We start from the raw sequence: 288,358 nt of genomic DNA, 5'->3' as shown, positions 1-288,358 counted from the left end.
GGGCAAAACAAGAGACAGCACTTTGGAGCCAATTCATCTCCTTGGTAGAGCTATACTGAAAGTTCTGAAATGTTTTCATTGAAAACAAAGTAAAAACCACCCTTCTACTGGAATTCAAAGTATGAACTATTCAGAGTGTGGACAAACACCTCTGCATAACTTACAACTGCATTGTCCCAAAAAGTGTTACTGCACGAGTGTAATGTTTAATAAAAGCATTAGAAGAAACAGATTTCTCAATAAATTCATTTAAAATTCTCAAAAAAATTATGGCATATCTCTGTCCTAATGCTGCCATAGTGTGCAGCTTAGGGACTCTGATCAGACTCTCTGTTTTTCCAAATGCAGCAGATACACATGAATCAATCATGTCCACTCCAAAACAGGAGCATTCTTCCTTATGTCCCCTACTAAAATTAGTGCTGTACTACTAATGGTTATGAACAATGCTGACAAGAACCTGCAGCAGGGTGTAAAGTTAGTTTTAAATGTCTGTCTCTGGTCCCTTATCAGTAAGCTGCAGAGGGCAAATGGTGCTTCATGTTCATCTCCCAATAACAGCTCAGCCTGAGCAGTACTGAGCCTCTGCTACACTGTTTCCCATTAAACTATCGTGCTCCAGTCTCAGCTTACAAAATAGAAATGTTCTTCCACAGAGGGAGGAGGAAAACATAAAAATATTGACAACACTGGCAGGTCCTTCAACACTTATCAATGAGAGAAAACACTTATTTAAAATAAATTCTAAAGAATTAATCCACTTGGCTGAAGATATAACACCAAAGAAGAAAGAGTTGTAGGGAGTAGAGGGACTGCCACTAGAGAAATCTCTGGAAAACCTTGCTTTAAAGTTGATTTGTCCAAATAATCTTAAACTAAGCTTTCCCTTGCTGGTTAGTGTAAATGTCTAAAGCACTGGGAAGTAGCATAAAGCCATAAATAAGTAAGTGATATTTAACCAATAAGACTTGTCACACAAATAATTTCTGGACCATTAATGAATGTCTCAGGTGTATTGTAAAGCATGGGGCCAAAGGTCTGGATTGTCTTATCTTTCTCATAAAACAGGAATCATGAAAAATGTGGGAGGAGGACATCAGGGAAGAGTCAGACTCCTGTGTTTCCAGATGGATGCCATAGTTAAAATACGTCTCACAGCCAAGATGAGAGCTGTATTTTTGGTCAAAGACTAATTAATTTCTACTATAGCAAAAGTGACTGTATTTTGGTTTAAATATAAATAAATATAAAGATTTACCTCTCACCAATCACTAAATTAACTTATACACTCTGGCACAGGAATTTGAAAGCTTTGCACTCTCAAATTTACCAACAAATCAGGGAGCAACCTAAACTATTTGGAGAGACATCTATGGGAATTAGGAGTTGACAATCTTTTAAAAGCTGTGCCGAGTTTCTTGGGATAACAAGGAGCAGGAAGATGCTCCTTGTTATCCCAAGATAGTTCCCCAGTAGCAGAACTTTCTGAAGCTCCATGAAGCATTTTGAATAACTATATAGTCACTACCTGCATCTTTTTCTCAATAGTCATCTGTCACCGTATTTTGTGAGCTGCTCTTTTTTGTTCTTGTATTTCCCAAGAAATGTGTCCCCTCTGCATGCTCACTACCTGCAGGGACAACTTTCACATCTCCCCCTTGGAGTTGAAGCACAAAGGCAGGGTGTTTGCATCACATCATTACAGCAGTTTGCAGCTTCAACATTACAATCAAAATCTAAAAGAGACCTTAAAACTCTCCTCCAGGTTCCAAAACCTCAGTCAGATTGACTCTTATTTCAGTGGTGCAAATTAACAGTAAGTGTAGGGAGAAAAAAAAAACTGTCCTTTCATTCGAGCAACACAATAGTTTTCCCACTTCAATGTTCATATTACAAAGTAACTATTTACCATTCTACTATGGATAATGATTAGATATAGCACACAATCAGAATTATCAATTTGCCTCAAAAAAAAAAGAATTACAGCTTGTTTTTTCACTAAAAATGTAGAAACATTTTACATGCTTGTCCTCAGAGCATTCAAATTCCTGAGATGCTCTGTAAGTCAAAGCACTACCATGTACAGTTTATATAGAAGGTAATTTAGTTTGCCAGTAATGATGTTTAATTTCTGGTAAGTGACTTGTTTCTCCTAACTGTGTAGCAGTAAAAAGCTGTGAGAAAACCCTTAAAGTAAAAAATATTCTTATGTGTTTTTCTTTTTCAGGCACAACAAACTACCCAAAGGATTTTATCAGACACTTTAATCTCAATATTGATTAGGGGATAAAGGAATTTGTTGAACTTGTTGGTTTTTAATTGATTTTCTACAACATAGACACTATGGCTTCCTATTTGTTGGTTGTCACAGATACTGATCAACAAAGGAATACTTAGATATAATGAACCAAGCAACCTCCACAGGCACAGGGAAAAAGCCACAAAGTTAGCCTCAGTCCTCAGACAATTACAGGGTAACCTGTAAGCATATTAAATAGCTGACTGAAAGAAGAGGTGAACAATCCTTATGCTGATCTCTTTGTAGGTAGCAAGCCTTGTATTATCAAACATACACGTTCCAGAATAGCAGAAAACAAAAAAAGCCACATCTAGTAAGAACTGTGTCCTTGCAGTTCCACGTTTCCTTCAACTTCCCATTGAAGCAGTGGTTTGCTACTAACCAGTAACTCAGGTTGACATAAAATACGGCCTGGAGTATCTTGGGGAGTATCACACTGGTAAAGCAGCTTGGAAAAATGTTACATTCATCAGAGGTTTCTTCCTCATCACAGAAATATGAAATCAATATTTCATATTTCTAAAAATTTGCTGGTCTTTAAAGCTACAAAATAGTTAAAAGTGCAGTGCTGAAACGAGGCTGGACTGAAAACTTTCCCAGCAAATGACCCAGCAGTGGCGTGCAGGGATTTGTAGCACACCATGATGTCACACCCAGCAGCTGTACAGAAGGGAGCTCTGCTGAAAGGCCACTGACAACACACGAGATACACTGGGGAGAAGGTTTTTTCTGACTTGCTTGCTAATCCTCCTCTTCACAGCTGACAGCCCTGACACCTCAGACAAGGCTGAAAATTAACTGTCCTTATAAAATGAATGAACAAGAGTCTCGTAAAGTTGAATAGGCTTTGAGCTTATGAGTTTCTGCTGGCTGGCAACTCATCTTCAAGTAAAGGTCTCAAGAACATTTGTAAAACAGCTTTTCTAACAGTTTGTGTCCTTTTTCTGAATTTTTCAGCAGAGGTTACAGGTCTTTTGTTTCCCATTCTCATGAAATAAGTCATCTGCTAAACAGCTTAGCACTTAAAATGCCTGAAAGCAGAATGAACGCACATATTTTTCTTCAAAAAGCTCCAACTCATTTTAGGATTATTTTAATTAGGGTTGAATTTTCCTGTTTTGATAAATAAAAAAATATTTCCAAACAGTGTTCACAGACTGAAAGTAACTGCATCATTGCCAGAGCCTTTTAAAATAAAAAAAGCAGAAACAGCAGAAGCCTGCGTAGACAAGTGACCTCATAGGAAGGGTTGCTGGTGAGTATTCTGCCACAGAACAAAAGCTATACATGTTTTTTAAGAAATGTGGTTTTTTAATAAGTGTGTTTTTACAAATTGCCTGGAAGTTGTCCTGGATGTACCAGAGGGCAGAAGAGGTTGCTGGCTAATGAACCGTGGAATTACGAAAGGTGAAAATGAAAGAGGCATATCAGGTTAATAATGAACTGTGCAATACCTGCATAGACTTACCATTTTTCTGACATTTCTCTCACTGTTTTAAATGTCTGAACCTAGTGGGTTCCTATGTTTTCCCTTGAGATTCAGTTCCACTGTCTAATAAAACTTCCTGTCAGGAAATTTTTCATGATGTTCAGCCTAAATTCCTCTTTTCTCAACAGCAATACACTATTCCATGTTATAAGCCCTTCTTCTGCAAGAAGATAAATTATTCTTCATTTTTTATGTTTATCCTTCACAAAAAGTTATTAGCCATTTTCTTAACTCTCTGTCAGTCAGCCAAGCTTTAAACATACAGATCCCATAAATCTGATATAATGCTAGATTTTTTTCTCTGCTGTCCCTGAAATTACATTACATTATTTAATGCTGAGATTCCCATACAAGGGGGAAGGTAAGCAGGTGGCTTGTAGACTGTTTTTACCCCAAATAATATTATTTGTTCCTCAAGCAAAAATTGATGTTTGGCAAGAAAAAAAGGAAAAAAATCCACAGCTGCTCTATCAGAATTCTGGTTTCTCAATTCTGCTTTAAATCTAACAAATACTCAACTTCCTCCCATTTTATAGCAATAATTAAATTACAATGGCCCTTCCAGTGGATGACATAAATAGCAATTGCCTGCTAGGATTTCAGTCTTTAGTCCTTCTGAGCTTTCCAGGTGTTGCTGACACAACTGGAATACAAATACCTGTAGCATGCTGTATGTGTGTACACTTTATAAGCACTCAAAACAACTATTATCACTGTATTAAGCATATATGCAAGTCTTGGCAGGGGCTAAAAATCCAGCACACAAACACGGGCTTAATGGAAAATCCTTTAGAACTGATCCACCACTGCAAGTCAAGTTCTCATGGGATTAGATTTCTGTATTTTGGTATGTTCTTCCCGAATATTCATTCAAATCACATTCTATCACAATATTTAAGTGCCTAGTTCCTGATATCATTTGGGCCCAGGCTGAGATAGATCATTTTGAAGCAGCAAACAAAAATGTGTTTAATTTGAGGAGCAATTTTTCTTCAGCGGTTTCATTAATATCTTCTAAAGAGAACAATAGATACCTTGCTTTTTTATATTTTTCTCCTCATATATCTGGTGAGAGTCAAGACAAAGTACGAGGGGCGAAAAAACACAGCAAAAACTGAATGCATTTATTGGTCCTCAGTAATAGCCACACAGAAGACCAATAGACAAAAATTTGGAATAAATTTAACCCAGCTGGAAAGGGAGAGGATCTTTGCTTTACAGGCCAGGTCCATTACAGGCTGGCTGTGGGATTTTTTTGTTTGTTTGTTTTAATGCTGCAAACAGGATACTTGACCGTCAGTATTTTCCAGTATGGCTCTTTCTATGGCTGTTTTCCAAATCTTTCCCTTATTTCCCAGTAGACTTCCAGTATTACATAGCAATTTCATATTGTATATAGGACTATGGAAGTAATGAAAGCAAAAGCATCACTGTGATTACCTACAAAAGGGTTATGAATAGGCACAACAATGAGAAACACAATGGTTTCCTTCACCTGCAATGAAAACCAACTTGACTCTACCTAAAACACTTTCAGGGTCAAAAGGCTCTGCAGTTCTCGTCAGTTCTCAAAATGAGAAAGAAAAAAAAAGCACATTGCTTGCATTAAGTCAAAACAAGAAAGAATTTGCATTTGAAATCTGAAACAATGGCAAAAGAAGATGTTATGAAATACGTAGTTTGGTCACCTGTACAAATGAAATACAGACTTAAAATGAGGAGGATTAAATGGAAGATTATTTAAGGTCTCTTTCTGACACCACCATTGCCTCAATATATACTTTCCTTTTTCTTCACTCTTCCATCTCATAGAGATTTCACTACTTTCAGTACTTTAGAATGTGTTTGTGTCCTACTAATTTCCATTTAGCTAACATTAACTTTCTTGCTAGTGAGAAGCATTTATGCTTCTAGAGAGGATACAGTAAGCATATGCAAGCATCTGATCAGTTTCCAGTTCTTTTACCTTCTGTACTTCATGAACACACATTTAAATATCAACTTACCTTCTGCACTTCCTGCACTCTCTCACACACATATATCAACTTTTTACAATTAATAAGCTCTGGTTTAAAGCCATGATGTCAATTCAAAGGACAAATTATTACAGCAGTAGCTAGAGCCAATTTGGATCAGGCTTAGGCAAATTTAGAATAGACCAGTATTAATGATAGGTGAAAATGCCTCAGAATCTGATCACATATTACCTAGCGATGTCCACATATGTGGTGGCAAAATTCATACAGTAATATAATATATTTAAAGTTTTCAGTTCAATCTTTAACTGAATGTGGGAGAAAATGTGCCATTATTGTTACATTTAATGGACAGGATTGTTTGCTTACCAAATTACATGTGCATGATGAAATAGTGAAAATCAGCACTGGAACACCAAGGCCATGTTTACCATATTTGTTCAACAGATCTGTAGAGCCCCATTTCTTGCCCTGTCTCTGGGAGAGCTCAGCCCAAGGCTGAATGCTGGCCATCCTATAGCTGCACCCTCAGAAGCAAGGCAAGCTGGCAGTCAGCAAGAGCTCACAAACTTGTAGGACAGACACAGGCCAAATTTCTCCCTCTTAGGATAAGTAAGCTCATTGCTTGTTGGTTATTAATGTACCAGTGACTACCACCCCCCATTTTAAACAGGAACATACTCACAAGAATTATCTCAGACAAATATCTGAAGAGCAAAGCTGGGGCCAGAAAAATAATTCTAACACTTAACCCTAAATCCAATAGTAATTAAGACCTAACTCTGGGTTTCTTCCTTCTTTTGACACAGTCTATTGACCAATAGTCATCTTCATGGCTCACTGAAAGAAGTCAGTAGGCTGGTGAGTAAAGCTGGAAGACCATTCTTTGCTTCCAGTCTTGCAGCACTGAAAGTATCATTGTACACAGTTGAAAGTTACACACTGTTATTTTTGCTTTGGAGAGCACAATACAAAGGCCTGCTCCAAGCACCATTGTACTTTCTGGATTTGTATTCCTTGGACATTATGCTACTTTGGAATCAGGCTTTACCTCTGTAAATATCAGAAAGCACTGCTGAAGAAGTAATGCATGTCAAGTGGCCTGCAATCCTCGAACAAAGCAGACCTTGCTCTCCCCATCATCATTATTCACCAGACATGGCAGAATGAAAGGCTGAAAGGATCAAAGAGCAGAGCACCAGCAGTATCTACTAATAATTGACAGCATAAGCAACACCACTAATCAAGGCCAAAATACAGGACATCATAAAGGACAGACATTCAGGTTCTCTGGCTTAGCTGACATCATTTAAACTGGGACCGGTTGAGTAAAATGAAAGAAGGTACTTTAAATATAAGGAATGTTTTAAGGAAAATAAGCAAAAGCAAAATTGCACCTGATAAAATTAAAAATAAAAAACTAAACATGAATTGATTACAGCTAACATCAGTCTCTACTGAATTCTTCTGATCCTTCTTCCATAGCAGATAACTGTTACATATACATAGAAATATATACTTTGAGCAAATTAATATTGCCTTTTGAATCTTACATTTTAGATTTTTGTATTCCTTTATGTTTCCTTTACATACAACATGAAAAAGTACCAGCTTTCATCTGCCAAAAAAAAGCTAGAAAGAAAATGAAAGAAATCTACTGATACTGTCCTAAATTTTCAAAAGAAAATAGTTGAGAGAAAAAGCTCTGACTCCTGTCTTTACCAGTACTGACTTTCATAACCTCTTTCTCTAGAACTTGTGTGTTTGTCAATACAACCATTTCTATGAAAGAAAAATTTCACTACATTTTACCTTCTAATTACTTTGTACCCTGAGATGAAAATTTATTTACTTTCATTGTAGTCAGCATTCATTACCTGAAATGCCAAACAAAGAAAATAGCTGAGTGACTAGAACTGTCCAATAATAAATAGTAAAATTTAGGCAACTATGACAAACTGTGTTTTCTTTTTCCAAGAAACAAGCAAGTCATTTAGATATACTAACATTCTTTGAACTTGACCTAGAAAGTTTAACTCTAGTGCAGAAGTAATTTAGTTTCACCAGCTCATTCAAGCACTGACTTCTCCACCTGAAGTGCCAAGGTTTCCCAGAAATGAGTGCTAGGCTGGCTGGTTACACAGTTTGAACCTTGTGCTTCTTGCCTACCAGCGAATACATAGAGGTTAGCAAACACCTGCATACTGAGAAAACCATCATCAAAATACCCACATTTTGCAGCAAACCTTCTGAATAATACAGTCCTTTTTCCATAACTACAGCCAGTGTCCCCAAAGTCAGTTCTCACAACTGCAGAGCACATGCAGATACAATTTATTTTTACTAGATCAAGTAGAGTGGGTTAGTTTGCTGTTCTGAAAAGCACCTCAAAGGAGTTTCAGCTGAATGAACTAAAGAAAGATATTGCAACAGTCTCAGTTTCAACAATATTTGAGTATTTAACTATTTTGAACAAATAAAATATAATTAAAGCAGCAAATATGAAGTCTTTAGACTACTATTTTTCACAGCCAGGGACAATGGGCAGAGGATAATCTGTCATTTTCATGGTCGACCTGAAGACTTTGTAGGAAGCCATGTTTACAGTTTCAAACTTAGTTGAGACCAATAATTGTTTACAATTATTCTATGTAAGATAGTGGAAGATACTCTGATACAAAAAAATCCCATGTAAAACAGAAGACAATGAAAAATGTTTAGACAAAAGTCAAACTGCCTGTTTTAAATGAACCTGGCAGAAATGGTTTGACCTGATAGCAACAGGAAGTATAAACCCTCAAGGACTGTCTTACAATTAAATATTTAGAATGATAAATGAATTATCATAATAAACACTTAGCATTCAGGTAGAAAATGACTAAGAAAACCACTTTTGCCCATTTGTGGTTTTTTAAAAGAAGGTCAGCTTCTCTTTCAATGTAAGGCAAAACTCATTCTTTATATAATTCATTATCCATTGACAAAGAGGTTGATTGCATCAGGAATAAATGTGACCCATTTCCTTCAGGATCCCTTCAACTCCTTTGCTTTTTTGTTCAGAATACAACAAAATAGCTTTCCAAACAGAAAAATGGAAGCAGTATTGTTACAAATTTACTAATTAGGGATCTATTTCAAAGGAAAGGATTGTCACAAAAGTACACATTTCTCTGAGTAAACATCACATCATTAATAATACAAATATTCTTGTGTTGCTACTTCTTCAATTGGATCTGTGAAATCAAAGACAATTTAATCCCTTTCCTTATAATTCTAAGGCTATCCAAGTCATTGATGTATAATCAGTGCTAATTGTAGCAGTTAACATTATATCCTCTAATTACTTTCCTGACAGGACTTAGCCAAGTGAATTCCTAGTGTTCTGTTTTCTCTGCCAGGCTGTAGTTTAAATTAAAATACTACTTCACTTCGCATTATTATATCTAAAGTTTTTAATGTAATTTAGGGAAAACTATATTCTACATGACAGCAGCTTTGGATCAAACGAAGCAGAAGGAAATGTACCTCCTCTATGCAGTTTTGTGGTCCTTATACTATTTCTTTTGCAAAATAAGGAAACATGGGAAGTTAATATTTTCATATTTTATTACTGCTCTCTTCATGATAGTGTGCCTGGTACATCTGGTAAATGACCTAAGAAGTTTTATTATAACAACAAGTTCTTTTTTAAAAACTAGAGGCATCCTGCAATGCTCACACTCAGATAATCCATTTTACAACCAGCTGCCCTTCATGCAAGGCAGTGGTTGATACTGTCACCTGCAACCTGCTGCTGCTTCTTCTGCGCAGTTCATGTTCTTTCCATCATCCCTGCACATCCTGGGTAACTTCTGTGCAAATCAAACTGAACTAATTCCACTTGCCAAGTTCCAGTCCTTAACATATTTTGTTACATCATCATATTGATATTTCAGCGGGAAAGAATTAAATAGAATAAGCAGCTTTGTTTGCCATTCATGTTACTGCTTAATAGTAATACATTACTATTTCGTGCAATACCCAGCCTCATGATAAAAGAATCAGAAAAAATCCTTTGTTTTGTTATGTTTGATCTTCCACTCCAACTGAATTTAATTTAAAAGTATAATAAGCCAACAGAAAATATTTTTCCCTAATTGAGATGTACCATCTGCTCCAATAATCAGCAAAACACATCTCAACTCATTTGGATGTTTGATGCACTGCTTTTGTACAACTGACAACAGGAAATATGAACATGATTAGAATACAAAGTAATATTTTGTCCTAGCAATACTTGTTTTATACATGCACTCAGTAGAGCTACTTCTGAGAAAACTAGTTGGTCCTCCTATTCTTCTACCCTAAATAAATTTTGTAAGTATTTAATTCTCACAGAGTCTAAAAGAGTAATTTTATCTGCTAGCCACTGACAAAAAAAATGAATTTAAATGCATTTTTTACTGGGAAACATCTGAAACCAGTTATTTTTTACACATAATTGGCACACAGATTATCTCTGCTGATGACTTACAGAAAATTGCATTCTAAACTACCCCTCTGTAGTTTGAAACTTCTTCCAATTTTTATAAACTCAAATCCTATGATTCAGTAAAGTATTTAAAATTTGGAAGTGAATTTGGTAATTTGAAATGGGATTCACTCCATGCACTAAACCAAATGTGGTTCAAAGGTGTGGGTTTGAGGTCCATACTATTTTAGCATATACTATCCTGTCAATATTGAAAGTATTTTGGTCCATGTAGAGCACTGGACTTGTTCCAGAAAGGTGTCTGCACCCCAGTAAGTATGTTAGTTGTAAGAGGACTAAGTCTACAGAACAACCTGCATTTAAGATAGACAGGGGCTTCCCTACCAGAGAAACATTTTAAAACTTAAGGCAAACCAACTGAAAGAATAACATTAAAGTAACTGTACCCAAATAAATCTTCCTTTGTAGAAGGATTAACCTGCTGTGAATCAATGACATTTTCCTTTGTGTACCTCTTACAATAAAAGGATTCTGTCTTGTAGGAAAAGGATAAGACACAGATACTTAAATGTCATACAAAAGAGTTTTCCCTTTGACGTTGTGTGAGCTACACATGGAACTCCCTCTTAATTCATGACCACCGTCGATCAGGATAATCAATAGGGATTTTCTGCTTTAGAAGACAGCTATAAAGTTTAAGGCTGCTTTCTCTGGGAAATACACATTTTATCTCAATTGAGTCAATTATTTGAACTAGTTTGAGTGTAAAGTTGTCATTTTGAATGTAGCTTCACTTCATGTGAGATTGTTCCATATTTATATTGACAAAGGTTTTGGGTTTGTACAGTTGGTTTTCATGTTCTTGACATGAAAGAGGGACCAACAGCTGATGCCATTTCTAAGGTTGAAAAGTGAATGAAAAATTGTTTTGTAAGCACCACAAAAGCTATATAATGACAAAACTTATATTTTAGTTCTTCTATTAAAAAGATAAGCAAGAGAAAGTTAAAAAGTTATGTACACATTTCCTTTTTCTCATGTCTTGGAATTTGTGGAAAGGAAATATGACTTCAGAGCACTGGTCCTTTAAATTCACTTCTCTGCCAAAACCCAGTGTTCTTTTTAATTTAAATTATCATAATTATAGTAAGTGGGGAGGGGTTATTTTATCTAAGAGATAAATGTAGAAAAAATGAAGAGGTCTTCAAGAGGAAGAAAGATGGTGTGAGGAGGCTTGAAGAAATGCACAAAGGCTCATCTATTCTTGTAATATCTTAGCATCTTTCAGTAATAATAAGTCTCAGTACTGTGCTTTTTAATCTCAGCTCAGATCTGATGGGAAGATTCCATCTATTTTAGATGCAACAAAAGTACTAAAAGTCAAGCAGTTCAGGAACAGGGCTCAAAAGACAGTCAAGTGATTCCATTATCCCACTGAGTAGTCCACCAAATTATTCCAATTAACATTAATCAAATGTTGTTAGTTGCTAAGATAACAACTGGTATCAATCAAACACTTTTCAGCTCAAGTGACAGATTTCAGAGGTTTTGTATATTAACTGGCAACACTACAGTAAAGTTCAACATTCACTAAGACACTTTGTTTCAGTTCCATTTCAGTTTTGTTTGTAATAACGTGTTTCATCTTTTCAATCTTGCAGTGAGGATGTACTAAAATTCCAGATTTCTGTAAATTGTCTCCTTTGCTTGGTATTATTTAGCTCTGAACATTTTTATTGATTTTTGGAGAACAATAACATTTTTTTATTGAACCAAATTCTTAACTTCAGAAATACAATTACTAAAAAAAGCTAATCAAATGAAGTTTGCTACATTTCAGTATTTTTAATCTGTTTGGAAAAAAAATTGATTCCATATTTTGCAAGTTTTTCACAAGCTCCTAATTCCAATGAAAACAAAGGCATACAAATAAACCTGTATCAGAGGGAAATATTTTGTTTCACAATTTTCTCCTTTAATTGAAAGAAAGCAAAGATGCTTCCTATTAACAAAATGTTTATATGGAAATCAACACCAACAAAAATTAATTAGAAAACAAATATCTGATATTTGGCCTTCTTCTGTCCTTCCATCAATAAAACTATTAGTGTGCTGGCTCTGCATGAACAATCGCACATTGTCATCACGTGAAATATTTGATTTTCCTTAAAACAAGGCTATTAATTTTCTCCCACCATTGAGGCAATTCTTTTAGGGAGAATAAGACAGCCTAATCTCCTTCCTAGTTATGCAGTTCAAAATGCCCATAGATTATGAATATATTTACTTCACACTTTTCAATGTGCTGCTCTCGGTCTAGATTTTCAACTTTTATCTATGGGAAGAAAGACTTAAATGAATATTTTGTTTCAGCTTATATGTGGTCTTATGTCATACAAGGCTCTCATATAAAGAAAGCACATTTTCTCAGTCAGTATGGTTTGGCAAAGGAAGAGTCAGAAGAGAAAGAGAGAGGCACAATAAGGATGTCTCATGCATGAGCTCCAGCTTTAAAATTCTCTGTGCAAGCACGGAATCCTCACCATACAGCACACAATAATCCCAGTTCTACACTCATGTGGGTTATATGAGTCTAAATAATGGATGTGAGTTAAACCATGCAAAAACATCACATCTTCCATAATCTTCCTATTAATCTTTACATATAAGTAACTAACGACAGGCTACAAATCTGCTGTACTCGCAGTATGTTGAGTTCTCAGCTGTCTCCCCTGACAATGTGTGAATACAGGCTGTGCAAAAGTCATTGTCACCCACAGGGAGGTGAGCGCTAGCCTTCTTTTCAGCATTTCAGGGCCCTACCTTGGGACCTATTAGCAAGAAGGCAGACTGCTTTATTATTTGAAAAGCTGTTCACTATGATTTATGGCCTTGTATTAGCCTTCTCATCTTGAGATATTAGACAATCATACTTTGTCATGGACAATCTGAGGTGGGGAAAACACAGAGCATTCATCTTCTCTTGCCATCCAGGACACTTCTTTTCATCTATTGTTTTTTCCTCTGGCATATCATTTCCTTGTAATCAATTTAAATTGAAAACTTTAATGACCTTCCCTGAGCATTACACAGTCTTTTAACCTACTCTGAGGGTTTTTCTGCAAAGAAATTAAAACCCCAAAGCCTTTTAAACTTTACAGTATTTTCCCTACCAAAAAAGCAAAAGCATACTAGTCTCATTTGTGATTATTAAAGGATTTTAGAAAATTACCAATTAAGCAGACCCAAAATACCTAGTAAAAATAATTCCACATTTTAAGTTCGTGGTTTAACCCCAGCTGGCACCACATAGCCACTCACTCCCCATTTCTCAGCCAGGGGAATGGGGAGTAGAATTGGAAAAAGGCAAAACCCTTGAGCTAAGAATTGTTGAAAAATTGAAATAAAGTAAAATGCTACAACAATAACAGTAATTAAGAGGAGAGACAGAGAGAAATAAACCCCAGGAAAGACAAGTTATGTACAATACAACTGGCATTGTACATACCAGCTGATTGATGCCCAATCCTTCCCCAAGTACTGACTGGCACTTTCAGGCTAACTCCCCCCGCTTGCATCCTGGGCATGACACTCTGTGATGCGGAATATCCCTTGGAACTGCTCAGGACAGCTGGTCTGGCCTTCCTCCCTCCCACCTTCCTGTGCACCTCCTCACTGGCAGAGCAAGGGAAACAAGTCCCTGACATAAACACTGCTGAGCCACTACTAAAACAATGTATTATCAATATTACTCTCATAGTTAATTCAAAACACAGCACTCTACCAGCTACAAGGAAGAAAATGAATCCTATCCCAGCCAAAACTGAGACTGTATCCACCCTTTGTTCCATACCATTTATGCCATGCCTAGGTCCCACATTTTGCACCACACTCCAGTTAGCCACCATTGTTTTTCTTGGTCTTTTGATATACACACACACATATATACATATAGGAATCATTCCCTGAGACTATGCACTATTCCTGTGGGAGTCCACTGAGTTAATTTATTCCATGACTTTGGGCTCCACCTGTCATAATTGTTGTTCAGGGTATAAAAATTGGTGTGGTTTTGGGTTGCTGCATCATGAAGCCAGTTCTGGTCCCATCACTGCTGGGCTTGTCCCATTCATTTCTCATTAATCTGGGTGATGTTTGCTACAGTATCCTTGACATTGCCTATCATCACCATAGAAGTGATTATATACAGTGTTACATAGCAATTAACACCATACAATTTATTTCATCAGCGAGCCTCACCTAAAATCCAGTCCCCCTGCGGTGCTCATCAGTCTTCCCCATCTTCACCTAAGCTAGCAAACAACTACATGCAAAATAGCTACAGAATAAAAAGAGATACTGACATCTGGAACCACTGCCACAAAGCAACTGCCCGCCTTGGGCAGAGTCTGCTGCAGGTCATTTGAAATGACAAACCAAAAGGTCACAGAGGATATAATAACTGATCTTTGCCACTGCCTTTCTGAAGGATGTATCACCTGAGGACACACACAAAATTGTTCAACAGCATTAGTGGAGTCACAGCAATGCAAACTCAATGAAAAAGTGATGTTGTATAAAGACATTATAGGTGTTTTTATGAAACCTCGGAAACAAAAGAGTTTGGCTTTCCTCTGTGGGGGGTAGATGGAAATGGCCTAATCTTTTGTCTTTTTACCCTTAAAGTAAAGGCCTTCCACTGGGAGCCCCAATGCATTCCTTCATACTAGGAGGAGAATAGGAGGGAAAAAAAATGGTATTTATGGATTAATAAATAAACAGACAAAAAAAACCCCACCCTACCTCACTACCATAAAAGGCCTAGGACTTTTTTTTTTTGTCCTCCCATTCACAAACAAGAAAAACAAAACAGAACAAAAACAATCTGTTAGAGAGACACACCCAATCAAATGTTTTGTGATGAAATCTTCCCCCACAACAGTAGGAAAGTTGTGCTGGTCTGCTTGCCTTGAGCAAGAGCATCTTACTGAACTGAGGATTCCCACTGCCATGTGAGTGTCCTAATACTAGGCCATCAACAATTCCAAAGTGCCCTCATTTCTTTTCATCAATAATTTCTCTGTTGATACCTCAGAAACCTCTCCAACAGTATCTGAAGGAAGGTATCCATTTTTCCAAACAGTTTACATTTCAAGCACTCTGAACCACACTAACTCTGCATGGGATTAGGTCTTTGATTCTTGCATCTAAAATGCCTGAGCTGAATTCAGAGCAGAGGGAAATAATTCTGAGCATTCAAGTGTCCTACAAGTTCAAGTGCCACTGACCCAGACAACCTGGGCATTGAGAACCTAAAGGTTGAGTGAAATATCAGTAGCAGTTCAGTCTCAAAGTACCACTGATACTTTTGAAATTATCCTTCTGGTTTTTTACCCTTACTTTTGCCAGTTATACCAAACAGCATAGAATCATGTAGCACATGTTCAAGCTGTGTTAAGCAGCATCACATGAAGCTGTCAAATTTACTCCCAAGACCAAAAATGCTATGCCAAAAGAGCATGAAAATTTATCTGGCTGATTGACAAGGCTTCTATTTGCATTATTATTTTAGGATCCGACATAAATGTAACAAATGCTTTGGCGAAATAATTACACCAGAAAAAATTGCCAACAATTCCATGAGTACATTACTTTTGGAAACAAGGCTAAAACTCCTAATCTCTGTAGCCATTTTGAGACTGCCATTTCTCATCAGCCAAAAGGTGCCATGTAAATTGTGCCATTATAGATATCCTTGCATCATCATAAATTTTTCTGCAGGCAGAGACAGATAAAAAGATGACTTTTGAGATATGTTCTTCTGCTCACAGTAAATCATGCCCACTGAAGTCTCAGATACAGAAATAGTCTCTCTCTTGTCCTGTCTGTTAACCCTTTGAACTTGTTTAAAATGTCTTTACATCAAAAAGCTTTGAGATGGCTGTCTTGCTGAAATCACATGGTTAGAGCTGGGCAGTTTAGGAGTGTTTACACAAAACAGTCCCAGGCTGACAAACATGGTAGTGAATCCAAGTTAACCAAAAAAAAAAAAAAGAACTTAGAAGTCTGTATTTTCTAGTTGAAAAACCTTTAAAAACCCCAACCTGTAAAGTTTAAATAAACTTCAAACATTTTGATGATTCATTTTGCTTCAGTGAACTTGAAAAACTGAGTTGTGGGGTATCTTTGTAGTTTAAAAATAAAGTACTCAGGTCCTGGCTCAAGTGAAATAGTTCATCAAGCAAAGACTGAACAAAACAAAAATAGGAAAATAAAATCATTTGCTCTTGTTTTATGTTAGTGACATACCTGAACTATTCAGCTGCCAGCTGGAAGAACATCAGGCAGCCACCCTGCCTGGGGAAGAGCAATGGTCAGGAGGACCGATGTGCTGGACTGGAACCCAGTGGCTACTAATTAGAAAAAAACACAACACACATTATCAGAAAAGTACAGCTGAGGAGGTCCATCTGGGCACTTTATAACCCCTTCACATACACATCAATATTTAAAACATGGTCTTCTTTCATGCGAATCAGCAGGAAAATCTGTGTTAGCGAGGCTACAGACAGTCTGAGAAAGCAGCAATTAAAATCTGTTATCCACATCCTATCACTTTCACTTCAGGGATTTCTCTTCCTCCCACTCTCCACAAAACTAACAGCAATGCAAGGTTTTGCTTTTATGATTGAACACTGCAGGGAGCAAAGAGCAGACTGTCAGTTGTCAGTATCATCACAGAATCACAGAATGGTTGGGTTGGGAAAAACCTCTGGAGGTCATCTGGTCCAAGGCCTCTCTAAAGCAGGATCAGCTAGAGCAGGTTGCACAGGATCACCTCCTGGGAGATTTTTAATATCTCCAGAGGAGGACACTTCAGAACCTCTCTGGGCAGCTTGTTCCCAGTCACTCCCAAAGTAAAGGTTTTCCTTACATTCAGATAGAATTTCCTGTGTTTCAGTTTGTGCCCATTGCACTTTGTCAAGTTGCTGGCCTCCACTGCCAAGTGTCTGTCCTCATCCTCCTCCTGATTATCACTCTTAAGAGAGTATGATATAATGGCTGCAGTTAGGTCAGGGTTATAGATATGGATTGAGGGTATAGTTCAACAATCCCATGTTAGGACAGTTTCAAGGTCACATACACACAGGCACACTGCACTCAAAGCTGTGGGGATAAACAGAAGCCTACAGAAGCTCTATCCTCTCTCATTGTCACCTTGGTGCCCGAGGCTGCCAAAGAAATTAAAGGCACATAATATTGACAATTCACTCAGCAATGTGTGCAGACGCTCTAATGACACAACTCAGAGGATGAGCAGCAAGGGGAGGAGCCCAGTGCAGTGAGCCAGTGGCTGTGCAAACCATCACAAAGGCATATGGAGAGACTGCTGATGACCACACAGCTAACCTTGAATTTACAGTTGCAGCCAAAGGACAGCTGGTTTAAATCATGTCTGTATGTGGGTACAGCATCCAGGCTAAGATCCCACTGCCCCAGCCCGGAGAGCTGTTGACACAGTGCTGTACCTGAAGTAATATATAAGTGTGCTCCAGAGAGACCACAGTTACTTTAGCAAAGAGCTGCTCTAGCATAAAGTGGGAACAAGTTTGTGCCTTACCAAGTAGTCAAGAGATGGATACATGCCCATATGAAATACTACCCTGCTTAATGTCCCTGCACTCTGCAGAGCTGGCTGATAACCCCTCAGAAATATTCTGTTAAAAAAAACCCAAACCTCTGCTGAGCTGGTTTAATGTCTCCAATTTGACAAACTTTTAGAAAATCAATAACAAATTTCTGAAGAATTTTAGTTAACATTGGCAGGCTTTTTCATCTGAATACTTTCCTACCAATACAATAAGCACGGGTCTGAAGAAAAAAAATATAGGTTATTGATCCGAGTGCTTTGAGACATAACTGATTATTAACAGGAGGCAGTAAGAAATATTACCCTTTGGTCCAGTGCAGAGTAATTAAGGATATTAATCAAATCCAGGTTGTCTTGTGCAGATTCTTGCCTTTACTATGAATAGTAGCCTGGGATTCAAAAGGGTAATGAATACCATAGCTAGCATAGGAATAACTAGCTAGTATATGTAAAAATACAGCCATCAATTATCAAATACTGGCAGGGTCAGGCATTTCATTTTCCTAAAAAAACCCCTATTTATCTTTTGAAGGTAAATTGTAGGCATTAGAAATGACAATGTTAAAAAGCAAAGGATGTCGGTAGCTAACAGAATGTCTACAGATAAACACAAATGGCTTGAAAGTTTTTGACACATTTCACATCTAAACAGTAAACCAGTGTCACACAGAAATCAGAGACAAAAGGACACCTCCTCTCCCAAAACATTGTCTCCTTCGAAAAAGAAGCAAATGCTGGAAACCAGATGGCACTTCTCAGTGGAAAAGAAAGAAAATAGAAAAAAAAAAATCCCAGGGGGTGGTAGGGAATAAAAGCAGCTCACAGACTCTGGAAGATGATCTCCAGCAAAGTAAAAAGGATAAAGCTACATTTTTTTTTTTCGGCCCAACTTTGTTCCTGTTTTCCCAAAATTTCACAGAAAGTGCATCACGGAGAAAGGCTTTCTTAGCAACTCTCCTCAAATGCCTGGAAATTATTCAAACCTCAATACATCCTGGTGCTTATCACCTCCCTACCTGCAAATACACACCACTTGATAAATCTTTATTGCATAAGAGCTGCCATCATTTTCAAACTAGCTTCCTAGATTTTGGAGTGCATACAGGGTTGCATATGCGAATCTAAGGATTAATCACAGGCTTCATACCCTTAAGTGTTGGGCTTCATCCAGGCTGTGTTGTCCACTTGGAAAGTATTCCCATCAGTGCATTACTGCCATTTATTCCTAACACACTCCTAGACTTTAGTTGTGCAAGCATAAAGGGGACAAAGACAGATGAGGATCATCTTTTAGAGCATTCTGCTTTAGAGTTTTACCCCACACTGAACAATCTGTGTGCATAAAGCAGAGTACTAATGTTAAAGTTATCTGATTAGTCAAGAAATATTACTTATAACAAAGAATCCAGACATCTATTATTTTATTTGCAGCTTTTCCTTCAAGTATTCATGCATATTCTTATGCAAAAGATCCCCTGCAGATTTTACCTGGAACATTAAATGAGGTTTCTTTGTGAAAAAACATACCACAGTTTTGGGACAAAAGAAATTAAAGTGCCATCCTCACTTGCATGTAATTTTGTTGTTCCTGTATAGATACCAGATATTTCAGACACAACTGATAAGCTGAAATAAGTGCAGGCAGCTCCAGTTTGCCTGCATGTGATCTGTGAAAAGCTGACATCTGATCTCCATCATCCATTTTCCAGGACCTCTCAAGCAGTGTCCTGCAGGCCAGGGGAGCAGGTGACCTGCTGGCAGCACCAGTTGGATTCCTCTTGCACATGGCCCTTGTGCAAATCTCTGCAGCACAGCATCCAAGGCAGATGGATGATATGCTGCCAGCTGTAGTCTCAACTATGTGTAGGTTTTATCTTATCTTGCCCAGTCAAAGATAAATGGAGAAATGCTCCTTTAGCCATGTGACCTCAGTATAGTCTAATTTTAAATAGTACAGAACAACAAAAACAGCAAAAAAAAACAGCAGAGGGAAAAACCTGCCTTTTCTAAGGTCTGAACACCTCTGGTGTTATCTTCCCTGCAGATCATTCAGATGACAGCTTAAATTTCCTACTCTTATCCGATAAAGGAGAGGGAAGAAACTTCTTCAGAAAATGCTTCCAGTTCAAAGATCTTTACTCCACACTTTCTCTGTTAATAGCTAACTTCAGAAAAAAAAATCACAATACTATTTCCACTTGGCTAAGTTTTGGACTCCCTGTTAGTCTACTGATAAATAAACATTTAATTTAGTCATGTGCTGATATTCTGTATTATATCAGATCACTTTCTTGTACAAGATGAAGTTGGATTCTTCTGTGGACTTCTTTTGACTGGAACTATGCAGGAACAACAGTTATGGGTACATCAAGAGTATAGAGCTCATACATTACAGATGTATCTGGATTTAACACAGAACATGTTCTGAAAAGCTGTAAAATACCTTCTCGTAGGTCTGTCCTTTACATATATGGTGAAAACAGAATCATTCTACAGATTTGTTTCTTCCCCTAAAGAAGAAAGTGATCTGAGTAGTAACATGAGCACTGAAAACAACACTATCAACAAGCTTGGCTCAAGGCATTGATTCTGTAATATATATATCCTTCAAAATAAGGAAATGAGTAATCCAGATAAATCACAGTGTAAGATGAATAACTCCTATTACATTATGAAATTTCTGTTGCAACGTGTTGGGATGTCATAACTTCAGCATTATTTTGGGAACTTGATAGTCAACAATGTCCCTGTTGGGAAAATGCTCAGGAGCAAAGAAAACTGAAACATGCTTTTTCTGGTTTATCAAGCTTCTTTTTAACCAAATTCAGGAACCTGGGAAGAATATAAGAATATAAATCATGCCATACCAGCACCATAACATTTAATACAATATTTGGCATGCTTACCTCATTTATGTACTTTCTTTTTTTCACTAGCAAAGTTTCACTAGGTCTCCTTAACACAATTTATTTTCAGAGGTCTGACTTTCCTTTAAGCCAATATTTGAACAGTGGCTCTTTGGCACTTAACTGGTAGAATGATGCTTCTCTAGCTAACATAGCACCATTCACTAGGGGTTCAGAATGTCATTGTGCCAAAGTATTCTAAATGACTAATTTCACCCTGATTTTCCCCAGTGGCAGTTAATGCCTGTGTGTGTCAGGTACTGGCCAGCTGGCAGCTTACTTTTCTAGGACATCTAATAGTTCAGATGACCACAGAAACAGAATTAGTGGGAAATGGAGCCCATGTGAACCTGTAGGGCATGAACCTCTTAGGTTATGACACTTAGTATCATATAGAAAACTCTACAAGAGAGGAAATTAGTATTCCAAGTCTACAGAGGCCATACACCCCAACTGGCTATTGCACCAGTGAATTCCACCCATGGAAGTCCTGAATACCAGGGAAAATGTGCAACATCCTTCATTTCCCAAGGCAAGCCTAATTCAGTTGGTGTTCTCAATGACATTAATAGCATGGGAATATTAGGAGCAAGCACTTGAACTGTGCTGGAAATTCGTAATCATGCCAGACAACAAGTTGATTTTCTTTAACAGCATCTAGTTATGCAACTTTCCAAATTGATGTCTGATGACAATCCTGGCCAAAAGTGTGCTCTCAGCTACAACTTGCTACAACCTACTCATTTGTGTATAGCTGCTACGAGGCCATTTGGCTCCTGTTTATGACAGAAGCTCTGTGGTTTACATCTTACCCTAGTTATGTTCTTTCATTTCCTTTTCATAAAAGCTGCTTTGTCTTGTCTGAACTACAGAAACTGAGCAAAACAGCACACAAAAGAAATGATTCAGTAGATAACATGAATCACTAACATTAGCAAGACTATATATATTGGTTTTCCAAAACCATTTCAATGCCTGAAGCCTTTGCCATGGGACAGCAGAAATAATACACCATAACTGTTGTTTTTCAAAGTCTCCAGATCTGATTATTGGCACTAAAATATCACCATATTTTACTAAACTGAATTAGTGAGCTATTCTTGCTGGAAGCAGCAAAGTGCTAATAGTTTGTTTTTACAACATTCACCACACTAAATGCCTGGGCTTTCACAGACCTATAATCTGCTGGTAAATCCTGCCCACTGTCCACTGAAGCATATGGCAATTCACAAAGGAAAAGTGCTGATTATGAATTTGCCTAAAACAATACTTAGCAAAATGCCAGGGTTTTATTAAAATCTATGTGTGTGATTTAACTTTTCCATTCCTTTAAAATATCAGCATTGGAGGCCCTCTAGTAAGTAGCAATATCTCAGCCACAATGTAAAGAAAAACAGTTTTAAGTTACTGCAAAAACAAAAACCAAAGCCACAGTTTACTGCAATGCAAAGGGACACATTCTCTTGGCAAGCCTGGCTCCTAGACCAAAACCCCACATTCTGGACTCTAGAATGGTAAAAATTCCTGTGCCCAAAGAAACCTTCTAGTAAAATTGATTTGATTTAAAGGAATAGATGCAAAATCACTGTCCTGATACACAAGGAAAAATACTGCCTAGACCTACATGTTTCATGTATGTTTTCACTGTACCAGCTGAGTAATCTTGGATTTCGCAGTAAAACTTCCTTTCCTCTCATGGCAGGCCTCACCAAAGCATGAAGAAAAAATGAAATGAATAGCTTAACAAAATACATCATTTTTCCAGGTTCATGAGACACCATCATAAATCTTTCCTAAATCCTTTTGAAAGCAAACCCACATTTTGCTTGGTTTTAGCTTCACAATTATAGATCAATATACAAAGTTAAACTTAATTGTGCTGAGCCATGCCCATGGCATGAAGCAGTCTAAGAACTAACTAGAGATAGAGAGGAAAATACTTTTATACTAACAAATATCTTTGAGATGTTAGTTTTACCTCTTTACATCACATTGAAGCCAAGATAATTTGAATTTTCAGAAAAGAATGTGAGAATGACTCCAGCCCCCCAAGTAAAGGTCAAGGCAATTACAGAAAATGAACTTTACAAAGTCAATACTAATCCAACAAAAATAGTCTCTTAAATACTCCTAGCAAACTTAATTCACATCTTCGAACAGCACAAGATTTAAATAGGACAAGCAGCATAAAAACTTTAATTTATTCCTTCACCAACATTGCTCTTTACTATTTCAGCTCATTTCTACTCTTATTCCCCTTACTGATTAGCAACATCATTTGTAAGACATGATGAAGCAATTCAGTTATATTGAATCCCACTCTCCTTTCCAAAACTTCAAGCTGAGTAAAACGAACATGAACCAAAAATAATTTAAACTACTTAAGATAAAATAAAAATTATTTAAAAATAAAATCCCACATACTGCACTGGGTGCATTACTATTTTCCTTTGTTAAAAGTAGTAGTCAGTAGCTGTCAGTAGTTAGTCACTTGTTCTTATTTGAAATGTTTACAGCAAATAAAACTATAGCTGTTTAATGGCTAACAACTAGTTTTGCTGCTTCTTTGTGTTTACTTTTACTGGTAGCAGTACAGCTTTGCACCATTGTTTTTACCTCAGCTCGTAGTAAAATGTCTCATTTATAGCTCTATATATTGGCATAAATCATTCCATCCCTGGAGAGAGAGAGAGATGAAGGAACATAGAATATGAAAGGGAAACTTACAGGAAGAGAACATGGCATATTATGCAGGGTTTGTGGTTTCATCTGGCACTGCCAGCCAGGCATCCAGACAGAACATGGAGGTGGTGAGGAATATACTGCTTCAGAAGAAGCACTAACAGAAACATGATAAAAGGTTTTCTACCTCCCTCTTATCACCTGAAAAAAAAAAGGAAAGACAAAAGAAAAAAACAGCTTGGAAACCACATCACTGAAGCAGTGAATACACAGTAATGCATTGTGTTTAAAGGACTCATCTGGGGCTTCCTACATGGAATTGACTTCACAATCCTTGCAGATGCACAGAGTGGGTCAGCCTGCCTCCCGTTCTTTTTCTCACAGATGTTGTGATGGATATGGCTGGCAAATATGATCCAGCTCTCAAACCTTGTATGCCACTCTGAAGTCTGGACCTGATGGACATCCAGTTCCTCCTCATTCAGCCAAAAAGCACATTCCCCTGCCATGCCACAGTCACTGAGGAGATAAGTGTTTCCTGGCAAGCAGTCAGGTCACCTGTGAATGCCTTTGAGTCAGAGCAACTCAGGCAGAGAGGAATGTCGGGCAGAAATGATGGCATGGAGCTTCATGGGCTCGGTGCCAAATGTAAATAGGCCTGTAGAATAGCCTTGACCAGGCTGGAAATGTTCAAATCACTGGCAGTTCAAGCCTCCCCAGACCATCCTGCATTAAAGGCAGAGGTACAGCAGCCTGATCTGTGCCCACAAGCAGTACAGCCCAGAAGGAATTGGCCTTGCTAATGAGCTGCCTCCAGCCTGCAGACAGGCAGGGAGCACGATGGTGACACAGCCTCTGTAGTACCAGCCCAGCAAGGGAAGCCTCTGTGCGTGTTGCCCCCATGACCTCATGTCTGTTCAGAGCTCTGATGGAGGGGGCTCCAGGCATTTCTGGGGGGCTCTTCCAACCCCTTTTTCATTATCTGTTTGCCATCCTGAACACAGCACACAGATGCAGCATTCTCACATCTACAGAAAGGCCCAGTGTCACAAGTCACTCTCAAGTTCCAGGACCTCCTACAGAAACTGGGGAGACAACCAAGCAGGTACTAAGGGTGCAACCACGAGCAACATCTGTCAGGCTGGTGCTATGGGCAGCTGCTGGATGAACCCAGTGATGGAGTGCATACTACACAGGAGAATCTCAGCACTTGTACATGAAACATATCTGTCACCAGTGCAATATTAATTGCAGGTGAGGATGCCCAGGACCCATGACCACCCCAGGACAGATGGGGTTTTAGAAACAAACAGGAGCAGACCTGGATCTTCCTTTCTAGCTCACCTTACTCCCCAGGGACTTTGGAGGCAAACGTACCCATAGATTCCCTCAGAAGCTTGCATCTAGCAATTCATATAGAAAATAAGCAGGAAAATAAACCTAAGGCAATCTGAAATATCAGGCAATATACCTTAAAGCTATGTTGGCATCTAGCTAAGCCAGTTGAAAAAAAAAAAGGAGCTGATCACATAACACCTTGCATTGGAGAAAAACTGATCCAGCAGATAATATAGATACATGTAATTTCTGCATAACTGCTGAGGAAACTAGAGCCAGGAGAATGTTAGCACCTTCCTTTGGCATTGCCAGTGAAAGGGCACTACTAAGCCCAAGAGAATGTCCTCCTAACTTTGTGGCATAACATCCTATGGAAATTGCCCTAGAATATACTAGCTAAAATTCAGGCAGTTCAATAAGCACAAGTGGTTTGCCACACAACATGCTTAGCCATCCACCCACATTAACTTATACAATTGCCATAAGCATCTCCAATTTCATCAGCTAGGAGTAAAGACAGAAGCTTTCAATATATATGCTACAGGGCACATGCTGATCATGGGCTGGTGTCAAGAAAGAACATACCCTCCTTGCACACTATTATACAATTACAGGTAAATGTATTATGGGGATTTATATCTTCATTTGAAGCATCTGGTATAAATCAACATTGCAGGCAGGATACAAGATTAGAAGGGTCATTGGGTCTTTCCTGATACAGCAAATAATTTGCTCTGTATCAAGCAAAGCACTTTTTTTTCCTTCCCTAATTCCAGTAACTCCATTCAACAGCTTCAATTTCCCTTGAATTGCTTTCTTGCAGCCTCCTCAGTGTGTCAATCACACAGCACAAGCTAATCATCCAAAAATGTCTTTTCCACTTCCCCAAACGTCTACTAGATAGGATTCAGGCACAGAGATTAAAAAGCTAAACTCAGCAACTTGTTCTGACTCTCTCCATTGCATTCCAGTCACCAAGGGGGCAATTTTTTTGCTTCAAATATAAAAAAACATTCATAATGGAGTTTATTTAGACCTTCTTGCTTTAAGTAAGCAAGTTTTTAATCTATCACATACATTCCTGTAATGTAGGTTTGATGTTAATGGGTTGTAAAGTGGGTAATAATTTTCTAACTGACCTCTTCAATCAGATTAGATCATATTATTGACCATGCTGTTTGTTTTATAACCACAATCATATTGTGGAAGAACATCTCTTGCAAGTAGCACATTTGTAAGTGCCCATTAAGGCAAAAGATGACAGGTCTGCATGTTTGGCACTTTTTAAATATTTCTTTTTACCTTGTTGGCAGTATTCCCATCAGGATCCTAAAGCTATCCATTTGTATGTTTCTGGGTTCCTGCCTGGGGGTTTTGTTTTGTTTTGAAAGATGCTGTAAAAGAGACAAAATCAAGAAATATGTAAACAGTTTAACTTTTAGAAAAGAATATCCAAATCCACCAGGCATTCCTCCTTTTTTTTGAATGGTTATCTTGGTCAATGCAACATTCCTTCTTAAGAGTAAACTCTGGAAGTTTTTTAAGAGTGACCCAACAGGAATTTTTCAAAGATTTGTAAGAAAATTACCATTAATGAGTTCTTTTCAACACCCACTTATGCATTCCATAGATGCATTTAGCAAAGGTTTTTGAGCTCCTTATCCCTCCCCTAAACAGGAATGATAGCTCATGGTCAGGCACTGGACTGGGACTGAGACTGACACAGTAAGTCTCAAGCCCTCAGGGCCAATGTCAGTCCAAAAATGTTTCAAACCAAGTTTCTCAGACAATGGTTTTACTTTCTTTTACCACAGTTCCACACGCCTTCTGAGGGACTACTGCAACTTACTGTCATGACTTGTAGGCAGAAAAGTAGTCTGAGAAAAAGATACAAATCTGAAAAAGAGCAGTGGAGAAAAGCAAGCAAACAAAACACACTGGGAGCTGCCTTTGCAGCTAGAGGAAACAGAACATTAATTTTTTTGTCATCGAGCCCTACAGTGTGGCTTTGGCAAAAACACTTTTCTCCTAATGTGCCAATTGTTCTTCCTTAAAATGAAGATAATATTTTCCCTCATTACACTCACTTGTTAATTTATTCATCCAGTTTTAAGGTTTTCCAAGGCAAGATTTATATTCATATGCTGTTCAACATAATAGGATCCCAATATTAACTTTGGATATTAAAAGTCTTCCCATAAAGATTTCAGTTTCATGATATGAGGATTCCAAGTAAAACAGCTGAAGTATTTATGACAGGCAAGCAAGGGGAAAAAAAATCCTGTCTTCCATTTTCATTTTATTGCACTTGACTGAGTCTCCAAATTGTGTTTCAGAGTTGCAATTGAAATGATAAGCACAGAAAAGTAAAGGCAAACGCCAGAAGGAACATGAGTGCTGTCAGCTACACATTATTCTCTTCTAGTTGTTATTTCTAGTAGTGAACTAAGCTGTTTTCCTCCAGTTCAATGAATATAAATATCCAGATATTTGCTCTCTCCCTAAAATTTAGAGATTTTCAATGTAGGTTCACTATGAAGCAGCACTAACTGATGCTGAGTTGTTAGCTTTTTATTACATTTTCTCTCCATATGATATAAAGATTTCTCCCAGTGCAGTTGAAGTAACTTCTCCAAAATTGCCAACACAAAATGATATCCCAACTGTTGTTAAATCTGCTGCTAAATCCCTACTGAACTTAAATGCAGAGTAATTTGAGTCATCTTTTACCCTGCAGTAACTTGTTCATTAGGCTAAATTTTTATGCACCTAAATTACCCAATAAAATTTGGATTTGTGGAAAGTATTTCTTCACTATGTACACAGAGATTATTCAGTCTTTAGTCAGGAAAACATCAATTAAGTGTTAAACTGAAGAACTGGAATTCAGCCCAACAGCTCATTGTTGTTGGCTTGTTTAAATTACAATGCAACAGTTTCTGGAAACGCAAACATGGTAAAAAAATCCAGATAGAAGTAAGTTCTAAAAATGTGAATTTGTGGCCCATCTCAGCAGGCATGGCAGAGTAAGCTGCCAGTCACATCCACAGAATCATGGAATGATTTAGGCTGGAAAAGACCCTTTTTGCTACAATGAGGGTGTTGAAACACTGGTAGAGGTTGCCCAGAGAGGCAGTAGAGGCCTCATCCTTGGAAGCATTCCAAGTCAGCTTGGGTAGGACACTGAGCAACCTGATCTAGTGGGAGATGTCCCTGCCTACTGCAAGAGGGTTGGGCAAACTATTCTGTGATCACTGAGTCCAAGCACAAACCTAACACTGAAGTCCAAGGCTAAACCATATCCCTAAGCACCTTGCCTACACATCTTTTAAATTTCTCTAGGGATGGTGACTCAACCACTTTCCCGGGGCAGCCTGTTCCAGCGCTTGACAAACCTTTCAGTGAAGAAATTTTGACTACTGGGTAATCTAAACCTCTTATGGAGCAATTTGGGGCCTCTTCTTGTGCTACCACTTACTCCCTAGAAGAAGAAACCAACACACAGCTGCCATCAGCAGACTTTGGAGGAGCAGTACATAGCCCTGTGCTGCTCTCAAGTGACCCATTGCTCTAGGGTGACAAAAGTGCGCTGCTTTATGCAGGGCCTTTGATGGGTTACCCAGAGTCCACATGCCAATGTATCTCCATTCACTCTTCCCCTATATGACCCTCAGGTATTAGCCTAATGCTAGATTAAAAGTAACCAAACCCAAAGAATGCTATCTTTCCCCACCAAAACTTGCTGAAGTTCTCCTTGAGAGCACCTCATGACCACTCAGTGCTAGACTACAGGTGGCTAAAAAATGACTAATGTCTGTACTGCAGAGCTGCTTTAAAAGGCTCTAAAGCTCAGTTAAAAAACAAGCACATATTAACTATAAATGTAGGAAACAGGAAGAAACTTCCACTTGAATTTAACATACAGTGATGGGAAGATAAAGGAACATAAACCTCTACATTCAACTATCACACCAAGGCTGAAACCTTCCTGTGTTATGTTCTGTAAAGCTGCTTCAATTTGTTCAGGCAGAAAAAAAGATTTCTGACAAAATATATCTGACTTTCCAAAGAAATTACTTAAATTAACTTTTGATTTGAATTTTTAATTTAAAAAAATATATTTTCAAATTTTATTTTCAAAACTACTGATTTGAAAAACTTTGTTAAACATTCAGTTTCCCTGTCTTTTCGTTCCTTTCCTTTGCATCTGAATGTAGTAGTTGTGTCACCATTAGAGCCTCTTTGCTCTCTCTCTTCTCCAAAATCTTCTAATGAAAAAATAGCCAGATCAGATACTTCAAAACTTAGTGGCTGAGACTGTTCCCTTTTACCAGTCGAAATCCACTTGTGAAAGCAGCAGGATTAACCTACAGATGTATGTGGTTTTCCAAGATTAAAATATATATGTAATTACACTGTATATGATTAAGATGGTGGTTCATAATCAGAATAAATTGATTTGCGAGTCAGTACAGCAAGAAGCAATTATTGTACTTGGCATCTGACATACTCATTTAACAGACAGCTCTATACCAGGAACCAGACTTATATGTTGCTCAGACTTTTGGTGATGGTAACCTGATCTTAAAAGCCTCTCTTTAGCTCTCACATGTCAATACACTCTTTTGAAAAGATCAGCAAAACTGGGTAGTTACGAGCCTTGCTCAAACATAAAGGCAGTGTTCATAGACAACATACCAAGACTATAAAAGTAAAGAATGAACTCCAGCTAAATAAAGTAATGGTCCTCCAGTGGAAAGACAAAACACAATTAGAATTCACATACTTATTTCAAGATCAATATTCTTCTACTGATTTGCTGAGGAGGCTTTTATGAAATTTAAGCATAGTTCACTTTTAAATACTCTTACTGCCAACGGCTATGGGGGGCTGTATTAATTCCTTTCCTTTTATAAATCAATAATTAGATTGCCAATTTGCTTAAAGTGCTTTTGAAAAAAAGGAAGGAATATGGAAGCTATATTTTACCATTCTATATCACATGTTGAAAGGCTCAGTAACTCATACTATCACACTTAATGAATATTATGACACTCAGAAACAACATGGAATGGAATCAAAACCAAGTATGAAGCTTTTTCTACGCAAGCTTCAAAAAATACCTAAATAAATAAATGTTCACCATGACAGCATGCAGACACAAACACAATTCTTGGTCTAAGTCCATCTTCCCAGTGCAACTTGTGCACTGTAAGGATGGAGATGCAAGCCTAGAGACTGAAGCAAAAAGATATTTGGAATATCTTTTGATGAGGACAGCTGCTTGAGTTTTGAAGTGATCCAAGTACAATTTTGGTTAGCTAGAGGTAAGAAAGGAACCAGGAGAGAAGAAACTACCCAGCCACTACAGAGATTGAAAGTTATGTTTGTACATGAAAGTACTCAGTAATCCGGCCCTATTCACCAGGCAGGACTCCAAAACGAGGTATGCTACAGGATCAGCAGGAGTGAATTTCCTTACAGAGAAGGGTTGGGCCTTGGAGAAAGAAGACAAACAGTGGAAGTTGTCTGTACTTGTGGATGGAAATCAGGACACACTCAGGCTCATATGAATAGATGCAAGATGTGTAGAGAAGACTAAAATCCTCCAGAACACTTGGAGGAGGCCTGCAGAATATTTGCTAGGATTAAGCTTCCTGGAGCAGGCTGAGTCCTTAGGAAGCCCCTAAAGAAAATTAATAGTTTACCTTATAACTATCCTTAAAGACAAAAAATTGTGAATCATCACATCCACTTCTACTTTTGATATGTTGTGATACTTTCATAGTACCTTACTATACAAAATAGCTTAAGAAAAGCTTTTATTTCTACTCTTTTACTGCAACATTACAGACTTTGTCAGAACTTTTTAATCACCTTCCTTCCTAAAAAGGTGTATTCAAGACTTGGCTTGATTATGGCACTCATTCTGACCTACTTGAACTTAAAAGAGACACATCTTTACTTTTTAAAGCATACCAGGTAAAGGCCATTCCTTTAACCTCAGAGAAGATCCTGAGCATTTAAAAAAACTCAAGCAAACTCAAAGCTGTTTCCCTGATCTTCCATTCTACCCAAGATGCGTGCCTTTGTCTTCAATATATACAGGATACTGATAAGATAGCCCTTTGTGTGTGATGGAATAAGACTGAAATAAACACTCATGCAATAATACTGAAAATAAAAATATCAATTTGTATGCAAAAAAAAACTCAACAAAAACCCTCAAAGGGAGACTGCAAGTTAGTGTTTTGTGTCAAAGCTAAGGTTGCCAACTGCTACAAAAGTTCTAAAATAAGGGTATTCTCTTAACAAATACAGTGAAGATGAACATTGAAGCTTTTCTGCGAATTATTAATTTTGCACTCCACATTCATTCTGAAAAAGAACACTGGAATGAATGATAAAGGAGTCATTGGTTGAAGGGTGACAGGAGGAAGGCTGAAAAACCTGTATTTGGTTAATAGTTACATCATTAACACATACAATATCTGAATTCTGTGTGAACTAATACATATTTAATATAAAAAATAATAGTGCTTTAGTAATAATTCAACACAATAATAGCAGAAGGTAATGTCTAGACAGTCAAGCCAATGATATTTTTCACCCTTTCATTAATGACCAAAAAGTTAATTATAATTCAGCATAAACTTCACACTTAATGTGCCTGGTAGGTCCCTATACAATCTACTGCATCCTGCATGGGGAAGCCATCCACTTCTTCTGAAACCTGCTGGCACAGCAGACACTGCCCTGAGGCAGGAGCCTGTTGTCCTGTGTCAGTGGGCCCCATTCCATTCTTATAACTCTGAATTGGCTCAAAGAAGCACAAGTCAATCATAGATGGTCAGGGTCTTTATGATACACCACCGTGTGCTCAGACTCTTGTCCTCCACTCCCCTCTTCCCAAATAAGTTTGAAACCATTAAGAAAATGTTATTACTTTGCTTCAACTTTTGTTCATGGAGATTTAGCCTTCTAGGAGGGTATAAGTGCCCCCAAACCACCTTAATTGTTGGGCTGCAGCAAAGCCTGATACTGCAGTGTCTCTAACACTAGACAAGAATGTATGAATGGCAGGTCCTGGGCTCTGGGTCCCTGCAGCTCCCCTGCATTCTAGCAGCAATATGTCAAACCTTTGCTGTCAGAGAGCGGCAGAAACAAAAACCCAGTTAGTAATAAGCAGCATTCTGAAAGGAGAGATAACAATAATCAGGGAAATTGATAATTTTGCAGGTTTTGTTCAGGAAGGAGGCACCATCCACAGTTTTGTTTTAATCTGCTTTAGAGAAAAAAGTATATTGCTTTTGGCATCAGATAAATACAAAAAGGGAGACTGAGGAGATTAATTAGTCTTAGTTTACTGAGTGCCCTTCACTATTATTGTTGAAAAAATGCACTTAGGCAGCTAATAAGGAAAGTATTTTAACTCTAATGGACATAAACATCGTATTAGGGAAAATGGAAACAGAGTTGTCTTAAGGCTGGCTGACATATTAAATACTATCTTCTTTTCTTTCACATTAGAAATGTTAATTGAACAACAGAAGACATCAATATACCAGTGAAGTTCTCCTCAAGTATTAGCAACTTTCCCTGGTGACCTGACAATACTGGATAGGTGAACAGCTGTTCAGGAGTGCAGCCATTATGAATTCTATTCCATTTAATAGCAGATGCAGGAAATGGAAGGTTATATTACAGATCAATACACAGGCTAAGGGAACCTGACAACCTTTGGTTAGAATCAGAAGAATAAATGGCATTAATTAATTCACAGTGTTGCTGAAAAAAAATACTATTTTTCTGTAACTGAGAAAGAAGAGAAATGGTCTGCTGTGAAATATAGTATTGATTAATGTGAAAAGCAGCCTGTTATAAGTATCCTGCCACTGTAGAACTTGTAAATCCTGTTTAGGTTGGCTCTTGAAGAAATCTTAACTATTTTTTTGATCATCAAATATTTAGGCCAAGTAGTACCTAGCTGTACTAAATATACTTTCCAGTTTAATAATAATGACACTTAACTTTAAAAATGATATTTCATAGATCATTCTCATATATTTATAACCCCCTAACTCTGAAACTCTGATCTTGAATGCCAACAGCATGTGAGAAACTACAGCTACAAACTCCATTTATAACTGGAGGGTTTTTAAGCTTATAGCATAAGAAGAATTGTATAACAGAAGTGTGACATGCAAAAATACCCCTCAGAGAGCTTTAGCCTCTGGATGCATTCAAAGGATATATGTAAAAGGTTATTTCTACTCCAGGGGTTAAGATACATCAACTCCAGGGTGCTGCAGAAAGGATGCTGAAAACAGGCTCACATTCACAGCATTTATTAGAGGGTCCATCACTAATGACATATATTGAGTCTAAAAGTGGAAGTTATCCCCAAGATGCAGTAAAATAATTCTTGTAGAAGCTGCTGTGGACTTCAAACACCTCCATACAATTTCAGCAATTACTAGAAATTAGTGCCAGCTATATTTTTGAACTACAAATTCTACTACTTTGGGTCAATAGCTCATTTTCTGGAGATCTTTCTGACAACTTTTAGTAGAGAAATTCTCTTCTAGCCATGTAACATAATGGATATAGATTTGTTCTACAAACTCGATGGGAATACAGCAACAGCTACAAATTCAAAGGGGCTGCCAGGAAAAATTTGTTCATCCAAAATAATCATCAGTGGCACCTAAATACTTCTGCCCTGTCTCAACAACCTGCAAGTTCTCACCCTTTCTGGGGTGCATTAGGAAGAGCATTGCCAGGAGGTCAAGAGAGCTGTACTGCCCCTCTCCTCAGCCATGTGGGGGCCTCACCTGGAGTGCTGTGTCCAGTTCTGGGCTTCTCAGTGTGAGAGAGACATGGAGCCTCTCCATGTGGGTCCAGTGCAGGACAATGAGGATGATGAAGGGATAGAAGCATCTCTCTTGAAAGGAAGGGCTGAGGGAGCTGGGCCTGTTCAGACTCAAGAAGAGATAACCAAGAGAGGATCTTAACAATGTCTATGAGCATCTAAAGGGAGGCTGCCAAGAGGATGGACCAGGCTCTGCTCACTGGTGCCAAGCCAGCAGGCAGTGGGGAAAAAAACTGATACACAGGAGGTTCTGCCTGAACACATGGGAGAGCTCTCCTGTGTGAGTGACTGAGCACTGGAACAGGTTGTCCAGGAGATGCTGTAGAGTCTCCCTCACTGGGCATCTAAGGAAGCTGCCCAGGCACAATCCTGACTACTGTGCTCTTGGGAACTCTGAGATTGCACTAGATGACCTCCAGGTGGTCCCTTGCAAGTTTAGCATTCTGTGATCATTTCATATTCACCCTTCACATGGTTAATGCTCCAGGAGGTCAGAAATGGACTTCCTGAGCACAGAAAACTCTCCTGACTAACCATGAGATTGTGCAACTACTCCCAGGAGTTGACAAATCAAGGATGCACCTGTTTGAAGCATCCACCTTCTTGAGTAGTATTACAGCCTTCAGCACAGATTTCTATTACAGAAATCTCCTGGAAAGTGACAGAAGCATACAATTCAGCAAAGTTATCTTCCTCGTATTAGAACTATGGAATCATTTTGGTTTGGGTTTCCATGAGCCCTTGAATCAGTCTGCTTATGTTCACTTTTTTACTATATTAGTAGGTATCTTTTGCAATTAAGAAAAAACTATGACTGAGTGATTGAATCACTTAAAGTGAATCCATAAAGCAAGTGCACAGATTAAATACAATTCTCACAGTTTGTCTTCCTATGATGGCACACATCACAGTGATAACCATGTGAGATAGTGAAAGTTATGTAATTAATGTATTTTCCATCCTCTTTTGTTTACTCTGCCTGCTTTCTGCCCTCTGAAGTATTTCCCATACAACTCAACTATTTTATATCCTTAAGCAGTTTTAGATAGCTGCAAACTTTAAAAAATAATCCTAGTCCCAAATCTGTATTCCTTCAATCTACTCTGAAAAGTGGTTTCCTTACAAATACTCCCTAAGACCTCAAATGCATGAATTTCAGTCATGCAGAAGTGGCATTGTTTTGCCACCCTACAGGTTAGTCTGCATCATATCTTAAGATACAAAACCAAAAGCTTTGCACTTCCTTAAAGAGAAAAGTAAATTTCTCAAACTTTTGCTTTTAACCAGGAAAATCCTCAGAATAAAAAGCTCAATGAACCATGACACTTTTGGTATTTATAAGCTATAATTTGTTCCTACATGGTTCTCTGCAAGCTTTAAATTAGGATAATGAACAAATGATGTAAATGCCAGTTTCAGCTAGTAATTTCTTCAAATGTTTCTTCCCCCTGAAATACAGATAATACAATGCACTGTAGCATTCTGCTGAACAGTTTGACATGATATTGACACCTATAACTCGTTTGTTGTAACTCATTTGTGCCCAGAGAGACCCCAGAGCAATGCAATATGTGTAAAATCTTCAGGGTCATGCCCCTGTCATTAAAATTAAAAGTAATCTATTCATCTATTTTTAATATTACTGAAGAGAAAATTTTAAAACTATGAATAGTATGAATGTGATGATATATAAGCTGCTAAAATATTAGTTTAATTATTAGGAGAAAAAAAAAACAGTGGAAAAAGATAGGTCTAGGCTGCAGGGATTTTTGTGGGAATTAATAGGCCCAAGTTTGAATATGCAAAGTCTGATGAGTTTCTTGTGCAAAGGTAGATTAAGCCTTGCAGGAAAGAAGATTAAAAAAGAGAGGAGCCTCTCTCCCTCTCATTTGGGCTGCTGAGGCACACAGAGCTGGCCTTAAACAAGTTGTTCTAGGAACTACCACTTTCTTCTCAAGACTTTCTATTTCTCCCTCACAAAGGAAAAAATGTAGTACTGGCAACATATACAATAACACTAAATAAACTTTCAAGTTAGAGCTTCCAGAGGTCTCCAAATTGTTCCCACCCCTGGTGTTCCCCAACACCTTCTGACAGAAACTCGGCTTCTTTCTTTTGGAAAATGATGAAATTAAACCATGCTACACACCAATGAAGGGGATTTTTCTAAGTGCAGTGTTCTACACTCACAGGGGAAAAAGTACCACTCTGATGGTTTAATCCACTCTTTTACCAAGGTGAAGAAAAGACAACTGTGGGTGAAGCAAAGCTGCCAAATTCTAATATTCTGCTTTGCCAAAATACATATACTGCAGAGCCACTATTCATGAAGGCACAGCACAGAAAACTTTATAGAGGAATAGATGTCTAAATTTTCTTCAACTCAGCTTTAACTCAGTTTAACAGGAAATGAGAGGGCTTCTATAGGCTAAACTGTACTTCACTTAGATTTTTATGTGACTACCACCTAACTCTGGTTTTCTAGAGTCACACCCATATGTACTTTTTAAAATGTAATATTAAGGTATGTAACTGCAACTAAATGCCCTTGACACCTGAATGCAGTTCATATCAGGCCTTTTCACTGCATACAGTTTCAGAGTCATCTTCACATGCGGAGTAGGACTGCTCAACAACAGCTATCACAACCTTGTTTGTAAGTAATAGGAATTATGTTTCTAACTATTCAAAACTAGTATGTTTCAGATCTATTGCTACCATTTCACTATAAATGGTAAATAATATTCATTGTAACAAGTGTATATAAGCACACAATTTGATTTCAATAGGCATGCTGCAATTTTCAATAACCAAAGATAAAACCCTACTTTTAGTACACAGATGAAGCACAGTTTTATTGATTTCAACTGAAATTGTTCTTGTAGTTCCACTAGCTGCATTCTAATCTTTTGCAATTTTCTTTCCCTATTCTAATTTTTCAGAGTTTCCTCCCTTTCAAAATCAACCTGTGATCTTGAATGAACAAACTATATATGTATATACACATTGTGCTTCTTTTTCAAAACCATTAAACATTTTAATTTACAAGCCCGTTTGCCAATTCTGTCTCAGATTGTCCTTCTCTATCTAATTCACAAGGGACATGTTGTTTCATGAACAAGAAACATAAGAATAAATATTTGCACCAATTATTAACCTTATACCCTAACATTTATGTATAGAAGCCTGATTTTTTTATATTGCAATTAGCAATTATTTTCCAAGCACGTGGGGACTTCTACTAACAAAAGTCAATTTGAAAAGATATAAGATATTTTATGTATATAAAATAACAAATATCAGAGGATGCTATCATCAGTAGAAAAGTGACTACAAATGCATATTGTGAAGTAGAGACATATAAAGCAGATGGCACCTGCTTCCCCAGTGAGGCAAACCAGAGAGAGCAGCACGTGTAGGAGGAGGGACTGAGCACCCCAGCCAGTGCCAGGAGCCCAGTTACACTGGCACAGCAGCCAGACTTGGCCATCCTTCTTTAGAGGTTTCTGGCAAGTCTGGGCTGCAGGCCTGGGGAATTCAGCACAAGGAGTTTCTGCTACACCTCAGTCATGTCAGCACAGCTTTGTGTATGGCCATGCTCTGAACTCACCCCAAACAACTGCAGCTGAGAGCAAGCACGGCCAGACACACCTCACACCACCATGCATTGCCCAGCTGCAGCACAGCTCCCCTGGGCTCTGGCGGGGAGCAAACGTGCCTGCCTTGGTTCTGGTGCTTGTGTAACTTCTGCTGACCAGCACAGCTCTCTGCCCAGCAGGTTTACAGCAAAATGAGAAATAAGGATAAGTTCAGCCTTCATTCCTCCCACATCTTACCCATACATGGCTGCTTCTTATCTGCTTCTGTAATTGCATGTGCACATGACATTTGCCTTTGAGTCCCTTCCCACCCCCTCCTGTTCCATGCTTATATAGATAATGAGGCATTTTGGAACTGACTCATCTTGAGAGACTACTTCTTATGATATGGGATTTTTCCTTGCATTCCCTTCTTGATTTAAGCAGATCACCTTCTCCCTTTCCTATTTTCAATTTCCCTTTCCACTCCCTTAACAACAGCTGTGGTACAACATGGACAAGCGGAGACTACATTCCAAAATTTATATTTTGAGAGCACTGTTTTTATTTTCCATGACCCTAATGGGGTTTTGTTAGTCTAGATTGTTGTCCTCTTGTTGTAGGGGTTCCATACCATTGTCTCCTTATCACAAAAGTTCCATACCTTCTTGGTGTTTCTTGTGGGCAGCTCCTCAGAGCACTGACTCTCTCTTCTTCACAAAGCAGCCACTGACTCCAGCTCCCCTCTCACCCAGCCACCCCACTCTTTTATAGCATCTTCTTCTCATTGCTTACAGCTGTGGCCTGTTAAAGCCAGGCCTGCTCCTGATCTTTGATAATTGGCCCAGCTGCAACTCCTTAGGTAAGATCACTTTCTACACTATTTTCTTATTTTCTATCTCCCTACACTAGATTGCTTTAGTTTCCTAATACTAACATAAACAAGTTTTTCTTGGAAGTGTTTTCCATACATACACATATATATACATATTTACATGTGTACATACATATACATATACACATGGATGGATGGAAAGTAAGAAAGCAAAGAGGGAAAAAAAACCCACAATGGTGCAGAATTTATTAAAATCACCATGAGAAGGCAATCTCATCATTTTCTGATGAAGTGGCTTTTCACAACTAAAGCAAGTTAGACTGTTTTGGTCTGACAGCCATCTACAATGAAGTTCAATAATTTCAAGTGCTTTCAGAGTTCTAGGCTTAGGGCCCAAACTTAACTATTTTAGTAAAGCCATTTGTACAATCATTGGTTTAGTTTCTTCTCTTTTAAAATGTTTACCAAGCTGTAAAAATTCTTGTCAATAATTTCATATGCAGTTTGTCAATACTTAAGTAAGTAGTGGGTCTTATGGCACTAGAAAGCTATCAGTAAAACTACTGAATTAATCCAGTTTTTTTGCAAAGTCTAATCCTCTCTCATGGAAAACAGAGGCATGGTTTGAGATAGGAAAGCCATTTAATTTTTGACACCTCAGGCTCTAAATTTTCCAGATATATTTGGTTGAAGAATTAGGTAATTCTGGAATAAAATTTCTTTCCAGCAATATTTTTAAAAACAAACATACCCAAAAAGCATTTCTCATTTGTTTCATTCTATGTGATAGAAAGTCATAAAAGCTATAAAGTCATAAAATGCATAAATTTTCAAGTTAATTTGCCCAATTACATCTACTAATGAAGGAATGAAGAAAAAACAAACAAGCTATGCAATTAAGTTCTGTGATACTCCAGGCACCTCTTTCCCTGCACCTAAGTACTGCTTAGTCTGCCGCTTCCCTGTTCTCCCAATCCTGGCCTTCAGAGCACACAGCACACATATGGAAAAGACAGGAAAAGCAAACATGATGCTGCAGGAGAAAGGCCTCAAGTAACTAAATCCTTGTTCTGATTTGTGATTGCACAAGCTTAAATCTATGCTCCTGAGGTGTGCATTTCTCACTGTCATATTGAATGGTGACATTCTCTTTAATTTTATCTTTAAGAGCCTAAATATTAGACATGGATCAGGTCAGGAGGAAAGTACACAAAGTACACCCTTTCTTTCTTCTCAGTAAGAATAGTAATTTCCTTGAACTCTAGTTTTGAGTATTTTCCAATACAGAAATATCATATTAGATGTGGGGTTTTTTTTGGTTTTGTTTTGTTTTTGTTTTTTTTTATCACTGGGGGGAAAACAGGGCAAATTAGAAAGTACAGAGTCTGAACATAATTTCAAAGACCTCATGAAACTCCACATGGTCAGCAGTGATAAACATCAGGTCAAGGACATCTATTAAGCTCTATTCAGAACTCCTATGGCTATTTCAGAAAAAATTCCCCCTTTTTACCCTATGGTCCACGTTCATTAAGAACCTTAAGATCCAGCAAGTGAAGGAGGAAAAAAGTGAGGTTTTGTGTTTTTTGTCTAAAAATGTAATTCAGGATACTTTATAATGCATGGTCTAATTCTTAACTCTTTACTGGTTCAATATAGATTGGTGATAAGATTCCATCAAACACATTATTCTAAATCCCAGTAGAATAGCCATTGCCATTTCCAGATTATATCACAAATTATTATACAGACAGTGCTGCATTAAAGAACTTAAGCATGACACCCTAAGATTTTAGAGTCCAAACTGGAAGGCTTAGAAGCCTGAAACAGTACCAAAAAATAAAATGTGAAAAATGAAGTATGGAATAGACACTTTTGGATATATTTTACTAATTTCACATTTTAATCTTTCAGCATCATGATACCCTAGCAATTTAAAAAAGCTTTAGACCCTCCACTTGCTGTCTATATGCACCCAGTTACAATCATGTCCATTAGTTGCCTTAGCAACAGAGGCAGAGGTTAAGTCATTTTCTAGAAGAGGCCCGGTGCAAATTATGGCATTATACCAACTTATTGCCAATCGTTTTAATTAAAACATTTCGCTTTCAACTCAGCTAACAGCAGAGATCAGTAAACAGGGCAGATCAAATTACTGATATTTAAACTCTCCTGCCTTTGGAAAGGCCCACTGCAGCTTAATTACAGTTGGGTAGGACTGATGGAGAGAGAGCAAAGAATCAAGATAATTCCAGAGAGGCTCAACATATGAAAAATACAATATCACAATTCTAAACATGTGCAACACCAAATAGAACAAAGAATTTCCAGGCACTTAGCACACTGTGCTGTGGACACATCCATGATACTGGCAACAAGAATACCTTTTTCCATAATGTTCCTCTGCCACTTTTCCATTTCCTTTGAGTTGAAGATGCTTGCCCATTTTGCCTTTGTGATGGTGAAAATTAATTTTTAATTCCCACAAAATGTGCTAGAGCTCAGAAGAACCAGTATATCCAGGCTCACACACCTGGGTACTAGGGGAATGCCTTGAAGCCACAGAAGGCAAGAAAGGATCTTGCACAGGTAACAAATTTTAAAGGGAACACAGTGCTTGCAGTATAAGTCAAGAAACAGGGAAACAGGCCAGGAGAATATGGGAGCGAGTCTCAGCAGAGGTAGAAAGCAGAAAAGGAGCAGGCCCAGCATGCAGTCACTACTGTGGGATAGCCAGAGTACCACCAACACCTGAGAGAATACAGCCAATACAGAAGGAATCACTGCCCACTGCCTTCAAAGCAGCCAGGACAGTGCTCATCTCAAGTGTTCATGTTGAGTTTCTCATCCAACAACACCCACCGGTCCTTCTCCTCAGGGCTGCTCTTCATATTTTTGCTTTAAAATCATGTGAAGGCAGTAATGGAAATACCCTAAAATTTCTGCATCTTGAGTCAGCACCTTGGCTCTTATTACAATATCACTTTTAAACATTTGTACTCTTGTTTTGTTGATATAAATTCTGTTGCAGTACTATACTAGATTCTAGCTGTTCCTCTAGCTGTCCTCCTTGTGACAGCAAGTGAATTGTGAAAGAAATTATGCCGCCAATTCACCTTCTCCTAGTTCCTAAGTAGACCAATCATTCTTTCCAACCAAATATCTTAGGGGTCTATATTTTTACCATTAAAACACATTTATAAATCCTATTGCTAATTTATTGCAAACTAAAACCACTTTTTGGGGGTTTTTTTGGGGTTTTTTTTGGTTTTTTTTTTTGGTTTCTGAGTGAATTCTGAAGATATAATAATAATAACTCATTCACGTGCTGGTGGTAGATTTCCAAAATGCACTAGAATACACCTTAAGCTGCTCTTTTATTATACATCCCACTGTGGTGAAGAAGAACATTCAAAAGAAGAGGGTTAAATTGAAGTCAGAAGAAAATATCCATTAAGAAAAAGCCATTATTCTTCAGCTAATTGCAGGAGCTAATCAGAATAATTAACCTAAGAGAATCATAAAAAGACACCTACTCTCTAAAGCATACAAATGTATGTAAAAAATATAGAGGTCTTTCTACAGATGACCTTCTAAATTACTAAGACAACTACTGTAGCACCTTCATGCAAACAGAATACTGGTAATTTGTAAAGAGAAAATAGGCAGAAAGGACATGAAAGCTTCATAAATCTAAGTTTCGGAGGTGTTGCAAGCCATGAAACATTTTAATACTTGCTTTTCTCTTCCTCTGCTAATCACCTATTTAGTTCCGTACACAGCAAGATCAGTTTGTATGATTATTTTGAAACCCTCAGAAGTTTGCCACATATTTCTGAGAAATAGAAATACATGGCACATATGTAGAGTTTTGTCACCGATTTCACAGATTATGAGCTGAGCAGAGCCCAGTGATAACAACGTAAAACCAAGACTTTATCTTTAAAAAATACAGCATTTGATATGATAAATCAGAAATCTTTTTCCTAGCCCCAAAAAAATTTATAATACAGGCCCCTTGCAAGCTTCCACCTAGCACTGCAAGTGCTTTAAAGTCTTAGGTTCTGAAGTCATGTTAAAAGAACTCTTGTAAGAATAGGGCTTTTTTCTCAAAAAGGCTATTTTTAATCTTCCTGTCTGTTCAGAAAACTGTAAATATAGCTCTAATCCTTTAACTCAAAAGACTAATGTAAAAACAACACCTCTATTTTGGGTTTGATTTTTATTCTTATTATTTGCAGATTGATAAATTGATATTAGAATTTGGGAAGGCTGATATAACAAAACTACAGGACTGTCATATACTTTTATATGCTGAATTCATTAGTAATACTTGGTTTAAGGAGAAATTTTGACTTGCACCAAATATTGATATGATGAAACTATTTAACTCTGTCACTTTCTGATAATAGTAACAAATATAACAGTGAAAAGTTGGGGTGTATGCTTTATAATGATTTTGGGGTTTTTCAGGGGGCAGGGGAACGCAGGGGTGTTGATGTTTCTTCATTCCCATTTAATGAAAAAACTTTTATTAGAATAAAGTATCAACTTTTCCCCAGCTCTGCAACAGGCTAGCAAATAAAACTTTCCTGATACCATACCCACTTGAATGCAAGGAAAATTTTTAATTAGTTTGTTAATTTGGAGCCTTACATAAAACAATATAATTTTTTCCAATCAATGAATACTTCAGAATAAGTAGATTTCATACACATCCAGCACATCCAGTCCAAAGTTTCTAAACAGTTCCTTTTCTATTCTAAATATGTGATAATATTTTGATGAGCCAAATACTACTTTCATGAGTCTTTTAAGCCAATGATTTGATTGATTGCAAGGTTTAAAGAAATTACAGGAAAACTATTATGTGTAAAGCTTGATAAGGAACAGTTCAAATTCAATTTCATCACAATAAAGATGCTCTTAAGCCTACTGCATGTTGTTCCAAACTACATTTGATATTTGAACTCAAAACAAATCTGTATTACCAAAGAATTCTAATTTTAACTGACTCATAATTAAAGATTAGTTTCTTTTTAGAAATAAGCGCAAACATTTTTGAATTCTATCACTTTAAGCACTCCAGAAAAATACACAGGAACAGAAAAAATATTGATAAAGTTTATATTCTTTCAAACCAACACTTAAATGTGTCTCTAAATTTTACTTATATTTTAGTAGCTAGAAAAAAAAAACCCCACAGTTTCTTGGAAAAGCTTATTTTACTAATGATTTAAATTATTTACAGAAGTCAAATGGATTGATGCTTAATCTCCTGAAGCAAGGCAAAGCCTTTAATAGGGAAAAATTGCAAAAATCAACCCCAATCAACCTCCACCCACACTCCCACCACTGGGTACTCTTTAGGGCAGCAAGAGGCATCCTGCAAATTAATCTTTCCCCAACCTCCTCACCACTAGGCACTCTGACATATGCAGGGACTTTCTATGCTGATAACAAATACGCACACAGGCATACCCACAACTCTAGCATTGCTTCTTTACGTCAGCAATTTGGGTGTAACACTTAAGAAACCATGGCTTTGGGCCAGCTTTCCACTGGAGGAGGAGCAGATAGAATCTAGTTTAGTACTGCAAGAAAATTTACACAAACAAAACAAGAGTACAAATCTCTAAAAGTAATATTGTAATAAGAGCCAAGATGCTGACTCAAGATGCAGAAATTTTAGGGTATTTCCATTACTGCCTTCATATGATTTTAAACCAAAAATATGAAGAGTAACCCTGAGGAGAAGGACTTGTGGGTGTTGTTGGATGAGAAACTCAACATGAACACTTCAGATGAGCACTTGCATCCTAGGCTGCATCCAAAGAAGCGTGGCCCATAGGGTGAGGAAGGGGATTCTGCCCCTCTGCTCCACCCTGGTGGGACCCACCTGGAGCACTGCAGCCAGCTCTGGGGGTCTCAGCATGGGGACATGGACCTGGCAGAGGAGCCCAGAGGAGGCCACCAAAATGATCAAAGGATCTCACCTATGAAGACAGACTGGGAAAGGTTATCCAGCCTGGAGAACAGAAGGCTCTGGGAGACCTTAGAGAACCCTTCAGTATCTAATGGGGCTACAAGAACTGTGGAGAGGGGGTTTTAGAAGGGCATGGGACAGGACAAGGGGGAATGGATTCAAACAGAAAGAGGGCAGGTTTGGATTAGGTATTAGAAAGGAATTCTGTGCTGTGGGGGTGGTGAGGCATTTGAACAGTTTTCCCAGAGAAGCTGTGGATGCGCCATCCTTGGAAGTATTTAAGGCCTGGTTGGATGGGACTTTGAGCAACCTGATCTAGTAGAAAGGTCCTTGCAGGGGGATGGGAACTGGATGATCATTAATGTTCCTTCCAACCCAGACTGTTCTAGATTCTATCATTTAGTGTCTTCATAGAAAACAGAAGCTTTGAAAACTGACTCGTGCAGATTTTCTTCAGTCCCAAAACACTCAGTTCCCATAAATTATGCTGGATTTCCACTTCAGCCACCAAACCTTCTATCACCTCCACTCTGAAATCTATCATCTGTTCTCTGAAATCGATGTTTAACATCACCTTTCTTTCAGCAATGTGATGTGTTGAAAGGTTGGAGGTCTCCTTTTCATCACAGTTATCTGCATCTTGGTCAAAATACATAACCTATACACAATTCCCTTGAAGCAATCATTTTGGACTTTTATATGCTGATATTTTACAATTTTCATTTAGATTGGGAATTAAGTAAATTTAATTGTGTGCACTGGGATTGTTTTGGTTTGCATTTGCTTATAACTTTTCCTTGTGTAAAGCCCCTAACCCAATGTAACACAGGCTGACAACACATGATATTTTATTCAAATGAAATATTTGGGGTATAATATTATATAGAGTAAGAACATCAAGCCACACAATACATTGCAGCTCAGGAGTGGTGCATTCATCAGACCAAGGGGGTTATGAAAATCCTAAAATCCTGAATCAACCTATTACAGAAATCAAAATCAAAACCAACCAACTGAACAAAAAGTGCATAAAAATGCTTAAACACTAACTATTAAGGCAATTCAGTCTCCTAAGACAGTATCATATGTGCATAAAACAAAGGGCAAGAAAGAAATTCTGGTATAGTAGACATATATGTTACTATGAGCAATCACACTTTTGAGGTAACCGTTTTTACATTGGGACAATTTTTTCAGTTATGTTGACAACAGGTACCTCATGCTGGCCTCAAAAAACTATAAGATTATTTTTTCGCTTATTTAGAAGACTGAAAAATAATCCATTAACACAAATTCTAGGTGGACTAAGAATTTTCTTGTGTTCTGGAAGTTTTCAGTGGGATAGGAAAGAAATGCAAAGCAAATGAGTTTGCTAGTCTTTGGGAAGGCCTTACTAGAGAAGTACACTACTCCACCTCTCTCCCTCTCACTGACTTATTATGTCCATGAAGATATAAATGAGAATAACCTCAGGCCTAAGACATATAGCATGCAACACCATCCAAACATTATAAGGGCAAGCAACCCGAGATGTAAATTCACCTTGCTACCCTGAGAAAGCCAGAGAATGGATCTGAGCTCTATTTCAGTAACTATGGATGAACCAAGGTTGACTGGGCTTTACTGTATTTGATTTCTACCCACAAGAAAATGAAGATGTCTGCTGCTAATACCAATGGACCACCTGCCAACAAGAGACCTTAGTGAATTATATAGCAAATGATACAAGAAACCATCTTCAGACCACTCAGACTCAAAGGGTAAGTCCTCTCACACCTGGATTAGGTGCAAGGACTGCAAGAATGAGCCATTCTCTCATTTGCAGTTTCTGCCCTGAATACCTGCATGCTTCTGTTGCTTACTTGTCCTTACTGCCCCTTTGGGAGCAATGCCTGTTAATTGAAATGGCCCCCCTTTCTAACAGTCAGCAGTGGCCTTGATTACTGTATTCCAATAAATAATATGGCTGTATTAATTCAGACAGAGCAATTAACACACAGGCCAGACATTTTTACTGTGCCACTTTTACTGTATACTACCAATTAGGTGTTTCTATCTGAAATACTATCCCCTATTGAAAGCCAAATAAATTCAGCTGCAGATTGATGCTTCCAACATTTGTGTCCCCCATTAAGCAGCATCTGACAGCATCTTCCAAACCATACACATTGATCCTCCCTGCCCTGAACTTGCATCTGAATTCACACTCAATCCTTTCTATCTGCCTTTTTATTTTTAAGGAGCAAAAATTCATGCTGATACTTTGAATCAGATATTTAAAAAGTTGCATTGGCAAATTAGATCCATGTTCCACTTTCTGTGTTTAGATTCTAGACAAGCATCATTCATATAGAAAGAAAATAAAATTTACTTTCTAGAAAAAATAATATTCTAGCAAATCAATTATCAGATTTGGAAGTGTAGGGCAGAAAAGGAGGTATTTGTAAAGCACCACAGTATTTGCATAAAAATATCTCCTCTTCCATCAAGAATGTTTCATGACTTCTCAGAAATTTAGTTTTCAAGGCACACAAAGAAAGCAGTACTTTGATAAGTTGATACACTGATGGTGAAGAGATCACAGGATAGGTTTTTTTCACTGCAATAGGTTTTCTGAATCAGAGCTAAGGCTAAGTTTAAAAATTATATATCATTCTTATGGATAAATCAAGAGTAATTACATTCTTTTTAATTGTTTTTAATTATATGGGCTTTATTATTACAGTATTTTTGTACATGTTAAGAAGCTAAAAAATTTCTTTGTATAAAGGGCTTGACAGCTCCTTGCTTGGACAATTTCTGGTCTTTTTCAAAAAGCCAGTGCTATTAGCTTAATTTGGATATCAAGGTGTCACAAGAGCATTTGGAACACAGAAACTGAAACTAAATTTGCATTTAAGGACATTTCATGCTTACCAGTCTTACATTCTCTTTAAGTTACAACTCTAAAACTGAAATAAGAGTGATCATTCTCTGTTTTGCCATCTCATCATTTTCTTTTGAATCCTGGTCTAAATGTCTTCAGGAACAATTATTTTTCTTTTCATTATAATGAAGGATTAATATAATAATATTAATATAATTAAGCATTATACAGTATAAAAGCAATGCAGAAACCAGACACCATTTCATTGCATGATTTCTCCAGAAATAGGTTTCCCATCCTTCATTTGAATAAAAACCAATTTGCAAAAAAACAATGGATAGAAAGCATGAAACACCAATCATGGTATAAGATACTTGATCCTGACTGCTCTCTACATGGTATGATTGTGCACTACAGGCCCTCCTGTTGATACAAAACATCTGACTTCTATTTCATTACACTTCTAGAGAGTGATAAACACTTAACAGAATGAAAAATACAACTCTGAAGTTACTGGGTGCACTGCCTTATCCCCTGAACTTCTCTAATTCCTTAAAGCTTTCTTCAGCTCCCACTGCATGGCAGGTATCAGCTTTCTCCCCCCAGAGCCTCTGAGGTCTCTCCCACAGATGCAGCTGTGAAATTAAGCAGAGCCAGTAGCTTTACAAGTTTCCTTAAGGAGCAAATAGGCACTAAGTGCCATAAGTAACATGGAAGGAATCACTTCAGGTGAATAAAATCTGCTTCCTGGAAGCTTCACAGCAGCCAGCATGTATAGACCCACTGCTATCTTACATTTGGGATCCCCTGTAAACTCCTCCATCAGGCATAAGTTAATGTAGGAGTGCATTGCAATTCCTTGAGAAATGAGTGCAACCTGCTTGCACAAGTCAATTGTCTTGATCTTCTTCCTGTCACCTGACTTGTTAATTAGTTTAGATATAAACCCCCCATTGTTCGTATGCAAACTAACACTGATTTGAGATATAAGAATATGTAGTAAGCTTGGCATTGTTTTAAAACCAGGTGGAGCTGCTGACAAAGTGAATGTTGACACCTCCAAGCACAAAGCTCAGGAGCAGGAGTCCCTGAGCTGGAAGGAGCATATCCTACCAAGCAACACAATTCCTACCAAGCAACACAATTCATTGGGAAGTAAGTTAGAGGGCAATTCTCAAGTAAGTGGTTTAGGATGATTCTGGGGTTTTTAAAACCTGTGTCTGACCTACATAAAGCTACCTTCCCTTACAGCCTAGATACAAAGAAATCAGGGCAAAAGGGGAGGGATGAAAATCTCCAAAAACATTTTCTTCCCTTCAAGGAGTCCCTTGATAACAGTGTATCAGTGGTGTCCCCTGTACAGTATAGCCAGCTTGGCATGTGAAGAAATGGAAACATGGTAGCTCTCCAATGCTCACATAAAAGATACACTAGTCTTAAAAACATGGATTCATCTTTTTAAGATTAAGATTCATGCAGACTTCAATGATACCAGAAAAACCTGATGAGAAGCATGAGATATTATAGTAAGGTTAATTTCACATTGCATAGTCATCATTACCTTGAACTCCTCTAAAATAAACAAGAGAAATAGATAACTAAAGAACAAAAGGTTCTGGATAGAAGCACTGCTGTAGCTAAAAGGTAAATAAATCCCAGTGAACAAGCAGCAGCCACTACTACTGTTGAAGAAGTAGTCTCCCTTCCATGGAAAGGTAAATGACTCAGAACAATGATACACAAAATGCAGGGAAGTCATCTCAAAGTTCTTGAGTTTACTCAGCAAATAATAAAAAGATTTTTCAGCTATATTTGACAAATTAAACTTATATTCTGACTCAGCTGCACTTCTGTAGGTAGTACTAGAGCTGGTCATTATTTGGAAAAGCTGTGAAATTTCTCTTGTCATGCCTCCATCTCTCTAATCTGTTTGGAGAACATTCATAATGACAGAGCCAGTGCTCCCTCACCGTAAGCTTTCCTTATTTTCTGTCTCTCCAAATATAGATAAAAAGTATTAATTGTAGCCTTTCTACACCTCTGAGGGTTGCTCTCATGATCCTTTTTAGCATAAGGACTTCAAATTCTTTCTCAATAGATTTCTTACAGCACTGCTCTTCCCTGAGCTTCCCATCAGGCCATCTTTCCATGAAACTGTGGGCCATATGAAGATAGATCCCTATTGATGCCTCACCAGTGCCAAGCAGGGCAATGCTATTTCATGTCATTCAGATTCTCTGTTTATAAACCCCTGTTCAGTATTAACAGCATAAAATTGCTGACTGAAATTAAATTTTTGATTGACTAAAACCCTAAATCCTTTTATGCAGAAACTGTTGGTTAGCCTGTTTACATCTGTTCTTTAAAAATTATTCAACATGGCTGTTAGCAATCTTTTTTGTCAGAATAATTCTGACAAAGTAAATATGCCTACTGCAAGCATATTAACTAGAATAATCTGAATTTCATAACTTACATGGGCCACAGCTTAATACAGAGGAACTGGCAGCTCAGACTAGACCATAATACTGTATGGCCTAATTCCTTTTTCATTTCCAAGAACAGTGTCTCTGTTTCATAAACAGTGGCACAACAAATACAGCCTTTTGTCACGTGGAAGAGAGCACAGGGGACCTGTACAGTATGTACAGTACCTTCTTATTATGGTGGAGCCTTCAGCAGGAGAGGCGTCAGTCAAAGGCACCAGGGCCCTATGTCTAGAACTGCTGCAGCTCACCAAGTGCATGTGGCTGGGTTTGTCCCTTCACTGGCAGTGAGATTTTTATTTACCTGCTGCTCAGTATTAAAAATCTTTCAAATCTGTGAAAGTTTTGCAATTTGGTGATAATTTCATAGCAGACCTCTAACATAGGATACTAAAAAAAATTTACTATGGCTGATTTACGCATTGACTCAAATGTTCAGGACCAAACTTGAATCTCTGCTAGTTTAGTTCTACTGCATTAGTTTATAATGTGTAACTTCATTCTGTTTAGTAAGATTCAAACCTATTCAGAATATCAAAAAGGAAAACCATTGTATTCTGTTAAGTTGAACCTGGCAGCTCTACCCATTCCTGACTGAGTTAAAAATTTACAGAGCAAAACAGTACACAGCACAGAGAGGGGAAGATACCAGAACAAAAAAAAGGTGGAATCGCAAAAACCCCCAAAGCCTAAAGTGCTCGCAACTACTTTTATATTTAGTGCTGATCCATAAAAAGGAACATTAAATCACATGAGATTTTAACTGTTGTTTCCTCCCATAAAACAGTTGGCATCCTCAAACCAAAGCTTCTACTACCCTTGTCAGTATAGCAATGTCATGGAATAAAGCACCTCACAATCAGCCTTGCTATTCTCTGCATTACAAATACAAGAAACCCACACCATAAAATACGGTTTAAAATATGCAATAAATTGCACCCAAGAGCCGTTTCTGATACGTAATCCATCTTGACAAGCTTTTGGCTGACTTTGCTGGCCTATTGACCCTGCCCATAGGCAAAGCATGTCTCTTTGCCACAGCAAATCTTTTCTAGACACCCCTGTCACAGTGCAGCTCCATTTGAAACAGCTGAAAAGGTCAATGACTGTCTCTCCACTTTCAGACCAAATTCAAGTCAATTCACATCTGGGCATCCCAAGTGCTGGGATTTGCTACAGGATCTCTGCACAGGCACTTTTGTTCTTTTTGCCATTCCTTTCCCCCACGGCTCCATCCACCACTTTCTTAAAGCATCTTTGGCTTAGTCGTACAGCTACAAAATTTTTAATTAAAGATTTCATTCCTGCATTTTATAAAGCTCTGCATGTCTTGCAGACAGCAACCAAGTACAAATTCAGAGATTAGGCTCTTTTTATTCATCTTTTGCCCAGACACAAAATACAGAACCACATATAACCTCTGGACCCTTATTTTCTCAGTTTGGACTTTTATGGATGTTGCAGTCACTGGAGTAATTTCCAGACATAAGAGCAGTAGATGGACACCTGCTGAAGTAAAAGTGAGAGGAGATCCACTGTTCAAAGAAAGTCTCCTTCAAATAACTCTACTGGCTGCCCCTCACAGCTGAGATAATGTCTCTCAGATGTTCTTGCTGGGTTCCTAAAAGCCAGAGCAGCCACCAGTTATTTACTGCTGCTTCCAATTGCTTGACACTTAGAAGACGAGAGCAAAACCCACTATTGCTTAGGCTACAAGAGCCATCCAGTAGTACAGCACTCATTATGCATTTGTAAATATGTAATGAGTAAAAAAAGAACTGAAAGACAAAATTGTCTTGAATGCCCAATTTAGAACTAACTGGAAGAGCAAGATGAAGAGCAATGGAAATTGTAAAACCAGCATATATTTGCCAAGATATCTAATAGACTATTTTAGTTAATCTTATTTCCATGTCAAGTCTTACAGGTTGGTGAGCTTTCAAATCAGATTGCCATTAAAGGACCTGCTTTGTCATGGAAGAAGCAGCAAAATTACCTTTGATTTAAAAGCAGGCATAAACCAATGAAGGATAAATGAACCTTTGATCAATATAACACATAGTATGGGAAAGAGGTGATTTTTTTTTTCTCTTCATGATCAATCATTGCTTTCTCTTTTTTTTCCTCTGCCATGAAAATTATAGATTCCAAGATATATCTTTTTTCAAACACTGAGAAAAAAGTTACTTTAGAGATCTTTAGTTGTACATATTGAATTTCCAAAAAATAAAGAATCTTGAAGCAACCAAATGAAAAGAGGTGATAACCTCCAACTCGACTTGAGTAGAAAAAAATGTTACTTTCTAGTGTGTAAGCCAGTAAAATACACTTTAACTTCTAGTCTTTAAAAGATAATAGTAGTACTTCCAACGTTACAAAGTGACTTGAGACTGACAAGTACTTTACAGTCTGAGAGCCCTGAGAAGATAGCAGGGGCTAGGACTATAAAATTTGCCTCAGAAAAGTTAAAGTATATCTGACTTCTAATTCTGTTATTTTCTTCCCCAAGCCCAACCCCTAAAACTGAATCACACTTTTCTGCTTAGCTTTGGCCCAAAGCTCAGACACGTCAATGGAAAAGTACTTGGCTTGTTCATTTTTCATAGATCATTTTCTCTCTTTCATCAAAAGTCATGTACAAACCACAATATCAACAGAGAAGTAACTTTCTGATGAACACAGTGCTCTCTTCCCCCAAATGCATCAAAATAAATTTCATTTGGGAAAAAAAAATCATTAATTCCTGAAATTATTATTCAATCAGCACAGTTTGCACTGGAGACGTCTCCAAGAAGATGGCTCATGTTGCAGAGTAATGTCAAGCCCCCCATCTCCCAAGTACATGCCAATAACTTGATGCAAGCCAGCCACACAACTGCCTGGTGTCACCAGGGGAAGCAAGGTGTAATAGCTTGCTTGTAAGCACTGATGGCAGAAGCAATCAATATTATCCATGAACATAAACCAGCCAAAGGTAAAATTCCTTTTTCAAATCTGTGAGGTAGATTTTACCCTAAAAAATTATTACCTTGCCCCTGAAAAGGCAATACAGAAAGGAAGGTAAGGAAGAAATATGTATGTAAGAGTGAAGATCTTTTCCTTGTGCAGATTCTGTTTCTGGAATCTGAGAGGAAAAAATAACTCAATCTCTTACACACACTTCACTTATTTTCTCTTTTCATATTCCCTAAAAATTATTTCTAAATAATTTCTGTGCTTTCCCTCTCCAAATTTCTTGAAGGAACAATCAGATAAGTAGATTTTAACATGCACAGAATGGCCCCCAGGGCTGCTCCCAGTGCTATTGCTGTACAACAGAGAATGACACCAAGGAATAAAAGTTACTGCTATCTTGCAATTTCCTGCTGTCACAAAATAATGAAGCTACTCTTAAAATGAGGGTTCTGCTCTAGTGGATATATTCCTTTCTATCTGCAGCACACACAATGAGTAATAAGGTATAATAATACATATACACACGACACTAAACCTTTGGCCAACATGAAGAATTTGAACTGGCAACCTCCAGACTTACACATCTGTCCTGTTTCAGTCTGAGTTTAGAGCCAAGCAGCTGAAAGTCAGTATATTCTCTGGAGATTTACACAAAGTAGACTTAGCAACCATTCACTGGGATCAGACAAAAATTACCTTTTACTACCAAAAATGTGTTTATTTGATCTAGAGCCTTGTTTCCTACCTGAAAATAAATTAAAACACAGATGTGTTGTTTTATCACAGATGCGATAGGCTTACAGTCGGCTCCAGGGCAGGTCCAAAGTCTAGAGAATAGGCTTACTATTAAATGGTTCTTTCAGATTGCTCTTATCTTTCTAAGATTTTACACTTCTGATGTGTCCTCTGGGGTTTTTGGAAATCTAAAGTCCTGGGTTTGGCTGGGATAGAGTTAATTTTCTTCCTAGCAGCTGGGTACAGAGCAGTGATTAGTTTCACATCGATGTTGATAGCACACTGATGTTTGGCTGTGGCTGGGCAGTGCTGACCCCAAGTCAAGGACTTGGCAGTTTCCCATGCTCTGCCAGTGAGCAGGTGCACAACTATTAAACTGTTCTTATCTCAACCCAGGAGTTTGCTCACTTTTTTACCCTTCCGATTCTCTCCCCCACCCCACCAAGGGAGAGTGAGTGAGCAGATGGATGGTCTTAACTTGCTGGCTGGGGTTAAAACACACCAGGAAGAAGACTTAGGTTAGAATATAAGTTAACAGCAAAATATTATGAGAAATTCTATCTTTACTAAAAATTCCCACAATGTAAAGAGAAAACAAATATAATTGTGTATTATCAACTGTAGGCACTATACAGTTACTTTAAATACCCTAATTGAACATATTAAAAGAAACACAACACACACCAAAAAAAAATCAAAAACCAAAACACAACAAAAACCCCATGCAAAGCAGTTGTCTCTAATGCTGTAGGTGAGGTTCCACACGTGTTGGCTGACAGTGGGTTTCCAAAGAGTTAACATATTGCAGCCAGAGCCCTCTCTGCCAGTGACTGCTTTTCTGTTTAGTTCTATAAATGAAATTTATTAAAACCATTACATGCACAGTGATGCCACAATATCCAGAGCAAAGTTACTAAATCTAAAAGAGCTTTTATTTAATCAGGAGATAGCTAACAGATGTAATGACTGGGAGATGAGGCAGAACCTGGTTTTACATTCAGACCCTGACAACATGGTTTTATCGCTTTCAATAATGTAGATGCCTTATTTCTCTAAAGCTATTACTTTAAATAAAACATGATCATTTCTAAAAATGTCCCATTTATTACACTCAAACCTTTCTGCTCATGTGTCCAATTGGAACCAAATATTTTCTTGTCTTCCAAAAACCTACTCTGGTCATTTTTTTTAAACAAGCAGCTCTATCTCCCCATCCATCTTGTCTGCACAAAGAAGGGATAACCTGCAGCTGAATTACAGAAAGCCTATTCTCCCACTGGGATCTGAGATAAGATAGACTGCATTAACCCTAAGATTCATTTCCCAGCCAGGAATTCTCCCTAACTCTTTTAAGAAGATCACAGGAAACAGGCTGGATAATGGTAAGAGGTCTATTGAGTGCACTTTCATCACCAGCTTTCATGAAGAGAGAAATGGTAATAAGGTCACAGAAACCTGAAATGCTGTGGGTGGCTAGAAGACACTTCTCTAAGTACATCAGCATTTCACCCTTGATACACAATGCAGTACAGGCCATGACTATCCAGACATCCAGGATGCTTTCTACACACAAGATGAGTTTCAGATGAAAATTGTAACAGGATCATCCAGTTTGCTGATCCTCCCCATTAAGTTCATTCTCTTAAAGAGCTGATCAAAAAGTTGTTACCTACATAACGTCTTTTTTTAGCTAATTGCCATTTTGAAGACAGTTATTTGAAAATTTTTCAACTTTTTATACAAGCATGGACATTCTTACCTGTCATCTGGTACAGAGCCATCCTCCAAGCTACAAAAACCTACCAAATATTTTGCACCATACTGTCAGTGTCCAAAATGCTTACCACACATTAAAAAAACCCCACACAAATCTTAACTTGCAACAAAGGGATTTTAAAAACTTGTTTACATCCATGAATTCTACCAAAGTACAGAGAATGATCAGTACACAGCAGTTTAATGCAAAAATCTACAGCTTAGAATGTTGTCCTGCCCTCCCCTTTTGGTCCCTACACCCATATACCCCACAGGAGAACACAAGCCAGAAACACTTATTCCACTACAGCCCATAAGCCAAGCATATCTGTATATTCAATTGATTAACTCAGCCCATTGCAATACACTTCACATTTCACATTGCAATGAGAAAATCAAGCTGCAAAGCCATCAAACTTACTTCTCCTTCCCTGATCCAGCAGCTCACTGAAATCTCAGACCAGATGGAAAGCACTGCTTTGAGAAAAGGTCTCTATTTTGAAAGTGAATTATTAAAGTGAAGTAATTTCCTCATTACTGTCTGTGTTGTAGTCATAATTAGCCACCATCTTCTGAAAGTGAAGACAGTTCTTTGACAGACATTTGGGAAAATCCAGTGTATTGAACCGGCTCATTTAGTTCCCTAAGTCTAGATGCTAAGATACACAAGGAAGCAGGGCTTCCAACAAATAATATTATGAGGACTTTAATTTTGAATTTTTCAAAAAGTAAGTAGCTATTGAAAATATAGTTTATATTAGAAAACATAACCCCATTTTGATACAGCATAGATTTCAGAAAAGGAATTTAAAATTTACTTTGTTAATACTGCTTGCACCTAGTTTTTATGACCAGTTACATGACAAGGCTGAGACATTCCTTCTCTCAACATCACCAGCTGGATTGGACAGAATGATGGAGCCAAAATTTTACCCAGCTAACTCAACCAATTGCACACTATATTCATGTGATCATCTTCCCATTCAGGTCTTTTAAGAGCAACATAAACCAGATATTTCAGTTGTGCACTCGTTAGATAATTCACTAGGCTTGCTCATCTGTTTGAGTAGACAACAAAGTAGTTTAAATTATCTCAAGCTTGAAGCTAATGATTTTGATTATCACAGTCCTTACATCTGGTCTGCAGCTGTCTTTTCTACAAAATCGATAGCACAACTGATTTAGTGCCCTCTAGGACAGCTTCAGAAAATTCTTCTACAGTTAATGTAGATGCAATTTTTCTTTGCTCTGCTCCTGGCTGTGAACACAAGAAAGGTGCGATGTCAGGACAAATCCTGTGATTCTCAGTCAGGTTGACCTCCATAAAGGCAAGAGGAATCAGGGCTCAGGGAGCCCAGCTCTGTGGCAGGGCATGTGCGGCACAGCCTCTCCTCGGCTGCAAAGGGAGGGACCGGCAGCGGGTCTGCAGCAAAGCTGGGGCAAACACTGCTCCTCCACCGCTGGCAAGCGTTTACTGGCTCTACCTTGTGCACATTCACAGCAGCACTGTGCTAATAAATAGGAATTATGAAGAGTCTTGACTCCAAAATTCTATCTTCTGTTCCCTCTTAAGCCATCATATAAGGAGCATGTTTCAGCTTAATAAATACAGGAAAACAAGAGTATCGAAGTGTGTGCTCTAGTTCTGTTCCTATCTTGATAAAGAAAAAAAAAATTCCAGGAATTAGCTGTGCTGCAATTTGCATATGTCTTTCAGTTCAGGTGACCCTCCTCTTACTTACTTCTCTGTCCACTTCAATAAGTGGAATATATAATCAGTCACAACTTAAATAGCAATCAGCTTTACATCATCCCAGTAAGACTCATTTGTTTGGTGAAAATAAGGTTATAAAATTCCAACTTGGCCTACAGTTAATAACTACCAAAGAATTATAACTAAAGTTGTATTCCTGTAATAATGGTTTCATTTTAAGAATATTTTTAATAAATATGCAACAGAAAAAGTCACCAAGAGCAAGATTAGAGCATCATACTCTCTCTCCCCTCTCTCAGGAATTGTAGTTTGAAAGCAGTTCAAAATATTATGTGGACTAGCTTTGGCAGGCAGATCCTGATAAAACATATCATGTTCTTGCCATGCAATCTGACGCACTGCACTTGGCACTGTATGCCTGGCAATGGACAAGAAATAAATTAGCACAGAGGCTGAATGACCCCAATCGCACTCAAGAAATTTAGTTCCTTCATATGTGGGTTGAGGTTATTGGCAGAAATATTAGCACTCAAAATCTGCATTCAACCAACTACATATATTGTTTATGTGTGTTCTAGATATTACAGAAGAAAACATCCGCTCCCATTAAAATCAGTTACCAATTCCTAATTCCACATTTATAACAAGATACTTTAATAACCCATTCTTTAATAACACTTAAAAAAAACCCCAAACCACATCCCACCTCAAAAAAACCCAACCAAACAGAATGAAACTCCCAATTTGTCTACTGTTTATTGTGTAAAATCCCTCTCCACAACACATGATCTTTATTCCTCCATTTTCAAAGTTATCACATCATAAATCTTCACTTCCCAGCTGGTTAGGTGAAGATGACAGGTACACTCTTCCCCATATTTTTCTTTTTTCAACTAAACAAATGCCATTAAAAAAATAGACATAATTGTTGCATGCTATTTTGCATCATCATTTCCAATCTCTGTGTTAAGCACCAAACATGTCAGGCAGCTGGCTGGGCTATGGACTAGCAGAGTCCTGCATGTGGAGTTCAGAAGAGACAGTATGGCTTTGTAGGCCTGATCTGCAGGTGCATGGTAGGTCCAATGTCTTCTGAAGACAGGATTACAGCTAGGCACTGACTATTCCAGTGCTGCAGTACATTTTACGACCCTAATTTTGCTCACAGAGTTGTAAACTTTGGCAAAGATGCTTTTACAATCATTTTACCATTAGCACCCGTGCATCAATGTTTGCCATGCTTCATTTAAAGGATTAAAAAAACCCCAAACACAAACTGTTGACATTTAGCTAGTTATTGACAAGTCTGACACCTGCTCTCACAGCTAATTCCACATGGCCACCTTTGCATAGGAGATTCTTTAAAAGTACCATCAGAAGGGGGGAAGGGGAGGGAAGCTTATCTTCTCTGCTACAGGCAGTCCTTTTGTTGTCAAGATTTTGACACAGATAAGGACTTCACTACCTCTACTGGGAATTAAACCAATTGACTCTAATAGGCTTTAATGTATAATGATTAGCTCATTTATAAAAGATTCTACCCAATCCTCAATTATTCAGATATGGGTCAAGATCAAGGGAGTACATCAAAACAAATCCTGCACCTGCAGAAGAATTCAGATGTTAGTTAAATGAGAAACAGATCGATCTAACCTCATAGGAAGATGTAGGGAAAACTGTGTTAGAATTCAGGACAGCTGGGACATCACCACTCCATGTAACACTATTTAAAGCAGTATCAACTACTCAAAGTGCATGCTGCTTTTCCTTTGCCAGGCTGCACTAAATAGAATCATGGATCGTGATCCATGGTTCACAATTTGTCACAGGTGGGTGCCACTTTACTCTCAAGAAAACATTAATATAAGCAGTTGAGCTATAGATTGATAAATGCATCTTGAGCAGAAAAAGCTACAAGGAAATTAACCATATCATATGCATCACATGACATGCCATTAGGTTGAAATTCACCAGCTAGATTGAGCTACAGATTCAGCCTGCAAGAAAAACTGACTCTGTTGAACTGTACTGGCTTTGAATTAATCTTTCATTCATGGTTGATAGAGGTAAAGTAATACATTTTAAATGAAGACTATAAATTTTGAATACAAGAAATTGAAACAGAAAGGATATCAATTTAAAATACTGAAGACCTGATCTTGTTTGGTTCCTTGATAACTAAAGACATTAACTCTGGGATGTAACTTCACCATCCGGAGAGTCTGCACTTCCTTCCCTTCAGCTATTTGTTTTCATACAGAAAGGACCAAATTAAGGACTCATTTTTTCTCATAAGAGATGCACAATCTACAACCTGAATGTTCTTTCCATTACAAAAAAAAAAAAATTTCCATTGATTCTGGTGTTGTTGCCCAATACTCTTAAAAGATCTGAACAGAATGTGAAATAAGCTGTTAAAATATGTATATAAAGTTATATGTATATTAATTACTACTCTTTTGCAAGTCACAAGTCATCTTCTGGGCATCTGACTTGCTTATGGATGCACAAACACTGAAAAACACTGAGCTTCAATGGAAGTATCAGTGTGTTTGCTAAATGTTCAAAATTGACATCATCATTAATCTCAAAGGGCATTGTTATATTTTTTACCATCTCTATAGCAAGGCTAGGGCAGAAAAGTGATAAAAATACTGAACAGTGAGCATCAGAAGCAGTTATGCAGTTTAAGTTGCCCATGTAGTTTTTGGAGCTTCTAGAGATTGATGAACATGTATTGATGTGATAGAAGCACAGCTCCTGGCTCAGGTGGGTGACTAAAATCTGCCATCCCACACATGCTCACTCTCTAAAGTCAGCTGACACTCACCAAGCACGTACTCCTTGTGGGATTTCTGAGAACCACAGAGGTGTGAAGCCAAATGGAATTTCAGGAAATTGTGCTTTTTTTCCCCCTAGTCCTGTTTCATAGCAATGAGCAGCTTTTTCAAGCAGTATTTTCCACACTCAGTTTCTCAGTTGAGTAAATGTTTACTCAGATGTTATTTTCAACAGGGATGCTACTTTAACTGCGATATATCTCAGATTTAATACTTCAGTGGTGACAGGACCAGCCGTGTGCATCCTGAAGTGAAACAGAATGCTATATGCATCTCTGAAAATGCAATTAAGCCTCAGTGAGGCACTAGGCTTTCCTAAATCATGTTTTTCTCCTTCATGTTTTACAAAAGAAGATCATTGTTCCTATCGAGAGCAGACTTGCATCTCTATCGACCCAACCGGCCTGCACAAGAAACCTAAATTGCCTCATAACCAGCTCATGACCTCAGTGCCTTTTAATTATGTGGGTTTCCCTGTGGCCTTTGGTTAACATAGACATGTGGGACAGGAAAGGGGGAGTTTACACCCCACATAGAAGAAATACAGACTGTGTATTCAAATGTACAATCTTGTGGCTTACTTCTGAAATGCGTGCCCCACATAAATTCAATAGAGCTTATTTTCAAACTGCAGTGCTCTGGTTGCCAACCAAGAACAGCCTAATTGCACCACCCCTGCTGTGGCTGCAGGATCCTGCACACACACCGAAGCACACTGAGCCTAGGCAGATCACACAGCAGCAGTGGGGCAAGAAACACCTGGGAGGAAAATATGTGGGCAAGCAGTTCAACCAGCTCATGCTGAGCACTTTGGTGCTGCAGCACAGCCAGGGTGCATGGTCAAATCCCACCTAAGTCTTCAGGAGGCCATTTACATTCTCTCCAACTACTTTACTTCCTAATAGAAGGTGTTGGGTCAGTCTGAATCTAAGGTTTCATCCCTAGATTCAGACTGAACTAGTATATACAGGAGAGTGAGTGAGTTGATAGATAAGCCCAAACAAAGTACTGTATTCAAATGAGAATATTCACTAGCCACAGAAGGTTTTCTGCTGAATTCGGGTTGTTCAAGTTAAGTTTCACCTCTTTTCTTTCATTATTAAGGCATCCTACCAGGTATTCATTTTTGCATGTCTAAAAATCTTATTTTTATCCTTTTATATCTCCAAAGTAACATAGAGGCACACCTCAAATTAACAATTTCACTTTCACAGCATTCCTCAAACAAGATTTCTGTTTACTTACCATTCTAGCCCAGATTCATTGATAAATCTTTCATTCCTCTTGGAATCTTGAAGCAGAAACTTAAGAATCTAGGGTGTTTTGCTTTTAAATTTGCCTTATCAGCATAATTCAAGAATAGGGTTGAAGAATCAAATAAGTCTACCAATGTCTACAAGTAACTGCCTTAAAATTTAATTAACATCAGAATTTCTCCTGTACAGCTCCTGTTTACCTTTTTACAATGGCTGAAATGTTGTTACTCTGACACTTTCTGTTAGTTTGCTCACTGTACTGTGCATCTGCATTTAACAGATATTTTGTTTGGGGAAAAATATTAGTAAATATCTTTTCTGATCTAAGAGGTCAAATATTGCCTCCACTCCCATTAGGTTCTAAAGAAGGGTGTCTGTTATAGCCAATAAAATCACTGATACACTTTTAACTCATGTTTTTCTTGCTTCCTTGCCCTGTGTACCACACTGCTCTTGAGAGTGACTTTGGGTCCCCTGCTGTTTCCTGACTGGAGGATGTTCTGTCAACCACGGACAGAGAGCCCCCTCTACCAGCAAGTGGTAGAAACTCTCCCTGCGGCTGAAAAAAAATTTGCTAACTCCACACCTACTTTTCAAAATTATTTTTGAAATTAACATCAGTTCTCTCAATCTTTTGTGGACATCCTTCATTCCCAAGAAGTTCTAAAACATATTGATTGCCTCCATTTCCCAAGCTGTGGCAACAACTCTTCTAAAAACACACTTAGAGGATTTCAGCTGTTTGTGCAAGGCAAGGTGGCTGTCACAGAGCACCCAGTGGTGAAAGGATTCTTATAACATTCCCTGGTCCCAAATGCAGGCATAATACTTAAACAAAGCTGCAGACACACCAATAATGAAAATCTGGTGAACCACTTACTCTTGACTCATAGGAATGTTGAATACAGAATATCCATTAGTTTCCTGACAATGTGGATTATTTATAGGCAAGTATGATAGCACCACCTATTATTAAGGTTGCTCAATACTTCCTATTCTGTGACCTCTGGTTTCAGTCTTTTTATGCCTTTGCCACCTGGGATGAATTTTGCATACTGATGCCTGTCTTCAACAATCCTTGTTGAAAGTTAAACCCTTTCAGGAGCAAGATGATTAGGAAACACAATGGTTTTGTTCATGTTTTACAGGAATCTGGGAACCTCACTGAAATTTTTCATTATCTCTTTATTCTACAAGAACTTGAATTTTGGCAGAACAGAGCATGTTTTTTGTTTGCATGTAAGAAAAGCTCCCAAATATAGCAAATTTATGAGCATGTGAAGGTGGGGGAAAAAAGACACCAACAAACAAAAAACCACGTTTTTCTTATGAACTGAAAAAGGAACACCAAAATAAACCAAACCACTGAAGACCCATTACCAGTGAACAGTTGCTATTTTTATATGAATCATTCCTTCCTAATAATACATGTTCTAGCCCAAGGCTATGGAGAAGGGGGGAAGGCTTGGTTTTCCCTCCTGGAATGGCTGTTCTTTGGTGTCCAAAGGAAACAAGTTAATATAGCACTGGCCTTGAGGACATTACTAATGCTGTGCCACTGTTTTCAATGGTGATGTCAATTTATCTACTGACAGAGAAAAGCCTCTCTGTTATCTGCTACTTGTACCCTGAGCACTTCTGGGCTTTGGGTCAATTAACACATTCTTCCAGGCTGGAACAACTATACAATTGTTGGTTTCAACTACAATAAGGAATCAAAGTGCCAAGAGCAACATGAGACATTTTTCTGATCTACACTGAAGAGGGCTATGCTAAAAATGTTTCAGATTTGATGTATAAAGCATGTACATGCTTAGAATCTACTGATGACAAGCAGGTCTCATTCAGCCGAGGCTGCTTGTCAGGGATATGTAGAAACATCATGATTCCTGGCATAAACACAGTAGGGTACAAAACAACTAACACATCCAATCCATCCAGGGAAGCAAAAGGGAATGGGCTGTTATTCCCTACACAGTGTTTTGATAATGTCAATCAAAGTTCCAGTGCAATTGCAGCTCAGCTGCCTTTGACACCTGGGAAGAAGTAATCTGTACATGAGCATTCTCCATAGGAAATGCTAAGGGTCAAACATCATGGCTCTCTAATATTGACTTCAAATGGCAAAAACCATCTCCAAGGAAAACTCCAGCAAAGAAAAATACTTAAACAGTTTTCTTTTTAGTTGCTATCTGTTGCTGTGTTTCCAAGAGTCAAGCAAAACTTGAGTCAAGCAAGTAGACCTGACAAGAGGAATTACACAGAAAACTACAACAGCTCAAATCACACCAAACATCTGGATATCTTAGTCAGTACATGCCTTCACAGGCATGAGCAGCATGGAATAAAACCAGGGATGCAAAGGCATGTCAAGTGGTTTCTATATCACACCAAGTTGACAGAATTCTACAGAGTAAAGACCAGCCTGCTGTCCCCATTCAGAAGAGTAATCAGAACTTTTGCAATGCCCTTACCGGCCTACTGCCTAGGCAGGAGTCATCCAGCTGTCAGAGCATCATGCTGCTCCTGCTACAGCCCTTCACGGCCTGCCAACTCCTGAGTTACTGGAAAATTACTTGGCAAAATGACATGGGGATAAAAGAGAGAATCCCAGAACCTTCCCAACCACAGATGAGAAGGAATATTCCATTGCTATCTGTATTCTCTGCTAAAGAAATTAAATTAACTGACATTACCTCATTTGCCTATCAGTTTTTAATAGCTCTTTTGCTAGATGAAAAAAGGAAATTGCTGAAGACTGCCACAAGTGAGCTAAAGAAACTTGAAGTTTGCACTGAATGCATGCACTACTATGCTACACTTTACTGCTTCTTCTGTTTTCCTACATCTAGTTTCATTCCAAGTGGAAACTCAGTTTTCAGAATTTCCCAAGGATTTGGGAAAGCAGCAGAGGTTAAAGTAGGGAATGGAACACATGCCTCAGGCAATCCAGCCTGAGTTTAGCTGTTGTAAAAAAATCTCCACAGCCAAGTTAGGTTATTGAACTCAAATGGCCCAAAGAGAGATTTGTTGAGTTTGGTTTAAGGCTGTGCACCAATACTGAACTTCAGTGGAATATGAAAAATGAATATGCCTAGGCATTGGGTAGGAATTCAGCCAGGATCTCTGGAATGCATGGAAAAATAGAAAGGTAGCTACAAAAGCCTGCAGCGAGTGTGAAGAAGAATCCAAGAGAAGGAGAGCTTCAAAATTAGCATACCTTGAAAAGTAACTTCTGTCAGATACAATATGCCTTTTTGTCTTTTATATACATAGGAAGTTTACATATTAATGTTTGCATGATGGTAAATCGGAGGACTGCTTCATTAGATTTGAAGGAGCACTTCTCCTCAGGCCAGGCCTCTGGTTTGACTCAGATTAAATTACAAAGCTAAACAGAACAGGAAGGATCTGTGCTCCTAATTCTGCTTGATAGATCACTTTGTCATTTTCAGATGCCAGATTGAAGATAGCCGCCTCTCCCTTGGCAGAGAACAGCGCTTTTAAGCTCCAGGCTATCAGGGAGAGCAAGCGCCCACAGTACGTGCACAGACTGACAGTTGCATTAAGATGTTTCCTGCTGCTTCTTTAAAAACTTATGGCAACCTGCTCATTATTAGCCTTCTGTACTTGCAGAGAGTTAAATTGGGTGAGATGAAGTGGAAGTCACAGCTGAAGGTGCTCTGGGCTGTAACACAGCAGAGGAACCACACACCTCTGCAGATGTGCTGACTGGGGAATCATCCTATGAGAATTGGAGCCAGGTTTAGCGGAGATTATGCAGAATGACTGGGAAACCTCTTCAGGAAATTAGTTTTTTCCCATTCTTTCTGAATCTGAGGGGATCCAAAGGCACTTCATTATCCTAACTGTTTCATGTTTAGCTATAGTTGTTGAAAGCACTTCTCTTAATTTGCTGTACAACTCTCAAATTGCTGATTAGGGAAAAAAATAGACAAAATATGAAGGCAGATCTGAGAACATGTGGAGCCCATTAATGGAACAAATTCATGGCTTGTTTTCACTTATCCCTATTCAGTATTTGTAGGGGGCTTTTGCTTTCTGAAATTTATCAGGTGCCAGCTGAAAGTATATAAACCAGACTTTAGTCAATGTACATGTATCTACACACAAACATCTCAGCTGAAGTAATGCAATACCATCCCAACATGAAACTACTGAACCTCAGACATACTGCTAAAAGCCTGCAAATCCTCCCCCCTACATCCTGTTTTCCAGTATACTAAGCCACAAAAAAAAAAAAAAAAAAAAAAAAAGGAATTAAAATAAGAAAGGCAGAAGGTTTCAGGAGTTTTCAGGCAGTGGGTAACAGGCTGCTATTCTGCTGTAACTGCTTGAGCAATAAGCAGTGCACAGGCCCCTGGGGCTCACTGGCAATGAAGCCTCAAATATTTCTGATACACTGCTACAATAGCATGTTGCTCTTGCACAGGGACCTTTCCCATAAGATGGATATACAGAAGAGGAAAGAGTAAACTGCACAGGCCCTCTAGAGGTAAGGTCAGTATTACTCACATTTGACAAGTTTTGTATAACCTAGAAATATATTTAAATAATCATACCTAATCCTCACTGAGGAATTTTCAAGCATCTCAAAACACTTCAGTAATGAAGTGTGGCATTTCTGTAAAGAGGCAGAAGCAGTTTTCCCAGGCTAAAGTTAAAAATCTAGTCATGACCACCTCCCATCCTTGCTCAATTTTCTAGTATCTATCCTTGAGAAGTCTTATTGTAAGTAAATTTATTACTATGTCTTACTAAAATCTTAATTTTTTGAAATATGTTTTTGATTCCTTAAGATAATTATCATACACTGATTATCTAGGACAATAAGACCCATAAGAAATAAGCTACTCATATGCAGGAAGCTACATGTACAAGAACTAGCACTAAAACTCATGCAGCTTCTGAAGGAAGCTCCTTCCCTTGTTCCAGTCACTGTTAACTAGGAATCAGATCAGGAACTTGCAACTGGGGGGCAGAAGGAAGACAAAAGGAAAATCTTGCTGATTTGAAATACATCATTATCTCCTGAAATTCATCAGGAACAGCTGGAACATGCAACTGTTCCAGTTTAAAACTGGAGAGGAGATTCTACCCCTAGCAGTGGATAGACGTGAGTGGATAAACATGAAGCAGAGTGCATGAACTAGACCAAAAGAAAAATAGATCAAATCTACTTTCTTCTAGTCCCACTTTTTCTGAATTCTCACCATTGTAATAGGAGTTCAGACAGCTGCTCATGGCCTGGTGGAGCCACAAGAGGCTCAGCTGACAGAGCTCACACCATGGCCAGGCTCTGAGAACCAACCATGGAAGCACAGCAGAGCAACACTGGCTGGGTGACCTCCAAAGGAAGAAAAAGATGGCCTTGTGCTCTGCAGAGTCATTTCACTTAATGATTTCTTAGACTTTGCACCCTTTGAGGAAGAGGCTGTTTGGGATTTTATGGTAAAGTGGAAAGGAGAATATTGATGATAATTCAACCTTTCCTTACTTTAAATCATTCAGTCATTTCAAATGAGGTTAGTTGTATAAGCTAGAAAAACCGATTTAGATGAACAAATGTGTCCTTCCCTCATCCATCTGTGGTGATTTTAACTCTTTTGAAATACAGAATTTCCTCTTCAAAAAAAAAAAAAAAACAACACCTCTGTGAGGTCAGTCAGCATCCTCTACAGGATCCAGAGCTTGTGGTAAAGCATCTGAGATAAAACTCATCAAAAGGAAGTCTCAAGTTTTGGTCTCACACTTAGCTAGCCCTCTTTAAACCCCACAGTGCAGATAAGTTGGCTTTTGGGGCTTTTTCTTTCTTAGCTTTTTTTATTTTATTTAGCTTATCTGGATGGGTTTTATAATATAGATGAACATGTGGCCACACACAGATGTTGTTTCTAGCACAAAGGAGGGAATATCTAGCCAGATGCAGGGGAATAGATACAGGCAAAGAATTACTAGTTCTCAGAAAAGCAATATCTGTTTACATATTCCCGAGATTTGTTTTGACTCAAAATCCATGTGGGAAATTTTTAGACCTGTATTTTACTGAGAGACTCTGGCAATTCAGAGAAACAGAAAGCAAAAGGCAGTATCATTTCACAGATCAAGGCTAGTCTGACCATCTGATGGACAAGTATATGACAGTGGTCCCTAGGGAAGACCAGTAAGGAGTCTAAACAGTTTACACAACATGGTAAAAGGCAGCAATTGTGTTTATTTTTCTAGTCCCCACATTTATTCAGATCATATTATCCAAAAGGAAGAGGAATCCCAATCTGTCATTAGAAATGCTATTCAATTATATTCAACTAAAATATAACAATTGAAAACAATAGAGCTATATTAGCAAATTAACAACAGTGCAGTTGCTGGAGGGCCAAGGAATGGAACAACCACAAGTCCTACAGTAATCATATCATGAGAAAGTAGGAATTCTTGGGCTATAATATTCTCAATAACTTCCTCAGCTGTTCTGCAAAGAGATGCAGGTACTTTAGTGGAAAAGTACACATCTTTATTATAAGTTTTCTCTAATATGCTAGTGCACTGGGACTTGGCGTGCCTGCCTTTCTCATCTAATTAAAAAAAAAGAGGAGATGATTCATTGATAATGGAAATTATTCCTAAAGTAAATTGCAGCCTGTGCTGTGCTTTGGTATTTGTAAGCAGTAACTGGAAACTGTAGCATTTTTGCCATGAAGGAAGATCATACTGATGTTCATCTCAAATGTGTGCACAGCACATCAGAGTTAGTGAGGGCATCCATGACACATGCACTGGCAAACACTGCACTCACAGGTCATTACTGCTCTGCTGAAGCTGGGCACAGCACCGTGCTGTGCCAAAAAGGAAAGGCAGCACAGTGTCCCACAACAAAGTTACCACTGGTAAAGGAAGAAAGCTTGAATGGTCACAAAGGTTGTCTTCACCTTTATTTGTCTCTGATTTGGTTTCCAGGTCAATCCCTGGAACAAATTCTAGGGTTGGTCTATTGTTTACATTACTAGTGTTAAAAACTTCAAGAGAGAAATTAGAAAATCAGTTCACTGTATTAAATGGAAGACATTAATTTGACTAAGTGTAAGTGAAACAGCACTTGGCAGCAGAAGGAAGAAACTCCTGCACTGTCAGATGCCACAAGAGAATCCTCTGCCAAAACTCCAAAAAGATATTATGTTAAAAGCACTACATCACCAAAAGCTCACACTGGTAAACCATCACTCCCCCTTGAACCATCTCTGTCCCAAGGACACCTTCTGCCCATGAAAGCTGCAGCTCTGTGTGTGTTAACCCCTTCAGACATCACACATGAAGCAGGAAACACAGATAGTTCAAAATGGGACCATGGCATGCCCTTAACTTCTAGATTGTGCTTTTACTGAATGAGCTCCATTTAAAACCACAAAAAACTACAGGTTTGCACTCAGTGCAACCCCAAATCATACACAGCTTACTAATTTATTTGTGCTGAAGTTGGATCAATATAAACACACCAGACTTGTTGAGATAAAACCTGATCCAACATCTAAGGTTTATGAGTGATATTTTTTTATGTTTCTTAAATAGAAGAATGACTCATAATTCTTGACCAGTCCACATCTAGATTTTAATTTCACGCATCTTTTAGAGTTCCAAAACAAAGCTAATGGATGCTGCTGTGACTCATATTGGCAATCACATCACACTGAAAAAATTCCATTCAAGATGGAGCGCTTGAGCTACAGGGCAGACTGCATCCCCTGGAAACTCAATTCCTTCTCTTGATGAATGTCATCACTTTTTTTATTTCAGTTTTATATCATTATATTGACGTGATCAACTGAAGCTCATTTTAAACCAGATCAAAACTGCAATCCATTCTTCTTAGAAAACTGTGAGAATGAATATTATGAATGAAAGTCAGACTGCATCACTTGAAATATCACCCAAACGCACAAATCCTGTTGCTCTCATTACCTCTTTCTCCTTTTGTATCCAAGCAGTAGGTTCATGAAACATGATTTATCACCAGAATAAACCAGAATCTTGGCATACCCAAAGTTGCCCCAAATGAACAAATGCAGTAAATTTTTTCCTGATTATAATGTATTTTTACATTAGCAGGCATGCATACCAGCTGCTGAACAGTGTAAGAGATACACCAGGCTTACCCAAAACAAAAGGCTAATCATCCCAATCAGCCTGAGTACCTGGGATTCTTTTGTCTTGTCTTTAGCATTGATTTAGTGAAAATAAGGTCCCAATTTAAGTACAAATATATAGATATATATATAATTATATATTTGTATAAAAATTTACAGCTTTTTTCTGTTTTGCTTGAAATTATTTGTGATGCCTATAAAATGCAAGCAATGAGATACAAAAGGTTTCCTGTATGACCATGCTAATACCATGAGGAGAGAAAAAGAAAAATTGATGTCATGGAAGTCTGCCCTTTGAAATCACAAAACCACAAGTTTGGAAGAGACCTTTAAGATCACCGAGTCCAACTCGTGCCCTAACACCTCAACTAAATCATGGCACCGACTGCCATATCCAATCGGTCTTTAAACACATCCAGGGATGGTGACTCCACCACTTCCCTGGGCAGACTATCACTCTTTCAGTAAAAATCCTTTTCCTAATATCCAACCTTCATTTCCCTTGGCACTGACTAAGTCTGTGCCCTCTGGTTCTGTCAGCTGCTGCCTGGAGAACGAGAGGACAAAGTCTTAAGCTTAAATGCAGAGTCAGAGAACAATTTCCTGTCTGGTGGAGTTCTGAGTGTCTCTGTAAATGAAAGCTCCACCACCTCACTGGACCCTGGCTGTTGCCTGGCTACCATTTTTCCCTTGATATCTCATGGGATTTCCCCTCCATGCCATTACGTCTGTTATCCCTCACCTAGCTCCATCTTCACTGCATCCTCCCACTGGGTAGATCCAGCCCTGAGCAGGGTAAATGTCAGACAGCCAGGCTGTCCACACCACCTGCATGGTTTAATGCATCCTACAGCAATGCAGCTATGAAACAGCTCATGAGTCAGATACCCTTCTGCCTCTTTACATTTTCTTTTATAAACTGTCCTCACTGTCAGCCCCCAACCTGGTTATAGATATTTGAATATATTAACCTTGTAGGAGTAAGAAGAATTTATCTGGCACATGCCCAGAAGTTCAAGCATATATCAACATCTGAGTCTGAACCACTTGTCTGTATAGACATTTTTAATAAGATTTAAACTATAAAATTGGACTTACTCCTAAGTAACCCATAAGCAATTTTTATTCTAATATCAACTCTAGAACAAACAGGGTATGATATAAATTGGCAGAAGTATGCTAAAAATTAGACCAAATATTTTCAAACCTCTGAGAAAACATTTTATTTAAAAACTCAATTTCAAAAATTATTTAATAAAATCTGTATTTATTTACCATTCTTTTTCAGGTTAGAGGGTCAGCTCTAACAGCCCTCTCTGAACTGCCTTTCCTATTTCTACCTCAAATTTCATTGTATCACAAGAGGCTAGATTCAGACCAGGTGTTACCAGGCAAAAAAAAAAAATCAACTGACTCCTTCAGTGAAGAAGTTATGCCTGTTTCCTGGAGGACTGAATTTAGCTTCACAGGCTCTCACAGGCAAAAAGCTGATGGTGCCGTCTGCTCATTGCAGCCAGACAGAACCATCCTATGAGGAGACACCGAGAGACATCATATTTCCCACAGTGGGAGCAATCTCCCTGAATCTCCACATGGTCAGCAGCGTGCCATTAAAGCCACTTAGGATAACAAGCCCTGTATAAACAGATTATCCAACAGACAAGTTTGGTCAATATTGCTTCATCTTCTACAGTGCAACATTCAAATGCTGCTTTAGTGTGGCAGAAAGAAAACCACAGTCTAAAAAACCTAAAATATTTGCATAAATGATGTTTATTATGCAAAATAATATTCCAGTAAAATTAACTCAGCTTTTTGCATCTGTGACTGTATTTCATAGGTCTGGTATTTGACAGTGAGGGAAGTATTAAGTATATGAAAACATCGACATAACCTATGTGAGGATTTTGTGTAACAGGAATTCCTATAATTTTTTTCCAGGAGAAAGAAGGAAGCTCCAGCTTTCCATATGCTGCCATTGAACTGAGCTAACCTTTACAACATGGTTCGCTGAAAACAAACTCAGTTGCTCAACATCTGTACTGCAGCTTTCATTAACACAATTACTGACCTCAGTCGTACTGTATTATTGATCAGCATCTGCACAGCACCTCTCTGGGAAACACGGGGCTGTCTGCGTTTCCTGCAGCTCACCCGCTTTAACCCACTTTGCCTGAGGCAGTGAGGCAGAGCCTCTCTCCTGGCAGGCTGGGGGGCTCCCCTTGGCCCCACCACTGCTCCCACACTGGCCCCAATGCCCTCCATGGGCTTCCCAGCACTGTGGCTCTGGGCTGCAAAGGGCTGCAAAGCTAACAAAATAAACCTCTGTGGAAGCAACAACTAAAAAGGCAGCAAAGTGCTGACTGTTGGCAGAAAAAATGGCTCGGAAGCAGAAGGGTTGGATTTTTCCATTTGCACCTGGAAAAAATGTAGGCAAATCACTGCCTTCAGGCTAAGGCAATCATGCCCAGCTCAACAAAAATGGGTTAAAGCACACTCATATTATTGACACGTCTGAGAAGAAATCCATCTGTAGCCAGTAAAAAGCTCTCAAACTGAGTGGTACCCTCTGTTCAATGAGCAACATACCTGAAACAAAGCCTTAAAATTCTGAAAGCCATAAAATTCAGGTACTCAAATGCAGAGTGACTTTTCACCAGAAGGAAAAAAAACAATTTTGATCAACAACTTTCAAATTTGCAACTACTCTGGAAAATATTTTTATTCAAAAAGGGGCAAAAAAAGGAGATGTCCTCAAAGTTTTGCTTCAATATTTTCAAAGTAAAAAACTGACACATTGTTTCAAGGCCAAATTTACTTCACAGGTAAGTCAAGTTTTAATACCTGAAAATTAATGCAAAATATTCTGTTTTGATTAATTATTTGAAATAAATATCCTATTGATGTCATTGCATTTTAAATCCTTTCATGTCAATGTAATAGAGCATTTCATTGGCAAGGAGGGAAGTTCCCAAATTACTATTTTCTAAATATAAGGAGGGTTTATTTGCTGCATATTTTACCAGTCATTTTTCTTTTTCTTTCCTCCCTCCCCAGCCAGTCAACTTCCTAGTACTTAGATGGTTTCTCACACCACCAAAAGTATAGAGCACACTTAATTTTAGGTATTAATCCAAGTAGAATCTGGGTAGTGAAGCATAACAAAACTGACTAAAGGAGCCAGAGGAAGCACAAAGCACTCTCAAATGCACCCAGTAATTTCATTGCTCTGCAGAACGACAGCAAGGCCCAGGTCTATCAGCTCTCATCCAGATGATGTTCTCAAACCAAGGGCAATTTTTTTTTCCTTAATTTCAACAAGAACAAGCCTAGAGCTGAACAAAATTAGAAATTATGGACTTCATGTAGATAAAATTATCTGGCAGCTGTTATGTGGAACATTGGAAGATTATCATAGGGGTACCTACTGGCCTTAAAACACTTGCATTTATTAAAACATTATCAAGAGATAAGAATTGCAGTCAAACTCTTGGAAATTAAATTTAGGCACAGCAAACAATTCTTAGATGGCCTAAATGGCCAAAGCTTCACAGAAGCTGAAGAAACCACACTCACATACACAGCCAGCATATACACTTTTCCTGTGGCCATGCTATATGAAAGATATAATTGTATAATGTATACATGTAAGTGTATTTTATATATATAATGCTATATAATGCTTTTTGAATGTTTTCCATTTTAATAAAAAGGTACTGTACAAGGTACTGTGTTCTATAAGATATCTTTAATGAACTAAGTTCAGCCTTGTTTTATTTGTCAGTATGAAGAAGAAATGTGGTATAAAGAATATGAAAGATTTAAATTTTTAAAGGAAATTAGAGCAGAGTTCCTCCATGTCCTACAAAGAAAAATATGGGACAAAGAGAGACCTTTAACAACTCTCATTTCTCTAAATAGATAATAATGAGTCCTCAGACAAATAATTTGTGTGTTCCACTGCTCAAAGTAGAAAATCCTATTTTGCCATCCAGACCACTCTGGGAGATGCACTCATGGCAAACATTTTCAACCACTGCTGCTGAACTCACTAAACCTGACTGTCCTGTGTTCACAGTATAGAAATCATTCAACAAATTGCTTTGTTTTGACAGTCTTCAGGAATTATAAATCATTTTAAGGATTTCTTTCAAGGTCTCTATGACAAAATCTGCTCACATAGCAGGGTAAGGCCTACAGGACCATCCAGGGCTTCTGAGCAGCAAACTGGAACTACTAAAATAAGATGTGGTTACCTTAATCTTCCTCACTTCAAATAATAAATGCAGGTTCCTGTCAGACTGACAGGACATGGGTGTTCCAAGTCCTGTGATCTGAACACAGCTCTTTGACAAAAAATTTTAGGAGACAAAGCCAAGCATGTTCAAAGTTAACCTAACAGCTAACCCCTAATCAAAACTTTACCAGAAACATCACAGGGAAAAGTACTCAAAGCCTGTTTAATTCAAACAGTAATCTTTCCTAGGACTAGTCCAGGCCCTTACTATCTTAAATAATTTCAGTTACCTGCCTTTATTCTGTTCCTTTTTGTCCCCAAGGGCAGAAGCCATGTGGCACCATTGTCATTGCCACATCATTATCTGTTGCAGCAGAAATACAGCAATAAGCAAACGAACAAACAAACTTTTTTTCCTGACACCACCACTACAGGAGAATGCAAAACAAGAAAAACCCAGAAGAGCCCCAAAGCAATTTAGTGCATGAATATGACTGCTATCAGTTACCACACTGGAAATGTTGTGGGAGTTTTACTGGCCTGTTTGTAGATGTGTGTGCTTGTTTTCACAAGGTTCTCCACCAAGAACAAAACACCAGCAAGCCTTGTGCCTCCTGTAGGGTTGATTATATTAGATCATTTTATCTTATTGACAGAGGGGAGAGACAGGCTGGGTGTGATGAATGGCTATTGTTATACCCTACCTGACCACCCTGGCGCCCACCCAGGCACGCAGCCTGATGGCAATCAGGTAGCCTGACTCATGTGATATTTGACAAAGGATAGGTCAAGATCCTCCCCATCTGTTATCAGGAAAAGCCTTCTGTCAACTTGCAGCAACACTGCAGTGTTACTTTTACTACTGAAAAAATGTGTAGAAGTAAGAAGTACAGTTTGCAGGTTTCCCTACTATGGTATTTACACTATTAAAAAGCAAAATGAAGCACTTGGATTGGAATAAATGGCATCTCTCTTCTGTCAGCACAGCCTAGCAAACACATATGCTTAGAGCAGACCGTGCTCTGGAGCATCCTCGACACAGTAAATGTGAGCATGTACAGTGAGCCACCCTTATCCCTGCTCAGCTGACTAAATTACGAGCCTGCTATAAAAATGGTGTAGAACTGACTCACAGGGAACATTTTAGAAGATACCACAGACATTACTACAAATACAAGTGTTTGGATGTCTGAGGTATGTAGCTGCAGCTTGAAAACTCGGAAATGGGAGCACTTCAGTTGTGAGAGAACAAATTCCAGTAACTGCAATATGGAACTGCACATAGGGAATTACTAATACATTAAAGTAAAAACCTTCTATCTCTAATGACATGAACTAAAATACAGAATGAAGAGCTGTAAGTGCATCTGTAAGACCAAGCAACATTGTAATTTTGGACCATCTAACCTGAATATCCAGAGACATCTAAGTTTTCCTACTGCAACTATAACCCTGCACCTTTGTGGAAGAAGTATCGCAATACTGGACTAGATGATGCATTTCCATTCAGTCACATAAACTCTGATGTAAACTAATTACAAAAAGAACACCTTCCACATTCAGGGGTAGAGTCACATCTAGCTCATGTTGTCTTACCACAGTACATTAATCCTACTCAGTATGGGAACTGAATGCTTCTCAGCTACTGTTCTTGCCTTCACCATAAAATTAGATAAACTTTTTGCTACTCTTTCTGAATAGGGGTCAGCATTTGTCAGTTTGCCAATATTAACAACAAGCAACTTACTACAATAATTAATATTCCTTAATAATTTCTTGCTAAGGATTGTATTTTTTTTTTCTGTAGAGAGTTACTCTTAAAAGATTAGGCAGGCACATACTTTCCTACTCTTAGAGCTGGCCTTGTTGCTAGGCAGCAAACAAGAACATCACACACTTTGGAAGATCTCACCAAATAAATTATCATCTTTGTTTCTTTGTTTTGACCTGAGCCTAATACTGATATTTTTCTATTCCACAGTTTGGTGGTTGCTTTGGAATTAGTTCAATTATAACTTGAGGCTCTTATTTTTTTCATTCAAGAAAGTCATATGCAACTACTTCCTGTCTCTGCCAGGCTAAGGACAAAGATGATCATCTGTGGAGAATTATTGCCAGTTAGCTCAGTCAAAAAGCAATGCCTGTTCATCAACATACACAAACACAATGTCACTGGACAGCTTTTACCAAAGCTAAAATCCCCCATGACATATGGTAGCCAGCAGGCTGAAGGGCACAGGACCAGAGCACAAGGCTTGTTTCTTATAGGATCCCTGGATAGCCAAGATTCTGATTTTCAACCCTTCCTTGCATGGCAAACTGATGAATTTAGCAAAAGTTGAGGTGGAAGACTGAAGCTTATTCCAATCTATAATTGCACAGATGCTTTCAGAAGTTACATATTGAAATTATATCACCCTATATGATGTAGGTGCTTATGGATGTTTTAGCAGCAACCTGGGTACTATATCATAGCAGCAGTCCAGGGTGACAAGTGGAGTAAATCATCTCTAGCCTAGAACTATAACACATTACAGCCACAGAGTTCTTCAACACGGCTTTATTGCCCTTTATAAATTATTAGACAGTTAAGAGACAAATACTTCTGGCAAAATCCTTAGTGATAGGCAGCATGGCAATCAATTTCCTTGTCATTTGCTATGGATTGTCATGCAGCTTGGCTCTATGAGAATAGCAGATTTAAATGAAGACCTCCAATAAAGGCAGTGTCTTTAAAGAGGGCTTTCTTCTTCCATTTCTGCAGTTGAAGCAACCCCCTGTCCTACACCAACAGAAACAGCAACATACTGTTGAATTTGCCCTTTGCCACAGAATGCAACATGTGGCTTGGTGTCACCACTGGATACCAGCCCTGTTCAAACACAGCTTTTGAACATGGGTGCACCAGTTTGCATTCGTGCTGAGTGCACTACAGGCCCTTCAGCTCGAAGCAGGAATGCTCTACACTCACTTTGCACTTTGTAGGCAAATGCAAACACACAGAGCCTGAGGCAATGGAGCAATGCAAACTCATATAGCTGGTAAACATCCAAGATCTAAGAAACTTAGAGAGGCATGATGATCAACTCCCTGAAAATGGGTAAAACAACTCTTGTCAATCCAAATTACTTAATATAAAAGAGATTTTTTGTCATGCAATTAAAATTCATACACGATCCATAAAATCTGGTTTTAATTACCATAATGCCATGAAAAGGCAATAAAGACTCATTACACAAACCTTTCTCCTAAAATTTTCTACTACAAAGAAAACCTAAGGCCCACGTTACGTATTTTATAAATCATATATCTCACATTACAAGCATCCTCACAATGCAGTAAAACTGCACTCAGTACAGCAATTTCTGCAGTTAGAGATAGAAACCCACCATTTTTCTAATAATGAACTGCGGTAACAAGATTTCCCATTCATGATTATGTAGAAAATAGGTAATTACAACAAAGCAGTGAACCAAACATTAGTCCCCTAATGCATAGATTTTTATCCTCAAAATCAGTATGAGTCTAGAGCATCACATTTTTTTCCCTCCTGGAAAATTACTGTTGATGGCTTATTCCTACAATTGAGCTGCATTCACATAAAAGTAAAGTGGAAAAATGAAGCATTCATATTTATTTTTGTTCAAAATCATGTCTCTTGCAATGTTGGTCTTAATTCAGAATTCAAAAAATGCTGAAGTCAAATACAGAGCTGCACAAGTGGGTTTACATTTCAAGTTTAAGATGATTTCTTGGAACATTTCCCACCAGATAAAAAGGTTTCTAATCATAGTCTCAACTAAGACTCCCACAGCCTCTGCTTCTGGAGTGCTTTTGGCTTTGCATTGATAGTCTGGGTCGAAAGGGAGAATCACAGCTAACGATTCCATCACACACCCCCAAACGCTTGACAAACATCGCAGCGTGATGCAGCCAAACAGGGCTGTCACGTAGCTCATGTGACACACAGATGGACACAGCCATAACCAGTGACAGCACAGGCAAATGTACAACCCCTTTTGTTCAACTACTGAATGTATATTCAAATATATCACTCATTGCAGATAAATATTTACACTCTGCTTTTGAGGTGGCATGTGATAATCTTGCTGCAAAATACTAATTTATGCATATTCTATCCATATTGAGCAGATCAAAACTTGTGTCTTGTCACTACAAATGCATATTTACAATGAGCTTTGAAAATATTTTTATCTAAATTATCACACCTCTGAAATCCTTCATTAGAAAAAACTACTTCAAAATCTGCAGGTGAAAATGATCATTCATTTATGGTCCTGTCTCGCACCAAAAAGTTTTAAGTTTGTGACATTCACAGGCTCAAAAATATTCTGTTTCAGCAGATTGAAGAACTGTTCAAATTCCTAAGATAACCTTTATGTGTTAATAAAAATATTAGTAAAATAAATTAGAAATGAAAAAGTAAATCCATCACTGACAGGAAATAAGTGAACATGCAAATGTTTAGATCTTTAAAAATTAGTCTGTGTGCCATTTCCATTTCAGTGGATAAGGACTTTGTCCCTTTGGCTGACAATGCTAATGCTTAAACTGCATGCTTCCTACTTCAGCTAGAAAATGAAATTTGTGAGGTATTTGATAACACAAGGCACAGGAAAACAAAAATATACTACTTGTATCTTTTTTTCTGGATATATTGCACTTAGGGAAAAAAATTATTACGAGCCTAAAATCCACACAGTAATCAAATACTCCCTTTGAGGAATTTACAGGAAGAGGTATGCCTTTGAAACAATCATATGTATAAAGAGTAGCAGACATGATGGTATAATATTTTGCCTCATCATTTTCCATCTATTTGTTCAAGAACCCAAATTTCAATAGGGAAAAGACAAAGCTAAAAAAGCCCCATACTTAAAATTACACATTTTGATTCAATTTAACTAAAAGGCAAAGGAAAAAAAAAAACAAGAAAAAATTACAATGCTAGAAAGACTTCTGTAGGACAAGATTGTTTGATTCAGCCTGTCCACACTACATAGCATCTGATGACAGGCTCTTTAACGGAGCTATAAAACATGCTAACAGTGCTATTAAGATTATTTCTACCATCTCCCAGCACAGGCACAAATGCTCTTGGCACAGTCAGATTTTGTACCCATCTCTGCCAAATTTCAAAGAAGCTGCAGATAAGACACAAGAAGTAGAGAAATAGACACTTGTTTGCAGCCCAGAAAAGTCCAGGTGGAACCTCTTCCATTAAGGAAAGACAGCACCAAGTAAGGTCATAAGGCACAAAGACATGTCAGGCTCTAAAGAAACAGTGCCCCTCCAAGAATGTGAGGTAGGTACCCAAATAATGGGTAGAGTTAGAGGACAATTCCTCAAAAAGCATTCTAAAGATAACTGGGGAGCTACAGGATAACTGGTAGTGTAGTTAACAGTGGCTGAAAACAAGGAGGAAATACATGGCTAAATCCCATGCATGCAACAGTGGTTGATTTTTGACTATGAAGCTCAGAGGCAAGCAGAGGACACTGTTTAAATCAGAGCAGCCTCGAGGAGGGAGCTCAGACAGACTAACAAGAGCCTCCCAAGAAAACAGCAGGCAAAATGTGCCATTGGCATAGGCCCAGCTGCCAGAGCTGAGAGGACACCAGCTCTCTCCTGATTCCAGGTACCCTGCTGGTTTCTACTTAACTTCCAGAAGTGACATAGCACAGACTGATAACTCAGCAAAAACCCTTCTGCAGTATCCAGAGATAATCAAGAAGTAAAGTAAGCAATATCACAAATAAGAAAATTGGACTAGAATATCAAGTTTGGGAGAATGGAAAATTAGTATTGTTGTTATTATGGTCTCCTAATGCTAAGTACTTGCTCTGCTTCAACAGATTTCTGGCATGCCTTAGTCAAAGTAACACCAAGTATTCAGCTATGCATTTCATAGCATTTGTTCAGGAACAAAAAATTTGACCAAACTGAAAGTATAACAAGAAATGTATCTCTGGAAATGCCAAACAAATTCAGAGACCTCACCAATAAAAAAACATCAGCCACCAAAAAATTGAAAATAATTGAAAGTTGAACTTTAAGATCTTCTAGAATTTATTTTAGTATTCATTTGAGGAGTATCTATTTAAGAACACACTCCTTATCAAAGACTTAACAAATACAAATTTTCAGTTTACATCATGCCTCAGACATAAGGAAAAAGTAGTTCTAGAGCATAATTGCTGTTTCTTAATGGAAATTAGTTTTTCAATCACTTAAAATTCACTCCAATTAAAAATATAAGCTTATTAGGTTTCAATAAACCAAGATAGCTGAAAATTCTACTGGCTCAAAAGAAACAAAACCAACAAAATTAAAACAAAACAAACACCACCAACAACAAAAACCACCAAAAAAACCAAAGGAATATTAAATTCACAGCATTTATCTCATTTTTTCAAATCCTTATTTTGCACAGTCTGTGTAGAATTAAAGGGATTAAAATGCATTCCTAATCTTCTCCTTTGAATAATTTCTATTGCCAAAATTTTATATGTTCCATTCCTAATCCTTTGTGATTCTGTTTTGTCCCAGCAGAGTGCAGATGTTTTACTGAGATCTACTGCAAACCGATCTCACTAAATAAGACTATATAACATAATAAGTAACTCACTGTTACAAGAAAATGCAAAAAACACATTATAAGACCTATTGCAGATAATATCCAAGCCCAGCTTTAACCTTTTAAATGAAGATGATACAACTACTATGTACTTTAATAGGAAGTACAGTTTAACCTTGAAATAGTATCTTAAGTATCTTAAACTTGCCCACCTGTCCTCTTTGACTCACTCTGTGCAAACAGCAGTTCCTGATAAAAACGAAAACATGCTTTTGCTACATGACTTCCAGGAGGTTCTCTAGATCAATTAGCATTTGTATTACCATTTCAGGAAGTGATATATAACCCTGGCCACTTTTTGAGCTATCTCTTGGAGAGCCTCTTATCCCTCTGTCAACTCACATTTGTCTGCTCATGAAGTTACTGGAAAGAATGACTCAACATTAATTTCAATTACAGCAGAGTGAAAGTCCATTCATAAATATTGCCCCTGACAGACTTCATTTGGCTTCTGGAGGCTGACCTTGATTAACCAGTACACACTCCATATGCCAAAGAATCAAGAACTTGCAATGCTGCTTTAACTCAAATACACAGTATTTCAAGGGAAAAAGAAAAAAAAGTTCACATTAAAAAACAAGCTTTTAGTATATTAAAGCAATTTCCAGCAATTGTACCATCTTCGTAATATCCTTTACTGTAATCACCTAAGGAGTACTGAAGATGCACTAAAGGCAAGATTTCATTCATTCTGAAGCACATCTAATTGAATCTTAAAGTACCAGTATCAGGGTTCTTTTCCTTTGTGAATGCCTGCAGAAATGTATTGGATCAGGTTTCAAGTACTCATAAGTTATTCATAATATAAACATAGTTTGATGGAAGTCTTGTTATTCTACCAGTTTGAAGGTATACAAAGGTATACAGTGCAGGTATACAGTGCACCAGTCCCCAAAATATCAAAGAATTGTGAGAAGCACATATGTATACAGCACATGCTATATAGACAGGAGATTGTCAGAAAATGAACAAATAGTTTTTCTGTGTGAGATACAGGACAGCAGATGGTGAGGTTAGTTTTTCTGTAGCATTAGCATCTTTTCCCTGATTGTCATAGTGCCTCAGGGTCCTTTGAGGATTTAACAACCCAGTAAGATAAGGTGAGGAACAAACACAAGGAGAGACTGAAGTCCAAACCTGAAAGTATCTAGGAGCATAAGGATTATTGATTACTGAAGTCATGGGGGTTCAGGTTTTTTGTTCTTTTGACAAGTAGGCCTAAATGATCATCCAAAGTGGCATGGAAAGTTTGAGGGAATGAACTTCCACCTCTATCGTCTGTGCCAGCCTGCACAATCACCCCTTAGATTCTTGGTTTATTTTGTCTTCATGCTGTGAAGTGCTGCAGCTGCCAGAAGATGAGGCCATGTGCACCTCTTCCCAACAACAAAAAAAAATAAATGTGACGACAGCTTTGGTGGAACTGTCAACTACAAAATTCACTTGACTCTATCCTAATATACAGGACAGGGTGAAGACTGTTCAGATGATCTACAAAAGGCAGCTAAAAATAAAAAGCCACCAAACTTTGAAGAGGCTACCGCTTTTTAAACACAAATATGACCTCAGATACGATGCTGTCTTCATGGTTTGGCTTTTCAAGTTTATGCATGTCACAGTTAGTTATGTGAATTGGATTATGTATTGTAAACCCATCTGGTGTAGCCAGATTATAAGAAAGCGCTTTTAATGCCAACCATGAAACAATCTCCTCTGCAGTCATAGTGATACTGTACCATGCTTACTTTCTGCCCAAAATGCTCACAGATACCTTGCAGTTGTTGAGTCTATTTCAAAATAATTTATTGGTTAATTTAATTAAAACTTCAATGCAAGATGTTCTCAGGAGACTATATGAAATCACAAAAAATCGGATACAAGGACAATATGCTGCTGAGCTAATTGCAAATATATCTTAAAAGCCCTTTATCCTAATTTAGTGATAAAAATCTATTTCCCAAGCTTCTTCCAGTCAGGTGATATTTTCTGCTGAGATATCCTCCGAGTAAAGCCAATATTCACTAAAAGCAATTACTGGTGCTGCCAGAACAAGTATTGAGGAGCAGTGGGAGAGCCTGCCCAGTCTGGTTCAGGATCTCTTTCTGTCTTGGCACTGGGTGTTTGCTCTGGAGGAGGTTACACCCCACTGCTGCCAATGGGCTAAAACCCTGTGCGCATTTTGCCTCCAGTAGCAGAGAGCAGCTGTCTACCAGAAACATTTAAGAAAACTGCTGATTACAATACTTAAATGGCAAATTAAGCCATAAAGTTGAATACAATGCTCCACAAAACAGTGGATTTGGCAGCACGGACCCTGCATCCCTCCTGCAGCAGTTTCCATGGCTCCACTGCAGTGTTGCTCCTCAGAGAGCTCCCACACTCCCACACCCACCCCTCGCGCCCTCATGGCCTGGCTGTGGTGACCATCCATCCTTCCCACACACCCTGGCGTGCCACGAGGGCCAGCAGTTCCCTGGGACAAGAAGCCCAACTCTGAGCCTGCCATGAGAGGGCCCTCACCATGCTCTACCTCGTCACCTCTGCCAGGGCTGCCACACCAATCTCCCAACACCGGCACCACGGCTCGGCTGTGAAAGCGCTGGCAGAGGCCCAGAGCCCGGCCGGGAGCAGCGTCCCCTCAGACGGGCTGTGGCGGGAAACGCCTGAGGAGGCGATGGCTGCCACGGGCCACAGCATTTCCCACCGGTTGCAGCTCCCACGGTTGCTTCATTTGGCTGAGCCAAGGGATAAGCACATGGGAAGTGTCCCACTGTGAGAGGCCAGTGAGTTTTCCTGCCTACCTCATACCCACCATTCTCCATCACACAGTCTTCTCCACCACCTTCTCCTGGTCTGAAAACTGGCACTGCTACTCTGCAAATAAACTCACTTTCTCACAGCCTAGAACATAGCCAACTGAATTGCAATTTCCATTTCTGAACAGCATCTTAATGGCCTTGTGGAAAGCACCTTTCACTTAAGATAGTTTGTGATCCAGCTGCCACAGGACACCATTTGTTTTTCAGCATTCCTCATGCTCCTAAGATGCCTACTTTATCAAGGCAGCACCAAACCCCCTTAAGGCATTTTAGTTCATCTGCCCTTATAACATTCATGGGCAATAAGGTATGATTTATCTTTCTGTAAATACTGATTCTATTATTTTTAAACTCCTAATACAATTCCTTGCTGATTTCCCACACTTCGACCATGATCTTATCCTGCATTTATTTTAGATCCATTATGTATTCTGCTTTTTGTAGGAAGCAGAGCTACTAACATCCTTAACAAACCTCTCTTTCCAATTTTCACGCTCTTTGACTCTAATCGGCTTTCTACCAGCCAGCAGCCATACCACAAGAGCAGACTTTTCACCATGAAGTATCTCAATTGACTTTAGGTAATTCAACCAGACAATATAAATGCCTCTTTGAACAATTCAGCAGCTACCATGTAAATATCTTAATTAGTGAATCAACAGAGGATTTTCCTTCACTTTAAGGACTGCATTGGAAGGTGAATATCTTTGGCAATGTGTTTTAAAAACACTGGTTGCTGAGTCACAATGATGTCTTCCCAAGCAAAATGCAGTGATGCAAATGATACAATTGTTTCACCATACCTTTGATGAAAAAAGCATCAAACAATTGAATATTCTAATTTTCCTCTCCTCTTTCCTTAGAGTAGTGCATGCCATCTCTAGAAAGATCCAGATTCCATCCCACACTGGCCTCAAGAAAAGCACACTAATTCAGGCTTTAAGTTTCCAACTGGTAAAAACCAGAAACTCTATTAACACTTCAGAGTCTTGCTGAAGCTTACCAGCATTCAGTCTTAGTCAGGAATTTGTCCAAAAGAAAAACTCCCAGCACCTAACAGAAGAGACATTTCACAGATGTTAGTCAATTGATTAACTATGCAGTTGCAACGTAATAACCCCATACATGTGATTGGGGAATTGTAACTCGCAGCTCTTCAGCTGTTTGACACCATTTATTGATTAGAAAAACAGATTGCCATTCTCAGAATTGTAACATAATATTTTAATTACTGCCATATATAACATCTGACTTTCAGCCCATTAGGATAAAATTATCCACATAGTGACTAAGTCCTCCTCTCACCCACAGTTCCCAAAAGCTGATTTATCAGTGATGCCTATTCAAGCATGATTCTGCAGCCTTTTCCCCTACCAAATAAGTTTAATCTCTTTTTATCTCATTTTGCAATGGGAAGACTCAATTGAAGATGTTTCTTAGAAGGAAAGTAGTTGGATGCTTTTTATTTCACAGTCCTTATAGAAAGTTACAGAAAATTGAATCAAAGACCTATGACACAAATATTTCAGAGGCAATAACCCCTATATCACTAAATTGTCCCTTTTTTATGTTATTTACAAGAATCTGGCAATGGTGCTCATCCTACAGCATCTGATCCCCTTTGCTACAGAAAGTAGAAATTATTAATTTTCCAGTAGAGTTCAACACTTACTAGCAATTCCATGCACAAAAGACTCTGCAAGAGACAGGGTTTTTAGTTTGCTTTATCAACATTTTATTGACTTTTTTTTCCTCCTCCTCCCCTAGGATTGTTTAATGATCTGTGTGGGGAGAACTGATAAGTGAAATTTTAACACTGAGAACAATGGACCTAATACCTCTCTCTAAGGAAGCTCTCCATGTCTTAAAGTGACACTTGTGCAGAATCCAATAACCCAGAACAATTCCAACAAGAGTATTAATCATTAGATTGTGTTATAAAAGCAACATTATAAACACCCTTACATAATACCCATATCTTTCTACAGAAAATACACATGAAAAGGAAATAGGTAATATTTTGACATTAAACTCATATCTTACATTTAAGTTTCTTTTCTGTGGCTAATCCTTCTGTCTAGCAATCAAGCAATCAAGTCCAGATATATAAAAGACAGCTTCTTATTCTCCACTGGGATGGCACAAAGCAAGTTGAGCTATCAGAAACTAAGGTTTTCTAGAAACAAATACCTAAAAAACTTTAATTCCTATCATTCAGAAGGAGCAAAGACTAAGGGAAAAGAGTAAGAAGGCATCAGTGTGTCACAGTGGTTTCTAGGAATATAATCTACTTTCAGCATGTGTGTACCACCCTGTGAAAAATAAAAGTGTGTACTCTAACTGTGCCATTCACATCACAGAGGACCCTTAAAATAACCAGGTCTTAAGAGAGAATGCTGTCCATTGCCATATTGTACCAGTAGTCAAGCAGAAACCTATCTCAAATTTAATCTCTCAAACATAGGGTGAGCTATCACCATTTAATTCCTCAAAAGTGATGCTGGCATATGGACAACCTGTGTGAGAGGTTTCAAGGCAGCACAGGTGTACAAGTGTTGCAATTCCATATGCTGAGTGTGAATGAGATATTTGAACAGTAAAGCTGATTTAAGCATGAAAATCTGAAGAGAATCTCTATTTTACATTTGCTAATTCCAAGTCATTCTCATTTTGAGTGTATTATGGAAGTCCATTCTCCTATTGGAAAAGTATTGTTTGCACTGATACTGCTCTGAAAATAATTTCATGTGGCACATTTCTCTGAATGTGCTCTGTCACCCAACTACCCATTTGTCCTTTAGATAATCCAACACACAGATTGCCCCCAGCTCTGGTGGATATTCTTTCATTGTTAACTGAGCAGCCAGTGGGTGTTATCTTAAGGCAGCACAAAGGAGCCTGCAGCTTGTGTTTTTAACTAGTAATGTTCTTCTGTACACTTGTACTCCCCCATTCTCATCTCTCTACTTGTAATCCCACAACAGCCATAGTCAGAAAAGAACAGAATCTGGAAACTGAAGAGAAGTCAAGGAAACCAAGAAATACACACAGTTTGTGTCAGTTTGCACTCTTGATAGCAAGGGAGATGAGCACAGAAGTTTTAGAACCAGGTACCAGAACTTGCAAAATCTCCTGTCTCTCTTCACAGTAAAATAAAAAACTCAAACTTAACAAAAACATATTATACCATTTTTACTAACCTTGGTTTCCTGGTGCATTCCTACATCAGAAAGCTAAAACTTTCCAGGTTTGTGTTGGGCTTTTTGCCTTACAATTTATAAAACATAAAATTGCCTCCCTGAGCCCTCCTACCATGCAAAAAGAATACCCTCAAAACCAGATTTATCTTTAGTAGTACTCCTCATCAAAAAAGGATGGGGGGAGTTATTTTGTTTTCTTGAAGAGTATCATGAATTTTACTGGTAAATGATTCTCTGTTACAAGCTCTTGGATTGAAGTGTATGTCCCACGGGTGTATAGAAATCAGAAAGTGGGCAGTGCTCAATGACCATGGGATGAGAACAGACTTTAAGCAGCATACAAAGGCTGTTATATAACCTATTAATTCAATGACTTTACAGCATTTTCTGCTCTGTTGGGTACAAATGAAAGGAAAAATTACCTATTCCAAGCCTATAAGGCTCACAATCCCTAAAAAGGGCTGGCAGAATCTATTCTGGGAGATAGTGTTCATGTAACCAAGGGGGACAGTTACTTCTCTGCTGAAAATTCCAGCTGGAATTGAAATGGAGAAATAATTCTGTTCTTTCTGGAACCAAACTCTGCTCTACAATGATGAATTTTCAGCCACTCTCCATGTAATTTTTGCTCACTAGAAATGAAACTCACCACCAAAAAACTCTGCTTTTGTCACTGAGATTGATTTCAGGCTGGACTCTGCTTTAGCAAAGGCAGAACCTTACAAGTCTTTGGACTTATGATCTGTCTTCATAGAAGGCAGATGAGAAGTATCATCAGGGACAATTTTTTGCCACAGAAAGAGAAGGAGTTTAGAAATTACTAAATAAATACAAAGAGGAACCAAAGTAAATGCTCTGACCTACAGTGCTGTGCTTGGTTGATCACTAAATCTTTTCATACTAGTATAAGGAAACCACAATTACCACTCAAAAATTCGTCCTAGTTTTGGCTGGGATAGTTTTAATTTTCTTCCCAGTAGTTGGTACAGTGCTTCGTATGCCCTTTTAACACAGACAACAATCCAGGCCCTAGCAAGTGTGCCAAAATTCTCCCTTTTTTCTTTTTTTATCAGACAAGAGGAAAAAAGCCTTGTTTATTGAAATGTTCATCCCTGTAATACTTCTTCTACAAGGCCAAGGTGATACCTGCAGTATACAAGTTTCACCATGACTTATATGTGACTTAAATAAAACCTTTACAGTTCACAGTAGCATGGAAGCAAGTCTGCCACATTTCACAGGCTTACCTATATTTGCACGGTAAGGTAATAAAAGGCTTCCTACATCCCAAACAGGAGTTCACAAATCACATCATGTGAACGAGCAGAGCGCTCCCCTGGGTGACTGAGCATTCCAGGTATGACAGGAACTGCTTCTGCAACAAGATCCACAGCAGCTCTCAAACAAAGCATTGTCATGAACCATTGCCTAAAGTTACTCTGCAGCCTTCTCCACACTCAGAAAGATTATACACAGACACACACACACATTCAGTTTAAACATTCTCAGGATCAAGAAAGAGAATTAATAACCACAAGAAATAAAACCAAAGCCACCAAAGCCTAAGCAAAATCCACAACTCAGGCCCCAAAAGGTTCATGTTTACATGCATTACTCTGTAGTAACACATGTAACTCCACAGTACAAGAAAAGAGAGAGAACAGTGACTGGAAATTCAGAGCAATGTGCCTTACAAATGCTTTCTACATTACATTTGTGTTAATACTTTGAAAACTTAATTCAGCCATGCCATTAACAATTTAAGATAATTTTAGTTGCTTTTATGTCAACTTTCACAATTAGTCTGATCAGGTAGCATGAGAGCATACTTGTTATAGAAGCACACTCCTTCATTTCAAGAAGTAATTGCCAACACATTCCCCTACTCCATAAATAAAGCTTTTCTTTTTTTTTCCAGGCTCAATCCCTGCAGTGAAATGGCACACAGATGACAGCACTCAATTAAGTTCAGAATTAATGTAGCATGAAAGCACAGTCTTACTGAGAAGGCCAAGTGAAATTGAACAGGAGGATTGCAGGTATTTTCACCACATTTTACTGCAAATGATCACTCATTTTTCCTGCCATGGAACAGGTTAGTAGGGCAATTGTCAATAAAGGGGACCTTTGGAAAGCAAGGGGTTGCATTGAACCCTTTAAAATATTAATTCATAACTAATTCTTAACATTCACCAATAACTGAGTTGATGCACACACCTGTGTTGTTGTCAAATAAGGTACTTCTGAGAGGAAATCTGATTTTGCAACCATTTTTATGGGTTATCAGATAACTCTCTAAACTATTTGCGAATAGTTTCCATATATTAAGTTATTCAAATTAAGCTCTTTCATTGCATGATGAGCTCTCTGGTCATTTACGTGCATGTGCACATACTTATGCATATATTTACAATATATGCATATTTATGATATATTTTTTGTGGATCTGCTAACTGACACGGCTTCAGACACTGACCTTGTGAAAGAACTAAATTATAAATTGTGTTGGCTGAAAGTTATTATTCCTGTCTCAAGAAAACTGATGGGGATGGGAAGGGGAGCAAATGTGCCTATGGTCAAAACAGTAGAGTTAAATTTTAGGAAATTGAAGACAAAACGTAAAGAAGGACTTAAAATTGCTCTAGATAATTTTGACTCAATCTATTTAAGCATATCTATCTATCTTATGTTTTTTTAAATTATTCAATATGGACCACTGAATATATGAATATAAAACGAGACTCATTTAAAATTAAATGAATACAGGAAAAATATTTCAGCTAGAAGAAGTGTTTTGAAAAATACAGCGTCCAAAACAATCCTTTCTTTCTGTAAAGTTTCAGGTCTAACTATTCCCATTCCTCCCCCAAAAACACTTCATTCTTTTCTTTTCGATCAGCAAGAGTATCTAGCAATCATCTGTCAAATCTGCAATCAGATCAGACTTGACAGTCATTACTCCTCTACATACAGGTAGGTAGTAAACAGAATATCTAGAATTTCAATACGAATTACACACAATTCTCCTTGGTTTGAATGTACCTAGGAAAATTGCCAAATGTGTTGATTAGCATATTAGTGTCTCCAAAACCCATGAAAAACTTCTCTCACCCCCCACTGTGTTCTGCCACAATCAGCGCACTAAACGTGATTTTAAAGCACAGATCTTTCTCAGATTTCTCAACTTCTCAAGGAAAAGGCCAAAATCTTTGAGGGATGTTTTTAAAGTTCAGTGTTCTCCACCTTGTTTTCCTTAGCACCCACTCTTTTTCTTCAACTGCAGGGCTGTTTGGTATCTGATAACAGCTCTGTCATCTTCCTGAAGGCATTTATAGGACCTTTGAATTTCAAGTGGTACCGGGAACCTCTCTTGCTGAAATCATGGCACTATCACTTGTTTTTGTCCCCAGGGGTAAAAGGAAAACCAGTGATACCAAAAGGGAATATAATATTTAAGAGCACTATTGAAATTTTTCAGACAGGAGCTTGTTTTTCTTCACTAAAATTTCAGAGGCGAGATAATTCGAAGCACAGTGTGGTGAATCAGAGACTGACAGGTTAAAATAATTCAAAGGGAGCTGGAGTTTTTTGTTAATTGCTGCTGCAGAAGAAGTCCTGTGCTGTGCCATCCATTGAATCAGCAAGCAGAGACCCAATATTTACTATCAATCAACATTACAAGCATTTAATGAAAAGTTTCATAATGGAAAGCTTGAGTGAGCTGAGACAGATCATTTCCATTAACCAACTCCTCTCCAAAACCTACAGCTCCATTATCAAGCAGCAGTCTCCAATTATTTCAAAGCTCAGTTTCCTCATATTAAAGATAGTTTCTGCAGCACATTAAAAAAACAGCAAAAAGCTAACTTTCTTGCATCTTCAGTAAAGCAGAAGAAGTGATTTGGGACAAAAGGAGTTCCTTTGCTTTTTTGTTCTTTTGTTGTGTCTATGTTTTAACAGGGGTGACTTAGAAAAGAGTTGAGAAAAGTACAAGGAAAAGAATGGCATAAAACACTTGAACCTGTCAAGCTAGATGCTATTGACAATAAATTTTTAATCCAAGTAAAAGTCCTGAACACAGAACCTATATTTCTATAAAAACCATTTCATTGACAGAAGAATTTACCTCTGGATTGTGTACCTGGCAAAGGGAGTAACAACAGGTCCCTTAATCATTATATACCTGTTGTCATCTTATTGCAGGGTTCCACACTGTTGTCTCCTTATCACAAAAGTTCCATACCTTCTTGGTGTTTCTTGTGGGCAGCTCCTCCAAGCACTGACTCTCTCTTCTTCACAAAGCAGCCAACTGGCTCCAGCTCCCCTCTCACCCAGCCACCCCACTCTTTTATAGCATCTTCTTCTCATTGCTTACAGCTGTGGCCTGTTAAAGTCAGGCCTGCTCCTGATCTTTGATAATTGGCCCAGCTGCAACTCCTTAGGGGCAAGATTACTTTCTACGCTATCTTTATTTTCTTATGTTCTATCCCCCTACATATACCTGCTTGCTTTCTAAGATAGGAATATGTGAAGTTTTCAAATGGAAAATGAATGTGAATGATGCAACTGAATTTACCCCTTACTAGAAGCCCTTTGAACTTAACTGAGAGCATGCAAGAAAATGGAAAGCCCTCAAAGCCATCTATGACACAGTTGTATCAGGGACCTACTAACTTCAACTTTCAAAGCAGACTGCTGGTGTCAGGGCCTGAGTCTGCATTCAGCTAGATGTGTCTGGAAGCCATCCATATCCACATGTTATTGACAACTCACAGTATGTACATCCAGATTCACAGTACACATCTCTTCTCCAGAAACTCACATTCTCTTACTCATATATTCCATTTATTCACTGACATATTAAATAAGAAAAGGGTCCTTGAGTATAAAGTGAAGACTGCTGGAAGGCAAGAGCATAATCCAGAAAGGGAACTAAGTGTATAGGTACCTAGAGAAAGCCAAACTCAAGCAGCAGCTGATGCCCACAAACATTAACTGTGCATCAACTATCCTGTCTGCATTACAAATTAGATGTTTCCCTAAGCTATCTAAACCACAAAAGTTTTTGAATTATTGTCACCATATATTTTCCTCACTCTTTTTGGCAAGAAGGAACATTTGAAGGACTCACACAGACATTAGTCAAAAGATTGATACTGTCTGTTCTTGGCTAGAGTTTATGCAATGACATTAGAAAGAATTTTCAGAAACATGTCTGGCATCAAGGTGAATAATCAAGTGGTTTAAATGCTATTCTATACCTAATAATATGATTTTATTAATACATGTATTTGAAACAAAACTAATACAAGTCCATATAGAATATATTACCAAAAATTCTATAACCTAATTATCATGCAGATTTGTAGGAACATCATTGACATAATTTTAGGGATGACAGTGAGGTGAGCAAGCAATGATTAATTGGTATCAGTCTTGGCCAGATATTTATTTTCCTTCATTTATCACTGAAGAAAATTCACAGAGTTCAGTCATGTTTATGGTTGTTTTAGGAGCAAGTAAAGAGAGAGGATCATTTTTCAAAATACTAGAGCTTAGGCTGTATCTTCATTTTCATTAAGTGTGTCATTAAGGGGAATGAAAAGCAAGATAGATGTACTAGTCCAGGAGAATCAAAGTGAAGGAACAGAAAAATTCTACTCACTAGTCCAGCAAGTCTAGAGGAATAGCAAATTAGTTAATTAATATTTCAGGTTATTTTAATGTTATTAGTAATGCAGAAGAAGCTAAAAATAATTTTATAAAGTTTACTGCTATATTTATCTTCAAAAATATTGAATATTTGTCTAAAATATCCTCAAACCCACAAAGAATCATTTGAAATTATTGATTTTGGTAGTAGCATCAAATACCTCATAAAAGTTTATGTTCTGAAAGAATGGAGGGTGCCAGGGAGAAGAGAAGCAAATATACCAGACACCTGCAAGTGCCTGGGTTCTTGCAACTCTTCAGCAGTCAATTTTGTTTCTATCTCAGCCATTCTGTGGGGATCCTGGGCATGCTGGGGGGGCACACAAACTAACTCCAGCCCTTAGTTTTACTTGTCAAGAACACTGTTCTGGTTAAAATAGCATTATTCCACACACAGACCATGAGACCCACTTAACCATCTAAAGCTTGACCTGATGTAGCAGAGTCTTTTCAACCAGAAAAATTATGTCTCCAGCTCAAAGATAGTAAGAGTGGTACAAAACTCAAACACTGGGCTTTACTTCATTGCTCCTTTCCTTCCTTTGAGACCAGGATGACCAACCAGAACATCTGACACAGCCCTTCTGGGTGATGGTTTCCCCTCTAATAGCCTCTACAGTGCATTTTCTACTGCACTTTCAGAGCGCAGTAAATGAGCTTGGTCTCAGGACAGTTAGCCACATTTTCTGTAAAAAGGGTATTTTCAAAACTAACTGCTAGCAGGCATCTGCAAGGACAAAATTGGTCTGTCTGAAGCTCCTTCCAGCTCTCTAGTGGCAAATGTGAAATACTATAATTCCTCCCTCTATATTTCTGGCTATTATTTTTTATTGGACTCGTTATAGCTGTGTCCCAAGAAAAATAGGGCTCATCAGGTAACAGAAACCAGGCAAAAGAAATAATAATTTCTAGGAACCCTGGACATTAATCTTACTCAAGGTTTCATACTGCACTGCTCCTTCTGCTTTAAGAAAACCCAAGCATTGAGAACACAAATATACTCACACACAAGCTGTGACTTTCCAAAGCGAACAATTCGTACTGGAAGATGGAGTGGCGCATGCAAACTAATTGAAAATAAGAATTCCAAAATGGTGGTACCTTTAAAATATTTTTGTTTAAAATCCTTACATGTGCATGGGAAAGGTGGGAGTGGCTTCATGATGATTCTGCCTCAACTGGTACTGGGTTCTGTGTTAAGTGCAGAAAGTTACAGGAACTCTTAGAAACAAAGCAAAAACAAAGGTTTCTACAATTTCCTCAACTTTACTTTGTAACAGAGCACATCTCCTTCAGGTCAGGCATCAGCCACTGTGTTCCCAAGTACTACATGTTCTCAGCTTTTAAATGTGGCACTTTCTTATGGTTTTAATAAAAAAAGGTCTTCGGCAGCCATGAATCCCTAAAGATTGTTTTTTAAAAAGTGTATTTTTCTACACTAGGCAAGAAGGTTTCACAATTTATCCATCTTTATCACCATATGGTCAACTTTTTCAATGCATTCTAATTAGGACTACATCCTAATTAGATCTATATCTTTAGCAGTCGCTATTGTGCTGTGGGTCTGCTCACCAAGACAGCTCTCCCTAGTTTGTTTCCAGAGGAAGCTCTAAATGCTGAAGCTGAGAAATATGTATTTCATCAGCTGAATATTTTTCAGCATCTTTCTGGTCAATTGTCTGAAGAGAAACCAGATGCAAATCAGAGTAAGATGAAACTTCTCTTTCTGAGGTCTTAACACATTGTAGGCTGTGATTAGAAGTAGTGCAGTAGACTACAAGTTGTTTCTAGAGATTTCTTTTCTAAAAGCACTGTCGTCCTTTCCTGCACACATGGAGATAATGAGTTTTCACAGAAAACTCTCAGATAAAGTTTTCCAGACCTGTCCCTAAGGCACTATACCTTCCTGCTGGCTCATTGCTTCAAGTTTTGAATTCATCCATTTGCTTGGTGGATGGAAAAAAAAATCATGAGTAAAGAGAAAAAGCAAGGGACAACATATATGTAGGAAAATGACAATACTTAATTCTGTTCTTCACCCCTGCCTAGCTGCATCTACAACACTTGTGAGACTGGAGCTAACAAATCCAAGCAGAAAGACAAGCTCCATCACAGCTAAACAAGGACATTCAGATGATAGTTGCTGGGCAAAGTGCTCAGCTGCTCAGACAATGTTTCTAGGACAAATGCAGTGCTCCTACAACAACCTAGCAATTTCAATCTAGTTCTGGAGCATCAGCAATATATGACAGAGCACACCAACAAAACCTAAGTACAGGCAGCATGTCCTCAGCTTCTTACAGAGAGCTTCCAATTCTGTAGTAAGCCCACAGCTGCCCTGTGATCCAGCATTCACACCTGATCATGAGCACAGGGAAGCCAGCAGTAATGGAAATAAAGCAATTAGATGTGGAGAGAGGCTCATGCTGCCTTTACAGAGCACCCTGAGCAGATTTCATGAGTGATAACAGCCTGCCACTTCCCTTGGCAGTGCCTGGTTTTCTTACATGAAAGATTACTTTTTTTTTTTGTAATACAGTATTTGTAAACCTACTAAACTTATTGGCATTACTGTTGGATTTTATGTGCAAACACACTCAAAACTGTGTTATAAATTATGGAAGGTTGAATTTTTGGTTGGATTATTTTGTTGGCTTGTCATTTTTTGTTGGCTGGATTTTTTTTTTCAAATTTATGATGTTTCTTTTGCTTTCTACCCCCATATCTTTGTCTAAAGTTCTTAAGTGCCATAAAAAGTATTTACATGCCTTTAAATGAACTATACATTTCACACTGCAGTATTTAATCCTCCATGATATTGAGAAAATGCACTCTGTTCTTTGAAGGTAGCAGTACATCTCACATGTTATTACTAGAAAAGGTCATGAAAAGATCAATACATGCCTTGTGCTTACATATCTTACTAGAGAAAATTGTCCTTTACAAGCAATATTAAAAAAGCTCCCCTAGAAAGAAGCAGAATCATAAGGAATAAAAGTGGTAATTAACAGAAGGCAGATGGAATGCCTTGAACTTTCAAGGTTTGATCCTGTGCAGCCTAAGAGGAGATAACAGCCAGAATAGATGCTTAACACCAAGCACAGATGTAAGCAGAGCTGACTAAGAACAGTGGGGGGAGGGGCTGATCTGCATGGTTACTTACTGAGAAGAGGATAAGAATATAAGCAGTAAATTAAGCAAAATTGATTCTTCCCAATACTCCACCCATGCATTTTTTTCTAATTATGGCATAATTCCCTGCTCCTTCTAAGCACTAACAGCATCTCACAGGCAGTGAAGATTTTTCTCATTCACAAAGGAACCAGATAACAAGTATAATTTAAAGTTGTGGTGTAAGTCACCAGTTGGCCCAAAGTTTATTTTAATGATTTGTTGCTACTGCTATTGTTCTATAACTTGATCTTTGGTTTGGGGTAGGTGAGCATAAAAGAATCAACATATCTCTATTGTATCCAAGGCCTTGCAAAGATTTGCCATTATAGATAGCATTTAAAATCCATTCCTTTCTGTCATTTAAAATTCGTCAGCCAAAATGTTCATGCTTATCTCAGCTTCCTTCTTGCATGGCTTTTGCCACTGTGAAATCTGCATCATTGCTGTCCTCTTCATGTACAGAAAAGTGAGGTACAAAACAAACCAAGTCTGAGATCCAAGAGGGATTTTTGTTTTGAAAGTTGGAGTTACTACAATGTAGAATCTGAGCCAAAATTTTAATCATAGGCTCATGATTATAATAATCATAGGCTTCACTTACTGCCTGAACTCCAATAAGTTGGTTTTCAACATCCCAAAATGTCCATCTGCCAAGGGCTACATCTACACTGCACATCAGGAAGGAGAGGAAGACCAAAGAATCCAGAACTTGACATTTCTATCTTGTTAAAACACATAAGGCAAAGTAATTCTAGATATTTTAACTGAGGGTCTGGCCTAGCAGACATTCCCACAGTACACTGAGTAAGTTGAACTTCATACTATAAGTAAGGTTTATCATCAACTTCAACACCAGTGACACTGCCCCATTCACACATTTTTAGGGTATCCTAGCAATGAGAACACTCACCCAAAAGAGATAAAAACTCTTGTTCTGAATATATTCAGAAATGACTTTATAAGACTCATCACTAGAAAACTGATTTCCTCCTACAGCTCATGAAATGCCCTGCATTCCTTTTCCATTCACTCTGAATCCTGAGGGTCCCTTTTGAATCCTCAGAGAACAGACCAAGTTCAGCAGGAGAGACTGATAGCATCTCCACATAGAACAGCCTCCAGTCACACACAGCACAGCTCCAGTGAGGATGGGGGCAGAGCCCTTGCCAGACAGAGGCAAGGAGGACAACACGATCAACCTGCATATTGTGCACATCACTAGTCAATCCTGTTTCACAAAAGAAAACTGTTAAATAACTTAGTATTTTGCTATAGTGGTGTGGGAGTTTGTTAGGGTTTCTGGGGTGGTTGGTTGGCTGTGTTTTGGGGGGGGTGGTTGTTTAGTTGGGGTTTTTTTTTGTTCTTTTTTCATTATTATGATTTAAATTACAGCAAGATTCCCAGTTTAAAAAAAATTCACATTTTGGGCATCTTCTGGGATAGAAATAAGTTTTAGTGTGTAGGTGTGCAGCTCATTTGGCTTACTAACTCCCTTTGTAGAGTAACTCAGTAGGCAACCATCTCCATCTGTTGAATTTTGTGTCTTGCTGAGAAACCAATGTCTCTTCTGGAATTTTGCATGGCAAGTTTTGACTCTCAGTTTTTCTGGTAGGAAAAGAAGGGCCAAAACAATGTGCTGTTTAATCCTTGTCTCCTACTTGTACTTAGTAACCTGTTTATCTCCTCTTACAAGGACACTGGGACAGAGACCTGCCTGCATGCCCACATCCAAGACAGGGACAGCTTTCAAAACTGGATATTCAAGCTTGTAGACTGATTTTCAAGAATTTCCTCAGAGTACTACTGTTGTGCCCCTTCCCTAGTAGGTTCTTATGCTTTTTGTCCCAGGTAAGTGTATCTACCTTATCATATGCCAAGCAAGAGTCCCTTACCAGACTGAGGATCAGTTCACTGTACCCAGTTTTACTTCAGTCCCTCATCCAGATACTTCAGCAAATAATTGGTGTTAAAACAGCTGCCTCCACCTGGAAGCAGTTTCTGTGTCTGATTGCTGATCTGCAATATTGCAGGAGGCAGAGCCCAAACACAGGCTTGGTAAGGTGGCAAACACCCCCGATCCCAGAGCTCTGTACATTTCAGGAATAAAAAGGATTTTTATCTCTAATTGTTTTCAAAGGAAGGTCACTTCCCATGCATTGTCTACAATAGATTATTCTGCCTTTTCCTTTTTATAGCTCACAACATCTAGCTAACTAATAACAGGGTATGTTCCACAGGGGGTCATTCATATCCTATTACCACCAAGTGACCAATTGTCAGTTTGTAGCCCTGTTTACTTAAGCTGTTGCCTAGAAACTACTGTGCTTTTCCATTTGAAGCTCAACTTTATTGCAACACAGACAAACAATGAGATACAACCATGTGGGCAAATAAGTAGCAGCCTGCTTTCAGTAGTTTACACCTATTGTTTCACTTCCCATAAGTGGTGATTTTTGTTAGTGAAATGATTTTGGCCCAAGACATCCTGTAGTGTGGCTAAAAATCAATCCATTTTTTTTCAGGACTCTCTTGGAAAACAATATCTAACTTCTTTCTTCTTTTCTCTTGGAACCCATAGTCCTGAGCTTTATTATTACAGGCTTGATGTTTTCTTGTTCAAGTTTAAACATAGAGACACTTGAGCCAAGACTGTGTTTAAGATTAGGAACCTTTGGCTGTGAGAAGAGATACAGAGTCAGTTCTTATTCTTCCTTGTTCCTTTACTCTGGAAGGAGTCTGAGCACCCCAAAATACAGATTACATTTTAGCCTTTTTCTAATACTTATTTACATACATCCAGTCATAGAATAAAGCCTATGGTATTACTAAATAGGCGTATTGTAACTACAACCTTCACCTCATGGTTATCAAAAGCAAACAGCCAGTACAGATTGATGGGAAAAGTTAAAGTGAGCAACTACTCCTGATGGGAGAACAGTCCCTTCATTCACATTAGTGATTTGGAGGAAGCTGAGGGAATATAAATGAAGCAAAATATTGATTTTTAACTTCCATTATTTCTTAGTCTTGGTAGCAACTCAATGTACCTTAGACATGGATTTTCCTAGGCACTGAACAGGCACAAACAATTGCCCTTTTTGTGTTCCTCAACTCAGCACATCAGACACTGAAAGCAATAGGGAATCAGTAACAGCTGCACATAAACACATACCTGGGCTGGAGGTTGCCATCTGATCCAAGTGTCAGGCTGAGACCCTCACCTGTGCAGAGATCTGTAACTCCCCAACACTTTGAAGTGCAATCTTCCTACCAGAGATTAATGATAGAGGTTGCAATGACCATGCCCCAGGCTTGCTTTTCTGCAACTAGTCTAGGTAATCTCCATTTTATTATGTATAGATATGGACAGATAAAACTGGGCAAAATACTTTTCTCCTCAACATGATAAAATAGATTTTATTAAGTTTCCTTCATCTTTTCTAGGTTATAAACCTCAGTCTGGACTTTTATGCAATTTCAGGCCACTAGGAAAGACAGTTCAGCAGATTCAGTTGGAGGTGAACTTTCCTTGCATCTACATTAGACCTCTCCAGTCACTCAGTAACTTTTCCATTGGCTTCAGTTATGTAACCACTCTTGAAATAACATATGGATTTACTATAGAAATTCAGTCGTCACACTGTGTTTGAAAGTGAGCACAATCATTGACTTTGAATTATCTCAGCAATAATTCTAGCAGATTCTCTAAGAAGTGAACTAAATATTCTACCAAGATATGATCATTCTAACAACCCACATACCTAAGCCTATGTTTTAGTTTAGAACTACATTGCCTGACAAAGCTGTTTAGGGTGTATATAGAATACTTGTGCCTATAATGAGGCCATATATGTTAGTAGACTATACAGATTCCTTAAACTATGTGAGAGCGTGAGTTTCAGTGTGCAGATTAGATTGTCTTGTTCTGGTGCAAGTTTATGCTGTTAAACAAGCACATCCAGTCAATATTTAATTTAGAGCAGTCTACAGGGCAGACTGATCATTTCCACAATGGTTGTAGGCAAATTATGTACAAAATAGCACAGCATTAAGAGAGTGGAAAAAAATACAAATATCATCTCTTTAAAAACAGATAGTTTCATCTCTTGCTTGTCTGACTGAACAACTAAACAAAAAATCTTTTAAACCAACGCATGCAGATAAAATGACCAAAGTGTGAACAAGTACTACCTCCATACTTGCTAAAATGTTTGCAGCCATGCTAAACCTACATTACATATCACTTCAAGTGTGAAGATCTCAAAGTAAATATTATCTGTGAAAATATCATCTGAGCTACTTTAGTTAAGGTGTGCAAAAGATATAGAATATTTTTTGAGCTTGTTTGTGTTTTTTGTTCTCAAAAATAATCTCCAGTTCTCTATGCACCTTTAAAAATTGAGCAATTCACCCTGAATGTTCCCAGTATTCCATATGGATTAGTAAGCAAGGCTGAGAATAAGCCCAAGAGTAACATGAATGAGGCACTTTGTGGGAAAGTGCAACAAATACATTAGCAAACATTTCAGTGGTTATTTCACTAATGGTCATGAAAGCATGGTAAAATGGCTTTTGAAATATTCTACTGATATTCCTTGAAAACACGGGCCTGACAAAAGAAGTCTTGTTTTTCAAAGGTTTGCCCACGAACATTTCTTTCTTCTCCTCATTTATCCCTCTTCTTGTCTACCCATCACTTTTCCCCCAGAAGAGTCCCCTTGATATCTATTCATCTGCTTTCTTTCCCAGACACACTCATGCACACTCTCTCCCTCCATTTGTTCTGAGATACAAAGAATAGCTTGCATATTGCCCAAACTTATCAGTTATAGCTAATAAGTTTTGACTTGTATAAAAGACTTCAAGTTCTATGAAGTAGCAGAGTATGCAGGCTATTTCAAGGTTAAAATATTTTAATTTGGCCCACCAAAGAGATACAGAATAGCAAAAAGCCAGATATTTCAACTTCTAAGACATCTTCATTCTCCCATTGTCTTGCATTACACATTTTGCAACCCAAAATTTGTCAGGTTTAACATGCTCCCTCCACCCCCAGCACAAGACAACTTTACTTAAGAATCCAATTTGTCTGCCATTCATCAATGCCCTCCACGTGAACCTCATGGCATCACAGTAACATTTCTATCCCCTGCATTCACAGTGCTGGAGTCTCTTGAGCCAACAAACTGTCAAATTAGTGCCAACTCATGACAGCTTTATGATATGTAATCTTGTTCACCAGCAAATGGTCTGAGACCCCCTGCTTGCTACTGCTGTCATACAAGAAAATCTTTTTTTGTGTGTCTCTGATATATTTATATTTTGAAAGCAGATCCCAGCTGGGAAAGTAGTGGTTTTGCCTCACAAAAATCTTTCATACGCACACTTAACTGCTCTCTCCATGTGTTACTTAAAAAGCAGCTTTTGCTTGAAAGGTTATGTTAGGGAATAGGAAATTAATTTAAAACCAGTTTAAAATGTACTTTGTCCTGCTGATTCAATATACTTATGTAGCAAGTAAAAAAATCCTTACTCCTTCAACATCAATCATAATTGACACACTGAAAAAAAGAGCTTCTCAGGGTTATGTGGGCTGTAAAGTCCATGTATCAAAAACCAAGGTGCAGATAAATCAAGTTTATTCAAACATATTCACAAAGAGGAAAATTCACTGGGAAACATGTCTGAAGGTTTCAAGATGATAAACACTGGACAACAGACCAACGTGGAGAAGTTAGGAAAGTAGCACACACCCCTCTTACACAGAGTTCTTTGAGACAGGAAATCAGTCCTTCCTTTACATAACTTTATAATAACCTTATTCTAGTCATTACAATATAAAACAACAGAAGTACACTAGCTTACTTTTTAAATGTATCCTGAAGTAATTAGCTTTTACATCCCTCTTTATACAAGTGACAGTAGATGCCTGCATTTATTTCTTAATTGGTAGCAGAATTAACCACAAGAAGTAGCCAAAAGAAAAAATTAGTGTGTGAGAAATGCTTAAAAGCAAGAATGCTATTTTCAATTTGCTTCATTTATAATTCAAAAGATATAAAGGGTGCAATTCTGCAAAGTTCCCATACAAAGCACCATAGTGAAGTCAGTGGAAACACAAAGATTTACAGGAACAAGCCCTATAAACTGGATAAAAACAAAAACAATAACAAAACAAAGCAAACAAAAAACATAAGGGGACACACACACAAATGGGAAAGATTATTTTCACTTGAAAAAATTATCCCTAGAGTCTTTCAAGGGACTTGAAAGCTTCCAAGTATAACAGGATTGTGCTAAAAAACAGAATAATTTTCCTCTACTGCCTTTTCCTCTGGTCTGGAGAACAGCAGAAAACATTAGTGGTTTTGCTTCAGAAAATCTATTCATAGGGGCAGTATACATTTCTAGGCTTGAGCTGACCAGTGCTAACTAACAGAGGACTCAGACACAGCTTCACGTGGAGTCTAGCAAGTGGCACACCCAGATTACTCACATAAGAAACAAACAATTAATGGACAAATTTTCCTCACCATCCAATCAATCTAGCCATGTTAGGACTTGCAAAGGCTACAAGGCCATGTAAAACTCACCATTCTCATCCTTGATCAAAGCCTAACTCAGGACCTTGGGCACCAGGATAACCCGAGCACTGCATCTCCTCACAAGGCAGCCAATAACTAGGACACATTCCTGCCACTCTGCTCTTCACCCTCCATACCCCAGAGAAAAAAGCCCAGCCCCTCCCACCTTGTGGATGAGGATTCTGTAGCTTTAAGTTCAAAACTCATTGCAGATATTCATCTGCTATTTTATAATTGAAGCCAAGATACTTATTTCTTTGAGGGATGTGGGTAGTACTTTTTACATGGCAGACATTAAAGCTCAGCAATTACAGAAGAGAAGAATCTGCAGCTCATCCCATTTCAACTTTAGTTTATTAGAAAATGGTGCTTGTTCCTGTACTCTGGCCAACTAGTACTATGTCACATAGTCTGATAGTTTGGTATCAACACAAAACGACAGCACAAGTAAGAAAGATTTCATCCTATATCAAGCCATACAAATTAACCAATTCAAAAGTACAAAGCCCAAAGTTCTTCCATTCTTGCTCTTTCAGAAAGTATTTCAGAAATATCCACATGAATGATGACAACATTTTGCAAAATAATTTGTCCACTGGAGTTGCAGCTGGCAGAACCATTGCAAGGTACTAGTTGGAAAGACAGAACCTCAGAGGGTGTTTATGATACTTTAGTCCTTTAGGTATTTTCTGTCTTCAGATAAGAATTTATAGGTCATGAAGAAAAGAACATTATATTGCCTGTGTAGTTGTCCATGGTAATATGACTTAAAACCATTTGAATTAATTTAGTTAAGCAAAACCTCAAATCCATTTGGGTTCATCTAGCCAGGGACATCAATGGAATAGGAGTTTGCCATCTTGTAAGAATCACAAGCACTATGCCCTGAACCAGGGCAATGCAGCCAGTGGCTCTGCATGTACATCTGCCTGCCTAGGAGCAGACAAGAAATACTACTTGGTCTTTCCTGTCACACATCAACGATCCATCTTTCCCATTTACCTGCCATCTAATCAGAAACACAGAAGTGACCTTTCCACTTGCAAGTTAACGAGTTAAGAATTGCTGCTCACCTCACACGAGGACAGCCAGAAACTCGAGCAAATACATGACCTACAAATGCATTTCAGTGATGCCAGGCATAAAGTCAAGCAGAAAGATGGGTATTTTAGTCTTTTTTTTTTTCAGAGAAGTCTTATGCTATAAATGACATAAATCTCTGTCTCTCCTTCCTCAGTATTAATACAAAGAAAGAAAGGCACCTTTCCTCCTTAGTGCCTGCTTTCAGTCTGAACAGAGGAAGGGAGGTGGCCAAGCTTCTTGACACAATAAAAAATGAAAGCCAATCTCTGGTGTTCCTGTTGAGATGTATCCTTTCATCCTCACTGTGTGTCCAAAGCACCTAAAAGGTATTGCAGTGTATTCAATATATAGTATAACTTGTATTCATAAATAATAAATATACTCAAGTGGATCTATAAAATATGCTTATTCATTGTGGTCTGTGATCCTTCCCTGAATGCTGCTGCTACAAACTTAAATGAAGGATCACCTGAGGACAGGCTGTAACAATGAATATCTCTATTGCATAGCTGAGATTCAACCTTTCTGTGGAGGATCTCAAGCTGATGAAGTTCCATGATTAGAAGTTGGTAAAACTGTATTTGTACTCAAGGGAAAACTGCACCGACCTCAGTATGAAATGTACTCAAACTTTCATGTTTACAACAATTATAAACAGTCACATTCACAACTGTCACTGTTAACTGACAAATAAATTCAAAGGAATGGATCATTATTGCAGATTTTGAAGAAAAGTACTCTAGAAACCCTTCAAACCCCAGTCTGCTACAGACATGCAGTAATCACAATATGGTGTGCTCGTGCTTTGGAGCCATCTGAGAATAACTTATGAGAACAATCTGTGTTTATCAAAATTGCCAGACTCAATTATATTTTGAGTGTAAATGCTCTGGATCTTGAGAACAGGTATATTGCTTTCATGGAGAAATCAGTTCTGCAGGGAAATCAGATCAATAACTCTCTCCAAAAGTGCACAGTTTCTTGCTAATTTTCCATTGCTGACTACTCAGTAGAGCAGTATTAGCCAGCCTGCCTTTCCTTGATCAAGCATGTCATTCACTGTCCCCAAAGAAGGGATCTGCTCTGCCATACCAGACACGCTGTCCTCCAGGGGATCAGAAAGAGCCAGTGCTTCACCACTTAGGACTGCATTTGCATTCAGGCTTCTCATAAAGCAAGAACTGAAAATATTACTTCTAAATAAAGAAGAGCAGGACTCTAATTCATACTTGGTTTCATGGAAGGGCATTAAAATTGATTCTCATCACTGTGCTAAAGCTTCACATTTCATTTCAAAAAGTAGTATTCAGTATTAATAACAGATGCTCTGTCCAACTAATCCCTCACATATCCTGTCATTTGTTTTGGCTTTCAAGCTTGCTGTTCTTAATGGGCTCTTGTTCCAAATAATGCACATCGTGGTAGATGCTGTATCATTGCAACAGACGGATGTGTCTCTCTTCCTCCCCCCACACACACATTTTCTGATGTGCCTTTCCAACCTGCTACCAGAGTGTTAAAAACAGTATCCACACACAAGAATCATCTTATTTGAACTGCAATGTACTGTACCCATAGTGAACTGTGAGTTAAAAGTGAGCATCATTTCATAGATACTAGAACAAGACGCACAAGACACACTGCATTAGATTGCAGGCTCAGCCAGGAGTCCCTACAGCCTTAGATAATATCCATAATCCTTAAGATAGACCTTTCTGATCTGTAAAATGAGAATAGTAACATTGTCCATAATTTTTTATTATTTTTGAGCAATTTTGAGGCTTACTGTTCTGTACTTGCTGATGTTCAATATTTAACATCTCAGAACACTGATAGGGATCTCTGAACATTCCAAGGAAGAATAGGAAGAAAACCAGAAAATAATCCTCATAAGTCAGGCTGTTTCTTTTTTCATGCATATATATTTATAGAGAAACTAACAGTTTTCTTTCTTTCTTTGCCAGAAACAGGATACAAACTGTTAGACACAATGAGATAGGAAGAATCAAAGCCCATCTGACAGCTCCCTTCATGAAAAGATTGGAGCCATGGCTGGAGGCAGGATCATCTCTCTTTCTCCTTTTCACTGACAAAATCTGTGATAAATTGCTGTAAAAACCTCATTCTCTCTCTCTCTCTGAGCAATTATGTAGGTGTTGTTTGATTTTATATAGCTAAATATTTATACTTGTAGGTATCTATATAGGTATATGCAAATCACACTCCAGCAAAACACGGCACCAACGCTTGGCAGACTACACAAAGATGACTTTTGTAAAATCAAAATACCATTCTGCTTTATCAGACACATTGTAAAGGAAAACTAGTGAAACAGCATTGAGCTAATACAGAAATAAAAACTTTATATATATATAAAGTTCGGATATATATACACACACATACTCCCACACAGAGAATGTATAGATATATAGAGAGAAAAATGTCTGTTTTGAAGTTCAGAGCAGGATTTCCCATTCACTAAGTAATTTTAAATAAGTTGGTTAAAGTACCAATAAGATGCACAAGGAAGAAAATCATCAGAAGTTATAGTTGATACAACATTATAAATTACCTACATGCACATCCTTTTCCTTAGTGATTCCTTTGAGTAACACTGTTCCAGAAGATGACATACAATCTTCATGCTATATTGCAATCATCAATCAACTGATGGTTTTGTAGTGTATATACATTTATCCATACATGTTCTCCACAGAAATTACTCTGGCACCATTCTTGTATGATCCCTGTTCAGCATGTGCACCAAAACATGTGCTTAATTTAAATTCTGTGGTTGAAGTTAAACATGGGTTTGTGTCCTTCATCTATGCAGTTTAAATATCACAAGAAAATAAGAATTTTGCTTGATCCTGATTTGGGCTGGACTTCTACAGGTTCTGACCACAGCCCATCACATACTGTGAACTCTTTCACCTCCTTAACAATTGGGTTTGAGATTTGAAGATACAATTTTGGAATAATTTTTAAGAATTGAAAACCCCACATGTCACTAGCAAAAGCACAGGGAACATGCACACACATAAAAGGCTGGAGTGTCACTGGCAGTTGTATGCCATCTTCCATGCCTTGTACAGACCCCAAGTTAAAGGCACCTGAAAGTGGCAGGGATTAAGTTTTTGAGAGTTACCTTTAGTCTTATACATCACTAACCATTGACATTTTATATTCTATCATCAGAAACACCTTAAAGAGAGGCAACAGCAAAACACACATGCACATTGCCCCAATTCAATCCAATTTCTAGGGCATCCAGACTCCTGAATTTCTGATGAACTTCCCCACTCTGGTGCCCTCTGAGGTAGGTTAAGAGACAGAGCACACTAATGAAGAGACAACTGAGACTGCCAACTTGGCTGTTCCAGCAAACACTGGCACTGCTCCTGGAACAGAGGGAATAGCAGTCTGTTACAGCACTGCTGTATCCCATAGCTCAAACATCTGCAGAAATGAGGGGATTACTCTTCCTTTCCCTCTCCTTTCTCCCAGCTTCTTGGACACTTACACTTGCAGTGCCTTGTGGACTCCATACCACAACACTGACTTAAATCTCACCGCAAGAGACACACTTGGATTTTATTTAGCTCATAACCCTAAGCTTCTGTAACAGCTTTTCAAAGCATTATATTGAGAACTCTTGGAAAAAAAATGAAACATTTTTTGATCCCAAGGAGAAAGGAAAAGCATCCACATAATATTTTACTATATGTGACTTGTTTTCAGTATTGAAATTAAAGCTTTGGAGAAGGCTGCAGAATATAAAATCAAAGTCTCAAGATGCAAGCTGAATATATCCAACACCGATTTCCATTAAAAGTTTTGTTATATGTAACTGAGTACACTAAGACAGAGTATTTTCTATATTTGCATAACTAATATGTTACACTGGAAATAGATTGATTTTTAAGCTTTAAAAATACTATTTTGAAAACATAGGTAGGACTTCATCCAGAAACGTACAGGATTTATCACTTGTGAATAACAATGTATACTGAAACAACTTCTCAACTCTCTCCAGAATTATTTCTTGAAAAATTTGAAGCATGGAAGTAAATTCAGATAATGAAACTCTAAATTAAACAGTTCTAAACTAGTGTATTGTCTGAAGAGAGATAGAAGGGTAATCGAGCTTGTTACCACATGGCATCTAGCTCATGTTCTGAGCACCCTTATTGTAGTGAGATATGTTTGCTCTCTTCTGAGAGTACATACACCTCCCTTTCTTAGCCATTAGGACTAAAATTAGTATTTAAGAGTTGGAACAACTTGGCATGTGAAAAGGTTAGTGCTCATATGGCACTAATTTAAGTAGATCAAGAATGGCTATCTACCTAAAAATATACATTGTGCCACATATGAAATGCCCATGGTTAACGAAAAAAACACAGGACAAAGTTCTGTATCAGGGACCATAATGGTCCCTGCTGTCCTCAAAATCTATTCCTTAAAAATAGACAACAAAAAGACCGCCAACAAAACCACCACCCCAGAAAAACAAGATACACACAAACAAAAATATCATCAAAACTACACACACACCCCACACCTGACTTATTTTCCCATTCTGTAGTTCCATGGAAAAGTTGGTTGGCTTAGGAGGAGATGTGAATATCATCTTTGTTGTAATAAAATGAGTTTTCATCTTGGAGAACTTGTAAAGCACATTATCTGCAGCATTCAGACATGAAAACTGTCTAGCACACATGCCCTGACAGTATTAGATGTGCTTTCCAAGCTTAGATAGAAGAGTTTAGTCCCCTCCTTGTTTCTCAGGTCAGAAAGGGCTAACAGTACTTCAAAAGACAGCACATAATCTCAGCTGGATAAGTTTTTCACTGTGGGGGGAATTACAGTCCCAAAGGAAGCTCCTTTCTTCTATTAAAAGGAGAAATTTTGGCTGTTGAGGGAGGCAGAGCTGTGGGAGAAGGTTTTTAATGAACCCAAGTAGAAATTGTGTGAATTAACAGCTGTGTCACTGGATCAGAAGTCAGGAGATATGTGCTCTATTCCTGGCTTTGTGACCTCAGGCAGATCAGTTTTACTTAATAATTACTGCACTACAAGTAATTGGCAGCAAAAAAATCATGTAATGCAATACTCATACAGTATTGTTAGCCATTTTATGTTGCTTTCAGTTTAGGAGCAAATGAGACAGGAGGTGTCTCAGCCCTTCTGAAGAGGTAAAGTCCAAATGCAGGACCTGGTTTACTGAGTGCCATGTACTCGTACAGTGGGGAGCAAAGACTGAATGTAGACAACAAGTGAGAAAGACATCCAAGTATCATTGCCCTAGACCTACTGGCCAAGCACAGAGTAACATCCAGGCAGCAATCACCATCCCCTCCAACTTGGTCTTTTCTCAAAAAAAGTCACCAGTACTACAGAAAACATGGAAGAGTTACATATTAAAAAAAAAAAAAAGCCACAACCAACCAAAAAACAAAACAAAAAAACCCTAGAAATCATCAAGCATTTTAACACACAAGCCTGTAAAGTTACAGGATTGTCTAAGACTTTGCTGGTCACAATGTCAAGCATATTTAAGGAAACCAGTGATATGGAACAATTATACAACAGGTCACAGTTTCTGAAAGCAACATGGATGGCTTAAAGTTTGGAAGGGTGGGAGGATTATTCCTCTAAACACTCTTTTATTACAAGACTATAAATCATTTAGCTATGTATTATAAAACATGGACTATATCCCAAAGCCTAATACAATTTAGAAAGGCATTATGCATCCTTTTCCCTTCTGGTTTTGCAGAGTCTTTCCCCATTTGATATTAACCCAGACAACCTGTCTCTTCACATTAGCTTCAAGCTGCCTCTAAACTTTCAGTGCACCCTGGGTATGAGATTTCTGTTCTCAATCTGCACCTTAACCAGTAAAATTTCTAGTTATACTGTCAATATTTTCCCTGGGTCAGGTCAATATTTGATCTCTTGGTTTTTTTCATAAATGAAATTAATACTGCAGCAAGAAAAAAGCCCTCTGAGTTTTATCAGTTTTGAAACATAAGCTCAAAAAGGAAACCTCAGGTGTCTCTTGAAAATGGAAGGAAAATATCCCAGCTATGAACTTTAGACAATGACTGTAGTTTTTTATTATCTAACTGTACCTACAAATAAAAAAAAAAAATGTATCTATTATTCTTCAGAAAGCCCTCCTAAATATTAGGATACATTAATCTAATCTGCTGCAAATAAAAAAATTTGTGCTAAATGTTTGTTTTCTTTCCTTCCCCTTTCTACATAAATTTGGTGGCTGTAGAGCTCAATAACCCAAAAGTTTGTTACAGCATTAATTCTTCATCAGAAGAGCTACCCCAAGGTAGCATTCCCTGGTGTAGCTGATCTCCAGCTGCATTAACAGGTGTTTACTGCAGTGCTCGTGTACAGTGTCCAGTTTGCCATAGTGAAAATACAAATATACAACAAAAAGCCCACACAGCATTTTTCACCTCACTTAGCTATGCAGAAAAGGGTGAAATGTCCTGCTGTGGGGTAAGAGAGCAGTACAGTTCAGCCTCAGAACAGGAATGGCCTCAGACATGATGGGCTGTGACTTGGCAAGCACAGCTCCAAGCTGGGTGTCTCAGCACCGTGACAGCCCCTGTCATCACAACGGGCCCTGGCTGGGTCATAATTAACAGTGACTCCATGATTCACAGAAGGCTGATCAATCTCTGTCTTTATTGAGAAACACGTTGCTCTTATAGACAGCTATGATACAGGGTGACCTAATTGGTCCTTTAATGAAAACACCATCACCACTGGCTAATTAAGAAAGCACCCTTTGGTAAACAAATCTCCATAACACATTGCACATGTTCACAGTACCAGGTGCACTAAGTTATGATAAGAATTGTTTCTCATTCTTTTCTCTGATCTTCTCACAGCCTTTCCCCAGCACAATGCCTGGGAAAGTTGTCTGCTGCTCTCTGTGGCCAGAGAGCTGCTGCCACTGCACACAAAGTCAGAACAGCTTGGCTCTCTGCATCCCAGGATCCAAGGCAAAAGCCTCACAGACCGAAGCCCTCTTCTCTAGAAACACATCATCAGCTTCAACACCTACAAAATATTACCTTAAATCCAGCAGCACAAGGAGAATACTTTGTAAAAGGCTTTTCAGCTCTAGTCCAGTAAAATCAGATTGCTCAGCTAAATTAAAAGCTGGATTTTTTATGCCATTCAGGAACAATTACACTTCTACTCAAACTATGAATTTGAAATCTCCTATTTGATTGCTAGCATAAGCACATCTTTTTTCCATTCCTTTTGCAGTATTTATCACCAACACAGAACCATACCCCATACAAAATTATTGAAAAATTGTGAGAACCAAGAGTATGTTTAGAAGAGATACATTTTATTTCTGCAATCAAGTAGCATTATAATGGAGTTTCTAAAGACTGAAATATTTCCATTATTATTTGGTGGGAAGGAATGTAAAGTGTTTTGTATGTTTCCTATATTTCCTGCCTATATTTGCATAAACTTGGTTGAAAGAAACCAGTCTTGTCTTTTCTAACAAGCTAGAAAGGTTAAACTCCTATCCCAATATGAAAATAAACACATTAAGAAAATGCTAGAACTGACAGATTATGTGTGGTTTCTACTACCTTGAGCATAATACCAGCAGGTTTCAGAAAATGGAAATTCTCCAATCCCATATTATTCCAGTAATATCTGCAAGCATTATATAAACCTCTACCACTTCTTCAGTAACATGGTAAAATGAACCATAACCAGTAAAAGACAGCAGCCTGGTACAGTGACCGCAAACATCACCAGGTGGATGCCAGGCACAGCCAGGAGAGCCCCACACCAAAGGGTTTGCCTGTGGCATAAGCCAGGCTCAGCTGCCTCTGACCATTCTCCACATCCACCATATGTCATTTCATACCATGAGATTCCTTCCCAGAGCACAGAACAAAAAGATGATCCCTGTTGGCCCCTTTTGCATTTAAATCCCACAGACCAGGGACAGACACACTTTGGCAGGAAGATATTCTGAGCTTATTATGGCTGCTCTTTGTTTTGTGTACTTGTGAAACATGAAACCAATGTTAAGTTATACATCATGAAATAAAAACACCTGGCTCAAGTGCCTGCCCAAATATTATTCAAAATGTAAATTACTAGTATAGAACCTCTGCAAAGAGTATTTCTGGATCTACTGCCCAGTGCCCAGCAGGCAACAAGACACTTTCCACAGAAAGAAGCCAGCCTAACTTCTCCTGTTCCTTTGGGGAAGTGTGGATTACAGGACAAGGAAACAGCAGCCACAGAAAGACCCATAACTGTCTGTCTGTTGCAGGCAAGAGCTGCAGTCTTGCTGAGGACTGAGCAGTAGAGGCCAACCTCTCTAGGCAGCACCCCATGCACAGCAGCAGCCAAGGAGCCTCTGGGCATCCTGGGCTGCCAGCAACTCCTGCTGCAGGACGGGCAGCCTGGACTGTGCCTCCTGGGCACCAGAGAAGAAAAGTTCCCATAACAGCAGGATCTGGGGGAAGAAATAGTCTGCTTAAGTGTGTGCAAACCCAATTTCCTTCCTGATGTCCTGTCCTTCCCTCCTTTCAATAAGGCACTGCTTTATTATGTTACTTGGCAAAGAGCAGTTTGTTCAGCACAAGGGCAATTAGTTTAAATTTTTCTGTGTAGGAGCTTAAACTACTATTTGTAAGTGACCTCCAAAGGGTCCTTGTTGCTGCCAGCAGCACCTGACAGCAAGTTAGAGGTTCAGTGCAGTAATAAGCAAACCAAGGCTGCTTGCTTACTCACTGTATACACATATAGTAACCAGATAGTAACTGCTCCTAGTTGCAGGGTAACAGGAGAAAACCTTGGATTTTCAGCTGCTGATTCAAGAAAAAAAAAATTTAAACGTATCAGCAAAATTCTCCCCCTTTCTTAACCCAGAAGGGAGAAAAGGGGCACACTTCCCTTGTCATAGCACTCCTCCTCTCTGTCCTCAAATCAAGAGAGTAGCCTGGGATTACAGTGAGACTAGCAATTACTGTACTGCTCTGAAAAACACAGGCCCTTTGCCTCTAGGGGCCCTGTTCTTGCACTTCTAACAGAAGACTTCCTACAAGAGAAGTTCTGAAATCTTTCCTTCCATTAATGAAACACTGCTAAGAGTGAACACCTTTCAACAGATATTATCTGTTATCACCAGCATGAGTGAGTATCATAAAAAAAGGCCTACTATTGTATTCTGTAACAAGCCATGGATTTTAGCTCTATCACATGTATTTGTGCTAACTTGTAATGGAGATAACTTAGGAAGAGAGAGAGGATTTAAAACAATTAGCACAAAAATCTAGCAAAGTGGCAATCTGTAATAACCCAGCTGTAATCCAGCTCTCAAGATTTTTCAAGGGAATGTGTAAAACCAGTTGAGGTTTTCAGTCTATTACACAGAAAAAGACTCCCCAGGCAAGTCCTGATGCTTAACCAGAGCTTTGCTCGAGTCAGAGAACAGAACAGGACATCATTAAAGATGGGAACACATGGAAGCAAACTGCTTCCATGCAGCTGCAAGGGGGGAAAAAAGCCACAACAGAGACAATGAAGGGTATTGAGCTAAAAAAAATCATTTATAACAGTCATCAGTTAAATAAAAACATTTTAGCAAACCTTTGCTGTGCCATCTAAACACAAATAATTCCTTAAACAGAGACAGCACATAGCATGATGGGGCTCAGCAATGTGAACCTACTCAGCCAAAAGGAACCTCTGAAGTCAGAGCTATTTCTCCAAGTATTTGACAAAACCACCTCTCTTCTGCTCACCTGGCTCACTCTGGAGTCCCTGACTTGGCTCTGCTGTCCCACTTGTTAACCCCTTCAGGGGCTGAGTCTCCAGCCAGCCATCGCTCTGCAAACGCCGTTTCCCAAGAGCAGCAAACGAGCGCACGCTGGCCTGTTTCCACCTCAGAGTTACTGCACTCCAGGGAGAATAAATCTTAATATCCAAGGGAGAGCAATCAATGTAAGCTTGTTACAAACGCATAATTTATTAACTTATTTTTAAAAGTTCGTCAAAGTATCAGGGTTTTTTCTTCATTAAGTTTTGCTTTCTTTTTTTACCCCCATTATTTGACTAACAGGAAGTCAGAGAAGACAGTTAAAGTTAGTTTTAAAAGTACCTACTTCTTCCTGTCTTAAAAGCAAAGTATTCCCTGGATATTAAAAAAACAATTAACAGTATTATCTTATACCAAGACAGAAGAGTTCTATTTGCCTGCTATTTATTAGTAACAACATTCACTCCAAATATTCATGGACTTGGGACACAGCTGAAATTGCAATATGGGTACTGATGGAAGAACAAAAATAAGCCATGTCTTTTCCTTTATACTTTATATACCACATCAGGCATCATTCCTGCCCCAACACTCAGGCAAGAAGCAACAGCCACCCCATGCTGCTGCTCAGGCATCACCAGAGTTTTAGTGGGGGAAAGGGACCTCAACCAGATGAAGAAGGGAGCAGAAAGCCCCAGATATGCAATGTCTGTCTGCCTGTACTCATGTCTCTGGGACTGCCAAGTCACCTCCTCACATTTCACATCTCTGAGAACAGTTACTGCTCCTGGCCCCATTATTCTAGATTTTCTTCCTAACAAGCATCCCTTTGCCATCCATTTACCTAAGACAAATGCAGCAAATTCTGCATCAGAAGTTGCTTCAGAGTTCCATCATATGCTGTAAATGTCAAGGATGAGTATTTCTTTTTTGTCCATTTTACAAATATCTTACACTGTATTATACCAAACCAAGAGGCTTGGAGAAGGATGTGTATCCTTCTGTTTGTACAATTTATTTTATTCAGTGCTCAGCATTTTCTACAGCTGCAGCACCATATTCTGCAGGAAGAAATGCAATAAACGTATTCTTAACCTCCAAGGAAGCTGAGGTTAAAGAGCCCTCTACTGAAAGTTGTGTTTTCTCACAAGTTTGCTACACTTCACAACTTCTTTTTCTCCTCCACATGGCTGAGAACAGTTGCACTGATCACACATGCAGTAACAGCATAACCTCCCTCCACAGCCAATACTTTCAAACAGTCAAATCCTGGAGATATCCACCATGTTTATTAAAAATGCTTTCTCATTCCACTGATAGCAGCAGTGCTCACTAAGCCTGAACTTCTAATTGCCCAACATAACCAGAGAACAGTCTGCAAGGCTTACATTTAGCTAACTAAAGTTTACAAATTTGTATGTACCCAGGTGTTCTGCAGGCAATGAAAAATATGCAGTTCTTCCTCCCAAAAGCATACAGCATAACTTTTTAATCACTTTATTTGGGAGGAAAAAAAAAAGCTATGCTGTAAATTGAAGAGTGTTGATGGTTTCAAGTTTTACAGAATATCAATTAAATTCATTTTCAGTACAAAATTCAATGTAAAAAGAGAAAAATATGAGAGATTGTAAATAAATTACAGCAAACTTTCCACTGATGGCAACTGGAGGATAAAACACACAGTTATCTGACACAGAGAAGGTTAAGAGGACAAAAGAATGAATTTGGTGGACATGAAAAATTGAAGGAAAGACAAATTCGGAACTGATGTCAGGCCACCCATTTTAATTGCGGAACTGAATGCCAGACATTAACACAGAGCCGGGGTCATCCAGAGAACCATCAAAGGGCACTTGGGGGACATTGGGCACTGGGGTGCAGCAACTTGCTACAGAAAATCTTACTGGTCTTTACTTGCTTGTGCTACAGCTGTGTTATATGTAATAGCTCACACCAACTGGGGTGCTTCTTCAAGACAAAGGAAAAAAAAACCAGAAAGAAAGAAAATAGTCATACCACTGAAGTTGTCAATCATAAGCAAAAGAAAACTACAGCCATTCAAAATAAACTGCCCCTTTGGAGCTGAGGTCACCTTGTCAATATCAATCTTCTCATTTTGATGCACATTAAGATCTATTGGAGTGTCCCCTTTCATCCTATGACTGTGAATTGACCTTACTGACACTACTGAATACAATATGGTCATTTAGGGATGTGGTAATTATTGGTAACTGCACTAACAAAGTTAGTAGCACACAAGGCATCATTGCTCTGGCTTGCATTGCCACCTGGTCTTTATTTTAAGAGATTTATTCTCATTTCATATGCCTTGACACAAACTGCATACACATCAGTCCCCTATTTACAGTTATTTTCCATGGGATTCCCATGACAGTTTCTACTAAAAAAAGAGTATTTTCACCTGAAAAAAGCCAAAACAAAGCCGTTGCTTAAAAAGGCTGAATTAAGCCTATAAAAAGTCATACCACACAAACATAAATAGTCCTACAATCTTGTCATAGTACCATCCTGTATTCCCTATCTTCTGTCAAAACACAACATAGCTGGGTCAAGAGTGAGACCTCCTGCCAGGTGTTGCAGCCTGTCACTGCAGAGGTGACACAACACACACCAACACCTCTGATACACATCAGCCCATCAGAAGGAAACCCCAACAAATTGCACCTCCCTCTCGCCAGGACTATCCTCTGCTACCAAAACGAATCAAAAGGTAAAACTGTCTCCAAGACTTGAGATGGGAAGAGCAGGTGCCCAAGACCTGTATCCATGCTCCTTTCTGCATGACTCCTGAGCAGCTGCAGCCTTGTGAGCCCGAGAGGTGGCCCTGCTGGGGCAGCAGTGGCCAGCCCAGGCACACACACCAGCTGCTGCACTGCTGCCAGAGATAAGCCACAGTGCTTCCTCAGGCAGCAGCTTCCTTCAGTCTGAAATTGCCTTTCCTGATTTACTGACGAAGATTTATAATGTGATCACTGCAGAGATGACTTTTTGTTAAAAGGAAAGAGAAATAATCAATAGTGGCTTGGGCTGGAAAGGGACCTTGGAATTGATTTGGAGATGACATGCTGGGCTTGGGCCCAAAGCAGAGATCCTGGCCAAGCAGAGTCTAATGCTTTTAGAGTTCATTTAAAGACGACCCAAAATTAAATTTCCAATTGTAGGGGTCTAATTCACTCCAGATTGTTTAGAAACACTGCTAAGAAGAAAGAAAAATCCCAATACAAATACCCTTCAGAGGTTTTGGAGTTCAACTTCTTAAATTTTTAAGCAGACCTTGTATTTTATCCCGTATTTGCTCACTTTTGTTGCTATAGGTTGTCACATTCTGCTAACCCGGAAGACCAATCAGAGGCAAGTTTCTCAGACAGCTTGCAAACACGACTGTTTTCTTCACACTGTTTCAATTCAGTGCTACTTCTGCCGTAGACAGACCCACATTTTTAAAGCTATTTATTTTCCCCTGAAATACATACAAAAACGCAGTAGCAAGAAGGCACAATACTCCACCTATTTAGCACTTGAAAATATTTCACCTCATTTTGCCATATCACAAGCAAGACTTGAGAAGTTACCTGGCTTTAGAGATTGCCACACATTCATCCCTCGAGACTGCAGTAGTCCCATCACATCAGATTCATCTGCAGTGCAGTCTTACCTGCCAACTCTGCCAGCAGCATTTGCTTCACAACTGCGAAAAAAGCGAGAATAAACCCCATGGTGATGACCTGGCAAAAGGTCACTGAATCTCACTCTGCTGTGAAATGCCACTGAAGACATCCAGAAAAAGATCCAGAGCACCAGAAATGCAGCAGTGACAGAAAACCTGTCATCTGTAACTCAGAGTATTTCAGTAGCTCCAGCAGCCTGAGCAGTACCTTTGGAGAGTTCTCAATGCCAAAGCCCCAGAGTTTTCCCCTAGAGAAAGCATCACTCTGGAAAGACAAGGGAGAAGGGGGTGAACATGGTAGAAAGAAGAGGGGAAATGGAAGTAAAAAGCACTTCTTTCAAGTGAGTCATACTCACTTTGACTGTTTCTTCAGCTGTGTCTTGACAAACAATTAATGGTAGATTTTCACACTAGCACTCATTTGGCAGAAGATATTTAAGTCAATACAAAACACAGATCGGATTTCAAATTAGCAGGATCACCAATGAATTAGATGACGAGAACGATAGCAAGCCTGTGCTGGCACCAGGCTTCAGCCTGCCACCTGGTATTCCAGATTGCACTGATCCCAGCCTGTGCTGGTCCCCACCACCTGGTGCATTGCAAAATGCCTCTTCTGCAGTACTGCAAGGCTTTCTGAGCAGCCCTCTTGGAAGGAGGGCCCTTCTGTTTCCAAGGTCACCCACACTTCCAAGAAACAGCCTTGCAGAAAGGCTGCTCAGCTCCACCAGACCTTTATGTGCATCTCAGCACCATAAGAATCACAAACCACTTCAGCCTGCTGACTGACCAGTGATCTATCACTGCACTCCTCCTCATGACCAGGATTACCTTCTCAGGCCCATTTTGCTCATTGAAGGCAGCTGTACTCCTCCTTGACACAATCCATAGCGAGCATCCCCACTCCAAAAGGACATGTATGCTTCTGCCCAAATCAGCTTCCCCTTGCTGCCAGAACTTTGTGGACCAGCTATTTTTCTCTCCCTTTTAGCCAGTTTGATAACAGCTCATACCCATGTCCTGGTCACAGCTGGGGCCAGACCATGATGTGAAGCATGCCCAGGTGTGCCCAGAGCACCCCTCAGAAAGCCCTGCTGTTTCTGGGTAGAGGGCATCTTGTGCTGTATCATCTAATCAGGGAGAAGAACTTCCTAAATGTAAGCAGACAAATTCCCTATTCCATAAACTATATGGGGAAAAGAGCTTTGCTATATTTAGCAACAAATAATTTTGTAAGTCCAAACAATAGTGAAATAATCAACTGTAGAGCAGGAGAGGTCACATGCCTAATCTACATTGATGAGCAGAGAAAAGTCGTGCCAGGGTCCAGAGCAGATTCCACACTGAAACCTCACTTCTGGCAGGAGTAAGTCACCACTACTGCTGCACACAGACAGCTCTGCATTGCTATTCATCTTCCTTAAAACTAACAGCAAAAAACTCCAGGGGTGAGGCCTGAAGAAAAATTGGCAGAGACTGCAAGCCTTGGCCAGGGCCTCTCTAGGAGTGCTCCCAAGGACACAGCATGCAGTACCTGGTGCTCTGTCCATTGCCACCCCTAGGGACACAGCAGCTGGAGCCCATGCCAGAACACAATGTTCAGAAAGCAGCACAATCAAAAAAAAATCAGACCAGCCAGCACCTTGAACTACATGTAGCAAGTAACAGAGAGAAAATTCAGAAAAACAACAGCATACTTGGCTTAGAAAGACATTTTCTTAAGTTAGTCAATGGCTTCTAAGGAGATTTCCAGCAATGCCAAGGAATCAGTAGTGCAGAGCCTTCCTTCTTACCTGGTTCCACCACCTTCTTCCAAGCGCAGCAGCCTTCACGACCTTTACATGGACCAACTTCAGCCACCTGGCACTGAAGATTTGATGCTGAAACACCTGCAAAGCAAAGTGTAGTAGATCACTCACCTTAACCAGAAAAGCCTGTGTCTTATCTGCTACATCACAGAACCCTAGCAAATTTTCTGGGATCTAGCTAGTGGACCAGTGGGGAGGGGAGCCAAGGACTGCTGGCACACGGAGCCTGCCTGGGGAAGGTGCAGTGCTGGGGCTACACCCAAGCTCCCGGGGCAGAACAGGGACAGGAGAGCTAGGGATGGACTTCACAGAATATTCTGAGTTGGAAGGGACCCTCAAGGATCACCATGTTCAACTCCCTCAAGTAAATGGCCCACACAGGGATTGAAGCCATGACCTTGGCACTGTCAGCATCATGTTCTGACCATTGAGCCAATAAAAGATTGGTGGAATATCCAGTTGCATATCAGGGGGAAGGAAAAGATACATGACCTGGAATAAAACCTGCCAAAACAAAGTTAAATCATTATTATTTTTTAAAAATATCCCCTATTTTCACTTCCAGGATAAAGATATATGAAACTACTGCTTTGTGACTCACAGCTACAATGCTCTAAATCCAGCACCAGGAACACTAAAGGACATCTGCCATGCCATTGCTCTGTTTTCCACCTTGGCAAAAGCAGATAATTTATGATCTCTCTGCTATCACAGTAGCTTAGAGGCTTCTTACACAAGTAAAAACCACTGAGACTATTAGAGTGGATGTAGAATAAAAATGCAAAATATATCTACTATATAACTCTCCATATTAGCTATAGCTGGAAGGAAAATAGGAGGCTCAGCAGATTAACTCCTTTACTCATTATGGTAAATTATCCATTCCAAAAGGCAACTAGTGGCATGAAAATATGTGTATGTTAGAGGACATGAGCAGAGGGGTAAATTTCCCCACCATTAACAGTGCTAGTTTATGTTTTTATCTTTACAACAAATTAGCCATACATTACAAAAGCTTTTCAACAGCTCTTTCAGTAAAAATAAACCTTGAGCTCACAAATATTGACATCTCTGTCTTTTCATGATAACATACCTTAAAGGAGATAATATTTTTCTGCAGTGATTAGGAAAAAAACCCACTGATTCAAACCGTGCAAGAGTAGCCTCAAAGGCAAAAGTCCACTTACCCTTTCCTCCCCTAATATATGCTAATTTGTTCCAGTGAGGACATTAACATTTAAGAGCAGGCAGGTCTGCTTCACCTGCTCCAGTGTAGCAGAGGCTGCTTTGGAGTGACAGATGAAAGCCCCATGGCACAGGCTGCCCTCAGGGGGACACACCATGGGCACACCTCAGCCCCCAGCACGGGCGCAGGCCCAGGGCCCCTCCTGTCAGCAAGGGGAGAGAGCAAGGGGGGACCTCAGACAATGTCTTACGGGCTGGAATGCAGTAAGGCACTGATACTGTGAAAGTCAAAGAGAAATCTCTTCCAGGCTGGAGGAACAAGAGGCTGAGGTGGGTTCTGCTTTATACCATTAGGCACAGTTGAATAAAAGGCACATTTCCCTACTGAGCCCTTTTACCCCAACAACAGGATGAATTATGTCCAATATATATTCATTCCTCATTTCTTGAGAAGGTGAAAGTGGCATCTTTTAGTTTTCCAGAAGTGAAAGGCTGGATCTCTATCTTTCCTGCTTGCAAGCCTTAGGGACTAACAGGCATCACTCCATCCGGGAGACAAAAATCTGCCCTTCCAGCTGAGACCATAGCCCAAGAGTATTGATCAAACATCCCCCTCCCTCCCACATAATAGAATTTCCCAGTGAGCTAATTGTTTTTTTCTTCTTTCATCTCCATAAATGAGGTCAATGGCAAGGGCAAAGAAGAGAGAATTAGCTCTAAGTGTTCTTGGCTTCAAAGCAAGAGGAGACAGAGCTTCCAGATTTTGGAGAGTGCTCTACAGGATTTATAAAGTACCATGGGACCTTACAAATATCTGAATTTAGAATTGCTTCGGCTTAGGACAAGGCTTGCTGCACTGCCCAAAGATTTATGTTTTTCTACACCTGCTGTTACAGTTTGGCAATGTCACTTGTAGGTCACTGATGGCTTTCCTGCTGTACCTCCAACAGGTACCTCACTTCATGGTGAGTGACCAGCTCCCATCTACAACTCCTAAAGCACTTGACAAAAATGCATAAAGCGTCCCAGCAGATGTGGGAGCAGGCATGTAGCACAGTGCATCTCTGTGCCTTGTCCTCATTCTCTTCTGCTGCAGTGGCAGAGCTGAGCAGCACCTCTCACCCTGCAGCCCTGTGCTGGGAGTGCAAGTGAGGAGGCAAAGCAGAGTCTGACAATGCAGGTCCAGACACACACCCACATCCTGCTTACAGACAGGAATGCTCAATCACCAGCAAAGGGCCAATGACAGAATTAAAACCCCATGCCTGAGAGAAAAGTAGGTACTTTGGCTTTCTCTTCCAAAACAGCAATGATTCTCTGAGGTCTGGCCATCAGCCCTTCTCTCTTTTTCTCCCCCCAAAATGTGGGCATTCCCTTGTGCAGCATAAAAAGCCCTACAGGACTCATTAGTATTAATTCAGACAGAATTAATAATATGAATCAGGAATGATGGTCAGGGACAGGCAGCTGCAGACTACTGCTTCTGTGGGTAGGGAAGTAATTAATTTGCTGCTGAACTCTTCACAAAGTGTTTTCCCATATTTTGGGGACAGTTAGAATGTAAAAGTTACATTGACAGTAGAAACAGCAAGTTCTTCACCAGAAAGATTAAAAACAAATCAAAAACCAAACAAAAACAAACAAACAAAAAAAATTCAACCCACCTCCACAAGTCCGTTAGTCTGTTCTGTTTCAGTCCCAGCACTATCACCTGAATGCTGGTTGTGTGTGGTGAAGCTTCTGGCACACTCAGGGCTATTGCAGCATCTGCTTTACAACCCTCAGGTTACCACTGAGTCAAAACTGTCCAAGCACAAGACAAGAGGGCACAGCCAGAGTAGGGGGACAGGACAGCTATGGCCTCACCAGCCCTTGCTCCTGGCAGTCACCCCATTTGCAGCACAGGTGGTGATGCCTTAAGTTTTAGCTTTCCTGTTTTCCAGATTCTGTACTGCATTGGTGTGTAACTCTGAACTTGATACAAAGTGTTAGCAAGTTCTCCTCACAGTTCAGTTACACAAAACAATCCTTTTCCACCCTGAGAACCAAGGACACCACTGTAGCTTCAGGCCCCAAAAATAGAAACAGTGAATTGAGGAGAGCAATTTAGAGGATGGCACTTCATAACCTGAAGCTGTAATTGGACAATCGACCCCAATATGTAAATGGAAAAAACTTACAAAAGTGTGAAAACTCGTGACTTTGCATCCATCTTGGGTGTAGCCTCAGCCAGGTTCTTGTACTGCCCAAGGTGTCTCCTTTGAGGGCCTTTTAATAAACCCCTGCTTTATTCCTTTAACACTGTCCAGCTCCTAACACTGCCTCTGTTCCAGGCAGCCTCTCGAGGGGTGGGTGGGAGGAGGGCTCTCATCTGCTGGGAAACCAACCAAAGAGCTGCCAGGCAGGTGGGAACAGTTTTATGCTCTCCCAATCAAGGCAAGGCACACCTCAGTGGTGAAATTCCCAGCTGTTCCCTCGTTAACACTGGTGCTGAAGCTGTAGAAAAGAGTTTTGCATTTTGGAAAGATACCTTTAAACCAAGTTCTGAGTTTTGTGGGATTTGCACAGATGACCTCTCAAGAGGCAGAACAAACCTAGCAGATGTTACTGGTCTCAAAGCAGACAAGGTACTCTGTCCTGAGGGATCAGCCCTCACTAACCAAAAGCTACAACACAAGCAAGGTCAACAATAACACCATGTCCAACATTTGTAAAAGGAATTCTGCAAAGCAAATTTTTTATTGGAACATGCCTGACACATTTACATATGCTTTCCCCACACTTTTGCCAGAAAGGACACCTTATAGAATAGAAAACCTGCCAAAAACATATGCAATTCAACTCTGGGAATAATTTTTGAAAGTCTGTTCCTTCCTGGATGTGAGCAAAGGTTATTATGTGTCTAGAATAGATCCAGTCCGGACAGATGGAGCATCATGGGGGGAGGAGGACTGAACTCATGGTCTGTTTGTTTCCTGAAGAGCCTTTTGTAATGAACTCTGTAAAAAGACTTTTTGTAAATCCAAGTGAACTAAATTGCTTTATACAGCACTGGAATAAACAACTTATTGACAATTAGATTTTTTTTTTTTATTACTTAAAAAATGTATCTTGGAAACAGAAAAACAAGGAGGAAAAACTGGATAAAATCATTTTAAAATGCACACCTGTCAGTAGGCTGGAAATTAAACCTCTTCCAAAAAAGAGTTTCTCATCTAAATCATACGAGCAATCCCATCAAAAGTCAGTAGTTTATTATTTTCAGGAATAAAGATCTCTATCGTTCTTTTCAAGCTCTGATCAGTTCCAGATCACAGAATCATCTATCAAGATCCTCAATAATCCATCCTGTTCCCTGTGTTGTTACTGTCTGTAATGAACAATGTGCCCTAGAAACTATCACATGATCTGAAGACCTCTGAATCTTTAACAGGATGCAGTCTTGTGAGATTTGCATCTTCTCCTGATAATTTTTGAAAGGGCAAAAAACACTGCAAACACATGCTGAAAATTTGAGCATAAAAGAGAAATCTTATAGTGGTGTTTTTCTTTAGCATCAGATAGATATTACTCAAAAAAACCAAGAAACCCAAAAAAGCAGAATCAAAACAAGGAATTTATGATCTTAAGCCAAAACTGAGAAAGAGACCTGAGACAATCTTAGCAGGCATCATGAGACTGAAATTATTTTCAGCTACAGCTAATGTTATTTTAACCTATCTTTGCTTGTACCATTTGACTCTGTTGTGGTCCAACTCTTGCTCTAACTCAGGTACTGAAATGCCAGGTTTGGTGCAAATCTCAGAGGGAAGAAATGAGCACATTTCAGTTCAGTCCCAGCTTTGATACATCCCCTTCCTAGCTCCATCTCCAGCACTGTGCTTTTACTCCTTTCCCCATTCCTACAGAAGGAGCAATGCAGAGTAAAGGGCTCCTGATCATTCTTCATCTCCATACCACAACATGGTGGTGGGGACTTCTGTCTCCAGGTCCTACTGACTGCTCCTCTCATGGGAAAACAAGACAAATGTTTGTTCAGGCAATTCAAAGTAAAAACCTACTGCAAATATACAATTTGTGTTTGAGTGAACTTTTGAGTAAGTCTTTGCCTAGTTTTGCTCACATTCAGGCTATGATCTTCTAGTACTTAAAAAAGCCTTGAGAACTCCTTCACAAATATTATCCACAGATAATTTAAAATGAGGCTTAAATGGCAACCTGTTTATACCACAAAAGGTGAAATTAGTTAATGGATGATACTGTAAAAATCCAACTAGCTTTCAATATTGAATTTCTATGGATCATAGGTTTGTTTCATAGCTCTATGAAACCTGCCCTTAAGAGTAAATGAAGAATAATTACAATAGCATTTTCCAAACATGTTTCAATTGTGATTGCCAGTGCAAGAGGGGTTACAGCAGAAAAGGTAGGAAAAGCAAAAACTGGCTCAAGACTTTTCCCCCTCTTCTGCCTCCCCATGAGATTTTGCCAAAGCAGATGACACACCAAACTGTGCTACATGGCAAACTGGAGCAGAGAATTCATTCAAGTCAAAAGTACCTCCCCTGTTTTCTTTCTTCAGACACCACTGATAAAGGAAATTGGCAACATTCACGTAGGATCACTATCCAAATGCCCACATCCTTAGGCCATAATCTAAAACCCTGTTTTTTCACTCAAGAAACCTGGCATTTAGCAACAGAAATTCAAAGCCAAAGAGCCAGTTGCTCCAGACTGCATCATCACAGACAACCCATCTCAGGTTCACTGCTAAGTTATTTTGGTGCCAAATAAGTTTTCAACACAATCTTCCAGCACAGGAATTTAAGAACCTCCAAAAGAGGGAAATATAACCCAAAGGGAAAATTTAAAATTAAAAAAAAAAGTGAAGACAAAACAAATTCAACTGTACCCAGCAACATCTTGGGAAAAGAAATGAATGAAGGAAAAAGTTGTGGACAGCTCTGTGTCTGATTTTATACAGTCAGCACAGAAATGCTTTATCATCACCTACAATATAAGCAACGCAACATTTTTGGTACTGTATAGAAGCATGTATATTTTTTGTACTAAAGAGAGTTAATTTTCATCTATTTCCTCTATTTCCTCCATTCAGGCAACTACTTAATACATTGATCTTTGTTGCATTTCCATTTTCTCCACCAATACACTTCTTATAATTGGAACGAGCTGCTCTATTAAGCTTCTTAATAGATTCTATGTTCTCAAAACCCAATAACTTCAGGACAATACATTAAAATAGACAACAAATTAAGCTTGCTGTTTGCAAATATGAGACCCCATCAACAGTGACCTTTAAAGTTACTGCAAGGACACTGTTTAGAATTGGTTGCAGAGAAACCAGTATCTGATACATGTAATTGCATTAGTTTGTGTCAATGCTAAACACCCTGAGACTCTTCTGATGGCCAGGAACAAATTACAGTTCTGTGGTGAAGCAGCAATGCACACATGTGCAGATGTCAATGAATTCATTTAGACCTGTGGGTGCACAGTGGCTGTGGAATAAACAGGACCTCTGCATCACCCAGCACAGACATTGCCTGGTTTGAGTGATGGAGTCTGGGCTTAGCTTTGTATATGCAAGCAGTGTTGAGCATTACACACAGCACAGAAGTATTTTGACAGTCTAACATATTTATTTTAATTATATCAATTGGATCCAATAGCTATGCCAGAATATCACATTAACTTAGTTTGAAATACCATGTGAGCAGAGTTTTTATTTGCAAACCATTACAAAGATGTAATTCCATTTAAAAATAGCAAGCAGTATAAAATAATTCTCTCAAAGCTGGTTAGCCCCAGTATGATTTCTACCTCTGCCAATAGCTAATAACTACCTTCACATGCATTTTAGATCACTTCTTAAGTATGTCAGAGGGGTTTTCTGCCACAGCTGCAGAACAGGGTGACCTGACAGTGTGGAGGGTGAACACCTGAAATACACTGAGCAGCTGGAGCTAGGGGAGGGATATGCCTGACAGACACATGGCAAACTGCTGGAGTGGATATTTGCCACAACTCAGCCTCTAGGACAGGGCAGGAGATCACATTTGCTCCAGCAGGTCTATCACCAATTCCAGCCTGAGATCAGACTGAAACAACACTATGAGTTAGGAGGAATGAAGCTTGGTAAAGTGAATCTGGGTAGGTAGCCCAAAAGGGAAGACTGTCTTCATCTAGCTTTGTGCTTCCTGGGAAATATTTTATTCAAAAGTGAGTCCCCAGCTGCCCTTCACCTGGCATTAGCCTTTGCTAACCACTTCCACAAACAGCTCCATGGGTAACATCAGCAACACAGCTGCCCTCCTGGCTGCCAATCGACCCCTCACACCTCTGTCTATTTCTGATTCCAATGCCTGTTTCCTTGCAATTTCGGTTTCTTTCAACTTACACATTTCCGCAGCCTGGCAGGGTGAACTGTTGCAGTTGAAATCCCCCTGCTCACAGGCAATTAGTGAGTGTACACTTCCATGTGAAATACTCTGGCATACAGTTCATTTTGTATTACCCTGCCTGCATGACCTGTATGGCACCTTCTACCAGCACGTTACTTTTTTTAGCACGGAAATCGTTGTACAAACGACTTTGCTTTTGTTACAGTTTTTCACATTTGCCTCGGGCTTAATCACGAGCACAACTGCTAATTATTTGCACCTCCCACAGCGCGGTCTGGGCTTATCCAAGATAAGAACAGTTCAGCCCCTCCTTCGCCACCTGCCAGCCCAGGCCTGCTGCCAGCAATTCCCTCTGATAACCCAGGCTGTGGCAGCAGCTGAGGACGAGCAGTAAATATTGTTTGTTTTCCTTGGGCACTTTTACTTGGAGGCTGTGGCGAGAGATGTGGGGCTGGGCGGGGGCACAGCTGAAACAATCCATGCTAAAAACAGGCCAAAAGCACTGTGAAAGACTGCTGTTACCACTAAAACCAAGATTTATTTAGTGTTTGGGGACAAAACCCAAGTACCTTTGTTAGCTGGCATGTGGTGGTTCTCCTCAAAGGGAATATTAACATCTCTCCACCCAGGCAGGGGCTGTAGCTCTTTTCAGGCTGGCAGAAATGCCAGCCTCCTCAGAGGGCAGGGCTCCCTGGAGCCTGCCCGCAGGGCTGGAAATCCGGAGCGGGAGCAGTGTCAGGGAAGGCCCTGACCCGGACCCCGGTGCCGCCGCCGCCTTTCCCTCAGCAGGGCTGGAAATCCGGGAGCAGGAGCAGTGTTAGGGAAGGCCCTGACCCAGACCCGGTGCCGCCGCCTTTCCCTCAGCAGGGCTGGAAATCCGGAGCGGGAGCAGCAGCAGGGAAGGCCCTGACCGGACCCTGTGCCACCGCCTTTCCCTCAGCAGGGTTGGAAATGCGGAGCGGGAGCAGCGGCAGGGAAGGCCCTGACCGGACCCTGTGCCACCGCCTTTCCCTCAGCAGGGCTGGAAATGCGGAGCGGTAGCAGCGGCAGGGAAAGCCCTGACCCGGAGCCGGTGCCGCCGCAATTCTCTCGGCAGGGCTCGCTACACACACCAGCTCCCACCTACCACCCGCTGCTTACTAAACTTGTGTTCATTTCAAACAAGTCTGGTCCATTTCCAACGTTTTCTCTCCCACTGAAGAAAGCTACCTAAAGGAAGCAAGAAGCATAATCCAAAACAAGTATCTTTACTGTCTTCCCAGGTGTAACATCTTCACGCCCATTTGGCTCTCTGAGTGCTTCTCTCCACAATGAAAAGACTGAACCCCACCATTTTTGTCTCTGGCAGAGCTATTATGGATAAACCAGATCTAAGTTATTTTTCATTACATGCAAATGACAAATGTGAAAACCTAAAAGTCTAATGTTGCAGTGCTGACTTCCCAGGCAACTGCTTGTCACATGTGACCACATGGAAGATGCAAACAACAGCACCTAAAGATGGAAGTTCACTCACAACAGCATAAAACCAGGGTTAATAGAAACACTTCCTTGATGGCTTCATTAGACCTAGCCTAGCACAGCTGGACAGAAGCAGAAAAAACCCTGCAGAAACAAAGTCATAGCCAACCATCCTGTACTACTCCGTGGGGCAAAATGCCAACAATTTCCTTGTAAGTCTCTGAAGGCAGCAGTTGTCTATTCAGCAGAGACTCTTCAATTATTCAAACATAAACCATGTTTTCATATTCACGTGACCTCATCTGAATCTCACAAGGGAAAAAAAAAATTACTGACAAATTAATTTGAGTCAGGTGTCAGCCTAGTATCATATAGACAAAGATGAATGCATTAGAATTTCAATATCAGTAAACAGAACATTATGAGATTAATTAAGAAAATCCCAAAATACTAAATGTTTAAAAAAAAATCTGCAGACCCATTCAACCAAACGCTTTTGTGTGAGGCAGCCTGGTCCCACATGGGATCTCACATCTGAGATAGCAAATATTACTACAGTGTAATAATAATGAATTTCAGCTTGATGACAAAGAGTAAACTTTTTCAGGAAGGAGACCAAGAAATTACTGATATTATCTGCCGCACTGCCTGTGTGAGGGTGAAGTATTAAAAATAGGTATATCATAGTAACTACTTTTTTATGCCATATATGGCACAAAAAATAATGCTGCTCTTCCAACAAAATGATTGTTCAAAGTCTTCTGTCATACAGAGAAAGACTTCAACTGTCAGCTAATTTAACAGGATTGAAACCATCTACCACCTCTTCTCTTCATCTTAAGCCTAACAATGTATAATGAAACCAAGCTGGCTGGACACAGGAAGATTTTCCCAAAGGAAGCAAGTTACCCTGTCAGTGCCAACCCCACAGAAAATCCCAGAGTAGCTACACACATTGGGGAAGGTCTGATACTGTTTGCCCAGAAAGCTGCAGTCAGTGAGGGACCTACTGACAGCCTCAGGGTGCCAAAACTGGCCAAGTAGCACAAGATCTAGATGCAACATTGTTTTGAAGATCTGCTTAATAACCTAGTGAGAAGTGGAAAAAACTGAGATGCTTTCATGCAGGGGGAAATGATCTAAGCACAGGAGTGAGCTACTCTGATCAAAGATAAAGAATTTCCCAAACTCCTACCCAGTAACTGTTGATCTTCACACCTTTTAATAAAATATTTGGCAAGGGCAAAACTTAGGTAATAGCTCAAAGTAAGGGACATATTTGGAGATGTTCAGGAGAGTTTTCTTCCACAGAAGTCCACTAAGACAACACACAAAGAAACAATATTCTGTAATTGATTAAAATATTTTATTGGCTAGAAAATGGAGAAATATGCAGTATGCATAGAAATATACTGAAATATGAAGTCTTCCAGAATATTCCTGTATAAAAACCACAATTCATACTTCTACATCTTATTTATATACAATACCAAATGTATTCAAGAGTGTGAGTAAGGTCATATTTGCATTTCTTTCTTCTCTTGAAAGCACATTTGGTGTAGTCCAAGGCCTTTTTGTTTCTTCAAGAGAAAATTGCACAGGCTCCCTATTTCCTCATTTGGCCTGAAACCTGATGAAATTTTACATATTCTTCTCTCCCTTACTAGATCCTTTCAAGCTTGACTTCTGCCTCTTTTTCTCCCTCTGTCCCAGTATGCGATAGACTTTTTTCTTAGCCTCCTTTTGCCTCTTGAATTTCTGTTCATCCTCCTTCTGCTTAACTTTGAGATATTCTTTAAGCTGTTCCCGATGCTTTACTTTGGCTTTCTTAATCTTGTAATTATTCACTGTACTCAAAGCACTGAGTAGAGCTGATATCTAGAACAGAAAATGGACAATCAATATACATGCAACCCAGTTTTGGTGAGCAAGAAACAGTGTAACCTCAGCAGGCACATATAAATGAATCAGAGATTCAAGGCAAGTTCCTAATTATCTCTGCACCTGTTACCCAATTTCTAAAATGGTTAATTATTTATCCTGTTAGGAAGTTAATCAAAGCTTTAATTTTTGTGAACTCTGATTTTGGTTAGATAGCTTGTAAAAGGCTGTGCCTAATTGCTACTATAGAACACTTAAACTGCAGTTTGGATCTTCTTGCCTCTGCAAGCACTCTAATTCTCAATTTTGGAAGCAGAGTATTTGCTTCAAATCCTGTCTGTGTTAATAATGCATGGCAATGACAAGTCAAATAAAAAACTGCAGCTGCCAATTTAAGTCACCCATAATATGAGAGCACTAAATCCAAGTGAAACTCCTTTCAAGTGCTGTGACAAGGACAAAAATCGTATTTAGGCTTCAGGTGACCTACTAGTCTAAAAAATAGACACTATCCACTCTGTGACAGTTCCATACACATACTGTGTGCCAAACAGGAACAAAACAAATTGCAAGTGATCATTTTTCACCAGGAACATATATATCTTTAGCATTAGCAGTAGATTGAAATGCAAAAACAATAGTTAGAAAAGCTTTAAACAACCCATTTACCCTTCAGGAGTCCTTGTTTCAGAGTAAGTGATAATTACCTTCTTTTCATGAGGCTCCCTGATAACAGCTGGTCTCCACTGGTCTTTTGGAGTCTTGCCTTTCTTCTCCAGATTCTTAGGCTTGTTCTTAAAAGGCAGTGCCTTCTGCAGTGCTTTAGGAATGTGGAGCTTATTGAAGTGCCTCTTCTCCCTCACAATAGGCTAAGAGAATGAATACAGAACATACATATAATACTCATGATCTTAAAAACTTTTATTTAATTTTTTATCTTTTAGTAGGGAAAATACCCAACAAAACACCACAAACCAAAATAGAAATACACACCCCTCAAAAAAAAACCCCAAACCAAACAAAGCACACAAAAAAACCCCACAAACCAAAAGTAAACAAACATTCTCTGACAAACAACAAACAAACAATATCCTCTGACATCCTTGGACTGAACTGTAAATCTGTAAATGATATGTTCACCCCCCAATTACTACAACAGAAGTCTCAGTAAGCTTCTGGAGAAGACTTCTACCCTGCAGATTACTTTGTATACTTTAACTGACCCATAACAATCTACTCTCAACTATTTTATTTCTATCTCATGTCAGGACTGTGCTTTGTAGATAAAAAATTAAAGTCACATATGCATGTGTATGAACATGTATTCATACTGCTCTCAGTTTGCACAGGTATGAGACACACTGCAAATTTGACTGGTTTTAAAAAACAAAACAAAAATGTACCTTATAGAGAGAATCCTTGTTTTGTTTCAGTTTGATGCCTCGCTCATACCTCAGCTGGCCTGTTGTCTTCATGCCACTCCAACTATCTTTCTCACCTGCTGGCTTCAGCAGGGATGTTACAGGGTTATAAAACATTGGGATAGAAACAGGATACCAAGTCCTCACAAAAACAATATCTGAAAGAAAAGGGAACATTAGTTGGCTCTAAAAATATGAAATGTAAAGAGTATACATATATCCATACTCTAAGGAAAGATTGCCTGAACAGAACAGATACTGCACCACATGCTAGCATTGTGTTTGCTATATAGACCAAATGTCTTCAACTTGTGGTAAAAGCAATGCAAAACCCCATAAAGGCACGAACAGCACACATTCCTGAAGAGTAGGCAGCTGAATACCATCCTGTTCATTCATATTCAAGAACAAGCAATAGAATTCATATATGTAATGTGCCTATATAATTACTGACAAAACCAATTTTCTTTTCCTTTGCCTATTTTTATATAAGAACTAACTTGCTTTTATTTTGCACTATCTGTGATTTTCTTGTGTGTAGGAAAACAGGTCATATAAACCCAAGTAAGTATAAAGTCATATTCTCAGTATCACAGTGACAGTCAGCAAACACAGGACATCCTCTGCACAATTTACCCAAAAGGTTACAAGAAAAAGTTCTCAGAAAACTGTCCTTCTACCACTTGTACCACTAAATTCAACTCATCATGTTCAAGGAGAAAGCCTGTGTAAAACACTAAAACCATGCTCTGTAAAGCATTAAAACACTTAATGCAGATGCATGTCTTCAACTCAAGCCCTTTTCATCTGCATACTATATGACTTCTGAGTAGAAGTGAAAGAAATCCAACATAAAAAACACTTTTGAATTTCACTCTGCATCTCACAAGGTAGTTCTTACTCTGTGAATTCACATCTCAATTATCAAATCCCAGAATTCTGAGACACAGCTTTGCAATCTGTGAAGAAGGATGAAAGTTGTGTGATACCTTACATGCAATGTGCAACTTACCACTCATCAGCAACTTGTCTTCAAATGTTGCTCTGAAAGCACCCACAGGAGCTCTGAGGGCCTTTTTGATCTGGCCTCGAATGCCACTCACGCTACGGATCGCTGCACCTTCAAACTTAGCCACTTCCAACTGAGAGTTAAACATGCCCTGAAAATGTGAATTACCACTGTTGTTCAAGATGCCAAGTCTCTCTCTGTGACCTATGTAGGCCACAAAACCAGAATTCCCACAAGCATATCTTATAAAGAAACAGGAGAAGCATAGCACTGTCTTTAGACTAAGAGTGCTGAGTGCTGATCATACCAAAAACCCACTGAGCTGACTTTAGGTGAGCTACTGAAAGCAATCTACTTAGTCATACATCACAAGCAAGGTTGCTAAGCAGTAAATATATGTATTTAAAATTTCAAACCAGAACATATCTACAGAAGCTTTACAGTTCTCCTTTGAAGTAATTTGCTAGAACACAGGACAATTTAAAAACAACCAAGCTGCCCTAAGTTGCTAGTTCTGAGATTCTAATACAGTTCTTGAAGGTTTGGGCTTCTTTCATATATCACAAGAAAAGCAAGAAAAAAATCTGTCTATGCCTAGTGCAAACACTGGAGTGCTTCATTGCTGGGATCACTGCTTAGCTGCTTGCTGCCTCAAATGCACAACAACCTAAGCTCTCCCTGAGCCTGAAAGCCCAGCTAAGCACAGTGGGAAGGTCAGTGAACATTCACTTTGCAGCACTCCCTACCCCAGACATTTTTGTAACTGTAACTGAGAAGTCTAAAGCACTGCTAGAAGTCTCCTTTGACTCCAGAGTTGAAATTTAGTGGGATCAGACTGATCAGTGGGATGAGACCAGGCACAGGTTTACATCCTCCAAAGTTGTCTGCCATTGCTAATCAGTGGGTTTTTAGGAAGGAAGCAGGAGATGGGAGGAAAAAAAATCACACTGAATGTGAATCAGGAGACTGTTCCAGAATTTTTGTCTGGTTACCAATTACTCATATTCCTTGTAGTAACCAGTATCTTTAGAGGTCACATGGAAGAGAGCTCAAAAAAGCACAGGCAGCTCTTGAGATCCAGAACAGCATTCAACAATAACTGAGAACTTCTGCCTCAGGAAAGGCAATCCCATGTTGCATTCCTTCCTAACATCAGTTCATCTGGTTTTACAGTATACATACCTATGAACTTACCTTAATAAAACAAGTGTTCTTGAAAATTTTGAATGGAAAACCAGTTAGCTTTAATTTCTTTACAATAGTGATGGATTTATCTAAATCAAGCACAACTCCTGTGGCAGCAATCCGGAAGTCAGGCTGAAACATCAGACATGAAAGACACTTCTGAAGGTGTATTCCTCAAACAGTGAAGACACCATTTAGAATCACAGAGTCATAAAACAGTTCGACTGGAAGTCATCTAGATGACTTCTAAAGGTCATTTAGTCCCACTCCCCTGAAGTGAGCACAGACCAATAGATGAGGCAGCTCAGAGCCCCAGCCAGTCTGACTGAATATTTCCAGGGACGGGGCACCCACAACCTCTCTCATCAACCTGTTCATGTTTTACCACCCTTGTTGTAAAAACCTTCCTCCTAATATCTAGTCTAAATCAACTCTTTTAATTTAAAATCATTCCCCCTTATCCTATCACAGCAGGCCCTGCTAAGTTTATCCCCATATTTTTTTTAAGTCCCTCTTATATACTTAAAGGCTGCAATGAGGTCTCCCCAGAGCTTTCTCTTCTCCATGATGAACCCCAGCTCTCTTGGGAACCAGCCTTTCCTCCTGGGAGAGGTGCTCCATCCCTCCAGTCATCTTTGTGACTGTTCTCTGGACCTGCTCCAACAGGTCCTTGTCTTTCCTGTGCTGAGGGCCCCAAGGCTGGCCGTGGTACTCCAGCTGGGGTCTCACTGGAGCAGAGCAGAGGAGCAGAATCCCCTCCCTTGCTCTGCTGCTGGCACTGCTCTTGCTGCAGCCCAGGATGTGATTTGCTCTCTGGGCAAGTTCACACGACCACAGCTCAGCCTCTTGTCCACCAGAATCTCCAAGTCCTTCCCAGCAGGAGCTGCTCTCAATCCCTTCACTGCACGATCTGCACTGACACTAGGGGCTGCCCCAGGTCTGGAGCAGGACCTTGCACTTGGCCTCATTGAACCTGGTGGGCTTCCCCCTGGACCACTTCCCAAGGTTCTCCTGGACTGTATTCCATTCCTCAGGCACGTCAACCACAGCACTCAGCCTGGTGGTGCCTGCAAACTGCCTGTGTCACTGATGGTCAGTGCTCACCAAACAGTGCTGGTCCCAGCACAGACTGCTGAGGGATACCACTTGTCAGCACTGCACACCAGGACACTGCGCTGTTGACCACCACCCTCCAGATGTGGCCATTCAACCAACTCCTCCTCCACTAAACAGTCCACCCACTGAATGAATGTCTTTCCAACTTTGAGAGAAGGATGTTGTTGGGCACCTGCACTCCACATTTCACTTCTAAGATTCAGAATTTCTAACCTTTACAGAAGTAATGCAGCATGAAAAATGCAGATTGACTAGTACAGACTAGTTGATGTGCTGCTGACATAACATTTCTACCATTCACTAATGAGATTTCCAGAACTGCCATTCTAATTACCTTGGAAACAATCTAAAAGTCCTTGTGATCTACCTCACTGCATTCTCTTTATGAAACAGAATCTTACTCAGACAGAAAATCTCAAAGGAAAAGTGCTTTATGTACTGCTCTAAGACACTGTATTATGTGAGGGACACATGATGAAAACAGACTTTTAGAACATGTAAAAAGACAACTGTGCAATAGTACTTGAAGGCATATTTTAGGAAGGAGATAATAATCACCATTGATTACTGACAAGCTCATTACAATGCCATGCAAAGATTTTGCAACCAATTGTCTGCAAACATGAACTACCTTTGATTAATATATATCTAATAAAGATCATATCTGATAAATACTGCTTTAACACTATTTAAATTGGAATTATAGAATTGCTTGGTTTTGAAGGGACCTCAAAGATCATCTCATTCCAACACCTCTGCCATGGGCATCTTCCACTAGACCAGGCTGCTCATGGCCCCATGCAACCTGGCCTTGAATCCACAGCTTCTCTGGGCAATCTGTGACAGAGTCTCATCACCCTCACAGTAAACAATTTCTTCCTGAAATTTGCTAAACAAACAAACAAACAAACAAAACAAACAAACAAACAAACAAAAATATCCTCTCCATACAGTTTCCCACCTCAACATAATACACCTTTCAAAAGCTTGAGCTCCGCTACTTCATAGTTCCTACAACTACACTGTTTTATCATAATGTAAACTTCCTTCCCAGAACATATGTATTTTCCACAAATACCTATAGAAAGTGTTAATAAACATTCTGTGGTAACAAACCTACCGTTGTGCCACTGACAGACTGCACTGCCAAAAATCCTGTCCCCTGAGGAGTGATGGGCCCTAAAAGAAAATTAAATGTAAAAATTTCTGAGAAGTTTTACTACGCAATATCTAATCCCTATTTAAATTCCAAAAGCTTAAAAATACATGAAAATATACTCAATGAAGAAAACCAAAGTTTAAAGCCCTCAAACTACTGCTCACATTTAAAGCCCCATAAAGGAATGGTTAACAAGAAGTTAGTCATGCAAAGGCTGGGCCCATAATGTGTGCAAAGTCTATCTGCACACAAATCAGGTTCCTCTTCAATATGCTACAACTTAGCAGAATGCTCAGAATTTGATTAGAAGCCAAGCAATTCACAAATCATTTAAATAATGCACAAATATCAGAGAACTGCCTATTTTCCCACACTACTTGATGTTATTTTTTGTTCCACGGGGAAAAAGCTGTATACTTCTCATTGCAAAAGTTGCATTTCATGGTACATCCTGCAAAGCCAGAGAGCTGTACTCTGCTGAGGTGAGGCAGGACACACTGCAGCAAGCTCACCCCAGAAGGCTGCCCTGCAGTGCATGTGCAGTGAGAGCTGCACTCTGCTGAGGTGAGGCAGGACACACTGCAGCAGGCTCACCCCAGAAGGCTGCCCCACAGTGCATGTGCAGTGAGAGCTGCACTCTGCTGAGGTGAGGCAGGACACACTGCAGCAGGCTCACCCCAGAAGGCTGCCCTGCAGTGCATGTACAGCTAGAGCTGTACTCTGCTGAGGTGAGGCAGGACACACTGCAGCAGGCTCACCCCAGAAGGCTGCCCCACAGTGCATGTACAGCTAGAGCTGTACTCTGCTGAGGTGAGCTGGGACACAGCTGCAGCAGGCTCACCCCAGAAGGCTGCCCCACAGTGCATGTACAGCTAGAGCTGTACTCTGCTGAGGTGAGGCAGGACACAGCTGCAGCAGGCTCACTCCAGAAGGCTGCCCCGCAGTGCATGTACAGCTAGAGCTGTACTCTGCTGAGGTGAGCTGGGACACAGCTGCAGCAGGCTCACCCCAGAAGGCTGCCCCACAGTGCATGTGCTGTGGGGTGTACTTGAGCAGCCGCTGCCGCCCGTTGTGGTCCTCAATGTAGAACATGGGGATGGTCTGGAAGCGCCTCCAGCCCAGCGACAGGATCAGGGGATCGCGCGTCTTCAGGATCTTCTTGTACCACCGGTGCTTCTTCAGGCGCAGCTGGTTGGAAGAGAAGGTGAACCATGCTACTGCAGGATGGCAACAGTGATTCTGAAACTCAAGCCTTAGTTTTTCAGGAATGATTGAAAGCAACTTCTATCTACACTAGAATTTTTATACACTAAGTTTTATCTTTGTTTATCTTCAGAAGATCAATCAGTATTTCACTCACTCTGAAGCCATGTGTGTATGCATACAGCAAGTATTATATTAAAAATACATTTATATATGTGCTAATAGCTTTTCTGTAGTCACTTGCATATAGATCATGAAGGTCAGAGAACAATTAATGTTTGCAATTTAGCAATCACAGTATCAGACCTTAGTCCTGAGACACCTCTGCAGCTGAACATTAAACAGCAGTAACCTTTTCCAGTTATCCAATTAAGCCTGTAAAGACCCAGAATCTGCTACTGTAGAATTACACTTTGTGTCTAAAGCAAATCCCCTATTCAGGAGACAAGGATGGAAGTTTCTGTCTGTGTTTACTGCATTTTAAATACACAGAAAGCAGTAACTCTAGACACCCTGAAGCACACCTGCACTGAGATAAAATGCACTCAGCCCTTTGGCTACATACCTGTACATAGCCGACATTTCCCTCACTGTTGCCCAGACCACCCAGGATGATGGGATAATGAGGATCAAAGTTCAGGACAAATTCACAGGGCACATTCTCAATCTCTATTCGAACATACATGCCAGGCCTGAATCCCTCATACTGCACTCTGGTCTCATCATCCTGATCTTCAAATTCCGCTCGGTTAAGCTATGTGACAAAGACATAATTCACAAAATTCAAGTATTAGCAACTTGTTCAAGAAGGGATGGTTCTATTTAAAACATTCTAACATTTATATAAATCTTTTTGGGAAAGATCTAAGAATAGGTTTTGTGTGACTACAGAGGAAGATCTCTACCACCACTTCTGTTCAGAGGAAGATCTCTACCACCACAAAGCCCTTCCAATTTGAGATCCCAAGTGGGCCTGTTCGTCTACTTGAAAGGCAGTAGCCAGTATTCAGACACTGATTCTTTTACTGGAATGTCCTTCTTTACCCTTTAAGTGCTCTCAGTGCATCAGCATACCAGAGCTCAGATTATCCTTTGTGACAGAGGCTAATACAAGCAGGTAAGGATTAATTTAACAACTATTTAGGGCAAAATTTTGTCAAAAGACAAGACAGGGAAGTTATTAACATAATTAAAGTTATTAATGTAAGGCAGTGTTCTCCCAAGTCAGTCAAAGAAGGAAGCTACTTTTAAGCTTACAAGTTCTCATGTAAAAAAAAACAAAGGTCTGGAACAAAACCAACACCTCACATTTTGGATACAGTTACACTGAAGACTTCTACCACATGTACAGAGCAATAGTCATTAATTATTTTTTCCCCAAAATAACTTCACAGTTGGATAAAAAAGACTGTCACAGGGAATTTACTTATCCATTAATAACAGTGCAAAAAAAATCACACTAAAAATAATACCAGGAAAATATATGGCAGAAATTAATATGAGGAGAATTTTCACCTTCCTACACATAAAAGGATGCCTTTTTTATTTAAAAACTTTTTAAGTAGTTGAAGTTTAGATGATACATCCTGGCTTATTCAGTGATTTAAAGTATGGTTAAATATTGCACTCAGTTTAAATTAAGCTTTCACTTGTTTGGCTTATTTACTTGCTTTCCTTTCCAGGTAACAGAATCAAAAAGTTCAAGCATAAAAAAACCACAAGTATGTATTTCTTTCTGTAATACCTCCTGAGCATCACCTGTGTCTCCAGGAAAAAATCCTTGGGAGACAAACTCTTGTGGAGCATTTTGGAAGACATATAGCCAGATAAATTGTCAAATTAGCAAACAGTACCTGTGCTTGTTTATGCATTTCTTCTTTAAGATCATCAAAGTATGTGGCATCCCCTTCATCATATTCTGCATCAAACATTTCTTTAAGTTTTCTTTTCTTGTCCATGCGCTCCTTTTTCTTTTCCTCCTCCTCAGGTTCTGGTTTGGACATTTTTTCATCTTCCTCCTCCTCTTCTTCACTTCCAGACTAATCAACAATAAGTTGTCAAATATGTAAAATGGTTCACTGAAAGCAACTCATTCTGATCAACATTTTGATAGATATTATTAAACAATATTTTTATAGATATGATTAAACAATACTTTCTTATAGTGTCAATTATTAGACACTTGAATAACATTTCAATTTTAGACAGAAATTAGTAAGCTATTCATACAAGGAGACAACTTCAGCAAGGCCTGAAAGATCTCATTATTTAATCATATTCCTTTTCACTGACAAAACTTTTTTGACTAAAGATCATTTTATTGCAAGGGAACAGACCCTAGAACTGACCTACCTGTTATTCTACAGCTAATATAAGCATATATAATACAGGAGGAAAAAAAAGTAATTGTTGATAGCATTGAGCTATCAACTGCTGGAAGGCTGGAAGCACTCTAGAGAGAAGGGAGAAGGAAGTTTGTTCACAGACCATTTGAAAACTGCCAAAATGATGCCATTACCCTCAATTTAACAACAAATGCAAAGCCATCAAGTTGCTCAGTCCAAAAAGAAATTGATTTTTCAGTTTGTACTGTCACAGACAACTACAGTTCTGTTATTGAAAGATATCCAAGCCACAGCATAAAATTGCTTCCACCAGCCTCCTTTATGCAGATAAGAGGAATGAACTAGGAAACTGTGTCAAGTTTCCACTATTTGTTGTGTTTAAACAGAGTGCTATAATCTTCTGCATCAGATGAGATGACATAGTACAAACAGTTATGATTACATTTGGTTTTAAAATACTTCTGTCCTGCCTCCAGATCCCCCAGCTCTTGATTAAGCCTGACACCTACTGTCAAATAAGTGAGGTGACTTCTACATAATTAACTACAAACAAAAACTCAGGCTCAGGCTAAAAACATGCCACTCTCGATAAAGTCAGCAATAAACATAAATTTTCTTTCATGCTCCCACTGATTTCCTTCCTATTGATTCTATGAGCACTGTATTTATTACATAGGACGCCTATCAGTTGATAAGAAACACATACTTGGCTAAAGAACATAAAAATGTTAAAGAACATAAAAATGCAGATCAGACCTGCTCTCCTCCAGCAGTAGCCTTTCCTTTGTGCACCACCCCAGTTTCCAGATCTTCAAAATCTCCATACAGCTCTTCTGCAACAGTGAGCACCCAAGACACGTGAGCATTAGTTAACCATTCTGCTGTATTGCTCCACACCATCTCCCATGTGTTCAGTACTATGCATTTCTCAGTGCTGCCATGGAGATTAGTTTCAGTCCAAATATTTTTGATTCCCATCAAGTTTTATACATTTGTTTTGCCCTCTTTACAGCTTCAGCTGAAAATTCCCAGCTAAACTCAATGTGGCTCCTCCTTTACCCTTTCAACACCCTTATGATTTAAAAAATGCAAATAAAGTTTAGATCACCCCAAAGGACTCCCAATACATTAGTTTGCACTCTAATGACACAAGACACCAGCAGAGCAATTGAGATCCTATGTTTAATTAAAAAAAAAAAATTAAATACAGCTGACAGTCTTTGGGTTAAAAACATGTGCTTATAGAAGCCTGTTAAAGCACAATCATAATGCATCTAAGATATAGCCACATTCTTAAACTTTTTAAGTATTTCCTAATTAAAAAAAAAAAAAAACAACAACAAAAACCCAAAAACACCACCTCCAAAACATCTCAAGATAGATCTCACTTTTCAGCCAAACATGAAAGGCAAGCTTGTCTTCCTAATAAAGAATAGTTTCTGTTTATTTCTACCATGGCTATCTAAAAGAATAAACTATATATGATGAATAGATGAACTCAGATACATAATTCAAAGCTGGCATGACCAAGTGTTGAGACTAAGGACTCCCATTTAGTAATTTAAGTTACATACTCTATTTTTCAGACAGTAAATTTCCAGAATGTGGTATATGCCTACTGTTTCTACAGAGACTGGCAGCAATGTGTAATTATATTAGTATCTATATAATAATTTATATAGTAGTTTGACAAAAAAACCCCTGCAAGTATAGCACTAAGGTACAATATTCTATATATATAACTAAAAAGTCATATTTTTCTTAAAAATCCTATAGAGGTATCATTTTTAAAAGTGTTACACATACCATCTTCCTCCAACAGCTTTGCTGCATCTTTATCATCCTCCCACTTCCCAGTAACAAAGCAGTCTCGAATACTGCTCATAACCTGCAAAATCAATTGCACAGCTGCATTGCCTTGCACAGCCACAGCTTATCATCAACAGAAATGTTCTCCAAGACATTCCCCACTCCCCCAGCAGAGACAATTCTCACATGCAGCTCCACATCAAGACACCATTACCAAAACTACACAATGCCTCCCCAAAAGCAGGACTGTGAACCCAGTTTAATTCTTGCCAAAAAGTCTTTGCATTACCAAAATCTCTACCCTACATTGTATTTTCGCTTGGGTCTCCCCTGCTTTTTATTTTTTGGTAAATAAAGAACAAACTATTATCCACCAAATACTCAAATGAGACAAGCATTAAATTGATTTACTGTAACTTGCCACTCTTCTAAAAACAAACATTGGAATCTGTTACTTATACTGACAGCAAAGTGGCAGAATCTAAGACACTGTGACCATAGCTCCCACAGCTCTGTTTCAATAACAACTCAGTCATGCTTTATGAGACACAGCCAGGACAGAACCAGGCAGGATATGCAGAAGCAATTATCCAATGGCATTACCTCTTCTAAATCCCAATCTTGTGGCTTTTCTACCAGGAATTTGGAGCAGTCAAGAGCATTAGCCTTCTGTTTGGATGCTTGGTCTGGACGGCTGACACGAAACAAACCTCCAAGTTCATCATCTGCACCCTCGCTCTCCTGGTCCTCATCCTCCACAGCTAAACCAAACACAGAGGCTGTGATGATTTCCCCCACAGTACATGCATGAAATTCATTAACCACCTCTCTCTTTATGTTTCCCAACAGCTGCAGCAGTTTAAAGAAATAAAAGAACCAAACTGGAACCGTTTTGAATGTAAAAGCCTGAAGAAAAAGGTACACTGATCTAGTTGTTTTCATAACTGGAATAATTTAAAAAAAATATATTGTCCAATAAGTAAACAGAGGATGCTTGTTCAATATCACAAATCAGAACAATAGCAAAATGATCTGTGAACAGGAAGGAACAGGAACAGGAATTAAGCTTGTGTGTAAATCAAGAATACCAAACTGGAGAATCTGTCAGAAAGTCTTCTCACACCCGCACTGTGGAAGGTTTACAATCTCATCATGTTCTACAAAGGTTCTGCACAATGAGATTGGCACTCTCAGACAACAACTGTAAAAGTTGTGAATTAAAACAGGACAAGTTACATAAACAGCAATTTTCTCTTCCTTTTAAGCCAGCTATTTTCCCTTGACAAACACCTGATACTAAGTCATGTATAAGAGACTCTTCCACAGTCACAGTGAGACAGAAATTCCTGAAACCAGCCAACAGACAACATCCCTTTATGAAACACAATTACCACAATGGGTATGCATAATATCTATCAGATCATTACACAAATAACCAAACCTTAAATGTTTGGAAGAAATAACTGTGTAAGAAAACATGAGTAACAACTGAGCAGTCTGGAAAATAAACTCAACATTCTTTTTACAGGAAAAGTAAAAACTGTCTTCCCATTACAATTATTAGTGAAAATGAGCATCAGCAATTAAAAAGTCAATTAACTCTCCTCAAGCCTCCCACCAAAAGACCATGCTCAAATATTCGAACTTGAAAACTTAGTAACAGCTAAAAGCCAGCTGGGACAAGTTTCCAAACAGATCTGTACCTGTTCCATATACAAGTTTCCGAAGATTGGGGGTTGATCGCTGCTGTCTTAGAAAGGCCTCAGCTGCCTTCTGTGTGAGGTCCTCCTTCCATTTAAGTGCACCTGAAAAGGGAAAAAAGTTACAAAAAAGAACAAGACTCAGCAACTACAAAAATAATTTAAATAAGGACATGACAAGAGACTTAAGAAGTGTAGACACAGCCCACAGTTTCTTTTTCTCATATTCTATATATACACAGAATCATGAACTGTGGATAACAAATTATACCACTGATTTATTTTTTTTTAGGCTAGAATTTTAAAAATTTTTTAACAACAGTAACAGATTTGATCATGTTCATGATGATACATGTCTTCACAGACTCACAGAATGACTGAGGTTGAGAGGGACTTCTGGAGGCCTCTGTGTCCAGCCCCACTGCTCAAGCAGCCACACCTAAGGCAGGCTGCTCAGCACCATGTCAGGATGGCTTTTGAACATCTCCAAAGATGGAGATTCCTGCTCCAGTGCTCAGTGAACAGTTAGTGCATTTCAGTAACATTCCCCCAAACATATTTTAGCCTTTCTAGATGTAACAGAGCATCATAATTTGTTTTACACACACAGCTATAAAGAGAAGTATATGCAAAATCAATGAAGTTTTGTTTATAAAATGAATCACCTCCGTTCTAGAGGAAGGAAACTTGACACTGCATACTACAATGTAAATGAAAGACTTAATACCAAGTATTTCGAGCTTTCCTAACTTGAAGTTTTGCTACTTAAGAATTATATCTAAATACACATTTATATATATATATATATATGACAGGCAACATTAAGGATTATTCACTAATTATATCATTTAACAATTAATACAATTATGTGGACAGTAAAAATTAAACAGTTATAGTCTACCTGTTGTGTCAGCAGAAAGATCTATTTTTTCTTCATACTCCTCTTCCTCTCTCAGCAGGTTCTCCACATCATCATCCTCAGTATCTAGAGTTTTAACTTTGGTATGTCTAACACTATCAGCTTTCTTTGCTTTACTCTGCTGAAATCCATTCCTATTTGTCTCATCAGCTTCTAATTCCCCATGTGATTCTCCTTCATCATCACCCTCTTCAAGGGAAGAGTTCTCATCCTCAGATTCTGATGCCTCTTCTGCAGTGCAGTTTCCTGAATCTGTAGTGAGCACTGCTTTTCTTTTGGGGCTGTGCACTGAGATTTGTGGTTTTGTTTCTGTATGTTCACTATCCATATCACACTGCTTAGATTCAGCTCTCTTATTTGCAGCCTCAAATTCACTACCTGAGCTTTCATCTTCACAAGTCCTTTGTACGTCCCCCTCCTCCTCTTCCTCCTCCATCTCACTATCTTCAGGGGCAGTTTCTCCTTCTTCTTCAGAGCTCAGCTCCAGATCATCATCACTGTCAGCAAATGCTGGTAGCTCATTCACAGCTTCTTCCTGAGGCACCTCTGTTTTCAGGCGCTTGGCTCTCCTACCAGCCATCCCTTCCCGCAAGAGCATTCTCTCACTTTCTTCCTCAGCATCATTTTCATCATCACCATCACTTCCATCTTCAGACACTGCTTCTTCTTCATCTTCTTCTTCTTGGTCATCTTCCTCATCACTTGCTGCATCATCATTTTCCTTCTCGTCGTCTTCAAATACAGCCTTCCGACGAACTCTTCCACTCTTCAAATCCACCTGCCTCTCTTCTTTTGGCATCACAAACCTGTTTTCCCAAAGACCACATTTGGGGTAAGATGGTGAAGTACAAGAAAATTTTAATGAAAGAATTAAGCTTCATGTTAATATTTTTAAGCAGTTCTACAAATTTTCTTTCAAAGAAAGTGAAGTTACATAGACCATTAGAAAGGCACTGGCATCCTTTAGTGTCTATTTATTCAAGAATATTGAACATTATAACCAAAATTAATTCCAATAAATTTCTTCATTTTCCAAGGAATTAATTAAAACAGAAATGTTATTTGTACCAGCAAGAAATTCCTGGAAGGCAGGCCTACACTGCTTGCAAAACATTCTAGTACCAATTACTTTTATCCCAAAATACAGCGTGGCATATGAGTAATCTCAGAAGAGGAAGAAACAGACATTTTACAGGCTGTGCTCTATTGAGAATTCTTCCTAAATTAGAGCCTGAAATTAGAGATTCATTCATGCTCAAACACTGCTCAACATTCAGAACTTACTCTTGTCCTACATCTTCTGACCCCAAGGGTGTAGAGTCCATGAAGAGAGAGACCTTGCTGGATGCCATCTTAACATCAATGGCTGAGTGTGTGGAGATGAGGCTCTGAACAAGTTCCTGATTTGGCCTCACTTCCTCCTGGAAAGACAAGACTTTTTACTTTTCAATAAAGTTGAATAAACAAATGTCTAATAACACCCATCAGTCTAAACTAGCAGAAATACACATATGCAAGAAAAAATTGCAGAGCATTTTAAAGAAACATTTTCTCAGAATAGAATAGCAAGGTCTCCCTTCCCCTCTTCACATTTCAAGAATATCTGTAATATCAACCCAAGAAAAATTGAAGAGGGACTCCTCCACAGTATGCAACCACTACAGTAAACACCAGCAAACACATTGTTACAGACCCAAATATATTTAACATTTAACACAATACAGGGGAAAAAAACTGAATTCAATTTGTTTGTAGATAAATCTTTTTTTTTCTCCCTTTGACCAGTCAAATCCTTTAAGTCTTTCCCCAACAATCATCATGCCCTGCAAGTAAGAGTAGTAATAGTCCAGCACCAGATTTCATAAATCTTAGGTCAATATTTGGAAAGTTATTACACAAACTTTAGGTATTTAATATTAAGTGATCTTCCAATGTTTTGTACAATAACAGATAATAGAAATATCCCTTCTCTGAAATCCCTGAAGGAGAAAAGAACTAATTACCCACTATGGATAGATAAGGATTGATTATTTTAAAGAAGCTTATTTTTAAACACTTCTTTTGGCTTTAAGGATAAAAACTATATTTTCCAAGAACATTCAAACCACCACCAGCATTCTTTTACCTCTTCTTTTTCATGAGCATGGCTTCCACCAAGGTCAATGTAAACAGCATCTTTGTCATACACAATACCCCCAACTCCTGAGAGAGGGGCATAGACAAGCTTCTCTTTCTCATTTAAGGAACGTTTCTTCTGCTGCTCAGGGAGGGCACAGGGGTCTGGCAGGAAACTCACATCACTCACTGTGAAGTCTCCAACACCTGAGGGGACAGACAATGATTCACCAACAGGAAGCTCTGTACCAAATATCCAATTCCTCTGCCTTACCACTGAACTCGGAGAAATATATATGAATTCACCAGAATCCTGCAAAGCTTTGTTTGTTTCTTTGCTTGTTTTCAAATGACAAAAACAGCAACTCACTTTTCTGAGTAGGTCTGTAAATTTATTATCACAGTATTTCTTAATTTAAACTATTTAATCATTCACTTAAAATATTAAATTATTCAATTCTGACCATAATAAATATATTACATAATTTACTAATTCACATCATTTAAATTAACTTTTCATAATTAGAGCTGATATGTTTTACATCTTAAGCACTTTCTAAAAGTGAAACACTTATAAAAAATTTTAAATACTGTGAATAATGTGTTTATCAGTGCAACAAAACTGCACAATTTAGAACAAAACTATTTACAAGATTTATTTTCACAAAAACGTGCATTATGAAAAAATTTCAAAAACATAACAGGCATTTAGAAAGGTGAAAAATCTGTTGTATAACATACTTTAAAGATACAAATAATTTCAGCTATGCTGTTTTTCACATATCAGTACAGAAAGAGTTCTAAACTGATAAATTACCTGGCATGTGAATTTGACTTTTGTTTTTTAGGTGTGCTCCTCTCAGGTATCCATACAGTGATATCTTCCTGTCACATTTGGGATTGATTCGAACATCCTCTGGGTTTGTCAGCTCTTCCATTCTACTCAACATTTAAAATAACAGTTAAAATATCCAGAGTCTCAATGGTAACTTTTGAGAGAAGGTAATTTAAGAGAACATCACTGCTGCCACTGCATGATCTGCAGCCTCTAATAATCAAAACTGAATTATCATAAGAAAGAAAAAAATCATGGAAAAAATGATCTTCTAAGAACATTTTAGAATTCTTTTCTAAAAGCTGTATAATGATGCTCAACAAATTTCCAGAAGGTTTACTGCCACTTCACTGAGCAGGTACTGCTTTCTTAGCACATTTTGACTACTCTTTTATCGGCTTTGTACACACAACCCTCCTCTAATCAAGTTCACCGGTAGAGGGCAAACAGCTGAATGTCACATTCCCTGCAGCCACACAACACCTTCTTTTCCCTAAGAATGCTGGTGAGCAACACAGAAGCTACCACAGAAAAGAGGGGCTGTTTACAGGCAGAGAAGGGGAAATCCTCTCTATACTGCACAGGGTAGGCAGCACACAGAGCCAAGGAGGAGAATGGGGGCACAACCCGGCATCAGATCAGTTTAAATCTGACCCAACAATCATGAAACTGCAACACTTAGAGCACCCTAAAACATTGTTACTGAAATACTACAGAATGTGGGGTTTGCATTTTCCCTCTCTTTGCTTGATGTATTTTGCAGGTCTTTGCACAATGCTTATCTACCTCTCTGACAATTTTTCCTGAAGAATTAGAGCTAAAGAAGAAGCTCATTCAAGGCACCTTGGATTATTGTGGGAATTTAGTCATAACTGTAAGCATTCTGGCAATAAAATATGAAAGGTGAGGTAATCAAGATTACTTTCATGTTCCAGCTGCCATCAAGATTACTTTCATGTTCCAAAGAGACTGTGAATGAAATGCTATACAGGGAGATGGAGCAGAAGGGATATTCCAGGGAACTCAGAGGACTAATTCACCAACTGTTCTTTAATCACTAGAATGCTGTTTCTTTTGCACAGAAATTCAGTATACTCATCAACAAGCAGGATTATTTTAATTATCCTGTGTTTCAAATGTATTTACAATATACCAGAGGCATGTACATGACCTGACACAAGTGAAAACTGAACTGCAGAGGCACCTTCCCTTCCCAAAGCCACTCAGGGAACACCAAACACCCATTCACACACAGAGCTGAGGGCAAGCAGCACAGCTTTTTCAAACAACAAGGTGCTGTCTATGCTGGGAATAAAGAACAGAGAGAAAAACACGCACCTGTCTGCAAGAACATATGGGTGAGACGTTTGCCAAGTGAGAGGCCGGAATTTCATAACCGAGATAAAACGCCCCAAGTTGTGAATTTCCTGCTTTTGATATTCTCCATGAACCATGCCAGACAAATAAAACAACTTGGCACCCTAAGCATATTAAAAAGACATAAAAACATAAAAAATTCTATTTAATACCCATAAAGCTAACAAGAAAAGTACATATTTAATGCAATTATAATTTGTAAGTCTTAATTGAAAATTATATTACAACTGGTTCTGAAAGATCAAACTAACCAGGTTACTTCAACATGAAAATTGTCCCTTAAATCTCATTGGAAAACTATTCACATCCTCAAGATCTCATACAGACCTACAAGCAGATCCTCCTTGCACAGCACCTGCATAACAGACCTAGTAGCAAATTAGGCATCTTATCACACCAGGATTGAGAATAATCACACAACTATTTTAGCAAACAGAAGAAAGATTAAACAATCTGATACAGTATCAACATTGTTCACTTACCTATTTAAAAGATGTAAGAATATAATAAACACTTAAGTATTGACCCACTTTTAATTTAGCGTCCATAAAGCAAAATATATGAAAAAATTAATGTTAAATGTCATACCGGATACACTTCAGTCCAGAATCTGTGCTTTAACTTCTTTTTAGTCTTCTTTAATTGTTTGTTGTTCTTGAATGTGTCCAAGTGGGTTAGAACTCCCATAATTTTGGGAAAGCCATGTACCTGGCAAATGTTCAGGAATTCAAATGTTTCCATCTCAAATCCAAAGCTGGCATCAATGAGCATTAGAACCTGTAAACAAAATATTCACATTTCACTACAGCAATACCACAGTGCCTACATGAGATTATTTCAAATACCACACCTTTAAAGTCTTAAGCTTCTCAGGAACCAAAATTCTAAAATGCACTGACACAGCAGCCAACAGTCACATGAAAATGGAAGCAAAGTTGGTTTAGGGTTTTAAGAATAAAGAACTTAAAGCATACAGGAACTGATGACAGATCTTCAAGCACTGATGTAATCTCAGCCCCCTAACAACAAATCCAAACAGATTCTCAGCACCACCATGTGCACACAGAACCTGAATCATCCACCAGCAAATGTATCTGTACTGTTTGGTACATGTCCCATACTCAGTAGAAAACATAAAAGTAGAAGAATATCCAGATCAGTGTACACATGTATTTAGATATTTACATAGTTAATACTTATACAAGGATCCCAATACCTAATCAGCTGTGAATAATATACTCCAAATCCACATGTAAAGTAAAATTCTAAACAAAGGAATCGTGCACTGGATCCCCAGGATCAGTTGGTGTAATCTCTTGATCCAAAAGTTGCAAGTAAATTACAACAGTGACCACACTCCACTGAAATCAGCTGTATTACTGCAAAATAGATGGAGACAGATGGAGACCTCAGGGTGCAAAAAAACCCCAACTAGTACACTGATACATACTTCCACTTTGAACATCAGTTGAAAACTTCTTGACTAAAACTCATTTTCAGATTTTATATGGTTTAACAAATCCCTTAATGAGAAGTCACTGTGTCACCTTGGCTCGTTACAAGATCTTCCACTAGAAGTTTACCAGTTGCATTAGCAATGAAGCCCAGCAACATTTCCCTTGTTTCACATCCTCCCCACCACCACCACCACACACACACACTTTTACTTTCCCCCACCCTCAGGATGAGGAAATCCTGAGGTTTCCAGAACATAAGGTGTGCCAAAGAGCTCAGGTCTTGTTCTTTTGAAACCAAAGACAGTTTTGCCTTTGATAGCAAAAAATGTGTAGAGAAACCAGACACCGGTGCAGTCCAATCAAAAGTAGTATTTTCAATATAAATTATAGGAGAAATCACATTCCATGGTTAACTTACCAAATCAGCAACTTTAGCCAGGTCAATCATTGTGTTAATGTCACACCCACATTCAATAATGGTCAGCCGGCGTTTTTTACCTGAAAACAGAATTAAGCATCAAAAACTGCAACAGAGGGAGCAAAGCAATAGTTTTATTTTCAGGTCACATTCCTGGAGTTCCTCCAGGGTATCTGGGACTCAGATTCTGGTCTAGCATGTAAATCATCCAACATGCATCACTAGAGAAGTGTCTGTTTTTACCTGTTTATAACTGTACTATAATTCTTTAACTTAAAATGATCCAATCTTCTTTTACTGTACATATGCCAGATCACACATCCAAACAATATCTTCAAAATGACCAAAAATCATGAGAACATGAGCACATCCCAGCAAGACAAGTAAGGAGCACAAAAGAAGCATTTGCATTTCTATCTTTGTTCTCACCTGAAACAATTGTAACAGGACCCCGGATTTCAACCAGCTTTTGCCTGGTGAAGTTCTTAATGAGACACTTTATCACAGTGCTCTTCCCAACCTTGGGAGGGCCAACCACAACCACCACCACGGGAGGTGGCTCCAAAGGAGTCCGGTCAACCACGGGAATGTGATGCTTTTTAGTCTTCAGATCCTGAGTTCTGAGGAGAAATTTGTAATAAATAAACACAGGAACGCCATGGATAGTGGCATTTACTATTTGAAAGTCTTCAGTATTTGCTAAGGCTTGAGCACAAATGGAGCACAAGCAGAGACACCAGGAACTCCCACTGAGCCTAAGGAGCTATACTTTTCTATGGATTAACAGAGTGTACAGTGCAACAGAGATGCACAAAGCACCCCACTCCTGTTGCACAAACTACAGCGTGACTGGGTGAACGATGAATGCCAGGCAGAGACACCAGTGAAAACACAGTCTGTGTATGTCTACACAAAGTAACAAAGAAAGCCCAGAAACTCCCACCCCTCCAGCCGCCTCGGCAGGCTCTGGAGCAGCTCCCACTCTCACCGATGGAAAGTCCTGGCCATCCGCACAGCGGACTGCACCGTGAAGGCTTTGGGGTTTCTCTTCCGTGCATTCTCCTCATCGCCTATTCCCAGGTCATTGAGATAACGTTTCCTTTTCTTCTCTGCCTTCGGCCCGCTATGCTTTGCACGATGCTTCTTCTTCTCCTTTTCCTCCATCTTACTGGTTCAACACTTGTTTAGAGCCAGCAGGATCCTGAGTTCCTCCGTGTGACAGCGGGCACAGCTGGCACAGGAGGAGAGCACAGTTAGCACAGGGCACGGGTACACGGCACACCAGTTGGAGAGCACCGAGCAAGCACCACCGCACCCCGCTCACGGGGCCCATTCCCGGTGCACGGCAGCCCCCGCGCCCCGCACTCCCAGCCCGGAGCCCCGGGAGGCCGGCAGCGCCCCGGCGGTACGGCTGAGGGCGGGGAGCTGCCGGGCACACCGCGGACCCTCAGCTCGCCAAGGGGTCCGGCGGCGGGGCCCCTCCCCACGAGCAGCCACCACTCACCGGGGCCGTGCGGGCCGTAGGCCCGGTCCTGCCCGGTCTGACGCTGTCCTGCCCGGTCTGACGCTGTCCTGCCCGGTCCGACGCTCTCCTCCTGGCCCGACGCTGTTCCCCCCGATCGGGTGCTGTCCCCTGGCCCCGCGCTGTCCCCTCGGTTCGGGTGCTGTCCCCCGGCCCGTCCCGGCCCCACCGCCCGGCCCACGTGTGCCCGCACCTACCGCTCCGTTGCGGAGCTGCCCTCCCGGAAACAGCGGCTGCGCGCGGAGTTCCGTGCGCGGCGGCGGCGGCGGAGCGCTATTGCCGGCGCACACGTGTCCCACAGCGGGAGAGTGGCGGCGGCGCCGCGCAGCCCGCACCGGGAACCGGGACGGGACCGGGAGTCGGCTCCTGTGCGCGTGTTGAGGAATAAATGACTGCCCTGGAAGCTCTGTGAAAGCCCGCGGTAGCTGCCCGGCGGGGCCGGCCCCACAGCACCCGGAGCGGAGGAGGCGTGGGAACCTTCAGGTGCCCGCGGGCTCGGGGCAGCCCCCGCACAGACTGGCAGATGCGGCCCCAGCAATTACTGCGAGAAAAATAAAAAATCAATCCTTGCCAAGCACTATGGGAGGATGAACAAGTCAGAGGGTAAAACCTATGAAGAGCTTTTCCGTGCAGTGAGGTCTGACGGAATTCATCAAAGAATGACAGGAACAATGGGGATTTCGGCCCTGAGCCCCGGGGTGATGAGGCCATCCCATGACCGAGCCCCGCCGTGCCAGCCCCGCCTGGGCACTGAGGACCGCGCTCCTGAACCCTCCGGGAACGGGGACTCCGCCACCTCCCCGGGCAGCCCATTCCAATGTCTAATCGCCTTTTCTATGAAGAAATGTTTCCTGATTTCCAACCTAAGCCTCCCCTGCTGCAGCTTAACACTGTGTCCTCTCCTCCCGTCGCTAATACAACTCGGGGAGGCGTTTTGCAGGTACCAAGCCCTGCAGCCACAGGGACATGACCAGGCATGCAGAGGGCAGGGTACCCGGGTGAGAAGTGAGCCATTGTTTTATTTCAGCTCTGTGCCCCGCCTGAAGGCCGGTCCCCGTGAGGTGCGCTGTAGGTGCACACCCTGCTCAGCGGAGAGCCCTATTGCCAGGGGTGATGCTCCTTATGGCAGAGCCAGCGAGGGGCAGGACTGCTAACGAGGTGTCCGGGCGTGAGCTGCTCCCTCCGTGCTGCTGCCGCCCCATCCTGCCTCCCAGGCAAATGCCTTCCCGCTGGGCTTGCGGGGCCGTGGCTGTCACGCTGTCACACTGGAGGAGGCGGCTGTGAAGAAAGGAATGTGATTGCAGGTTCCCGCATAAGGAGGAGCTCGGGACACCCTGCAGTGAATTAGCCCAACCTGACTAAAAGTGACATTGGTGAATTTGGGTCCTCGCTATCTCTTTGACAAGTTACGTGGAAAATACATTTTTCAATATTTACTATGTAAAATCCTCCCTTCTTTTATAAACAGGAGTATTTTACAGGCAGTAGAAGAGTAGTTCAAGTACTGAACACATTTGGTTCCTGCCCCAGCATCACCTGATCATGACAGCAGAGATGCTGGCAAGTCCAGGGGAGATTACTGTACCATTGCTGTGGAAGTACCTCCTAGGTATAAGCATTCTCATCAAAAAGGTATTGTATAGGGAGGGAGAGGGTATATGTAAATAAATAAGTCTTAATGCATTTTTTTCAAAAATTTACTAAAAGAGTCATAGATACAATCATAAATACAATCATCTTTTTGTCCTTCATTCTCAAATACAACTTGTGTTCAAAGTGCCTTGCAGCTATTGTCTGAAGCCATACAGCTGTTCTGTAATACATGAGCTTGTTCCAATCCTCTAGGTCAAGGCAGAAAAGTTATAGCCAGATAAAAATTACTGACAAAAGTGTGGACTAATTTTCTGGACTTCTTGTGTACACACCTCCATAGACAGTTTGTTCAGGGATATCAATTTTATTAAATAAAATAATGGTCTGTGATTAAGTTTTATTGTTTCTCTTGTTCTATAAACAAACTAATTGAGTTAATAACAAATGTATTACAATCTAAGCATACTTTAAAATATTCCAGAGCCACATTTTAAACCCAAAAATAGATCTGCATGTAGAGTTTTCAGCATCCTAGGCCTAATACTGCTTTAACACACATCCATGGCAGTTCTCCAGAGGTACACGTGAAGAACCTTTCCATGATTACTGTGGTCTTCTGGATAACCATGGATCTTGAGAATTCTAAAAATAGGCTCAATGTGCAAATACGAAGATGAAACACATTTTTTTCTCCTCAGTGCAATTCTACAATTTCATGAAAGTAAAAAAACCTTAATTTGGCAACTAGACAATCACAATTAAAAAAAAAAAAAACCAAACAAAAACCAACAATTTGCAAGCAAATTACACAAAAGAAAATCACAAAAATATTGCCTTTTAAAAGACTGTGGTCATTTTTAAATGAAAACACTATAAATTAAGTACCCAGGAAAAGACCGTGAGTGTTCTTTATGAGGAACACACCTAAAATGCAAACACACCCAGTGAGATGTCCCCTGCCACCACCAAGGCTGCTTTTCACATGCTTGTACCCCTCTTGTGTTAATGCTTTCTCAACTAAAAACTATAAATAAGTCTGTTATCTAAGATTCCTTAAGTTAAAATAACGGAATTATGACCAGAATAGAAACAAACTCAGTACAGTAAGGCCACAAAAACACCACCATAGTGCTAAACCTCCTGGCAGAACAAATCCAGCACAGTCTGAACACAGAGAGCTCTTCAGTGCTGACACACTTGTGAAGATCAGTCTGTGCATGCAGGTTAGTGTCAGGCTGCCCATAACCAAACACGTGCAGGAATACTGCAAGGGTGGTGACAGATGGCCTGGGCTGGGGAGGCAGCTCAGATAGCCCTTGCTAACATGGCTTATCTTTCTTTCCCTTCCATACAGGGCACAAAACTCAGAGCAAGCACTCTGCACCTAGGCCTGCAAAACCTCTAGCCACTCCAGACAACACTGGCAACTGAGAAAAAAAATCACATTCATTTTCCATCAGGCAAGTGGACCCACTACCAGTTTCATGTCTGACCCAAATGACAGACTGAATTCTGGCCACCAAAAGCAGAAAGGTAACTTTTTGTCTGACCTTGCTCTACATTTTGCTCATTCTCAAGCAGCCAATCTAAGCCTATTCCCAAAATTTCATTTCTCATGCCCAGCCAATGAGAGTCATAGTCATTAACTGTCTCCAGCAGCTGCTGCTCATACAATGGGGCTGGAGTGGCAAATGCCCTTTGATAGCCCCCTTCATGATTTGGAACTACCAAAGGAGGACTAGCATTTGTAGCTGCAGGCAGAGGTGAACTGTGCCTCATCTGCTCAGGCTCAAGCTTGGGTTCCCCCCCATCAAAACTGCAAGTGGAGACATTCCCAAAGGGAGAAGTGCTTGACTTGGCATACAAACAGTTCTCAACACCCAGGCCCTGGTTAGCACTGAAGTAGTTTAGGGCAGGCTTCCTGTACGTGTTCTCTTTAGGTGCTGGGTACTGGTGATCTGTACAAGGCTGGAAACCATCCGCATCTGAGTAGTAGCCTTCAGGGAAGGATTTCTTCAGGTGCGGGTACTCCTGTGCCTGCTGCACAGGGAGCGAGAACGGGGGGGCGCTCCCCCCGCTTCCCGCACCTAGTGGGACCCCTCTTCCCGAACAGTCCAAGCCGAAGTCAGCCGGGGTCTGACCCAGCGCCCCAAAACTGTTATCCAAGCTCCTGAAATGCATGTCGAGCCTTGAGTACAGCTGCCCCGAGTAGAACGGCGGCTGCCCTCCGAAGCTCTGGCTCCCTCCAGGCAGGCCCGGCTGCGGGCAGAGACGGCTCCGCTCTGTGCCCGGGCCCTGCTGCGCCCGGGGCCGCTCCTGCCCAGCGCACCGGGGCGGCTTCGGCTTGCCCGGCCTGGCGTAGGCGGCGGCCTCGCTCTTCTTGTGGTTTAGCTGCCGGGCTCTCCGGTTCTGGAACCACACCTACGGGACCGGCAGACACTGAGCACCCGGGCCGCCGGGGAAGCCGCTCCGCCACCCGCCCGTCCTCCCTGCCCGGAGCGCCCCTCTCACCTGGATCCGGGACTCGGGGATGTCGGTGAGGCTGGAGAGCTGCTCCCGCAGGGCGATGCCGGGGTACGGCTCCTTCTCGAAGGCGCGGACCAGCAGCTCCAGCTGCGCCTTGCTGAAGGTGGTTCGCTTGCGCCGGCCGCCCTCCCGCCCCGAGCTGGGGCCGCCGGGGCGCGCCCGGGGCTCGCCTGCGGGGAGAGAACGGGGAGCGGCGGTCAGCGGGGCCGGCAGCGTCCTCCTGCCCCAACGCCGCCAACACCGCCACCACCACTACCACCAACGCCGCCACCACCAACACCAACACCGCCACCACCAATACAGGCACCACCAACACCGCCACCACCAATACAGGCACCACCAACACCAACGCAGCCACCACCACCACCAACGCCGCCACCACCAACGCCGCCACACCAATGCCCGCCCGGCGCGGCTCACCGGCGGCTCCGGGGCTGGGGGCCAGGCTGGCGGAGGGGAGGCTGGCGGGGGCCAGGCTGGCGGAGGGGAGGCTGGCGGGGACCAGGCTGGCCGGGGGCAGACTGGCGAGCTCCATGCGGGCCGAGGTCTGCGGGCGGTGTAACGGCACGGGCAGCTCCGTGCCTTAAGAGCCCTCCACCTTTAGCGACCCCCACCCACCCGGGCCAGCCCCTCTGCGGCTCAGAGGGTGACTCAGAGCCGTCTCCAACACCTCCATTGTCATCCCATCACCAAAATACACATAATGAGGGCTCGCCCCATCCAAGGAGCCAAAGTGTCTCCCAGCGAAGTCCTCGCTGCTGCCACCAACCCATCCACCTTTATTTAATTCAAATGGAGAGCAAATAATTTAATGAAGAAATCTTCTGCCTTTGGTTCAGCCCTCTGAGGGAGCTCCCCTTCTCTCTGCACTGCAGGCCTGGAGCTCTGCTGGAAACCCGGTGCTCCCCCAATGCAAGAAGGCCTCCATACCACCCTTCTCCTAAAGCCAAGCCATCCCAGTGCTTCCTGCGCCCAGGTGACAAGTCCTTGTTTTCCCCATTGGTTACCCTGCTCCTATTCCCATCCATGGGACATTTCTCATCAGCTTTACTGCAGGAAATAAAATGCTGGTGGCTTTACTAGACATTGCATCAACACCCAATGTTCACAGCAAAGGACAAAGCCTCCCCCAGCACACTCAAGTCACCCGGGTCAGATGGAGCAGTCTCCCTCTGGAGTGCATGCTGAACAGCTCAGCAAAGGTTTTCCCTTCCTGGGGCAGCTTTCTTTCCCTCCAGACAGCTCTGCTCATCCAAGTCAGGTACAGAACAAGCAAGGTCTGTGCTATCAGCCCAAGGTGAAATCATGAACAGCATATTAATTCAGAAGAGTGGCCAGAAATATCATTTAAGAGAGCCAAGAGTGACATAAGGGACTTAGAGGGAGCAACAGTTGCAACACTGAAAAGGATTAGATGTTAGAAGAAAAGCAAATCAATTAGTCAGTGTAATAATTTGTCAAATGAGGCCACTAATGGCTGTCACTGAAGGTGTTCAAGAACAGCAGCATCATTACATCATTTGTTTTTCATCTCAACTTGTCTCCATTCATTTTTCAAACTTGGGACCTATTCCAGCTTGCTGTGAATCTGAAGGGCACAGGGACAAAGTGTGTATGAGCTGGTACACACTGTCTGCATTCTGTAGGGACCAGTGCACCCATCATCCATGATGCCACTTCTGGGCTGAGCTGCACAAGGGTTTTACCATTACATACACCACCATCACAGTGCTTCACAACAAAAATGAATGTCCTTCCACACAGGGATGGCAGTCAGTCCTGTGAGTCTGGTACTCCAGAGACCGGATTCCTTTAGCAGCTTGGTCCATAAGGCTCAGAAACCACTATGCCTAAATAACATTTTCAAGCAGAAGTGCATGTGTATCTGAGTGCTCAGATACAATAAGCAGACTTATAAATCTTGGGGGTGTAGTTTTATTGACTGTGTTCACTACAGCAAATTCAGCTTCAGCTATTAATTCTTGTTCTAGGCATGCAGGGTTCACCTCTAGCTGCCATGAAGTCCTCACAGGGCTTTGCACCCAGTCATGCACAAACCATCTCCAGTGCACTCTGGGCTAGCAAAGCTCATGGTTGGTTTTTTTTTTTTTTGGCCAGTTTTGTTTTTGGTGAACTTAATACAAGCATCAGCATGGGACAGGGATGCACAGGGGCAAAGGGAAAGAGAGAATCAGGGAGCCTCAATTTGAACTGGCTCAATAAAGTGTGGAATTGCACCTGACCTTTCCATCTCTGCAATTCCAGTACCACTGTCCATGGGGTACATGCTACACTGGACCAAGGATACCAAGGAAGTTTGGAGAGTACAAAGAGAGATTACTCATTCAGTCTGCACAGAGGGAATGCTGGAACAAATGCTCAAAATTTTCTTTCTGGATTTCCAGTTTTCATGGCAGAAAAGATCATCTCATGGCATGAACTACAACACAAAGCTGCCCCTGTAGGCAGCCTGCAATACCGAGCTCAAAAGAACAGGGAAACCACCTCCTCCAACACCCACATACACACCTTATAGACAGAGCCAGTGCAGAAGAGATAAGAAGGAGCCAGCAGAGGCTTGCACAGACTTGCAGTGCTTGCTAACAGTGCCTGTCCATCACTACTAGCTCGGCTCAAATAGAACAGCTTTTGTTAACATCCCCTAGCATAGAGAGAGTAGTTCACACTTCCCGGAGTTATTGTTTGAGGAACTCTGTCAGGCAGCCTCTTTACACCCTTCATTTTCAGAGATTTTCTTTGCAATGCTAATCGATAGAGATTGCGAGTTTTGTTTTTAAGTCAGATTCCAGGAAAGAAGATGACAATCGTTGCCTCCCCCTCCTTTTCCTCCTTTTCTGCTGAGGCATATGGACTTGGCCTGACATAAGAGCTAATTTCTGCCACAGCTGCAGATGAAAAATAGTATTCTGACCCCTACTTTTGATTCATTTCACAAATAGAGAAATGGGAGAAGTGTGGGAAAAGAAGCAGGAAAACCCAAAGCAGCATGCTTAACAAAACCAGCAACTCTTTGGTTCATAGATTGTCTTCAGACTTCCACAAAAATCCACGGAATTGTGCTTTAGATTTTTTGCTAGTAGAGTCCAAATGTGGAAACCCATTCTGCCGGGGTTCCTTTATGCCCTTTGTGATACAAGTGCATCTACAGAGGAATCCAAATCACAGGTGGGATATTCTGAGAATAGAACAGAAATGAAGGATATGCAAGTAAAGTATATTTAGGAGCAACAACATCATTATTAGACAAGGACTAGCCTCAGTACTCTTTAAAATGGCTCTCGAAAAAAGGTTTGCACCAATCCTATGCAGGGCACAGGAGGCAGCTCTGTTCTCTCCCTCCAGAGCAGCGCTCATGTCAGGAGCTGCCAGCAGCCCCAAAGCCGTGCTAGCGTGATTGGGATGCTGAATCACCCAGTGCAGCAGGGCCCTGTCAGCAGGCGCCTGCCTGGGGAGTCTTAGGACAAACACCCTTCAGAAATCCCTACATCAAACATTTTCCAGGGCAGTACAAAGCTATTGATGTTTGAGCAGAACTTTCAGCCCGGAGGAGTCAAGATCAATTTCACTAGTTGGTCTTCGGACATTAACACCTCATAAAAAGGATGTTCATGCCCTGCTTATCTGGAATGTGTCTTTAATTATCTTTTGGTATACACCTTTTGCAGCCCATTACTTACCAGTCAACACTGCTTTAATTATGGGCTTGGCAGTAACAGGCAGCTCTTACATCGTTGAAATAAAAATGCCAGAAAGGAACCCGGGAGAATTGCAAAGAGATTTCATGTTCAAATGGAAAACGGTGGAATTCAGCAAAGGGACATGGATTCTCATTCACAAAGATTTCATACCATGGGCAGTACTCTCATGGCCAGGGGCACCCAGGAACATGAGCAGACAAGTGATGGTTGTGCTGTCCCCTGTTCCTCAGGGAAAGGAGCACTTCCAGCAGCCCCACTTACTTTGAAAAGTAGTTCAGTGTCCAGACATGTCCAGTTCCATGGGGTGCCAGCAGGATAAGCAGGATGGAGGCACATTTTGCACCTTGAGCAAAAAGAAGGCAAAATTTATGACAATCCTTGCTTTTCAAGAGTATTCATTCCCCAGTCCAGAACTGGCTCTTGAGGGAGCTGCCACCAACACTGAACTTTCCCTAACAGTAAACAGCTTTGTTAATCCAAGGCATTGCTCTAGACTTTTCTCCTACCAGAAATAAATGTTGCTTCTAATGCCTGAAGGCAGAGGCAAAAAATATTGCTGAAAACACCATGCACTTTTGGGACATACTAGTCTTGCTGTAGTTCACACTAAAATCTATATATTTCAAGGTGAAAAAAGGCATTAGGCCAGTTTCAGATAATTTGAAATAATTTTCCACTTCAGTATTTCTTATATTTGAATAAATATATGAAATAATTTAGATAGTTTATGTGACTGATTCTAATGCTCTGAAATCCAGGATAATAATAAAAAAAGACTGAATGTCTGTCTCACCTGATATTTAACTCTTCACCAATGATGAAAACTGGATATCTGCCATGGGAAGGTAAGAATCTATAACCAGCTCAGTAAATTACACACTGGTACTTTTACTTGGAAATTATGATGAAGACCTTGGTCATTTTCAGCCCAGAGTTTCTATTTTGTGAATTTATTCTTTCTCTGAATGTATGTAAAATTTTAGCTTCCAGAGCATCCTCTCACTAGGACTTGTCATGTGAAACAACATTTAATTTTCTGTGCTCTGAACATGTAACTTGCTAAAATCACTTGGTGCTTGCTGCTGCCCACCCAAGAATGTGGAGTGACCTTCACTGATTCCAGCAGTTCACACAGACCATTTTGTCATGAAACCCCTTCACTCTCTACCTTCAGCCACCTCATTTCCAGACTGAAATCTTCTTCATGCTAGCTGCTCCATGCCTTCCTCATTCACGTTGTCTTTTCCAGAGCTTTTTCTGGTTATACTGTATCCTTCATAAAAAAAAAAAAAGATAGAGTGACTCTCAGAACTCTCAGAACTTAAGATGTACAGGAATAATAGGGTTTTAACTATTATAAAGGTAATGTGCAGGTTTTTTCCCAGTGCTTTCCTAACAGCTAACATTTGCTTTGTCTTTTTCACCCTCACTGAGCTTGCATTCTCATGGAATTATCTATCAAACTCCAAAATCTCATTTCTGTGTTGTAATGGTAATCTGCTGTGAAACCTGAAAACAGTTCCTTACGTGTACTGTCACTATGCTGCCTGCTGGTGAGTTTTTGAGTCCTGTGGCAATCTGGAAAGAAATTGTCATCCCTGTCAAGGAGAAGGCAGCCTTAAATTTTAAAGGTAGTAAAACCCTATATAATACCAAAGCTAAAGTACTTGTAAAAATTGTGCATTTTATGAAGTGGTAGCCCAGCAGTACTCAACACTGTTCATTTTTTCTGGGCAGTAGGAAAAACGTCTTAGAAGATGGATGCAGGATAGCTAGGAAAGTGGTGATCAGTGCCCCCAGCCTCATGCAATACAATGTCTCCTGCTCTGGTGGAGGAAAAATCTGTGTTCTGTGGGACAGACCTGCCTCCCACAGCCATACATAACACTGATCTGCAGTTTGGATAGGCTGAGCCTGAGTCTGTAAAGGGTTAGGATGACCACAGGGAAGGACAAATCAGCAGAGCAGAGTCTGCACCAGTGCAGGAATGGGCTGGAGTAGGATTTCCCTGTTCAATAAGCATAATGAATAGATTAACAGTATTCTTGACCCCATTGAACACACAGTAGAAAGAAAAGTAGTAGAAAAGCCACACAGCCATGCAGTAGGAAACCTGTGGTCAGTAAAATCCTGCTGCAGGAAACATCAAAAAATCGTGGATAAAATATCCTCCAGAAATCCAGCCTGGGCCTCCAGAGGTTACTGAGCACAATTCAGTCTGGGAGCCCTCGCTTGCTGCAGCACCACTGAGACAAAGATGATTTCCTTTAAATGTGGTGGTATTTCATGCCCAGTACAGTCAGGCTCACAGGCTACCTTATTTTATGGTAATCCTTTTCCCTGTACTCTGTGCCACATCCTTCCCTGTCTCCTTTCCTTTGTGACAAAGCGTCTGTCATCGTCCTCACCCGAGCTGTTGATGTAACTGCAGACCTATCCTGTGACTGATCAGCTCCAGAAGCACTACTGGACTCTCAGACCTGACAGGATCAGACCTCTGAACTGCAGATGTTTTAGGAAAGGACTATCTTCTTCTTGTGCTGACAGAATCCAAGCACACCACATGATAGTATAGAAATACAACAGATCTCAACATGGCAGTCTGCTGAACTTGATTATGATAATAGTCACCTAAGGACGAGTGAATTTGGCCTTAAGGCTAGTCTGCTGGGACTGGAGACAAGTTGTCTGGAGTCTCCTCCTCCCTGTTTAAAGAACTATTGCTCTAACCTCCCTTGTCAATCCTATTCCTCTTCATCTCCCAAATAACATCCCCACCCATGTGGCTGTAATGAAACATGCTTCCCACCTATCTCACCATCTGCTAGTGAGTGACCCCATTTCTTTGCTAGATCTGTGCTGGCTTTTTTCTACTGCATTTAGTTTTTCCATCACAATATTCCTATTCCAGACATATAGGAAAAAATATTCAGGACTATAAAACTGTGTCAATTGATATGACTTATTCATTAAGTGAGAAGCACAAAAAAGATCCATTAGTTGGTCCCAATGGACCCTCAAGAACAGTAAACTAAGTGGAAGCCTTTCATTTTTCTCAACACTGCACTCTGTGTTTACTGCCATACCCCTTGGCAACATAAGGCAGTGTCTTTCCCAGTAGGAAGCACTAATAAAGAGGAGTTCCTTCAGAGAGAAAGAAGAAATAGTGTCAGATTCCAAACACTGTGTATTAAAATACACATGCACTGTCATGAAGTGGTTAAAGGCCAGAACAAGGCATCAAAACAGAGATTTAGTCCTTCATCCTGTTATAACCAGTGTATGTGCTGTAGGAGTGCAGAGTCAGGGCACTGGATCTGTATGAAAGATGTTTTTGAATACTCTAAGCTGCTCAGGGTTTTCCAACATTACCAATATGAATAAGGCTGTCTGTCACAATTTATCCTTGCAAAGTACATTCAGTTTTATTAAATACCCTCCCCAAATGACATAAAATCTTTCTTTGCTCCCATACCTTCAAAAAAATCTTGTAAAATGCTTGTAGTCCATTCATATCCAATTTTTAAAATTCCATCAGATCCATGTAGCATAAATCCAACATTTATAAACTGAGATTTCAAATGGACTTGTTACTTCTTAATATTTCATTTTTTAAGCTACCTCACATAATAAAAAAAGACATCAGAGATGTCCACAAAATATTTTCAGTAGGACTCAAGTTACTGACTTCCAGCAGATATGAGTAAAAACAAGTAGAGAACTGTAAACTGCAGAGCTGAGGTCAAAACTGAAGCTCTCTATGCAACCTGGACTTCAAACTGCCTTGGCTGTCTCTTGACAAAGGCTTATTAAGGCAATGTTGGTTGAAGCATATCATGATAGAGATGGCTGTTTCACCTTCCTCTTCCTCTTTAATAAGAGAAAAAAAAAAAACCCACAGTGATATTGTTAGGATTAGCATATGGAACTCTGACATAAATTCACCACTAAAATGCACAAACTGAATTTGTAGTAAAATCAATGAGAATTTCATATATTTATAGGTTTTACCTATAAGTTCTTAATCTTTGCAAAGAATAAAGTATTTAGCTGGGACCTTTATAGCTGACAATCTCCAAGACTTGAATTATGCTCATAATTGTGTTTAAAATATGATAGAAGAGAAGTAGTTTTATCAAACACCCAAGGAATCCAATGACAAAGGAGAAGGATTCAGCAGACTTATGCAAAGGTTAAATCACTCCAAGTTGCAAAGGCTATTCACCACAGTATCAAACAGAATTACTATAGCACATTGTTTCCTATTATGCACATCTCATTACACTCAACATTTCCTGTACAGGAATCTGTTGAAAATCTTGTCCATTAACCTAAAAATTTAATGCTTGTCAAATTGCAACACAAAGTATTTTAAGACACCATAGTTTTCCTTAGCTTCTCTAGTCTTAGAACTAAAAGATTAAGGTGATACAATTCTGAGTCCCCAGTAAAAATTAGAAATGACAGGTTAACTAGCTACATTAGGAACCAGACATTGCTTGCAGTGGTTTCATTATAGCACTGTGCCATTTAGCTCTGATTTAATAAAAAAGTCCCGTTGATAATTTTCTTTCCTTAGGTGACTTTCCCTGAATGGATCCCATCTCTTTTATACCAGCTTCAAATCCAGTTTAAAATAGGCTCCAGTTTATTTCCAAGTAACTTCCTAAGAAAAGCCCAATCCCTAAATCCTTATAAAGAAAGTTGCTGTTTAAACAAGTCACCTCACTGGCTCTAGCATGATGACTCATGCCATAAAATTTGTTCTGAATTTGAACTAATCCTCCCTCCCCCTCCTCCTTTTTTTTTTTTTTTAAGGAATTTTAAAAGACGAGGAAGAGCTAATGTGTCTCTATCTATTCTCTGGCATCCACGGAGAACACCAAACAAAAGAGGCCGACTACCTGGCAAATACCCTTTGTACTTCCCGATGGAAGTGAGATAGCCAATATCTCTAAGTTAGAGATAGCAAATGTTTCTAAACTGAAGAGGCAACAGTTTCCAAAGTAGAAATCTCAGAAGTTATGGTAGAATAGTTTTGTTTTCTGTAAACTCAGCAAAGGGAATTTGTTCTGCATTTTTTTCAATAATTCACAAAACAGTGTTTGGGATTTGTTGTTTCCAGTTTAGATTATACCTGTCAATAAATGCAGTTCAGTGACAAATAACATTTCCAATGCTGAAGCCACAAAGATAACTAATCTGTCAAAAATATGAGGGCAGAATTGCAAACCTTTGCAAAATATGATAGAGCAAGCTTTTCAGCTACTCTGGGAAATGACTCCCTCAAAATTAGTCATCAGGTATATCTAACAGCACCTAAGAAACATGAAAGATGAATCACTGAAAGCTGTGGACTCTCTGTTTTATGACACCTTCAAGGTAAGACAAAATGCCCCTTGAAACGTGTCCTGTAAGTGCAAGTCACTGACCTCTATTCAGAGAAACAAGGTAATATTTAATGGCATGTGCTGGCCAGACTAGATGATGCTACAGGTCTTCTGGCTTTAAATTATTACAACTGGACATATATTCAGCTTCTTAAATACTCTAAAGACTCTTCTCTTTGTCAAGAGAAATAGCCTCTTTTAAAGTCAGGTCAAAGACACTGTCCTGTATCAGAAATGGAATGTCTGCATGTCCAGCCCCCAAGAAAGGCCTGAGCAGGGAGCTGTCTTCATGAACTATTTCACATTCAGGTCCAAGGCTGCTGAGATGCCAGGGCTGGTAGAGCTGCCCATGACAGTCAACAGGGCTGGCAGCGAGTGGGGGCTGCTGCCCCACGTGAAGCTGGAAGAATATCACTTAATAAAAAGATATATCAATTATTTTTGGCAGCAGAGAAACAAAAATAAGCCAGCTCCCTATCCTCTGCCCATGGTGCGGGCGGTCCTCACTGGAGTGTGGCAGTACGGGTGACAGGACACGGTGTCTGACCCCACCTGGCCACCCAGGCCAGTCTAAAGAGGCACATGCAGCAGCAGCGGCTGGTATTGACAGCCCGTGCCTTTGCTGTGCATCCACCGCCCTCTGCAGCCACCACCATCCCTGCAGTGAGCACATCCCTGCAGTGAGCGCAGCCCTGCACTGAGCGCATCCCTGCACTGAGCGCATCCCTGCACTGAGCGCAGCCCTGCACTGAGCGCATCCCTGCACTGAGCGCAGCCCTGCCCTGAGCGCAGCCCTGCACTGAGCGCAGCCCTGCCCTGAGCTCATCCCTGCAGTGAGCGCAGCCCTGCCCTGAGCGCAGCCCTGCCCTGAGCGCAGCCCTGCAGCCCCGGCCGCCTTTTGGCTGGCACCGCGGGGATGGCCCTGGGCCGGGCACGGTGGGCTCTCCTGGTGCGAGCCATTCGCAGGCTCTCCTGCCACACAGCTCGGCCCGGATCAGGAGCTCAGCTCCACCTTTGGAGAAGCAATTGTGTAGAATGTTCTAAAGAGGAAGAAATTAACAAACGGGCTACTAAAAAACAAACCAAAGCAAAGCATACCGAACAAACCCGGGAGAAAAAAAAAAAAAACCACACAAAAAGTTTAATTTCAGAAATTTCTCCCAGATACTAAGATGTAAGTGGGGCCACACACTCTTCTCTCCTGCATCAGCAAAGCAACACAGGGAAATTTATGAATCAGGTTTAAGTTCACATAGCCAGCCTCACTGGGTTTTGTAGAGGGGATTCCCAGCAACAGTTTTAGCACAGCAGGATTTTTTACCAAACTCTCTTGTAATCGCCAAAGAACATCCCAGAAAAAAGGAGGAAAAAAAGGGGGGCGGGGAAAGCACAGGTATGTCATTAACACATAATTAACGGAGCAGCGTGTTTAGCTTTCATGCAAGGAGAAACAAGAGCACAGCCAACATTTTACAGCGTCTCTACACTGTCAGTCATGCCAAGCAAACGAGTAGCAAAGCTCAAAGGAAAGCACAAACCCGCCCAACCCACCCCTCAACGTTTCTACCCCTAAGCACCTTTCCCAAGGGCACATTCCCAAAAGGGCACAGGTTAGAAAATGCTGGACTTAATACGCTTTGAATCGCCAGTTTTCAAAAAGGAAGGCACTCTGTGGTGTTCTAGGTAACGACTGAAGTGCCCAGCGGTGGGAAGGCCAATAGCTGTTTATTTTCGCCCAGGAGCGAGCGCCGGTGCAGTCTGCGCTCCGGGGAGAGCTGCGGCAGGGACAGCGCGCTGTGCCCGGACAGTCCCGCGCGCTCCGGGCCACCGGGGACAGCCGGGAGCCGCCTCCGCCCCGCGGCCACGGGAGGGCGCTCTGGTCCCTGCGGCGCGGGCCGGGCCAGGGCTGCCCGGGAGCCGGGGGCGCAGCGCGGGCCGCACCTGCTGCGATTGTCCCGTTTCTTGCATTTCCTCACCCCTGGGCAAACCCTGCAGGAAAGCAGCAACGAGTCAAGCTGAAAAGCTCACTCCAGCTTCTGTGCTGTTCCATGCTGCGTTCGGTACAGAATCGCAGAATCGATTAGGTGGGAAAAGACCTCATCTGTGAGCAAACACCACCTTGTCAACTAGAGCATGGCACTGAGTGCCACATTCAGTCTTTTCTTAAACACCTCCAGGGACGCTGACACCACCACCACCCTGGGCAGCCCGTTTCGGTGTCTAATCACCCCAAACTGCCCTAGTGTGGTTCTAGACTATGTCTTCTTGTCCTGCCACTGGCTGCCTGGGACAAAGGACCAATTCCCACCCGGCACACCCTCCTTTCCGGCAGTTGTACAAAGGCATAAGGTTTCCCCAGGCTAAACAACCCCAGCTCCCTCAGCTGCTCCTTGTAGTGCTTGTGTTCTAGACCCCTCAGCAACCTGGCTGCCCTTCTCTGGACTCATTCCAGCAGCTCAAAATCCTTCCCAAACTGAGTGGCCCGGAACTGGACACAGCACTGAAGGTGTGACCTCACTGGTGCCAAGTACAGGGGGATGATCCCTTGCCTGGTCCTGCTGGCCACACTACTGCTGATCCAGGCCAGGGTGGCATTGGCCTTCCCGGACCAGCGGGCACCCGGCTGGCTCGTGCTCAGCCAGTGCCGAGCAGCACCCCCGCTCCTTCTCCGCTGGGCCACTTCCCAGCCACTCTGCCCCCAGCCTGGGCCTGTACAGGCCAAGGGCAGGAGGCGACACTCAGTCCCACACATCGGTGCCGGGCCGCTCCCCGCCCGGACGCGAGGGCAGTGCCCGCCCTGCGCTGGGCGAGGCCGCTGCCCCCGCCCGCCGGGCCCGCCCCGGCCCCGCCTCCCTCAGCCCGGCCTTAGCGGCGGCGGCGCGGCCTCCGCTCACAGCGCGGCCCGGCGGCATGGCGGCGGCAGCGGCGGAGCGCGGCCGCGATGGCAGCTGCCACTTCCAGCGCTCCCGGCTCATCTGGATGGTCGCCATCATCTTCGGCATGGTCGTCCTCGGCGTAAGGAGCGGCGCGGAGAGGGAGGGAGGGAGGGAGATGGGTCAGAAACCGCGGGGTGCGTGGAACAGGTTCCCTGCACCGTCCCCGTGTCCGCGGAAACGCCGCTCCCTAAAATAAACGGGGCGAAAAAGGAAACTGGAGGTGCTGCTTGGGCCAGGCGGGATGAGGCTGGACAGAGCCATGGAGGAAGGCCAGAGGGAGGGAGAAACCAGCTGGTCTGCGCAGGGAAGCGAGGCCGTGGCGCTGGGGGCGCGTCCCGGGCCCCGTCAGAGCATCCCGGGCGCGGCAGCAGCGAGGGCTTGAGGGGCAGGTGCCCGGGAAAGGGGCTGCAGCATTGCCAGAACTGGGAGCTGGGGCACCGAGCATCAGCACAGCCCGCTCCGGGACAGCTGGGGGACATGTCACTCCCTAAGGTGCATTTGCAGGGGAGGGCTTTGGGCGCAGGCTGTACGAACTGGTGGTGTTGGAAAACACAAGAGTTCAGTCACCACGTTGTGTTAATTTCCAAAAACAGACTTCAGCCAAGTTAGTTTGGATTACTGGAGCAGGGATATTAATGGCTTTTTGATGTATCTGGCAAGTTTATGAAAGTCGTCCCTTGACTTTCACACGTTGCGATTTTCTTTCTGTTTGCACAGATTTTCTAAACTTGGGAACCACCACTGTAAAAATTATAGTCAAGGCACGTCAAGCCACTCACAAAACAATTTTTAGGCTGTTTCAAGAAACAGAATGAGCTTTAAATCTTTGGCATAGCTAAATTTACATATAGTGAGAAACTGCAGTGTTGATATAGCAGAAGCAAGGTAAGGCAGTGTGAACTTTGGCCTGGCACTTACCTTAGGTCCCCAGTGGCCTCTGAAGTGCGAAGCTCATCCCTCACTGCCTGTTCCTCTTCCTGGCTTGTGGAAATCAGCATGCACAGTGCTAAACACTGTGGACAGCTCTGTGACATGAGAAAGAAACCAGGAAGGAAATTCTGCATCTCTGGTCTTGGGATTCCTGCTCAGCTTTCTTCTGTGCCCTGTTAAAAATAAACCAAAATCTGACATTTTCTTTTTTAGGGAATGAAAGAAGAAAGATTGATCCCCTAGTTTTAGATAGTTATTCCTCCTAAACAGTGTATTCATGGTTTGGCCTCCTCAGGTCACTTGCCTCAGATTAACTTCTTCAGGACAAAGACAATGTAGGTTTTGCATCTTCCATGTCTAATAGGTAATGAGCTTACAAACTTAAATACCACTTAATGTGCAGATGCACTCTTGGTCCCCAGACAGCAACCTTAAACTTATCCCCTTGGCATCTGGTATGTCAAGGAATAGAAATTTCCTAGTTGGAATCTTTCAAAGGCTACTGGAAGAATATGGTCCTTGGACAAGGTTAATGGAGTGAAAGAACTTAAGTACTATGAATAAATGAGCTCTGAACTCATGGGGCTCAAAAATAAAGCTATTTTGAAGGTTAAATTGATAGTACTTCTACCTTGAAGTAAGATAACTTTATTTTTTTTTTTTCCAGTGGGTAACACTTTGGCCTTCAACTATACCTTATAGTTACTTGGGATTATTTGGTACCTTCCTTAATTATTTAGTGGAACACCACCACAAATGGGTATGCTACGGGTAAGTTATATTTGACTGTGTAATTATTTTGCCTCTCTCTGACTCCTGTACTTAGTCTGTATTAACAAGCTTTCCTGTAACCCAGTTGTTAATTAGATTTAAAGAGCTCTTCTTTCAAGCTCATTACAATTAAGGGTGTGGGGTAATAAGTATGTAGAGGACTAGACAGGCTAAGACCAGTTTGATAGTTTAAAAATTCAACTTCGAATTTGGCATCACTGATGGTTTAACAAGAAAGGGAAAAATGTTAAGGTACTACTTTTGATGACAATTATGAGTCCAAAGTTACACTTGTACCATCTACTGCAAGTCTTTTTCTTCTTCAGTTGTTACTCGGCAGTCCAATTCTTTCTTTAGGAATCTTTTTTATACAGCTTCAGTTAAAGAACATTTTCTACCCTGATCCTCACTTCTCCTGATCTACATGAGAAATAACCTGCTGAACAAACTGCATAGTGCTGTTTTGCTGGGTTACAAAACTTAGTTTTTGCTACTGTAATTAACAAAAGAGCCAGAAAATATTTGCTTGAGCTCACTGGCTTCCTGTAAAGACACAAGTCAGTAGGGCTTTCTTGTTTATTTTATGTATCATGTAGAACCTTCATCTTTTCTCAGAGCATCTTTTGCTTTAGCAAGGTATTTAATTGATCCTAACTGAATATATTATATATTTTTTTTCCTACAAAAGCATCTAGATAAAAATTTGTAGGCCAAGTGTGGCTTATCAAGTCACATTATATGTTCTGAATCTATACACACAGTTGTTTTCATAGAACTAAAGCTGTAAAAACTTAAGTAGCTCCTTAGGACCACTAAAAATACTTATGTAAGTAAAAGGATAGATTTTGCATGCTTAATTAAGATTAACTTGTACTGCTTTCACTAAGTATTTGCTTTTTGGCTTAATCTGATGGCTGAAAATTTCGGAAGCCTAGTGGATGCTTCAAATGGCAGGTCAAGGCTTATTGCACAGAACAGTTGCTCTGATTTTCTCAGTGGGCTTCAGTTCCTTTTAAGTGTACACTTGTGGGGTTTTTTCAAGATGAAAAACACCCCTTCCTTTCTAGGTTAAAATAGGTTGTTGCTTCAGTGCTTCCAGATTTATATTCTCTGCATAATGCATCTTTGATACAACAGTCTTCTCCCTAATTTTCAGCAACATAAACCATGTTTTCTTTCCACCAGGTTCTGGATATCCTGGTTGATTCACATAGTGGAAGCCCTCTACGGTATTAAGTTATGCCAGTAAGTTGTTCCCTCCTCTCACTCCAACACAGGTTCTCTGCAAAGGATTTCTGAATCAAGTAACATAAGCTACAGACTGGTGGTGGTGGCTCTCAGCAGCAGTGAATTCAGAGGATGCTGGTAAAACACTTGCTGCAGTGATAATTTGCTGTCCTCCACAGTTGGTTGCTGCCACTTCTCCCAGTGGTTACTGTTGTGCAGGGCAGCAAAACCAAGGGCTGGCAACTTGCAGAAGTGGCAGCAGCAAGGTTTGCCAGAGCTTGTCTGTCAGCCTCTGAACTCCCTGTTCACTGGGTGACACTGCTGCTCAGGAGGCAGAGGGAACAATAAATAGATAGTGTAGAAATAGTCCGATAACTTCAGGTGTTAGAGTTTTATCAGATGTTACCCCATCAGGATTGCAATACTGCTAATTACACACTTGAACAATCACACTTGTATTGTGGGAACACAGCTGGGCACTTTCATTTGGGGACTCTTTCAGATCTACTTGCATCTGCAGGTCCCTGGGATAAAATCCTGGAACTAGTCAGACCATACAAGCAAGGCCATCTGAGTCTTAGGTTAGGATAACCACATACCTGGAAAGGAGTGCTGTCCAAACACATCCTCCTTCTATTCACTTGTGGTTGCAGTAGTTCAGAAGAATGTAGATACTCATTGGGTTCTCATGCTCTGCAGAGTCAGGCCAGTCTGTTTGCCATGATGGGTTCCCACTTCATCTGGGTCATTCACTGCTGTCTGTCCCAGGCTTCTCAGGTGACAACTCTTGGAAGCAACAGGATTTTGTTTCATGGAACACTGCATAAGTTGTTTGAGTTTTTGGTTTTTTTTTTAAGATAGTAGAATATGGATGAATAATTTCTGCCTTCAGAAGGAGAGTTAATAAAAATTAATTGTTTTTCAGACTCTCATTTTAAGTCAGAGTGTGCAAATAAATGTGTATCTGGGCCTAAGGCAATTCTTTTAATTATGAGGAAACTTGACTAGCAGTGAACATACGAAAGGAGTGTATTGTAATTAATTTTACTAATGAAGTTTCACAGACTAGTGTTAAAACCCACTAAAAAAAAAAGCAGAGATGGGCTGCCCATCATCATCTCATCAGGAGTGCTGCTTTAGATTACCTAACAATTGTACTTCTGTGAGCACCAAACACCACTTATTTTTACTTATGTAGAAGTTATGTCTTCTTGGCAACATCACAAAGGAGGCACAAAGAACACTGTGAGGACTCAGATACAAATTTGTTAATCAGCAGTAGTACTGTCATTGGCTCTTGGCCTGTATTGCTGCACATGGTCTATTCATTAAGCTTTTCTTGTAGCAACAGGTAAACTTCCTAAGCCCTTGTTCTCCAGGTTTTGCACTAATTTGAAAACACTGCAGCTGGGATTATAAACAAAATACCCACAGCTATGGAATTGTTTACAGGAAATGTGAAACCCCTTGGGTTTGCTGTTGTGTTTATACTTGTTCCTTTCAGTAGGAGTACTTCTCAAGAACAACGGAGGAGAAAATGACATTTTCTGTAACATACAGAAAAAGTCACGTATGTTATATTGAAACTAACTAACATAGAAAGGTCTCTTCTTCATAAATTAGGTGAAGTGCCTTCAGCCCTATTACCTGTCTTTGTCTAGCCACAAGCTCAGGTACCAGTGTTTCTCCATCCCCCATCACACAGTCATTGTCAGGTCTCTGCTCTGCCAGCATAGTCTCCTTTGACTAACAGTCAGCAAGAAATTATATTCAGACTTGTGTATTAAGATCAGTATTAAGCTACTCCAGTTTCTTGCTTCTTTGCACACCAACTTCTGGGATAAGTCATTTCAAATAGGACAGATGGAGATTGTAATTTATATATTGTTGAGGAAATTGTATGCATAGAATGTCTGAAAGAACTTTTGTTCAATAGATAGCTTAAAATCCTATAAAACCACAAGAACTGGTATGTTTAGTTAGCACAAAAAATTTCTCAGTAGATGGAAACTAATGTGCTGAACTGAAATGTTCTAGTCCAGTCTGAATCTCAAGGATGGGTAGAGATAGCTAACCTTACTTTCTAAGTACCAGTACAGCCTGCAGGAGCATAAGTTTTTTGACACATTTTGTGTTTTTGTTACAGAGCTAAAGGAATCACTGACCCAGCTGTTCAGTTTCAGTGGTTTGTTCAGACCCTTTTATTTGGATATGCTTCCTTCGGTCTCCTGGTATCTTACAAGCCTGCAGACAAGAAGCAGTACTAGAAGACAATGCAAGAGGTCACCTCTCACATACCTAATCTCATTTTTCTGAAAAGACCCCACATACATGTCTAGGTGCTGTAATTAGCTAAATTACATTCCTGCTGCATGATGCAGTGCCCTTCTACCCAAGCCACTCTCCTCTTACTAAGCAACACAATTAAAATTCACAGGGCCCTGTGGATAGTTCACTAGAAAATCAACTTTTCAGTCTTAGCACTGCTAAATTTTAATCCTATTTGTTATGCAAGAAGCCAAAAGTTGCTCCTCTGCAGATTTTGACATGTGTACTCTGTCACTGACAGCTGGTAGCAGTGGTTGATAAATCACCTTTTCTTGAGGAGAATTGTCCTTCTGCAACAGGGAGGGTTATTGACAGCCACAAGGCAGCTTGCACCTGTTTTGTAATAGGATTTAAATTTACCTATATTTTCTCTATGGGACTGACACTGTTGTTAAAGCCTGCTCTTTGCACTTTGTTTTGTCTGCTAACTTTGTTCCACAGAGGACAGACCACTGTACTGCTGCAGGCACATTGAAAAGACCAGATCTCAGCTCAGGCTGAGGGACAGTGAGCTTGGATACATGAAGCACTTTAACTTGGTTTAATACAAGTGCCTTAAAATTCATGCAGCATGACCTCATCTTTGTAATGAAGATTTTAAGTTATGAGTTATTATCATATAAAGTAGCTTTGAGGGCAGCTTTTTTGAGAAGTGATTTATTACCCAAATTAAAAAAAAATCGATCAAAAATCTAGCTGAAAAGTTGATATTTGGCAATGAAATTATAGGCAGTGAATAAACATATACCACTGGTTCCCAGATGCTGGCCTTTAAAACCTAAGGTTGAGTGACCATCCTAAGCACATCTCAAGAGTATTTCCTGTATGTGTAGTGAGTCTTCCATCAGATTGTCTTTTACTTTTGAATCTTTGAACAAGAATTTAGCCTGTGTAGTTTCAGCACTTTTAAAAGGAATAACTATTTAAAGTACTAACTCTGGTGTGGGGAGAAGTTTTACCATGCCATTTGCCATGATACTGTTCTGGAAGAGGGAGTAAAAAAAGGTTGTTCTTTACCCTCCAAGAGCTCCACAAGGTGCTAACAAGTAACTTTGTGCAGTACCTAGAGGCTGTAGCACTTCGATGTGGGAAGCCTTATTCAAGCACAGATACATAAAGTTTTTGCTTTCAGTGGGTACTAAAAGCGTAGAGAACAGAAGGGTTTGAAATGGTGGTTTGTTTGTCTTTTGGGTGTTGTTGTTGTTGTTGTCTAATGGCAAACTGTTTAACTTAAATATTTTATAGAGAAGTAGAAACTCATTTAGTGACTAGAAATCCAACAGGAATGTCAAGAGCCTGAGCTATGTTTTACTGTGTAACCTTTTGTCTTAGTCTGTGATCCTGGAATAAAGATGTTAAAAAAGTGAATAAGTTGTTTTTAATACATCCTAGAAATAAAATGCCATACAAAATACATAGACACCTTCTTGACACCCATATCAGTGTTTCATATTAGAACATGCAGAATCAGCTTTCCAGAGTAATTCCCATCACTGATACTACACTGCCTTCCCCTCCCAGGCCAGGCTGCACTCCAGGCACTGCTCAGGCTCAGTCCCAGCCCTTTCCACTGGGCTCTGAGTGGCTACAGGCAAATCACAGCTCTGAGAAGTTAACCACATCCTGTCAGACTCCCTCTAATTAGACAGGCAGTGCCAAAGCTTCCTCAGTGCAGCCCAAGGACGCTACAGTAGAAAATAATATGTACTGCCTTAGATAAAAAATTGGCTAAGTTTTTTTGAAGCCTCTCTGGGATTTTTGTTTAGCATGACAATTTTCAGCAGCTTTCTCCATGGAGGTTGGTGGGCATTGCTTACAAAGGATTCTAGAAATGCAACTCCCAGGTATTCATCCACCTTCAGACACTTCCTCTCCCCAGCCTTTGCTTCAGAGCAGTTCAGTTTTAACATTTCTTTTAAAAAAAACAAAACACCCCCAAACATAAAAACCCAAACAAGAAACCAACCAGTGTTTGCTGTCAGCCTCTGTCAGAGCTGTAAACAGCACAGATGCTTGTTTGCTGAAGTTTTGGAGGCTTCACAATGCGATCCCAACTGCAAACCTGAGGAGCCTGGGGTAGGTAATGCTGACTGGCCTTAAGGAAAGGAACAAACCCACAGCATGACAAGACTGAAAATAATATTGAGATATCGTTTCTGAGTAAGTGTTTATAGTGCCCTGAACAGCACAGTGAGATAAATATACCCTTAATATGTTACAAAATTATTTTTAAAAGCCAGTAGGAGCATGAATACAGGTCAGCACCTCACTCTGCTCACAAAGACACATTCTTGGCTTTGTCAGGCTTTCTGGAAATGCTGCTGGTTATACCAGGCATAAGCATTTCTCCAGTCTAGTCCTAGTAATAAAGGATTACTCTTAATCACTTAGAGCAACTCTCCACTGCAATGAAAATGTCCTTTCCACAAGAGAAGGGCAGAGCAACACAAGTGCAGCCTGTGTTCCCAAGGGCTGGGCTAGGTGTCAAACCACCTCCATCGGCACCCAACCCACCCTGCTTGCAAATTAACTAATTCACTGTAACAAAGTATTTCAAAATATTGCTTCCCATTGAAAGGAAACCCCAATGAAACATACAGAAGAGCTTTTACTGTTGGAAAAGACCACTAAATAAGAAGGTAAATCACCAGGAAAGCTAAGATGACATTAATAAAGGTTTTTCAGGATGGATATTTCTGCCAATTTGGCTGGTCACAACACTGAAAAATAAATACTGTTTAGACATCCGTTTCAAATTGGAAAGAAGAAAAAAACCAACCCTTGCTATGAAAGCTAAGTGCAAGACTGTGTATGCATTATATTAACAATGTAAAGTAGATGCCAAGAAAATTTAAAAAGCAACCGTGCCTGTTTTTTCTAGACATACTAAAAACCACCCCCATTCATTATTTATTCAGCCTACACTGGTGATCAAAACGAATAATTTCATACAAGTCAGAACCACCTCACTTAAAACAGCACTTTTATGCTGTGATTGCTTGGTAGCTTCGTTGCAGAAGAAAACAAATAAAGCACCCCGATCCATTTTCACCTTTAAATCATAATATATGGAAATGAGTGTAATTTACTCAAAGTCAGGCTATCCAGATCGGCACGTTTGGCAAATCACTGCTCAAATCAAGCTCTGTTGAGGAGACCTGGCTGTGTAGATCAGGACATGCAGCATCAGCTCAGAAACACTGTAGAGCCTGGACAGAAGCAGTGAGAGGTCTCCCACCCATTTTCAAGAACTACTTCTAAAGCTTTCAGGGCTGTAGCTCATTTTTGTGAGGGAATGATGAAAAACTTTTCTCACAATCTCAATATGTTATCTTGCTTTGCCTCTTTTTCATGCAGACCTAGATTTTTGTAAACACAACAGGAGCTGACTGAGCCAGACTTTGGAAATACCCAAGTGCTGGTTAATTAGGGACATTTAATTTGTGCTGGGGCTGGGTCCCCTGCAGAGCAGCAGAGCCTGCTGAAGCTGGGGGAATGGCCTCCTTGGTCACTGCCATGGTGAATTAGACCACTATAGGCAAGTCCCACAGTCTGATATTTGTGAGCATTCTGGTACAGTCTCTTTATGCAAGAGCTACATCAACAGCTCAAGAAATTACCATAGCTTGTTGAAAGCAAAAGAAACAAAATCCCTCAGTACTCCCTTTCCTCCTGCTTTTCAGAAATGCAGTAATAATACGGCACAATCCATGTACTGTGCTAGACCTTACACAGTCCCTGCAACTCCAAACATACCTACAGCACATGCATGAGGGGAAGGAGGAGGGGAGAGGAGGAAAGAGGTGTAAGGAACATTATTGTATCATTTATCAACATTCTTTGAGACCATTTTCACAAAGGAAAACCACACAGGTGCCCCTTGTGGGAATACACAGGGTGACCAGTTTACTAAGTTTAGCAATTACACAATTTAAAATGTCCTAAAGACACTCTAGGCCTCTTATCAAAAGGAAAACCACGTCCTTCTCCAAAATTTAAAAAGTGTGAAGGATAGGGATTTTCACAGTTGCAATCTGCCCTGGCAAACCCCCCGGCCCCCCAGGCAAGTAAACCAGAAGTAGATCAGAGGGCCTGCATTTAGAGGAGCTTTCAGACATCAGCAGCACAGGACAAGCCTCCTGTATCCTTTGTGTGGGTGCACTCAGATGTGACTCATCTGGCTGTGTCCTTAAGGACTCCTGCTTTCTTTTGACTGACAGGCTGTATGGGCTTAGCTGTATGGGATGTTGATCATTACTGACATACTTCACAACATCCATATTTGATTAGAGTATTTTCCAAATACTGCCACCAGTTTTTGCTGCAGCTTTAAAAAATAAATAAGTGCTTTTGAACAATGGGAAATTCATCAGCTCAGGAGCGCACAATGTACTGAAGGATTCCTCCTCCTCTGAGATGTAGCAAAAGTTTGGGAGCACATGAATGCAAAGATTTGTAACAGAAAAAACTCTAAAAACTTCAACACTCTATACATGGCAGAATGCTTGCAGTTAAACAAACTGCAGAGAAAGTGACAGGAGAACAAAATCCATCCAATAGATGACTGTCAGGAATTACAGCCCAGAGTGTTGCAGTTTACTTTTCCATTCAATAAACCACGTACCTATGTTTGGGTCTAGCAAAAGTTAAACAATTACATGTCAAATTCACTTACTGTGTTGTAGGATGGGGAGTTTGTCAATCTCCCAAAAGCTGCAGGCCAGAAGGCAAGGTGCTGCCTATGAGGACATGCCACCTGCATGGGAAGATAAACTGCTCCTGATGCAAAAACATGTACTGGGAGGGATTTAGATGCTAATCCCCAGTTAACAGGACCTGGTTGAAAAAATTAAGGAATTAGTGTGGGAAGAGATTTTGTTTCAATTTAAGATGCACCTTGTTTGCAATAGTCCTGGGAAGAAGTTGTGCTGTGCCCCTGACAAGCAGTGTGTGCCTAGGACAGCTCCCAAAGTGGCTCAGCTCCAGTGGACCTACCTGGGTCAAGGCATCTTGTGCCTCTGGAGACAGGACTGTGCATTTTAGCCAGTGGCACCCTGGAAGAGAAGGACAGGTTCCCCAAAGCTGGTGATGACTAGAGTGAGAATCCCAGAGAGTTGATTCAGCTGGTCCCATGGACCCACCTGAGCAGAGCCCAGGACACTCTGCACCCACACCCTCCCCATTGCCCAGGAGCACAGCCAGGCCCAGGAACTGCACCTCCATCTGTGCCACTGAGCAGGACTGAGGAGGGCCCATGCTGGACTGAGGAGGGCCCATGCTGGACTGAGCAGGGCCCATGCTGGACTGAGGAGGGCCCATGCTGGACTGAGGAGGGCCCATGCTGGACTGAGCAGGGCCCATGCTGGACTGAGCAGGGCCCATGCTGGACTGAGCAGGGCCCATGCTGGACTGAGCAGGGCCCATGCTGGAATGAGCAGGGACCATACTGGAGTGAGCAGGGGCTGGGCTGGACTGAGCAGGGCCCATGCTGGACTGAGCAAGGTCCATGCTGGACTGAGGAGGGCCCATGCTGGACTGAGGAGGGCCCATGTTGGACTGAGGACAGCCCATGCTGGACTGAGCAGGGCCCATGCTGGACTGAGGAGGGCCCATGCTGGACTGAGGAGGGCCCATGCTGGACTGAGGACAGCCCATGCTGGACTGAGGACGGCCCATGCTGGACTGAGGACAGCCCATGCTGGACTGAGGACGGCCCATGCTGGACTGAGGACAGCCCATGCTGGACTGAGGACAGCCCATGCTCACTCCCACCAGGCTGGGGAGCAGCCAGGAGCCTTCCCTGCCACCACACAGGGCCAGAGCAGCCATCCTGCCCAGCTGCTCTCTCCTCCCTGCCAGCTCAGAGCTCCCCCCTCACATGGATGATGTGGGTTTTGAGCCAATGTCTATGACAGATAAAAGAAAAATATTAACTCTGATTTCATAAAGTGAGGCTATCACATGAGAAAATGACAAATCTTTCATTGCTGAGGTGGTGTAGCAGAATTTTAATTGTTTTTCAAATAAATACAATGCTTAGATTTATATTTTGCTCATTTAAGCATTAGTGAAATTTTAAATAATCATTAAAGTTATTTTTCAAGGTACATAAGAACACTCTATATAAAAATACTTCTTTAAATAAAACATTCAAAACCACATTATTAAATCTTTGAAATGCCATAGATCTTATTATATTTCATAATTCAAAAAGGAAAAGGTTAGCAGCACAGGTATTTAATTATTCTTTCCAAGCATACATTCATTTAAATGTCTCATTTTGAGGTTTTTTTCCCCCCCTTGGAAGATCTTAATTTTGTCTTTTAAGCCAATGAGACTTCAATGAAAGCAATATAGAATGTAAATCACCTCTGATATTATTATATTCACATATAAAGTGTTTATTACTGAAAAGTGATTTACACTTGAAACTATATTTATACTTAAAACAGTAAAAAGAAAACCAAACAGCAAATATCATGTTTGACATTTTAAGCACCTTCTGGACATCACCTTCCTTCCCCCCACCCCAAACCTATTTCCAAAATCATGTACTGATTTCAAGTGCATTGATTTTTGGTTGCGCTATCTGCTACATCTTCTTGCCCCAGGTTTGTGAAGACTTGCTAACTGCAGCTCCCACTGGTTAGGAAAGAAGTTGTTAATGCTCTGAGCTTCTAAAACAACAAAGTCCAGGATAATCCAAAATTTTAAACCAAATACCCAGACAGCAGAACCTGTTGGCCACTACTGAGAACTTGGGTTATAAAGCTCCATTTTCTTCTCATGAGACATCCCTGAGACATCCTCAACATTTCCTGAGATTTTTGCCAAAACACATGAGAGGGTAGTTAGACCCTTACCAATAGTGGGTTTTCATCCCTAAATCTGCTCTTTGATGATGTGGTTCATTTCTCATTCCAATGGAAGCAGCAAGTATGTAATATAGACTCTGTAATCTACTTCCATACAGAATTTTAAACTCTCTTGACAGTGGAGAAAGGAGCTGTGTCTGAAAAGACACAGCTGTGATTTACAGGACCAAGGCCTATACCCATCATTCTGGATGGCAAGAAGGGAACAAAACTAACCACTGGGTCATCAATAATTTTTAGTTCCATGTGCAAACCAATATGGTTCTTCCAAAACCAGAACAAACCTGTAAACTTCTATTTTTTGTCCACCATTTGTCAGACTCTGTGGTCCTGCTCCTTTGTGAACTACAACAAGAAGGAGAAAACAGATTATTTCTCAGAAATCTCTACTGCAGAGACAGTCACAATGCTGCCCTTCTCATCCCTTCTTGCCTGTATAAGCTACAGGGAGAGATGGATCATGGAACCACAGAATGGTTTGGGTTGGAAGGGACCTCAAAGACCATTCAGTTCCAACCTCCCTCTCATGGAGTTCTGTTCACCAGACTGCTCAAAGCACCAGCCAACATGGCCTTGAATCATTCCAGGGATGGGGCATCCATAACTTTTCTGGGCAACCTATGCCAGAGCCTCACCACCCTCACAGTAAAGCATTTCTCCTTAATTCCTAATATAAATCTGCCCTCTTTAAAGCCTTTGCCCCTTGTCCCATACAGCTTTCCTGGGGGCCCTCTTCAGATACTGGAAGGACCTGTAAGGTCTTCCAGAGCTGAAGTTAAATTCTGCCCAAATGAAAAGGCACAACTGTGTTGTGTGCACATTCAGAAGAGGGCCTGAACTCCTCTTACATTTCTTGCCATCCCACTCTGTTATATTATTAGTTGGTCTCTGCCTGTAGTGATAAAAATGGTATTTAGGTCAATGTGTTCTTTGTTAATTGCATTAGCCATGTGCCTAAGACTTAGGCTTCCTCTTCTCCCAGGACTGCCTTTGGCTATTAACATGTGGTCTTTAAATATATGTCACTATTGACAGTGTACTCAATCTGTTGGGTGAGATGGATAGAGCCTGTTTTAGACAGACTAAGATAATCAGTGGAATGCTATTTACAAAATTCACATTGGTAGCGAGACCCCTTTTTATACTGATTCTCCAAAAGCAGAGGGAAGAAATATATTTGTGTTCTGTTTATGAGCTCTAATCATACTCTATACTTTTTTGCAATTTCTGCAAAATATTTTTGAATTTTATTTTGCAAATAGGATCATTTTCCCTTGGGAAAAAAATTAATATTATATTGGCTTTTATCTTCCAAGGGTTTTTCTGTCTGTGTTTAAATTACCTTCTATTAGCAGAATCTTTCCTCATGTGGTAGCAAAGATCAGAACATATTCATGTTCAATCCCACCCACCTCCTGAAGCAGATTTAGCAAACAGAAAACTGCTGGCTTGGAAACAGAAAATTTCTGTACTTGTAACATGGCTAAGTCCAGCAGAAGGAGCTGCATTACTTCAACAATGGGCATCAAAATCAGAAGACCTTTGCAAAGTCTATATTCAGATGTAAAGAGAAATGCCTTCTCCCTGTGTATGGAATATCATTGGGTTCTACAAACTAGCTAAAATCCAGGCAGCCAGCTGATAATGAATTGAGGAATTCCAACACCAGCAGAGACTAAGAGCTTCCCTTAGCTAAACTAAAGTTCCAAGTTGAACCTTTTTTTCCCCAAAGACATTTACTACATTTTGAGCAGGAAATAAATATCCTGATGCTATTTGCTAACTGTTCAGCTTTGAAAGATAATATTTGTTGTGAAAGCCTCAAGGCAGGGGCTCTGCAGAGTCCTTGGCAGAGGCCCTGGTGCCCCCACCCCGCACTGTGCCCGTCACCGCTCAGTCCAGGCAGCTGTGGGGTAGCGTTCCAGGAGTGCATTCCTCAGCTGGGCTGTGTGCATCTTGTCTCTGGTCTCCACAGTGCACATCACCTGGAAAAAGAATTAGAACCATTCCTGATGGCATGGCAGCAATCTCAGACAAAGCCATTTCCAACTTAAACCTAAAGTACACTCAAAAAAACAATCAGTTCAAAATAAAAACTCTGGCCCTCACATCCACTCTCTATGCAGGTAAGAGAACTGACATTGCAGACAGCTGGGGCTCTTCCAGCCCATCTGCATGACCATAAAACCTTCCAAAACCCTACTTTATTGCCTTCAAAGTTTAAAGAAGACAGGCTGATCCTCTGCTGGCTGTTGGGCAAGGTACCTCTCTGCTCTTGGCCTCCCTGAAGACATCTGTTAGCAGCTTCTCTTGTCCTTTCCCTGTGCGTGGCATTGCTGCCACCTCACCCACCTCTGACTCTTACCTCATCACATTTCTGTATTTCTGGCAAGTGTTTGTTCCATCCTTCAAGCTTTTTGTATTCTCCTTCTCTTGTCTGTCATGGAGTTATCCCCCAGTTCTTTATCATCCCTGCAGTATTTTGACTGGTTTCACTTCTCACATACCTTCTTGCTTCATGCTGTTTTTTGTTTGCTTATTGCATCACTTCTAGTTTTATTTTATGGTTGTTCTTCTGCTAAATAAAACAACTTGGGCAAAATCAATCTTGAGAGGTTTTTTTTAATTCTTCACTTGCCTCCAAAGGTACTAGTGAAATCCTATCATGTAGACATTAGAAATAATAACTTGAATGGCATTTTTTCATCTCTCTTTTTTGCCTACTCACATCTCTGGCCCATCTCTTGAAAGCCTGGGCACTAGCAAAGATGAGGCACCAAAGTAAAGGCACAGAAGGAAAATTATATTTCACAATTTGAGACTCCTAACTTCCATTACTGATAGTCCTGCTGGAATAATCACTGATGTTGAAAGTGCTACATGGGGAAAAGACCTCACAGAAACGTGGAAATCTAGCAAGGAAAGGACCCAAGATGAGTCACGGTGCAGCTGCAGAGAGTTCATTGCAGCAGCAAATCTACAGAGAGCAGAGAAACAAGGAGCCATGATAACCTGGTGGTGGGCTGCTCCAGACATCCCCTGTCAAAATGCTTCTATCAGAGCTGCATCCCTTTTAGAATACAAGTCAAAGAAATACTCTAATTTGTTTGCAAGGACATTTCTAAATAAGAACTTAGAATTCATGTTTTCTGGAGCTGTCTTAAAATAACAATAAGCCTTTAGTAAAACTGTTGAATGAAAATATAAAACACTAACACTCCAAGTTAACCTAAATAGCCATAGCACACTTAATTAGAAAACTGGCTACAGCTTCTCAAATATCCATCCTGAAATAAGCCACAATTCTGATCTGGTCTTGTAATTCTTCACCTCTTGTGCTACACATAGTTCTATTTGTTTGGTTCTTTGGAATGCAAATTACATGCTAATTTATTTTTTCTTCAAAAAAGTGGGATTTAATCTCAAGAGAAGGACAGTCATAGAGGACAAGAAATAATGAGGAAAGGGGAGAGAACACAATGATTGGGAAAAGTATCTGAGAGTGCCAATGTACCCAACACCCATTGTCCATTCCCTGGTTCGTGTAAAATCCCCAAAGCTTTGCAATCATATCTTCAATGGGACACACACATCTCACATGGAGTCTGTAATTAAAAAAGCAAGATTCTTCCTCTCCCAGAGTAATCATGCCTGTTTTGTCCTGAGCAAATCAATTGCTGCTCCTGGAACCAGTCTGCATGTGAGAGATTCAGCCTTGAATGCTTGGTAGCAAGCTGTGGCTCTGCCCTGGGAGCAAGCATGGGGAAGCATTTTGATTTATGGCTAATTATCCTCTCTGCCCTTTCCTTTCTGCTCATGATGGAAACCAGGCAGACCTCAGTAGACTGGAGCCAGAGAGCTTGTGAGCAGGTTGGATAAACACTGTCATTTTGTTCTAAGCATGCACCACAAGCAGCAGCTGATAAGGGAGATACTGTGCTGCAGTGTATCATAAAAGAACCAATAGTAACAGCAGTGATAAAAAACAACCCCAGAAATTCACCTGATTTTTCACAGTTGTCAAAGAAAGGAATAGAGAACATTTGGTCCCAGCAGGAGTGAAGAGAGAATCACACAACACCTAGGGGCAGCTCCAGATCTCAGCAGCAAGGAAGGCAGTAATTTACTTTCTTGCTTAGATTAACCCAATTTACACTGCAGTTATACTTTCACAAACTTGCTCTCTTGCTTGCTTTGCCTGGGACACATAATTTACACAAGTGTCCAACAGAGCAACCCTCACATTCACAGGGAGTTGATGAGGTTATATTTTATATGAGATGCAGAAGCACCCCAATACCTATAGGAGGTTGCATAGCTATCAATGACCTAAGAGTAAGTGCCCCAAAATGGTCTTATTTAAGAATAAATGACAAAACCTATTGCCTGATCTTTCTTGTACACCAGATAAGGTAACTTATGACAACTAGAAGAAAATTTACCTTAAACTTATTTCATACTGATAAACCCTCAGAACTATACATGGGATTTTTGAACCTGCAGAGCTCTTGTTGGCAGCAGGGCCAGCTGTGCACAGCACACCTTTCTTTTCTGTGTATCAAAAACCCCACAAAACCATCAATAACAGAGTGCATTTTATGAATGTCTCTCCTACATATAATATCTTTGCTGGATTAATTAATTAATTAAATAATTGTCTGATCCAGCAAGACCATCAAAAAAACCAGACAGATTGACCTTTTACTGCATTTAAGTTCCATTCCCTGTGACAGGTAAAGATAAATTTCAGGTAAAGGGTTTATTCAGCCTGTAAGTTTTTTTTTCACAGCAGGCCTACAGGTTAAAATTAAAGACAGAAGAGATTTCACTGAGTACTGATGGCTTGTGGGGTTTATTTAAAGACTGGAAATTAGTGAGGAAGCAGGACAAAAGCTAAAAAAAATTAAAGGAAAAAAATATGACAAGTTATTGCTGTAGAGCACCAAAATCCAGATGCATAAATCCAAATACTCTTTGGAATTACACTGACTTCAAAGAGAGGAAATTTAATAACTTTGCAAAAGGAAGAAATTTGCAAAGTTCTGTGCTGAATAGGGTGGACACCTCTACTCCTTTTTAACTGCAAGATCTCATAGGGGAGGCATTTCACCTTTTAGATCATATTTTCCTAGATTTTAAAAATAAATTTTTTAAATGAAATGAAACTGCCTCTCAGCTCCCTGATGCCTACTACCTGTAGGCTGTGTGTGCAAATAAAAACAGTGGGTGGACATGCTGAGCCAATGTTAGAGAGCAGAGGAAATGTGAGTAGTACTGCTGAATCACGAGATTTCAGTCTTTTGTGCTTTTCCAGGCTCCATGTAAAGCTAATCCTAAATAACCAATGCAGTTCTTTATGTCTGTGAATCATCCATTGAACCTTTCTATTCTGCTTCTTTAATTCTAGAAATCATATTCTTCATCTTAAGCTGTCTTTTTGCATAACTTAGTATTCATGATCTAAGTCTTAGTATTCATGCATCTAAATCTTTTTGCATAACTCATAATTGATGATACATTACATTTAGCAACGTTATAGGTTTGTTTGCATGAAAGTCACCAGAGCTAAGAGTGAAAACTTGATTTATATACACTGGTTTCTGTTCTGTATTTAGAAAAAGGGGTTTCTTTAGAAAAAATCAACAACTGGGCAATTTTCTGAATTATTTGGTAAACACCCAGTGTAGATTACTTCACATTACAGATTATTTGGTAACAGCAGCTCAGCTGATGGTTTGGGGATCAGCTGCCAGATTGTCCCCGTGGTCAGAGCAATGGAATGCTTGAGAAAGAGTGCAGCAGCTGTCAGCTGGTTGTGCAAGCTGAGCCCTTATCTTTTGGCACTTGGGGCACTCAGGTGGGTGAGCACGAGCAGGAACAAGCTGCAGCCATTACGTAAGGCAGGTAATAACCCACAGGAACACTCAGACCCTCCCAGGGCCAGCCTGTCCTTCTCCAGCTGGGCCAGGCTGCCCCGTGCCACAGTCTGCTGGGGAATGCCTTAAAGAACATCACCAAATTCTTCTGGAGAGCCTCAGAAGAAATGAAGTGTTCAACTTCCCACTCCCAGTGTCTCCACTCTGCAGTTGGGGAATGGAACATGGAAGCAGAGCCTTGCCCAGGGTCATGCAGGAAATGCTTTGGGAATGATGGCATCCTCCTGCACATCTGAGCTGTACAGCTGCCTGCTCCTGAGTATCTGCTTCACAGGGCAATGACAGGAATATGTTGGCAACTGGGGACTCTAATCCAAAATATTCCCTTCCATCCTTTACAGAATGCAAGCTGGCCCAAATGAATTTATTCAAATTGACCAGAGCAGACTAAAATAATTCATTGAGTTCTGGCCTGAGGTGAATGAACTGTATGAGAAAAACAGGCACTATGCCACGCAAAGCCAGGAATTTCAGCACCACTGGGAGAATGTGTAATGCAACTGAAAAGGAAATATTTGATTTATGATTTAGCATTTTCATGCACAGACAAGAGGGAGAAGTAATGTGGTGGATGTTCTTTTTACAGGCAGTCTCTTCCAAGTTCTTCAAAACCACAGCACGGTGAAGCTCCCAAGAGGTCTGAAGTGAACAGACCAGACAGCCCATAATGCCAGAGAGGAGTGAGCTCAGAGGGAGCACTGCCACCCACTGAAAAGCTGCTGGGACAATTAAAAACCTTACAGAACCCTCCTGGACCTGCCAGTTTGATTATGCTGGAGTTTCAGTGGTGAGAAGACTTTTCAAGAAAATTGATGAGGTCAAGGAAATTTTTTTTCAACTAGGTTGCCCCAGTCCAAAAATTATACACTTCTTAAGCAGGCAAGATGCTGAACTACTTCATAACAAAGAATGTCCTTACCTTATTAAGTTGCTTATTGATTTTGTTCATTGACTTCTCTCTGAGCCAATAGTATAATGAAATTAAAGGGACTTAAATGGTTTTAAAGAGGTTTACATATGGAAGCAATTTAAATGATAAATTGTCCATGTAACTGAATCTGAGGAATATTACTGATGGAGAACAGAGAAAGTTCACAGAAGCAAGTTGTAGCTTCCTCCCATGAATTGGGTAGTCCTTTAGATATCTGTATCCACTTAGCTGGTGATATCAGATGATTATTTCATTAGCTCAGATCTTTTTTCTGTCTAGATATTCTCAGTCATCTAACCTCCTTCAACAGGTGTAAAATGTGAAGCTTACCAGACTGATTATTTGTCTGATTTGCTAAGAGTTATCTATTTCAATACAGGGGCTTTGGAAGTAGTTTCCTAACCACTCAGGTAAGACTGAATTAGGGTGTACTCCTCTGCAGGAAAGAAATCCAGAATGAGTCACAAAGGAAGAGAATCTAAACTGGAGGTATGAACAGGCAGCTCATAAACACAAGCAGCTGATTCCTCTGCACAAGGCACTTCTTCTCAATACAATTTAACTCTAATATAGAGGTATTCCTTCCTTATTTTTAGTAAAGAAAAAAATCTCTTATTTTTGCCAGTAAATGTTCCAAAAGTTTTTTTCTCCAGAAGTGTAGTTTGAACATAAAATTTCATTTTAGAAAGTCCTTACTTTTTCATGAAATCAGACTTTCAGCAAGGATCTTCCCACAGAGTGTTCCAAGTGTGCACTAGATGAACAATGCTACCCCAGAAAGGCATTTCACTAGAATGAGAAAACCCCGACCAAAGCTGCTCTATCATCCTGATAAGTGACTAGAAGCCAAGTTTCTCTCTGTTAGAAATAAAAGTGTACATCTAAAAGGATGATTAAATGCTGCAGCAATGATCTTGACAGGACAGATTTAGTGTTTCAAATCAGCATCTATGCTCTCTGCTCTGTTCTGTCAAACACCTCATCTACATCCACAGTCAAAAGTCCGCATTAAAGTCAGAATGAAATGGGTACAGCTGCAAAGCCTTTCTTGTTGTTACTGCCAGTGCAGCACAAGGTTGTAATTTTGGTTCATGATCCAGGTTTAAATTCATACCTTATTTTATGTGCTGTAATTTATATAACAAATGCTTAAAACGTTTTGATGACACAGGTCTTTGGCTCTTAGAAACAACAAAGAAAAAACCAAAACATCCCTCACAGGTATTAGCTTTACTCTGAAAATAGATATTTTCTCTTGTACCTGGATAGAGCAAATTCATTTTGATGCTTACATATAAACTCTATATCTTACCCCTTTTGATTACACATGTTTTAATTTTCAAAGAAAGCTTCACAATTCTCTAGATATCCCCAGACAGAGCTGCCTGCAGAGGTCTGTACGTCTGGGTCACTACTTTGTACTTCACATCTAATTATCCAATAGCCTCTCCCAGACTGATTGAAAGCCATCAGGCAAATCCAATATCCAATTAAATTATTCAGGGATGCAAATTCCTCCCTTCTGCCCAATACTGTCAGATTCTTGAAGTGAAATTACACTGTGTTTAAAGTGCAGAGAATAGTATATGGCAGTGTTTTCATTCAGGGCCTGTATTTACTAAAAATTTAAAAAAACCCAAACAAACAAAAACAAACCAAAAAAAAAACCCCACCTAAGACAGTAGATTTAATTTGATTTGCTTAATAGCATTAGTAAAAACTACAAGCCTCACTTGATAAAAATGGCATTGAAAACTTTATAAGAGTTACAGGTTGTATTGAATCTAACCTTCAGTCAAAAGCATTTCCAGAGCTAAGTTGGTAACTCAGAGGGATTTATCCACCTCTTGCACCTTGTGCAGTGAGTGTCACACTATCTCCAAATCAGCCAAAGCTGGCCTATCATTATGGCACACTGCAGAACAATGTGGGTTAAGTCCTAGATGCTTGAGAGTATTGATGATATCATGTACCATAGTGATCTTTAATCTGCCTCTTCTTTATATCTGCGAGTGAAAATATTGGGCAGGCTTTTGCATCCAGGCAGGAAATAAAATTTAAAGGCCAAAATCAAAGAGATTGCTTACCCAGTAACATTTCTGCACCCCATTTATGAATCTTAGCAAAGATCTCTAATTTGACTTCCACCTGGGGTTTCACAAACTAAGTCAGGTTGGACCTGGACAGCAAGAGCATGAAATCAGTAGGACCACACCTTTGCCAAACCAGTTGAAATAAGAGATGCATCATGAGAAAAATGGTCCTTTTAAGAGACATCATTAGCTGGTAACACCTCTTCACTCTTTCTGCATCCAATACTCAACAAAGGAATAATGGCTTTCCTCTGTGCTCTGGGTGGCAAAGAAACAAAACTGAGTCCCTAGTTTCAAACAAGAATTCCTTAAGAGTAAGGGTGTTCTCTACATTGCTTTAAGGCAAACATGTCAGACAATTACAGCCAGCCTACACAGCTGGCTCTTCAAGTTCTGGATGGATGCTGCAGCTTGCTCACCTCCTCCAGCACCTGCCACACATGTCAGCAGGGTTCATACCAGCAACAGTGCAATGCAACACCTGGAGTACTTGACCAGGATGTTGCAACAGCAAGTAAAACTGGTCCTGTGTTATTTATATGCCTGCTAAGTGTTTGGCAAGAAGCTGTACAACACAGAGGAAATACTCTCTGACAGTCTGCACACTCTGTTGGATTTCTTCAACACAGGCATAAAGAGAGAGGGAAACAGAATAAACCAGGGGAGGCCAGTACTATGAGAGAGGCTGAAATTGCATTTCCTCTTACCTCAACAGTGAAGAGCTCAGATGTCACAAATGTGCGTTCTTGTTTGATATCCAAAACTCTAGATCAAATAAGGGACAAATTAGAGATCACAACAATCCCCTGTCATTGCCAAACAGTTCCTGAAAGTGTCTGGAGAGTATATTTCCTTCTTTCTGAATTAGACACAATTCTATGCAACAAAGGTGTTTTCAGACTGGAACAAAAATCAAGGAAATAAAAACTTTTCTGCAATATAACAAGGAAAAAACCTTTGATTAATTAATTACTTACAGACTTGGCTTCAGAGATGTTTGGAAATATTTCCCAATCTTTAATAATCTTTGTGCTAATCTGTGATTCTATTTCCCAACTATTAGTCTGATTTACCTTGCTTCCTCCCGAGCCAAAAGCTCCAGTAGCTTTGACATGTCTCCTGGGCAGTCAGAAATCACAAGGGAAAATCTGCACACTCTGTTATCCAGGGTCAGGGCACGAGCTATGCACTGTTGCAGCAAATGTAATTCCAGGTTTCCACTGCATATAACAACTGCCACTCTGAAAACAGACAGAAAAACAAGAGTTTTGATTAGCACTTGCCTGTGTAAAGGAGCTATAGATCATAAAGACTGCCAATATCAGCCTAAGGTCTGCTAGAACCTCCCCTCAATAAATATTACAGATTAGAGGGCTCCTGCCTCAGTATCCATTGTGAGCAGATAGGGGAGGCCTATAATTTGGCTGCATTAGTTGGTCTGAAATGTTGTTTTCATTTTGCATTTCCTGGAGATTTGAGTTTTGTTAGAGATAATTAGCTGGGGAACTGTAGGTCTAAGTTGCAAGTTTTAAGAATTTGATGTAATTTTCACCTGGAAGTTCTAAGTTTCAGCCTCTTACTGATCAGACAAAATGTATGTTCAAGGTTTTCTGTAACCATTGATTAAATTCATCACAACCCTGAAAAATGAGTGCAGAAATGTTTGAAGTGCAAGTGAAGAGCCACATGATTAGTCTATGAAAACCTCTCTGCAGAGTCAAACCTACCCTCTTTGCATTTTCCCTTTTATTTTAGCTGTACTGGAATGTGTTTCTGCTCTGCGTGCACTGCCAGCCTCTTCTGAAGAATTGTCTCAGCAGTATTTCAGTGTACAATCCTCTGCACTAGAAATCTTATTTTGTCTTGAGGGCATGTATGTTTAAATACATTCTGGACTATGACCTGAGCCAAGGCTCAATCCACTTAAGTGCTGAGTCCCCAGGCTGAGAGGCAAGGCAGCACTCGGCCACACGCTGAACACCAAGCACAAGGATAATCCCCCTGACTGTGTGGACAGTTCTCAGGACTGGGAAGCAGGTGCCACTGGGTCACTGCAGCAGGCAGCCTAGCTCTGTCCCACCACAGACAGGGCTGGATTCCACCATGGAACAAGAGGACACAACAGGCTAACAAGGGCAGGACACTGTCCTGGCAGGTGCAATGATGCCTTGTGGAGCTGCAGCTGCCTTTCCCCAGATATCTGAGAATCAAGGAATCAAGGAAAGGGATAAGATGTGTCAGGTCCCCAGGCTGGCATCTATCTGGTTCTGCACAATCTTACCACCTGTAACCGGTCCAGTCAGTCTCAAGTTTCCACCACTGAAAAGCTCCTTGCCAGTTCAGGGGCAGGAACTGCCTGGTCACCCACAGAACAAGTAGATTTTCACTGTTTCCTAGGACCAGGGTGCTCAGTCCCTTGTTTCTGCCACAGTTCCCTGTTTGCAGTAGCTGCTGTACCTTTTACCCTTCAACTCAGGCAGCTTCCCTGCCACCAGTGCTGCAAGCCCAATGGCCCCTTCTGCATCAACCGTGGCTCGCTCGTACTCCAGCAGCCTCAGCATTGAAATGAGGATGTCCTCCTCCCTGAAAGCAAGAGACCTGGGTCAAAACAAATCAAATCAAGAGCTCCCAGAAGCAGAAGATAACACATTTATGGGTAACTGGGTTCTTGTATCTGGGTCACCCAGATACATGTGATCCCAAGGTGGTGTTACAGAATGCTGTGCTGCTGGGGGTGAATGTACATCTCAGACTCATTATTAACTGAAAGACAGGATGGCTTGTTTACCAGAAATATTACCTAAGTCCTAGTAGTAAGTATATTCCACAAATGTGGCCTTTTTGTGAAGATTTAGAAGAGGTTTGTCAAGGGCTGCCTTCAAGTGTTGTAGAACACAAGGACAAGTTTTACACCAGGACCATGACCAGGTAGTGGTGTCAGGTGAAATTTTGGCTAAAGGGTGAGTTTGGACAACACTTTTAGTCATATCACTTAGTTTTAGGTAGTCCTGTGAGGAGCTGGGAGTTGGACTTGATAATCCTTCATGGATCTCTTCCAATTTGAGATGCTCCATGATTTCTATGGTTTATGAGTCTGGGTTCAAAGTCTTCAGTGCCCCTCTTGGAAGGAAAGGTACCCCATATCCCCACACTCCCCAAGTCTGCATTTTTCATACACAACCTCTGCATCCAGTATTATTCATTTCACTGCTTTTCTTCACCTACCTCACAGCAACAACTTTATCCACAAGCTTCCCAGTCAGCTGCAAAGAATTACTGCCAAAGCAAACTCCACTCACATCTGCAGATTTCAAAAGACAAAAATATGAAGTTGGCTGCTTTAGACATAGTCATTTTTAGAGTCCTGGCTGGTTTGTGCCCTTAATGAGTGCAGCACACTGCTGTTACATGACCTTAAGTTGCTTGATTTTTTTCATGTGACAGAAATGTGTTTGGCAATGAAAGAAAAACTCTCACAAGAAGATTTTGCCATTTTGGACCCCTTCAAGAAACTTCTGCTACTTCACTGGCATTGTTGCCATGTGAGAGTGACCCTGCAAGCCCAGTGCTTTTCACTGTTCAAGGAGCATTGAAGGAGAGGAGACCCAAGCATGGTACTGGGCTTGTTAGCTCCAGCAGGACAGCTGTCTATGAGTGCAGACACAGGCAGAGCTAACCAAGAGAAATTACAAGTTTCTTGCAAAAGTCCCATTTAATCCAAAACTTCCAGAGATTTGAACATCAGGCAAACAGAATGTTCTTAAATTGCTTAACAGATGAGGTTTTTTGAACAAGTGATAAGGAAACAACTCTACCATTTATAAACACTTTTGTTCTGAGAAGAGTTTTGTGTCTAAATATTTCAGCACTGCATCATTTTCCTGCCTTTTCCACAAGAGCTTTCCCATTGACTTCACTGGTTTAGATGCTGTGTGTGAGCACAATGTTCAGATAAATACTCTCATATTTCTAAGTATTCATGTGCACTGGAAATTATCTTTTACCCCATCAGGGTGTGGGGGAAAATGTGGCAGAAGTTGCTCTTACAGCTTGAACTAAATTCTGACTCTTCACACAACTCCCTTAAAATATGTTTGAACTGAAATAATAAGAAAATTATATAGTTGGAGAAATCTGTTAAAACCTTTATTTTAGCTCCAAAAGAATACTGCATTTTCTCACCTCCATAGAAGTGATGATTGTTGCAGGCCTGGTCATCATTTGGGTGGCCAGCTTTTAAGGACTGTTGCAACACTGGGAAACTTTCAGATTCAACTCCCTGAGGAAGAGAGAGGTTGTGACTCTTATATAACAGAAGTTGCCACAAAAGTAGACAGCCAAACCTACTGAAATTTCCTCTTCAAATTAACAATCAATCAATTTCAAGTGTCAAAACAACCGTGCTACCACTAAACTTATTCTGTGGCTTACTTAGGACCAAATTTTTCCAGTAAAAACTTATTTCAAAACACAGAACTGGATTTTATTTGCTTTAGGAAAAGTCTTCCCACACTTTTCTCTTAAACCCAGCCAAACAGCCAAGGGACAGGAACTTCTCTGGTTCTTACAGGGTCTTCTCTGAGGCAAAGCCCACGGGATCAGAGTTCCTGTCCTCAGCACAGGCAGTCTCTGCAAGTGTCACTAGATACCAGTGTCTTTTGTAAACAGCTGTGGTGAAAGCCACCCAAACACAATGCTTAATAGGTGAAAGGCAACTTACAATTACAGAAATATGTGGGTTGAGGTGTTTGAGTGCAGCAGCTGACCCTGCCAGCAAGCCACAGTGGCCTCCTGCAGGGAAAATCACCGCGTCCAGCTTTGGCACCTGCTCGTACATCTCCAGCCCCACGGTCCCCAGGCCTGACAGGTACACAGCACTGTCCTCCCTGGGGGAAGGAAGGGCACACATCAGCAGGGGTCAGTGCAGGAATAACAATTCCATCTACTACTTTCAAGACATTGTTCAGCAGAAAAAGATAAATGTGAGATAAATCAGCAGCACACGAGGGGAGGAGGTGATGCAGCAGGACGGTGCCATCAGGTGGACCACAGCCTGCTGCTGCCTACTGGGAGAAAACTTGTGCCCTACTGGGAGAAAATCTGTGCTGTAAAAAAGTCCCTCAAAGAGTCTTCAGATTGAAGAGCACTTAACTCCCATTGCTATCAGGGATTTACAGAACTGGCAGGGAGAATCATATTTCCATTGCCATCACTTCCTTCAGCTTCATAAATTTTAGATGTTGCAGTCTAAACTATGAGCAAAGCCTCAAAAAGAAATCCCTTCTTTACTTATCAGTGGATTTAGTGTTTGTGATGAATGGAAATTTTCATGAGATTTAAGCAGTGTGTTCAGCCTCACAAATATCAAAGAGATTGCTAGAGTTGTCTTTCCATAGTCCATGGCCAATATCTGATACCTTTCCATTAAGCAAAGCATTTAGTTATGCCAAAATATTTACTGGTAAAATACTTTCAGGCAAATGTAGTATAAATAATAGGGACAAGCAGCATCAAAAAATTTGAAGAAAACTGCACTATACAGTCATGACTGACTTGGATCTACTTCTAAAAGCTAGTTTGCATTTTATTTACAAGTTAGCAATGATGTAAATGTAGACCTATAAGTACAAAAATATATGTGAGCTCTCTCTTGGTACATTCTGCTTTTTCTGGCAAACAGAATTGCAGAACCAATGGCTGTACTTGATTTACTTGATCCAAGGATGTTTGGGTACTAGGAAACTGTTTTTATTACTGTACCTGTTAGACAGGCACAGAGAGGCTCAGTGTAGGAGAACAGAATTCCTGCAAGGAGGAGACCAAGGCCCTTGAGAAGTTATCTCACAGAAAATTCTTCAGGGCAAGGGTCTGTATAACTACATAAGAAAGGATAGGATTAATGAACATCCACTCCTGTAGCACAGCCAAAGACAAAGGCAATAAATCATAGTGGAATGAGTAACTGCATCCTTGTGTTTACTGTCCTTATCAAGATACTGAAGGAGCTCTCTCCTCCTCCTTATATGTGACAAAATATATCACTGGCCTCCCGAACAGTTCTGGAGACTTATTCCCAAATAAGATTCAGATCCAAGTTTGTGGAGCTGCCCCTGCCATAGTTACGTGGGGTACAAGGGGACATGCAAAAACAAACGAAGGCTTGGAATAGTCACTGAAGGAATAAAGCCTCTCTAACAACTGAAAACTGTCCAAATGAGACTGCTCTGAGCATGGAGAGCTGTTAGCAATTTGAATCAGTATTTCAGATCACCATGTTTTCCTTGCTAACATCCATTGAAACATCAGTTCACTGATCAGCCATCAGCTTTTATAATAAAATGGGTGAATTTCTTTGCATTGTGACTAGTTACTTTTGCTTTTTGAAAGTAAAAAATATATCATATGCCATTGAGGCAAAATGAAGGAAGAGGGCAGATATATCGAGACTGTAGACTGACACAAGCATTTTTGAGCCAGAGCCAGAAACTTGGATATTTGCCTTCTGAAATATGTGATACATCAGCAATCAAAGATGGGCTGTCAGGCTTTAGTTTTCCAAAGAGGTTTTGGTGTGGCAGCTAGAAGTCTCTGTTCCTATCTGTTCCAAGGAAAGAACTCAGTCTGTTGGATAGAGTAAGAGACTAACCAGATCAGAAATAATCAGGTTTGATCAGCATTTAGGTATGGAGTTACACAAGAAAAAAAAATGGGCTCTCAAGGATGGAAGGTGTGTAATTCAATCTGCAGTACCCTTTCCTCCCTGATTGACAAAGGAATGTTTCTCACACCCTCACAGAGGTACTGAGTTAGTTATTGGCAATAGTCACATTGCATTTATAATGAGGTCCTGAGCCCCTGTAGTTAGTAAAAATTTCATGGCACCTAGGCGGCAATTAGGCAGACTAAATGATTGAATTCCAATTTGAAAAATCACATTTCCTTCCTGGGATTCCCCAGGAAGTTGCAACTGAGTAAAAAGTGTCCTCCATCTACTTGAGTTCTTGCATGGTCATTTTCATGACACAGAATTTTAATTGCACCCAGCAATGGGAAGAGCTGACAGTGACACAGCCAGCTGCAGGCACAGCCCAGCCCAGTCACGTACCCAACCCTTGTGCCTCAGGAAGGGCAAAATGAATTCCTGGGTGAGGAGACCCAGAGACCAAATTGCTTGGGATTGTATACAAGCTAGAATTAAACTGAAATACAATGACATTGTGGAAGTTCCATTCCAACACTTGGGATCTCAGCTGGTATTTTACACACAGCTTTGGCAAGTGACAAGAATGTGTGTCAGACCCACACTGGAGAGGGCTGGCTATCCATAAAGGCACACATTACACTGGAAACCTCTCCAGGTCTACACCTAACAAAATATTTTTCAGATATCCCATTATGAAAAGCCTCACAATTGAAGTGGGGGGTTTCTTCCTTTTTTTTTTTTTAGTGAAAAATTTCATCTGTGAGGTTTTAATTAAGCACAGTCACAGATTGAACAACTTGCTTATTGTAACCTGAAACCTGAAATAAATCAGAGTGCATTAGTATTATGAATAGTAGTGGGTATATTTAGAGTTCCTCAGTGTTGGTTGCTTAAGTACTACACATGCATTGTCCCTGGAGAATATCTACCTTACGTAACTGAAATCATTTTTTAAGGGGAAGATTAAAATCAAATTACAATGAAATAATTTAGTTCTTTTGTGTGAACTTGATAGTTGATGCAAGCCAGCTAGAGGTTAACACGTCAATTGAAAAATGGCTGACAGAAATTTGAAAATCACCAAGTTATGGAAAACTGTGGTTTTCAAAGGAGCTTAAAAGTGTTTAGAATTCATTGGGATTCAGGGCACCTCATTCCCCACTGAAAATCCCAGTCTGGGACAAGACTGTGGCCATGGTGGCAGACCAGGCCCACGAACCAGCCCCATGTGTCACTGGCTGCTGGCAGAGCTACCAGAGGAATTGAACAGTACAGTCTGTAGTACTGCCTTCCCAATACACCAGATGGGAAAGCACTGAGGACTTCCTCTGCTCTGCTCATTCTGGGATCTTCTTCCCAGGCAGCAGCCCTCACCATTACTGTGGTTGAGGCAGCAGTGCCTGGGAGCTGGAGGGGAACAGGCACTCCCTGCAGGAGGTGCCATACAAACACCAGGAGTGGGATGAAGCCTGCACAGAAGCAGCAGTGGCAGGGGGACCATAACATTCCAGCTCAGGGTTCAGAGGGACCACTGTTAATGATTCACCCCTCTGTGCTTTTGGAAATCTTTCTTGAAGAAAGGTAAAAAAAGAAAAGGGGCAGGGCAGAGGGGGAATGCATAAGAGGCTACAGATTAAAGAGAAAAGGGAAAAGGTAGGAGTTCTAAGACTTTTTGCCCATCTTATTTATGTTTTTGTTAAATCTGCTTTGTCCAGTGACCTCAAATAGTTCAAATTTAGATTTATGCTCATCCTTAGCTACTTTAAACATGTGTGTGAAGTAGACTCTTAATCATTGTTTTTCAAGACAGTATCAGTGTTGTTCCTCACACCAGATATGTGAAATTCTTAGAGCATTCACTTCTTCTTGCTCCACATTTTCCCACTGAACAATTTGCATTAAAGATTAGCTTTTACCCACCTAACTTCAGAGAGACCAGAAATGAACACCAGCCTAAATGCTTTCTGACAGAGTTACTAAAGAATTAAACTACAGTCTCTATCATATTAGCTCACAGAAATCAGAGTTTGCCTAATTGAGGGGCAGAGAAGTGTGGTCAAATGTTACAGAAAGATGTAATTTGTGCCTGGGAACACGTAACAGTCCACGTTCCAGGTAAGAGGAGCGTTTGCATGAGCTGTGATTTTAATGAAACTAACTGTGCTTTGCAGAGCTGAGCAGGCATCTCATGAGCTCTCTCTCATGTGCCTGGCTGTCACTCACTCTTCCAGGTAGAGGTAGCCGTTCTCCTGTGCCAGCCTCCGCGCGTGCAGCTGGGAGTCCTTGGCCGTGGCGCCGTAGGAGATGACCATGGCGCCGTACTCGCGGCACATCCGCACCCGGGCTGGGGCCGTGCTGGTGCACAGGATCACAAACACGGGCACACGGAGCTCGGAGGCATGGTGAGCGACAGCCATGGAGAAGTTGCTGTCCGAGGCCACGATCACCCCTTTTCTTTGCTGCTCCTGAAAACAGGGTTGTTATTGCACATTGGACAGGGTCACATAGCTGTCCCATATGATCCTGGATCATTGTAATGGTCTGGCTTCCTTTTTTCCCTTTACTAGCTGATTGAATTGAATGCATGGCATGGCTGGTGTGATCTCAGGATTTACACACAAAGCTAAAACAGTACAAGATCAATCCCTGTGTCTGCACTCCTCTAGGTTCAATTCTTGTTCCATGGAAAAGAGCTGAAAAACTCCAAATGATCACAGAAGAGCTGATAGGTCCCTCAGAGCTTATATCTCTGCTCTGCCTGTATGAAATTATTTATTTTCTCCTTCCTTTTAGTAGACGATTTCATTTATATTATTACGAAAGGCAGGAATAACCACTTCTCTGGGCTGCTGTCTCATGCCTATTTTAACAATTACTGCAGAGACTCCTATGACAATGGCAATAATCTCCTATGACAAACGATAAACAAGCTATTCATGTAAGAAAACTGAAATTCATTACAAAATCAATTGGTGATCTAGATCTTTGTCATCACTCATTGTAATTCAATTTCATCATTGCTCATCAGTTTGGTGGTTTCAACACATCAGAACTACAGTACACATAAAAACACTTGCATCTTAATGCCACAAGAAAATGCTGATGTTTCCATTTTGCAAGCTTTTGTTTCAAACATTAAGAATTTCATCAGCAGATCAGCCAATTGTAAATAAAGTATTATTTTACATTCAGACCTATCTCTGTTCACATGCTGTGTTCAGTACAATGATTCTAAAGACAAGGAACACTGTGATTCCATGGAGATTAGAGGTAACTTTATCGTCAACTCTGCTCCATTTTCATGAAGCAGAGCTACTCTACTTCTTTTTGAATGCTGACATTTTGCTATACCTGAGGCAATGACATCAGAAGGTAAAGTACACCTCGTTCCTTCACAGACCCTGTGTACTGGAGGAACTCCTTCTTCAGGTAGATGTCCATTCCATACTGCTTGGATAGCCTAGAATACTGGAGCAGATAAATAATATTATGTCAATATATCTACTGCTAAGAAAAAACTTCCACACCTCATCAGCAGCCTGTTGAGGCATGAATTCTACTCCTATATATGAACTCTAAAAAGCAAAATTCATCTTCTGGTTCTTCATTCACAACAGAGTATTGTTACCTACCAGGTCCTTCTGCTTTATGGAAGTGATTTTCAAACTCACAGCAGTGAACTATGTACCACATACCATTAAGAACTCTGAAAATAGCACTTGCTTTGGATCTTACTGTTCAAACACAGGCATTAAAATAAATATTTTCAATTATCTTAAAACCCACACATGCAGCACTTGCCAGAACTGGATATTGACTACCCAAAAAATAAGTTCATCATCTAATAGATACAAAGGCCATCAGAAAATACCTCCTTGAGCCCCATTATGGCTCTGCTATGGTTTCTGCCACTAATTCCCTACTGAGTGTTGTCTATTTTGCATCCTAAGGCCAGTAGAATATTAGCAAAGACATTTCTTACTCAAAGAAAAATGGACACAATAAAAAACAATTTCCCAGGACTGCAAGTGTAAGCAGCAGCTGTTTGGAAAAGCTTAGTGTTTGGAACAGAAATGATGCCTGAGCTGAGGGGAATTAGCAAGCACGTTACATCTGATGCACTGCCCAAGTGCATGATTTTTAAAAATTTTTAATGGCAAATATTTGTTAAGCTTTATAATAAGACACTCCCAGCATGTATCAACATATTAATTTCCTATTACCATATTCATTAAATTCAGAGTTTTACACAAGATAACTTGTGAAATAAAGCAGCAGTAAGCCTGTGGGTGCCAGCTCCCCAGGCTTACTGCAGCTCTATTTCAGAATTGGCTCCATCTCCTCTATTGGCTGCCAAAGCAAATGAGGCCCTGGTGATTTAGGGGATCAAGTCCTCATTTAAGATAAGCCATGAAGCAAGACAGATCCAAAACCAGCATGACAAAATATTTCTCTCAAGCAATATCTGGCAGTGTCATACATACAATGTATAGTGTACACACTAATAGGCACTGACACGGCTTTCAGACTGCAGGACTTTCCAGGTGACTTTATATAAACTATATATATCTGAAGCAGACACTTGCTTTAAAGTATGCAGTTAAACTACGTGTTTCAGGTGAACACTTCAAGGCTTTTTAGGCTTCAAGGATTTCCAAGCATAAGTTTAAGTTCCTCACCCATAGGTGGGGCCAGATTCTCTGTTTTGCTTCTGAAAATCCTGACATAGGAGCTACCACTTGTTGCTCCTTTGCAAAGCTGGCTGCAGAAACTGAAACGATGGAAAGTGCTTAGCACACTAATAGGATAATAGTTTATATCCTAAACATCCTCATCTATGGAGAATGCCTATGCAAAATAGAACAACACCATAAAATAAATGCTACTAGTGCTTCACATACCATGCTTGTTTTTGTAGAGAATCTTGGATTCTAGAGCAAACAATCAGAAAAAGGATTTAAGGAAATTAATCCTGTGCATAATAAAGTTGCTAAGCTTCCTACATTTAAAACTATGTCATTAAGACACTCTTTCCCACAGGGGTGGTGTACTTTAGATTGATATTTATCTTTAATTTTGATAGTCAGGATTTTAATTCTTTAGGTTATCCTTTTTATCTTCCTTTAACAGAGGATTTTTTCACGTAGCCTAAATATAGCAACTACTTCTAACAAAGCAGGCATCAGTGCTATTTGCAGTTGAACTGACCTCATGTGTAACCTCCTAAGACTCATTGAACCAGCCTGTAAGATTTCCTTTGAGTCACTGTGATCTTATCTAAGGACTACAGATACCATGTCTAAGGTACAGCACACAGCAGAGCCTCCCTCTGGCATCCACAAAGCTGACACAACACAACCCTCACAGCTCCTTCACCAGTAGCCAAACCAGGTGTCCAGCCTGATGTCAGTTCCTAGTTTGCTTATGCTTACTACCTCTTGGACATGTTACAATTCACTCATGATGCCATATCTCAGCTCCAAGGCCAACTCCTGCCTAAGGAACCATGCCCCTCCATGCTCCATCCATGGTTTTGCCTGCAGATCAGGAATCACCCTCTGCAAAGTGTTTCTTCCTTCAATTAACCAAATGGATTATAGTCACACTCACTTTTTAATCTAAATAAATATCTCTGAGAGGGACTCTTACCTCTACACAATGAGTTAAAATAAAGGTTTTCTGTGTTCTTCTTGACACCACTCTGTGTTTTTGAAACAGCGCATGAAATGCACTAATAACTTCTGCAGGAACATTACTTTGAATAACAACAGTCATGGGCTATTTTCATAGTAAAATATACAGGTTTTGACATGGGTATAGGTATTCCAGTATTCTGATAACTTTAAGAGCATAGTTCATTAAAAAAGACTAAAGTGAGACTGTTTAGCTTGAAACAGTAAATGCAGAAAGGGGATACAACTGGGTTGCATAAATCTACCAGGAACAACCAGGAGAAAGTTGAGGAGTGTCATAGTTTAACCTCAGCTGGCAACTAAATATCATCCTACCACTTGCTCATTTCCCTGCCCCTGTGCTCTGGGCAAGATGAGAATTGGAAGGGTAAAAGTGAGAAATCTCATGGGTTGGGATAAGAGCACTTAGTAAGAATAAATAAATAAATAAATAAATAACAACAATGTAATTAAAAGGAAAACAACAAAGATAAATAAGACCCAAGAAAGACAGCTTATGCAATTGAAAACAATTGCTCACCAACAACCATGCCCTGAGCCACAGGCCCCCAGCCAACTTTCTCCCTAATTTTATTGCTGAGCAAGGTGTCATATGGTATAGGATGTCCCTTTGGTCAGTTGGGGTCAGCAGCTCCAGCTGTCTCCCCTCCCAACTCCTTGTACATCCCCAGTCTTCTCACTGGTGGGATGGAGTGAGGAAGAGAAAACACCTTGACTCTGTGTAGGAGCTGCTCAGCAGTAACAAAAACACCTCTGTCTTATCAACAATATTTTCATCACAAATCCAGAACACAGCCCCATACCAGCTACTGTGAAGAAAATTCACTCTATCCTAGCCAAAACTTCCCTGCATTCCAGCCAAATCTTTTGTGCCACCTTACAGCCCCAAACTGTCTTGTGCCATGTCCTTTGACACAAGAGATAGTTCAGTAATGTGCTACAAAAAGCACAGCTGTCCTTATTTAGGGAATGCTAGGCTAAAAAACCCACACTGGAAGTAGTTATGATGTCTCTGCATCAGCAGGTGGCATATGGGAACAAGGAGAACTTTGAGGACCCATCCACTTCACTCCAGGGACTGCTAACCCCAAGCAGATTGCAAGGTTCTTACCCTGTGCATGCCAGAAAAACAATCCACAAGGATTCATTGAGACTCTGATTCGGGACTGCTGCTAGGAATTGCCATTTGGCAAAGACCCTCTTTTCACCCACCAAAAGGAAAAGAGATTACCCAGAGAACCCAGAGTAGCCTGCTTGAAGAGCTCCCAGTGGTAGAAAAACACTATGAAAAAGTACAGAAATACAGCACAGCTTGCCATTGTACTTCTCTTGTGCTTTAGCAGATCTTGTACATTGATGGGGTATCTCAGCCATTTCTACACCAATGACAGGTGCACATGTTTGTGTGCATCCTTATTTTGCTGAAGACACCTGTGGCAGAAATACCTGGCTACAGAACATAGCCAGCCCTTCTGGCCTGACAGAACGCAAATCTGTGCCTTCAAACCCTCCAAATATGAGTGCTTACACAAGAGTGCTTACCCAACCACTCGTAGTCTGCCACATGCAACTCAGGTTCCTTATAGCAGGAGTTTTTCACTGGGAGCATAATACCACAGTGCATTAAGTCTATGCCTAATGTGGTTTATCCTTTGTTTACAGGTCACTGCAATCTTTGAGGATTTAGGTTAGTATAAACAGATAAGAAGAAAATTATTATTGACAGTTAAATACAATTAATATGAACATGAGTCTTCTCACACAGATCTATCTGCTGCAATTCACACATATACTTTCTTCATTTCTGATCGACTTTCATAAGGAAAATAAAAAGAAACATAGAGAAAATACAAACCCATAAAGATTCCCTACCATGCAGGGGGTTTTCTGAACACCACACTGGATTTTGAAGGCTGCTGCACTAATGTCTTCAAACCGAATCAGCCTGCTACAGCTTGCCAGGCTGGTCCTACTGCTTGGCTGAGGGATGCAGGAAAGGGCATCCCTGAGTAACTCCTCATTCCGGCTCACTATCTTCATTTCCCACGTCTTCACATCTCCGTTCAGGTAGTCCTCCTCACCAAAATCCTTCAGTCTCTCGGGGTTGATAGAGGGTGGCTTCTGCCCAATGAGGCCATTTCTTACAGGGACATCCTTACAGCAGTGAAGATCACAAACTGCTGGGATATCTTGTTTCTTTATTTTATTGTCATCCCTGAAAACAAATAAAAGAAACTTGTTAGGAAGGCTTGGATGATTGAAGGCTTGATATTTAGCATTTTAGAAGGATGCACATCTTGGTTGCTCTTTGCAAGCCTCAAACAGGCAGAGTGAGTTGCTACTGACATTATACCTACCTGTAGGTGCACTGAAAGATACTGTCACCTTCCAGCTGTTAGAAAAGCCACAAATAGCTCAACATCTGGGCAAACTGTGAAGCTGTCCTAGCCAAGAAAAGAAGAAATCTATAATTTGTGCTGTCTGGACAGCAAGACCTTCCTTAGTACTCAGTATTCAACCAGCAATGATTCTAGTTCAGTGCTTCCAAAAATTTTGGAATAACTGGAGTTGTACACAATTCTATCTTTTTCAAAAAAGGCAAGGAACTGCTGCAGACCACTCCCATAAACTATTAATAGCAGTAACAAATGGCACTATGTTGTACATGTGCTCTCTGCCCTTGCATACTTGCATACTCTTGACAGCCATCAACTGCCTCGTGATGGGAAGGAAATTACTTTGATAAGGTACAATAATTACATCCTCCTACAGAGCTAAAGAATTAGGTCTTCTGATCTGCGGGTTAACATTTAACGGGCAAATATCTGTGCAGATATGGCAGAAATATGATGGCACAAAAATCTCCTTCCCCAAGAAACATACAAGAGACACACTGCTAGAAAAAATTGCAGGATTTGCTACCTTCAACTGCCTGACTCTATGTTCCACAGCGTTCAGTCCACAAGGAACAATGTACTGTAGTGCAGGATTCTGCAGTCCTACTAACAGATACATGCAAAACTTCTAGGAATTCTAGGAATTTGGAGATTATTGTGGGGAAAGGGAGCATTAAGCAGAAGAGCAGTGATTTGGAGAAGAGCTGACCCCTGGTTTGTGACTGTGATTAGACAGATGGTACAAGCTCCTCTGCATGACTCACTATTAATCTATTTGGCTGAAATGGTTTTCTAAAACCAAATGTGTTAAATCATGTCAGACATTCCAGCATTATCCCCAACAAAAAATATTTACCTTTTTTCTAAAATAATTTGGGTCTAAGTTTTGCAGCTATCCATCAACAGGACTGGCTAAAGCACATTTTACACCAGTGATCAACACCATAATATGCTTTGCAGCAACTTCCAAAAGAATTTTTAAATGTTTAGAAACATCTGTTTTTTGAGCAATTGCCCACTTTAGGCATCATCCATTTCTTTAATGGTATCAATAATCTGTGCCAGTAGCTCTGGCTCCTATTACACTTCCAATTTTTCCACTGAGGAATTCACATAACAGTATGGGCAACGTAAAATGTTTTATTATTAGAATCAAGTAATATACCACAGCATCAATCATTCTGTATATCTTCACAGGAGAAAATTTTTGTAGCAAGATCCTCTCTCTCTAAAATTAATGAGAACACTGATTTTCTAAGATAAATAAAGTATATACACATTTGTAACTTCTTTATGTTGAAACTTGTGATCTAAAGTATTTTCCCAATACTGTCTCTTAAAGTTGATACTGCCTAACACCAGACATTCTGCTTCAAACCAAGTAACTTATCAAGGAGCTCTATTCCATACTTTTCTGCATCTCTGCCCCATTGGGGTTAGACAGCTGGAACACTTCATAAAGATGTTAAGCTTCCAGTGTTAGCTCGGGTGCATATTAGTCTGCTTAATGCAAAGCTGAGAACCAGATCAGACTGCCTCCCTGTGAACTTGTTACAGCACAGCCCCCAGAAAGCAACTGCAGCAGCAGCACCCAGGAGGCCACAGTAAAGTTCAATCCATGCCTCTCCCTTCCAAAAAAATGTTTTCCATATCACAGACTCCCCTAAGCACTCCAAAAGGAAGAACAGATATGTCTTATTTCTGAGCGTACTGTCTAAAATGTCTAGCAAGCATTAGCAGTGAATTATGTTCTTACACTGGAAATGGTTTAAAAAAGTCTATGTAGGGTAAAAAAAAAGGCAGATCAAAAATTTGTGAGTTTATGGGTCAAATTTTTTATCCAACTGGCATTTCAGATGGAAGAACAATTCTCATTTTTCATTGCATCTGTTGCAATCAAAAAGTCTATAAAAACATCCAGCCAAAGATGACCACAAGAAGTTTATCAATGAAGCAGAATTCTGTGAGAAAGTAGAAATGCATGGTAATGCCTCATCACTAGGGCCATCAAATATTTGTATCTGCAAATAGACTGAAATGGTACATTGCTTTTTTGGCTAGTCTTAGGTTTCCCTTTTTTTGGCAGGAAAAAAGGAGGGAAGTAAATCAGATTCTCAGTCCTTGATGTGCAGTACCACTCCCATGACCAGTGAGTATCAGCTCAGGACTCCATTGTGCCCATTGGAAAGGAGGAACAGAAATCAAACAGCTGTAAAATATGTATAGGCTTTTCAGGCTTGAGTTAGGTTTAGAGCACATCTGAATTATTACTATCCCAATACTTAATACAAAAACTCTCATACATTTGCATCTGAAAAGTCAGCAGCCTCTTCATCAAGGCGATACCATTCTATTGTATATATATGTATTTTGTGTATTTATTTCAGAATAACTTTGATTCTTCTTCTACACCCACATGTCTCATTTACATTAGAAAATTACATTTTCCCATACTGAGCCCACCTGGATGTGCCACAGACCCTCCTAGAGCTCTCAAACTCCCAAGGTAAACAGCGGGCTGAGGTTTGATCACATAGCACAAATGGGCAACTAATGGCCCTGTTGGGTCAAAAGTATTTCTTGCCTCAAAAGCATTCCACAAGCTTGGCAAAGATCTAGATGGATTTTTTTTACAGGCAGCAAAGCATGCAAGTGCTCACACAAACACAGCACATGACTTCTCAAGCACAATCACAGAATCCAGCCCCTACTCCAGCAGCCATGTCCACCAGCTCAAGATGTGAGCCAATATAAATCCAAACCTCAGCATATAAAGCACTGCTCCTTTCAAATGGAGCTTTTCCTTTTTTGGAGCTTGTCACAAGTTTTCATTAAAAGGTCTGTTTATTTCCAGACATAAAACAAACACCCAGCTGGCAAGCTTTGTTATGTGGTTATAAATTACAACATTTTACCTTTAAAGTGATTAGTAAAAGCAAACATGAAAATACAGTTTATAAACCTACTTTTTCAAGAACAGCTGCTCAGCATAACTGGAAAAAAAAGAGAAGGTCCATATGCAGACTTTCCATAAACAATTAAGGCACAGGAAAAAATATCATTTGTTTAAGGAGATAGCTTTACATATTTTAAAATCTCAAAGTCAATGCAAAAACAGTGTGTACCAAAATGTACTCCTACAATAATAAAAAGCAACAACTTGGAATGAATCATTTTTCTATTTCCAGTTTGTTTTCTTGAACATACTGATAATATTCATCAAGTTAAACAGCACTAGGGAAAGAAATTCAAAAATAGCAATATTAACAAACTACGAAAATAATAAAACCAGCAAAAATAATTTTAGGAAGATGAAAGGCAATAATGCATGCTATACCTAAAGACCACAACTGTTGCCTTTTTTAGACAGAGAAGTGTCCAAATGTGCAATGATGGACAGTTCCATGTCCCCATGTTCCATGTCCCCAAGCACTTCAGATTGCCTCCCTCAGGACCCACAAAACAGACTAAACAGATTAAACTGATGCACTGGATATCCTCAGCTTCTAAAACTAAAGGAACAAAATCTACAAAATCATGCATGTCCAGGGAATAGCAAAGTGTGAAAGACTATTCACCATTCTGCCCAGTATAAATGTTAGGGGGAGATGGTATTAAAGTATGAGGTAGAAAATTTAAAATTTCCCTTCTTAGAGAAAATAATTAGCTCACAGAACTCATTGCAGGAGGACTCTACAAAGAACAACAATGCAAACAGGCTCCTAAAAGGATGCACAACTAAATGGAAGTAGTGACCAACACGCACATTGTTCAAGAATTAATCTGTGATTCAGGAAGCCCCTGAGCAAGCTCCATGAAAGCATGTGAGAGAAAGTGTCTTGGGTGGCTTTCATTTTTCTCCCAGTTCTGTTACTGGCCACCCCTAGAGAGAGGACACAGAGGAGGACTGCCCTTTGGCCTGACCCAGTGCTGACTGCAGATGTACCCAATGCCAGCAGTTAGCCCATTTGGCAGCTTTTAACACTTGCAAAATGAGTCACAACAGCACATTTTGAGGCAGATATGAAGTTGAAATTATGGACATACATTCCCATGTACCAGTTAACAGATGGAAATTCAACTGTCACAAAAGAAAACTAATTTTAATATGAGACTGAAAACTCAGCCTTTCTTTGTCATTTCTACAGCAGTTTTTGTCATCTGCATTCACAGTGATACACATTCACTATAAAGAGGGACTGACAGTGCTGCAAAATGTGCAGTTGAGCAGTCACAAAATGTTAACCTTGAATACTACTTCAAACTCATATGCACATCTTCTTCCATACATGTGGATTTTAATTTTGTCCTTTTTTAATGTTTTGGGGTTTGGGGTTTCTTAAGGTCATAGCTACATGCTGCCATCACCTTCAAGCTCCCTGAAGACTTTCCTGGAGCACACTAACCAAGGGACATTGGTAAAAAACAGCTTTAGACAGATTTGTCATCTGCTTTCAGGTAACTGGGCTCAGATCTTACACCTGCAAGTTTGGAATACTTATAAAGGGAAAAGGTGACCCCATTTGAAGGCACTTCTGCCTCTTTCCTCAGTGTTGAGCAGAGATGGGCCAGGTACAGGGGGCAAGGCAGGGTGAGCAGCTTGCTGCAGGTGCAATGTGCCTGGCTTACGACTGCAAGTGGCTGGGGCTGGGATTTCCTCTTACAGGAGTGAGAAAGAGGCAATCCTGGGTTATGACAGAGAGGGCCCTTTACCTCATCCAAATCCCTTTTACCCAGAACCTCTCCAGCTCCATTAATCCTTCTAATTCCATGTCCCAGTGCTGTCTCCTCTGACCCTTCTTGCCACCTGAGCCTCCCAGACCCCTCTGATACTTTCCTTGTTTGTTGCAATCCCCTTTTCCAGTAGCTCATAAACATTCCTGTTCCATCTCAATTCCTCTGCTACCTTTTTACCCATTCCCAAATACATCCAAATACTGCAATAGCAGCAATTCTTTAAAGCATCTCAGCAACTTGTGCAAGTGTGACTTTATGAAAGAAAAATGTTAGAAAAATAGAGGCTTGCTGAGATAAAAGTATCAAGAAGGATCATAACAAATGTCATCTTCACTACCAGAAATTCCAGGTTATGCACTCAATAGTGTCTGAGTGCCCTGCACACCACTACAGGGTGAAAAACTCCTGCAGGCACAGGGAAAGAGCACAATAAATTTGAAAATTCTCTCTTTGACAATAAATTCAAAACAGATCAAAGACAATACTGCACTCTAAATATGACTGTCTTGAATTATCATTATTTTGATATTGAATTGAATTATCAGTATTTTGTGTAATACTAGTATTTAGAAACACCCATTTGAGACTGTATCACTCCAACTAGTGGCACATACAGGATGGAAATATAAAATGCATATCTGACCTTTACATATCTAAAGCCTATGCAAAGTGATTGCTCCTAAATCATATAGCAATCACCACCACCTTCCCCTAAACAGAAGGACAAGTTCAGCAAATATTAGCTCAACTTTATTGATGGAAACTGGGACACACAGACAGATCCAGGGGCTTGCCTAAGACTTCCGCAGGGCTATTTATCAGAGTGTCTTAAAGACAAGGAGGTTGGGGCATAGTAACCATGCTGGGGACAAAAGTGTAAGCACTGTGCCCATCCAGCAGAGATAACTACATAATAACCAAGCCTTGAGACTGAGCAGGCCTTTAGAGCTTCACTCATCATATACAGGCCTGACAAACTGTGTGATGCTGCACCAGCAACACACACAAAGAAAGCTCAAGCTCATGCAGCAAACAACCAAGCTGTATTATCACCTCTGATAACATCTCTCCTTACTTCTGGCAAGTCAGATTTACCAGAGCCTGAGCCCAGCACTGTATATGCCTTCATCTGTGGTCATAATCTATTGCCATTCTTCTGTACACACTCTGCACATGTCATTGCTTACTGCTGGCAATGGCAACTGGGTGTCAGCTGCTAAATAGAAAACACTAGGAAAAGCAATCTGAAAGCAAGAGGAATTTACAAGGCCACCCATGATGGAAGTGTTGAAGCAGAGGTAACCAACTGTCCCTCCAACAGACCCATCCCTCTCAGAAGTTCTTATAAGACATTCTCAGCTGTGAAAGTCAAATTATAGCTATCCAACACTGCACAGAGTTTGGCAGCTAAAACTCATTAAGCAATTAAACTTTTTCCTAAGTTGAATGTATTTTGAGTCTAGAGGCGACTAACACATCTCCATAATTCACTTCCAATTAGGAACGAATAACATAACTCAAAATAGAGCAAAGAGTGGTCCTGTGCTGAAAGGAGATCCACAGTGCACTGCAGAACAGGTCATATCATGGGTGACTTTGGGCAAGCCCTTTTTACAGTGCAGAAGACCTTGTCTTCCCTTTTATGAACAGCATCAGGCCCACTGAAATAATTTATATCTTAAACGTTAACAACATCTGTGACAAGGAGATGCAGGAAATGAGAACTGTTCCTTGTTTGTACCACATCTGGCAAAACCAGAGCATGATCTCAATAGTGGTGTCCAGATAGTAAAATGGAGAGAAAAACAAACTATGGAAAAGGTTAAGAATGAGGTTGCACAACACCACCATGCCATGTGTGTGCACAGCTTCAGCTCTCGCTACACAAGGACACTAGATGACTCTTAAATTCCATCTGCACCATCCAAGTCTGAAAACAGGAATTCAAGATCACCATAAGCACCATAACAAAGACAACCACACAATTGTAATAACAGGATCTGACATGGTCTATCCCAAGATAAATTTTCAGCAGTCCTGTCTAGGGTTATTTTTGATACCATGCTCTTGAAGAAATAAAAAAGCTGGAGTCTGTGGGCTAAAAATATTAAAATCTCCACCACTTCTAGTGGATAACTCCAAGAGCAACTCATATCCACAGAACCCTGGGAGATTATAGAAAATTACAATTTTCCAGATTTTTTGTTTGGTTTGATTTTTTTAAGGAATTAAGGAAAGGAAAAAGGAAACATTACCTATACAGCACAGCGACTAAATAAACAACGAGGCGAAGCAAAACTCCAACTACGACAGCATAAGGAGGCAGGAGGGGTCCAGGGGTTGTCATGTCCGTGGGCCAGGCCCTGGAGGGACCCCGAGGGCTGACCATGAGCCCTGAGGGGGATAAAGGAGCACTCTAGCTCTAAGTCAGACAGCAATATTCTCCAACCTTTGCCAGAAAGGATCGTAGTCTTCGTCTTCCCTGTAGCGCTCCCTGGGACTTCTGTTTTTTAAGACCCTGAAGTAGATAAACTGTGCTGCAAAATTCATGGTAACTCCTGGTGCAAAGCAAAGCTGGGACGCTGCTGGCAGGGGACACACTTGCCTGGGAGAAGTGTCAGCCCTGCACTGCCAGGGTGGGAAATAGCCGGCAATGTGCTGTAAGCAGCTCTCAGGGCAGGCTGGGGGGGAAGTGCCTTTGAAAGAGATGGCTGCTGCTATTTAAAGAGATTATTTCAGAGCCCAACCTGTCCTTGTCAATTTGAGTCAGGGCCTGGATTATGCTTGGGTGACGCTCTGTTAGCAGGACTCCTGAAGCTTTAGTTACTTACTGCTTAGCTGTGGAGCATGATCCCCACCAGCTGCAGGGCCCACGGCTGAGCAGCAGGAAAGGGGTGCCAGGTTTGGGGTCTCTGCAGGGATCCTTTCAGGCAGCACCAAGGAGACTGAGACACAGAGGAGACAGCTCAGCTTTTGTGGGTCTTCTCTTGGCACAAGTCCCTGCAGCAGAAAAATGCAGGTATCTAGATCATAAAGAACAGAAAACACCATCTAGGGGAAGGACTGTAGCAACAGTTAGCTATATCTATATAGATATCTGTTATATCTATTTTTATATATATGGGGTTTATATATCTAGATAGAAATATATATCTATGTGTGTATATAAACTCCATCTGAATCTGTCTTTCTTTGCCCTGAGAGAGCACTAACAAAGGCAGAGACACAGTTCCAGATGCAGCAGGGATGGGGCAGAGCTCCTTTTGTGGTTCCTCTCATCTCAAATATATTCCTGATGGAGTGCAGTCTCCAGACTGCCTGGAGATGAGCCAGGTATCTATTTCCAGGTATGAGTGGGCCCTCAGTACCCTCTTCTTTCTACTGAGAGCACACAAAATCTTACTCTCCAAGACAGAGAACAGTCATGTCATGAAATCTAACCCAAGCTGTGACCTAACTCTTCCCACAGGATATCATGAGAAATGCTACAATCAGATTTATGTGGGAGAGTTAAAATAAATGCTCAAATAGTCTTCTGGGATCCCTGGAAAGTCTGAGCTGTGCTGGTGGAGCCTTCCTGACACTGGCGTGGCAGGCAGGCCCATGTTCTCTTGACTTCATCAGTACTGATGAAGCTCCAGATTCACCATTTTTTCCAGTTTCTCACACACAGACCCCTTTTATTCTTTCTTTTCCAGGTGGTGGATATGCAGGCTGTGGTGGTGCCATGTGCTACAGGTGGCCACAGCCCAGCAGCACGCTGCTGCCAGGGGAGATGAGGAAAGAATGCACTCAGCTGCTGCCAGCGCTTGCAGCCCTGCAGCCAAGTTACCTTCAGGCCAAGTTCACTGGTGCCTTGATGTGCAGGGGGAAGGCAGGGGGAGTTACCACTCTGTTCACAACACAGCTGAGCTGCAATGGTGGGCAGGAAATGGAACTTTACAGCAGTGAAAATGCCAATTCCTTTGGCTCTTGGGTATCTGGGGGTCCAGACTGATGAGCTCAAGCCTTGACATGAATTCAGTTCCTCACAAACAAGGCTTGATCTGTGACTGACACTTAGACCACGCTGCATGGGTGAAAGGACTGCTGGGACCATTTGGTCGAGAAGTTGGAAAAAAATTCACCAAGCTGTTGCATGACAGAAGTACATGAAGCACTGAATTGCTATCCCTGTAAAACACTCCCAAACAAACAGCCAGCTATAGAAAAAGGATCTTTGGGAACTTATGCTGCAGATTTCAGCCCATGTCAAACATTCTTTCAAAGCCCTTGCCACTACCAAACCTGTTCACAGTGCTTTAAAACACACCACAATTACCACAGGAAGGAAAAAACTAGCTTTCAGCTTTGATTTTTTTCTTTTATATGGGTGGAAGGAAGGGATAGGTAAGATACAATTGCAGTGCTAGTACAGTTAAGCGATATCTAACACAATTGCCATGAAACTGTCAAGGACACTAAGTTACAGGTCACCCAGGTGACATTTCTTTTCAAATCTAGAGTTTCTTACTTCCCTCCAAGCTGCTCTTTGGTGGGTCCTAAGGGAGGGAAAGCCAATGCCTCAGTGCTGTATAGCTTTCCAAAGGTTTCATTTACAACTTCCATGCTGCCACCACTCACACTTTGTGTGTTTGTGCAAGGAAATAATTGTTCATATCTGCCCAGCTTTAGGCTGAGACCTCAGTAAAACCAGACTTGGTCAGAGGCACTGTGTACATCAGAAATGGCAGTTATTGGGAAGTGGTTTTATCCACATCATAATAAAATATTATCTTGTACTTAGACAATTTTGAGTCCAAAGGAAAAAATAAACCACACAGTTAAGTCAAGAGAGAGAACTGAAGTACATGCTCGTGTGCAAGCAAAAGCAATGTTTGGCACTAGAAAGAATTGGAAAATCCAAATCTCAGAATAACAGTTTTACACTCACCCGGTCATATATAACTCCCAGCCTTGCTCCCTCAGTCCCTGGCGCAGGCCCCATTAAGAACAGCATAATGTGGAGAGTAACAGCTGCTTCTTTTTCTAGAAAACATTTTAAACAAGGTTATGCTGCACTTTTCCTGAACTAAAAAGTAAAATAGAACCATTTTGCTGTCAGAATGGAAAACAATGCTTCATTCTCTTGTAACCAGAGAGAACTCAGTTTGGACAACACTGAGAAAAATAGCTATGGCCATTGTAAATAAGGACTTCATTGAATTACAGGACTTGAAAGATTGTTTTGAAGGGTTAGCCAAGCTTTTCCCTACACAAAATAAAATTAATAACATTTCAAACCTCAGTGAGAACAGCATGGGTGGGAAGTGATAGTCTATCCAAAGCAGAGAATTCTTTACAGAATTTGATCACTTGCAGAAGGAAAGAGGGTGGAGACAGTGTGCAGTTAAGCCAAGAAAAACAATAAAACTTTCTCAGAGAATAGCAACTCAGAAAACCAAAATGATAATTGAGGATTATGCAACATATTGATGCAAATGTGGTGGTAAACCACTGTGATAATCAGTATGGATAAAAAAATACAGGCAACTCATAAAGAATTGCCAACTAAAAAAAATAAACCAGAAAGAAGAAAAAAAAAAAGAATAGGCACCAAAACGATGCCCATTTCCTTCTAATTAAAGACACTAATTTAACTCCCATCTCAGTTTCTTCATAAATCAATATTCATAGAGCAGACTGAAGCTTCAGCCTCAAGTGTTTATATTTTTATTTATTTATATTTGTCAGCAGTTGACCCACAACAGTAAAACGTCACATTCCCATTTACTATCTTTAGGGATCTCAGAAAAGGCTGACAAAGTAGATTCAAATCAGTGCAAACAGAAGTAGCTTCCTCAAGCTGGATTTCACAGAGCCTGAAAGAAAGAGCAGGCATCAATTCAAAGAACATATTTGCTAGAGCAAGAGGCAACAGGGAAGGCTGGATGTGTTTATCTAAAGTTATGGGACAGACTGTATCTGTTTTATGTAAACATTTTGCAGAAAGGATGAGATATTTCTCAAGGCAAAGAGCAAAAGCTTACATTAGAGTCCAAAAATTATCTCCTCAAAATAGTACCTATATCCATAAGAGGTCTAATACGAAGATGCTGAACCAAGAGCATTCGATGAGGAAAAACTGGCGACACAAAGCTTGTGCCTTGTTGTAACAAAAAAAATGTACATTCTCTTCTACTGAGACTAAATAATTGGTAAGAACCAGCAAAATATTTTGTGCTGCTATTTGAGATATTCAACATCTTGCTTATCTCAGTTTCAAGTGGTAGGATAGCATTTATAATACATGCAGAGGCAGCAGATTAGCATTGCAGATGCATAAAAGTACCCAGGAGTCTATTCTAAGCCACCTCACCAAATTAAATTAATGAACAAAGACTGTACCCAGTTATCTTTGATTAACATGAGATCGCTTGTGCTCTCACTGGCCCATGTGGGTCTAAAGCAATGGTCATGCAGTTGTGTTCACACAAAGTGGAAGTGCCCTGGCTGAAGCCCACCCAGGGAATCACTGAAAAGCCACATTTGATTTTCTGTGCAGAGAACAGCAACTGTGATCACTTCTGCTTTTCCAGACATATTAGACCATCAGAGTGGCACCATATAATTTCAAAGCACTACTGCAATAATTATTTCTCACTAACAGAGATCATCAGGCATTCAAATGGCAAGTGAACGTGAGCTGAAACACACTGGGTTGAGTTAACAAAGTTAACTCCCACAGGGATTCTGATTTGCCACGGCCTATACACACCCACTACACGATGCTTTCTTTCAGAGGCTCGCAATGCCTCGGAGGATGCTGGACCCAGCAGCAGCGCAGCACACAGGGCGTTTGTGCTGGGCCGGTGGGTGCCGCTACCCAGCCCCCGGCACGGGCACGGACCCAGCTCTGCTCCGCACCGGCCCCAGCGCGATCAAGGTCAAGTACGAACAGCCGGGGCTGTGACCCTGTCCGAGACACTCAGGGATCCAAATCCTCTTCCCTGCCCTGCCGCTGTGCTAATTAAAACGCTGAACTCTCGGCTGCAGTTCACGCAGTGCCGGAGATAGCTCACCTGGGCCCTGCCCAGCGCTGCGGTGGGAGGAGGAGAGAGAAGCAGCCGCCGGAGCCGAAGATGGGGCAGGAGAGGAAGCGGCCCCCGGGTAACCTGGTGACCAGAAATGGGTCACCTCAGTGCCCCCTGAGGGGCAGCTCCCCAGCTGCCAGGCACACGTGTGTGCCAGCCCGCTCCCCACCGCCCTTCCTTCCCCTGCCTTTCTGCCGGGCTGCTGCCCCCACCTCGCCTCGCCTCCGCCCGCTCCCACGCTCTCCTTCCAACAATCCCATCAAAGCTGGGCAATCAAGTCCCTCCCAGTGGCCCCTGCAGAACACTCTGTGCACCCTGGACTGATATAATTTCTTCTAAATTCAAGGCATAGGCTTTTGCCCCATCAGCTTCTCCTAATTCACCTTTTTAATGATGAAGAGATTACTTCAGAATTATTTATAGTATCCTGATGATTCAATTGACTCCTGTCCTCACCTTTGATGCTTCTTATTCCTCGAACACATGCAATGAGCCCTCCATTTCCCTTTGACTTTTTTTATCCTCTAATCTTGTATTTCCTCTTTTCTCAGGGTTAATGAGAAGAGAGGTTAGAGAGTCACCACTGTGAAAGTCATACCTTCATTATTCTGTAGATAGCAAAAGTAGTGTTCAAAAAGATAAAAAGAGATAGCACTTACAGAAATAAAAATTACAGAATGACATAGATTAATATCTGCATTAAGACATAATATTTCTGTTATTCTTACTAAGAGTTCCAGTGGTGAGTATGGATTAAAGAACATTTGGGATAGTTAATCTAAAGCATTCTACTGCATCTGCACAGAATACTGTAACAGTATTCTGTGCAGATGCAGAATAGACAGAATCTTTTAACTTTCAGCTAACTGGTCTCTTAAGGCAAGGAAGGCTGCCCTAAAATCTGACACTGGAAACAGCATCCATGCTATCCCAATTTCCTACATGGATGCTGCTTCAGGTGATAATTCTTCCTCCTACTTCTTTCATCCTTAACACTAAACCATTCATGCAGACACAGCAAACTAACAGCAAGTGTAGCAACCATCAGGCTCCCTCCTAAATACATGTGGAACCGATTGCACTTTAACGAACTCATTAGAAAAAAATTTAGAAAAGGGGTGGAGGACAATAGTTGAGTTCACATGTGTTTTCCAACAATTGGAGTCAATGTTCTGCCTTTGGAGTGTGCTAATTATTCATTTGTTCATCTGCTCACAAGGTTTTTCATGCCTTGAACCAACTTTTAATAAAAATCTTCTCATGGGCCCTTCTCTTCCTTCTTACGGTTATACGATTTCCCTATGGCAACTACCACACATTCTCCTGTTAAGTAGTGGCATTATGAAAGTATTTAAGTTGTCATTTACTGCAGTTTTTCAGCTGGAATTAAAGAGGTGAGAAGCCATCAGTACCATACAGTAATAACTAGCTGTACTATTGGGGAATCTTGTTGGACAGGATCCACCATGTGATTAACTACACAGGCAGCAGGATGAAAAAAAATTCATACACATTCTTGTTCACTTTCTGCCTGGAAACATGTATTGGAAGCATGTTTGAAGAAAAATTGCAGCTAAAGGCATAAGGGATCTATAATAACAAAGGAACTACTCTCATCCTGCTACAGCATTGTATATTCACTCACACACGTATTCTAAAAGGAATTTTAACCAGGGATTTTTACTGCATTGGCTTTAAAATTATACACATACTGTAAATTTTCAGAGAATTGGCAGTAGAATGATCAACTTGGCTTCTCCCTCTGGCACGTCATTCTTCCCCTTGCAAGTCTCCATGACCTTGTGGAGAGGAGAGGAGACCATGCTGAGTGGCAAACAAAAATAGGATTTATTTCCAGCTGTTTCTCTGTTTTGTTAGGTATCTCCACTCACATGGCAAACATTACCTATATTCAAAGGCTTCACATACACAGCTGATGCCTCCCCTACTGGAGAAAGGTACACAGGCATTAAGTAACAGACCTTTGCTATTGTCATGGCTTGTGTTCAGCAAGGTGCTACTCAACACGTGAATAGCTTCTCAGGTATTAGCAGGTCCTTCATGGAAGAAATTGTGGCTTCAGTTTCAAGTAATTATCTCATTTAATTGGTGTGGTTTGCAATACCGATCTGCTAAAGACACTGGCTGAGTAATTCTAATTGGGGAATAATCAAGGACTTCCCCTGTATTATTTTCCCCGAGTATTATCCACCACACAGTCACAGATCTATTTCCCATTTTTATGTGACGCAAATGGTGCACGTAAAGTTACAACAGCAAAGGGCCACAACCTTCTGCAATAGAAAACAGAGCAACTATTAGGCCACCATGTGTGCAATACAAGACTGGGAGTAAAGCGTCTATTCATGAATCACTGATTTTGCTGGGAATATAGTTAATCCAACTTTCTAAGGTTTCTTTTACAGAAAAGAAAGGTTTCTTTTCATTAAAATGGGTGGGCACACTGCATATCATATTTCATAGGGTTCCCGAGGCATGGCCAGCCTTCATAAAATGCCTGAAATCTGTGAAATGAAAGGACATAACTTGTTAAAGTACAAAACAACATAATTCACTAATATTCCAGGTGGCCCACCTTGTCCTTCAGCTTTCTGATTCAGTTTCCTTGCGGATCTTTGCTCAGGAAGCTTCAGCCACAGACTGAAAACAGCCTGAAGCCATGGGATGCTTACCTAATGCTGGCAAACAGAATCCAGCCCAGTGTGCTGGCACCAAGATGACACCAGAGAGTCAATTCCTGCAGCTACTCACTGCTGGCTCTAGGCGTAGCACAAAATGTATTGTTTTGAAGAAGGCTGGATCAGAGTAGTTTGCTCCATGACACACAGGCTTGTTAACTTCTCCAGGGAGGGCAGAGACAGAGCTGATCTTCACAGTGTTTCACACTATGAACCATATGATACGGGTTTTTGAACTGCATCAGATATTATGCATTTATGACAATAGCAGGAGAACTTGACATTTTTTTGATGTCCCCTGCAAATCGAGATAATAAACACGAGTGCAAGTCGACATGCAACAGACCAGAGGGGGGCTTGCAGTGGCACAGGGAAGGTGAACACTCATTCAAGGATCACTCACTCAAGGCTGCAGACCTGTAACTCCAACAGAGGCTGCCCGAGAACAACAGAGGCAAGGAGGCTCTGTGGAGACTGCCAGGGATGCGTGCTAAAAATCACTACTATCCAAAGCTTTCAATGGCAATGTCTACTTCATCCTAATGAAATCACCACTGCAAGAGGTCCTTCATCTGTTCACCAAACACAAATACTGTTGCAGAGCGAACTTCTGCTTCCCTGAGAAGCAGCCCAAAAGCTGCATGCCTGCTCTGCACATATCAGCCTCTCCAGGTAATAAAATTCTGCTTCTGCATCTGTTCAACAACTGCTCCAACCCAGCAGTCAGAAACCAAATGAATTAAGAGAGTGACCTCTTTCAAATGGGTCATGTAACAAGTCTCAATTTACATTAGGTATTCAACAGCCTCCAAGTAGCAGGAACTTCAGGTCATGAGCAGCTGACAGAAGTTAAGCCTTGACAAGAGCCTAAGGTACCTCCACAGTCTCTAATGGAGATAAATCTTCTCACAGGGGCAGATAGGCAGACTACACAAACCTTGCACAGATTTCATCATCCACCAGTGTTAAATCCAGGGTGGTGATTATACTCTTCAATTTCCTTCTCTTCAGGGTAAGGCACTTGGCTCTCCCTACAAGGATTGCTTTCCTACAATATTTTTGTCTCCTGAAGTAATCTCCACTTAATTTTCTCTGTGTTTCACATAAGGTCCTGTTTTTCCCAAGAGTTTGCTCAGCTATATCCTTTGTCAGCCCATGCTGCAGGATTTCATGTCCAATAGCAATGTGATTTTTTCACATGGCACATATGTCCTCTGTCAACACATACACTTTATTTAGTCCACTCCTTCTCCCTGTGCACCCTGTGGGATCACTGTGCAGTTATTTATTGCTTTTGCCAAGCATTTAACTAGTCCAAGAAAGAGATACAGAAAGACTGTACCAAAAACAAACAAAAAAGCACCTCCCAAAATAGACTTAGTCCTTATGTTTGCTCTCCCTTTCACCAAACTGCCTGCTGGCATAAATTCACATCCCTGTTCACTGGTATGCTTTTTTTGGCTGCCAGTGTCTTGGGAACATCTCAACAGCTGGATTTTATGCAAACCTACATTCATATGATCTCATTGTGTTCTCATATATGGCCATTTCGAAGATGAATGTGCTAAAGAATGCTTTCTCTGATGGCAATCAGTTACTGACTAACTTCTCAGAACACAAATATGTTTGCATCATATTCTTCTGCTCTCACATCCTCTGTCTTTTGAAAAACCTGCTTTACAATTTAATGGGCATTGTCACATCCCCCCGATTTTTTTTGTACTTTAGTTGCCAGTTGTCTTACCCTGCAGCTTCCTTCTGAGTATTTATAAATTACAAAAGCAATCTGAGATAACTACCCAAGATGACCAAAAATCTCAGGACAGGTAGTCCTACTGCAAAGGAGAATCACACTTGGCAGAAATATTCTTTCTGGCTGCATTTCCCTGCAGTGGAAAAAACTACTCTCTGATTACAGAAACAACCCCTGGAGGATAATACTAGAGAAAACCCACACTATTTTGTTTAGTTCTCCATGGCTATCAGACCAGCACCTCACTATAGTCAAACATAACACAGTGTGCAAAAATATGCAGCAAGTGCCTTAGAGGGACTGAACTGTTCCTGCAGTCTGAGAGCAATTCAGAAGGAACCTCAAGGAAACGTGCTCTAAAGGGGGTGAGTGGCCTCAGCAAAGGTGGTCTGGAATGGAAATTGCCATATTTTTTACAGTGTGTTGAAGGGAAAACTGTTTCAATGAATGTTCATTGCTTTTCAGTGTGTGGCACAGAGGATGGCAGAGAGAGCTTGCAGAAATCCTCTGTGAATAGGCTCCCTTGGCAATACAGAGACTGCATTGCATGATTCTGCTTTAAAAAAGGACAGAGCCAAAGGACAAACACATTCAGAAAACAGCAGCCAACTATTCATAAATAATTCTTGTTGTGCTCCCCAGTCCCCTCTCTTTAAAGCACAGACAGCACACAGATAATGTCTCACTTCAAAAATCACAGCCTACCACATCAGCATCTCATATTGAAACACAGGGTACAACTGAGGCTGGACTCACTGTTACCTTTTGCAGCTCCCCTCTCAGGACCTGTTAATAAGAAATTTTGATTTACATAAGTTTTCAGCAGGCATAATCAAATTTATTCTCAAAGCAAGAATTTGTAAGAATTGCAGTACTCTACATAGTGATTCAAACCAAAACACCCAGAAAAACACTGCTACTCCAATTTTCACAGCTAATTTAAATTTTTCTTTCACAAAAACATTAACGTATTCAAACAAAGCCTGAGGGCTTAATAAACATTGAGGTTGTTCTATGCCTCATTAAAGTTATTAGAAAAATTCCAGTCACAGAATCTCTGTTACTGAGACTATTTTGCCTTGCAACTGAGCTTACAACCTAACTTGTCACGGAAGTCACCAAGGACGATTATACTTGGAACTCTAAGATAGCATCTCTACAGGATCACTTTCAGATATTCAAAGAACTTGATTTTTTTGACTGCTAGGGGGGTGGTAAAGACCAAAGAAATCTGTTCTAGCTTGCAGGGGTTTATTTTCAGTGGTTAAACCACTGTCTACCATGAACCTGTCTACCATGAATGGCCTTTGGAATTAAGTAGGATGCCTTACTGGCCTTTCATTTTTTTCTTGCAGTAGTTTGAAAAAAGGTAACTCAAATGATTATGAGGAATAATACCAGGAAGGAGACACCTTAAGGGTTTTAACATCAGCCTAGAGGGGTCAAAGACTGATGCTTATCCAGTCAACACCGAGGAACCTGCAAGACAATGTTCCACGAAGATCCTGTTAAAAATCACACACATTGCCAGTGCTATTTTTGCATGTGATGTTACCAAGCCCAAGCAATTTTAAACCCCTGCCAAATTGAAAAGAGCTCAGATGGCTCCTCAGGAGATCCTATGATAATGTCCAAACATAAAGCACCACAGAGAGCTGTAACGTCCCACAAGACTGCCACACATTGTACTGCCCAAGGAAGATGTTTCTGTGCTCTTCAAAAAGAGCATACAATGGTAAAAGCCTCAATAAACTCACAAGATCTAAAGATACCGTGTTTTCCAGTGCTTTGCCTGCCCCAGATGAAATTCTACAGGGAAAGAAACCAGCACCCTTCCTCCTCCTTTCTCCCTTCCTTGCCTTGCCCCACTTGCTATATTTACAACATCCAAAGCTTTTCATCAATTTCCATTGTAATCTGTGTAAATAAATACAAATGTAAAAAAACCTAACTTTAGGGATCCTGGGCCACTTCCAGCTTGGCTGGATAGCTGGGCTGTGCATGGAGCTGGAAGGGTGTTTTCAAAAGGAGGGAAGCAGAGGAGAACAGCTTAAGAATCTTGGCTCAGGCTGGGCATATTTCCGCCTAACTCTGGCTAAACCTCAGCACGAAGGGCTGGACAAGGAGCCGATAGGAAGCCGGGGAGGGAGGGAGGGAAGGAGGGAGGGAGGGAGGCTGCGGGGCTCTCCAGCACAGCCACGGCACAGCCCGGGCAGGCTGGAACCATGCTTTTCCTCTGGGCACTGGCGTTTGTTCTAGTCCTGCATGAGCAAGATCTTTTAGGTAAGTGACTCTGAACTGGCAAAGCAGAAACTGTAGCTTAATCTCAGTATGGTCAAAGCCTTTGCATAGGGTGGGAGGGGGAGGCAAATAATTGCTTAATTTCTCTATGGACTTTATGTGAAGGTGACACAGGTATGTGTCAAAATCCTCTGATTTGAGAGGTAAGACTCCATTTTTGTGACATTAAACTCTGTCCTGTAGGCATATTGCTTTGGTACATTTGGAAATTTTTTACTTCTTACGGGAGATAGAATCACTCTACCTTCACAAATTTAGGACCACATTGAGGTGCTGCAGACAGTGCTCTGAATTTCCATAATTACTGTTCTGGCAGCCGTATTAATATCACACTAATCCACTTGGAAATGAGATTGAAGTTCAAGGTGATTAGAGAAAGATACTCCTTTTTCCAAGCCTTCTTTTTAAATTTTCTGGTAACAGCATCACCACTTTGTTTCTTCTGCTTTGGATTGCTTATTCCTGAGATTTTGAGGTACATAATGACTTCTCCAAAAGCCTTGGGAGAACAAAATATAAACAGAGAACATCTGATAAGCCTGCATCTGAATTCTACTTTCATTAACAAGAGATTAGCACTGAATAACCTGTAATCACATTGTAGTGTGACAAAGCTATTCAGTTTGACTAGTTCAAGGGTTTACAGTCCCTGTGTAACCACAAACCTGGCTTCCCAGCCTGTTTGTACTACATCTTTTCTGCTAGCTGAGGCTCAGATTTATTTTCCCTCTGGTCCTACTTTCTTGACAAGACAATAGTTGTATTTCATGGCAGGGTAGTAAGATCCTGTTACATTCAAAACATTTCCTAAAAAACTGCTAGTCCCTTCTGCCCCCAAGTTCTAGTCACTCTTCCTTGCCCTGACTCCCTCCTACTTGACTGGCTTTGTAATGTTTATCTCAGTGATGAACAGAAATATCAATGCAACAGCAAGAGCACTCTAACTTGTTTTCACTCCACAAGAATTCACTATCCTCTTGTGAGTTTTGCAAGCTTCGCTGAAATAAATGTGAAATAAAAGAAAATTAAAAAAGGCTTTTTCTATTCCCATAAAAGTAGGGTTTTAATCTAAAATAATTTGCAAACTCAGATAAAATTCAGTTAATTAGAATAGCACTTTGATAATAACTGCAGAGGAGACTAGCACCCAGTATCATGCCAGGTGGCAGCTACTCAGTCAGCAAACCATGTTTACTGTCTTAATGGTTTTCCATCATGCAAAATGAGAAATTTTGTGTCTGTCATGGCCAGGGGAGCACCCTGCCAGACTGAAAGCTTAAAAAAGCCATCCCCACTTTCATTCTGCTACTCTTGAGTGGGGGAACATAACTTATGATTCCCTTGCAGAATCCCGCATCCTAACTCCCACGGGTTCCTCCTAAAAATTATCCAGCCAAACTAGAATTTACGTCTTAACTCAGCCATTAATATAAACAATCTCATATTCAAAGAGCTCAGCCTCCAAATCATTCAGGAGGAGAGGCTGGCACGGGAGCCCTTCTGGATGCAACCACATGCTCCTGCCACAGTTTACAGTGCTTTGCTGCCTGTGCTGGGTTCATTTGTGGGGTGCTGCTCAAATGCAGCACACAATGTAGCCTGGAGCACAATACCTTTATTCAAGGTATGCTTTTTTGGCTGCCAGTGTCTTTAAACGTGTTTCTAGGCAAATCGTTCCGAGGGGTGAAGCACCCCAGCAGCAAAGATTGTGCTCCATGCTTGTGCACCTGGAGCTCCAGGGTAAACAAGCCCCTGCTCCCGCACACGGGCCGTTAGCGGAGCTCCCCAAACACCGAGCGCTCTACCAGGGACCCAGGCACCGCTGCTCCACACTGTGGCGTGGTTTGCTTTCCAACAGCAGCCGTTTCAGCCGGTTCTAACTACGAGTTCAAGTAAATCAAGTGTATGAATGCTTCTCTTCATTCATCCAACATATTTTGAATTCTCAAGATGTTTTGAATCCTCTGATATTCACATGCAATATAAAAGCTGGGAAGATCTATAAGCTAGACCATTATCTAGAAAGTGGAAACAAAATCCTTTCAGAATAGCCAGATACTGCCCCAAATTGACCATTTGCATTATCACAGAGAAGCATTTTTTTTCTCTAGGAGATGAAAACACTGCATTGTAGAATTAAAGCCACAGTAAAAATTTATGTTAGATATCCTACTTTAGGCCTGACTTGGAGTCATACTTCTCTACTAACTAATTAATAATGGTTTAACCTATACTCTATGTTATAGGTATTTTTTGTCCTTATAGAAACCTACCAGCATTGTCTCCAAAGCAAGGATTACAGTCCTTGCAAAACCCACCTTCTAACAAGGAAGGAGAAAAAGTTTGTGACAACAAAGTGTACCCCAAAATAACTGTGGTTTTTAAGATTGTGAGGTATCTGGAGATCAGGGTTCAGTACAGAAGTGAGCCTTTTATTGAGAGATTTTATATATCTGTAAAGCCCTATGTTTTTGTACGTTTAGTTAAAAGGAATTTCAACTCTGTGGATAATGTGACCTCCACATGTAAAGCAAAAGTTAGTATCAAACTCTCCCAAAAAAATCAGGAGTTTAGAAATATAGCCTCATCCTGCAGGTGAACAACAGGAGTCCTTTATTCAAAAACACAGCCAATCTACTCTGGCTGAAGCAGATGTAATCCTGGGCCTGAATGTCAGGAAATACTATGTGTGTGTGTATGTGTGTCTATCTGCCCTTCTCCCACTATTTGACTTCCTGACTTGCTGCAGACTGCATGAACTGTCAGCCAAGAGAAAACAGATTTTCAAGCAACTTCTTAGATTTGTTCAGATTTTAGGAAAAAACTATATTCTTTCATTTTACTTACTTCTTTCTTTTACTGCCATGACTTAGACATGAAAACTACACAATCACAGAACTGACTAATAAGTCACAGACTCACCTCGCCCACTCCCCATGGCCATCATTTCTATTACTAAACACAGACCAAAAGCCATGTCCTCAGAAAATTGAGAAACTCTTTATCCCCTGATACCAGTGGTTATCCTCAAATTGATGATGGTATCCATTATTTACGTATCTCACATCTCCACTTTCAAGCCAGCCTTAAGCTCACTAATTCTGCACAACTTGGTTGCTTTATGGACACTAAGATACAGCTCCTCCTGTCCTATACAGCTTCTAGCTATAATCCTCCTTATATTTAGCCTTGGTTTCTATAACAAAGATGCATTCACACGAAAATAAATCCATAATAAAGGCAAACTTTTCTGGAGCCCAAAGCATCATTCTAAGATACAGCACGAATTAGAGTAACATACCTGCTGATTACGTAACTTGTGCCTCTTATCAGTCCAACTCCCTGTAGTCATTTTCCATTGCAGAAGCAAGTGCAAGAGGATATTCTCTGGCTGCTTGTTCTGAAGACCAGCATGCTGAAAACACGCTCCAAGCAATAGTTCCCTCACAGGAACATTTAATTACTATCCTTCTTCCTTTGAATGAAAATACACAAAACTTAAGTGCTTCTTACAGTCACAGAAGAAGCAAAAAAAGGAAAGTAGTTTTTCAAGTAGCATTTGTGCTTCTGGCACATAGCCATGGCAAAGGCCCAGATTTTTCTGTGCTTAAAAAAAAAACACCCACTGGAAGCATGAACTATCTCTGGTCTCGTGCACTCCCTCTCAGTCTCCACTGCTGGGTAAGTGAGAGATGGATCCCCTTACAAAATGACAATTACATGGGTTGCAAAAGCTGCCCATAAATGAAGTAGTTTTACACAGAAATATGTGTTATCTTGTCAGGAACAATTGCTATGAGGTCCCATTTCTGGTTTTGCACATTTCACAAGCACAAGTGATGTGTGGGACCAGAACATACTGTGACACCAAGTCCCACACCCAGGTGGATGGGACACACCAGGCAAAGATGTGAGAACTCATGGGCTGGTACCTGACCCACCTCCATCAATAGATTCCCCAACCCATGAGGTTCCCCCTTTGCTCCTTCTCTTTCAGGTAAAAAATAATTAAAACAAGTACAATCTTACCTGATGTAGGATCTGAAATAATATTCCTAGCAGCATATTCTGCACCTTGATAAAGAGAATATGAACCACACGTACAATTTTGGAACTTTCTGACATGGTTATTTAGCTTCTAAAATTTATTTTAAAAATAACTAATTTCACAGAAGAAACTCATTTCAGGACATCTCCCTTATCAGAGGATCGTAAATCTTGGATACCAGAGAAATCCCTTGGATTTTTTATTATGTTTGAAACTTTTCCAGAACTTGACACTTAGGCAGCAGTTGAAGTATTCAGTGAATGTATAGATTACAGATTAATCTCTAATCAGGCATTAAAAACTTTCATGTACCTTCTTGAAATTAAAACAAAACAAACAAAACCCCAAACAAAACCCCACATAACAAAAACACTAGAGAAAGAATAATTTAGAGAAAAAATAAGTGAAGTAAGGGTCAGCAAATCCATTCAGAATTCTGTTGCATTCCTCCCACACTGGATAATGGATTAATCATTTGAACTTGGTCCTCCAGTTCATGACCTTTTTCCTGTTAGAACATAAAACATAACTACTGCCATTCCTTTTCTCATCAAAGGCTGTCTGGCCACCTTATGCTCCATGCTTTAGGAATAAAATGGTACTTCTAAACCTAAGGCAGTGCAAACAAAAACACAGAGCACAGCATGTTTTCTTGAAGAGTTAGTCATGTTCTCCTTTATTCCCCTTGCTCTATCACATGTTTTCAGGTTTCCTCATTTGCCATCTGGTTCCTGTTTCAATCTCCCATGTCTCCCACTTGGCTTGTGGCCTGCTTTGTTTTATCCCTCCCGCCCTACTGAGTGCAAACAAGACCTTGCAGTCAACTTTCAAAACCACATTGATCATAGAATGAGGCCAAAGAACTTGACAGGTTTTAAGACCAGTGGGAAACATTGTGGTCACTCACCTTGACCTTCTTTGTAACGCAGACCAAAGAACCCAACCCAGCAATTTCTAGATCAAGCCTGTAACTTCATTTGGATCAGCAATGTGTCATTAGGAAGGTTACTTTAAAAGACCTACCAGATCTGTGTGGTCACATACTTCAGTTCTGGCAGTCCTAGTAACCACAGAAAATGACAGCAGAGAGGCAGTTGCTTAGGTTTATTCTGATGCTTATCATTAACTATTTCAATGATCAAAATCAATCATTTAACAGCACCTGGATAGAAAGAACCCTGACAGTCCTAGAAAGGAACTTCATCAGGGAGCACAGAGAAGGAACATCTTGCGGGTTGGGGGAATATATCAAATATACAGGAGGCAGAAGAGCTTAACTGAGGGATATTCTTAATCAAAGGCCTCTGCTCTTAACCTGTTTAGCAAGGCTGTTTTGATTCTTACTTCATTGCTCATTCTCTCCCTTGCTATAAAACCAAATTTTGTACAGTCAGGCTGACCATAATACACAGATCTTACTCTCCATTGTGCTGCTTCTTTCAAACTTTAGGCATGTTCTTCTAGTAAACAGATCCTTATTAACAACCAGTTCAGAGATGCTCCATTTCCCTGCTGGTGTCTGACTGCATCACAGCCCAGGGTTAGAACTACCCAGATTTATGGGTGCCATCAATGTAGCACAGAGGACTTAATCAGAGCAAAAAAGGCATGAGTCGTTTTCTTATCTTGAACACAAGAGTTCTGGTTCTTGATGGAAAATAACCACCCTATATATCAACTAGAATGGATTTCAAGAACATAACTGAACATCTCACTTGCAAGAAACATCAGGTGGACATTTGCAGATGGGACATTAACTAAAAAGTAATGTTCTCTCTGCCATATTGAAATGTTGCAAGTGTCTGCATGAAATAATCTATTAAGTTTCAAATGAGATATTTAAGACATTGAAATATGCCTCCTACACACTTGCCTAAGCTGTCAGAAGTTGCAAACACCTACACATTTTAAATATGTAATTTATATGGAATACAAAGAACACTTCACTCTTAAAAGTGGTTACCTTCAAAACTTACTACCAAAGTTGTCTGTGTTTCAAAGCACGTGCAGAGAGACAAGTAAAAATTCCAATTTACATTTAAAAAGCGTTTCTTCAGTAACTTCAGAAAGCAAGTACCTGGAAGTATCCTAAGTCATGAGTCTACTGCTTACATAGTTTGCAGCCTTCTGCTCTTCACTTCCTTTAAATGGTGACTGTAAAGTCACATGGTGACTTCATATATATGAAGTAGAGATGCTGCTGGAGTAAGGTCAGTGCCAAAGGCAGATTGTGTCCCTTTCTTTCACCAATTGAAATAGAGAAGGGCAGTGCTCCTAAGCAACATTCCACGTGCTCTCTTTGAGCACATGGTAATTACTGCTTTGGCTGAACTGCCTGACCATAGTGACCCAGATATGTGCCACATTTACAAGGGACCGGATGTGTCCTGTGAACAGCCCATCCCAGAGATAAAGCTGTAACTTAAAAGCTAAAGCCAAACAACAGAATAACAATGAGTGTTTTGGGAAGCCAAAGCCTCAAGCCAGGACTCAGAAAAAAGAAATCTACACTGACTGCCCGGCCAGCAGCAGCTGAAATAGCCTGTTCTGGCATGGTCGTTAAGAGGCAATTGCAAGAGGCTGAACAGCTCTGTTCTGGTGTGAAAGTCACTAACAAGACATGGACATGCAGGTCCTGAGATGGTTTCTCCTAGCTCAGCCCTCTCACAGCTCACAGCTCCATACTGTGCGGTCTACACTAGACACGCTTTTGCTTACACTAACCCTTAGCCTTGCTAACATCAGCTGTCAGGTGTTTCCTGAGACACTTAGGCTTGGCCTGTTTGTCAAAGTTTTAGGCACTGCACTAATTCTGTGGCTCTGAGTGATATCTTACAGCCCAGTCAAACAAGGACTTGGTCCTCCTTCAGTATGGCCATTACAGCTGGTAAGGCAGCACAGTGCTGTGAGCGATGGAAAGCTGTCTCCCTCTGGGTCCGGAGAGGAACCCGGAGCTACTGAGTCCTGTGTCCCATAGCAACCCATTTACCTCCTTCTCTAGGTACACACAAAGCTCTGTGTGTGTACACACGATGCACACAAAATTGTGCAGTGCTTTGCTAAGCTCACAGTAAGATGCAACAATCCTACACTGGCTGTACATGGTACCTATCATGGTATGTATACATGTGCTTTGAGTAACTGTCAGTCCATCATATCTAACCCCCTCACCTACAAACACCTGCCTAGGGAATCAGCCACCACAATTTCAGTATCTCCACACTGTTCCAGTCACAATGAAAAAAAGACATGTAAAGCAAAAATTTTGAGAAATAGCACGGTTCACTTGACCACTAAGTCAGTAACAAGACTCATAAACCACCATCACTAGCAGCAAAGAGGAAAAAAAAGGGCAACTGCAAAGCCGCTGGTGTTGAAATACCTGCTGTATTTCAGCGCCCTTCTGTAAACAGGTAGACGAAGTCTTCGGGATTCTGTCCTAACAGCACCACCTTCTGGTACTGCATTAAAAAACCCCAGCCAAATCTCTGCCAAACCAATTTCTAAATAATGCCCAGTATATCAGGTCACTTGGTAATCCCTCCTCCTCCCTCCAATTCCAAGGATGCCATTCCAACTCAGAGTACATCTCTCATCGCCTCCAAACTGCAGTGATCCTTACTGACACATGTTTGCCATCACCTGACACCTACACTCCAGAAATCTTGGCACAGGCTTGAGACGAAGCACTGCAGCAGTTCCAAACCACTACTCTGGCACAGCAGCACTGAAGAGAGAATTAGTTACTGCTCTTGTGTGTCTTACTGTTCATTGTAACACAAGCTCAGTTTTGTCTTTGTTACAAACAATGACAGAATGAGTTACTGCTGCTTCCTCATTATCCTAGCTGCTTCAAGCATCAAACAAGAGCAAAACTTAACTTTACATGCAGGAAGATATGTTATCACTTTAGCACAGTTTAAAATATTCGACTACAGTCCTCTGCACACATTTGAAAATTTAAAATGTTACTGAATGCTGCACAAAAGTTATGAAAAGCAAATAGGCTCCACTAAAACATGGACATCAGCAGCTACTGACTGATGGAGTACAGCCAGCAGAATGAAAAGTTCAAAGAGCAAAAGCTCATGAGTACTGAGAGGTAAACACAGATAACTGACAGAGAAATGTGACTTTGGATATAGCAAAGTCAGTAAATGTGCTCAGCAATAAAACAATTTTTATTGTTTCCCTTCCCATTGCAAAGTCAGACTGTCTGGGACAACCTTCTGGCACAGAGGAATCATCAGCATCCATTTACAAAGTGGACAAGCTTAGCTAGTCTTCAAAGCTTTACAGCACCAGCTGCTTCTGAAGAAAGTCTATGAGGAACTGTTGTGTTAGGCAGATCTTCCCAACAGTTAGGTTTGACACTTAAGAGAGAGAGTCACAGCCTATAAACTTACCTTACACATGTAGGAAAAAATAGATTATGTAAAACAAATACACACATACACAAAACAAAACAAACACCCGTGGCAAGAGAAAACACCATGTTCCAACCAACATGACATGTGCAGGCAACTACTAGGGCACAGCTGTAGTTATTGGAAAAGAAGTTCAATTCCTACATTTGGTTCATCAACAATGCTGTGTAGCATGCAAAATACCACTTCATAAATCTGAAAGGCAAGGACTGCTATTAACCCTCTGCCAATTACCTGTGTCTCTATTTCCAGCTGCTGCTGATCCTGTCAGTATGGCACCTGGAAGTCTGGAAAGAGGAACCTGGTGCAATGAACACATGCTCCACGAACGCTTAGATATTATTGAAGAGGTAAGAGGGATTGTGCTGGCTCCTGAACCTTACCAGACTTCTGCCCTATCCTTTTGACCAAAGAAAAAGAATGTTTCTAGACAATGTCCCTTCTTGACTTCATTCTAGTCAAGGTTGGACTACTTTTTTCAGATGTCATATTTATCCATGAAGCCACTATCACCAGAAATATATAATCTTAATGAATTCCAAAAAACTGATTAACAATTTTTTATACATCAGCCTTTTCTAGAATGTTTATAATCTAAACATCCTCATCTGTGCCTTTCATCTAAAAATCTCAATCTGTATTTGTTAAGTTTCACACTGATTTATGGGTAGATGTAGGATCTGCAAGTGACTCCCAAGACTGATAGAGGAGTTTCTGCTGACATTTAAGAGCTATATGAACTCTATGACAGGGATTCCAGGAAAGCTGAAAAGTACTGATTTGATTTTTTTTTTTCCCCCCGGTGTCTTAAGCACTCACAAGATACCTGTTAACTATTCTCAGCTGGGTAGTTCCCAAACTTCATGGTGTGGTTCTCAAATGGGAACATCACCTCTCTCCTGGCTCTAGTCCCAGCCCTTGTCTTTCTACCCCATCAGCTCCTCTCATCGTCCTTGCAGATTCTTTTATTGCATTTAATAAATTGCATTTCTGTCAGAAATGAGAAAGAATTAAAAACAAACTAATGGAAAGCTCCAAGAATTTAAATTCTTCTTTATACAGGGCTGCTGTAACATAACTCTTGCAAAACCGAGTGCTAATACTTGTTGCCACTAGAGGCCAGCAGAACACAAGGAATGTTTAAACCTGCAAACACACATTACAGATCAAATTAGCTGTTGCCATGATAGGATATGAGGTTTGCATTTCTGCAAACGCATCTGGTGCAATTCCTTCTACCTGACCCTCTGTCTACCTCCTTTCTCCATTTGTCTCCCTTGTTTCCATTAGAAGGTAATAAAAACAGTGGAGCACCTAGAATCAGAAGTCAAATCACTCCTCAACATCATCAGTGAGACAACACTGAATATCCCCACTGCTCCAGGAACTCCACTTATAGATGTTTTTGATGGTCAGTATCTCGTCAGGTATAATCTAAATTGAAAAAAAGGGTTACATATGTTATTATTAAATATGCCATATTTTCTCTCTAAATATGTGAACTAATTCAGCTCAGGGTAGCTAAGGCCTCAGAACTGGGGACCTCAGGACCCCAGTTGCAGGTCCAGTTTGGAAAATCAGATTTCAACCTCTAAAGAGAGGGCTGGGAGCAAAGGAAGCAACTCACCTTAGAATGGCAGGACAGACTAAGTAATCTCAAGGTCCTTTCCAGATTTAAGATCCTGATTCTTTAGCTTCATGTGTGACAAAATAATGGGATGGCATCAGAATTTTACAAAATTGGAAGTATTGCCATTTTGATATCCTAAATACAACTTTGACATGTAAGCCCCTCACACAAAACATGTTCCTGGAATAAATTAAACCACAACAGAAATTAGTTGGATGAGACCACTTATTCTACTCATTTTCTTATAATGCTCTATGTGCCTCATCCTCTGCCTAAATATCAACAGTGCATTTAACAAGGCAAGACACTCTTAGTGGAAAATAAACCACTTGTGGACAGATAAAAGCATCCACAGACATGTTTATGAAGTCAGTTTTGTCAGTCCTGGGCTGTTTATTCATTTAAGGTAGCTGTAACTGGGCACACTACAGCGCACTTACATGATGGAAGTAGGTTTGAAGAAAACAGCAGCAGAGTTTATGCTGGTTTTTGGTTCTTGCAGGTGGCTGTATAGATCTGGTAACCATGACTGATACCGTCCTCACCAACTTTGTTATCCACTGAAGCTGAAAGTTTTCTGTGAGGGGCAGTTAACAGGTTAATTGTTAAGTTACTCCCCTGCAATGGAAGGGGGTATTCCAGTAAAAGTGAAAAATATTCCAGTTAAGCACTGCAGTGAATTTAAAACAGAAATCAGCAAATCATTTGCAGCAAATCTATAGCAAGTACTATTCACATGGATCTTGCTAAAACTGCCAAATTGCTCAAGAATAACAGATTGGACCTTCCTTCTATGATTTTGTGAATCAAAGTGACAATTCCCCACTTCAGAGTAGCAAGATTCATGTTTTAAAAGAGATTTATCCATAAAGATTGATCCTGATCTCATAACCAAAAATAATCACATCAACTCTTCTCTATACAGATACCAGCTGAGCACTGTGAAGACAGAAGACAGCTGAATGTAACAGTGTGGTTGTCATAAACAGCTGCACTTCTGATCATTTAATAAGCTTGTGTTTCCAGAATTCCTGCAGGGTGAACAATCCTCAGCTGTAGTTTGTCTTCTGTATTGCTGTGCTTTATAATAAAAAGGTATTTGCTTTCAGATACAGTTTTAAACTTGGCATTCTAAATCTTTCAGGAGCCCTACTATATCAAAACTGCATTTCAAATGTCAGTAAGAAAACACTGTCAGTAAGAAAACAAGATCAGGTGGTGTTCAGGACTAAAGCACAGCTAACAAACGTCCCTTAATTCAAAAGCTTCCTCTTTCCCCAGCAAAGAAGTGAACCCTTGCTATTGGTTTCAGCCAACAAAGAGAGACTTCCAGCTGCAAATTCCTCTCAAGACATGCTCAGATTGTCTGACAGAAATAAGTGTATGGTCTGCCTCTGGACACAGAACACACTGCTGCCATTGACCCAACTGGGAGTCCTGTCAGCAAGTCCCAGTCAGAATCCATCATTTGGACACATGGCTATCATATTCTGTAATCTTTACATTCCCCTCCCTTGCCATGGTGACAAATGCAATCCAGAATTAAATCCACGACATAGCCTTTTTCTTTCAAGACAAATAGCAATACAACTTGTAGGAAGAAGGACCTGCCTAACCCTTACACAACAGAGGGAGAACTCTTACATGTATGTACTTCAGTAAGGGGAGTTTGCATGCTCCCGATTAACAAGCAATCTATTTTCACTGACCTAGTCCAGAAACCTTTCCCCACTTGGTACTTTTTACCTTTACACGTTTTTATTTTGAGAACAACAAGCTGAAGAGATGTCATCCATGCCAGCAGGGAATAAAACCTCAGAGTTCCAAGAGTAAGAGAAATTACAACATGCAGAATGAAAATACTGAGCAATAACTACAGATTACATGTCTCATGTACAGACAATTGCTCATCAACAGCACACAACTCCCTAACTCTCACCAAAAACTACAATTTCTGAATAATCCTGTGGCAGGGAATTTCTCTGGAAAACTAAGTTACATAAACTGAGTCATCACTCCCATACATCGATATGACATCAAAAGGCACAGTCTGCAAAGACTTAGCTTTAATTTCATAATCTTTTCTTACATATATATATATATATATATTTTTAAGGCACGATCCAAAACCTTTAAACATTAATGACAGAATCTTTACTACTATCAACATTACTCCTGCCTTGTGACAGTCTGCCTTAGCAAGAATGAAATGTAGAACACATCTTCCTTGAAAAGAATCAAGGTAAAAAAAGAGAACTTGACAAAACTTCTTTAAAGCAGTCTTAACTAGACACAAAACCTTGAGGCTGCTATCTCCACATATCAGGAAGTGGGAGCCCAAAACCAACTCTGCATACAACAGATATAAAACTTGCATTAAAACGGCACTCAATGTTTATACAAAAGAACACCATTAAAATCATACAACTGTGGTTTTTTTTTCATTAAACAAACATTATTTCAACATGATATAAGCAGAAAAGAAATAATGACCATTCTTCATGGATTGCTGAGTGTACTACACAGAATTGTGAGCAGATGGCACATAAGGTATTTTGAGGGGGCTTGGCATTTATTACCTACTACTTTGGAACTGAAGATATATGCAGTATTATCTTTTAAAATGCAATTGCTTTAGAAGAAACAGGTCATGACATATTTACTTATGGAGAAAAAAAGATGCCCTGCAGCAAGTACATGAAAAGAACAGCTTTTTTTAAGAGAAGCTCAATACTCCTTTTAGTCATTTCCGCCACATAACTTGAGTAGGATTTTCCGGTAGTCTCCTGAAGTATCACCCTGAAAAGGAACCCAGAAAAAGACAAGTTGAAGAACAACCAAAAGAGGTGGAACTACAGCTGAAAGACTAAAAACTTTCTTTCCAGGGACATTTTTGGCTCTATTTTTACAGAAATAAGCAGCAGAGCTAACATATGTGGATATGCACACCCTGTATTTACTGAAGCCAAGTTCTGGTCAAAAATTGTCCATTAAATAGATATGGCCTGTTCTGCTTCTGAATGATATATTATAATGTCAGACCAAAAGAGGAACAGGGGGAAGAAGCAATACAGAGCTTTTTCACCAATGTCTCACTGCTTTTTGCTCATACATTGGTGTTACAGGGCATGCAACTACTGTAGAAGAAACATTTGGAACATGCTGTCCTCCAGAACCTCTAGAGGATCCTTTCCAAACACTACCAAGTTACAGCCCCTCAGTGTCCACAGCAGAAGGAATAAACAGGGGCTTAACAAGTCTGGCACCCTCATTACAAGTGAAAAGTGTAATAAAAAGTGGCACCACTCACTCTCCTCCAGCTCTTATTACCCTACCATTGGCCAGGCATCCTCTGGGCTGATGGTACAGCTCTAAATAGCGGTAGGAAGGTGGATCAACCTGAAGTTTAGTCTATTTGCAAAGTCTTGTACTTTCAAGAGAAAGAGGAGGCAATCCTTGAGAAGATTTAAAAGCTTTATATTCTTCCAACACACAAATGAAGTCTGTTACTCAACTGGAGGACTGAGTGGTTCCCACAAGATCTTATAAGGAGATTGGGATAGAGGGGCCTCAGAAACCCCTTCTGGACCAATTTCCCTTTCCTTCCTTGCCTATTAGCTTCATCCCCATATCCAGTTCATCTAGCCCCCATGCAAACCCAAGTGCTGCCCATCCTCTGGCCCTCAGCCTCCATGCTCCTGGCAAATGCAGCAATCCAACCCAGCCAGCCGCACTCAGTGCGGGTAACAGCTGCTCAGCACAAGGAGCAGTGTTCTGCCAGCATAAAGGGTGTCATGGCAGGGCAGGGCAGGTCTCCAGGGCTTACAGTGATGTCTGTGTAGAGGGATCTGCCATACATCCGCTTGTACTCTGCGCGTATGTCCAGCAGGTCAACCTCACTGCGCGATACCATGATCCGGATCAGCGTCCTGTCCTTCGTTCCTGCTCCCTGAAACAAACAAAGCAGCACTGTAATGCACTGGAAAGTGTATGATACAGCACCAAGAAGAAAATAAAATGCCTGTTTGCTGGCATATCCCCACCAACTTAATAAGCTTGAACAGAATTTAGCCTATCATGCTAAAATAAATTACATTTAGCAGTAGGACACTAATTTCTCTGCACAAGAACAGCTCAAAAAAAAGAGGGGGATTGACAGAGATACAACGGGGTCAGGAAAATTTGGTGAGTTAAATGGCCTACTTATTTATTTCTGCTAGAATTCACTACTTAAGAAGTATCCATTTCAATGATTTAAGCATATTTGTGTTTCACCAAGTGAGGATTATTGTTTAATGCGTGGTTGTATTCACTGCTCTGTTAAGGTGGATCAAATTAGCTCGATTTTTCCAGCCTTTCTTAATAATGACTGCATCATGACTGTTAGTCATCTGCCCACTGAAAAACGTAATCCCTTCAGCTGCACAGTTCCTTCCCAAGAGCTGTAAAAAACCTCCACACTATAAGTTTATGTAACTTGTCACAGACACCTACCTTCATTGCTTTATGTAATCTCTCTGCAAAAAAAGCTGGTGTGTTCTTGAGACACTTCACTGCAAAAAGGAACAGAGGAACAGTATTACAGAAATAAGGCATTCCTCCTCAATCAGAAGTCAGTAATTGAGTTTATCCAACATGGTCACACGCTTGAATTTCACATAAACATAGGGATGATACAATGCAGCTTCCACTCCTTCCATTAGTCCCTGAAATTCTTTTTAATCCAAACACTAGCTGCAATACAGTTAAAAAACCTATACTGCATGGCTCAAAGCAAGTATTTTTGTCACTAGAAACCATCTAGTGTGAAGCAGCCATAATGAACATTTGAATTCTAATGACCAGATTCTTGTCTATGAAGAGAAGAGGGGATGAAGAGGGGGCAGAAGACTTGAAGCAATATATAGGTAGTGGTGATCCTGGCTTCTTAATTCTAAATTTTTAGGCCATGCATCTGCAAAGTTTGACAAATTCAAGTCCTGCTCTAGAACAAATAAGGTAACTATCTATGGTAGCAGAGAACCTTAGGTGGACCCTTCTCCTTAAGGGTGAGTCATCACAAACCTTATTTTAAAGTCTTATTTTACCCACAAAGTTCATCAGGACTCCTGAAAAATTTTTAACATGCTCATTTAGTAATGACTGGATGGTATATTTAATTGGCATAGCTCATCAGAAATCTAAAAGAGCAAAATCTAAGTCAAATTGCTGTCATGTTAATCAGGATAATGAAAGAATCCTCCATCACTGATCAGAATTAAAATCTATATATTGATGCAACGTTGTTACAAGTAAACAATCATGCAAACTGGCAAACTACAGAGGAAACAGACCACACTTGACATTTAATAGCACAATAAGGTATCAAAATCAATCACACAGAATCAATACAGAACTAAAGGTGTAAACCCAGACATGTTTTTCATAGAACACACATTCTGTATAGGAACAAGTATTTTTCTCAGTAGGAAAATGTAGATGAGAGATAGCAGTTCACCACAAAACTGTCAATGATATGTACAATAGTACTCAAAAATGAATGACAAAAATGAAATCCATGTTTCTGTATCACTCTATTTAGCTAACACAACACACCTGCATTCTAAGATGTTTAAAGATGTTGTAAGTTACCAGTTGTACAATCCAGAAAGCTTTAAAGAAAGCAAAACCAAAAGTTTTCAATTAGAAACCCCTTTTTTCCTGCAAGTAAGGTCCACAGAACAAATGACATTAATGTAACTTACTGAAAAAGAAATGGAGATGTAAAGAAAAAAGACAGGAAAGTGGTTCACAGTTATACCTATAATAAAGCATTTTAAATAAAACTACTGCACAGCAACTTGAGGCCTTGTCCCAGCCTCATGGAAACAAATTACTGCTTCTGAAGAGACAACAGTAGACTTGAGGTAAGAGTTTTCACTCCTCAGAAGTACTGGGAGCAATTAAAAACAAAGATTTAAAAAAATTGTAGCCAGAGTAAATGTGAGAAAAAAAAAACCCCTTTGCAATGAAATTTCAGTTTTCTTTCTACTAAATAGAGGTAGAAGTAACTAATTAGAGGGTTAATGCCTGTATTTTAATTAATGATTTCCAAAATTGTCCTATATACTCCATTCTCACTGACCCATGAGTTCGTAAAGTTCACTTCTTAAAGCATTGTCAATTACAGTTAATAATTATATATTATAGAATTGTTCCCCATTTTAACATGTGAAATTTAAATTCTGCAGTTGCCTGAAATAAAAAAGCTTCATCTGTCATTTTGAGGTGAAGTGCCCCACTTTACTAATCCCAAATGACTTCACAGAAAGCTCAACATAAAAAGCAGAAAACTGGAATTACCACTAACAACAACACCCTTAGCTGAAGTCAGAGGCCCCAGCTGAGGCAGCTGTAGTGGAACAGCAGGAATGACCTTGCTAAGGGGGCACATACCTACTGCCAGCATGCCCATCTCCAGGTCTCCAGACATCTCACGGCATATGCTGCTTTCGATGTCCCGGTTACACATCCTCTGGTACTCGCTGAAGACTGCAAATGGAAAAGAAAGATTCCAGTTCCACAACAAGAGGTGGCACTGGAATGTGCTGGATGGCTTCATTTCAGTGGCATTTCTCAGCTGGACACTACAGTGTACTCACACTAGTTTGAACATCTCAAGGATTAATACTGTTATCAATCATTTACATGTTATCATGCTCCTCCTAGCCTGCCAAGGTGTGTCCTTTTCATTAAAGGGCTAGACCAAGAAAGCACAGCAATTTTATAGGAAAGCTTCAGGTCTCAAAGTTGAGAAGAAAATATTCAGGTTCTCATACACACCCCTTTCCTTCATATAAGTACCTTGCACCCAATAGCACAAAGCAAAAGTTCTATGTAGTTACTAAAACATTTCCACCATGACAGACTGATGTAGCACCTTATGTTAGCAAGTAAAAGGGGAAGGTTTTCAAGCGTCTTGCACACGCAAGTATGCAAGACTGAAACAATTCTAGTTTTCAATTCAGGGGATCATTTGAACAAGTATGACCTCTACTTGCTCTGATATGTAAGAAAGGTGACTCTTTCTTTTCCTCAGCAGAATTCACCCTGCTTTTCATTGGTATCTTTTTGGGCTCATTTTACAGATAGAGGAAATTCAGACACAGAGCAGTGCTGTACATTTTTATCATTACACACAACAGAATCGAGTTACAGTTTATAAAGACATCATTACCTGCTCTAAGGTGGGCCCTGCTTCTGGCACACAGAATGGCATTGAACTTGGATTCATCAGTTCCTAGGCGGTTCTCTCCAGCTGCATACAACTCCTGAGTACAGAAGGGAATTCACACTTCATTACTCAGAAAAGCAGTCAGGCTGAACAGCTGAGTTACAGATTTGCTTCCTTGCAGCCTCTCCTCCTTTTAAACTTCTTAGCCTATGCACTACTGCAAAACAGGAGCAAGCAATAAATAGCAACTAGTTCTAACCTTCCCTATGATATGCTTCAGTCTTCCTAGCTTGCTCCAACACAAGAGCTCCAGATTACTAAAGGAAGGGACATGGTTCAATAAGTACCTGAAAATTGTTCTTCCTAACAGTCCTTACATCTAGCTTTCCTTCTACAATTCTAGGTGTGTTCTGGGACGTTTCTATGTTTTGGCTAAGGCACACTAGATAGAAAGCTAATGACATTGCTATTTAAATGACACTAGTATGGCTAAAACAATGCAGAGATGCCCCTTTGCTATGTAGTGAAAGGAAGATACAGAAAAAGAAATAGGGCAAGCATTATGAAGTCCAAGTGCCTTGTTTGCTGCAAAACTCCAGACTTCCTTAAACAACATGCAAAGGCTAATGCAGGTGTTGAATAGTTTAAAATTTAATCCACACACCTATCATCTCAAATCTCTTTGGACAATTTCCTTAGAAAGCAGCATAATCCAACACCTGGAAAAGCCAATTCATCTCTGTATTGCACCTACATGGCTCTAATGCTCTGTCACAGCTTTTTATATCTCTTCCATCCACTTAAAGATAAGCACTGCATCAGAAGTCATCACAAGGTGTCCAAAATTAACAGTAAGCAGAATCCACACAGCCAAATGTCAGCACATTGAGTTGACTATACTTAGAAACAATGAAGCATTTCTACTGACCTGTACATCTCTTTGGACAACAGACATGTCAACATGTGTACTTTCATCTCTGTTTCCCTGAAAGAATTAGAAGACCCAGAAACATTACTGGTGGGCTTTGATGAGCTGCCTTTTTTACATTAAAAAGCAAAACAACGAAAACCAAACCAAACAAAATCCACACCACCTATAAACACACAACAAACAAATTCCAAAATCCCAGCAGGCAAGTACCTGAGCAAGTGAAATTAAAAGCCTCTGAAAGTGTCCAGATGTGTCACTTTTTATTGCTTCTTCCAGAGTTTTCTTATATTCTGGAAAAGAGAGAGTCATGAATCCTCATACAACCCTGCTCATTTCCTAAATTCTTACTATCAGTAAGAAAAGGAAGAAAAAATTGATGCAAAAGATCAAACCTGCTTTATAGACCCTGTTGAGTTCCTGAATATGCTCATTACTGCGGGAAGCTAAGATTTCAATGAGGCAATTTTCATCTGTGCCAACACCCTAAAACAAGCAAGGGAGAAACAGTTCAGATTCTTGATTTCTACAACCTAGTACAAAAGAAATGCAACAAAATTATAGAAAAAATTCAGAATATAACCTTGTATAGGAAGTCAAAGCAAGTAATCCCAAAATAATCCAAACTTTTAAATGACAACCAAGTATTTTATCAAATATTTTTAAGCTCAACTATTTCCTCTATGTTATAAATTTCTATCTCCTACACAAACCTTTATAGCTTCCTTGATTTCATAAGCATCAAACATAACAGGTGTCTTCATCATTGCCAAGATTGTCCTCTCAAAGTTACCTGAGAGCTCCGACTTGAGATCCTTAATCAAATCCTAATGAGAAGGAAAAACAAAGAAAAATGCATAAAGACCAAACTTGGCAAAAGCAAACACCAAAAATACACATTTTACTAAGAATTCTTTATGCATAAGCACCAGTAATGTATGTTCAAAGTGAAGCTATTCCACTTAACACTAACACCAGTACAATGGTATGTGTACACTGAGGCCATTTAGGTCCAATTAAAAGATTGCACAGATCCAAGAGTCAAAGTAACCATTTAGCATAGAAACTGCTTTACTTGTTTCATCTGCAACACTGCATGAAGAAGTCAAACATGGGTAAAAAGTAGAACTCTGAACTGCCTATGACTTAAGAACATCTTCCCCTAATGCACCTTCCAGTCTTTTTTTCCCCACCACTAAGTCTTCTCACTGCCACTGAAGGGATGTAGGCTCTCATTTCTCCTTCCTTCTGTTCTCACAATGTCCTTACCTTTCCATAAGCTGTTTTGAAGGACAGGATTATCTGCTGCCTTTGCTTGTTTGAACGACTTCCAAGACAATCGATGATTGCCTGCTCATCAGTTCCTGTACACACACAGACACCACAGAATGAGTGAGGATTCAGGTTTCTGTCTCTATTTCATCCTGTTCTAAACCCAGCAGAAGGACACGAATGCCTTGAATTCATCTACAGTATCTACTCTTGTGTACAACCACAGAACTTCGAGCTCACAAACACAGTAAGAATACAAAGAAAGCCTAAACCAAACTCATGGTATTGTTTATGCCCACATGAACTTCCAGTAATACTTCTGATAACCAAGGACTCAGTACACACTCAGTCCCACTCAGTACACACATAGCAATAGAAAAAATATCAGTGCTGAATGGAGATGCAATTCTACTTTTAACTGAAATGTAAATCCTCAGACTGCTCACCAAATCCCTTCATGGCCTTCCTTAAGACTTCTGCATCCTTCAGAGGGTCAAAGCCTGGTGCATCAGTGATTGTACCTCGGTTTATGTGCTAAAATGAGATCAACAGTGATAAACAACAGTAGTGTTAACAGCATACTAGTGTCAAGTAGTGAAGTACTGTGATTTACTACTTAAGAAAGATGATCACTTATCAGTTTTCTTTTTTTTGAGAAAAGTAATAGAGAAAACTCAAACCAACCCTGCCCTAAGGAATTTGTTAATTTCTAGACACAATTTACAAGAAAATTCAAGATCAAGGTTTGCTGACATTAAATCTGCTCTCCAATTAATTAAGGTTTGATGATACTGTATATACAACTGGCAATACTTGCTAAAGTTAGGAAAGGCAAGATCAATTAATTTGAATTCATATAAAACCTTTTTTTCTTGGATATCGTGGCAAAACATAATTTGTTTCAAGACCATATAAGCCTATAGTGCTTGCATTTGCAAAGGTTCCATTTCTCTCTTTACTCAAACTTCTTTTCCTAACTTTATTTTCAATTTTGTGATTAGTTTACACTAATACACACATAGAAGATGCAGAGTAACATACATACAGTCACACTTCAGAAGAAAAGCACTGAATGCTCTTACTGTTACAGGAGTGACTGCAGGCCCTGTAGCTCCTGAGTAAGAGGGCATAGACGGGTTCACAGCTGGACCTGCTGGATAACTTGGCATGGGCTGCTGCCCTGGGTGAGTTGCTGGAAGGCCTGGATAGCTCATGGGCTGCTGAGCAGGCGGTGGTGTGGGCTGGCCTGGCACAGGGCCGCCCCCGTATCCCGGGTACGGTGGCATTCCGGATGGGGGATTTCCTCCAGGCGGAGGGTACCCTCCGTACGAGGGCTGCTGTCCTGGAGGGGGCTGCCCAAAGCCACCTGGAGGAACTGGTGGATAACCCCCAGGTGTGGAAGGATACATGCTTTGTGGTACATTTGCCCCTCCAAAGGTTCCTGCCAGGTTGGATGCCTGCAATAAACAGCAATAAAACAAGAGAGAGGAAGGAGCACCAACAGCTGAGTTTCAGCAACATGCTTAATACAATACAACCTCCCTCCCCACCAACACAGATAGCTCTTTATCTGCAAAAGATAGCAAGCAGGATGGAAAAATATGCCTAAAACTTTACACCAAATAACCCTTTCTTTGCCCATGGCTGCCTTGTGTAATCACAAGGGTACAACTGGATGCAAGGACTTGAAGCAACCTTTGGCTGTTTTACGATGTGTCAGTAGTTTACAACTAGCAGGAGTTCCTGGACTACATTTAGAAAGACTTCTGCAGAAACTGAAATTAAGATATTCCACTTCACATCAAAATCTTATCAATGAAACCCCTCTTCTAGAGAGAAACCAGAAGTGACATTGGATGACTGCAGCACTGTCAGAAACTAGTTGCTGTGGATATAGGCTCATGCATCCTAGATAGCTTGTTGTTCAATTTGCCTGCTGGCTGCCAAATCACTTCATTTAATCACTGCCTCAGAAAAACATCTACGATGCAAATATCTTCCTACAAACTGCATTCCTTATGCAGCATAACAGATTTCTGAAGACTAAAGTTGTCAGAAGTGTCACTCACTTCTCCTCTATGAAAAAAAAAATCACATTGACTGAAGAAAATGTAGACGCTTCCAATGTAAAAGGTTTTTACTTCCATCTGTTAAACATCAGTGTTTGTAAGAGACTGTTGATCCCATATTCTTTTCAAGGATAAATCATTGATACCTCTAATTATACAGCTTTTTTCCTTACTCTGACTGGTCAAAATCCAGGTAAATAGGCAAAATCGAGACTGTGTTTGCCCATGTAAATTCCTCTACACAGCAAATGCCAAGTTATATTAGTTTTATGTCCACAACTTTTGAAGTTAGACTGTTAACAACATTTAACTAGTGCTCTGTTTTCCTAAAATAAGAAATAGCTTGCAGTAACCTTTTCCTCAACAGGCAATATTGAACGCTCAACACCTAAACAGATTAGACACAAAGGCACAGAATTCAAGTGATAAACCTCTCAGTGACAATTCCAGAAGCACAACTTTGCCCTTAAGGACATCACAGCAGAACACATTAAATGAAAGCAAACTCACCATTCCAGCCATGTGACTGGGATTGAACTGGTTGGCATAGCCAGCCACATTTTCCAGACCAATTGGAGGCGGATTTGAAGGTGGATAGGCAGCACCACCCCAAGGACTGCTACCTGAAATCAAACACAGATGTGCTGAAACAAGAAACTATGCCTTTTGAAAGTTCTTACTACTTAAATTTCTCATGTAATGCATTTTCAACACTACCAGGGAAATCAATTGAAGAGGTGCAGGGTAGCACTGCAATTATTATAAAAAGAGAAGTCTCACTGGGTATTTCTAGTCATGTTAGTTATCACTGAATCTAAGTTTTCACTTAAAACAACTCTAAACCTATTTGAAGGTTAACACTAAAGACTGTTAACACCATATTTTGACTTGAGAGCACCCAAAGTACATAGCTGTCCGGGTATTCCAGTAGCAAGATATTAATTCCACTTACTTTGCTAATTTGAGAGGTGTCCACAGAGCACAACAGTACATTTCCAGGCACCAAAGTCATAACCTGTCTGCACACAGCAGTATAGTCTTAACACAGAATACTCTGCTGAGAAATAGGCTTTGTCCTCCTGGCTGGTTGGGCTTCTCACTGTGCACTGCTTCCACTTCCTGAGCTAGCCTGCCTGACGCCTCATTTCACCATACCTGCATGACTCCAGTCCTTTCTTTCTACCTTACAACAACACTAACAACTGTAAAGTTCAGCTTGATAACCAAGCAGTGGTTGAGTATTTCATCAGCTTTATGTTATTATTAATTGCTAACCTTTCTAACAGCCCTCTCCCTTTTGTACACAACCACCTGCTTAAGAATAGTGAATTAAGGATAATTTCCTATTTCTTTGGGGGATATGGTTTTAAGCTCTATGAATGATTTCTCCCCATATTAATTTGTCTCACTACCCACCTTGAAGACTCAGTATCAACCAGACATTGATCCTTTTCATTTATTGGATTTGGTCAAGTTAAGACCATTTCCTAATGCTCTGTGCTTTATTTGAGAATGAAACTGGACATTACTATATGAGCACATGGCAGAACACACATATTAGACCAATCAGAACCCCCAGCCCAGATAAAACAGGATTTAACAAGCTTTGGGGAGCCAAGGAAACTCTCTGCAGTCTTGTTCTTCATCCATGCCATGTTTCCACTCCAGATAGGACCACCACTGCATTTAATGTTTACTTCATCTGAACAACTTACCTGGGGCAGCTGGTGGGTATCCACCCGCTGGGGGATAGCCTGGGTAACTCATTGCAAAGATCTGCAAAATATGTGTGATACAATTATTTTCTGTAATGCTTCACTCATTAAACCACATAACACTAAGAAGCAACGTGTATGCAATAGCCAGTCACCAAAATTCAGACATAACCTGCACACTTTGTCCCAGCTTTTCCCTTAGAAACCTCTTCCCATTTCCTGACTAATAAACAAATAGCTAAGCAGTTGCAGAGTCACTCCTCACGCTATTATGTTGTTAGGGATGTATTACTTGAACTTGTCCCTTTACTGTGCTATTAAAACCCCCAGAAGTTTCCAGCCTATAAAGAACTGTCTTACCAATGAAGAGTAGAAAATCATCTGACAAAAAACCTACATCTTCAAGTGAGTAACCAAAAGAAGTTGTTAGAAGGCACCTAAATTCAAACATCTGCAGAAGTCCAAGGTCAGAGCAAGAAGCAGAAGGGATACACTTTCATGCTTACAGGAATGACATAAAATATGAAGAGTTTACTGACAGGGTAAGATCACTAGAACAAATTGAGTCTCTCAAAATGGATAGTGCCTCTGTCAGCACAGAAGTGCACAAAGTCATTAGCTGTCCAAAATAGAAGTGGAGGTCAGAAAGGAAGAACAGCTAAATGAAGGACAAAATGAAAAAATGAAAACTGGCTTCCAGAATACAAGGGCCTTATATTAAACAGAACAGCTACCAGGAAGAACGGTAAAAGTAACTATGAAGAAAAATATCTATAATGAGTGTTAACTTTTTGAAGGTTATTTTTAATGACAAGCCACATTCTATTTTTAGAATTTCTGTGTGAATAATCCCATTCGCCCCCCCCCTCTTTCCCCTAAAGCACTACCTTTCACACATGGCATGTTTTGCTGTGTTTTGGGTTTCAGCTGTGGAATTTTGTTTTAGATTTGGTTTGAGTTGGCAGGAGTGCTGTTCTTGTGAAATTGTTTTCATTTTGCATGATCATATTAAGTTCCCTTTCTGGTTTGCATGGCTCTATTGCATAGCAACACTGAAATGGAGAAACACCTTTTTTGTGGTTTTATTTTTAATAAGGAAATAAAATGAAGAAATCTGCAATTTACTTAAAAACTGTTTGGACTTCACGCTGCAATACTCATTTAAATTTAAAGAGCGAGAAATGAACTAACAGAAACTGCAATGAACAGAGCACACTAAAAGCTATAACTCTACTTTACTTCTGCTCCAGTATGTGGCATCTAACAGAATCAATAAACATGTGAATGCAGCTTCTCAGCATTAGAAAAGCAATGCCTGCTCTTAGCCATACAAAGACTGATCCCAAACTCACGAGGCTGAGAACCAAAAAGCAAAACACGTATTGTCCCTCTGCTGCTGGAAAACGAGCAGGCAGCTTCCTCCTTGCTGGCCCCGCAATTGCCAGAGGCTGGAGCTGCCCAGCCCCGGGCCCACGCTGCCACCTCCGGGCAGGTACCCGAGCATGGCAGGGCAGAGAGGCCAGCAGAATAAAAATAACATTCCAAAAACTCAACAGAAGGCAGCCCGGCACACTTCAGAGCCTCTCGCATTCAGAAATGGGCTTTGCATAATAAAGCATGGAAAAATAAAAAGAGCAATTATTACCACATCACTCAAAAACCAACCAAAGAACCCCCAGAATCTAGATTCTTAGCATGCATAATGTCAATGTGTACATTTACAACACCAAAATTAGTGTTATTTCCTCAGGTAAAATCATAATTATATTTTTAGTTATTTTTTAGGTTTACATATAAATACAAAAAAGACAAGGTACTCAAAAAAATTGTGACATGCCTTTTTCAATACAGCTTTAGATACAAATTTAAGGCAAAGAACCGTTTTCTGTGGTAGAGGGTGAGAAGCAATGGTACAGGTTTTGTTTTTCTTAGCAAGTCTGTTTGATTGCTTTTAAGCCCATATAGAACGCTCATTTCAAATTGGAAAAACCCCCAAGATTAAAAGAGCCTTCTGGCTATGAATGCTGAGGTTGAGGAAAAAAACCAACCAACTTCAGCAACCTGAAAAAAAATGCTAGTTTCTATATAAAAATGTTCCACTTGCTTCTTTTGAACACTGTATTTATCCAGGGCTTTTCCAAGAGGAAATTTTCCCAGACTGGTTTGCTTCCAGGCAAACTAGAGCTGCAAACACACTGACTTCTCATGCTCAGAAACTTCCCTGATCACCACCTTTTCCACAGTGCCTTTGAGCCTCTGTTGGCCTATACTCTAAATTTAGAAATATTAACATAGAAAGTTACCTTTCCCAACCACTCCCTCAGCCCGGCCTCCATGTCATCTACTCTCATCTTCCACACTTTCTCCTGCTACATCCACAATATTTTACTAAAAATCTTCATGATGAGCAGCAGTTGCCTGCTGATAACAAAGGGGTGACACAGGCAAGGGAACAGAAGATATGGAAACCCACCCTGCTGTACAAACATTGCGTGGGAGGACATAGGAACAGCAAGGTCTCTGTTTGCTCAGTCAAAAAAAAAAAAGTAGTGCATAAGACAAGGGAAAAATCCAAACAACCAAACCACACACGGAAAGAGGGAGTGCCTTGAAGAAAATAAAGAACAACTACTGTCAAGGTCCTCTCCCCATTCCCAGTATTCAATCCCAGAGGTCCACCTCAGAACTTTAAATAAAGACCTGAGGTTTTACTCCCACAGTGAACATTGCTATCATGCTTCACACTGCAAGCTATAAACCATTCAGACTCTTGAGCATTTTTCTGCTGCTTGGCAAAGCTAAGAGGGAACAGACATGTTCATAAAAGATTAAATCTGTGACAGACTTTCAACAGGAATCTTGAAAATATGCCTCTGTAAGATACAGTACAGAAGGACTACAACTTGAAAAATTTATAACAAAACTACAAATTCCACAATGGCAGAAATAAAGAAGAAAACTTCAAGGCTGCCAGAAAAGTTCTGTTTCAAGGTGCAATACCAATAAGCTCAGCCACTGCATTCACACCCATTCCTGGAATTTATTTAGTGGCTGCTATTCAGGCTCCAGCTATGCCATGGTACAATAACTTCAGAACAAAAAAGGATGAAAAATCATAACATTTATTAGTTCAAAATTATTTGTTTAATTATACCCATCTCACAGGGATCACCCAGTAAAGTTAAACCCTTGGCCTTGACTCCTCCACAAGGTTAATTACCAGGATATAGTAGACAAAGCAGCCTGAAGCTATAAATTACAGTACCTGCTCTGAGACTGATCCCTGATTGTGAAACCAGGAGAACAGAATTTACCACCTCACAATATGCTGTCGTTTTTCATCAGATATGAGCTCAGGCATCCAGCACTGTGCTTTTCCAAGACAAGGACAAACCACAGTCAGCACTGAACCAGCTAACTGCTATTTACCAGCCTGAGCAGGATTTATCTTTGACTCATGCACTGCAGCATACAAGTTGTTCTCTCCTGTATCAGCTGTAATATTTTTCATCCTGATGGATAAATAGTCTGGCAATTTTGTTTTATCATTAAGTCTTCTGTGTATGTGACTCCTGTCTAGCCTTCCTTTCACTATGAAAAAACCTAATTTAGTGGAATGGGTTTATCTTCCAACAACGCTGAGTTCATGCCAGCCAACACTCAGGAAACCACTTTTACACAGATCTTATCACTCATTGTTCACCTTTACAAACTTTTACTGGACTTCATCCAACAATGTATATTTAAGGAGTACTAACACATCATCTACTTCCTATAAAAAAAGCTTCCTTAACAAAAAGCCCAAACTAACTCACAGCTGTGAATAGATGGTGTAACAAAAACAAACTCATATATGAGGTTTTCCTAAAATCTATCCATTTGAATTGCTTGCTAGTATTATGACTCAGGAGCTCTGCCAGTTTTAGTGATCCTTCTCAATATCATAATCTATTTTATTACAGTAAATAATCTAGCATTTTGACCTGCTGGGGCAAGGGGGTGAGAAAGGTAGCACTTGCAAGCTTTAACCAAAATAGAACTGAAAACAGATGCCATGTCCAAGAAAGAAGAACTGAATGGGAAGACACACCCATAAGCTACAACTGAGCTGTAAAAATATTACTAAGAACATTCCTGTAGCCTTTCCAGTGACAGAACTCCTACTCAGGCCTTCAAAATTCAAAGAATCTAGTTGAGCTGCATGGACTTTCAAGATCTATATGCAGCAAAAACACGAGTTAATTCCAAGAGATCAGTTTCGTTTTGGATCCCTACTCTGCCCTGATGCAAGTTCTTCTCTTTGTAGCACACTTCAACACTCTCTTTCAAATATATAAAATATACAGTCAAAACATTTATGACAATACAGATAGACACCTTCCAAACAACAAAACAAGCAAGAAAAAAACCAACAAATTAAGGTTAACAGATGTTTGAAGAAGTAATGGAATGAGGTTGTTCTATTTCAAACTCATAACTTGTCACAGAAAATCATTTGCTGCAAAGAAAAAATAATACTATAAATAGTCTGAGCTATGTTCTCAACTGACTAATGCCTCAGGGATTTATACTCTATTTTAAGTTCCCTCATGAAAGAATAAATTTTTACACCATTAGCGCAAGTCAGAATATGTAAATACCAATTACTCCATGACCTAGAACAATAGTGTAGTATTCAGCACCCTAAAATAATTACTAAAAAATATCTGGTTGTTCATTTCCCACCCCAAGTTTTTAATTAGTTGCTGTGCCCGAGCCTGACGCGCAGAGCCAGGGCGTGGCCCAGAGGCACCAGGAGCAGAAGGACACACGCGGTTTCCATCAGGCCTGCAGCTGTTGGGGCTGCACAGGGGGACAGACTGACACCAGGCTGTGCAATGACAGCTCCCAGCGCCGGGCACACCGGCAGGAGCTGCACGGACACAGCCCACCTGCGGCAAACCCTCTCTGCCGACAGCCTCGGGACTCCCAGATGGACACCAAGTACAAAGACAGCCTTTTCTTACCCGTGCTGACTTTCACACTTCAGGACAGGGAAGGCTTACACATTCAGCTGTCCAGCAACACTGGCGTGATTACTACCCCTCTGTGAGCAAATGGACAAACCTTCATTCACTCCAGCCTATAAGGAATTACTCATTTTCAGCTGATTAATTCTTTCCAGGAACAGAATTATTCAAGAACCAACTTGGAGTAGTAAAATAGACAAGTATTTCCAAGCAACCATAAACAAGGAATGTGAAAAGAAAGCAAGACTATAGCCTTCAAACCTAGACTGCACTTGAGATCAGCAAGCTTTAGTTCTCAAAGCTTACTACTGAGAAGTGTTTTTCCCCCAGAATCCTAACATTTGTAAGATGCATTTATTCTCCTAGCTAATAGAAAACCAAGTATTTTTAAAACACTGCCAAGCATAGCAAACAACCAGTTATTGTGACTATAGATAAGTACACTGTTTACTAAATAAGTGCAAATTCACAAGCTTAAAGTTGTTATCTCTAGCCATAATAAAAGAAATATTCACCCTGTCTGCTTCAGGCTACGTAAGCACTTAATTCAGAGCAACTTACTAGGCCAAAGTCCAAAATCAGACATATTTTTCTAGCCAAGCCAGAGATCTTTGGGGTGCAGGAATTAATTATAGAAAGTATCACTTCACATATATATTGACTATAGTAAAGTTTAGCACAATCAAGAGACCTTCAGAAGCATTAAAACTCATCTGGATCTTTGATATGGAACTGATGTATTTGACAGTTCTTAAGCTCACCAGAAGTTCTAAAAGCCTGAATTGGAAGTCCACTTCTCCTACTGGTGAAGAATTTCCCAATGCCCTCAAAAAAACCCTCACCCCCCATACTTTGCAGCAAAAGGGGGAAAAAAACCAAAACCAACCAAAACAAGAATTCCAAAAGATTTTTAACCTTCCCTTAACAAGTAAGATAGCATGTTCTCTCTCAAGCAGACAGCACATAAGGCAAAAAAGGAGGACACACCTGGCCAGACTTGTTTCCCTTTCTTCGAAGATCTCAAACAAGACCATTGCTACTGACCAGAGGGCACAGTGACAGTGCACTGCACAGGGAACAGCCAGGCAGTGGAGCTGGGTGGGGCTGTGTTTGTTTTATTCAGTTACCACAATCTAACGACTGGCACTGGTCCACATTCAGCATCTGTCACTGCTGAACAGTATGGATATAACTGCACACAAACAAACAAAAAACTAGCTGCCAAGCAAGAATCACAGCAGAATGTGACAGAATTGTAACTTAGAAGGACACCCCTGAGTCCCACAGCTCTGTCCCATAGCTGATTCCAGGTTTACCCCATTCAGGATCTAACTTCTTATCAAGATTGTCTAGCGAGTGCTGATAAAATCTGGAACAAGCACAGAGCAACAATAGAAGCAATACACAGTAAATACCTATTGCTGTTCTTAGGTTTGCTTATCTACTTTACATTCTTCCCAGCTTGGGGAACTGAGAAGGAAATTCAGCATTTATATCAACCACACCCACTTTCAACTAAACTGGCAAAAGTAAAGGGACAACTCAAGTTTCAAATAGGTGAAAGTGCTGCTCACGGAGGGGTAAACATGCAGCCTTTTCCTTTCCTTTAAAGTCTTTTGCTACTTTCAAAAGAAACTCAAAACAAAACACACTGCATACAGCTAACAAGTCCCTGTCCTTATTTCCAACAGTTTACATAAAACACTTGAAAAATACATACAATAAGAAACATGGTTCAAGGTAGTAAACATAAATGTATGAAATAAACAAAAGAAATTACATTGGTGCCATTACTTAGCTGAATATTTAATGTAATGGAAGCCTCCAAGCACAACTTGAAACTGACAGAGAAGTCTCTACAATTATTATATAGATACTTGGCTAAAAATAAATGAAACTTGCAGTTTGTTCAAAAGCCCTACTATTTCTGTTGTCACAATTAAACCATCTGCTGTTTTCAATTACATCATTGCTTCAACTAGGTTTTTTTATTGCTATCACAGATCTAGAATTAGGTTGGCTCTATCTTGGCCCTGATTAATGCAGGGCTATTGAACAGACCCTATATGGAAGCTCCATCTTCCAAAATTGCTAGAGGTCTAAGAAACAGCATCTCCCGTAATCTTCAAATCAGACAAACTTCTTGGCTTGATTTTTTACAGCAGATCAGGTTTTGTACTTTGTTATCTAACATTATGTCTTCACAATTCTGACTACATAAACATCCCCATGAAATACCTCCATCCCATTGCTAGTTTTGTTATATTTTTAGTAGCTTTTGACATTTCACAGAGTTCTCCATCTAACAATTCAAAACTTCTGGGGACTACAAATAATAAGCTAAACAAGTGACAAATCACATGAATGAATGTGATGGCTACTCCAGAAATTTTAAGTACAGTTATTTTGTCGCCTGACCTTATATTAAGGTCAAGCAAGAGAAAGGAACAAAAATATCATAAATATTGTTGACATAAAATCACTAGGCACACAGCAGAAATGTACTGGGGACAGGGTTACAGGCAAACACATAAGCAATACTCAGTTCAAGTTATCTGCTGCATCAGTGGGAGGAGAGTGGTCCACATGACTCTTACAGCAACTCAAAACACAGGAAATTATAGAAATAGCCAAGCTATGGGGAAAGCATTCATACACTCAGGCTTTACAGCAACCATACACTTGCACTGGGTTTGTATTGTTTCTGACGTTACCCTGGGTGTTCCAGCAAAGCACTGACTCACTCCACAGAAAATAACTGTACGCTGGGGGAGGCATCAGGGAATGAACTCCCACTCCGATAGCAGCCGGGCTCTCAGGTGCATAACCCTCGTCATCAGCTCTTTCATCAAAACACACCGCAGCAACACCTGTCCTCTCCCTGGCCAGTCTGCTTTCCCTGCACACCTTCTGTCCCCGTCCTAGGCTGAGATGCCTCCCATGCTTCTGCCACTCCCTTCAGAACGTTATTTCTCGACAGCTCCTCCTCAACAGGAAGAAGCTTCCAGGAACTACTCTAAATATATTTAAAAAGAAAAATATATTCCACAGACGTACGCCCTTACTGCTCTTACAGAAGTACTCCCTTACAGAAACAGGATGGTGACAAGAAGGAACTGCTTTTCTGAATATAGAGGTATTTGTGCTGTGTTCTGTCACACATATAACTACAGCATAGCAAGAGTTTGAAGAGGTTCCGTTTTAAGACAAATAAAGTGGCTTGAAGACACTTAACAACACTTAAGTGTCTTAAAGACATTCGAAGTACATATAGTATAAGAAGAGACAAAGCATACTACGAGCAGTTTAGAGAAAGGGGCCTTCGGGGGGAGTAAAAAAGCACTGCGTAATGGCCAGCCTACCATCTTAGGCTGCTTTCTCGTGACAACTGTACACACCAAAACTATAAACTCAAGATAAACTACGGACACAGGCAAAGGACCGAACTGCAACTACAACACCTAAACATGCCCTCTGCCCTGAAACCACATTTCTCCAGGAAGCAGGCGCTGCTTCCTCCCAGCGGCGGAGCTGCCGCAAGCCCCGAGCTCGCCCGGCCAGCCCTTGAGCCGCTGCCTGTCACCCGCGGGCTCCGGCCGCCTCAGGATCCCGTCCCGGCGAGGACACGGGCCCGGCCCACAGCCCCGGCCCGACCCTGCCGCGCTGGGCGGCCCCGGCCCCTCGCCCCCGTCCCGCCGCGGGGTCGCGCCTACCGAAGGTCCTGCGGAGCCCCTGCTACCACCGCCCGTCCCAGGTGCCGCCGGCGCTGCAGGGCGGTGCCGGGGAGCGGCAGGAGGAGGAGCCGCTGCGGTCCCGGCTCACTCCGCCCGCCCCGCCGCGGCCTCCGTGCGAGGGAGGGCCGGGGCAGGCCGGTGCAAAACCTGCTGGGGGCGGCGGGCCCGGGGCGGGGCGCGGTGAGCCCCGGGGGGGACAGCCCCGCACCGGGCCCCAGCCGGTGGGGGACAAACAGCCCCGCACCGGGCCCCAGCCGGGGGGGACAGACAGCCCCAGACCGGGCCGTACCGGCCGCGGGTGGAAACCGCACACGAGGTTTGAGCAAGAGGCGGCTCCAGCGAGAGGCCCATTGCATAAAAACAAACCCAGGGTAGCAAAGGGAACTCCGCCCGTCACGTGGGCAGCCCGGGCATTCCCCAGGAGCGCGGCGTCGCCCGAGGGACCGGGTGACCTGGACACGGCAAAACCAAATCCTGGTTCAAGTCAAGGTTGTAAACGTTCAGCGCAACATCGGATTTAAACCCAAAGCCACGCCTGACTGTTCTCACCAGGAAATTTCAGAAAACATACTTTCCAAACACGGTGGTACACAAATCCCCCATTTTGTATAACACATACTTTTCCTTAAGTAAAATTCCACAAAAAATCAAGAGGAAGGAGATTGATCGTGTCGACCTTTTCTAGTACAAGCAGTAATAGTTAAAGGCTTCAATAAACTTTTTTTTCCCCTACATGCATTCTTTAAAGATGAGTGAAGTTGCTCACATGGAAGCATTTAGAGAGACTAACCAAGATAATAAAAACGAAAAATAAAAAGGGCTAACATTTTCCAATTATATTTCTTTTGCCAAGACACTAATCAAAATAGCAAACACAGCATTATCTAACTGAATCACAGCATTATACAACTTGGGTGGAGAACCAACTTGATTTTGCAGCTGGGAATTCTGTGAACAGGGTCCAGAACCTCTTTTCCAACACTTGCTTCTCTAATATGTATGCTTTGTAACAGGCAATTTCATTTAGAATGAAACTAATTTGGGTAGATGTGTTCACACTTCTTAAAGCATCCTGTTCAACCACCAATAGCTTTCAGAGGAGGACCTGGGCTTTTTCTCCTCCATACAACTTTCACATACCACAATGGCCAATCATTGAAATACAACAGCTCTGATTGAACTAAAGAAAAGAAATTGCCATTTTTCCCTCTCCCTCATCAAAATTTTAATTGGTACTGTAGAGGCCAAGGCTGCACTCGTGGGAAACAGCTACGTTTAAAGTAGTCTAAAGCAGGTGAATAGCTATATTTGAATATAAAAACATCTGTAGTGGTTTAACCCCAGCCAGCAGCCAAGCCCCACACAGCCTCTCTTCCTCCCTGGCCAGTAAGATCAGGGAGACAATGAGAAGTAAAAGCCAGAAAACTTGTGTTGAGATAAAGACAGTCTATTAGGAAAAGCAAAAGCCATGCACACAGGCAAAGAAAAAGGAACTAATTCTCCACTTCCCATGGGCAGGCAGATGTTCAATCATTTCCAGGACAACAAGACTCCACCACACATAACAGTTACTTGGAAAGATAAATGCCATCACTCCAAGTGATGCCTCCCCTGCTTTCACAGACTGAGCACAATGTCACATGGGCTGGAATATCCCTTGGGGTCAGCTGGGGACAGCTGTGTCCCTGGCCGATTTGTTGTGCACCCCCAGACTCCTCACTGGTGGGGTGAGAAGCAGAAAGGCCTCAGCTCTGTGCAAGCCCTGCTCAGCAATAACAAAAATATCTCTGTATTATCACCACTGTCTTCAACACAAATCCAAAACAGAGCCCCCCACTAGCCACTGTCAAGAAGATAGGCTGCATCTCAGTCAAAGCCAGCACATTAGCTTCTTGTGGTTTAGCACAAATTATGAATTATCTTGATATCTTAAACTTCACTGATAAAGACATTTCTCATTAATAGGCAAAGCTAAACATCAACACAGGTTCTGATGCAGAGTGTATCCTGATGTTCACTATACAGGCAGATGGAGAAATGAAGATGTGCCCAGAGCAGCTCAGGTGAAAGGAGGCCAGGGATCTTTGTCCTCTGAGTCTGCTGCTATTGCTTCTCTTGGGAGTTCAACTCCTCTCACCTGTGTCAGCCAAAAGGGGCCACATTAGCTCTAGCACAAGAGGTCTGTTAACCAGAGTAACTTTGAAACAGGTTAGGAGCCATTCAGAGGAGCTGCTGCTCCCATCAGATGAGGACACAGCAACTTCTACAAAGCATTATTTCTTCTTCCAGCAGCATTTGGAAAAAAAACCCAAACTCATATTTCTACAACTTTAGTACTGCTATTTTTTCATGTAGAAAAGCCCTTTGAGTATCAATGCCTAGGCTGGAGGGGTGTATGAGGAAGCTTGTACTGCTGCAACCAGCCTGGTATTCATTCCAGACCAGGTTGTGCTCACTTTGAAGTCAATTGCAATCCTCCATGGGTTTAACCAAGGTCTAGATTTGGCTTACTTCTATGAATCCCTCTATTTATTCAGGCTCAGTAACTGGAAGTCTCACACCTTTGATGCTCCATTCATAAACAGAAAACTGGACTAGCGGTGGTAGCATATGGAATAGTCTTCTGACAAAGAAATCATTGTATGGAAACCTACTACCTGCCATTTTCAGACAGTCAGGGACTGAGACATTTGCTTAACATACTTTATTTCTGGAAATTTTTCCACAGGAATGATAACCTCTGAGCCCATGCTTTTTGGGACCTCTGGCTGGAGTAAAACCTTTTTCCTGCAAAAACTGCTACAGACAGCATATGTACTTGTCAGCATCTACTTAAAGTTCCAGGAGTTTTAATATCTTTTTATTTCCCAACGCCTTGGCTTTTAATATTTAAGCTGGTATTTAACTAGGATAGAACCCCAAAGCACAATGTGCTGTGCAATTGAACAGAGGTTTACTTTTACTCATATTAAAAAAACTGTCACTCTGTATTGGCATTTCAAACTAAATTAATACAGACAGTAATGCCACGGTCAGAAATTAAGCAGAAACTAGAATCCTTAGTGTTAGGATAGTGGGAGTTTGCCTGTCATCTCAAGCATAGCCCCACTGCTTTCTGACATTGTGCTGATACTGACCCAGCACCAATTGAAACAGAGAAGCCTTTGTGGGAGAAACCACAGAACTCACAGGAGCATTTCCTGCAAGCACTGCATTTTCCTAGTGAACCTTTCAACCTTGCAAGCTCCAGCCTTGTACTTTTCCAAGTGGATTTGTGCCATTATAACACACAGACCAGAACTGAGTGGTGGAAACTAGTACAACAAAACATCCACACTCCTGATTTCACAGGTGCTGTCTTCTTCATTTTACAGCATTTCATTTCTATCACTAAAATACTCCATTGTTGAAAACTCAAAAAGAAAAACCTTGGGTGTTTACACAGTAAAAGCCAGAAGAAAATACTAAAGAAAACAGAAAATCTTCAAGTATTATAATGCTGTCTTTCAGACAGTCTAGGACCCTGGATTACCAGTCAGTGTGAGGTACATTTTTGGGAGTTCTAGCCTGGAACCCAGAGGTCCAGGTTACCCCAGAGGTCAGGTTCAGATCTCTGAAGGTGCACATACATACAGCCTACATTCATTTTGAGCCCTAAGGAACTGATATACATCATCTGTAACTCATTCTCTTATGAGAAAAGATGTTCTCTCAGTCATGCTGAGTTGTAATTCAATTTTTTTACAGTCCTATTGGTTGATGGAGATTTTAGAAAGACATTTGTCTGAATCCTTTCACTCTGCTTTAGCCCCAAAAGACATTTATCTTCCCTCCTTGCTTTTTTACTGCTCCTGAGCATTCTGTAGATTTTATACTTACTTTTTTTTGCACATGGTTTCTAACGCCATCAGTTTGCAACTCTTCTATGCACCTGTTTTCCTTCTTCATAACTGGGCCTTCAGTTAAACCAGATCCCTGCAAGACAATATCATGTATTTGGATTTGCCTCCCCTGTTTGTTCCTCCACAGGTTCTTTGTATATGCCAGCATATCAGACTTGAAGATAACAAGCATTTGATGATAACAGCACTATCCTCAATCTGTGTTACACTCCTGAGAAAATTTTACTGCTTAAAATCCATTGCTTGGAGGCAGGCTTAGCTGAAATGACCTCTGCACTCCAGCTTAGTTTCCTCAGTGCATTTTTGTTGCAACAGGAGACTGCAATGTTTAATGTCTGCTCTGCCACTAGTCTGGAATAAAGGTAATACAGTCTAGGGCTCGACTTGCTGTATGCTGAGGAATGCAACACTAGAGCCATTTCATAACTGGGCCAGAACTTGTGATGGACTATACAAACTATGTTATCAAACTATCTGCCTGAGACCTGGATAGGTCTCTAGCATAAAATTTTTTTGTGAAATTATTTTCTTGCATTTTCCCCCAAACCATCATGCTGTGAGCTTTGATCTGTGAGGCTGTCAATCTGAGCATCTTCCATTGCTACTAAAAGCACTCAAATTAAGAGTGAATTGGAGTGTTGAGCATGCATTTGTATGTAAACCATTACCTTTCACATGCAGAAGAATATAGCCTTGAAATAAACATTTTCATCAAGGAGTAACAGATGGAAGTGCTTTTGTTTCCATTTTGTACTAATAGAAACTTCTCATTAAACTCTTGAAATGTTACAGTTGGATAGCTCTGTGTTTTCCTGCTTGGTGGGCATAGCCTGGCTGACTTAGGTGGGCTGACACTTTGCCACCTACATTCATAGAAGTCATGAATTCACACCTCTACAGATCATATTTTCTACCATTTGTTTAGATTTTTTACTTTGCATTGTGTCTTGTGTAAAATTGAATTCTGAACTCCAGTCAACATTTAACTCTAAGTAACAGAGTTAGCCAACAGGAAAAGGAGCTCACAGAAACAGACTGAGCACACACTTCACTTACAGAGTTTAAGCTCCCAGTATGGGGAAATAGATAAATATCTGCTAGTATTTTTAAGTACTGCTGAATGCAGTTCAGTTGGTTGACTGGGAACCCCATCTGAATGCATTCTGGATGAGCCATTCATCCCTATGTGTCAGCTGTGGCAATTTGTAATGTCATTCTGAGCTGTGTCAGTACTGTAAATGACGTTTGAGCCACACGAAGTTTCTGGGTGGAACTTAATATGATGTAAACACAAATACCTACCTATTTTTCTCCTCCTCCAGGAAGTAGAGAGCAAAGCAACTTGGCCATTCAGCAGTATCAAAGAGTTTTCAAGCTATTAAGAGAAGTCATTACTGTAGGGTTAAGCAAAAAGTTTCATTAAAGAGTGATTTAACAATGATGATTAAACAGCTCCTAAACAATGACAACAAGGTGGTCAAACACTCTATTACTTACCACACTTCCAATAATTAAGCTAGCTTGTGTAGAGGATACTTTAGATTTAACATAAAGTGTCACTTAGCTTGCTGTAGATTCCAGATGCCAGGCAAGGGATCTCTTGGTCTTGAGGAGTGGCCTTGGGAGGTACCCCTGCTCAAGGGGACATCACCACTGTGCCACCACTGCCACTGGCTCTGGGACTGTATCTGTAGTGTAAAGTGATTGGCTTGTAGTCAAACTCCTCTCTGGTGGCAGACACTAAAGTTTTAGATATGTCTGGTCTCAGTTCAGGCCTGTCTTGTTAATTCCCAGTAAGACCCAAATTCTATAGGTGAAGAGATACAGCTTAGCATAATTTCTCATGGTTTGCACAGCAGGGCTGGCTTCAGCCAAGCCCATTTGTTGGTGATGCCAACAAATGGTGTACCACTGACTCAAAGCAGGTGTGTCCATTACACCATAAAGTTTGAGAAAGGATTTGGGAAAGAAAGATCTCAATTCTTATACTCCTTCACCTCTGATGTAGCTGTTCATACTTCTGTCTTACAGCAATGCTTCTGTTGTACTTAATAGAAAAAGGTGGGATTTAGAGTCACTCACATTTGGAGTCCCTAAACTCCATTTAGCCTTGATTCTGGTTTGACACATTTTAGCTCCTCCCATCAGGTCATGAACCCACAGCTTTTCACCTTTACTGTCCTATTCACTAGAACTGAACCCTCTCATCCATCTTCTGTTCTGCTCTCCTCACCTTTAAATCCCATGTCAGAATACACATATGGAAGTATTCTTCTTTTCCTTCATCTGCTATATGTCCCGCTTTCATATTTGTGTGGTAATTCTGTGAACAAAGGAGTGCCTATAGCTTATATGTGTATTAAATACATCAAAACAGTCATGGAGCTGAAAATAAGACTACTCAGTAAACATCAAGATCTGGGTAATTTTAGCTGACTATAGGCCTAGTATGTGACTTTAGCCTGTTCATTCTTCAAATTCCCTTCCTTAACTCTGGAAATAAATACCATTAATCAATCCTCAGTGTGATGATAAAAACTAAGAGGGCTACATAAAGATAAATATCCTACATGTACAAGACTTCTTTGTAACTATTAGTCAGAATAGAAAGGCTTAATAAATTCTCAGGACTACAAAAATTACAGTTCCAACTGTAGTTAAAAGTGTAGCTTTTCAGAGGTTCTGATCATTAATGCCTGTGGGAGTCATCTGTGCACAGCAAGCTCTGAGGGGCTTCTTCACCTCACTAATGATATGGGTCAGCACTTCCTCAAACCATGCCTCCAGCTGCAGCAGCATCCTGCTGTGGCAAAACAGTTCTTTGGGGCAGAACACTTGGAACACAATAAACCAAGTCTCATATAGAGAAGCAGCATAATCTTCCCATGACTCAGCCCTGACTCACCAGGAGCCTTTTCCACATTTAAGGAAAACCATGTCATTCAAGCCATCTTTAGCACAGATGACCTTTTAAGCAAGATTGCTCAAAATATTTTGCAACTATTAAGAAAAGCAAGCACTGAAAGTTTGCCTTTCATAGGTGTCACAGCCCAGCCTTGCTTGCAGGTAAGCACCCTAACCACAGACTAGGGATCAGATCCTGAGAGAGCTGGACAACACAGTATTTGACTGAAACTGAATAGAGTCAGATTTGTGCTCTTGGTATTGACAGCAACTAGACAGCATTTGTGTAAAAGGAAGAAGACAAATTTAGAGCTAAGTAAGCATTTTCCCAACAAGTATTGCCCACCCAGGTGAACTCTAAATCAGCACATACTTCTTTGCTTGCCTTCCAGTTGCAGGGAGCAAGAGTGTCCTGGTGGAGTGGGAGTGCTCAGCAGTGCAGCCCCGGGTGGCCTCGTGGCACAGGTCCCCTGCACCCAGCACCCCAACAGTCTCCATCCCCTGCAGCTCTGCAAAACACAGGCTCCACTGCCATGGTCATCCACCCTTACCAAGGAAATCTCTTTTCTTTCTCCAGCTCCCTCAGTCCTAGGCGATTACAGCTGGCCTCAAATGCTTTTTGGTTTGCTTTTGGTTTTTTGTTACCTCTTGTCCTTGTTTTGAACACGGCAAACCGCCTTTGATTGAAATGTTAAGGAAGGGAGCCTCATTGCATCCTGAACTACACTTTCATATTCATATTTAGAAGTAATAAAAAAAGAGAAATTGTTGTTTTCTACAAAGCAGTTGCTGTCAGCAAAGCCTATTATCTGAGCTGGCTCAAAGCACAAAGGAATGACAGCTCAGTGCTAACATCTGATTCAGAGTTTCAGTCTATTTTAAAACATTCTATGATGAGTCAGAGCCCTCTCCTAAAATATGGAAAAGCATTTTTCTTTTCTTAAAATAGTTGTACTATTTCACCTGAGAAATACTTAACACCCATAAATATGACCCACTGATATTCCTGCTCCCTTCAATTTTAATTTGCTTATACAGCAGAGAACACAAAAATGTGGTAGGAGAAAAAATTTAACAATGATGCTCAGATGTAAATAGACCAGAATTCTGCAGTTCAGCTGCAGATTGTGGCTAGTTAGTTTTGTTTGTTTGTTGAAGCACAACATCATTAATCAAATTGCTGAGATTTCACAAAATTCAAGTATCCCAGGAAGATACAAGAATTACACAGTAATTCTCATTATCTCTCAGTTACCCATAGATTTGCCAACAGAGGGAGTCCTCTTACTGTCTACCAAAGCTTTGTTGGAGTGACGGTGTCCCTGCTGAGCAGCTTTCATCGCACTAATCGCAAGGATGAAAAAGGTTTGCAAAACAGAGTCACCTCGGAGTATTTAGCAAATCAAAACATGGGGTAATATCAGACATCCAATCACTAGAAGTGCACTGGAGGATTCAAGCGGTCGTTTGTGTTATTACAGCAATTATATCTATGGGCAGAGCTATCAAATATCTATGAGAGTAATTACTCTTAAATACATTGAGAAGAATTATGCCAGATAAACATATAGTTCCCTTATGTCTGCAAATCAATGTTTAACTGTAAAACTCCTTTGAGTTCTTTCCTGCTGTTGTAGTCATAGCTTGTGAAACAGCAACTCCTCAGGCTGTGGTTTGGAGGAAACAAAATAATTTAAAATAAACCAAAACAAAACACCCCTCCACCCCCCCCTCCATTAAAAAAACCCAAAAACAAACAAACAAAAAAATCAAACCAAAAACCAAGACTTTGTTCTACATTGTGATTTCCTTAAAGGATCATATAATCTTAATCCCAACCAAACCAACTTGTATACAGTAGGAGCTTCAGAACTTCATTTGCTTTTTCATCACAGAGTAAACGAAACTTTCTTGTGAACTATGAAAATATTAATATAATATTTTATAGTCACTGTTTGGATCATTATGGTTTCTGCTGCTTACCCCTTACTTGAAGTGGCCAGTTCCCTTATGACTTGATAAAAGGATTTCAACAGCTGATGTGATAATGACATGAATCATGTTCCAGATTAGCTTGGGCACAGCATTTCAGTGCATTTAAGGGAAAAATCAAACAAGCAGAAACAGCATTATACTTACTACATCAAAGTAAACACTTTACAACTACAATGTTTTGCCAGAGCTAACAGTTTTGTGAAATATTAAGTAACCAGACCAAGAACTGAGCAGCAATCAGGTCTGGTGATTTCCTAGCAGTAGCATAAGGACACAAATATGAGGTTACGATCACATCTGTGACACAGTAGCTCCTCCCTTCTCACAGAAATTGCCATTTTTACAGTAGTCAAGGCTCAAGTGCTCATGAAGCACTCCTAAACCTCTGGGTTTTCTCAGCCTGATATATCCCAGTGAGTCTTTCAGAAAATTAAAAATACAAATCCAGTATTACCTGCATCTGTTCCATCCCCTTTTGTCCATTAACTGGGACCTGGATTTACACTGAGATTCCAGCAGCAGCCCTAACCTCAACCAATTATCTTCCAAAACGAGTTCAGGATCTGTAAACCAATGTCAAGAAAACTGAGAATTGCAACTAAATGGAGCCTAATTATTGATGGGAGTAAAATTGAGATTTTACTCTTCTTCATTTCCAGATGAGTAAAGTTCTATGTTTTCTACTTCTTTTAACACTGCAAACAGATCAGCTTTGCAAGTTTTGGACGTCTGGCCATTTTAGATAAACATTCCAACCTTTTAAGTGTTTACAGACTAAACTGTAGAGCTAAATGTTTATGTTGCACTGAATAACTTCAGCTTTGTGTTTAACAGAAAGACTGCTAAAGTAATATTGTTTCAATCGGTAGGTGAAAACACATGCTACTGAAATAACCAAAATTTTAAAGAAAGATATTAATACTAGTCTGTCCATAAATATTTAATACACCTTTATGTAGTAGGCTTTATAGTTGGAATATGTGAAACTGCCACAGTTTACAGGGTTTCTAATTTTAAAACTATTCCCAGACCCTTCAAAAACAATTATTATAGCCATTTACTTCTAAAACTAGAATGTAGCTTTCTGGGTTTCAAATAGTATGTTCCTCCCCCAATTCTAGTTTAATATGAAATAAATCCTTGGCCATATATTTCAAGGAACACAGCCTCAGATATTGCTTGGAACAGGGTTTGAATCCTATTATTGTACCTTGCAGGGCAAGAGTTTACTCTGACACATGCAAAACTACATAGAGCAGAGAACTGGCCTGGTCCAGAATAGAGAATTTCTGGACCAAAATATCTGTTCTCAATCAAATCTTTGTTTTAAATAACGATCTAGCTGTTGCTGCTCAGATTAATTTGAATCATGTCTCTCTCTTCTTGCTATTTACATTTTTCTTACTCTTTGGGGAAAGCAACAATATCTAATAGTGTGTAAATCTGAAAGTATATAATTCACTCCAAAATACCACTTTGCTTGCAAAATGAAAACAAGCTGGGGCACCATATTGCTTCTAAGAAAAAGGAAAACAAGATGAAGACAGTTGCAGTGGCATCAGCTTGCAGGCTGTGTTATTCATTGCTCAGCTGCTCATGTAGAGACTTTCCATGTTAAAACAACACAGTGATGAGGATATTTCTTAACTTCTGTGGTTAACTTGCATGTTTCCGTTTGACTGTGAGTTTGGGTTGGATGTGTTTTCCACAGGGTCAGAAGAGTTTGCCCTGGATGGGCTCCTCTGGGGATCATACCATCACACGTTTCCTGTTTTGCACATGACAACACAGTAAACTTTTTCAAAGACACAAGCTGTATGTGTAAGCCTTCTGAGCAGTTACTACTGTGCTACTGCAAGAGTAAGTCAGTACAAAGGAAAAAACTCGACTGACCTTGACTGAAACTTTTCCCATCTTTCTATTGAGTCCTTCAGAACCTCAGTTCAAGCCCATTGCTCAAACAAGTTGAATTCAAAGAGCAACCACCTCAGGCTTTAATCTGGGTTTTCAAATCCCTCAGTGTAAAGTAATCAAATAGAGCATTTATATTTTATGTTTTTTGTCTTTTGTCCATGGCTTAGGCAAGTCAGTTTTCACTGGGTCAGAGTAGTTGCTTCTCAAGTCTGGTAAGGTGAAGCTACCTGAGACTCAGAACAGATACACCCTTTCTAATGAACCCAGAGATAATCAGGCAGCACTTCCTGAACCAGCTGATAAAAACTGGCATCACTATTCCTTTTTTACAGACTGCTTCACCTATGCTTCAAAAAGCTCCTTACCCCAATTTTCTCAAAGCTCCAAGTTATTTAGAAGTTGAACCATGTCAAGCGAGTTACAGTAACTATGCTGAACTGAAGATAAGTTTAATGTTTTCAAAGGAACTAACATCTGCAAGAGTTTTCTGTTAATATGTTGTATTGTAAAATGATCTTTTTAAAGACATGGCAACAGTAAAAGCATGGAAATTACAAAGGGAAGTGTAAACGAAATGACTATCAACAAACACAAAGAAGTTTTGGGGTTTTCTTAATCAGTTCAAGTGGAGATGCAATATATACACCCACTTGAAAGTCCTGGTGATGATCTACAAAACTGAGGAGAGTGCTGTAATTTTAAGATGGTTTATATCAGCATATATTAACTGAAATTATACCTGAAGACTTGACATAGCTCTCCCTTTTTTCTAGACTGCTGGAAACACAGTTCAAACCAGAACATTGCATCCCTCATGCACATTTCTACTGCTCTCTGGCCACAGAGTATCTTTGGAGCATCTCAAAGATAAGAAAGAAATTGTCTGCAATGGTCAGGTTTGTCCTGACATGATCTTGAAGAATCTGACAGTCCCCAAAATTGGGACTGTTATTCATAGTTCACAAAACTTTCCTGTGAGAAAATGCTTGCAGTATGCGGGACAGAACAGCAGGAGGGGATCAAGCCAGCTTTCGATTTTGGGAGCTTCAGGCAGCAGGGAATCCCAGGCGTACCAGGACTGAGATGGAGGCTGCTGTGTCCTCCCTCCCCTCTGGTGATTTCTGCATTATCATCACCCCAAAGGAAGCTCTGCCTTGGAGGAGCCTGGCTTGCCTGCTCCTGCAATCAGGAATGGAAAGCATTGACAAAGATGAGCCAGAAAGAGTGTATGTACTGCAGGATATTGGTATCTAAACTTAACATTTGGGAAAACAATTCAGAGGAAGAATTTAAGAAAATACCAAGAAGCATCGTCATTCCTTTCTGGTATTTCCTAGGATCCTGGCAACACAGCATTTCCTCAGTAAGCCAGTAGCCAGCAAAGATGGGCCACCTCACTTCCCACACAGTGAAAAACAGGTATAGAAAGCAATCTGATGACTGCTTGAGTCCTCCAGAGATCTGTGGAGGCAGATCCATAAACAGTGTTCAGGGGCTGCTTGCATGAAATTCAGTACAGGACTGGAGCTAAATTCTCTGTTCGGTCAGCTGTTGGTAGCATGCAAGACCCCAGCTAGTGAGCTCATATCAAGCCTCAACAGGCACATGCTCACCTCTTAAAATAGTACAGTCTGGCAATAGATTGTGAAAAGGCAAAAATACTCATGCTATAAAACCTAATTACTGTTGCAGCCCATGTCATGGCCTGCCATTGCACACCATGCGTAGTGAAGGAAAGGTTTTATCCAGGACTCTGACAGCTCAGCATGGTGACTTTTCACCCCTGGAGCACCCTGAAAAAGTATATCAAAGGAGAGATTGCTATCTATTTTGCTATAATGAAATATTTTTGAAGGAGTGAGATTATAGATGCTAAAAATGGGGAGTACATAGCATTGATTCATCTAGTTGTATTCCACACCTAAACAAATCTGATCCCAACTGTGCATTTATGCATGCTCCAGCCAAATTACTCTCTATGTGAAAAAAATATTCCACTGCTTTCATCTTTGCAGTCTCATAGTGCTCACCATCAACAGAGTAGAGGAATTTCCCTTTCCTGACTACAACCTGATAGTCTCTGTTTTGTCCCTGTTTAATAATTCACTTCACTCTCCAATGTTTGAGTTCACCAAGTATTTGCTGGCGTTTACCTTGAATTCTCTGTAGGAGGACTTCTGTTCTTTGAGGATTTGAAGAAAATGACATTCTCTATTCATGCCTCTACTAACATACTATATGAAGTGCTAGCTCTGCACATATTTTCTAGTCTGTCCATGTTTTCCAGATATAATAACTGGGTCCTGACTATCAATAAAATGGCCAGTTTTAATCACTACCTTCTGCATCTACAACCCCAAGCTTGCATCATATATATTTCCTTGCCAGAACATTAAATAATTTATCTCTTATTCAGGAATTGCATTTCCACAGTTATTTCTCAGCCCATTCTAACATTTACAGTTTCTCTAAATCTGGTATTATATGAATATTTTATTAATATGCTGCTCCTATTTTCTTATACAATAGGCTCATGATGTACTTTCAATGAATGTATTTAAATCAGTAGTTTATCTATGCACATGAGAGCAAAAAAATAAAGATGAAGCATTTTTTCAGTGTTATCTTCCACTATGCCTTGCATTTGCAATCGATTGCATCTAACCCTGAGTTCAATTCTAAATTTATTATACTCTAGGCTTTTAAAATTTGTTTGAAGCTTATCAATTGAAACTCTACAGTCCTAACAGTGAAAACTTAAGAAACAGTTCACTTACCATCTCTGTCAAATTAGACTCTTACTTCTACCTCTATCGCCAGAAATAGAAGAACTGAGCAACTTCCTTTTTAAAATCCTTTTTCTAGGATTTGGGGAAAGGTGGGGGAAGGCATTAATAGTGCAGCCACTTTACCAGGTACAAGTTATTAACAGGAATTACTTACCTTCATATATATATATATATATATATATATATATATATATATATATATATATATATACACACACACATATACACACACATATACAGACATCACAGTTGAGATGCCCACAATACACAGAGTATCACCACACAATATCAGAAGGCTTTAAGCATTCACCCTTACAGAGCAACACCTTACCCCATCAGAAGGCTTCAGTTGTCTGCCCCTCTTATTCTTTAGCCCAGCCTTTTATCCCCCCATGTTGATGCACTGCACCTGTGTGCCCTCTGTTCCCTTTGGTGGTTGGTCAGTGCCCCTGGGCACCCCATGGCTCAGTAGCTTCAACAGGATTCACCTGCTCCTCACAGCTGTAGCCCATTCCCAATCACCACAAACTGTGTGCCTACATTTTCATATTAGCTATCAGTGTCTAAGAGATTGACATGAGCAAATCACATAAAACCTAAGCTGAATTACATGAGTGAGAGAACTTCTTCAGAATATTCCACAAAACAGTGCCTGATATGTTTGAAGAAAGTTTACATTCAAAATACACTTGGATTTCTAGTCAGGAAAGGCCCACTGAAATAGGGAAACTCTCCCCTCAAGATAACCCTTTAACAGGCTCTTGCTTGGAAACTGAATATGCAGAGGGATCAGAATAGAGTGGCAGAGAATGCCCTGCTTAGAACAAGAGAAAATAGCAGCTGCTACTATGACTGCAATCCCCTTGTGCTTGCAGGACAGCTTGAAAGTTGCAAGGGACTAGAAAGCACTACTAACTTAAGAAAAATAAAAATAAAACCTCTAATTCATTGCCTAATTTTGTCTGTTTAATTTTAAGTTCTGCTGAACGATCAGCTGAACATAATGAAACAAGGACAGGCTAAAGAGAAGCACAGAAGATTTAGATGGGATTTTGAGCAAGGTTCTAACTCTACTCCCAAAGGCAAGTGAGCTCTTACTAATCCTGTCCTTAATAAATTATCATTTAAATTGACACAACTACTGATCCTATTACTGCTTAAGTACAAAAGCCACTTTATATGTGTAATAATTCCACAAGCACTGAGATTTCTATTCAACAGGCCATCTAATGTCTGCAGTTCAAGACTAGGGCACAGCACTTCTGGCAGAAAAAAAAATAAAATTCAGTCCCCAGTGTAATTGCACTAACCTGATAATTAACTGCTTAATGTGATGTGTAAGGAAAGGTCGAGGGTGAGGTGAAAGAGATGACTTTCACCTCTGTACAGTTTGATAGCAGGAATATTCCTTTAGAACCTAGAGATACAGTAGGTTGTTGGTTGAAAAGGAAACATTGTGTGGATTTCTATGAGGCTTCTGTGAGCGGCAACAAAAGTTGTCCTTTCTGAGAAATGTACCCAGAATGAGAATATCTCCTGCTGGACAGCTTGGACAAAGAGCTGGGACTGCCAAAAGCTGTGGAAAACTGCCAAAGGACAAGGAAGAAAATAAAGCAACAGAGAAGTGCTAACATTTTATCAGAAAAATCTTTCGGGTAGGGAAAGGCAAACTTATAAATACCGACAGTTACCGTACATGAACACCCTGAAACTGGAAAGAGCAGAAATTCCAGCTGGGGAGCACAGTAAAAGATTTTGCACAGGAAATGGGGAGATCCCATTACCATCAAAATGTTGATTTTCAGAGAGGGCCCAGATAGACAATAAAACAGTTACAGTCCTATAACTCCTTTTATTACTATGAATAGTAAAAAATGTAACATCTAACCTGCAAGAACCCTTATGGATCACCATCTGCAAACAGCAGGAAATAAGTCTCACACTTTACTTGCTGAAGTGGGATGCAGGCACATCAGTCTACAGACATTTTCAGGTAACATTTCACCAATATTCACCAACATCTGAGCCTTTGTCCAATCATTTTCTGGGTTAGAATAAAATTTGTATCAATTGTTGCATAAAAATGATAAGGATAAGCAATTAAAACTCCAATGGAAGACTACAATTTTGCAGCCACTCAATTGTCATGATTATCACTTCAAAAGTAAACCAAACTTTTTTCCTCCATATCCAAAATAAGTAGAAAGACCTCAGAAAATCTCCGTATCCAAGATAAATAGAAAAACCTCAGAAAACCTCCACCAGCATATTTGCAGAACATATGATCAGTGACATAGTGCTGGTGAAACAAGAGACTATTTAATTCCTGTACTCAAATAAACTGATTTTTCTTCATTCAAGGAAGCATTCTCACATACACTTCTACACGAGTTTGGGAAGGAATTTTAAAGGAATAACTTCAGGGTTGTTTCTGCTCTCATGTAATCAGGCCTGACTTTAAGAAGAAGCTACACCTGACTGTGGAAACTGAGCTGCTGCATTACTGCCACAGAGAGATTAGATACTACTAAAATTAAGATCATGGAGCCACATGTCATGCTTAGCAGCATAGTTACTTCTCTCATTACAATCTTTAGCAGATACTTCTTCAGTACTATGCAATTCAGTGCAGCTACACAGAGTATGTGCCTATGCATTTGTATATGCATATGCATTCTATGTTCCAAACACATGTGGCTGTTACCATATATACCTGCTATAATATTTGAGTTACTATTTTAGCATTAGCTGCACATGCCTAATGCTATCCTGCTTTATTGTTTGGAAGCTGCATATAAAATAGTAAGAAAAAGTGGCACTGATTTATTTGCATGATTAGTGAAAGCAGTCCTGTGTAAGGATCTCTTGATTACCACAGGCTATATAAATTTCAATAAAAAGCATTCAGTAGCTGGCACTGAACTCTGCGTGGCAGTAATGTACCAGCTCAGTCTGCACAGCCAAGGCTTAAAATAGGCAGGGGATTACATGTAGCAGGTGTAAATTAGGAAGATATTAGGACTTGACCCTGTGAAGCATGAGAAAAAGTAACAAGCTGTGAAACAAATTTAAAGAATTCATAATTTACCACAATTTTAGGAAGTCATGTCCCTCTATCTCCTGCACAACTAGCAAAAAATTCCCCTTCATCTTTCTGAAAACATATTCATGTTTTCTAGAGTCTTAAAAATCTACTTATATTTTTGTGGCCATCCTGTCTGGCTTTGTAGAATCTTTTGGAAGTGAGCTCTACAATTTTCCATCCTAAGACATCTGATAGCTACACTAAAAATAGCCCCATGGCAATTCCTCTGTTGAAGATACACCTACTGGTATGTGTCATGTTGATCATAGTTCAGAATCCTCTTGGACACTCAAACTACTGCTGAGGTCCCAGGGGCTGTAACAGAATGACTCTCACTGTGCTCTTTAAACAATCATTAATAACTTCTGCCCATAATAAACCACATGAGAGTGTATCTATTTTCTGCTCCTTGAGTATCTCAAACTTAGTGTTCTCTGACCATGTGAGGGGAGCAAGGAGATGCAAATCAGCAAGTGAGGAGAGGGCATGAAGAACATGTTGGCATTGTTTGCACAGCTGTGGTATCATGTTTTCCCCTTGCATTACATTTTTCAGTATTCCTGTCCCACACAGTTAAATACTCCACAAATATCAAACAATTTACCTCTCATAATTCATTAAGAACCAAGAGTTATAAGACCTAGGCAAAGTCCCATTTCTATGGATATCTGCTCATCTTAGAGAAATGTGAGCTGGTCTCTCACTAGGGTTTTTCTGAAAGCCACCTCAGCAAGGCTTCTGGGATGTACAGCAGTAACTCAGGTGCCTCAGGAGAGGCCTCCAGAGCTTCCCTATGGCTGCAGTTAGCTGCAGTGAATGCTCTTGCAGCAGGAATGCTTCCTGACAAGTTCTGATTTGTAGTTTTTTTCATATACATCAAATAATTGCATTCTGTGTGTAAGGGGTATCAAATATTATAACAAAAGAAATAAAAGGCTTGAAAAAGTGCAACTTTAAAACTGAAGTTCTCCTTTAAGGAAGCTCTGTAGCATCTAGGTGTTACTCTGACTAAAACATCTCTTCTGCCAAATTCTGGGGAGTATAGGTCTCCATTTCGGCACTGCTCTATGAGCCAGCACTTTCTAGTTTATTGCTTGAAAAGACATTCCTGCTTTTTTTCAACTATTAAAATGGAATTTCTGGAGCAAGTAAACTGAATTTTAAAAAAAGAATAAAAAAAAATAAGTCTCCATTATTCTATATTTAAACATTCAAATTAGTCACTAGATATCTGCAGTCTTGCTTTTCTTTTATGTTTTTTGGCAGCATAATTATTGCATAGATGAACTTTCCAAATGGAAACCTACAGAACAACAGTCAAGTCTGGAAAAGTCTAGCCCATTTTCTTCTTTCAAACAGAAGTTTGTAAAAATGTCTTATTGATGAAACAGGGAAACTGAGGCCACCTCAAACATGAGCAAGAACCAAGCTACTAAGGATACTGCTCATGGGCTAAACTGCCATGAAAAGTAATATGCACCAAAGGCAAAGAGAGGAATGGAGTAGGTAGGGTGAGAGGGAAGCATCTTGAAAAGTGAGAACATGTTTGATAGGATCTCCCCCTAAGGGGTAGAATATCACTCCTGCCCTGGAAGCCTTTCCCTGCTCCTTTCCAACTGCTGGCTTCAGCCTTGACTCCAGCCCTGTTACCCACACATGCACAGCTCTGGTCCATTTATACTCCAAGAGTTACCTCGATTCAACTTTTATAAACATGACAATGTTATAAACCTAACAACTGTTATAAACATAACAGTGTCACAAGTTAACAAGTGCATGCACTGCAGTACATCATCCACCTGCCTGGAGTTCCAGTCACTTGCAGGTGCAGAATTCCACACTTGATTATTACCTGGCCTTAGACCAGTAACATGGAGAAGGTCTGTCCTCAGCTTTGGGAGTACAGGTACAGGAAAACAGGAAAGAGAAGGAAGTCATTAAAGGATTCTCATTCTAGAGACTTCAACTTCAAGTTCTACTTTGAGGTTTTTTTGAGAAGGCAAATGATAAAAGTCCCTTAATTACTTGTAGAAAACACCACATTTCTGCAAGTCCAAAAAGGTACACAAAATATGATATCCAAGAGCAAGTAATGCAGTTGCAGTTTATATTAAAAGGAGTTTGGAACCAGCATGATCCCTTCATGTGCTCCAGGCAATCCAGTTTCTTAGATATACAAACAAAAGCAGATGTGTTGATTTTTAGTGGCAAAGTGATTTATCTCTATATATGGTATCAGTACTAGAAAACTGTGTCCAGATGACATCCACATTTTAATAAGACCAGATGTAGTTTGGAGAGCAGGGTAGCAGGAAGGAAACCCTTCAAAAATTTTAAAAATATATTCTAGAATTGATTTTTTACTTGGTAATAAAGGGCCTCAAACAATTTAATAGAGTAAAATGAAAAGGCAATATGATTATGGAACAAAAGAACTTTTAGAGAAATAAAGCCGCATGTAATTAGAAAAACCAAAACCTATTGGCCTGGAGAGTGCCAGCAGAAAAAACTAAACCCCACCCAAAAATCTGATAACTAGCAGCTGAGGACAATTTTAATTTGGAAAGTGATTACCCACTGGACCTGATGCCCTTTCTGTTGCAGGGGTGTTTTTCAGATCAAGAAGATGATCAAGAATATATTTTTAGCCAATGATACTAGAAAGATTATCCAATTCTTGGCAAAATTTACTATCTTGCTTACTGGGGTTGTTCAGAGCAAACATTTCCATAGCCTTTTCCAGCTTTAAACTCTGTGAAGAGTTAGACCTTCTTCGAAACATTTTGAGGTGAAGGCTCTTATTCAGTTTTTTACACAAACTCCTGCTATCCACTAAGGTATCTTGTAACATCAACTGTATTTTTAACAAGGTTGCTACTTCACAGCAGTAGAAGAGAAGAAATATGAGCACACAGAACAAAGCTGTTAAACCCAGTGCTGAAGTGCAAGCTCAAGTGAAGCCAGCCATGTTCCAGCCGTCTCTGTAGGGCTGAGTAGTCAATTAATTAGGTACGTCCTGTTGTAAACAGCTGGCAGTGACATAACAGGGATTTTTCTTCCTATTCCATTCCAAGAAAAATTGAATGGGAATAAATCACACACTGATAAAACACACCAGAAAACACTCATGAGGGAACTCACTACTGAAACCTTGATCAGCAGGTTTGCTGTGCCTGCACAAAGCTATGTACTACTGCAGACACAGGGCAAAATAAAGGAAATCATTAAGAGGATGTACTTGAGATTGAAACTAGGCAGAGTTCCATCATGAAGCCTCCTTATAGGCTTAAAAGCTCTTTGCCAAGAAATTGAAGAGACAAATAAGAGGCAAGAAAGACACATATTGCTGACAGCCACCTCCTGAACACCTACATTTGACTACCAAAACTCATACATTTCTGTTTTCTGGGTACAACATATAGCATTCTCTTTTTCTTTTGCTCACCATAATTTTCTAGTAACTATTTCTGACCTCATTTCTTCTATTTTTTGGCTGGGGTATTGGTTTTTATTTGGTTTTGAGTTTTTTCCCAAGGAGAAATTTTGACATTTTTGTGCTCTTCATTATACATTTTGTTTTTCAAACACCATGAAATTACTCGGCAATATCTGTCAACCCAAGGAATTAACCTGAAAAGAGTTAAAAGAATATATAATTTTTGCCTCCTATTCCTCTACAATACAGCCAATATAACAATATAAACCTATTAGGCTGCATTTCCTACAGTAAAGGACACATGGGATGGAGCTACGTGGATGTGACCACTCTGTCCAGGCAGGCCTTGTGCTGAGCTCAGCAAAAGAGAACAGGGGATAAAATATCCCTAGAAAAATGCCCACAAAATCTAAGAAAAAAAATATATAAAGGAAGTGAACAGAAAGAAGTGAAAGGGTTTTTCTAATGCCATAGAGTAGTTCAGTGGCTGAACAAGTAATAAACAAGTAATAGGAATACAATTCTTCCCAAGTTCCCTCTATTGCCCTAACCACAAGATGTGCTGCTGCATACCAGTGATTATTCTATGAGATCAAGGCTTGACTGTGTCTTGATTCACTGTTTAGAAGCTGAAAACAGACAAACAGTTCAGAAGTGTAGTAAGAAATCAATGGATCACTGTTAATTTCCTTCCCAGTATCCATTGTTTGCTAGGAGATGCTTCCACACAGCATTTATGGGAGCTCTCTAACCAACAATGCAGCCCTTCTTAATCCAAGCAGTGACATACTTTTCCAAGTTTAATTTCCAAGAAGATACTTCAGCAGCTAAAGGTTTAAACTTTCTTAGCTCTTTGTCAAACTCTCTAAGGGGGCTGGGGGAAAGAAAAGATTGGTAGATCCAGCAGTGAAAATCAATTCCCCAAAGAAGAGGAGAAGTTTTGGCAATGAATAATAAGTGGGATAAAGGTCAAAACATCAGTTGTGAAAACTCAGACTTCTAAAAATGTTCCTACAAGGTCTCAAATTTATTTACAGACAATAACAGATCTATAATTATAAAATTCTTCTGAAATAGGTCAAGATAGCCTTTTCCCTGCAGATTAGTTATCCAAGGCACAAAGAAGATAACAGTAACATTGCCCAAGTCTGACTTGCTGCAAAACTGATAAAGCCACATCACATATTTTCTGGTCTTGATATGAAACTCATTCAAAACAGCAGGCTTTACTGACACAAAATGCTTTAAACACCCTGCAGAGGAGCAAAGGGTTTCTGTTGGTTTTTTGGTTTGGTTTTTTTTTTGTTTGTTTGTTTGTTTTTTATTGCAGCCATTTAGAAACACTGCCAATCCTTTATCAGAGCCCCACTGTAGTGGTACTGACATCAAAATTCAGTTCTCAACACATAACTACTGATTTTTACTCACCCTGGTTTTGCTTATGAATGTAAATAATTTGTACTTCTATGGCAAAGTAAAAAGTAAGAAAAGTTTCTTCTTAGATAAAGAACACCTCAGCAAGTCCTAATAGGCAATTACAAGAAGGTTGCATAGCATCAAGAAATATTTTACAGTATTCTTAATAGGTGTGTAGAATAACATGCAGCCAAACTAATTAAATGTAGAAATTTGTTGACTATTATCTACTGCAGCTAAGGTTAAAAACAGGTATTTTGAGGAAAGTGGTCAGAACTCCAAAAGACAAGTGCCTGTGCATTCAGCTGGCTCAGTCATACTGTAGGCTGTACAGATGCTGTGTGACAAACCCTGTCAGAATTACATGATTTTCTCTTTAGACTGGAAAAGTGTGGTCCTGCAGAGTAAGACTAAGGTTTGTGGTTTACTGATGGGAAAGATCTGCTGTGTCACTGTCTACATAAGCTGCATTGTGGCCAACCCTTGATCAAAGGATAAATATTCTGCCAACACATGGGCTCCATTGACATGTACACTTGAAAGGCTAAACTAAACTAACCCACGTCATCTAAGCATCTATGCAATTTAGCAACATCTCAAACCTATAGCTAAAATTTCAGACAAATTTTTTGTGTAGCACTGAGGAGCTTTAACCAGTGATTATTTTTAAGACACTAGAGCAAGACCTGTAAAGAAAAAAAAATTACTTCATGCACAGTCACGTGAATAATGAATTCCCTTATGTATGCCTAGGCACCCCCAGGTTAACAGTTAGTACAAGGGGTTTTGAAGAAATTCTGCAAGAAAATTTAGCTTAAGCTAAATCTCAAAAATATAAGAGGTGTCAGATATTGGACAGGATAGTCAAAAAAGAAAAAATAATATTTTAGTAATTTGTCCTTGGCAAGATACTATTTTTCTCTTAAAAATTTGTACAGTCATATTTGTACATCATTTTCCCACAGAATCTGACGTAATCAGAAGTTACTGAAAAGACTAAAAAGAACCACAACGCTTTACACTTACACCACATTTTCTTTTGGGTGAAAGCTGAAAAGGAATAGCTGTGTTATCTGCTAACAGATCATCAAAAGCCTTCCAGAAAATGAACTTACTGTCCATGTAGAGCAAGCAACAGAATCACTGGGTCTTGATTAACCAGTGGTTAAAATAAACAACTGGGAAGCACCATTCCAATAGCCACTTTTAAAACCTGAAAACAAATAAATTGATAATAACTGCTGCTGGAAAAAGTCTGAGTGGTTATTGCTTTATTCTTAAGCCAGGTACAGCCTCAGCTAGGAGGGAGCAAACTCAGGTATTTCAAAATATACTTCTTCAAAGCAGAATGTACTCTGTAGGAATTTTTAAAAGGCAAATAATTTAAAAAACCCCAAACTATGCTAACAATGCATGTTAAAATTTAGTAGCTGCTTTAAGTTTTTAATTTGTAAATTTTTTTCATGAAGCATCATGAGATAAATGCTGGCACCCTGTGTTTCATTTTGTTAAATTTAGAATAACCAAAATAATTTTTTATCACTCGGTGATTGAAATATTTACCCCACATTAAACTCTTCTTTCTTCATGTTCCTTCTGTGTTGGAAAAAAGAAAAAGAGGAAAAAAAGCTAGAGGTGGGAAGTCTACTTGGAGGAAGTTTGTCAGTGCTACAGCTTCAGTCAGCTTAAAGACTTACAGTGTACAATACTTGAGAAGTTCTAGCTAACCACAGTCTATAATAAATAATTCCTTTTTAATAATCGTAAAAATTTTACTGGGAAACTAGTGAAAAATTGTTGGAGACAGCATAGTCTACCATCGAGATAAAAAGCAATAGCTGCTCAGTCAAAGCAGTGAGCAGTGTGGTTCCTTTAAAGAAAATCTGTTCCCTCCTTCAACAATTTGACTACACTAATAAGTTAACAGAATAGCCAATAATATGGTTTTATGTGCTTTTTTCACAAGGCATTGTGAAAAATTTCACAAATATTAACAAGGAAGATAAATAGTTGTGAGCACACATGCATGTAACCAGAGACATCCATGTCTCTTCCTGCTAGGGAAGAAATTATATATTCTTCAACAGAGGAAGAAAAAATAATACTAGAACAACCCAATCTTTATTTATTAATTGCATTATTGACACATTTATTAGAGATTGGAAAGCAGAAGAGAATCAGGAAGTGACTAATGATAATAGGCAAAGGAACTCTTTTTTTAAAGAGAATTAGAGGAATAAGGGGGATCAAGAGGAAAAGTATATGCTGTCTTGCCTTATATTGAAACAAACTATCAATACTTAAAATTTTATTACACATAAAAGCAGAGCCTAATACTATTAAATAAATAATTTTAAAATATGATTTTTCAAGAAAAATGTTAATGGACATCAAGCATAAAATCAAGACCAAATATCTTTGTTTGATATGCCAGTAAGAACTGTTAAGTCATGACCTTTTATACAGGTATACTTGAGAAAGTAAATCTCTGAGGAAGTATTTCTAATATGCAAAACTATGCACTGTGGTTTGCAGAGCAGATGCTGGACTCCTCCCAGGACGTGGGAGCATTCCAGATAGAGCCAGGGTGCTAGGAGTGATTATGGAACATCCAGAGCCTTCCTCCTGTTAGAAGAGGGTGGTTTATTAGTTCTTGGCATCTATCACAACCAGCCAGTGGGAAACAAGGGAGCTGGAGATATTCCACTTAAGATACAGCAAAATGGTTTTCTTCACTGCAGGCTAGGGGGTTTTTGTTGGGTTTTGGTTTGTATTAATTCTAGCAATGTCGTCCAAAAACACCAATATCCCAGTTTAGCCTGTACCTATATTGCTGCATGAGCAGAAGTTGAACAGTAATAGAAGAACTTAATGTGAAAAAAAAAAGTTTAAAGTGCAAAGCTCATAATAAATTCTTAGCTTAGGCTTGAAACTTCAGGGGTCTGGGCAGGCACTTAAAAGCCACAAACAGACAGGTGGCCAAACAAACCCTGGCTGCTGCAGGACTCCAAAGCCACTGCTGAAGGTTTGGGGTTTCACTGCCTTCTCTTGGTCATCTGTTGAGCTGGAAGGGCTATCAGAACTAGCTGACATTGTGCAGTGAGGTGTCTGTGACAGGCACAATTGATCATGGGAAGAACAAGAAGAACCTTGTATTTGCTCCCCAGAAGTATCCCACAGGCAGAGAGTGGGGCTGACGTTTACAGCCTCTCCCAGCCCGCAGGCTGAGGAGCCAAAGGCAGACGGGCGCTTTAAATTCACTGCTCTGCGGTGAGGGTGCTTGCCTTAACAGTGCTGCAGCTTTACAACACTGCCTGAGTGCTGTGAAAAGAAAGGAGAAAGTTAAATGGAGGCTTTTAGAGTTCCCCAGTAGCTTCTGTCACTCAAAACACAGCCACTCTTAATCCCAGTTCCAATAAACAGTGGAAACCATTCCCCTGAAATTCATGTGGCAAAGCAGCCTAAAGCAAAGGGCTCAGAGACCTCCTTGCTCCCAGGTCCTCGGGGATGCCAGCAGCTTTAGTAGTCAAGTCAGCTCATTAGAAAAGGCAGAAAACTAGTTCAAAGGTAAACAATGAAATAAAAGACAAATATTCTTCATGTGTCCAGATCCTAGTCAGCCTTTTGAAGAGGACTAGAATTCAGTGGGACAAAAGTTCTGGAAGCAGACTGGCTGACTAGGATTTTTTTTAACTGAAAATTTTTCTCATTTCAGCGGTAAAGGCAGGATGAGACTTTGCATCCCAAGTGTAGACCATTTTTTCAAGGAAGGGGATCTATTTCAAGAATACCCACTGTTAAAGCACACTCATCAAGTCCCTACTATGTGGGTTAGTGATTGGAGTTAGAAATTAGAGGTCAGAGCTTTGGCTCTCTCTTCCTGCTAGGGGTTCACATTTATCCACATTCAAATCAAGTCCTTGGTCCAAGTTTATACACCTACAGAGTTTGTTTTAATAACACCTAGCAAATGGATACACCAACCCTTATTTAATATTGATAAAGGATTTAGCAATTCAAGAGTACCATTGAGTTGAAGGTCACTGAAGAAAAATATTTTAGAGCGTGAAAATAATTATACAAGGCCCATTTTCTTTTTCCCTTGATGGCTGAAACTTGTCTCACACCGCTGATAAAATCCTGACTTAATGGGTGTTTAGTGTCCTGTGACAAATAATACATCCTTTTGATTCCATTCCAAGCAAATAAATAAACATCAGTACTGCATTGGGCCACTAAGCCTCAGAGAAAGGACAAATAGCCTCCATAATGAAAGAAACATAAAAATAGTACAAGTAAAGACAAACTATTCAAGGTATCACAGCAGGAAAACATTTTGTGATTCCTGAAATGCCAGTATGGCAAGCTTTCATGTAATATTCTGTGCTCTTCAAAAACACAGAGGGGGATCATCTTACCATTTTGAAACCCTTGCTAACAAAAATGCTTGGTTGAGAGCTGTCTTTCATGCCTCCACAGAAGAGAAAGCATAAAAAGCTGTATAACTGGGTGAGGAAATCAACAACAAAAAAACCCAAACAAAACCCTCAGAAACAAACAAACCCCCTCAAACAAAGAGCCAAAACAAAGAAACCCAGCAACAACAACAAAAACCCACACAAGGGGGAGAACTACCATAATACATCTTGAATGGTGGGAAGGGGAAAGGCAGGAATTTGCATTTAGGCCCAGGAGCAGCACAGAAGTGACAGAAATACACTTCATCTTTCTTAAGGGCAAGGAGGAAAGCCAGAGGAGCAGTGGAGTTCATGGTCTGGTCTCAGGTAGGCTCACCTAGAGAACAATATGCCAATGCTTTAATCCAGGACCATTACCTGCCATAACTATTGGGGCTGTTCTCACTTGTTTTAATTCACATCTCAGAGCATCCATAGCATGTGCTAAATAAATCTGTGCTCTTACTGCTGGTCTAGATGGCAAGACTATCATTTGCCTTAGGGAGAAAGAACCACAAAAAATGTGTAGGATGGGGATACCAGATCCATTGATCATTTTAAAAAGAACTAAATCACTAACACAGATATAATCCTATTTGCCATCCACCCCTTGGACTGGTACTTCTCCAAACAGACATTCAAAACAATAAGCACCCAAACTATTACAGACCAAGAAAAGGAGCAGAGTGATAAAGAATAACTCAGTAAGGAGAAGTGAATGATTAGAGAAGCAGATTGAAAAGTAAGGCTTTTCTCCCAAACTTTGAAAATCACCAGAAGCTAAAAATTTAAGACACCTAGGCAGGATATATTACTCTCTCAATTTCTCCTGAGTTCTAACTGAGTGATTTTCAAGCTTTCAGTGGAATATGCAAGTACCACAGAGCAATAGTACTCCAATTAAAAATGCATCATAGAACCCAAGGAGACTAAGCTCTATCTCTGGTAACTCAGTGGAATTTATTGGTCCTTACAGACTGGCTGCTATTATGAAGAAAAGCAATTATTCATGTTAAAGTGTGAGTGTTAATTTAAAAATGTCCCAATGTAACTGAAGTCTCCTGCCACCATACAGCCATCAAGCCATCCAGAAAGCAGATCTTTAAGGGTATAGCATGAACCATTTATTTATTGGTCTTCTAGAGCCATTCTTTATTAAAGAGTTGCAATCACATAGCTATGATGGTGGAAGGAAAAAGAGAATATTTGAAGTGTACAAGCAGTACAAGATAAAGGTATTTTAAAACAGAGAATAGAACCAAATCTGAACCCTGTTCAAACTGTCCAACTACAGCTGAACATTAATTATGATTTTGGAAGTACTTCTGCAAATTGCTACTCCAGCTGACACCCCAGCCACAGTTAACCACAAATCAAAGCCAAACCACAACATTTTACTGGGGATATTAGTTGTCACTGTCAGTTCTACTCAAAAGACTTTTTAAAGAGAATCATAATTTTGGCAATAATTGCAGCACAGTCATATTTTCAGTTCATCAAGAAGAAAGTTTTAAAATAAATAAAGGATTTTATTTCTAATACATTGTTGAATTCTCTACTAAATTTAGGTGAGCTTAAGACAAGTGAAACATTTTGGCAACACTCAGTTTGCCAAGGGATGCCTGATATTCTTCTGCTAACACAAGAAAAACCACAATACAGATAAGTGGTTGTGGGTTTTTTTTTCCTAGCTGCATGAATCCTCTTATCTCACCTCAAAACATCTGGCAAAATAGGGAAACAGATGCAGGATACCAACATCTTCATGCAAGTCATTCATGACCTAGAAAGAAACAGCTGAAAAGCATGATCCTTTCTCGTGCTGTGCCTCCTTGGGGATGTTACTGTTTGTCATCCCACTTTGCTGTATTTTAAGATAGATACACTCAAAACACACGTGCTTACACCAGAGGCAAAATGACAGGCACATATAACATTACACCAGTGGTAAAGCAGAACATGAACTTTTTTCTGCTGAGCCTTCAGTCGTGCTCTGGACCCCTCTGGTTGTCATTAATGAGGGGCAATACCCTTCACCCCAACTTTCAGACCATAAAAACCAATTTGCATCTGTTCCTTTGGAAGTAATCTGTACATGACAGTGTTCTGATTCTTAAAATGGGAGATAATAACCCATTTCTAACATTTGAAGGGTTTTTAAAATGAATTCTCCTTTCCTCTGAACCTAAGACAGCAAAGATGAACACAGACTAGCAGCTGAACTCCTACTCACTGCCATGTCCTTGATTCAAAGTACATTAGCAACTAAGCAAAAACAAGCTAGACTGTCAGAAAAAAGGTTCAACAATTTCATATGTTCATTAATTTAATCTGCACCACTAGAAGTGGTAGCAAGCAAAATGCATATTCCACATATGTAAAAGAAATACATAATTACTATCTAAAATTTCAACTTTTCTTTTTTGTTTTTTGGAAAATCTAGCTGGTTTGGGGACCCACAGACTCAACATGTATGATTTTAATTTAGGTTTTTCTGTGAAAATATTATCAATCAACATAGTGAAATTTCTACTAAAAAAAACTAACTCAGAAACAATGTAACAAAACCAGCTCAGTTTGCTCAAGTAGTGTCCCATTTTGCTCGAGAACTGGATACATTCTTGTTGAATATAATTTTATTGTAGCATTTTTTAATTAAAAACATTCAGAGATGGGATTTTTTTTTGCGAATGCAATACGTAACTGTGCCATGAGCAAAGCTGAAATTTGGCAATGGCAGGAGCACACAGTACCTTTGACAGCACTGGTGTTTGTGCTACTGAGCTGCAGCACCTTTCCTGAAAGATGTTTCACCTGAAGGCATGAAAGGCAACCAGCATAGGAGTAAACAATCAAGAAAAGATTTAAGCTATGATTTTCTGTACTTACCCTTTATACTTCCCAGGGTTAAAAAGTGCAAGACCTTTTGGTCTGGTTTGTAAGGTGAGAACTAAGATTTCACTGGGACATCCACCCATTTCTTCATGTCCTTATTTACCTCACAACTCACTTCTGACACTTTTAAGGAATGTCTCTGACAGTGCTGATTGGGATGAATGTTTTGGACTTAGTGACAGGGATGCTGTGGCAGAAACAGTGAGGTGGGCACACACACCAGCTGGACAATGTGTTTCTGTAGCTACACAGTCACTCTGTAGCTGGCCCTGGCCTACAGCTTGGGCTGAGACAAGTGGAAGAAAACAAGGTGCAATCAATATTAAAGGTGGGAAAATAAACACTATGCTTTTTTCACTTGTTCATCAATAAACATACTATCTGTTCATTGGCTGTCTACATTTCTGAGCAAATATGACATTCCATAAGGCAGAAATATTGGAAAGTTAATTTTGGAGCAATTACACCCTTGCAGACTTCCTCAGCTTTCATTTTTATTTTTCATTCAACAAGTTATTAGTGTTAATGATACCCTTGACTAATCCCATCCTCACAGGACCAGGTGGTACATGTTAACACTTCAAATTAACAGCTGTGTTTCACATAGAGACACTGGTAGGCTTGTTCAGCCCTTTATAGGAGAAGAAGTTCCTTGTCTCACTGCATTGGACAGGGTCAGGTCAGTACTCATGGGCTCGCACCAGTCTTAGCTTAAGAGGTTCATTGTAAGGGTCTGCAGAAGTGTTTAGGCCAACACAGAGAGTAAAAATAAAGTTTCAGGTTAGCAGGCAAAAAAAATTACCATAAGAATTCAAAATATTCCAGTTTTACACCAAGAAGAGTGGTATACTTTTCCCTAAGGCACGTGTGCCTATACTCTTGTGGTTCATTTAGCTACTGTAATCTTCACTATAACTTACTTTTTCTTATTCAGGATTGCATTGAAGAAACAAAGAAAATGTCTTGCTAGAAATTCCTGTTTTGCCTTCATTGGAATTAAACTGGACTAACATGAATAGGGACTTGATTGGGCAAGCAGTTTTATACCAAGAATGGTTTTTACACAGGCTTTAAAACAGCACTTTTTTCCTTGTGAATATTTCCTTTTTCTTGGTGAGTGACTGGAATGTAGTGCTTCTACTAAACAAGTCATACATGTGAGAGAGAATGATGTCTGTCAATTGTCTTAATTGAGGTGAAAAAAACCCCTGGATTAAAAAGGTAGAGGACAGTGTTTAATGTTTTGAAGTAGTTCTAGTGTTCCATTAACAGTGCTAATTTATGCAATATCACTGTGACTTTTATCTATGATTGACAGATATATATATATGGGAAGGGTTTTTTACTAGAATTTAGTCCATATTTGTCTGCACCAATAGCACTGTTCTCATAAAACCATATACCAGGACTGATGTAGTAAATCTAATCCAAAAGCTGTACAGCACATATGTGTTATAAAAGCTGATGATTTTAGGCCCTTGGTGGGATGGTAGCAGGGAGCAGCCTCTTCCTGCACAGAGCTGTAAAAGCATCAGTGCTTACTGCCACTCCACTGCCTGCACCAGCCCACCCAAATGCAGATGGTCCTGGCAAACTCTGTAGGTGTGTGAGGTGTGCTGACTGAGGCAAGAACTGAGCCCTTGTCTAAGACAGAGGTCCAAGTTTCAGAAAAAAAACCACCCTGTGTCTTCAGTCATCTGCAGTTCATTCCTTTTATTTGAAGAATTGCCTGAAACCTGCTTGGAGAGTTTTCAAGTCTGATATAAATATTGTGCTGACTCAAAGTACCTAGGAAACAAACTTCCCTGCAACAGGGTTAGTGCCAATTAGGATTGGCAACTAATTCTAGCCTGCTCTAGAATTAACATGGCAGCTCGGCATGGATAAATATTTACACTCATGAACAAATAAATCATTCTGTTATCCAGACCAACAGAAATGGGGATAAAACAGAAAAAACAAACCCACTGACAATCCTGGGTATGTAAAGAAAGCATTAAGAAGAAATTAGTGAGAGTGCAGCAGTGACACAGGGAGTAGCAGTATGCTCTGTGATGGCTGGGGTGCCAGCAGATTACCATAGCATGAATAAAATACTGCTTCCAGCCCCATCTGACTTCCCAAAAAGCAGTCAAACCCTCCATTAATCAAAAGATAATTACAGATACAATCCCAGCTTCCAATCCCAGCACAGCCACTCTGTTTGCAGGTCCCAACAGTTCCCTCTTGTTATTTTCATCTCCTATTTACCACTATGGCCTGTACCATCAACTAATCACCATTTCATGTACCTTTATCTCTGGCATTATTTTTTGTCTCCTGCAGTTGCTCTAACTCAAAGCTTTGGTCTACCTCAGCAAGCAGGGTGTAAGAAAAAGATTTGGTGGAGCTCCTAGGAAAAAGCAGAGAAGTGGCAAACAATTAGGCACTATCTCTGTCTCCTGGAGCTTGCAGTGCCATGGAATTGGTGAGAGAAGTAGATGGGCAGAAATACTGTATGCAATAGAGGGACACACAGAAAAATGCAAATGAAACCCTCCATGCATTTTCAAAAGGATCAAGTAAAGAATCCTCCTTTCCCTCCTTGGGCAGCTGCTTGAGGATTTTTATTGCATTCTTTAACACCCAGGTCTTTAAGGGGCTCCATAAATAGCACCTAACATATTCTTCAGCTGGGAGCCAGTTACAAATCACTGAGGCCATTTAACCCTCAGTAAGGGGTCTCCTAGAGCCTAAGGCAGATTACAGGGATCCCCAGGTGACACAAAATCCCTGGGCCCCCACTTGCCTGCCATTCCTCTGGCTGCAGGAGCACCATCAGCAGCTGTTCCAATGCAGACACTTCCAGGTAAGGCAGATGAGCTCCCCTGCACCCACTTCTCCCTAACTGCTACTGCTCTTTTTATCTCTGCTCTTTTCCTTGCACTCCCTCTCTTGGATTCCTGGGTCAAACATGTGAAAGGGGTTAGTATGGGCTAAGGAGAAGGAACAAGATACCTCAGCTACTGTTTTGGACATGGATGCTGAACTTTTAGATGTGTACTAGAAACAAGGAGATACTGCCTTACAAAACTGAAATAATGGAACAATTCAGATGAGTGTGCTGCAGCTGAAGAAGGTACAGGAAGCTTTGTAAAACAATACAGAAAGATCAACCACTATTTCTCACACAGCTACTCAGATCCAGGGCTTATTTCATGCAATTACTCAGCAATGCACTGACATCTTAACAGAGAGCAAGCAAGGAGGCCCCAGGACTTGAAACCACAAACTGGCCAGGTGCAGGATCTGTGTGCTCCAAGAGGATCTGTTACACCAATTATCTACTTGGTGGCTTGAGACAGTCTTGCAGGAATTGTGCTTCACACACTATCCACAGCAAATCATTACTGCATATGGTATATATTTACTAACATTCTACATATGGATGAACTACACCCTTATACCCATCTAATTCCAGGATTTTCTATGTCAAAACTATAGGAGGAAGAAAACAGGAATTTTTACTTTTGTACTTAAGCACTGGGTTGCAGCTGATCCTTTAGATAGGAGCAAAAATCCATGGTGCTCCATAGCCAAGCACAAGCATTTCCCAGACTCACTTGGACTAACTTTGGTTTCTGCTACGTTTCATTGCTAGCAGTGGAACTGTGGTACCCACCCAGAAAACACTAGTGGTTTTAACATCCATAACTCACAAATGCCACATGCAGATGTGCTTTCACAGTTTACAACTCTGCTGAATTGCCTTCTCATAATTCAAGGAGTGCTCACACAGTTTCCACCGCATAGCAAAATTATTTCATAATAAGATAAGAATCTCTGCTGCAGCAGATGAAAAACATTTGTTTGGAATATTTCAGCTACACTGCAGATGAACAGCCTATTGCATTATGTATATCCTGATTACAGAAACCAGAGAATACAGTGGGCTCAAGTTACCCATGTTCTCTAGTCTTACTGGCAGTTTTGGATATTTGTTCTATTTTCCTACTGGAGCCCCATCTAATCTGGGAGATGACTAAGAAGACAGCAATTCAGACCAAGACAAATTTAAAAGCACAGGAAAAGAATCCAGGATATTTGTAGTAGGGCACATTCATTTTTAAAATATGGAGGAGCATAAACATTTTCTTTAAAAAAAATTTAAATCACATATATAGTTTAAAGGCTGACATCATCTAAAGGTATGAACATTGCAAGCAAGAACATAAATACATTAGATTATTAAACTAGTCCTGGCCAGAAGTGAAAAATTATGTTCCTCACTCTTGCAAAGATGTTGTGGGAAGGATGCAGCTACAAGATGTCCAGATCACTACAGGGATAGGCTGAGTGAGCAGTTATAAGGAGATTTTGGATAAACACATGATCACTTAAACAATAGGACTGAAACAGCTGAATCCTGTTCCTGTGTTTGCCTTTGACTTGTTTCAAGGTTTCTATTTTCCAAGTCAATTAAGCTATTCCATTTAGTCAAAGTTTGATGTTAAAGTTCCAGTTGTTTTTTACTTCATTAGCAGTACTCAAATAAAACCAAGAGGACTCACAGATGTTTTGGCAACATAAGGCTGATGAAAAATCCATGTAGTTAATGTCACTTATACTCCATCCCAAAATAATCAATAGGAAGATATTGTGCGTGTCTGGAAGATATTTCAAAGCCATCTCACTTATTGGGCACTTTTGTCTCAAGTATTTCTGAGAAGAATAGATGCAATTGACCTTAGCACCTTTTTTTCTGTACTGTCATGTCTCTGCTCAATAGACCATTTGTATCCATCTTCTCCTCACTCATCTATGACTCCCAGAGGTGAAGAGTGGACTTCCAATGAAAAAACTGCTATCTTGAACCTAAGTGGACTGAAACAAGTGTGGCAGCAGCATTTTGCTAAGTTAAGAGCAGTATTAAATACAGAAATGAGAAGGAACTGCCTGAAACTGCTCCAGAAGGAATTGCACAGGAGACCAGGATGACAACTGAACCTCAAAGAGTGGGTGCTTTTCAGCTAGGCTCCTCATAATGCATGCATTTGCAGCCTCTCCTTTTCCTGATATGCCAAACAAAGCATCTATTCAATTTACTCATTCCTCTGTACGGTTACTAGAAGCCACCAGGGCTATTGCCAAGGGGCAATGACAGCCAAAAGCTCTTGGTGTTCAAATGCAGCTGGTGGAGCACACGGTGCCCCTCACATCACAAGGCGTTGCTGCATTCATGAATGCAGCTGCTGCAATAAATGCACCCTAACTCCACCTTCCCCTGCACCACAGCAATCTCTGTGTTGTCTAACTAAAGCAATCCAACCACCTACAATAAAAGCTGTATTCAATTTAGGGAGAAAAAGTATCAAAATATACCAAAAACTCTTCATCCAAAGCATTGCATCACCTTGACCACTCTATTTTGACCTCTATTGCTACAAGAACCCTGTTGTGTTATCTTTTCTGCCTGTTCAGAATTCCTATTTCCTTCACAGCATCTTACTAAACAGAGTGCATAGTGGAGCTGCCAAATACAAATACATGTATTTAACTTAGCAAGTAAAAGAGGGAAGTAAAAAGAATAGAAATTGTCTTTAAGGAAGGAATTAGCATGCCTACAAAAAAAAAATCCAAACAAGTCCACAACAACAAAACAAACAGCTTCAGCCTAGTTCCCCCTTCTGGACTTTCTACCATATCCTGATTTTTTAAATACCATCTGCCAGAAAGGCAACTTCCTCAGATGTGATATCGGTTTCTTAGGGTTTTTCTTCATTTACCAGCAAATCATGGAAAATCTTCCTCCACAATTTAAGTCACTAAGCCTCATCCATCTTGTTCTTTAAAACACTATGGAACTGTTTGAGTATGGGATGCAATTTGACTGAATTCTTCTGATATGATCTCTGTGTGGACACAGTATAAAGACCCTTTACACTGGTAGAAGTTTGTTCCTTCTCATGCTGATGTACATATATTTAAATGTGCCTCAAAGGGCTTCTAAACCAAGAGAGTATACAAAAGAGTGAACTGCATTTGTGCTGCAAGGACTTTGACACTAAAATAAATTTTTTAAAAGCCCAAGGAAAAGAAAGGGAAAAAAAAAGTAGCCTCACTAAAGGAATTCAGTTTGATTCAGCTGTTCTAAGCTTGACCTTGCAGTTGTGGAAAGTTAGAATCTCCACCTGCATTTAAATTCCTGCAAGCAGAGAGCTCTGCTGCCCTAACTAGCAGCTCTCAAAAGTTGAATGCATCCATCTTTGGTGTTTGCAGCTGACAATTGAACAGCATTTTCTATAGTGTGTACACTGACCCTCATTTTCTGTTGCTTGTAACCAGGCCTTTTCACAAGAGTGACTTTTCTCCTATCTTGGCAGAGACATATGGCTTATTACAGCAAACCAGGATACCAACTTTGATGTTTCAAAGCTCAGATTTTTTTTTCTCTTATCTAAGTAAAGAAGGCCTTTTTTCCCCAAAACCATATTGGGAAGATACATTAATTTCTACCCTTTTGTCACTCAGCAAAGAGCACAAGGAGCTATGATCAAGTTTTTAAGTTACCTCCTGGGAGCTCCTTTGAAAACTCCTAGTTTGATTACTAGAGTGTTTGTACCAAAGCAAGAAATAGCTGCCCTGTTCCACTCATCGGAGGGAGGGCAGCAGGGAAGAGTTTATGAACTGTAATTACCAGCTTACCCACTCAGGCTCCTTCCTAAAGCAGGAATCCCATTCATCATCC

The 288,358-nt window shown here is 40.2% G+C and overlaps 6 protein-coding genes and 1 long non-coding RNA gene across 10 annotated transcripts; 2 read left to right on the top strand and 5 right to left on the bottom strand.

Annotated features, from left to right (window-relative positions):
- Positions 1-128,056: 128,056 nt before the first annotated feature.
- BMS1 (BMS1 ribosome biogenesis factor) lies at positions 128,057-150,373 on the bottom strand. The gene is made up of 23 exons (XM_054637548.2): positions 150,166-150,373; positions 149,650-149,892; positions 149,091-149,281; positions 148,662-148,741; positions 147,375-147,563; positions 146,748-146,890; positions 145,392-145,513; positions 144,585-144,781; positions 143,744-143,880; positions 142,442-143,265; positions 141,544-141,645; positions 140,444-140,601; positions 139,838-139,919; positions 138,788-138,864; positions 137,540-137,725; positions 136,252-136,440; positions 135,491-135,671; positions 134,445-134,503; positions 132,218-132,340; positions 131,027-131,174; positions 129,997-130,172; positions 129,301-129,462; positions 128,057-128,590 (listed from the first exon to the last, which is right to left on the bottom strand). Exons 2-23 carry the CDS (start codon positions 149,823-149,825, stop codon positions 128,354-128,356), a joined length of 3,939 nt encoding a protein of 1,312 aa, XP_054493523.2. The 5' UTR covers positions 149,826-149,892; positions 150,166-150,373; the 3' UTR covers positions 128,057-128,353.
- Positions 150,374-151,870: 1,497 nt separating this feature from the next.
- LOC143694748 (uncharacterized) lies at positions 151,871-154,837 on the bottom strand. Its single transcript, XM_077182737.1, has 3 exons — positions 154,566-154,837; positions 154,288-154,522; positions 151,871-154,197 (listed from the first exon to the last, which is right to left on the bottom strand). The coding sequence occupies exons 1-3, from the start codon at positions 154,835-154,837 to the stop codon at positions 153,259-153,261; spliced, it is 1,446 nt and encodes a 481-aa protein (XP_077038852.1). The 3' UTR covers positions 151,871-153,258.
- A 1,981-nt stretch (positions 154,838-156,818) lies between these two features.
- On the bottom strand, positions 156,819-159,297 carry LOC143694822 (uncharacterized). Its single transcript, XR_013183539.1, has 3 exons — positions 159,190-159,297; positions 158,283-158,364; positions 156,819-157,498 (listed from the first exon to the last, which is right to left on the bottom strand). It is a non-coding gene; the product is annotated as an uncharacterized LOC143694822 (long non-coding RNA).
- A 6,945-nt stretch (positions 159,298-166,242) lies between these two features.
- Positions 166,243-172,974, top strand: TMEM254 (transmembrane protein 254). The gene is made up of 4 exons (XM_054637377.2): positions 166,243-166,426; positions 167,945-168,048; positions 169,234-169,293; positions 171,422-172,974. The coding sequence occupies exons 1-4, from the start codon at positions 166,322-166,324 to the stop codon at positions 171,540-171,542; spliced, it is 390 nt and encodes a 129-aa protein (XP_054493352.1). The 5' UTR covers positions 166,243-166,321; the 3' UTR covers positions 171,543-172,974.
- Positions 172,975-177,718: 4,744 nt separating this feature from the next.
- On the bottom strand, positions 177,719-209,727 carry LOC129123342 (L-threonine ammonia-lyase-like). The gene is made up of 12 exons (XM_054637637.2): positions 209,223-209,727; positions 205,197-205,223; positions 201,707-202,049; positions 197,493-197,609; positions 196,365-196,606; positions 192,159-192,324; positions 191,621-191,717; positions 190,664-190,739; positions 189,896-190,021; positions 188,512-188,679; positions 188,146-188,203; positions 177,719-180,463 (listed from the first exon to the last, which is right to left on the bottom strand). The coding sequence occupies exons 1-12, from the start codon at positions 209,354-209,356 to the stop codon at positions 180,365-180,367; spliced, it is 1,653 nt and encodes a 550-aa protein (XP_054493612.2). The 5' UTR covers positions 209,357-209,727; the 3' UTR covers positions 177,719-180,364.
- Positions 209,728-220,664: 10,937 nt separating this feature from the next.
- Positions 220,665-232,006, top strand: PLAC9 (placenta associated 9). 2 transcript variants are annotated; one of them, XM_054637870.2, is made up of 4 exons: positions 220,665-220,775; positions 229,521-229,618; positions 230,559-230,679; positions 231,824-232,006. In XM_054637870.2, exons 1-4 carry the CDS (start codon positions 220,718-220,720, stop codon positions 231,832-231,834), a joined length of 288 nt encoding a protein of 95 aa, XP_054493845.1. In that variant the 5' UTR covers positions 220,665-220,717; the 3' UTR covers positions 231,835-232,006. The 2 variants fall into 2 exon arrangements, with proteins under 2 accessions (XP_054493845.1, XP_077039399.1); XM_077183284.1 differs by having other exon boundaries at positions 230,559-232,006.
- A 628-nt stretch (positions 232,007-232,634) lies between these two features.
- On the bottom strand, positions 232,635-252,962 carry ANXA11 (annexin A11). 3 transcript variants are annotated; one of them, XM_054637867.2, is made up of 16 exons: positions 252,818-252,957; positions 249,102-249,217; positions 244,096-244,156; positions 242,891-243,003; positions 241,394-241,768; positions 240,758-240,845; positions 240,309-240,403; positions 239,753-239,866; positions 239,435-239,525; positions 239,253-239,332; positions 239,040-239,096; positions 238,115-238,208; positions 237,334-237,429; positions 235,393-235,451; positions 234,725-234,847; positions 232,635-233,697 (listed from the first exon to the last, which is right to left on the bottom strand). In XM_054637867.2, exons 3-16 carry the CDS (start codon positions 244,145-244,147, stop codon positions 233,638-233,640), a joined length of 1,497 nt encoding a protein of 498 aa, XP_054493842.2. In that variant the 5' UTR covers positions 244,148-244,156; positions 249,102-249,217; positions 252,818-252,957; the 3' UTR covers positions 232,635-233,637. The 3 variants fall into 3 exon arrangements, 2 of the variants coding, with proteins under 2 accessions (XP_054493842.2, XP_054493844.2); XM_054637869.2 differs by lacking the exon at positions 249,102-249,217 and having other exon boundaries at positions 252,818-252,962; XR_013183481.1 differs by lacking the exons at positions 232,635-233,697; positions 249,102-249,217; positions 252,818-252,957 and adding an exon at positions 236,494-236,549 and having other exon boundaries at positions 234,774-234,847.
- Positions 252,963-288,358: the final 35,396 nt, after the last annotated feature.

The sequence above is a fragment of the Agelaius phoeniceus genome, chromosome 9 (genome assembly GCF_051311805.1).
Source record: "Agelaius phoeniceus isolate bAgePho1 chromosome 9, bAgePho1.hap1, whole genome shotgun sequence".
In the NCBI taxonomy this organism is placed as follows: Eukaryota; Metazoa; Chordata; class Aves; order Passeriformes; family Icteridae; genus Agelaius; species Agelaius phoeniceus.
Note: the sequence above shows the minus strand (reverse complement) of the source record. Positions and strands in the feature narration are given on the sequence as shown.

Coding starts and splice junctions, on each gene's coding strand:
- LOC129123342 (XM_054637637.2), bottom strand. CDS start 209,356: ATGGTCAGCCCTCGGGGTCCCTCCAGGGCCTGGCCCACGGACATGACA. Junction 202,050..205,196: donor GAGCAGCTGTTCTTGAAAAA/GTAGGTTTATAA, acceptor ATTTGTTTTCAG/GGATGACAATAAAATAAAGA. Junction 196,607..197,492: donor TTCTGATGTCATTGCCTCAG/GTATAGCAAAAT, acceptor CCCTGTTTTCAG/GAGCAGCAAAGAAAAGGGGT.
- ANXA11 (XM_054637869.2), bottom strand. CDS start 244,147: ATGAGTTACCCAGGCTATCCCCCAGCGGGTGGATACCCACCAGCTGCC. Junction 238,209..239,039: donor TTGTCCAAAGAGATGTACAG/GTCAGTAGAAAT, acceptor TTCTGTACTCAG/GAGTTGTATGCAGCTGGAGA. Junction 237,430..238,114: donor CAGGGCCCACCTTAGAGCAG/GTAATGATGTCT, acceptor TTCCATTTGCAG/TCTTCAGCGAGTACCAGAGG.
- LOC143694748 (XM_077182737.1), bottom strand. CDS start 154,837: ATGGAGCTCGCCAGTCTGCCCCCGGCCAGCCTGGTCCCCGCCAGCCTC. Junction 154,523..154,565: donor TTGGTGTTGGTGGTGGCGGC/GTTGGTGGTAGT, acceptor GCGTTGGGGCAG/GAGGACGCTGCCGGCCCCGC. Junction 154,198..154,287: donor TCCCCGAGTCCCGGATCCAG/GTGAGAGGGGCG, acceptor CCGGTCCCGTAG/GTGTGGTTCCAGAACCGGAG.
- BMS1 (XM_054637548.2), bottom strand. CDS start 149,825: ATGGAGGAAAAGGAGAAGAAGAAGCATCGTGCAAAGCATAGCGGGCCG. Junction 147,564..148,661: donor TGGCTAAAGTTGCTGATTTG/GTAAGTTAACCA, acceptor TTTTGTTTACAG/GTTCTAATGCTCATTGATGC. Junction 129,463..129,996: donor ACAAGGATTCTCTCTATAAG/GTACATTTTTGT, acceptor TCATTCTCTTAG/CCTATTGTGAGGGAGAAGAG.
- PLAC9 (XM_077183284.1), top strand. CDS start 220,718: ATGCTTTTCCTCTGGGCACTGGCGTTTGTTCTAGTCCTGCATGAGCAA. Junction 220,776..229,520: donor GCATGAGCAAGATCTTTTAG/GTAAGTGACTCT, acceptor CTCTATTTCCAG/CTGCTGCTGATCCTGTCAGT. Junction 229,619..230,558: donor GCTTAGATATTATTGAAGAG/GTAAGAGGGATT, acceptor TGTTTCCATTAG/AAGGTAATAAAAACAGTGGA.
- TMEM254 (XM_054637377.2), top strand. CDS start 166,322: ATGGCGGCGGCAGCGGCGGAGCGCGGCCGCGATGGCAGCTGCCACTTC. Junction 166,427..167,944: donor TCGGCATGGTCGTCCTCGGC/GTAAGGAGCGGC, acceptor TTTTTTTTCCAG/TGGGTAACACTTTGGCCTTC. Junction 168,049..169,233: donor CACAAATGGGTATGCTACGG/GTAAGTTATATT, acceptor TCTTTCCACCAG/GTTCTGGATATCCTGGTTGA.